At 36.1% G+C, this 288,358-nt stretch overlaps 3 protein-coding genes, 1 long non-coding RNA gene and 1 pseudogene across 18 annotated transcripts; 1 reads left to right on the plus strand and 4 right to left on the minus strand.

The window, feature by feature from the left end:
- Positions 1–1,198: 1,198 nt before the first annotated feature.
- On the minus strand, positions 1,199–128,394 carry CCDC18 (coiled-coil domain containing 18). Of its 9 annotated transcripts, none has more exons than XM_082476254.1 (31): positions 127,610–127,728; positions 126,259–126,442; positions 124,576–124,712; positions 123,524–123,698; positions 121,136–121,297; positions 116,879–116,985; positions 115,541–115,669; positions 105,623–105,719; positions 104,090–104,211; positions 102,868–103,159; positions 100,086–100,210; positions 99,063–99,223; positions 92,798–93,018; positions 91,548–91,658; positions 90,939–91,070; positions 72,484–72,618; positions 72,235–72,312; positions 67,536–67,652; positions 62,157–62,324; positions 59,109–59,251; positions 56,035–56,198; positions 55,604–55,817; positions 49,950–50,049; positions 46,035–46,151; positions 44,667–44,810; positions 42,861–43,064; positions 40,165–40,302; positions 36,207–36,407; positions 26,215–26,682; positions 18,345–18,399; positions 1,662–1,680 (listed from the first exon to the last, which is right to left on the minus strand). In XM_082476254.1, the coding sequence occupies exons 3-30, from the start codon at positions 124,707–124,709 to the stop codon at positions 18,385–18,387; spliced, it is 4,374 nt and encodes a 1,457-aa protein (XP_082332380.1). In that variant the 5' UTR covers positions 124,710–124,712; positions 126,259–126,442; positions 127,610–127,728; the 3' UTR covers positions 1,662–1,680; positions 18,345–18,384. The 9 variants fall into 9 exon arrangements, with proteins under 9 accessions (XP_082332377.1, XP_082332380.1, XP_082332381.1 ...); XM_082476255.1 differs by lacking the exon at positions 1,662–1,680 and adding an exon at positions 1,963–13,071; XM_082476253.1 differs by lacking the exon at positions 1,662–1,680 and adding an exon at positions 13,093–13,226.
- LOC309668385 (archaemetzincin-2 pseudogene) lies at positions 36,415–40,158 on the minus strand (annotated as a pseudogene). Its single transcript has one exon. The product of its transcript is annotated as an archaemetzincin-2 pseudogene (transcript).
- Positions 127,674–154,883, plus strand: TMED5 (transmembrane p24 trafficking protein 5). 3 transcript variants are annotated; one of them, XM_082409534.1, is made up of 5 exons: positions 127,674–128,115; positions 133,240–133,337; positions 138,899–139,082; positions 141,006–141,060; positions 141,450–141,644. In XM_082409534.1, exons 1-5 carry the CDS (start codon positions 127,936–127,938, stop codon positions 141,509–141,511), a joined length of 579 nt encoding a protein of 192 aa, XP_082265660.1. In that variant the 5' UTR covers positions 127,674–127,935; the 3' UTR covers positions 141,512–141,644. The 3 variants fall into 3 exon arrangements, with proteins under 3 accessions (XP_082265660.1, XP_082265658.1, XP_082265659.1); XM_082409533.1 differs by lacking the exon at positions 141,006–141,060 and adding an exon at positions 128,418–128,537 and having other exon boundaries at positions 127,986–128,115; positions 141,450–154,883; XM_082409532.1 differs by lacking the exon at positions 141,006–141,060 and having other exon boundaries at positions 127,699–128,115; positions 141,450–154,883.
- On the minus strand, positions 133,490–138,827 carry LOC309636587. Its single transcript, XR_014250087.1, has 2 exons — positions 137,039–138,827; positions 133,490–136,722 (listed from the first exon to the last, which is right to left on the minus strand). It is a non-coding gene; the product is annotated as an uncharacterized lncRNA (long non-coding RNA).
- An 844-nt stretch (positions 154,884–155,727) lies between the features above and the next one.
- On the minus strand, positions 155,728–238,859 carry MTF2 (metal response element binding transcription factor 2). 4 transcript variants are annotated; one of them, XR_014268091.1, is made up of 17 exons: positions 238,605–238,859; positions 209,646–209,711; positions 185,454–185,652; positions 185,251–185,332; positions 181,370–181,465; positions 181,028–181,128; positions 180,488–180,636; positions 178,439–178,534; positions 177,522–177,590; positions 176,557–176,680; positions 169,585–169,652; positions 167,873–168,043; positions 163,987–164,092; positions 163,821–163,873; positions 163,604–163,708; positions 162,214–162,286; positions 161,980–162,116 (listed from the first exon to the last, which is right to left on the minus strand). XR_014268091.1 is itself a non-coding variant. In XM_082477491.1 (16 exons), the coding sequence occupies exons 1-16, from the start codon at positions 238,607–238,609 to the stop codon at positions 161,759–161,761; spliced, it is 1,848 nt and encodes a 615-aa protein (XP_082333617.1). In that variant the 5' UTR covers positions 238,610–238,857; the 3' UTR covers positions 155,728–161,758. The 4 variants fall into 4 exon arrangements, 3 of the variants coding, with proteins under 3 accessions (XP_082333617.1, XP_082333619.1, XP_082333618.1); XM_082477491.1 differs by lacking the exon at positions 162,214–162,286 and having other exon boundaries at positions 155,728–162,116; positions 238,605–238,857; XM_082477493.1 differs by lacking the exons at positions 162,214–162,286; positions 167,873–168,043 and having other exon boundaries at positions 155,728–162,116; positions 238,605–238,858.
- Between the last annotated feature and the right edge of the window lie 49,499 nt (positions 238,860–288,358).

The raw sequence follows: 288,358 nt of genomic DNA on the forward strand, positions 1-288,358 counted from the left end.
AAGTTCAACCAAATAAATAAATAAATAAATTTTTTAAAAAAGAATACTTAAACTGGAGTTAGTAGAACATGTTATAATTTAATTGATAATATAGTTTAATTTATAAATTAATGTTATAATAGATGAATTAATATTCATCCTCTTCCTCCTCTACCATACAATCTAGATTTTCCATACTCTTCTAGCAATCTAGAATAACCCAGATTTTTATTCCTGAAGGGTCTGAGCCCTTGATTAGCATGCCCATTCTAGATTGTGCATGCTGCAATTACCCATTCACTGTCTTCAGTGGCTTGGAAGCACCAAGAGACACCCTAGTGAATTCCCCCAATTTTAGACACAGTCCTTGCCTTCATCATATAAAAATAAGCTTTGTTATTTATGATACAACAGGATTGACTACCCTCACCAGTAACCATTTTTGTTTGATTGGTTGTTTAGTCCACTGGCATAAGGAGTCCAGAGTAACCAAGCAGTACTTGCAGTTTTAGATTCAGTGAATTGGTTACTGTATCTCTGGTAGTATCACTCCTCTCACCCACCACCCAAGAATGTAGAATTCTTAATCCAGCAAATCCTAGAATTGTGGGAATGGGAAGTATAAACTTTGCAATGGCTTACTGATGATGGTTAGAGGGAGGGGCAAATCCTACTTCTACCCTTTAACACCTGGACCTGTATATTCTAGTTACTGGGGCTAGAGGAAAATATATCAGCCATTGCATATACTGCATTCTGGAGGGCAGTGCTCTTTTGAATTGTGGCCTCAAGCTGGTACCTTAGCTGACTATTTGAGGCCATTCTAATGTCCTATTAGTTTGGTTGCCTCGGGGTGATACGGTATGTGGTATAAACAGTGGATCCTGGGCTTCCCTGGTGGCGCAGTGGTTGAGAATCTGCCTGCCAATGCAGGGCACACGGGTTTGAGCCCTGGTCTGGGAAGATCCCACATGCCGCGGAGCAACTGGGCCCGTGAGCCACGATTGCTGAGCCTGCGCGTCTGGAGCCTGTGCTCCACAACAAAAGAGGCCGCGACGGTGAGAGGCCTGCGCACCGCAATGAAGAGTGGCCCCCCTTGCCACAACTAGAGAAAGCCCTCGCACAGAAACGACCCAACACAGCCAAAAATAAATAAATAAATAAATTTAAAAAAAACAAAAAAAAACAAAAAAAAACCAAAAAAAAAAAAACCCAGTGGATCCTGAGATCATTTGCACATTGGTGCATGCACCTCCTTTGTGATAGAATAGGACACTTGTTCCAAAGGGCTGTTATGTGGAATCCAATATTGATAAATCAGACACTCTCTAAGACCTCAGACAGGGGGGCTGTGAAAGTATTGTGAGCAGGGAAGGCAAACCCACTTATAGTTATCAATTCCAGAAAGGATGGGTGTAATCAGCTTACTACCAAAAGGCTAGGAGGCCTCCTTGGGGGATGGTAACATATCAAGGGCTCAGCATTGGTATCTGCTGCTGCTGAGCTGGACATTCAGCTGTGGCAGTAGCTAGATCAGCCTTGGTGAGAGGGAGTCCAGGGATAAACTCCATTTTTCTACCATGGCTACTCCGTTCAGGGGCACAAGTATCAAGGTGGCTGAGAAGACGACACTAGACATTGGGTGATATCCACCTGATTTATCTTGTTGAGTTGTTGAGTGTCTCCTCCATGCTGGATGTTCTGCAATGACATGAGAACACAAACAGCTACACATTTTGTACTCATTCTCATAGATTCATCTACATGGCTTTCCCCCAAACGTCCTTGTCTCCAATTTTCTATTATTGATGCTTCCAAGGTCCCTTACCAACTAGTTAAGTCACCTGCCACTGTCTTGGAGTCCATGTACATTCTTACCTCAAGTTACCTCTCCCTTCAAAGTTGATGTCCAGGTTCTTCTCACAGTTCTGCCCACTTAGAAGACTTCCCCTCACCACTGCTATAGTTTAGCATCATTCCATATTTTGTTTGTTTGTTTTTAATAGATCTTTATTGGATTATAATTACTTCACAATACTGTGTTAGTTTCTGTTGCACAACAAAGCGAATCAGCCATATGCATACACATGTCCCCATATCCCCTCCCTCTTGAGCCTCCCTCTCATCTTCCCTATCCCACCCCTCTAGGTCATTGCAAAGCACCGAGCCAATCTCCCTGTGCTATGCTGCTGCTTCCCACCAGCCAATCATTTTACACTTGGTAGTGTATATATGTCGATGTTACTCTTCACTTTGCCCCAGCTTTGCCCTCCCACCCCATGTCCTCAAGTCCGTTCTCTATGTCTACCTCTTTATTCCTGCCCTGCAACTAGGTTCATCAGTACCATTTTTTTTTCTAGATTCCATATATATGCGTTAGCATATGGTATTTGTTTTTCTCTTTCTGACTTACTTCACTCTGTATGACAGACTCTAGGTCCATCCACCTCACTACAAATAACTCAATTTTGTTTCTTTTTATGGCTGAGTAATATTCCATTGTATATATGTGCCACATCTTCTTTATCCATTCATCTGTCGATGGACATTTAGGTTGGTTCCATGTCCTGGTTATTGTAAATAGTGCTGCAATGAACATTGTGGTAAATGTATCTTTTTGAATTATGGTTTTCTCATGGTATATGTCCAGTAGTGGGATTGCTGGGTCATATGATAGTTCTATTTTTAGTTTTTTAAGGAACCTCCACACTGTTTTCCGTAGTGGTTGTATCAATTTACATTCCCACCAACAGTGCAGGAGGGTTCCCTTTTCACCACACCATTTCCAGCATTTATTGTTTCTAGATTTAATAGCCATTCTGACTGGTGTGAGGTGATACCTCATTGTAGTTTTGATTTGCATTTCTCTAATTAGTGATGTTGAGCATCTTTTCATGTGCCTCTTGGCCATCTGTACGTCTTTCTGAAAATGTCTATTTAGGTCTTCTGCCCATTTTTAAACTGGATTGTTTGGTTTTTTGCTATTGAGCTCCATGAGCTATTTGTATATTTTGGAGATTAATCCTTTGTCTGTTGTTTCATTTGCAAATATTTTCTCCCATTCTGAGGGTTGTCTTTTTGCCTTGTTTATGGTTTCCTTTACTGTGCAAAAGCTTTTAAGTTTAATTAAGTCCCATTTGTTTACTTTTGATTTTATTTCCGTCACTCTAGGAGGTGGGTCAAAAAAGATCTTGCTGTGGTTTATGTCAAAGAGAGTTTTTCCTATGTTTTCCTCTAAGAGTTTTAATAGGCTGTCTTTTCTCCATTGTATGTTCTTGCCTCCTTTGTTGTAAATTAGGTGACCATAGGTGCATGGGTTTATCTCTGGGCATTCTATCCTGTACCATTGATCTATATTTCTGTTTTTATGCCAGTACCATACTGTCTTGATTACTGTAGCTTTGTGGTATGCTTTGAAGTCGGGGAGCCTGATTCCTCCACCTCCGTTTTTCTTTCTCAAGATTGCTTTGGCTATTTGGGGTCTTTTGTGTTTCCATACAAATTGTAAAATTTTTTGTTCTGTGAAGAATGCCATTGGTAGTTTGATAGGGATTGCATTGAATCTGTAGATTGCTTTGGGTAGTATAGTCATTTTCACAAATTTGATTCTTCCAATCCAAGAACATGGTATATTTCTGCATCTGTTTATGTCATCTTTTATTTCTTTCATCAGTGTTTTACAGTTTTCTGAGTACAAGTTTTCCGCCTCCTTAGGCATGTTTATTCCTAGGTATTTTATTCTTTTTTGTTGCAATGGTAAATGGGAGTGTTTCCTTAATTTCTCTTTCTGATTTTTCATTGTAGGTGTATAGGAATGCAAGAGATTTCTGTGCATTCATTTTGTATCCCACAACCTTACCAAATTCATTGATTAGTTCTAGCAGTTTTCTGGTGGCATCTTTAGGATTTTCTATGTATAGTGTCATGTCATCAGCAAACAGTGACAGTTTTACTTCTTCTTTTCCAATTTGTATTCCTTTTATTTCTTTTTCTTCTCTGATTGCTGTGGCTAGGACTTCCAAAACTATGTTGAATAAGAGTGGCAAGAGTGGACATCCTTGTCTTGTTCCTGATCTTAGTGGAAATGCTTTCAGTTTTTCACCATTGAGTATGATGCTTGCTGTGGGTTTGTCATATTGGCCTTTACTATGTTGAGGTATGTTCCCTCTATGCCCACTTTCTGGAGAGTTTTTATCATAAATCGGTGTTGAATTCTGTCAAAAGCTTTTCCTGCATCTATTGAGATGATTATATGGTTTTTATTCCTTAATTTGTTACTGTGATGTATCACATTCATTGATTTGTGTATATTGAAGAATGCTTGCATCCCTGGGATAAATCGCACTTGATTATGGTGTCTGATCCTTTTAACGTGCTGTTGGATTCTGTTTGCTAGTATTTTGTTCAGGATTTTTGCATTTATGTTCATCAGTGATATTGGTCTATAATTTTCTTTTTTTGTGATATCTTTTTCTGGTTTTGGTATCAGGGTGATGGTGACTTTGTAGAATGAATTTGGGAGTGTTTCTCCCTCTGCAATTTTCTGGAAGTGTTTGACAAGGATTGGTGTTAGCCTTTCTCTAAATGTTTGATGGATTCACCTGTGAAGCCTTGTGGTCCTGGACTCTTGTTTGTTGGAAAATTTTAAATTATGGTTTCAATTTCATTACTTGTGATAGGTCTCTTTATATTTTCTAATTCTTCCTGGTTCAGTCTTGGAAAGTTGTACTTTTCCAAGAATTTTTCCATTTCTTCATGGTTGTCCATTTTATTGGCATACAGTTGTTTGCAGTAGTCTCTTATAATCCTTTGTATTTCTGCAGTGTCAGTTGTGATTTCTCCTTTTTCATTTCTAATTTTATTGATTTGCATCCTCTCCCTTTTTTTCTTGATGAGTCTGGCTAAGGGTTAATCAATTTTGTTTAACTTCTCAAAGAACCAGCTTTTAGTTTTATTGATCTTTGCTATTGTTTTCTTCGTTTACATTTCATTTATTTCTGCTCTGATTTTTATGATTTCTTTCCTTCTACTGGCTTTGGGTTTTATTTGTTCTTCTCTAGTTGTCTTAAAGGTAGGGTTAGATTGTTTACTTGAAATTTTTCTTGTTTCTTGAGGTGAGATTGAATTGCTATAAACTTCCCTCTTAGAACGGCTTTTGCTGTGTCCCATAGGTTTTGGGTCATCGTATTTTCTTTGTCATTTGTTTCTATGTATTTTTTTATTTCTTCTTTGATTTCTTCAGTGATCTCTTGGTTATTTAGTAGCGCACTGTTTAACCTCCATGTGTTTCTGTTTTTTATGGTTTTTTTCCTGTAATTGAGTTCCAATCTCATAGCGCTGTGGTCAGAAAAGATGCTTGATATGATTTCAAATTTCTTAAATTTTCTGAGGCTTGATTTGTGACCCAAGATGTTATCTATCCTGGAGAATGTTCTGTGTGCACTTGAGAAGAAAGTGAATTCTGCCAGTTTTGGGTGGAATGTTCTATAAATATCAGTTAAATCTACCTGGCCTATTGTGTCATTTAAAGCTTGTTTCCTTATTTATTTTATGTTTGGATGATCTGTCCATTGGTGTAAGTGGGGTGTTAAAGTCCCCTACTATTATTGTGTTACTGTCGATTTCTCCTTTCATGGTTGTTAGCATTTGCCTTATGTATTGAGGTGCTCCATGCTGGGTGCATAAACATTTATAATTGTTATATCTTCTTCTTGGATTGATCCTTTGATCATTATGTAGTGTCCCTCCTTATCTCTTGTAACAGTCTTTATTTTAAAGTCTATTTTATCTGATACAAGTATTGCTACTCCAGCTTTCTTTTGATTTCCATTTGCATGGAATATCTTTTTCCATCCCCTCACTTTCAGTCTGTAAGTGTCCCTGGGTCTGAAGTGGGTCTCTTGTAGACAGCATATACACAGGTCTTGTTTTTGTATCCATTCAGCTAGTCTGTGTTTTTTGGTTGGAGCATTTAATCCATTTACATTCAAGGTTATTATCGATAAGTATGTTCCTATTAACATTTTCTTAATTCTTTTGGGTTTGTTTCTGTGGGTCTTTTTCTTCTCTTGTGTTTCCCACCTAAAGAAGTTTCTTTAGCATTTGTTGTAAAGCTGGTTTGGTGGTGCTGAATTCTCTTAGCTTTTGCTTGTCTGAAAAGCTTTTGACTTCTCCATCGAATCTGAATGAGATCCTTGCTGGGTAGAGTATGTTGGTTGTAGGTTTTTCTCTTTCATCACTTTAAGTATATCCTCTCACTCCCTTCTGGCCTGCAGAGTTTCCACTGAAAAATCAGCTGATAACCTTATGGGTATTCCTTTGTATGTTATTTTTTGTTTTTCCCTTGCTGCTTTTAATATTTTTTCTTTGAATTTAATTTTTGTTAGTTTGATTAAGATGTGTCTTAGTGTGTTTTTCCTATGGTTTATCCTGTATGTGACTCTCTGTGCTTCCTGGACTTGGGTGACTATTTCCTTTCCCATGTTAGGGAATTTTTCGACTATAATCTCTTCAAATATTTTCTCAGATCGTTTCTTTTTGTCTTCTTCTTCTGGGACCCCTATAATTCGAATGTTGGTGTGTTTAGTGTTGTCCCAGAGGTCTCTGAGGTTGTCTTCAATTCTTTTCATTCTTTTTTCTTTATTCTGTTCCTCGGAGGTTATTCCCACCATTTTGTCTTCCAGCTCACTTATTCATTTTTCTGCCTCAGTTATTCTGTTATTGATTCCTTCTAGTGTATTTTTCACTTCAGTTATTGTGTTGTTCATCTCTGCTTGTTCGTTCTGTAGTTCTTCTAGATCTTTGTTAAACATTTCTTGTGTTTTCTCAACCCGGGTCTCCATTCTATTTCTGAGATTCTGGATCATCTTTACTATCATTACTCTGAATTCTTTTTCAGGTAGATTGCCTATTTCCTCTTCATTTATTTGGTCTTGTAGGTTTTTACCTTGCTCCTTCATCTGTGACATATTTTTTTGCCGTCTCTCTTTTTTTTTTTTTTTAATGAGTGGAATTGTGTTCCTTTCTTACTGGTTGTTTGGCCTAAGGTTTCCAACACTGGAGTTTGTAGGCTCTTGGGTAGAGCTGGGTCTTGGTGCTGAGATGAGGAACTCTGTGAGACCTCACTCCGATGAATATTCCCTGGGGTCTGAGGTTCTCTGTTAGTCCAGTGGTTGGGACTCGGAGCTCCCACTGCAGGAGCTTCAGCCTGACCCCGGGCTCATGAACGAAGATCCCGCAAGCCACGTGTGGTGGCAAAAAAAAAAAAAGAGAACAATAACAAAGTAAAAAATAAAATTAGACTAAGTAACTAACAGATATGTTAGAAAGGATATAAAAATAAAACTATAGATGAATCAACAACTGGAAGGTACATCAATACCACAATAGTAAAAAAGAGGAGGAGGGAAAAGAAAAACAAAAAAAGGGGGGGGGGGAAAGGTCTTGGCTGTGGAGGGCGGGGCCTAAGGGCTAGGTTTAAGCAGTGAGTGGGGCCTACGCTTAGGACCCACAGGGCTGGAAAAGGCCCTGGGTGCTGTAGGCTGTGGGGCTTAGGCTCAAGGAATAGAAGGGACCCAGGTGTGCCTCCCATCCCTGGTCTCAGAGGGCAGGGGACCTCACCTGGGAGCTCAGGAGGCTCCTGGTGCCCGAGTGGGTGGGGAAATCACCCTTCGCTCCTCTCCCACTCCTCCCCGAGGGCCCGTTACGTCTGTCTTTCTTGTTCTCCCCTCGGCTTCCTTCCTATGCCACCAAGGACCCACACAACCTTTACGGAGTCAATTCCTCTTTAAACCAAGTCTAAGCTTTTTCCTCCTCCATCATCTATCCTACAGACCATTCCCCCAGTAAAGTCATGTAGGTGTAAGCTAAAGGAGACATGTTACTGTAAAAGAGATGGTGACATGGGGGTCTAGATCCCTTTTTTATGTTGCTTACTTGTTCCTTTTAAATCTCCCCAAGCTTGGTCTCTGACCTATCGTTTTCATTATATAATAGATTACTGCTAAATTAGCTAATAATGGACAGCTCTTGTCACATAGTCACTTGATGTCTCGTGGACATGTGCTCAATAGCATGGCAGGAGATGCTTTTCAAAAAGCATGTAGCTCTGTGCTGCAGAAAGTATGACTTTGCTCCAGAACCCCAGGGTGTTTGTGCTACAGCTCTCTCATTAGGGCTTGTAAGAGATTCCTCTTACTGTTTTTATCTACCATGGATACTCTACTACCAAGGGATCTGCCAAATCATATGATCTGAGCAGCAGGGCAATTTACATTGCAGCCTGGACCTACAGCATAATCATCCTCACTTAAATCTGACAACCTTCTAAATTCCCCAGTAAATGGTGTGGAGCAGTATATACTGTTTCCAAAATCCAAATAGACCCATCAAGTGTTGTGTCTCTTTCTCAGTCATATGGAGTAAGGTATAATAACTTGTCCTTTACTTAGCAGGGTTGTCTCATCAATCCCTAGACCACTGGAATCTTGAAGATGTCAATGATGTGGCAGGTGTCTGAATCTTTACAGGCCTTTTCTTCCACTCTCTGGCAAGTATATATCTTACTAGAGCATCAAGAGTATTTGTCATTTCCTGCTTGCCAAGTCTGACTAGTATGGCATCAATATACTATATATATGGTATCATGACAAGCATAATGGTTTTATGGACTGTCAAGACAACTGAGGTCCCTGAAGATTATTTTGACAAAATTCAGGAGCATTAACATAGACTCCAGATGGCTTGTATGTACTGCTGGCCCTAGTAAATGTTTTAAATTGAAGTATAGTTGATTTACAATGTTCTATTAGTTTCTGGTGTGCAGCAAAGTGATTCACTGATTATATATATATATATATATATATTTTTTTTTTTTTTCATATTCTTTTCCATTATGGTTTATTACAGGATATTGAATATAGTTCCCTGTGCTATACAGTAGGATGTTGTTGTTTATCTACTTTATATATAGTAGTTTGTATCTGCTAATCCCAAACTCCTAATTTATCCTCCCCCCTGCCCCACTTTGGTAACCATAAGTTTGTTTTCTAAGTCTTTGAGTCTATTCCTGTTTCCTAAATAAGTTCACTTACGTCGTATTTTAGATTACACATATAAGTGATCACATATGGTATTTGTCTTTCTCTTTCTGACTTACTTCACTTAGTATGATAATCTCTAGGTCCATCCATGTTGCTGCAAATGGCATTATTTCATTTTTTTGTTTTGTTTTTTTATGGCTGAGTAGTAGTCCATTGTGTATATACCTCATCTTTTTTATTCATTCATCTGTTGATGGACATTTAGGTTGCCACGTTTTTCTCCTAATCTTTGAAATATTTTTTCCCTAAAATTGAAGGCATTTCTTTTTTTTTCTTTTTTTTCTTTTTTTGGCTGTGACGCATGGCTTGTGGGATCTTAGTTCCCCAACCAGGGATCAAACCTGGGCCCATGGCAGTGAAAGCCCATATCCTAACCACTGGACCGCCAGGGAATTCCCTGAAGGTACATTTCTGACCATGCCCAGCAGGCCCAGATTTTACTAATTCCAAGCTGACATGCTCACTTCTTCTGTCATTTTTCAAATCCATTAATTGTCAATCAGAATAAAATCCAAAGTAGCAGCTCTCTACATTACTTACATCATTATCCTGGTATTCAGCCCCCTTTTAAATCAACTGCTCTATTTTTAGCAGAATAGAATGTCTAGTAGCTGACTGGAGAGTTGAAATCATCCATCACTACTGTACCATGCCTTTGTACCAATTTCCTGATCAGTATTAAGAAAGACTTGTCCACAAATAGTTGGTATGGCCCATAGTATCTCCTACAGTTAAATCACTTGTTTATCTCTTCTTTAATCCTCACTCAATTGAGTGTCATCATGCTTCTTCTCCCAGGTTTCATTTAGTATAACTTCTTAAGCTACATTTATTTTTGTACATCTATTCCTGAACAAGGGATTCAATAATCACCCATTGGTGTATTTCACAGATGAGTCTTATTCCACCAAGCCTCAGTGAAACTTCTTAGTACAAACTGTTCTCTTAAAAAAAACCTCAAAAATTTCCTTAGAAGTAGAATCATGAGTAACAAAAATAGGTCTCCAGAATCTTAGGCTGTCAAAATGCATTATACCCAACTTCTCTCATCTTCCTAGTTCCCCACATCCCTACAACATGTCAGTAGGTACAGAGAACAAAACCAGATATTTATTGAATTACACAATTCTTTCAGTAAGCTCATCATCATTTTGTTTGAGAAACTTTTACTAATCTGCTAAGTAAACTTCAAGCTTTGATAGAGGAAATGGTGTATTTTATATGACACAGAGTAATGAAATGAAAATTTAATATTTTCATTATTGTATCTGTACTTTTTCATTTTGATTAAATATCTTCCTTATAGGTGAAATTTGTTTTCTTTCAAACTGGTCTTAGTTTCTTTTAGACTTGAGCTTATGAGTCCATGTTGGTTTTCATTACTTGGTTAAATAACCAGAGCCACTGACAGTAGTGTTTGAAATAGTGATCCCAGCTCTAACAAAAGTTTGACCTAATTTACAATGTATTAATTCTAAAATTTTCTAGTACTCCTTCACCTTTAAATTATACCTTGCTTTCATTCTATAGCTGTTTTGTCAATCCATTAAGTACAAAACGAGTTTGGCGCCTCCTAGGTCTTAAAAATCTTCCCTTTAGAGAGGCACAGATTTAAGAACAATACCCCTCTTCTCTGCCCACAAAAAGTTGTTTTATTTGTCCTGAGTAAGAATGCACTGTGTTCACTCTGCCTATTAGTGTATACTTTCTTTTTTTTTAACTTTATGTGTATAGCAAGCTGTAGGGCTTTATCTTCAGACAGCAAACTGACTCCTCAAAAGAGAGCCATGTCATGGTATTCCCTCATGATGCTACTGTGGCCTATGGCTTGATCCTCAGCTTTGCAGATAACAAAATCTAGTCATTCAGAAAATCTGATTCATGGCAATCATTCATGAAAGACTGATACTTAACACAAATACTAATTTATAAGTGAAATTTACTAGACAGTCATACTGGCACATTATTATATCCTCATTTTACTAATAAAAAGTTGTGTGGGAAGCAAAGGTATAATTACAAGGTTACATGGTAACCATGAAATTAGAACAAAGTGGAATTAATTGGACATCTACTGAAAACAAAATATGGTCTCATCTATTATGCATGCATCTCTTGAATAGTTTTAAAGTAAAGCAAAGGTTTAGAATGGCCAGTTAGGGTATCTATACTGTTAGTTTTGCCTCTCTGGCTAAGGTGACAACTGACAACCAGGGTGAATTTAAAGGATATAAATAGACATTTCTCCAAAAATGACATACAGATGGCCAACAAACACATGAAAAGATGCTCAACATCACTAACCATTAGAGAAATGCAAATCAAAACCACCATGAGGTATCACCTCACACCGGTCAGAATGGCCATCATCAAAAAATCCAGAAACAGTAAATGCTAGAGAGGGTGTGGAGAAAAGGGAACCCTCCTGCACTGTTGGTGGGAATGTAAATTGATACAGCCACTACAGAGATTCCCTAAAACACTAAAAATAGAACTACCATATGACCCAACAATCCCACTACTGGGCATACAGCCTGAGAAAACCATAATTCAAAAAGATGTATGTACCACAATGTTCATTGCAGCACTATTTACAATAGCCAGGACATGGAAACAACCTAAATGTCCATTGACAGATGAATGGATAAAGAAGATGTGGCACATATATACAATGGAATATTACTCAGCCATAAAAAGGAACGAAATTGAGTTACTTGTAGTGAGGTGGATGGACCTAGAGTCTGTCATACAGAGTGAAGTAAGTTAGAAAGAGAAAAACAAATACCGTATGCTAATGCATATATATGGAATCTAGAAAAATGGTACTGATGAACCTAGTGGTAGGGCAGGAATAAAGACGCAGACGATGAGAATGGACTTGAGGACATGGTGGGGAACGGGAGGCTGGGACGTAGTGACAGAGTAGCATTGACATATATACAGTACCAAATGTAAAATAGCTAGCTAGTGGGAAGCTGCTGCATAGCACAGGGAGATCGGCTCAGTGCTTTGTGACGACCTAGAGGGGTGGGATAGGGAGGGTGGGAGGGAGGCTCAAGAGGGAGGGGACATGGGGATGTATGTATGAATATAGCTGATTCACTTTATTGTACAGCAGAAACTAACACAACATTGTAAAGCAATTATACTCCAATAAAGATGTATTAAAAAAAAAAAGGACATAAAGCATTCATGGGGGCGGTTCTGGGATATGCCTGGGAAATGCCCAAAAAAGCTAGATTTCTTGCAGGCACATGAGAAGGGAGGGGAAATGAAACGGAAGCAGCTAGTTTAATGAACTCTTTCAAGAATCTGGGCCATGTAAGTGCATGACAAGATGGGTAGCTAGACTGAGGATGTGGGATTGAGGATAAGGTTTTTCTTTTTTAGGTTAGGTGAGACTTGGATATGTTTAATGTTGATGAGAAAAAGCTAGTGCACAGGAAAAGACTGACAATAGAGATGAGACGAGATAACTGATGAAGGAAGTCCCTGAGAATACAGAAAGGGATCCAAAATACAGGTAAACAGATTACCTAGAGGGAAACCTAGACTTCACTCAGATGACAAAGAGTGCAGATTAAGTTTGTAAATGTAGGAGCAGGAAATTGTAGGAATTCTCTTCTGATGGCTGCCATTCATTCTTTGAAGCAGGAGGTAAAGTCACCTGCTAAATATGTATCTGTGTGTGGGTGTCATGACAGACTTAAGAGAAGTAGTTAAGATTTGATCCAAGTGGAGATAAAGATTAATACAAAGAATTTTTAGGCAATGGTGTAAAATTAGGGTAAGGTTAAGCTACTTTACAAAGAGATCCTCAAAATTCAGTTGCTTAAAAAGACAGAATTTTATTTCTCTCTCATGTAATAGTCCAAGGAAAGTGCTCCAGGTCACATAGGCATGCAGGTTCTTTCTATATTGTTTTTCTGCCATCTCCTATGGTGTTTTCCTCATCTATATGATTGAAGTTGGGTTGCAGGCAATTCCAGCTCTAGAGAAAGGAGAAGAACTTGGAGGAGCATGTACGTAATATTTTAATGCCCACACCTGAAGTTTTACACATTTCTGCTTGTAGTCTTCTGGTGAGAACTTAGTCACTGGAGAGGCTGGGAAATACAGTGCCTGGCCACTGGCCCAGCTAAAACTCTGTAATTATAGAAAAAGGAAAAGAACTGATTTTGGTGAAAAATTAGTAGTCTTCACCACAGCACGGCTGTATGCTTTTCTCAATATATAACAACTTAAATATAGGGGAAAAAAAGGATAGATAATGAATTCAGTAAAGCTTTTCCGTGTAACCAAAGAACTAACAATTTCAGGATAATGGCAAGGGAGTGATTTGAAGAGACAGACCATCATAATATCTAGGTTGAATAAGAAAATGAATAATAACTGCAGGTAACAGTTAGCATTCACTGTTCACTTACTATGTGCCAGGTAGTATTCTAAGTGCTCTAAGTGTATTTGACTTGTTTAATACTCATAACAACCATTTAAGGTATGTGCCGTTATTCTACTTTATAATTAAGGAAACAAAGGCACAGAGAGATTAAATAACTTGCCCAAAGTGACACAGTAAATTGGTGGCAAAGTCAGGCTCTGAACTGGTTCAGAAGTAATCTGGTCTAAAGCCCACACTCTTGACCTCATCATTATACTGCCTCAATGATAGCAGTTATTGTCTATTGAGTATTTACTCTTTTCAGGTAGTATACTAGTGTTTCATGTGCATTATCTAATTTTATCTTCACCATAAGCTGCTGAGGTAGCTACTGCTTCTATTTTACATTTAAGGAGACTAAAGTTCAGTTATTCAATAACTAGCTCCACGTCATGTGCTTATAATAAAAGTGAAGAAACAAGGATCAAATCCAGATCTATATTATCTCAAAGCCCATTTCTTCTTTCTAAATATCTAAATTTTTATTATTAATATAGAATTTATGAACAGTGAAATTCAGCTATTGTAAGCACATAAGTCAATGAGTTTTGTCAAACGTATATACCTATGTAGCAAACAACCTAATCAGGATAGAACATTTCTATCATCTCAGAAAGTTTCCTCCTGTCCCTCTTCTTTTTTTTTAAAGCACCTTTTTTTTTTTTAAAGATTGTCATTTAAATTTTATTTATTTATTTATTTGTTTGTTTGTTTGTTTGGCTGCTTTGGGTCTTCGTTGCTGTGCGCGGGCTTTCTCTAGTTGCGGTGAGCGGGGGCTATTCTTCGTTGCGATGCGCGGGCTTCTCATTGCGGTGGCTTCTTTTGCTGCGGAGCACAGGCTCTAGGTGTGTGGGCTTCAGTAGTTGTGGCACATGGCCTCAGTAGTTGTGTCTCATGGGCTCTAGAGTGCAGGCTCAGTAGTTGTGGCGCAAAGGCTTAGTTGCTCCGCGGCATGTGGGATCTTCCCAGACCAGGGATCGAACCAGGGTCCCATACATTGGCAGGCGGATTCTTAACCACTGTGCCACCAGGGAAGTCCCCCCTGTCCCTTTTCTATTCAATTCCCCACCCTTGAGAGACAAGCACTGTTTTGATTTCTATTATATATCAGTTTTGTTTGTTCTTAAAATTCATATAAATGGAGTCATATAGTATTTAGTTTTATGTACAGCTTTTTGCATTCAGTATATTTTTGATATGTATCCATTTATTCTGTATAACAGTTTATTCTTTTTATAGTACTTAACTGTGAATGTATCAAGTTGCCTATTCATTCTTATACTCATGGACATTTGAGTTTTTCTAGTTTTTGGCTATAAATGAGAAATGGTACTATGAACATTAATGTATAAGTCTTTTGGTATACGTATATTTTCATTTCTTTTGGCTAAATACCTAGGAGTGGTATTGCTGGATCATATAATAGCTCTGTGTAGAAATTAAAAGGAACTGCCAAAGAATTTTCCAAAGTGATTCTAGATGTTCCACATCATTTGGTGTTACCAGTTATTTTAATATTAGCTATTCTTTTTTTTTGTTTATTTGTTAATATTAGCTGTTCTCATGGGTAGCCTATTGTGGTTTTATTTTTATTTTCTTAATGACTAAAGATGTTGAACACTTTTAAATGTGCACATGACCACTCACATATGTTATTCTGTGAAGTATCTGTTTAAGTCTTTTACCCTTTTTTTTGTTTTTTGGCCATGCTGTGCAGCATGCGGGATCTTAGTTCCCCAACCAGGGATTGAACCCAGGCCCCCTTCATTGGGAGCATGGAGTCTTAACCACTGGACAGCCAGGGAAGTCCCCTTACCTATTTTTAAATTGGGATTTAAAATTTTCTTTTAATTTATAGTGAGTTTTTTACAAATTTTGAATGCAAGTTTTCTGTCTCATATATTTATAGCTCTCTCTCTGTAGTATGTGTTTTCATTTTCTTAATGCTGAGAGATTTAAGAGAAGCTTTTCATTTTGATCAAGTCACTCATTAACTTTTATAACTAATGCTCTTTGGGTCCTAAGAAATCTCTACATACTCCGAAGTCATGAAGTTATTCTCCTATGTTTCTCCTAGAATCTTTAAAGTTTTAGATTTTACATTTAGGTCTATAATCCACCCTGACTTAATTTTAAAATATAATATGAGGTAGAAATGAGATTATTTTTTTCCCCCTTAAGTTTCTCCAACAGTTCCATCATTATTTGTTGAGGGCTTTCCTTTCAACATTTAATTACTTTGGTGCCTTGCTGAAAATCAGTTAAATATATACCTTTACATATTATATATATATAAATATATATTAAATCATATAAATATATAAATACATAATCTGTTACGTTCCACTGATATATTTATGAACTCTTTTTAGTTCTATTGAATTGTAACTTCATAATAATTCTTGAAATCAGGTAGTATAGTGTAAGTCCTCCAACTTTGTTCTTTTTCAAGATTATTTGTCTCCTCTAGGTCTTTGACATTTCCAATTAACTGTTAGAATCAGCTTGTCGAAGTCTTTAAAAAAATCTATTGGAATTTTGTTTGGGTCTGCATTGAATCTATACATCAATTTGAGACAGAACTGACATCTTAGCAATATTGAACATCATTAATGTGGTATATATTCTCTTTCTCTTTAAATCTTTGTCTTGGTAGTGTTTTGAACCTTTTAATATACAGGTCTTCATGTCTTACATTAAATTTTTTCCTAGGTACTTTATGTTGCTTATTGTTGATATGAAAAAGGTTTTAGTGATTTGAATAGAAGATCAAACCAGTCACAACATTCCCTTAAGCCAAAGCATAATCAAGGCCCTAATTCTCTTCAATTTGGTGGAGGCTGAGAGGTGAGGAAGCTACAGAAGAAAAGTTTGAAGCTAGCAGAGGCTGGTTCATGAGGTTTAAGGAAAGACACCATCTCCCAACATCAAAGTACAAGGTGAAGCAGCAAGCGCTGATGTAGAAGCTGCAAGTTATCCAGAAGATCTAGCTAAGATAATTAATGAAGGTGGCTACACTAAACAATAGACTTTAAGCACAGACTAAACAGCCTTCTATTGGAAGAAGATGCCATCAGGACTTTCATAGCTAGAGAGGAGAAGTCAATACCTGGTTTCAAAGCTTCAAAGACAGGCTGACTTTCTTGTCAGGGGCTAACGCAGCTGTGACTTGAAGTTGAAGCCAATGCTCATTTACCATTCTGAAAATCCTACGGCACTTAAGAATTATGCTAAATCTACTCTGCCTGCACTCTGTAAATGCAACAATAAATCCTGGATGACAGTACATCTGTCTACAACATGGTTTACTGAATATTTGAATCCCACTGTTGAGACCTACTGCTCAGAAAAAAAGATTCCTTTCAAAATATTACTGCTCATTTACAACACACCTGGTCACCAAGAGCTTGGATGGAGATGTACAATGAGATTAATGTTGCCTTCATGACTGCTTAACACAACGTCCATTCTGCAGTCCATGGATCAAGTGTTATTATTTGAGAAATAAATTTTGTAAGGCTATAGCTGCCATAGTGAGTGATTCCTCTGATAGATCTGCGCAAAGTAAACTGAAAACCTGCTGGAAAGGATTCACCATGCTAAATACCATTAAGAACATTTGTGATTCATGGGAGGACAAAATATTAACACTCATAAGAATTTGGAAGAAGTTAATCCCAAACCTCCTGGATGACTTGGAGGGGTTTAAGACTTTAGTGGAGGAAGCAGCAAGAGAACTAGAATCAGAAGTGGAGCCTGAAGTTTTGACTGAATTGTCACAATCTCATGATAAAACTTGAATGAATGAGGGGTTACTTCTTATGGATGAGCGAAGAGAGTAGTTCCTTGGGATGGAATCTACTCCTCGTGAAGATGCTGTAAAGACTGTTGAAGTGACAACAAAGGATTTAGAATATTATATAAACTTAGGTGATAAAGCAGGATTTGAGAGGATTGACTCCAATTCTGAAAGAAGTCCTACTGTGGGTAAAATGCTGTCAAACAGCACTGCATGCTACAGGAAATTGTTTGTTAAAGGAAGGGTCCATCTGTGCGGCAATCTTCATTGTTGTCTTATGTTAAGAAATTGCCACAGACACCCCAGCCTCAGCCACTACCAAGACAGAGGAAAGATCCTCCACCAGAAAAAAGATAATGAATGCTGAAGGCTCAGATAATGGTTAGTATTTGTTAGCAATAAAGCAGTTTAAAATTAAGGCATGTACATTGATTTTTTTTAGACATAATGCTACACAGACTAACATACATAGTTATGTAAACATAACTTTGATTATGCTTGATTTGTTTACTGTGCTATTCACTTTTTTGCAGTGGTCTGGAACTGCACTAGCAATAAAGCATTTTAAAATTAAGGCATGTACAAGACTGTCATGTGGATTAAATGAGTTAACAAATATAAAATGCCTAAAATAGTGCTTGATAAATGGTAAACATTCAACAAAAGCTAGCCATTATTAATACAATTATGAACCTGTGGCAGAATGAGCTCTAAATTCATGTTACTTGTTTTAAAAATAAAGTATCACTAGAAAAATAAGCAAATAATATGGTAGACTGAATGTACTTATTATGCATTTTAACAATGATTTCTACATAAAAAATAAAGAAAAGGAAAGTAGCAAGTTTAAACCAAAACAATAAAGTGAATTAATTTTCACAAAAAGTATAAGTAAGCTTTAGAAGAAAGAACTTTCTTTAAAAATCTTAAAATTTATTCAAAATATAAAATTTATTCAAAAGCAATAAAATAACAGTTTCTATGAAGTATGAACTCTATATAATAAGTAAACACAGCACAGTACCAAAAATTCCATTTTTCATCACATCAACGTCTTCTTTTAATTACAAATTTTCTCCCTGGAATAATGCAAATTAATAGATTATTATTTGAAATATTGATTTAGCATTAAAAGTCCACTATAATAATGAGGGGCATAATTTAAAGCAAGAATGGAAAATATTTAGTCAGTTGAAAAACATGAATCAGAATGTCAGTAATGGACCACATCGATAGAAAAAGCAAATAAATCTGGTTGGGGGATTAGGAGGGAGTGCAAAATTGAATTAAATTGATTTTAAAAACAAAAACAGATGACAATAAAAATAAGATATTTAGACATCGGTGTCACTTTATGGTTCAACTGAAGGCACAGTAAGAAAGATAGATGAAGGGCTACATGAAAAAAGTCAATGAAAAAGAGAGAAGAGAGAAAAAAACAGAGCAGGACAGGAAAAAGACAAGAGAGAAATGTTGCACAAAGAAGTAGCACAACATACAGAAGTAGAAAAATAGAGGGAAAGTCTCAGGAGATTCTAAAACTATAGGTCAAATATTCTTGTCATATCTTGGTCTTTGCTTGGGCCAGGAATTTGAAAATATTATCATGTCTCTAGGTATTTACCTGTACTCCTACTTCATCTTGTTTTTTTGTTTTCCACTTTTGTTACCCAATCACTGATTTTATCAGTTCTCATTTTTCATCTTGTTGCATGGTATACAGGACCATATTTTGTAAACTACTTTTCTTTTTGAAAATAAGAGGGATAAATAATACTCCTTTCAACTTCCTAATAAACTGTGAATTAGCTAATTAATTCACAACACTTCTACTGCTCTAATCTAAAACAGGAGTTCTTAACTCGAAGTCTGTGAACTCCTTGAAACTGTGTTCAAAATTGTGTGCATGTGTAACTTTTTGTGAGTTTTGAAGCTTTTGTCGGAGTCTGAAAGCAAAATACTACCGTGGTAGAGGCTTTATTGTGAATGGAATTGCCAACATAGTTAACCATTAAGAAAATCAGTATTGGGGCTGATCTTCTTGTTCCAAGAAAGGAAGCTAACACTTATTTAACATTTCTCACATACCAATTTCTATGTTCTTTCTGCTGCACCAGTGGACTTTAAGATTGCACTCTTTGGAGCAGGGCTAATGGACGTCCTAAGCACAGTCCAATAGTGATGGCCCCAGCCCTTCCATTGCTTAAAATAAAGAGCTTTATTTTACACCTTTACACATATTAACTGATGAGTTAAATGCTATCAGGACTCAGCCCGCTGGTTTTTACTCTCTACAGAAGTGAAACTCACACCATGAATTGGAAACAAATGTAAATATCTGACAACACCTTCAAACCAAACTTTAAAACTTTAGTCATTCACCATACCAAAGAAAGATTTTTTTAACAGTGTAGATTAAATTGGAATATGGCAGATAAAGACAATAACAAAAAAGTCTACTATAGTCAAGTGTGGCAGTGAAAGGGTTAAAGGCATGATAGCTAGGGCAAAAAACTCTGTGGTGCTCCCCTTCCCTTGGTGCCCTAAGCTTCTGCTTATTTTCCTTAAAAGTTAATCCAAGGCTGCTCTGTAGTTTTTGCATGAGCAGCCATGAAAGAGGTGAGCAAGTAATTGGGTAAAGCTCAGACACAATTCACCCTCAATCAGATAAACTATCTTTGTATCTGATTGACATATTTGTGTTTCTTTATAACATTTCACTTAAACAAGTCTCCTTGGCTTTTTAAAAGAGCTTAAAAAGTCTGCTTTTAAATCAGAGACCAACCCAATGTCTACTTTAGTGATGGGTGAAACAAGCTGAGGATAAGAACTAGCCTGTACATCAAGGTTCTACACCCCAATTTAAAATACTTCATGTCAAATTTTACAAAGTGGTACACAGTTATTAATGCAATGCACATGTAAATGACCATGAAGGTAGTTAAAGAGTAAAACCATAGCAAGTCAAAGTTTCTTTCAATAGTAGCTCTGAATTTTCTTACTTTCCATTAGAAAAAAACAGTGAAATTAGAAAAGAAAAAAAATGGAGGCCCTACAGAAAAAAGCATTGAGAAGACATCTTCAGCCACCTTTTCCTCAAGATTAGGTATAATCAGTAAGTAATGACCATTAGAAAATTGAAAAAAACCCACAGATGAGCATTTATCAAGCATCAGTCCTAGCACAGGTTCCAAAGGACACCGAATATAGTTCTCAGCAAACAAAAGAGCCAGTCCTTTCTGTCCAAGACAAAAATAAGCCAACACAGAGGCTCATGAGTTATAAGAGTCCCAAGTGAGCTTCAAGTCATGATGAGTATTGACAGTGAAACTGAGCAGGACCCTGTGGGTCTCCTGGGCACAGAAGCCTTTCTGTGTTCCCCATTTATTGTTTGTAGAAAACAGGCTTCAGCCTCCATGACCTTCCCTGAATTCCAAAGGGCAGGTTCAAACTGTTGCTAATCAGGGAAGGGAGGGGACACAGAGACAGACAAGGGAGGAACAGTCCAAAAACAATAGTGCAGCCTTGGGGCAGGGTCCTGGTCCTGCCTCAAGGGATACACATAACAATATCTTTGAGCTCTTCTGCAGAACTAAATCTCCCAACAAATGGAAGATGTTAACTACTTGATGAAGCATTCTTCATTCCAGAGAGAAAGTCACAGTTTGATAACCTCGAGAACCACAGAAGCTCATCAGGAAACCACCTGAGGACAGATGAAAAGGAATACAGGCCCTTCACATACCCTAATCCTTATCAGCAACCCCGCCCTTGAACCACTGCTATAAAATTCCTCACCAAACTCCCTGGGTTTTGAGGCTACGAGCCTCCTGTATCCCCCTTTGCCTGGCAAAGCAATAAAGCTATTCTTTTCTACTTCACCCAAAACTCTGTCTCTGAAATTCAGTTCGGCACCAGTGCACAGAGGCCAAGTTTTTGGCATTAACAGTGGTTAATGCATTTAAAACTCAGCAGAGTATCACTAGTGTTAAAAAACAAAATTCAGGGGCTTCCCTGGTGGCGCAGTGGTTGAGAATCTGCCTGCTAATGCAGGGGACACGGGTTCGAGCCCTGGTCTGGGAAGATTCCACATGCCGCGGAGCGACTAGGCCCGTGAGCCACAATTACTGAGCCTGAGCGTCTGGAGCCTGTGCTCCGCAACAAGAAAGGCCACGATAGTGAGAGGCCCACGCACCGCGATGAAGAGTGGCCCCCACTTGCCGAAACTAGAGAAAGCCCTCGCACAGAAACGAAGACCCAACACAGCCATAAATAAATAATTTTAAAAAAACAAAAAAAAAAACAAAAAAAAATTCAACCAAGTATATTTGAAGATCTAATTGGCTTTATGAATAATGCATGAATCAGATAGCATTTCATTTAGTAAACAGAGAGATGCTCAGAGTGTTAGGGGAAACAATGACTGAAACTGCTGCCCTAGCCAGGCACCATAGTAACCACTTGCATGAATTACCTTAAACAGGAGGTCCTGGGAAGGAATGCAGAATTAACAAGCTACCACCAACCGGAGTAATTCAGGGAAGGTCAAAAGGAGAGAGGAGACACCAGTCCATATGTCCTACCACCCTCTCAGAATTCTCCTCGCTGGAATCCATCTTGGCTGAGTGATGCGTGTGCCACCAGGAAGGACCCTGAGTCAAAATGATTGGCCAGAGACAACCTGGAAACTAATCCCATCACCATAAAACCCCGAGACTGAAAGCCAGTGGCAGAGCAGTCCTCCTGGGTTCCCTTACCCTCTTGCTCTCCACCCAGGTGCCCCTTCCCAATAAAGTCTCTTGCTTTGTCAGCACGTGTGTCTCCTCGGACAATTCATTTCTGAGTGTTAGACAAGAGTCCACTCTCAGGCCCTGGAAGGGGTCCCCCTTCCTGCAACAAAAGGAGCTGTACAATATGGAAGGCATTAATAGGCAGAATCTGGGCAGGATAAGACAGTTATTAGCAAAAGAAAAGAAAGGATTGTTTCAGTCAAGGTCACCTTTCTTTGGGGGAAGGGTGGCAGGGGTCTTATCAGGCAGATTACCTCGATAATGCTGATCAGAAAATTCCAATGATTGACTTAAAATTCCATTCCTAGGAGAGGCTGCAATTAGGTCTTGGTTTGCTGTCCTAGGGGCAAGTGACTCCACTTCATGCTCCACCTTTTTTTTTTTTTTTTAACACTAGCAATAAATATAACTATATGTGTACAGAATTTAACTTCGGTTAGATTTTCTTAAGAACTGACTAAAGTATTTTGCACTGAGTTTCCATGATAATAGAATAGGTAAATTGATTTGAAATATTCAAATCCATCTATCTTTCCCAATGACCTTTAGAGTGAGAAATATTCTATCAGTTGTGTAGTAATTTTAAGTCCCACAACCTTAATCTCTAATTGACTAAGTAGTTGCAAGACCAAACTATATAATTAGACAGTACTGAAGAAAATATAAGTACAATTATGTAAATAGTATTATCAATAGTGGTTAAGAACAGAGACTCAGCTTCCTCATCTATATAGTGAGAATAATAATAGTAGCCACTAAAATAGAAGATTTGGTATTATTAGGATAATAATAGTACCTATCACAAGGTTGTTAATAAAGATTAAATGAGTTAATAATCTATGTAAAGCATTTAGAATAGTAAATCTATAATCTATCACAAATTTATCCTATATAAATTCTATTTTACCAAAAATAAGACTCTTGTATATCCATGACTGTAAGGGCCATTGGAATATAGCAGAGGTTCTTAAAGGGAGCAGTACCCTCCCCTAGGGAACATTCTGGAAATCTGCAAGAGTACTTGTTGGTTGTCACTATGATGGGGAAAAAGGAACATCCTGTTGCTGGCACAGAATAGACAGGGACAAAAGACACCAGATGTCTTTTGGTTTGCATGGCAGTTCTACACAACAAAACTATCTCCTTGGCAATCTTACTAGACCTCCCTAGTTCATTTATATTTTCCCACTCTACAAGATAACTGTTTCATATACCTCCCCTCTTCTTAAACCTCTAATACCTTACCCTGCCTTAGCTGATAACCCTGCTTCTTAATTCACTAAGAAAACAAAGGCAATTAATAATGGAATTCCTTCCCTCCCACCATGTGTTTCTTCCACTCCATGTATTTCTGTACCCTTATATTCTGCCTTCCTTCCCAGTACAGTGGATAAACTGCCCCTTCTTTTATTCAAGGCCAATTCTACTTCTCTTCTGGATCCTGTCTCCTTCAGCCTACCTTAAGGATTTTACTCCTTCCACTCTGTCTTGCATTATCAGTTTCCTTGTCTACTGGATCATTCCTACCAACATACAAAATGCTGTTTTATCTCTTATCCTAAAAAACAAAATAAAAAACTCTCCCTTGATATCACATTCCCCTCATTTCTCTGCTCTACTGTATATCAAGAGTTGTTTATTCTTGGTGTTTCCATTTCTTCTCCTCCCATTCTTTGCTGATTCCACTCTAATCAGGCTTTTATCCTCACTATTACTCTGAAGCCATTCTTAAAAATGTCATTAAGAGCTTCCACATTACCAAATATGATATCAATTATCAATCCTCACTTTATTTAGCAACATTTGACACAGTTGATCTCACCCTCCTTGAAGCACATTTTTACTTGGCTTATGGAATATTATTATACTCTCCTATTTTTCTCCTATCTCACTGTTTACTTCTCAGTTAGCTTTAATTTAAATTATCAATACTCACATGCTAAAAGTAATTTAGCCTTACTAAATTAGGCTTAGTTTTTGGACTTTTTTTTTTTTAACCTCCACTAATTTCCTTGATTTAATCCATCATTATGGCTATAACTACCATCTATATGCTGATGATATCCAAATTTATAATTTGTCTCATAAACGCAACAATTTGTCATCTTCACCTGGACATCTAATGGAACTCTCAAATTTATTATATCTAAAATCAAACCCTTGATTCTCTCCATGCCTCCAAATCTGCTCATTTCCTAGTATTCCTCATCTCAGTAAATGCTCAGTTGCTCTGGCTAAACTCTTTGGAGTCTTTCATGACTTCTATGTCACTCAAAACCTATATCAAACACTGTTGGCTCTACCTTCAAAATATATCCAGAAATTGAACCATTCTTAACACCTTCACATCTATCCTCCTGCCTATCCAAAATCATATCCTGCCTGGATTTTTACAAGTAGCCTCCTGTATGGTCTCTGTTCTTGTCCCTTTATCATCCATTCTTCATAAAGCAATCAGAGTGATCCTTTAAAAACACCAATCAGATCATGTCACTTTCTTAAGCATAATCCTCCAATGTCTTCCCATCACACTTCAAAAGGAGCTACAAGATCACTATGGCACCCCCACCTCCATTACCCTACTCTTGGCATTATCTCTTATCTCATTTCCTCCCTCTTATTTACACCAAATCATCCATACACCTCCTAGCAGTTTTTTGAACACACCAGGCATGCTACCACCTCAGGACGTTAGCACCTGTTCCCGTTCCTCCAGTGCTCTTCCTTCAGATACTGAGGTAGTTTAATTCCTTACTTCCTATAGGACTCTGATCAAACGTCATCTTCTCATGAGACCTTCCCTGATCACCAGATCTAAAACAGTATACCTGAGTCACATCATATCCTCTTACCAGCTTTTCTTCATGACACTTATTTCCACCTGGCATTAGAGTATATGTTTATTTACTTGTTTATTGATGATTTCCCCACTAAAATGTAAGCTCTGTTTGGACAGGGTCTTGATCATTTTTGTTTTGTTTATTTCTATAATCCCAGTGCCTGGTATATAGTAGATGCTCAATAAATCCTAACTGAATTAAATGGCTAAATAAATGATATACAGTAAACACAACTGTAGTTTTAAAGGCTAGATGAAAACTAATTTTATCAGGCTTCACAGAAGTTTGCCTTGTTTATTTTACCATCTTACTTGTTTGCTATACACTTGAAATTTCATAATGTGTAAATTTTGTTTTTACCAATACCACTATATTTCTAGTCTTCTGCTTATAAATAATAAATTAAGCTTTTTCTTTTTTTTTGGCTGCGCCACGTGACTTGCGTAATCTCAGTTCCCCAACCAGGGACTGAACCTGGGCCATGGCAGTGAAAGCCACTAGGCTACCAGGGAACTCCCCAAATTAAGCTCTTTTTAATGTAAGGAAGGATGTGGAGAAATGAACAGAAGCTCCAACAGTCTTTGTCTTGGATCCATTCTAAAAACACTTTTTAAACTTTTTAGGCCACCAAACATATTTTGATATGTTTGAAATGAGACAAATGGGCATTTGAAAAAAGCTGAAATTACCTGGAAGAGATTCTTTATTTCTCTGTGCAAACTATAGATTAACTGCTTATAAACAATGTCGAGTGTCTGTAAGGTATGTGTAGCAGGGACAAAGTTGCCTCTTCAGTATGATATGCTCAGGAATAATGGAAGCAGAAAAATCATGTGAATGAGATATTCTGAGCCACTATGGAAATCTATGACCAAAACAAAGGCTACCTTAATAATCTTTACTAGAATGGTTTCCAGGAAGTCTAGGAACACAACTAATTTCGGAACTCCAAAAAACTCTGGAGTTCAAAATACTTTCCCAATATGAGGTAGAATTGTCTTCAGTCAAATATAGAGATTATATTTAATCAAATATATAGGCTATTTTAACAAAAGTTAGTTTTCAAAGCTAAATTTTCAACTCTACTTATCTGGGGTAAAAGCATTCTAAACTCACAATGAAGTTTTTCATACTTTCAATATTTGTGTACATCACCTAATGGCATGAGTGCTTCATTTAAACGTATGGGTTTCTTTCCTACAGAAAATAAAATGATACTAATTGGAGACAAATTATTATAACTTCTAATGTATAAAATACATACCTGAGTTGAACCAGCACCTGTTTGCATAGAAGAGTTTTTTAATAGTCTCACTTCTTTGTTTATATATCTTAGCATTCCACTAAGAGTACTGAAGTCATTATTCTCAGAACTATCATCTTCTAGGTCATATGGGAGAGGTTTAAATGAGTCTGACTGGGTATAAGTCAGATCCTTCTGGCTTTCTTCTAATGTTGAAGGTTGTTCCAATTGCATTTTTTTTAAGTCCTGGAGTAATTCTTCAGAAAGATCTTCATCACTACGAGTTCTGAAACTAAGGTCACTGGCACTAATAGAGCGACGTAGTTTTCTACACTTGAAGAAAGCTGTGTGAGAATGCTTAGCAAATTTTGAATCTTGAATATCAGGCGCAATTTCTACTGGAGATGTAAACGGGGCTGGTAGAAACTTGATGTCTTCTGCCCTTTCATGTCCAGAAATTTTGGCTTGCAATCTGGTTAATTCTGATTCCTGTAGAAAAATTGGTACATAGTAGGTGCTGATTACATATTTCTTAAATGAATGAATTACTTAGAAAATCAGACTCTTAGAAGTCATCTAAGTTAAACTTCATCCTAGTACAGAAATTCTTTTTATAACAACTCTTGAGTTTTCCAAGCTCTGTTAAAACCCTTCATTTTGGGACAATTATCTATATTCACTAGAAATATGTTTAAACTATACTAAGGAATTCCATTGAAAATTACATTTTCCTTAAAGAACTTTTTCTTTCTTAGTATTGATGACAATATAAATTTCTATTCAAGACTGAAATCTTACATCTAAAAAATTTTCTGCAAAAGTATAAAAAGGTATACAATCATTTGTTAATCTAACATACATACATACAAAAAACAATGCCCTGCAGATTTTTCTAATAGGAAATAAATGTCTATTAGCGACTCTGCTTTATATGTCATCATCACAAGAAACCTTTACTAGAAATTTTTCAAAGAAAAACCTTTAAATGATTAGTAATATTTAATAAATTAATCCTTATTAAATAAACTTTTCATTTCTGTTTTTCCATGTCCTTCATTTGGGTCCTCTGACCCAACTTTGGGATCCTAAGAATAAGACTGCATACACTGAAAAGCGATAAAGCCAAAAAAAAAAAAAAGGGAAGACACTTTAATTTCAAAAGTTAAACATATGTAGTAGTTTCCTGTTCAAATACATTCTCCTTTTCTTACAGGTATCCATAAGATGCATATTTCTAAACCAGTCACTTTTAAACTGATAGTTTCTATTCTTTCTAAAAATACTGTGCTTATAAATAAAACTGTCATAACCACAGTGTGCATTGCAAAATGAAAGTTTAACATGCATTTTTCAGTCCTTTGATGTCTTTACAGTACTTTAATCTAGATAAACTTGATTTATAAGTGGCAGAAGTGCCAATTTTTTTTTTAGTAAGTCTTGTATTCACATTTTTATAATCATAATTAATGAAGTAATTATAAAGTTGACACATATAAGGTCATGTGCAGTTTAAGCTTTTTTTTAACTTTTGCGTGTTATCTAGCCAAACTGAGAAATGTGGTGTCTCAGATAAGCAGGATTCCATTTAACTTACAGTTCAACACCTCACTTTTACAAAGAAACGTAGTATACTGAATATATTAAACATAATTCAACTTTTTCTTAAGACTCAGAGAAGTTCACTGTTGTGATCATTATTGTAGTATGCAATAATACAGTGATGTCTTCAGGGCTTTCAGAAAATGGACTTAGCTTTGCTCTTACTTCCTCAAATACAAGGGTACTTGTTAGGGTACTAAAAGAAGTGAACTGAAAAGATCTGTTGCCTCAAACAGTGTTCTTCTCTTCTCCCTCACTTCTGTTTCTGTCCTCTGTCATTTACTGCTGCTCTCAATGAATTGCTTTCTATTATTTATAGTTACTTCTAATTGTTACATTTATGCCAGCTTCTGCTCTTCTATTAGCTTTTCTTCTTTCTTTCTCTCTTATCCTCCTTAACTTCTCTCCAATCTAGACTTTGGAGCCAGCTGTGGTTGACTTACCTTCTACTGTCAGAAAACAAAGAAATTCTACCTCTGTCTGGTATACTGGCTAATCATAGTTCATGTTCTAAGATCTCTGTATGTATGGTTCATTTAAGAATTGCTGCTACTTTGACAATATTTTCACAACTTCCTAAGTATTTGAACTTAAAAACTTCTGAATAATTGATGATTGCAATACAACTGTATTTATCTCATTGGTAATATCTAACAAGTGAGCAGACATAATTACTGTGACAAGGGATATACAATGCAGAATCTTCAAAATTTTTAGAGTCAATTTTTTGCAATGAAGTTTTATAATTTTGTATAAATGTTGTAAATCCCCAGAACACTAACTATATTAATATTTCAGTAAAAGCATAGAGTGTTCAACTGAAACATAATTTTAGATTCTGTCTATTCAGCTTTCCTCTAGTACTGTGAATATAAAGTATTTTATAAGAGGAATTTAAGTGCTCGGGTTAATAATTACAAATATTTCTAAGGTATTAACTGACTGAGTTTTTTTGGTTTTCAATAACTTCCATTTTGCTATAAAATCATTTATTGCTTCAAAACTATCAGTGAGGTTGGTCTTTTTTTAAGGTCTTAGCTGACAGTGTTAATCATACTTATTGGCAGTTTGAACTAATATTAAATTTTTTATCTCTATGCATCAATACTGAGATTAATTCAAATTCCAAAGTAAACTGTCAAGATCAATAGGGGTGAATAAGTAGCAAGAGGCTATTTGAAAAATGACATATGTACTCAAAAACCAGTAAAAAAAAATTGTTAACATAATCTTGCACTTTCTACTTTATGATTTTTAGAGGAACTTGCCTGATTTCGAAAAATGCTCCTACTTTTTCTTTTTTATATATATCTTTATTGGAGTATAATTGCTTTACAATGTTGTGTTAGTTTCTGCTGTACAACAAAGTGAATCAGCTATATGCATACATATATCCCCTCCTTCTTGAACCTCCCTCCCACCCTCTCTATCCCACCCCTCTAGGTCGTCACAAAGCATCGAGCTGATCTCCCTGTGCTATGCAGCAGCTTCCCACTAATGCTCCTCCTTCTAAAGTACATCAAGTATAAAACCCTCTAAAGTAAACATTATGATTAAGTTGGTATTTGCACAAGTTCCAGGCCAAGATGGTGATACAGGCTCCTCTCATATCTCCTCCCACACACAAAACACCAAATCTACAGCTACATAAGGAACAATTCCCTTCAAAAGAAACAAGCTGAGAAACATTTACACATTGGGTGGATAAGAAATTGCCCACACCAAAACTAGTAGGAAAGCTGAGACTCACTTTTGCCATAAACCCCATGTCAAGCGCAGGGCCATACAATGGGAGGGAACACCTGACTTCCAATTTCTTCCTTAAGAGCAAAGGGCTTGGATCCCACATCTAGTGCTCCAACTTTTAAGACTTCCACCTGAGTGATGGGCCCTCAAAACACTTAGCTGTGAAAGCCAACAGGGCTTGAGTCCGACACACAAGATTACAGCAAACAAAGAAGCAGTTCTTAACAGGCTTCCAAGGATGTACCATGGCTATCCCCTTACAACTCAGTACAGAAGGAGCAGTACGAGGGAACCCTGTAAGACTATCAGCAGAAACTGCAGGCCAGAAGGTAGTGGCATGATATATTCAAAGTGCTGAAAGAAAAAAACTGCCAACCAAGAACACTCTTCCTGGGACTTCTCTGGTGGTGCAGTGGTTAAGAATCCGCCTGTCAATGCAGGGGACATGGGTTCGATCCCTGGTCCGGGAAGATCTCACATGTCATGGAGCAACTAAGCCTGTGCACCACAACCACCGAGCCAGCACTCTAGAGCCCACGTGCCGCAACTACTGAGCCTGTGTGCTGCAACTACTGAAGTCCGCGTACCTAGAGCCCATCTGCAACAAAAGAAGCCACCGCAATGAGAAGCCCCTGCTCGCTGCAACTAGAGAAAGCCCACGTGCAGCAACAAAGGCCCAACACAGCCAAAATAAATAAATAAAATAAAATAAAATAAAATACTCTTTGAGTTAAAAAAAAAAGAATACTCTTCCTGGCAGTTGTCCTTCAGAATTGAAAGAGAGATAAAGCATTTTCCAGACAAGCAAAAGCTGAAAGAGTTCATCTCCACTAGACTAACCTTACAAGAAATGTTACAGGGACTTCTTCAAGCTGAAATAAAAGGACACTAATTATTAACAGAAAAACATGAAAATTTAAATCGCATTGATAAAGGTAAATATATAGTTAAATTCATAATGCTCTAATGTTGTAATGGTGATAAGTAAATTACTTATAACTATAGTATGAAAGTTAAAAGACAAAAGTATTAAAAGTAACTATAACTACAATGATTTGTTAATGGGTACAATGATAAAAAGAAGTAAATTTTGACATCAAAAACAAAATAAAGGGGGGACAGAGTAAAAATGTAAAGCTTTAGTATACATTCAAAGTTAAGTTCTTATCAACTTAAAATAGACTGTTATACATATAAGATGTTTTATGTAAGCCTCAAGAAAACTACAAAGCAAAACTTATCATAGATACACAAAAGATAAAGGAAACTAAACATTCCACTACAGAAAATCATCAAGTTATAAACACAGAGAGCAACAGAAGAAGAAAGGAATGAAGGAATTAAAAACAGCCAGAGAACAATGAACAAAATGGCAAGAATAGGTCCATACCTATCAATAATTAAATATAGATGGACTAGATTCTCTAATCAAATGACAGAGTGGTTTAATAAAAAAATAAGACCTAACTGTATACTGCCTAGAAAGACTCACTTCAGTTTTAAGGACACACATAGGCTGAAAGTGAAGGGATGTAAAAATATATTCCATGTAAATGGAAACCAAAAGAAAGCTGAAATAACTACACTTATTTTTTAAAAAAACAGACTTTAGGCCAAAAGTGTAACAAGAGACAAAGAGGGTCATTATATAATGATAAAGCGGTCGGGTCAATCCAACAAAAGAATATAACATTTGTAAATATTTTGCACCTAAAAAACACAGGAGCACCTAAATATATAAAGCAAGTATTAACAGACAACAACATATTAATGTAGGGAACTTCAATATCCCAGTTTCATCAATGGATAGATCATCTAGACAGAAAATCAGTAAGAAAACATTGGACCTGAACTACAAGTTAGACCAAATGGACTTAACATTTACAGAACATTCCATCCAACACATGACAGGAGTATACATATTCTTCTCAAATGCATATGGAACATTCTCCAGGACAGATCATATGTTAGGTCACAAAACAAGTCTTAATACATTTAAGAAGATTAAAATCATATCAAGCATCTTCCAACTACAATGGTATAAAACTAGAAATCGATTATAAGGAGAAAATTGGAAAATTCACAATTACTTGGAGATTAAACAACATGATACATAACAACCAATGTGTCAAAGAATAAACCAACAGAGAAATCAAAAATTATCTTAAGACAAATTAAAATGGAAATATAATACACCAAAACTTATGGGATGCAGCAAAAGCAGATATAAGAGGGAAGTTTACAGCAATAAACGCCTACATTAAGAAACAAGAAAGATACCAAATAAAACAACCTAAATTTCTACCTTAGAAAATAAAAAAGGAAGAACAAACTAAGCCCAAAGTTAGTAGAAGGAAGGAAATAAATATCAGAGTGGAGATAAATTAAACAGAGACTAAAAAGACATAGAAAATATCAACGAAACTAAGAGCTGAATTTTTAAAAAGATAAACACAATAGACAAACCTTTAGCAAGGCTTAAGAAAAAAAGAGAGAGAACTTAAATAAATAAAATCAGAAATGAAAGAGGAAATGTTACAACTTGACACCAAAGAAATACTAAGGAACAAAAGGGACTACTATGAACAATTATACACTAACAAATTGGTCAGCAAAGAAAAAAATAGGTAAAATCCTAGAAACATACAACTCAAGACTGAATCATGAAGAAAATATAAAATGAGATCTCAATAGACCAATTACTAGTAAGGAGATTGAATCAGTAATAATAATAATAAAAAAAAAATCTCCCAACAACAGAAGTCCAGAACCAAATGGCTTTATTGGTGAATTCTAACAAACATTTAAGAATTAATACCAATCCTCCTCAAACTAGTCTAAAAAAAAGAGGAGGGAACATTTCCAAACTCATTTTACCAGGCCAGCATTACCCTGATACCAAAACCAGACAAGGATGCCACAAGAAAAGAAAATTACAGGCCAATATCACTGATGAACATAGACACAAAAATCTTCAAAAAATATTAGCAAACTGAATGGCCATCATCAAAAATCTACAAACAATAAATGCTGGAGATGGTGTGGAGAAAAGGGAACCCTCCTACACTGCTGGTGGGAATATAAATTGGTACAGCCACGATGGAGGTTCCTTAAAAAACTAAAAATAGAGCTACCATACGATCCAGCAATCCCACTCCTGGGCATATATCTGGAGGAAACCATAATTTGAAAGGATGCATTCACCCTGATATTCATTGCAGCACTATTTACATCAGCCAGGACATGGAAGCAACCTAAATGTCCAACAACAGAGGAATGCATAAAGAAGATGTTGTACATATATACAATGGAATATTACTCAGCCACAAAAAGGAACGAAATAATGCCATTTGCAGCGACATGGATGGACCTAGAGACTGTCATACGGAGTGAAGTAAGTCAGAAAGAGAAAGACAAATATCGTATAATATCACTTATATGTGGAATCTAGAAAAATGGTACAGATGAACTTATTTGCAAAGCAGAAATAGAGTCGCAGATATAGAAAACAAACTTATGGTTACCAAGGGGGGAAGGTAGGCAGATGGGATGAATTGGAAGATTGGGATTGACATATATACACTACTATAAATAAAACAGATAACAAATGAGAATCTACCGTCTACCACAGGGAGCTCTACTCAGTGCTCTGTGGTGACCTAGATGGGAAGGGAATCTAAAAAAGAGTGTATGTATGTATATGTATAACTGATTCACTTTGCTGTACAGCAGAAACTAACACAACATTGTAAAGCAACTATACTCCAATATCACTTAATAAAAAAAAGAAAAAAAGTATTTTAAAATAAATAAATATTTTAAAAAAATATTAGCAAACTGAATTCAACAATACATTAAAAGAATCATATACCATGATCAAGTGGGATTAGGTCCAGGGACATAAGGATGGTTCAACATCTGCAAATCAATGAGATACCACATTAACAAAATGAAGGATAAAAGTCATATGATCATCTCAAAAGATGCAGAAAAAGCACCTGACAAAGTTCAATATCCATTCATGATGAAAATGCACAACACGTGGTTATAGGGGGAATGTACCCCAACATAATAAAGGTCATATATGACAAACCAACAGTTAACATATTACTCAACAGTGAAAAACTGAAAGCATTTCCTTTAAGATCAGGAACAAGACAAGGATGCCCACTCTCACCACTTCTATTCAATACAGAATTGGGAGTCCTAGCCAGAGAAATTAGGGGGGAAAAAAAAGGAATAAAAGGAATCCAAATTGGAAAGGAAGAAGTAAAACTGTAACTGTTTGTAAATGACATGATATTATATATAGAAAGCCCTAAAGATGCCATCAAAAAACTGTTAGAACTAGTAAATGAATTCAGTAAACAGCAGGATACAAAATCAGTATATAAAAATCTGTGGTACTTCTATATATTAATAATGAATTATAAGAGAAATTAGTAAAATAATCCCATTTATAATTTCATCAAAAAGGATAAAATGCCTAGAAATACATTTATCCAAGGAGGTGAAAAACCTGTACACTGAAAACTGTAAGACACTGATGAAAGAAACTGAAGAAGATACAAATAAATGGAAAGATATTCTGTGCTCATGAACTGGAATAATTAATATTGTGAAAATGTCCTTACTATCCTAAGTGATCTACAGATTCAATTCAACCCCCATCAAAATTCCAATGGCATTTTTCACAGAAATAGAACAAGGTATCCTAAAATTTGTATGGAACCACAAAAGACCCCAAATAGCCAAAGCAATCTTGAAGAAGAACAAAGCTGGAAGCATCACACTTCCTGATTTCAAACCAAGTTACAAAGCTATAGTATAGTACATATTAGCATAGAAATGGACACATAGATCAATGGAACAGAATAGATGGCCCAGAAATAAACCCATGCATGTATAGCCAATTAATTTATGACGAAGGAGCTAAGAATACACAATACAATGGAAAGAATAGTATCTTCAATGAATGGTGCTGGCAAAACTGGAGAGCCAGATGCAAAAGAATGAAACTGGACCCTGATCCTACACTATACACAAAAATCAACTCAAACTGGATTAAAAACTTAAATTTATGACCTGAAACCATAAAACTCTTAGAAGAAAAAACACGAGGTAAGCACCTTGATATCAGGCGTGGTGATGATTTTTTGGATTTGACACTAAAAGCAAAGGCAACAAAAGCAAAAATAAAAAAGAGGGACTATATAAACTAAAAAGCTTCTGCACAGTAATGGAAACCAATAAAATGAAAAGGCAACCTACAGAATGGGAAAAAATATTTGCAAATCATTTACTGATAAGGAGTTAATATCCAAAATACATAAAGAACTCATACAACTCAAAAGCAAAGAAACAATCTAATTAAAAAATGGGCAGAGGAACTGAATATACATTTTTTTCAAAGAAGATATACAAAGAGCCAATAGGTACATGAAAAGGTACTCAATATCACTAATTATCTGGGAAATGCAAATCAAAATCAAATGAGATATCACCTTATACTGTTAGAATGGCTATCATCAAAAAGACAAGAGAGGAGTGTTGGTAAGGGTGTGGGAAAAAGGGAGCCCTTGTGCACTGTTGGTGGGCATGTAAACTGGTACAGCCATTAAGGAAAACAGCAAGGAGGTTCCCCCAAAAATTAAAAATAGAACTATCATTTGATCCAGCAATACCACTTCTGGGTATATATTCAAAGGGAATGAAAACAGGTTATCAGAGATATCTGTACTCCTATGTTCATTGCAGCATTATTCACAATAGCTCAGATACGGAAAAAACCTAAGTGCCCATCAACGGATGAATGGATAAAGAAGATGTGGTACTACCAATCGTAAAATAGCTAGCTAGTGGGAAGCAGCCGCATAGCACAGGGAGATCAGCTCGGTGATTTGTGACCACCTAGAGGGGTGGGATAGGGAGGGTGGGAGGGAGGCAGACGCAAGAGGAAAGAGATATGGGGACATATGTATAACTGATTCACTTTGTTATATAAAGCAGAAACTAACACACCATTGTAAAGCAATTATACTCTAATAAAGATGTTAAAAAAAAAAAGATGTGGTAAATATACATACAATGGAATATACAATGTGCCCTTTGGAACAGCATGAATGGACTTTGAGGGCATTATGCTAAGTGAAATAAAACAGAGAAAGACAAATACTGCATGATATCACTTATGTGTGGAATCTTAAAAGAAAAAAAAAAAGTCAAAGTCATAGAAACAGTGAGCAGGAAAGTGGTTGCCAGAGGCTGGGTGGTGGGGGAAATAGGAGAGGTTGCTAAAAGGGTACAACCTTTCAGGTATAAGATGACTAAAGTCTGAGAGATCTAATGTATAACATGATGACTATAGCTGGTAACACTAGTTGTATAATTGAAATTTGCTGAAAGAGTAGAACTTGAATGTTCTCACACACACAAAAAAAAAAATTTAAAAAAAGTTCATGGTTGAACGTAAATTATTTCTCCTGTGGTAATATGATACATATCAAATTAATAAGGTCCAAATTCAGTGTCTTCTAAATCAAGTGCATTTTATTCAAAAAGGTCAATTTTTGGTTATTTAGTCCTCTACAAACTACAAGGATGGGAAAATAAGTCATAAATTTACTTCATTATAGTTTTGCTTTATGTACTTTTATATATTTACTTACTTTAATAAGTAATGCTTCATTTGTAGCTTCAATTACTTCATTCCTGTCTTTGACTTGCTGATGCAAATTGCTTACAGTGTCCTGAGCTTCTTCTAATTCTAGTTTTGCTTTCTCTAACTGTTCATTTAGTTGCTGAACAGAAGTCTTTTGAGAATCAGCAGTAATCTTCCACTTTGCATGCTTCTCCTGATGTGAAATCATCTACATAGCCCCAAAATTGAAAAGGAAAGGAAGAAAGAAAACAGGGTGAAGTTGGTTTCAACAACATTCTAATACTTTCCATTTCTACTTAAATGAAAGTAAATTCTGTTTGTAGTTACAAACATGATTTCTCAACAAATAACATACTAGAGGGAAAAAGGGGAGAAGGAACCCATAGTTTTAAATTTACTTAAGAACAGTTAACTAAATACCATGGACTTCTTTTGGATCCTGATTTGAACAAATCAGCTATGAAGACATTTTTGTGATAACTGAGGAAATCTGAACAATGATTGGATGTTTGATGATATTAAGGAATTACAGTCAATTTTTAGGTGTGATAATAGCATTGTGGTTATGTTTTTTAAAAATAGCCCTCATCGGACTTCCCTCATGGCGCAGTGGTTAAGAATCCACCTGCCAATGCAGGGACACGGGTTCGAGCCCTGGTCCGGGAAGATCCCATATGCCTCGGAGCAACTAAGTCCGTGAGCCACAACTACTGAGCCTGCACTCTAGAGCCCGCGAGCCACAACTACTGAAGCCCGCGTGCCTAGAGCCTGTGCTCTGCAACAAGAGAAGCCACGGCAATGAGAAGCCTGCACACTGCAACGAAGACCCAACGCAGCCAAAAATAAGAATAAATAAATAAATTTATTAAAATAGCCCTTATCTTTTAGAAATGTTTACTGATGAAACAATCATGTTTGGGATTTGCTTCAAAACAATATGTGATATGCGGGGGAATGTGGGGGAGGGAAGAAAGGGAAGTGAGTGAGGTTAAAGATATGGTGACCACACTTCCCAGTCTGCCTACAGCTGTCTAGGTTTTATTATGCCTGGTATCCTGGTGTAGTTACTAATAGCACGCTTTTTCATTCTCAAAACTATTTCCTTTTAGATAAAAGAGATGGTTGACATACTTATAGATTAAATCAAATTGGCCATGAGTTGATAATTACTGAAGTTGAACAATATATAGGAAGATTTATATCATTCTACTTTTGAATATGTTTAAAATTTTCCATAATAAAGTTTAAAAAAATCTCATTCTCATTGAAAAAAAATCAGGAGTTTTGCAATTAAGTGACTTTTCTGACAACTCTGAAACCTGTATTTTAAAAATTACAGTTAAAACTTATTGATCCCCTTTCCTATTACTTTAATGACATATTCTCTCATTTTTATATTCAACCAACATACACACTTAAATCTTTGTTAAGAACAAAAAAAACCCTATATATATTTTTTTAACCTGCAAGTATTTATTTTAATTACTCCTATTTGAAGGTCCTTATTTTTGGAAAATAGCAAGGCATTTTATTATCCACTCTTTCCATTCCTTAAAGGCTTCTACAGGTTTTGGCAAATTCACATTATCCTCATGACTATGTTTTGGAGGGAGGTGTGTCAGCAGATTCATCTTCAATCCATCTCACCAGAGCTTTGTACCCTTCCACAGTGCTACAGCCAACAGCATGTAGTAACTTGTGTAAACAGATAGGGTAAAGGTTTAGGGGGCACTGGGCAGCTTTTTCCAAATCTCTGGAACTTTGCATTAGATGTTCAAGCCACTGGCAGTGTTAAAGTCCAAATATGTGTCCAATCTCATGGGTTAAAGTCTTATAGGATCAAAGTGGCAAAACACTAGTCATTTCAGGAATGTAATAGTTATCAAAAATTGAATAGTCGTTTGAAGGTGTTCTCTGCAGCTTCTTTACCTTGCCTTCATAAGATAAACTATAAAACCCTCCATACCTGACAAGGCTGAATATCCCCATACCATCTGTTAAAGAGGCCTGTCCAAAGGCAAAATTCCAGGGAATCTCTTGGGTAAAGCTCAATCAGTGTTATTCCCACAACACAGAAGGCATCTTCAGGTTTCTAATTTTTTAGAACTTCAGGGTGTGCCCTGCATGAATCTGTAGGTTTTGTATGTTATCACTGACTCTAAAAGAACACCTTGCAGAGACAGGAACTGGTTCTAGGAGCTTTACTGTCAAGCCACAGAAAAATGCTTCACAGTAGCCCTTGAGTCATTTAATATATTCTTCACTGATAACTCTGGTGTTTCCTAGAGATCCAATGCACTGTATATAAATACTGCATTTCTCTGGAGAGGGTGTCTTTCTGTAAGGATCACTGAAAAACTTTTCAAAAGTCTTGGGGAGCCTCAGGATGGGAGGTATCCAATTTGATCACGAATGCAAGATGGGTCCAAAGGTATCACCATCTGGCTGGAAGGCTTCATTTATCAAAAGCTGTTCCACCAGCATCTAACTTTTACTGTGACACAAGTGCTGGGTTCTTTAAGATGAGAGCTGTTTTTAGTGTCTGTTTAGAGTGCCATACTGTTTGCATAATGAAAGGTCTCTTCCATTCACATCGTGTTCCTATGTAGAGCTTTCATTTTTCTGTTTGAATGGGTTAAACATCTGTTTCACCACGAGGCTTAAAAGGACCAGCATGTCTGGGGCCTGACCGGAAAAGCATTGTGCTGGGTGCGTGCATCCCCGACAGGCCTCTAAGACACCAGTTGCAGCCCCTGTGTGAGTGTCCATATTAGGTGTTTTTATATGATGCATATAAAATATTAATACCAGATATTAAACAGCAATACTAGAACCAATTTTTACAACTCATTTTATGTACTATCTGCTTATAAATAATTTCAGGATGCTTATAAAACTAAAAGTAAAAAATTGGATGATTAAAAATAAAAGTAGAAATTCAGACCATGTAATAAAAGCATACTGAGTAGTTCCTGGCAAATACTTGAGATGGACCAATTATTACTGATGGTCACTAAGTTGACCAGCTAATATCAAATAATTATGCTGAACTCATCAGCATTCACATTTGTCTCTAAAGACCAAAGGTTGTAATCTCTTGGCCTGAGGACTGGATTCAGCTTGCAAATGTGTTTTGTTTGGCAGACAATGTTTTCAAAGAGATTTGACTCTAAATGCATTTAAACAAGACATGGTGACCAAAAACCCAACTTATCCCTCACAAAGATGTTACCAAACTCCCTAGAAATGAGTTTAATATAAATGTATTTGCCATACAGAAAAATGCTTTATTAGAACTTCATAAGTAATTTATTCAGATCTTAAACATAAATTCTGGATATCTTCAAATATAGTTTTTAAAAAGACAAGAAATGCTATTCTAATGAGTGACACTGCCCATTTCTATAAAGGCTCAGGACACATGGATAGATAAAAAGTATCGTACTACCTCTCTAACTTACTATCAGAGCAAATGTTGAAAATTACAACACATTAATAGATCTACATCGCATGAAACGGCTTATATTGGTTATTAAATACCTCCAGTTAGTTTTGGCAAGCACTATTTTATAACCAATGATACAATGATAATGATGTGCCAGGCTCTGGTGTAAGAACTTTACCTACACTAATTCATTTAATCCTCAACACAGTTTCATGAAATAGATAGCATTATTATATCCATTGTAGTTAAAGATGTTAAGTTAGTTGCCCAAGGTTACATAAGTGTCAAGTAATGAACTGAGATTTAGAACCAGGATGCCTGGCTAAAGAATTCAAGCTCTTAACCCCACAGAATATTAGTTCACTGGATATGAAGTGAAAGTTATATGTTTAGGATACCAGAAATGGAAGACCACATGTATTACTCTATAATGAACATTTAAGAGCTAGACTTATACTTTGTTCAGACAGATCAACACACTTTAGCAGGGGGTAAGAGAACAAATTAAATTTTTATTTACCTCTAGATGATAAGCTTCTTTGACAGATTCTACTTCTGCTGACAATTTCTTGATTTCTGCTTGCATTCTTGCTTCTAACTGAGCTTCACGTACTTGAGAAGCCCCCAATTCTTCAGCTAAATGTTTTCCATGAGATTCCTTAAAATGACATATTAAGTAAAGGTTACATTACTTGTTTATTTGGTTATTATAGCTAAACAACTTAGCACATTTATAGAAGTATCTTAATCTTTTATAATACTATATACTCATACACAGTTACCATACTAAATATATACTTTAAAAAATGTATTAATCTAGATTTTAATCTAGATATTTAAGAGAGTACTAATGGAAAAGTATCAGTATATTGTTTGTTATCATAATATAATAGAAGTTCACTAACCAATGCGTTTTGTAAAATAAACTAATAACCACAGAACACTGAACTTTGGCAGATAATAGTCTGCTCTTAGGTATGGGTATGCATTTTTGCTCACCAGATGTGCTGTTTGCTTATCTACAGTCAGTTGTGTATTTATCCAGACCTATTTATGCTAGTTGTGTTTGTGACTACAATTATGCAATTTTATCATACATTATGAACATTGATGAAATATGCATGCAAAAGGAATGTTTTTATATGAAAACTAAGTTATATGCTTTGAGAAAATTCAATGAGTGAGTCACAAACATTTGCTACCCAATTAGAAGCAGTTAGGATAGTTGTAAAATATTGTGTGAAATCCCATGAAAAATATAAGAGATGCTATCCTCTGACTGATTCACAAATGTCTTTTAATTCGTTTTCCATTTTAAGAAACCAAAATTGGAAACTATAGATGATGGAATATGAGTATGGTTTATGCAAGAAAGACTAGGTGGAATTTTAATCAAGTGACCCTACCATACACCAAGAAACAAGATTTGGTCCCACATTAAAAGATTAACGCATGAATGTAAACTTAGATTTTTGGGTTAAAATATAATACTTAAAGTGTCATTTTTTTTAAAAAAAATAATAAATTTATTTATTTATTATTTATCTTTGGCTGCGTTGCGGCTGCATCGGGTCTTTGTTGCTGCGCGCGCGCTGTCTTTAGCTGTGTCAAGCGCGGGCTACTCTTGGTTGCGGTGCGCGTGCTTCTCATTGCGGTGGCTTTTCTTGTTGCGGAGCACTGGCTCTAGGTGCGTGGGCTTCAGTAGTTGTGGCTTGCAGGCTCTAGAGAGCAGGCTCAGTAGTTGTGATGCACGTGCTTAGTTGCTCCGCAGCATGTCGGATCTTCCAGGACCAGGGCTCGAACCCACGTCCCCTGCATTGGCAGGCGGATTCTTAACCACTGCGCCACCAGGGAAGGCCTAAAATGTCATTTTTAATAATTCCCCACTTTCACTTACCTATTTGATTAACTGAGCTTAGTTTATCAGATAAAATCAATTATACTACATTTAGATACTATTGATAAGGACAGAAATGAGATAAAAGTAGATGGCCTCCCTTTTCCTAGTAGACTTCCATGTGCCCGACATTCTAGTAAAAATTCCCTGTATATTTTTTATTAGTCTAACCACCCAGAAATGTGAATAAAAATGTCATTAGGTTAACCAAGGTTAAATGTAAAAACACTTTCACTCAATTCCCATAGTGAATTAGTAACCATAACAGAAAGCAGAAAAATCACAAGAACTTTTCTAGAATACCAATAAATACGTTTTTCTCAAAGTCTAAGTAATTAACTCACATATATCAATCTAAATATTTTTAAGCCAAGTTGTTAACTTTCTATCTAATACTAGGGAAATACAATCTATATTAGTGCTCTTGCTATTTAAAAGCCCTTTTCCTCCCCAAGGGTTCTGGACTGCAGGTTTCTAACAGTTATAAATTTAGATAGTCAGTTTTCATATATGAATGGCTACAAATGTAAAAATTTTTACTCAAAAGATTTATTAGAGACTTCCCTGGTGGTCCAGTGGTAAAGAATCCGCCTTACAATGCAGGGGACACAGGTTCGATTCCTGGTCAGGGAACTAAGAGCCCACATGCCACGGGGCAACTAAGCCAGTGTGCCACAATTACTGAGCTCGCGTGCCTCAACTAGAGCCCGCGTGCCGCGAGCTACAGAACCCACGCGCCCTGGAGCCCACGCGCCACAACTACAGAGCCCACGCGTCCTGGAGCCTGCACGCCACAACTAGAGAGAAGCCCACGCGCCACAACGAAGAGCCTGTGTGCCGCAATGAAAGATCCCACATGCCTCAATGAAGATCCCGTGTGCTGCAACTAAGACACAATGCAGCCAAAAATAAATTAAATTAAATAAATAAATAATAAATAAATCTTTAAAAAAAAGATTTATTAGATTTATTTTTTTGTTTGAGTGATAGCTCAAATTCACTTGAAAGTCTGAAAGTGCTTTATAACTCATTTTACTGAAAACTAATTAGTTTGACTAATACTCAGTTCTGAGAGACTTCCAAGTTACACTACAATGCTGTGCTAAATATAACAGTTTTTTTTTTAATTTGGGTAAAATACACATAACATAAAATTTACCACCTTAACCATTTTTAAGTGTAAAATTTGGTGGCATTAAATACATTCACATTGTTGTGGAACACAATTAACTTTTCTAAGAACTATACTCTATAGTCGAAAAAAGTAAATGTTAAAAATTTTAGTATTTTCAGTAAGGTAAAATTAGAATAGGCATTACTTTCTCTTTAGAGAGTTGCTTTATTTCCTCCAGTTCACTTGACAGCCTTTCTACTTCTCTCTGTGCTTGGACTTGTTGACGACGAGCCTCCACCAATTCTGTATGAGAGTTCTGCATCTGCTCCCGAGTTAGCCTCAATTCTTGCTCCAAATCTATGGCCTCCTTGTACTGAGTTGCAATGTACTGTTCCTGCTCTTTCATAACCTGAAATGCACAAGATATTTGTAGGTTTCAAAATAAAATGATACAGATAACCTATTCTTACTCTGATTTCTCTTTTAATAAATGACTTACCCCCTCCCAACTAAACCTCTCTATATTTTAACATATAATGAATATCCTCCACTGTGAAACTGACATTCAGAAAATGTTTTCTTCTTTTTTAATGATAAAAAAATGACAAAAGTACTGTAATAAATCTGGGATTCACTGGTATATTTTACATGACTTTAATATGCAAGCTGCATAATCCTTTAACATTATGATGCAACATCACAGAATATATAATAATATAAAGAGAAGAAAGACGTTAATATTTGATTATCCATGTCAAATATGGAGAATATACTGGCGTGAATAATCAAAATCTACCATTAATCCACACAGCTTGGTTAAGGATGATCTTATTCTCTGCAAAAGGGAAATTTGTTATTGGGACTACTACTCCCTCTGAAAAACTTTTACATTCCTCAGTTGAATCCCTAGTAAAGTATTATTTCTTAGAGAAAAAAAAAATCAGTAAAAAGTAAATTAGTTCTAAATTGGCTCAGTGAGGTAGATTAGATGGTAGATAATGACGCTTGACTTTAGGGCTGATAAGAAGGAAAGAAACCAGTACAAATCACTAGGACCCTAATGTCTAGAATGGGGGCCTAAGGTCCAACTGTGTTGTATATCAGTATAAATCTCATGTAAATATTTTTAGCCAGCCCTTGTTAGGGAACATGAAATGATTGAGCCAGTAACCTTTTTTTTTTTCTCACTGGGGCCCAAACTTGGTCTCAGAGACCCTGCTTAATTTATGTATTGATATATAATCCAACAAATATTTATTCATGCTTACTATGTGATATGTACTATTCTAGGTGTTGAGGATAAAGGAGTGAACAGAGGAGACAAAGTGGCTACCCTTGTGGAGTTTATATTCAACTGGAAGAGACAGATGATCAATTAATCAAACACAATAAAGAGCTATATATTGATATTAAGTTTTAAAGTTGAGTATAGTATTTAAAAACAAAAAAAAGTTACATCCATGAGAGCTCTTAGAAGCAAATTCACTTTTTAAAAAGGCAAGTGGGTGGAATGAGTTCAGTAGTCAACACACATGCAAACTGATGATATGAAGTCATCAAACTTTATCTGGCAACTCAATGTACTTGGCCTCAATAAAATACAACTATCTGTTAATTCATTCTCTGGATAGAGTCCCTCAAGGACAAAGGAGTGCATCCTATTAATATCTGATCTTCAGTACTATCATATAGTAGGTTCTCAATTAAAACATATATTTATTGACCAAGTGAGCATATATCATGGGTTTACTATGTGAGAGATATCATGCGAATGCCTATAAGGAATATAAAGACAAATAGGATGATAACCTCACCTATAATTAGAACATCAGAATAAAGTAATTAATAAGATAAGGAAAATAATAGGTATCTGGCACAAATAATTAGCCTAAAAATACTTATGGCACAGTTTCTGTACATACTAAATACCAATCACATACTAAAACCAATCAGTTTAAAACATAAAGATTTATATCAGTCTTGTTCCTTAGGAGGAAAATAATTTGCTTACACTTTCCATTTCTTTCATCTTTTCTTGTGTTCGTTCAGTTTCTTTTTTCAGTTGACTTATCTCCTGTTCATTTTGTAGTGTTATAAACTCTTTTTCTCGAAGCTGTTCTTTGGCATTTTGCAATTTTTCATTCAAAGCTTCTATCTGAATTTTAAGCAGAGCAATGTTAATGTAACTAAAGAAAAATAATTCTTCAGTCATAACTGCAATCCAAGTAAGTCAGGTTTTAAATATGTATATCTAAAATAGCAAAAATTTAAAAATATGTTTTTCTTTTTTTTTTTATTTTAGAAGAGAGTGAGTTTATTAGAACAAAGAGCCAAAAATGTGTTTTTCTTAAGACAACCATAACTTGGACATAAGCATCAGAATTCTTGTGCCTAATAAGATGCTTATATGTATACCTAAAATATACTAAAAGAGATGAAAGTCTCAATCACATTTGTATAAGAAAGGAAAATAAAGGTACGTTAAAACAACACACATTACATGGCTTTCAAAATAATTTTACAGGTAATTATCTGCATGAGGTAAAAAATACAATTAGTGAAAACAAACTCCCCTTCTTTACTATGTTCCTTCCTTAGAGGCAACCACAGTTAACAGAATTACTTGCAAATCCTTCCAGAGATATTTTATACATATTCAGATATGCATACATTATAATAAATATGTGAACACGTTGACATACAAGAAAACTACATTCAAAATAACATTAAAAGGGTAAGCACCAGAAGCTGGGGAGTCAGAGGAAAGAAGAAATGTTGGTGGAAGGGTACAACGTTTCAGTTAGGCAGGATGAATAAATTCTGGAGACACAATGTATGGCACAGTGAATGACTGTAGTTAGTTAGTAATACTATGTTGTATACTTGATAAGTGTTCTCATAAAAAAAAAAGTAACTATATGAGGTTGTAGATATGTTAATTAGTTTGATTACTGTAATTATTTCATAATGTATATGTACATTAAAACATCATGTTGTACATCTTAAATATATGCCATTTTTTGTCAATTATACCTCAATAAAGCTGGGGAAAAAAATTGAGAAGAAAATGAATATAACGTAGGATGTACAAGATAATTAAAATTATGCAGTATTGGGAATTCCCTGGCAGTCCTGTGGTTAGGACTCCGTGCTCTCACTGCCAAGGGTCCGGGTTCAGTCCCTGGTTGGGGAACTAAGATCCCACAAGCTACACAGCACAGTGAAAAAACAATAAATAAATAAATAAATAATAAAGTAAAATAATGCAGTATTTTTATTGTTTGTATTCTATTAAAAAGCTGTATTATGTGAATAACAGATGCTTACAGTTGAGTTATTTTTTTAAACAATTTAAGACACGTAATTTTTAATAATTTACCTGTTTGTTGCTTTCTTTAAGTTCCAATTCTGATTTCTCCACAGTACCCTCCAATTTAATTATTTTCTGTTCCATTTCTCCCCTGTACTCACGAATAGTCATATCCAAATGTGTAACCTAAGTACAAAAGCAACATTAAGCTGTCATTCAATTTTATTCTAACGTGGAAAACTGTGTGCTTGGAATGTGATTTAGAATTGTTTATAGTGGGTATAACTAAAGAATAAATGCAACTCAAATAAATTATTAAAAAGAATGACACAAATAATCATTGCTTAATAATACTGGATCTTGAGCCCGATATATGATTATGTTCACATAAATGACAAATAAAATTATTCAAACTTCATTTTATGCTTGATAAAAGCTGCTAGGGCTTCCCTGGTGATGCAGTGGTTAAGAATCCTCCTGCCAATACAGGGGACATGGGTTCTATCCCTGGTCCGGGAAGATCCCACATGCCGCGGAGCAACTAAGCCTGTGCACCACAACTACTGAGCCTGCACTCTAGAGCCCGTGTGCCAAAACTACTAAATCCACATGCTGCAACTACTGAAGCCCGCGCACCTAGAGCCTGTGCTCCACAACAAAGAGAAGCAACCGCAATGAGAAGCCCGCACACTGCAACCAAGAGTAGCTCCCGCTCACCACAACTAGAGAAAGTCCGTGCACAGCAATAAAGACCCAATGCAGCCCAAAAAAATCAATAAAATTTAAGAAAAAAAAAAAAGCTGCTAAATAACAATGCAACATGAAAATTGTGGGATGCAGCAAAAGCACTGCTTGGAGGAACATCTAAAGCATTGAATGCATATATTAGAAAAGAAGAAAGGCCTAAAATCAATCATCTAAGCTTCCACCTTGGGAAACTAGAAAAGGAAGAGCAAATTAAATCCAAACTAAGCAGAAGAAAAAAATAATAAAAATTAGAGCAGAAATCAATGAAATTAAAATTGGGAAATCAATAGAGAAAATCAACAAAGCCAAAAGCTGGTTCTTTGAAAAGATCAATAATATAAATAAGTCTCCAGCCAGACTAACGTAAAAAAAAAAAAAAAAAAGAGAGAGAGGATATAAATTGCTAATACGAGAAATGAAAGAGGAGATATTACTACAAATCTCAAGGACATTAAAAGGATAATAGAGAAATATTACGAACAACTCTCTGCCCATGAATTTAATAAAACTAGATGAAATAGACGAGTTACTCGAAAGGCACAATCTGCCAAAACTCACACAAGAAAAAGAGACAATCTGAATAAGCCTATACTTATTAAAGAAATTCAATCAATGATTAATAACTGTCGAAAACAGAAAGCACCAGACTCAGATGGATTCATTGCTGAATTCTACCAAACATTTAAGGAAGAAATTATACTAATTCTCTACACTCTCACTTAGTAGATAGAAGCAGAGGAAATACTAACTCATTCTCTGAGGCCAGCATTAACCTGATACCAAAACCAGACAGAGACATTATAAAGAAAGAAAACTACAGACCAGTACCTTTCATGAACATAGATGTAAAAATTCTCAATAAAATATTATTGAATCATACCCAACGATGTATAAAAAGAACTATACACCACAACAAGCGGGACTTTTTTCTAGGTATGAAAGGCTTTTTCAACATTTGAAAATTAATTAATGTAACTGATCACAACAATAGGCTAAAGAAGAAAATCACATGATCATGTTAATAGATGCAGAAAAAACATTTGACAAAATCCAACATCCATTCATGATAAAAACTCTTGGTAAACTAGGAATAGAGAGTAACTGCCTCAACTTGATAAAGAATATCTAAAAAAAACCAACAGCTAACATCACACTTAACAGTGAGAAACTCAAAGTTTTCCCATTAAGGTCAGATACAAGGAAAAGATATTCCATCGCACCACTTCTTTTCAACATTGTACAGGATGTCCTAGCTAATGCAGTAAGACAAGAAAAGGAAATAAAAGGTATACAGGTTGGGAAGGAAGACATAAAACTGTCTTTGTTTGCAGATGACATGATGATTTAGGTAGAAAATCCAAAGGCTTTGACAAAAAAATTCCTGGAACTAATAAGTGATTATAGCAGGGTTGCAGGATACAAGGTTAATACACAAAAATCAATTGCTTTCCCATGTACCAGCAATGAACAAGAGAAATTTGAAGTTAAAAACAAAATTATCATTTATATTAGCATTCTCCAAAATGAAATAATTATAAATCTAACAAAACATATTCAAGATCTATATATGGAAAACTATAAAACTCCAATGAAAGAAATCAAAGAATTATATAAATGGAGAGAGAGTTCATGTTCATGGATAGGAAGACTTAATACTGTCAAGATGTCATTTCTTCCCAACTTGATGTATAGATTCAAGGCAATGCCAATCAAAATTCCAGCAAGTTATTTTGTGGCTATCAACAAACTGGTTCTAAAGTTTATAGGGAGAGGCAAAAAACCCAGAAGAGCCAACACAATTTTGAAAGAGAACAAAGTTGGAAAACTGACCTTACCCAACTTCAAGACTTACTAAAAAGGTACGGTAATCAAGACAGTGTGGTACTGATGAAAGAATAGGTGAATAAATCAATGGAACAGAAGAGACCAGAAACAAACCCATGTAAATATAGTCGACTGATCTTTGACAAAGGAGCAAAGGCAATACAAGATGTCCTTCAATAGGTGAATGGATAAATAAACCATAATATATCCAGGCAGTGGAATACTATTCCATGCTAAAAAGAAATAAGCTTTGAAAAGACACGGAGGAAACTTAAATGCATATTACTAAGTGAAAGAAGCCAATCTGAAAAGGCTACAATACAATATGATTCCAACTGTATGACATTCTGGAAAAGGCAAAACTACAGAGACAGCAAAAAGATCAGTGGTTGCCAGGGTTGGTATAAGAGGGAGAGGGATGAATAGGTGGAGCACAGAGGATTTTTAGGGCAGTGAAAATATTCTGAATGATACCATAATGATGGATAGCTGTCCAAACTCCTAGAATGTATAACACAAAAGTAAACTGCAATGTAAACTATGGACTTTGGGTGATTATGAAGTGTCAATGTATCAATAGGTTCATCAGCTTTAACAAATGTACCATTCTGGCAGGGAATGTTGATAATGGGGAAGGCTGTGCATCTGTGGGGGTGGGGGGTTTACGGGAAATCTCCGTACCTGCTGCTCAATTTTGCTGTGAACCTAAAACTGCTCTAAAAAATAAAGTCTTTTAAAAAAGATGCTGCTAAATAATGCCTTCTGAATATTTTTGTTCCTCCAATAAATACTAGCTGAGCAAGTAACTCCTTTAATCCCATTCTGTTCTGATATACAGTATTATAAGAGATCAAAAGGTTCTGATACTAAGCTAACCTTCATTCCCCAAAATCCACCTGCTATAAAAATAGCAAGATAAAGAGAGATGACATATTTCTAATTTTAAAAATATTTATGTGCACAGAAAAAAGAAATAGCTATAAAGGGACTTCCCTGGTGGCACAGTGGTTAAGAATCCGCCTGCCAATGCAGGGGACATGGGTTCGAGCCCTGGTCCGAGAAGATCCCACATGCTGCGGAGCAACTAAGCCCACAAGCCATAACTACTAAGCCTGCGCTCTAGAGCCCACGAGCCACAACTACCGAGCCCATGCACCACGACTGAAGCTCGCACGCCTAGAGCCCATGCTCCGCAACAAGAGAAGCCACCACAATGAGAAGCACACACACAGCAATGAAGATCAGAGAAAGCCCGCGCATAACAACAAAGACCTAACACACCAAAATAAATAAATGAATTTTTAAAAAAAAGCTATAAAAATGTCTATTTTACCAAAAAGAGGGGACCCCTGAAACCTTGTGTGATTGTATTTTAACAGAAAATTTCATTAAAATATAGTTAAGAAAACCAACTTGAGCTGCTCTTTGCTTTAGCTCCCAATTTCTCTCCTTAAGTGCCTGATCCATTTCAAGGAGTTCTTGCTTTTTGTCTTCAATCTCCATCTTGCATTCCCTGCAATTTATCAAAGTGAAAAAGATCTAAGCAAATAAATAGGAATATTATAGTTTCAAAAAAATTAAATCAAGTGGGTTACCTTTCCTGTAAGTTAAAAGTGATAGGATATATTCAACTATTTCAGATTGAGAGCTCAAATTAAAGGAATAATGTATAAAGAAAATGACTGATATCAATGCAACTACTTTAACAGAGTGTTCTAAAAAGGCAAAAGTTAACTCAGATTCTACTATTGGAGACAATTTAAGTTAAATGTTAAAAGCACTACCAGGGAATAAGATTGAATCAGTATAAGAATTTTAAAAATATATCTATATTTTTTCATTTATAGATCAAAGGAGTGTTTTAAAGTCCTTTATATATAATAGCTGTGAGTTCACTATAATTGAACGAGGCATTTATCTCATGATTGATGTCCCTGATATCCAAAGCTCAGTAAACGACCACTGTTATTTCTTATGGGAATTTTTTTTTAACATCTTTATTGGAGTATAATTGCTTTACAATGGTGTGTTAGTTTCTGCTTTATAACAAAGTGAATCAGTTATACATATACATATGTTTCCATATCTCTTCCCTCTTGCATCTCCCTCCCTCCCACTCTCCCTATCCCACCCCTCTAGGTGGTCACAAAGCACCGAGCTGATCTCCCTGTGCTATGCGGCTGCTTCCCACTATCTATTTTACGTTTGGTAGTGTATATATGTCCATGCCACTCTCTCACTTTGTCACAGCTTACCCTTCCCCCTCCCCATATCCTCAAGTCCATTCTCTAGTAGGTCTGTGTCTTCATTCCCGTCTTGCCCCTAGGTTCTTCATGAGCTTTTTTTTTTTTTTTCTTAGATTCCATATATATGTGTTAGCGTACAGGATTTGTTTTTCTCTTTCTTACTTACTTCACTCTGTATGACAGACTCTAGGTCCATCCACCTCACTACAAATAACTCAGTTTCATTTCTTTTTATGGCTAAGTAATATTCCATTGTATATATGTGCCACATCTTCTTTATCCATTCATCTGTTGATGGACACTTAGGTTGCTTCCATGTCCTGGCTATTGTAAATAGAGCTGCAATGAACAATTTGGTACATGACTCTTTTTGAATTATGGTTTTCTCAGGGTATATGCCCAGTAGTGGGATTGCTGAGTCGTATGGTAGTTCTATTTTTAGTTTTTTAAGGAAACTCCATACTGTTCTCCATAGTGGCTGTATCAATTTACATTCCCACCAACAGTGCAAGAGGGTTCCCTTTTCTCCACACCCTCTCCAGCATTTATTGTTTCTAGATTTTTTGATGATGGCCATTCTGACCGGTGTGAGATGATATCTCATTGTAGTTTTGATTTGCATTTCTCTAATGATTAATGATGTTGAGCATTCTTTCATGTGTTTGTTGGCAATCTGTATATCTTCTTTGGAGAAATGTCTATTTAGGTCTTCTGCCCATTTTTGGATTGGGTTGTTTGTTTTTTTGATATTGAGCTGCATGAGCTGCTTGTAAATTTTGGAGATTAATCCTTTGTCAGTTGCTTCATTTGCAAATATTTTCTCCCATTCTGAGGGTTGCTTTTGGTCTTGTTTATGGTTTCCTTTGCTGTGCAAAAGCTTTTAAGTTTCATTAGGTCCCATTTGTTTATTTTTGTTTTTATTTCCATTTCTTTAGGAGGTGGGTCAAAAAGGATCTTGCTGTGATTTATGTCATAGAGTGTTCTGCCTATGTTTTCCTTTAAGAGTTTGATAGTGTCTGACCTTACATTTAGGTCTTTAATCCAATTTGAGTTTATTTTTGTGTATGGTGTTAGGGAGTGTTCTAATTTCATACTTTTACATGTACCTGTCCAGTTTTCCCAGCACCACTTATTGAAGAGGCTGTCTTTTCTCCACTGTATATTCTTGCCTCCTTTATCAAAGATAAGGTGACCATATGTGCGTGGGTTTATCTCTGGCTTTCTCAGATTCTACTATTGGAGACAATTTAAGCTAAATGTTAAAAGCTCTACCAGGGAATAAGACTGAATCAGTATAAGAATTTAAAAAATATATCTATATTTTTTCATCTATAGATCAAAGGAGTGTTTGAAAGTCTTTTATATATAATAGCTGTGAGTTCACTATAATTGAACGAGGTATTTATGTCATGATTGATGTCCCTGATATCCAAAGCTCAGTAAACGACCACTGTATTTCTTATGGGAATTTTACTCAAAATGACACCTTACGTTTAGTGAAGTATTGAAGTCTAATATAGAAATATTTTAAATGTATTTTTTATAAATTCTAGCCCTCTTAAAACACTAACTTATGAATAATTTTATATTATAAAAATGCTTAAAATGACACAATTTTAAATTTATATCACTCTGAAACCTCTAATCAGAGAACTTTAATTTCGAACTCTAAGTTCTGATATCACAAAGGATGAAAATGTTGTTGATCTTGAATCATCTTCATATGATTTTCCAATCTTAAATATGAAACAGTATAATAAAGGTACTGACTTTAAAAAGCAGATTCTGAACTTCTTTAATGAGCTGTTTACTGTTCTCCTAAAAGCCTGAAGAGTTCATACAAGGCTAAACTTATATTCTAAAAGTAATATGAAATGAATTCTAAAGATAACTCTGCTGTCTATATGAATAGCTGCGCTTCCAAAATTCAGCTACTAGCTAGAATTTTAAGTTTTGTTTTACTTCTTTTATCCATTCACTCCCTTAACCATTTAGCAAATATTTATTAGATGTTTCTTATATGTCAAGGTTCTATGTGGAATTAATAGTCACCAGGATAGATGTTGTTCATCACATACAGCATACACTAGGTCGAGAGATGGACTATAAACAACTCAACATGAAAAATATAATATAAAGTGCTATGTTAGAACATTAAATACAGTGATGAGATCGTGACTGGGAGGCTATATTAGAATAGGTGGTCAGGGAAGGGCCCTTTGAGGTAATGTGAAGGGTATGAAGAAGCTGGCCATACAACCATTATTTCAGGCCAAAGAAACAGCTATGGCAAAAGTCCTAAGGTAGGAAAAAACTTGGTAAACTTTAAGTACAATAAAAAGGCCAGGAGCAAGGAGAACAATATGAAATGAGGCCAGAGAAGTAGGCAGGAACCTTGGGCTTTGTATTCCAGGAAAAGGAGCTTGTATTTTTTTTTTTTTCGATTGTGGTAAAATACATATAACGTAAGATTTACCATTTTAACCACTTTAAAGTGTACAATGCAGTTACACTAAGTACATTCACAATGTTGTGTAACCATTACCACTATTTCCAGTACTTTTTCATCATTCTGAATGGAAACCCCATATCCATTAGCAGTTTTTTTCCATTCTCCCTTTCCCCAGTCCCTGGCAACAATTAATCTGCTTTCTATCTCTATGGATTTGTTCATTCTGGATATTTCATATAAATGGAATTATGCAACATATATGTGGTTTCTTTCATTTAGCGTAATATTTTCAAGGTTTATCCATGTTGTAGCATGTTTCAGTACTCTATTCCTTTCCTTTTTTTTTTTTTAATTAATTTATTTATTTTTATTTATTTTTTGGCTGTGTTGGGTCTTCGTTTCTGTGCGAGGGCTTTCTCTAGTTGCGGCGAGCAGGGGCCACTCTTCATCGCAGTGCGCAGGCCTCTCACTGTCGCGGCCTCTCTTGTTGCAGAGCACAAGCTCCAGACGCGCAGACTCAGTAGTTGTGGCTCACGGGCCTAGTTGCTCCGCGGCATGTGGGATCCTCCCACACCAGGGCTCGAACCCGTGTCCCCTGCATTGGCAGGCAGACTCTCAACCACTGTGCCACCAGGGAAGCCCTCTATTCCTTTTCATGGCTGATTAATATTCCTTGTATGGATACACCACACTGTGTTTATCCATTCACAACTATCAGTGTCCAGCTGGGTCGTTTCCACTTATTGGCTATTGGGAATAGCTGTACTATGAACATTTGTGCAAAATTTTTGTTTGAACACCTGTTTTCAATTCTTTTGGGTACTTACCTAGGAGTGGAGTTACTGAGTTATATGGTTAATGTATGTTTAATTTATTGAGGAACTGCCACACTGTTTTCCACAGAGGCTGTAACCATTTTAGTTTACCATTTGTTATTTTCCGCTTGGATTTTTTTGTTTGTTTTTATTATGGCCATCTTAGTGGGATTGAAGTGGTATCTCATTGTGGTTTTGATTTACATTTCCCAAGGAGCTTGGTTATTATTCTGAATCTTTTGGGAAGCCATTAGAAGATTAAGTAGGGGAGCAATATGATCTGATTTATGTTTTAAATCATAAACTTAAATCAATTCTGTGGAGAATGAATTGTGGGGAAGGTCAAGAATTTAAGCTGGTAGACCAGGTGGGAAGCCACAGCAACAGACCAGGTGAGAGATGATGATGGCTTGTGCTAAGGTGGTAGTAGAAAAAGTAAGAAATCAATAGATTTCAGAATATGTTTTGGAAATAAAGTTGACATGACTTGCTAACAGACTGGATGAAAAAAGGGAGGGAAAGAGATAAAAATAATCTTATAGATTTCTGGTTTAAGCAACTGCATAATAATGAGATGGAGGAAGGGCAGGGTTATGAGTAAAAAAAATGAAATGTTTTAGCCACGTTTAAGATGCCTCTTTAAAATACTTCAGTGGAGATAACAAGTAGGTCATTAGATATGAGTCTGGAGTTTGGAGAAGAGGTCTTTCTAGAGATATGGGTTTGGAAGTCTCTGACACATAGTATTTAAAGCTACGTGAAATTTACCAAGAATGAGTTTGTGGGTAGAAAAGAGAAGGGGTCCTGCTCTGAACCACAGGTTACAATAGCTAAGATTCTGGGTCACCTTGTTACTCTCTATCCTGTTCTTTCATTACACATTTCACATACTGGTCTGTTTTCCTTTTCAGAATCCATTTCCCACACTTTGGCTCCAATCTGGCTCTCCACCCCTACTCACCACAGATGTGTACCTGAACAGCATTTTATGCTATTGCTGCTAATCTAAGAACCCAGATTTTAGAGTTGGACAGACTTGTGTTTCACTCCCCTCTCTGGACCCTACTATCTGACTTTGGGCATTTTACTTAATCTTCTCAAGCCTCAGTTTTCTCAAGCGTAAAAAGGTGATAATAAGCAATTCACAGGTTTGTTGTAAAGAAATGACTGAGATCATATATGAAGTCCCTGCCATAGTCCTGGCACAAAATAAGGGCTTAACACAAAGAACAACATTGTTATTGTTAATATTATTTTTCTATAAATCACTGTTGTATGCTGGTCCAATCATTTTTTACCACTATGGGATACAGGAGAGGGCCAATGTAAAATGGTCCAAAGAACAAGGATGGAAGTATTAGCCAACAGCAACAGCTATATTAGTGAGATGGAGCATGGGATGAACTGCCTAGGATGAGACACAGTGAGCTAAAGGCAGTTGAGAAGTTTGGACATCTAGAATTCAACAACAAACTCTATAGTATGACCCAAGGACTAAGGGTAATAAAGTGAAATACCTGTAATTGTGATATCATTTCTTAGTATTTAACTCACCTAAGTTCAGCTGTGAGATCCTTTATAGTAGTGTATTTTTCCTCTAATGATAACTGAGCCTTCTGTAGAACATCTCTCAATTCCTGGAGTTGTCTTAAAGTACTCTTTAATTCTCCATGAGCATTTTGTAGTTCAGACTCTAGTACTTCCCGTTTCTGCAAGGCTTCTGTTAGTTCAGTTTCAGTGTGGTGCTGTAACTTTTCTAACTCCTTCACTGTTAAAAGCAGAGAATAATTTTAGAATTATATATATAAACTATTTGTTATTCAGAAATTTGTAAGCAATTATAATTAAGAATATCCAATTTTATTCATCTATAAGAGGCAAAATACCACTGATTGTCCCTTCCACGTCATCTCAAATTCTCATTTTATTCCATTTCTTTAAATATACAAATGCAGACAGCTAAGCTGAGCTAACCTGTTGCTTACCAGCGTTTGTTTTCTTATCTAGTTCTGTCTTTGTCTGTTCTAATATCATGTCTAACTGAGAGAGATGCATTGCTTTATTTTCTCCATCTCGTTTTAGGTGCTTTATTTCTTTTTCCATTTTATACAGTTCTTCTTTGTAGTGATCCATCTCAAGTTTTACTTGCCTAATTAAAAACAAAAAATAAAATAAATAATAATTTGGAAACTTAAAAATCAACTAACTTATCTCTGACTGAACAAAGTCTGCAAGTTATATAAAGACAAATATCAGCAAAATGTCTAGTCATCGTGGAATGAATTGGGAGATTGGGATTGACATATATACACTAATATGTATAAAATGGATAACTAATAAAAACCTGCTGTATAAAAAAAAATGTCTAGTCAGAATCTTAAATCACCTATTATATTGTTAAAACTGCTCCAACTAATAGATTGTAATTCTGTACCAATTACATGCCACTAAACACAACTATATGATGTGTTTACCTAGTACACTGCCTGGCACACAAAAGGTGCTCAATGAATTCGTTTTCTTTCTATTTGGAGATATTTTAATTTTTTTTTTAAGATTTTTTTTTTTGATGTGGACCATTTTTAAAGTCTTTATTGAATTTGTTACAATATTGCTTCTGTTTTATGTTTTGGCTTTTTGGCCGCGAGGCATGTGGGATCTTAGCTCTGTGACCAGGGATGAACCCACACCCCCTGCACTGGAAGGAGAGGTCTTAACTACTGGACTGCCAGGGAAGTCCCTGAGATATTTTAATTTTAAAACAGATCCAAGAAGATATATAACAGATATATTTTAACTCTAAACCCTTTTGGGAGAGAAAAACAGTTTTATAAATTATAGTTTCAGAAGTGAAAGAAGCAATAGTTGGAACAGAGAAAAACCCTGCTTCATGAAGAGAAGATCTTGGAACTAGGATATATCTTTCTTATGAAGTTTATTCATCTAGTTCATAAGCTTCCTACTAGTAACTAGAACTTATTTTACCCACTGAATGTGCCTATTAGCTATAATTAAGAAGAGTTTTTATCTAGAAGTCAAAGGGTGGGAGTAAGAAAAGAAAGGAGCAGTTATTTCAATTTTCTTAGTGAAACAAAAGCAAGATCATCAGTGAGAGCAAGGATTGGGGAGGGGTTGTTAGAGTTTTAAAAGAAAAGGCAAAGGTGTAAAAGAGTCCTCTACAAGAGTAAGTAACATTGTGATTGCCAGACAGACAGCATTAAGAAAATGCTTAAGGTTTTTAAGTTATGGGTATAAAGTAAGATTGGTCAGTGTGGTTATATTTTTCTCCAGCCTCTGTAAAGATGCAAGCATGAATTAGTCTGAGTTGGATTTTTAGTTCTGTGTACCACAAAGTAAGAGAGAGGTAAAGGAGTTGTGGGTTTATGTAAATCAGTGATTTTAATGACTAACTAGAATTTAAGCTAGGTAAAGAGAGGAGAAATGGCATTAGGGAATGAGACAGTGGTAGAACTGATAGATCAGAGGTCCTAGTTACATCAAAGAATTGTTGAATTGGGGGTATTAAAGGGAATGAGGTAATAATATAGAGGTAGATGCATAGTATTCAGATTATGTTGAAATAATGGAGATATCAGAAATGATAAGATCTAGGATAAATCATGTGAGTGAGTGGCTGAAGATCAGCTAGATAGATGTATATTGAAATCCCCAAGAATAAAGACAGGAGTAGTGTTGGAGAGAGCTATGGTAAGTCAGGTGGCCTGTAGGTGTCAGGAACAACGAGGGATGATATGATCTGATGACATGAGGTTCATGGTGTATGTCATACTATTCCACATCTCAACCCTGTGGTACAAGAACTATGGGGAAAAGTTTTTACTTTAGAGAGCTGCAGGGGAAGAAGCAATGTCCTCAGGGGACAGTCACATTTCTGTTACAGCAAAAGAAAAGAAGAGATAGAGAATATAGGGAATGTCTCTCAGGATGGACTGTGAATTCCAGAGGATAAAGTGAAAAATCTTCCACAAGTTCAGATGGGGTGGGAAAAGGGAAGAAAATACATGAAGAGGTTTTTGGGACTAGTAAGAGAGATGAGGGTAAATCTAATGCCTGGAAATCTGATGCTTCTGTGGCATCTGGCACAAGCAAAGATAAAGTTACAATGTTGATTAGTCTTTGTGGAATTAAGGTACACATTGGTGGTGAGGCTGTGTTAGTGGATAGACAACTATCAATGGCAGAAAGAAGGTCTGAAGAACTGTGGTCTTAGTCTTAAACATAGGATATCTTCTTGACCTCACTGAGAGAGTTGAGGATATCTGGGGAAGCAAGTTGCTACTCAAAGCACAAAGGCCCTAACTTTATTCCTGTCAGAGGGGGAGAGGGAGTCTGAGGATGTTGTGGTTTAAGTTCAAATGCATAAGTTAACTCTTATTCCTGTTGGTAGAATGGTGGGCTAATTAAGAGTTTATTATTAATTATGTCAACTCTTGTCGACAAAGTATAAGAGGTCTGGGGAAGCTAGGTATAACTTTCAGCTCATAGTTCCCTTTCTTGACCAATTAACTATTGATTTCTTAGCACAGCCCAGCCACATTAAATCAGGATCTTTAGAGGTAGGACCTAGGCATCAGTACTTTTTAAAGCTCCTTGGGTGATTTTAATGTTCAGTCAATGTTGAGACCACTGTTTTCTTCTATTAATTTACTCCCTCCCATAAACAATTAGAACCCATGAAAAGTTCCTCTATATGAGTACATCTTTGCCTACCACTTTCACAATTCAATTTAATAAAACAGCTGCTGAGTGCCTATGAGGTACAAGGAACTATGCTGATTGTTGTGGGAGGACCCTTAAATTAAACCATATATTATCTTGGCCTTAAGGAACTACAATATAGTAGGAGAGCAAAGGATATTAACCTATAATACTAAAGGCATGAGGGATACGAGGGAGTTGCAAACAATGCTATAGGAACACACCGTAGAGAAATTAATTCCTCAAGCAAACACTTCACTGAACATTATCTGATAGTGAAACTCAAATATGACTGATGTTAAAGCAGGAAGACAAATAAAAACTAACATATTCATTTTACCTGGCAGTACCAGTAAGCTCAATAACTTTTTGCCTTTTTAAATCTGCTTCATATGTGGCTGCTTCACATTTTTCCTCCATTTTTCTCAACTTTTCAGCTGAACTTTCCCTTTGTTTCTGAAGCTCTTGTTCAAGTTTTGATACCTTGTAAAGCAATTTTCAGTTAAGTATTTTAAATTCAAACACAGTTCAACATTTTTCAGACGAAAAATATTTATATAAATTTGTAACCTAGACCATCAGTTTCAAGATGTTATTACAAAAATAAAAGTACAGACCGAGAAACAACGTTGTGAAAATATGAAAGCAAAACAATTTTTAATAAGAAAGATATTTCATTTATATACATATTTATAGAAGTGACCACATCATAACACTAAAATAGGACTTAAAAGAATTGTACAGAGTAATGGTAAATGTTCCTCTTTTCATCATCCTCATCTGAAATGTTCTTTCTTCTCTGTCAAACTATGTTTCTTTCCTTCTTCACAAATTGGCTCATACCAATTCCTAGAATTCCCATCTGCCCTCAAACTTTACAACTTGCATTTGCTCCTATTCATTCCTCCTTCTGTTTTACTACATTGCAGGAGGTATTCTTCCTCCTGTATAAGTCAAACTGCTTCATAGGCGTTCTGGATTCAACTCCTATCCACTTTTTAAGGAACCTCATACTACTACCTCTACTCTCTGCTGTATCTTCAATCTCTCTTTCTTCTGGTTTCTTTATATTAGCATTTAAACATGTTCAAGACCTTCTTATCATAAAAAACTTTCCTCCACATCTCTACCTCCTTCCAACTACCACCATTTCTTTCCTCCTCTTTATAGCCCAACTTCTCAGATTTTTTTCTATGCTTGTTGTATCATTTTTCTCACTTTCTCATTCATTCCTCAACCCATAGCAATCTAGACAGTGTACAGAAACTACACTGTGTCACCAATGGCTTCCATGCAGCTAATTCCAATGGACATTTCTCAACCCTCAATTTACTTGACACTGATTGCAGCAGCCCATGACACGAATTATCATCCCTTAAGTCATGAAATACTTACTTTGGCTTCCAGGTACTGTATCCTTCAGAGGTCTGTCAAAGTCAGTCATCTCACCCCTCATTCTATGTTCTCTCCCTAGTTAACCTCAGCCACTTCATTTTTTTTTTTCAATTTTTTTTTTGGCCGCATTGGGTCTTCGTTGCTGCATGCAGGCTTTCTCTAATGGCAGCGAGCAGGGACTACTCTTCGTTGCGGTACACGGGCTTCTCATTGCAGTGGCTTCTCTTGTTGTGGAGCAGGGGCTCTAGGCGTGCAGGCTTCAGTAGTTGCAGCACGTGGGCTCAGTAGTCGCAGCAGTGGGCCCTAGAGCAAGCGGGCTTCAGTAGTTGCGGCACGTGGGCTCCGTAGTTGCGGCGCGCAGGCTCTAGGGCACGTAGGCATCAGCAGTTGTGGCTCGTGGGCTCTAGAGCACAGGATCGGTAGTGGTGGCGCACGGACTTAGTTGTTCTACGGAATGTGGGATCTTCCCATACCAGGGATCAAAGCCATGTCCCCTGCATTGGCAGGTGGATTCTTAACCACTGCGCCACCAGGGAAGTCCCACTTCATATTTTCAATGAACATTTACATGACTGTGATCTCAAAGTTAATATCTGGCTGATGACTTTAATATCCTCCCTGCTCTTCTAAAACCTCTCATTGAAGAACTAAGTACAGATTATAAGTCATTAATATCCACACCCACAACTTAAGTTCCAAATATAAAATTAAAATAGAACCCAGGTAAAAAGGGAAGGGAACCATGGAAAATCTACCCATTCTGTGTTTGATTAAATGGCACACTCATAAGCAGAAAGAATCTAAAGATAATAATCTGAATAAATCCAACACGGAACCTGTGCACAGTGGAACATGAATAAAAAGTAGAAAAAATATATGCTGGAAAATTTATTCTAAATACTGAAGGAATTTTTAGATATAAACTTCTTTAGACCCTCAAAGAAATTAGAGAAGACATAAAAATCTCTTAAAACAAAGATCATGGAGAAATAAAATAACCAAATGAAAAATACAAAGGAATTGATAGACCTAAGGAAAAAAAACTCAGAAGAAAACCGTAAGACAACTATAGAAATGAACACAATTTCAGAAAGAACAAGAATCATAATCAATCTTACAAAAACCGGAGTCAATGACAAGGGATTTAGAAAGTGGGAATCAAATACAGATGAGATGAAGAAATGCCTCAGGATGAAGCTGTACAACAGGAATAGCAAACAGTAGGTCTAGACTTGAACAAAAGGGATGGAGAGCCACAGGACAGATGTCTCTAAAAAAGAAAATACAGAATACCTGCCTGATATATTTGAATGTGCAGAGAAGAGATTCTTTAGTTCCATTGGAGAGGCTGAGGATGAAGTTAGAATACACAGATTAAAAAGTCATACAAATGACAAAAAGGTGAGGTGTAGTGAGGTTACTGTGAACTATCATTTTCTAATTTATACTTTTCTGTAAAGTGTGATGAGAGGAAAACAAAACAAAAAATGTGAAATATCTGTCAGAATAATTCAGATGAATTTGGTAATGAATGAAAGAGAAAAGATTAGATTCTAGAATAAAATTTCCTAGGATTCTTTCTTTGGAGTAATAACTTATTTTTTAAAATGAGTAGTTTCCTTTGGGATTTTTCTTTTAGTGCATTGCTTGGAATTTCTTTAGGGATTATCACACATCTCCTGATCCAAAATGAAGAAATTGAAAGCTATAATGATTCAGATAGGTATTATATTCAGGTCCAAAAAGGAAAAACTGAACAAAGAAAACTAAATTATAACTAGGTTGGATGGAGTGACAAAAATGTGCCCATGGTATTACACGATCACATTACATTGGAATAAAACTTTATACATTTTACAATGTTAATTTAGAATATTTCTTATAATATGGTATCTTTGAGGTTAAACAGCAATTTATATAACTAGCAAAAAAATCTATTATCAATTTAAAAAAATTTCTATTTCATAAAATCATTTTGACCAATAATATCTACCTGTTTTTCAAGTTTAGTTTGAATGTCTTCTAGCTCTCCATTTCTAATTGTCTCTTGTTGTAACATTTGCTGCTGTTGTTGAAGAGTATGCTGCAGAATAACATTTTGCTCAGTAGTCTCTTGAAGACTGTGATTTTTAATCTTCAGCTCTTTCTGTAAACAATATACCTAACAAATATACACATTTCTCATTATAATGACATATTTCAAATAAAAAGCAATAAAATATCAATGTTGTCACCTTATTAGATAATTACCCTCACTTGTCATGTGGGACAATTGTATTCATAGCTATAATTTATTATGTGGAAGGGCATGGCTCATTTTTCTGATGGGGAGGTATGTTAGAAGGGCCTGTTAATAGGGTTGGTTCTTGGCTGATGTCTGGGAATGTGGCTTCTGAAACATTCCTTAAGTGATGAGACTGTTTTCCCTGGCTAGGGCACCAAATCATGCTTTCCTTCTAGGAGTTTGGAATTCTGATACTTATGGCTGTTCTTATGTGACCAGCCCCCAATAAAAAACCCTGAACCTTGAGTCATAAGCAGGCTTCCCTGGGCAGAAGTACTGCATAAATGTTGCTGCATTTCACTGCTACAGAAAGGAGCTTATTCTGTGTGACTTCTCCCAGAACGAGGGAGAAAACATAGGAAGCCATGGATTTCTTCACACTCCATTTGATGTATCTTTTTCTCTTATTGATAATAAACCATAGCCATGAAAACACTGTATAAATGTTAGGTGCTATTTAGTACATTATTGTTGCTATCATTGCCATTGTTTGTAAAATAATATCCCAGTAAGCACTCTTGAATATTCACGCTCCAAAAAACATGAAGGAAAACAATACCAACTAAGAAATTGCACTTATTCACTCCAAATATTTAGGACTTGAATATGATGATCCCCCAAATTGCTTTAAATGAAACCTTTAGAGTTATCTGGAAGAACCTATTAAGAAGGAAAAAAAATGCCCTTTGTCCAAGAAATCCATATCCTAAAAAGTGCCAAAAGAAATCATTTTAAAATTCTATAAATAATACAGCATAATTTAATATATATTTCATAATATTCGTTACCTGTTCCTAAAGTAAGGGGAAGGTTTACTAAATGATGATATATAAATCTGATTTTAAAAGATGCAACCATTTAAAATCACAGTTTAGGGAGTTCACTGGTGGCCTAGTGGCCCAGGTTCAATCCCTGCTTGGGGAACTGAGATCCCGCAACCCACATGGCATGGCCAAAAAAAAAAAAAAAATCATAATTTAAAGGACAGTGGCAAATAAATTTTACAAAATAAAGTGAAAAAATAAATTCCACATTTCATTAATATGAAAAACACTCAGGCAAATAGAAAAGTGAAAAGTATTAGAGAGTAAGTATTAGAGAGTGGATTGTAGGTAAATCTTTTTCAAAAGATTTCTTATTGTTGCTTATGTAATAACTTTTTAAAATGAAGGAAAATAAACCCATCCCTTTAAAGCAAACAATCTTTCTAATAAATATCAATCCAGAAGAAAATAATTTTAAACTCCTAAGAAACAGTGAAGAAGAATCCTGACTTGGTTTTTTCTAATTATCCAGCAGTGGAATATTCAGCAGCATCATGAAAGGCTTAGGGGCCAAATAGCCTTTGCTTATGATAAGAAGCTCTTACATTTCAAACTTCTTCATTATATGATGACACTGTAAACTTAGAGAACCTTACATATAACAGGCAACTATCCAATTTCTAATATTATTATAATTCTTTTTAATGCTAATCTATTTTACTTAATGTTGTCTATATGAAAATAATTTATTTAGTGTAAATAGGTATCAGTGACACCTGTTTTGTTTTTCCTGCTAGCTCCTGAGAAAACTACAGATCACACCTCTGCTGTAGTTTATTTTATATAGAACTGAATTGCCTATAAGATAAGTTTATATACTATTCTTTGCTTTACTGGAACATGCTGTCTTATACTTACTTTCCTAATCAAATAAAAAAAATGGTCAAAGTATTAAAGTAAGACAAAATATTAGAAAAAAGATAAGGCCTAACCAAAACACTAAGAAAGTCATACCACATAAGAACAATTTAAAAATTTATTTTAGTCATCTAGCCACTAGCAAAATAATTTCCATTAAAAATACTGAAGTATCTAACATATTAGTTGTATCACAAATATTAATTCACAAAAATTAACCTACATCTATCAAATTTATACTGGCATTTCACTCTACTACCCTTTAACTTCCACTTGACTTTAAAAGTAAATATAAGACAAATAGTTTTGATATTTTATTCTCTACTAAGTTATTATCATATTCAGAGAATAAACTTTTCCTAAAGAATTCATTATTTTATAATTAAAGTCAAGAAGAAAGTAGAATTTACATTATAATATCTGCTTTACAATTAGCTTTATCTAATATTAATGTATATCCAAAAACGCTCTCATGATTATTACTAAAAAATAAAATACAACCCAGAAAAGTTACTGACACAATGCCAACTCTGCAAAATTTAAGTCCATCAATTTGAATAAAGGCATTTATCAATAAAATGACTGATCTTGCTGAATAAATGCTTTATGCAGAAAATGTTTCAGCTTATTCACATCTATTTTGTGTTTATTTTCTTCTATCATGTTGACAATTCTGCATGAACACATACATTATCACTTTTTAAAGCATTTTAATACAAATTAAAATATTTTCAAAATAATTCAGGACCCCAAAGTCACTATTATTTTCATCATAAATGTATTTATTTCAACATATGGAAAACAATATTTGCCTGAGGCAAAAACTCAGAGGCATATTTATTAGCTTTGTGTGGTGGATTATCAACATGTAGTTTTTTCAGCTGGCTTTCTATCTATATGCTCTGGGGTCATTTAATTATTCAGCTAGTATGTGATTCGGGACTATCTACTGATTTGGTAAAATATCTTTACAACATCACCTATTACTAACAGAATGGATGCACTATCAATCAAATCATATTTTCTAAAACCTAGCTACATATGATGAAAGTCTCATAACTCTGCTGTTATAAGATATTAATTCTATTAACCAGCACTAGAAAGAGTTTTCTCTGTAAGATATTATAATTTGCTCTAAAGACAAATAAGCCAAAACTAAATAAATGTATGGATTGGCACCTAAAAAAAAAAAAGGTAAAGAGTAATTGGATTTTTCTCCACGTTTCTTATCAACACACAAGAAGAAGTGAAAGATGATCTTTTAAGTAAGTAAGCCAATGCACATGCAGTTGAGCTAATAATTCATCAGCAATAAAAGGGCTGCAAATCTTTTTAATTTACTTACTTACTTTTTCTCTAGTATGGTTGTACAAACCTGACTACCACTTCTGATTTCTAATCCAGTTCCAGCCTAGGTTTATACTTCCTGCTATTCTGAAAAAAGTTCTAAGTTCATTTTGGGTAAATGCCTCTTATCCACCCAAGTCTCTGATGCTATTTCTAAGAATACAAATTCTAAATCTCAGCAAACTCTCTGATTACAAACACTGCCTGTCTCCAGATTCCATCTCTGCCAAGTCCATTTATGCTAGAGTGCAGTGAGGGCTACAGAATTTAAATGCCTAAACAGGGACTTTCCTGGCAGTCCAGTGGTTAAGACTCTGAGCTCCCACTGCAGATGGCATGGGTTTGATCCCTCAGGGAATTAAGATCCCACATGCTGCAGGGTGCGGCCAAAAAATAAGTAAATAAAAATAAATAAATGCTTAAATAATGGTTTAAAGAAGATCCCGGTGGAAAAAAAAATCACACTCTTATTCTAAAAAGTATAAGTATCTGTAGTTTAGGTGGTTTAATTTCCATATATTGGAATACAGAAATATATGCCCACCTGTGAAAGATGCTATAAAAACCTTCATGAAGGGAAGTAGAAGGAAGAAGACAGGACCATATAAAATACAAAGTTTTTGTTTTAACCTCTGAAGTTATATAATTACGTGATGCATTTTTGATGAAGATTTGTTGACTATTTCTTTTTTGTTTTTAAGAAAGGTGTTTTTTTTTTAAATTTTATTTATTTATTTTATTTTTGGCTGTGTTGGGTCTTTGTTGCTGCGTGCAGGCTTTCTCTAGTTCCAGCGAGCGAGGGCTACTCTTCGTTGTGGTGCACAAGCTTCTCATTGCGGTGGCTTCTCTTGTTGTGGAGCACCAGCTCTAGGTGTGTGGGCTTCAGTAGTTGTGGAACACGGGCTCAGTAGTTGTGGCTTGCGGGCTCTAGAGCACAGGCTCAGTAGTTGTGGCACACGGGCTTAGCTGCTCTGCGGCATGTGGGATCTTCCTGGACCAGGGCTCGAACCCGTGTCCCCTGCATTGGCAGGTGGATTCTTAACCACTGTGCCACCAGGGAAGTCCAATTTGTTGATTATTTCTAAACATGAAGTTAAGGTTTAAATATATATATTATAAATTCTAACAAAGAAATAAAGGAATTCTTCATTAAGATTATTCCTTTGAGCAAACATTTAGTGACTACCTATTATGTTGAAAGCAAAGTGGTTGACAATGAGTATACAGAGATGAATAAGATAATTCAAGAAAAGTCTTCTATCTAGTATCTGAGAAATTCTTCTCAATAAAGAAAGTTAAATTTATAAACCTAATTCTCAATCCTTCAGACAAATAGAGGAAGAAAAAACAAAATGGAAAAAATTTGAAGAATTTTATACCTTTAAATCTAAAACAATATTCTAAGTGTTAATCATTTTATATTAGAATTACTCTGTGATCAACAATAATCTCCTGATTCCCTAAAAATAGATAATAGAATCAGAATTTTAAGGAGTCATATTTTGTGTTTTATATGTCATATGTTTGTGTCTTAACGAATATAAAATTGGGGACTTCCCTGGTGGCACAGTGGTTGGGAATCTGCCTGCGAATGCAGGGGACATGGGTTCGATCCCTGGTCTGGGAAGATCCCACGTGCCACGGAACAGCTAAGCCCATGTGCCACAACTACTGAGCCTGCACTCTGGAGCCCGCACACCACAACTATTGAGCCTGCATGCCACAACTGCTGAAGCCTGTGCGCCTAGAGCCCATGCTCTGCAACAAGAGAAGCCACTGCAATGAGAAGCCCACGCACTGCAATGAAGAGTAGCCCCCGCTCTCCTCAACTAGAGAAAGTCCATAAGCAGCAACGAAGACCCAACACAGCCATAAATAAATATATAAATAAAGTTATTTTTTAAAAAAAGAATATAAAATTGGAGTTTACGTTTTACTGGAAAAATTTTTTTATATCAGCTATATAAAAATGTACTTTTAAAGTATCTTGAAAATAAACAATATCTCAAAAAGAAATCACTTGAAAAATATGCTATATTTAAAGGAAATGTTAATTTACTTCTTCAGATTTCTTCTTTAGCTGTTTTTCAAACTTTTCTTTATTTCCTTCCAATTGGTTCAAATGCAGAGCAAGTTCTTCCTTACAAATTTCCAATGCTGAATCTAGTTGTCTGACCTAAGCAGAAAAAAAGCAAAAAAGGAAAATCAACCAATACTAATGAGTGCTTATTATATGCTCAATATTTTACAGCGTTATCTCCTAATGTTACCTCACTGCTTCAACCAGTGAATACACAGTCCAACTTAGGATATAAAATGGTATTAAAGAAGAGATTTATTTAGAAAACTAATTATTACTGCAAACTAGGAAACCAAAGAGGAAACCAGTGCCTGGAGTCCTGAAGAATAAATGGACATGAACAAGTGAAGAAGGGCATTCTAGGAAGAGGGAAGTACATTCAGAGACAAGGCACTGTGAAAAGGAATGGTAAGAAGTTGGCAGGAGCTTAGGGTACCAAAACCATGAATTTGTAAGAGATGGGTACTGGAAGGATGGGACTGGCAAGATAGACTGGGGCCAATTGTCAAGGACCTGCAGGCCAGACACCCTGAAACATTTACCTAAAAAGGTAAGCAGTATTTAAACCTATTCCTTAAGTTCCCTTGATCAAGAAAAATAATAAAGTGAGTACAAACTGGTGTATTGTGCTAAATATGCTATAGTGCGAATATTCTGAATATGCTGAAGTCACTAAGAAAATGAAATGTTTTTGTCGGCTAATGAAAACAAAACTTAGGTAAGAAGGAGAAGGCTGCTTTTGCTCTGAATCAGTGAAAACATTTTCAGAAAGGCAGCAATGTAACTTGGTTCAAGTGTTCATAAAGCTGCAAATGCTTCACGCTACCTCAACATTAAAGAGCAAATGAGCAAAGAGCAACTCAAATTCAGTAAAATTTTTCAGAATTTGTAAACATGCTCCATATCCCATCTGTTAATAAGATTCATTCTTGTCTTGTTCCTTTCTTTTCCTTATTGTATTTCTGAGCTTCTTGGGAGTATTTTTTTTTTTCTTTCCTCAACGCTAATAGCATTCTAGTAAGTAGTCATGAAAGTGTGAAAGAAATTTCAACAAGATAAGGAGAAAAAGAAAAATGTTCCCTCTTGCAGATACTATTCTACATCATGAAATTATCTTTGCAACTCTTATTTCTAAAAAGAGGCACAACTGAAAGACACAGTTTTCAAAGCCTGCCCCTATAGCGTGTGAATATAACCATTAACAGTTAAAAAGCTTACAATTTTGATTAATTATCTTTGTTAACAAACTGTTGCCCTAATAATAATTTTTAAAGTCTTTTATGAGAGGCGTAAATATTTACAAGTTTTCTCTATTAAGCATGAGAATAAGCATTGGTACTTGTATCACCTTCCACACACAGAAAAAAAAAATCTATGACTGTCAGAACATCACATGTGATAAAAATTAACAACATAAAAACTCAATCAGGCAAGATTCATCACTAGATGTTAAAACCATTGGTCACTAGTTTGTTGAGGGACAGGAATTTGAACATGGCCTCAAAGAATCACTCTATGTATTGCTTATTAATTATAAAGGAAAAGTTATGCCCTTAAAATAGTGAGATCTAGCAGTAACCACCTTAAATAATAGGTGTCAAGATTGGCAAAGCCAATAATGGGGTGGTGTGACATTACGTGCCTCCTGATGTGAAGCAGTGGGAAGGACACAGTATAACCCACAATTGTGGTGTGTGTGCTATTACGGTTGACCCAGACTTTTCCAAAGATTCAGTGTTGTGAAGAATAGGAGACAGTGAGTTTAGGGGAATCTAAAAAGCCAAAAGCAAAACATGAATTATGATTGCATTATAAATTGGGGAAAGAAAAGGAACAAGCTAAAGTAGTGTCTCTGACAATTTAATGTTCATACAAATCACCTGGACACCCTAATTCAGTACCAGAGCCAGGTCTAGGGTGAGACAAAGGAGGTTCTAGGGCTCAAAGTTTAAGGAGGTACTCACTCTCAGGATCATGCAAATGCATACCCTTCACTTGTACAACCCAGAGAGTAAATGTCTCCTTAAATTGTATGCCAGAGGCACCTCCCTTGCTTCACCTTAGTTCCAGCTCTGTTCAGTAGGTCTGAGATATTCTGCAAGTCAAACAAGTTCCCGGGTGATAGTGATGCTGCCAGACCATGCTTTGAGTAGCAAGATTATTAAGAACATTTTTAAATAATTGGGAAATTTTCAGTATGGACAGTGTGTTGAATGGTGTTACTGAATTAATGTTGACTTTCTATGGTGTATAGAGATGGTGTAATCAGGTAGGAGAAAGTTTCTATACATAGGAGACCCAAGTTTAAGTACTAAGGGTGTAAAGTATCATGACATCTGCAACCTTCTCGCAGGTGGACTAGCAAAAAGGAAATGTGTGAGTGGGGGTGGGACTGGGTGGGTGCATGCGCATGAAGGCATGTGCATGTGTGTGCAGAGAGAGATGAAGTGAGTATGGTTAGAGTTTAAAAGACATTAAATCTAAATGAAAGGTACACAGATGTTCTCTGCACTAGTCTTTCATTTTGTAGGTTTGAAAATTTTCAAAATAAAATTTAATTAAAAATAAATTAATTAAAACTAATAAATAATAAAAACCAAAACATCTACTACTCTGTTGGACTTCTCATTTGAACAAAGAGCTTGAGACTCTAAATCTCATACAAATAAACATCATTCACTGTGTACAAACTACTCATAAATATACATGTATATATATATGTACGTGAATGAATAGAATCAAAACAAAGACACTGCTCTGCTAAACCAAAGAACCTCCTCGGGGGCATATTCTGGAGGCAATCACATAGGGGCTCTACGCTACCTACTTTCAACAGAAGCACCTAAGCTAGTCTTTTTTGTTTATTTTTTTTCTACTTATAACTTTTACTTTCTTTGGGGAAATAAAACACACACAAAAATCTAGAGTGGAAAATAAAAGCAAAGCAAAACAAATAAAATAAACAAATGAAATTGCTAATAAGCACCATCTCAATTTTCTATTTAATAGCAGCTAACATAATTGCTTTAATTTATTGGTTTTTTTTACCAGTTCATAAACTTCCCATCAGTCTTCCAGCTATCATTATCATACTTCTATAAGTGATATAACTTTAAACTGATCCTTATAACTCTCCTGCAGATAGAAAATTTCATAATTTTTTATGCAAAGAACAAACTGAGGCATGCAGAGGGACATGGCCAAAAGTCAAGAAAGAAGGTGGTAATGACATAATCAAGAAAAGAAGACTAGATTTCAAACTTCTATTTGATATGTTAGAATCATTTAGGGAATTCCCTGGCAGTCCAGTGGTTAAGACTCGGTGCTTTCGCTGCTGAGGGCCCAGGTTCCACCCCTGGCGGGGAACTAGGATCCCACAGACCGTGCAGTGCATCTCAAAGAAAAAGAAAAAAAAAAAAAAAAAAAAGAAAAGAATCATTTAGTATAGCTTCAATGAAAGCAAATCTACTAAAGGTACCAAAGGAATAAAACCTAACATCATAATTCATTCTTTAGCTGATTTCCTTCCTGTCTCATATCTGATTATTAACAAATGAAAATAACTTACTAGATGACTGGCTAGATGTGTTAGGTAATTTAATGAAAAACAGGAGTTAAGTGGCAATATGGATTTTATTTAATGAAATTATATCATGCCTACAACCTTTGTACAATAATAATTTTTTAAATATTAATGATCTTAGAGGTTATTTTTACATGAGGAAATTAACTGACATGGCATTAAATGTTAAAAGTTTTGGAGAATACTATAGCAAAGTTATGGATAAATATATAATTGGGTTTACGAGGGTATACATGGTCACAAAATGGATGAAAAACAGAGTACTAGGCAAAAATTAAATAACACTGGATTTTTAAAATATCCTTTATATTTAATCCATATATGACAGAATGAAGGTCACAGCATATTTGAAACTATTTTTAGCACTAAAAATGCAAAGGAGAAAACATTGAATATATAGTAATTACTTAGCAAACTCTGAGTAACTTAGTATGTGCTAAGTATTTTATGTACCTCATTTCATTTAATCCTCAAACCCACCTTCTTCTAGGGCATTGTGATCCCTATTTTACTGATGAAGAACTTAACGTTCAGAGTTTAAATAACCTAGCCAAGGTTACAGTCAGTTAATAAGCACACTGAAGCCAGAACTAAAACCCAAGTCAGTTTAGCTTCAAAGCCCATGCTTTTAAACATAAGGTTATCCTAGACACAAAACTGTATTTTACCCAGAAATTCTGGATTTATTCCCTATTTAATCATATAGCAGAACTGGTAAACAGAAGCAAAACTGTATTGTTTGTAGTTCATCTCTCTCCACTTCGTTAATTTTTTTACTGGTAATGTTAGTAAGTAGCTACAGTTTAAAAAATACATTTTTGTTAAAAAACAAATCTTTCTTAAGGTATTATAAAAAGAAAAGAGGTTAATCTACAAACTAGATTATCAACTATCAAATAATTAAGATAATTCACAATGAAAAATATACTACTTAAAGAAACTAAGTTCATTGACTTATGTAAAATTTTTACCACTTTATTTTTATGTAAATTTTTTTTTTACAATTTATAGAGAAAACTAAAAAGCCACAGGAATGTCTCCATTAAGAAAAAAAATAAATAAAAAGAAAATTTTTTAAAGTATTAGCATACTAGCCTTGATTGTTTCTTCAGATACTTGGTTCTGTAATGTTTTCAAAGCTTCATCTTTCTTCATATTTTCCTTTTCCATTTCCTGAAAACATACAGATTGGTAGCAAAAATATACGTACGTGTATAAATATTTTAGCATTAGTAACAGGTTGTTAAACAACTGATTTGATTAGAATTAAAGTTATGTTAAAAGAAACATAAACTTAAAATACTGGTCAGCTTTTAAACAGCACTTTTATAAAGATGATTTTACCCCTTTGCTTTCCGTCAAGAGTCTGTCTAGTGATTCAAGGTGATGTTGTTTACATATTATATCTTGCTGCAACATGGACATAGTCTTTTCTTGTTCTTTAAATTGTTGTTCTTTTTTCTCTAGTTGAGATTCAAGCTAAACATAGAAACAGGATTTATTAATTTTCATATTATTTTTTTTTAATTTGAAACATTTTAAATACAGTCGACCCTTGAACAAGACAGTTTTAAACTGCCTGAGTCCACTTATACATGGATTCTTTTCAATAAATATGTACTACAGCACTACACCATCAGCGGTTGGTTGAATCCACAGATGGGAACTATGGAAAGGAAGGGTTGACAGTAAAGTTATATGTGGATTTTCAACTGCACAAGGGTTGGCACCCCTAATTCCCAAATTGTTCAAGGGTCAACTGTACACAGAAAAAACATAACACTCACAATTTAAATTACTACTGAAATTACATAGCTTATTGCATTTTGCCAAATTTCCTTCAGTTTCTCTCCTTTTAGAGAAGAAATGAAATCACAAGTCCATGTCTTATCCCTTCCCTCCCTCACCAATACTATGTTGAAATTGTTCTATATCATTCTCTGGTGTGTTTCATTCTCATACATGTTTTTTGTGCTTTTAACTATATATGTAGATCCATGAACAATATGTAACATAATTTTGTTTTGAAAATTCACATAGGGCTTCCCTGGTGGCGCAGTGGCTGAGAATCTGCCTGCCAATGCAGGGGACACGGGTTCGAGCCCTGGTCTGGGAAGATCCCACACGCCGCGGAGCAACTAAGCCCGTGAGCCACAATGGCTGAGCCTGCGCGTCTGGAGCCTGTGATCCGCAACAAGAGATGCCGCGATAGCGAGAGGCCTGCGCACCGCGATGAAGAGTGGCCCCCACTTGCCGCAACTAGAGAAAGCCCTCGCACAGAAACGAAGACCCAACACAGCCATAAATAAATAAATAAATAAAATTAAAAAAAAAGTTCACATAGACAATATCAACACTTCTGCAAGTTTCAGCAACTTATTTTTTTCACTTAATAGTTTTAAATATTTATTCATGTATCCATATGTGGATCTAGTTCATATTTTTATGATAATACAGTATTCCACTGTAACAACAAACTACTTTGTTCATTCTTCTACTCAGAAACAGTTAGATATTGCTTTTTCACTATTATGATAATGTTACAATAACATCCTTTGTACATGTCTCTTTAAACACATGTATTAGAGTTTCTTTAGAACATACCCCCTAGAAGTGGACTTCCTGGTTGTAGGATATGCACATTTCTAACTTCATTAGGTATTTCTCTTCAAAGTGCATCAAAACTTATACTTTCACTAGAAATGTGTAAGTCTCACTCCTTACAACTTCACCACTAATTGATTGGTGTTATCAAATGTCCAAAAAACTTTTGTGAAGACAAAACATGAGTAAACTGATATGTTTATATGTATATTTGTGCATATACACAAGTGTATAAAAATTATACATATGTGATAATAGCAGCAACAGGTTAACTAGAAAATACTAAAACCAAAGAACTGTGAAATGAAAACACTCAAATGAAAATAAATAACATATCAGAAATTAGAGGAACAGAAAGAAAAATGATTGAAGAAAGTGAACAGAACATAAGGGACCTGTTGGACACCATCAAGCACACCAGTATGCACATCATGGAAGTCCCAGAAGGAAGGGAGAAAGAGAGAGAGAATATTTGAAGAAATAATGACTGAAAATGCCCCAAATTCGATGAAATACATGATATAAACATCCAAGAATCTCAACAAAATCCAAGTAAGTTGAACTCAAAAAGACCCACAATGAGACACATTATAATCAAACTTTCAAAAGACAATGACAAGAACTTCCCTGGTGGTCTAGTGGTTAAGACTCCAAGCTCCCAACACAGGGGGCACTGGTTCGATCCCTGGTCCCCTGGTTGGGGAACTAAGATCCCACATGCCACGTGGCACAGACAAAAAAAAAAAAGAAAAAGAAAAAGACAATGACAAAGAGAGAATCTTGAAGCAGCAAGAGATAAGCAAATCACCACATATAAGGGATCCTCAATAAGATTACATGCAGATTTCTCATCAGAAACTTTGAGGGTCAGGAGACAGTGGGCTGATATTCAAAAGAAAAAAAAATAACCGTCTACAAAGAATCCTCTATCTGGCAAAACTGTTCTTCAAAAGCGAGGGAGGAATTAAGACATTCTCAGATAAAAGTTGAGGGAGGCTGTGACCATTAGACATGCCCCGCTAGAAATACTCAAGGGAATTCTGTAAGGTGAAATGAAGGAACACTAGATGGTAACCTGAAGCCATATGGAGAAATAAAAATCTTCATAAATACATGAGCAATTGTAAAACCTAGCATTATCGTAACAATGGATTGTAGCTTCCACTTTTTGTTTTCTAAATGATTTAAGAGACTAATACATAATAAAGGAAAAAAAAAGTTATTAGTGCAAACGTTAGTATTACTGTAACTTTAGTTTGTAACTCCAAATCTTGTTTTCTACAAAAGAGACTAATCCTTTTGAAGGAATTACCAGTTTGTGTTTTGGGGCACACAATGTATAAAGATGTAAGTTTGTGACAAAAGGTGTGGAGATAAAGCTATAAAGGAACAGAGTTTTTGTATGTTATTGAAATTAGAGTGGCATAAATTCAAATTAGAGTGTTATAACTTTAGGATGTTAAATGTAATCCCCATGGTAACCACAAAGGAAAGAGCTATAAAATATAGACAAATGGAAATGAGAAAGGAATTTTAAAATTTCAGTACAAAAACTCAACTAAATTCAAAAGAAGACAGTAATGTAGGAAAAGAGGGATAAAAAAGCTATAAGGCATATAGAAAACAAAGAGCAAGATGACAGAAGTCCCTCCTTATCAGTAATTACTTTAAATGTAAATAGATTAAACTCTCCAAGAGACATAGATTGGTAGAATGGAGAAAATCACACATCCACCTATATGTTGTCTAAAAGAGACTCATTTTATTCATTTTTTATTTTTTTGAATTTTATTTATTTTTTTATACAGCAGGTTCTTATTAGTCATCAATTTTATACACATCAGTGTATACATGTCAACCCCAATCGCCCAATTCATCACACCACCATCCCCACCCCCCTGCGGCTTTCCCCCCTTGGTGTCCATACATTTGTTCTCTACATTTGTGTCTCAACTTCTGTCCTGCAAACTGGTTCATCTGTACCATTTTTCTAGGTTCCACATACATGCATTAATATACGATATTTGTTTTTCTCTTTCTGACTTACTTCACTCTGTATGACGGTCTCTAGATCCATCCATGTCTCAACAAATGACCCAATTTCGTTCCTTTTTATGGCTGAGTAATATTCCATTGTATATATGTACCACTTCTTCTTTATCCATTCGTCTCTCAATGGGCATTTAGGTTGCTTCTGTGACCTGGCTATTGTAAATAGTGCTGCAATGAACTTTGGGATGCATGTGTCTTTTTGAATTACGGTTTTCTCTGGGTATATGCCCAGTAGTGGGATTGCTGGATCATATGGTAATTCTATTTTCAGTTTTTTAAGGAACTTCCATACTGTTCTCCATAGTGGCTGTATCAATTTACATTCCCACCATCAGTGCAAGAGGGTTCCCTTTTCTCCACACCCTCTCCAGCATTTGTTGTTTGTAGATTTTCTGATGATGCCCATTCTAACTGGTGTGAGGTGATACCTCATTGTAGTTTTGATTTGCATTTCTCTAATAATTAGTGATGTTGAGCAGCTTTTCATGTGCTTCTTGGCCATCTGTATGTCTTCTTTGGAGAAATGTCTATTTAGGTCTTCTGCCCATTTTTGGATCGGGTTGTTTGTCTCTTTAATATTGAGCTGCATGAGCTGTTTATATATTTTGGAGATTAATCCTTTGTCTGTTCTTTCATTTGCAAATATTTTCTCCCATTCTGAGGGTTATCTTTTCGTCTTGTTTATGGTTTCCTTTGCTGTGCAAAAGCTTTTAAGTTTCATTGGGTCCCATTTGTTTATTTTTGTTTTTATTTCCATTACTCTAGGAGGTGGATCAAAAAAGATCTTGCTGTGATTTACATCAGAGAGTGTTCTTCCTATGTTTTCCTCTAAGAGTTTTATAGTGTCTGGTCTTACATTTAGGTCTCTAATCCATTTTGAGTTTATTTTTGTGTATGGTGTTAGGGAGTATTCTAATTTCATTCTTTTACATGTAGCTGTCCAGTTTTCCCAGCACCACTTATTGAAGAGACTATCTTTTCTCCATTGTGTATCCTTGCCTCCTTTGTCATAGATCAGTTGACCATAGGTGCGTGGGTTTATCTCTGGGCTTTCTATCTTGTTCCATTGATCTATGTTTCTGTTTTTGTGCCAGTACCATATTGTCTTGATTACTGTAGCTTTGTAGTATAGTCTGAAGTCAGGGAGTCTGATTCCTCCCGCTCCGTTCTTTTCCTTCAAGACTTCTTTGGCTATTCAGGGTCTTTTGTGTCTCCATACAAATTTTAAGATTTTTTGTTCTAGTTCCGTAAAAATTGCCATTGGTAATTTGATAGGGATTGCATTGAATTTGTAGATTGCTTTGGGTAGTATAGTCATTTTCACAATATTCATTCTTCCAATCCAAGAACATGGTATATCTCTCTATCTATTGGTATCATCTTTAATTTCTTTCATCAGTGTCTTACAGTTTTCTGCATACAGGTCTTTTGTCTCCATAGGTAGGTTTATTCCTAGGTATTTTATTCTTTTTGTTGCAGTGGTAAATGGGAGTGTGTCCTTAATTTCTCTTTCAGATTTTTCATCATTAGTGTATAGGAATGCAAGAGATTTCTGTGCGTTAATTTTGTATCCTGCAACTTTACCAGATTCATTGATTAGCTCTAGTAGCTTTCTGGTGGCATCTTTAGGATTCTCTATGTATAGTATCATGTCATCTGCAAACAGTGAGTTTTACTTCTTCTTTTCCAATTTTTATTCCATTTATTTCTTTTTCTTCTCTGACTGCCGTGGCTAGGACTTCCAAAACTATGTTGAATAATAGTGGTGAGAGTGGACATCCTTGTCTCATTCCTGATCTTAGAGGAAATGCTTTCAATTTTTCACCATTGAGAATGATGTTTGCTGTGGGTTTGTCATATATGGCCTTTATTATGTTGAGGTAGGTTCCCTCTATGCCCACTTTCTGGAGATAAAATAGACTTTAAAATAAAGAATGTTACAAGAGACAAGGAAGGACACTACATAATGATCAGGGGATCAATCCAAGAAGAAGATATAACAATTATAAATATAGATGCACTCAACATAGGAGCACCTCAATATATAAGGCAACTGCTAACAGCTATAAAAGAGGAAATTGACAGTAACACAATAATAGTGGGGGACTTTAACACCTCACTTACACCAATGGACAAATCACCCAAAATGGAAATAAATAAGGAAACAGAAGCTTTAAATGACACAATAGACCAGATAGATTTAATTGATATTTATAGGACATTCCATCCAAAAACAGCAGATTACACTTTCTTCTCAAGTGCGCACAGAACATTCTCCAGGGTAGATCACATCTTGGGTCACAAATCAAGCCTCAGTAAATTTAAGAAAACTGAAATCATATCAAGCATCTTTTCTGACCACAACGCTATGAGATTAAAAATGAATTACAAGGGAAAAAACGTAAAAAACACAAACACATGGAGGCTAAACAATATGTTACTAAATAACCAAGAGATCACTGAAGAAATCAAAGAGGAAATCAAAAAATACCTAGAGACAAATGACAATGAAAACACGACGATCCGGGACTTCCCTGGTGGCACAGTGGTTAAGAATCCGCCTGCCAATGCAGGGGACACGGGTTCGAGCCCTGGTCCGGGAAGATCCCACGTGCCACGGAGCAACTAAGCCCGTGCGCCACAACTACTGAGCCTATGCTCTAGAGCCCGCTCGCCACAACTACTGAAGCCCGTGCGCCTAGAGCCCATGCTCCGCAACAAGAGAAGCCACCAAAATGAGAAGCCCATGCACCGCAACGAAGAGTAGCCCCCGCTCGCCACAACTAGAGAAAGCCCGCATGCAGCAGCGAACAATGCAGCCAAAACTAACTAAATAATTTATATTTAAATAAATAAATTTAAAAAAAGAAAAAACACGATGATCCAAAACCTATGGGATGCAGCAAAAGCAGTTCTAAGAGGGAAGTCTATAGTTATACAAGCCTACCTCAAGAAACAAGAAAAATCTCAAATAAACAATCTAACCTTACACCTAAAGGAACTAGAGAAAGAAGAACAAACAAAATCCAAAGTTAGCAGAAGGAAAGAAATCAAAAAGATCAGAGCAGAAATAAATGGAATAGAAACAAAGAAAACAATAGCAAAGATCAATAAAACTAAAAGCTGGTTCTTTGAGAACATAAACAAAATTGATAAACCATTAGCCAGACTCATCAAGAAAAAGAGGGAGAGGACTCAAATCAATAAAATTAGAAATGGAAAAGGCGAAGTTACAACAGACACCGCAGAAATACAAAGCATCCTAAAAGACTACTACAAGCAACTCTATGCCAATAAAATGGACAACCTGGAAGAAATGGACAAATTCTTAGAAAGGTATAACCTTCCAAGACTGAACCAGGAAGAATTAGAAAATATGAACAAACCAATCACAAGTAATGAAATTGAAACTGTGATTTAAAATCTTCCAACAAACAAAAGTCCAGGACCAGTTGGCTACACAGGTGAATTCTATCAAACATTTACAGAAGAGCTAACACCCATGCTTCTAAACTCTTCCAAAAAATTGCAGAGGAAGGAACACTCCCAAACACATTCTATGAGGCCACCATCACCCTGATGCCAAAACCTGACAAAGATACTACAAAAAAAGAAAATTATAGACCAATATCACTGATGTATATAGATGCAAAAATCCTCAACAAAATACTAGCAAACAGAATCCAACAACACATTAAAAGGATCATACACCATGATCAAGTGGGATTTATCCCAGGGATGCAAGGATTCTTCAATATACGCCAATCAATCAATGTGATACACCATATTAACAAATTGAAGAATAAAAACCATATGATCATCTCAATAGATGCAGAAAAAGCTTTTGACAAAATTCAACACCCATTTATAATAAGAGACTCATTTTAGATCCAAAGATACTAATAGATAAGAAAATGAAAGGATGGGAAAAGATAGTCCACGCAAATAGTAACCAAAAAGGAGCAGGGATACCTATAGTAATATCAGAGAAATCATACTTTAAATTTAAAAAGATTATGAGACAAAGACAGATAATATATATTAATATAAGGTTATTACAATATAGCAATAAGATATAACAATTACAAACACTTATAGACCAAAGACAGACTTTCAAAATATATGAAGCAAAAACAGACAGCATTGAAGTGAAAAATAGACAGTTCTACAATAATACTTGGAGACTTCAATAGCCTATTCTCAATAATATGTAGAACAAACAGAGAGAATATAAGTAAGGAAAGAGAGGACTCAACACAATAAACAATATTTAATAAACATATAATAAATAACATAAACATATTTAATAGACATACACAGCTCACTCTACCCCAAAACAATAAAATATACATTCTTCTCAAGTGCACACTGGATATTTTCCAGGACAGACAATATGTTAGGCTACAAATTTAAGTCTCAATAAATTTTACAAGACAGATATCATACAAAGTATATTCTCCAACCACAATGAGATGAAGTTAGAAATCAACAACAAAAGGAAAACTGGAAAATTCACAATATTGTGATATTTATTAAACAATACATTTAAAAATAACCAATGAATCAAAGAAGAATTCACAAGGGAAATTAGAAACTACTTAGAAACGAATGAAAACAAAAACACAACTTACGAAAACTCACAGGACCCAGCAAAAACAATGTTTAGGGGGTAATTTATAGCTATAAATGCTTACATTAAAAAACAAGGAAGATCTCAAGTCAATAACCTAACTTTAAAAGATAAGAAACAAGAAAAAGAACAGAATAAACCCAAAGCTAGCAGAAGGAAGGAAAAATAAAGATTACAGTAAAGATCAACAAAATAGAGAACAGAAAAACAATGAAGAATATCAATGAAATGAAAAATTGGTTCTTCAAAAAAATAAACAAAATTGACAAATCTTTAGCTAGGTGGTCAAAAAAAGAGGACTGAATATTACCAAAAGCAGAAATATAAGTAGGAATATTACTATCAATTCTACAGAAATAAAAAAAGATCATAAGAAAGTACAATGAATAATTGTATACCAACAAGTTGGATAATCTAGATGAAATGGACAAATTCCTAGAAACCCAAACCTACAAAGACTCTATCATGAAGAAACAGATAATCTGAACAGACCTATAAATAGTAAGGAGATTGAATGGGAAATCAAAAATCTCCCAACTAAGAAAAGCCCTGAACCTGCTTGCTTTATTGATGAATTCTACCAAACACATAAAAAAGAACTAATACCAATCCTCCTCAAATGTTTCCAAAAAATTAAGGAGAGAATACTCCCTAATACCGTAAGACCAGCATTAACCTGAAACGAAACCCAGACATTACAAGAAAAGAAAACTACAGACAAATATCTGTTATGAGCACTGATGGAAAAATCCTCAACAAAATGCTAACAATCCAAATTCAGCAGCATAGTAAAAGGATTAAACACAGTGACCAAGGGAAATTTATTCCTGGAATGCAATGAAAATTGATCAATGTTATATGCAATATCAACAGAATGAAAGAAAAAAAAAACACATGAGCATCTCAACTGATGCAGAAAAAACATTTGACATAATTCAACACCCTATCATGATAAACACTCTCAACAAATTAGCAACAGAAGGAAACTACCTTCACATAATAAAAGCCTTATATGAAAAACCTACAGCTAACATACTCAATGGTGAAAGACTGAAAGCTTTTCCTCTATGCTCAGGAACAAAAAAGGATGCCCCTCTCACCACTTCTATTCAACATAATACTGGAAGTTCCACCCAGAGCTATTAGGCAAGAAAAAGAAATAAAAGACATCCAAGTTGGAAAGGAAGTAAAATTATCTATTGGTAGATGATATGATCTTATACCTAGAACACCCTAAAGATTTCACACAATAAAACTATTAGAACTGATAAATGAAATCAGAAAAGTAGAGGATGAAATTCAACACACAAAAGTCAGTTGCATTCCTATACGTGAACAATGAACAATCTGAAAAGAAAATTACAAAAACAATTTCATTTACAATAGTATCAAAAAGAATAAAATACTTAGGAATTAACCAAGGAGGTGAAAGACTTGTACAATTAAAATTACAAAACACTGATGGAAAGAATTGAAGAAAACGTAAATAAATAGAAACATAGTCCACGTTCATGGATTAGAAGACGTAATATTGTTAAAATGTCAATATTACCCAATGCAATACAATCCCTAGCAAAATCCCAATGACATTTTTTGCTGAAACAGAAAAACCCATCCTAAAGTTCATATGAAATCTCAAGGGACCCTGAACAGCCAAAACAATCTTGAAAATGAACAAAACTGGAGGACCCTCACTTCCTGATTTCAAATCTATTACAAAGCTACAGTAATAAAAACTGTGATTTCGCATAAGACAGACATATAGACCAATGGAATAGAATCAAGAGCCCAGAAATAAATTCTCACATATATGGTCAAATGATTCTCACAAGGGTGCCAAGATCATTCAGTGGGGGGAAAGGACAGTCCTTTCAACAAATGGTGCTGAGAAAACTGGATATCCACATGCAAAAGAATGAAGTTGGACCCACAGCTAGCACCATATATAAAAATTAACTCAAAATGGACCAAAGACCTAAATCTAAGACCTAAAAAAATAAAACTCTTAGAAGGAAACATAGAAAAGCTTCACAACATAGAACCAAAGCTTCACGACATTGGATTTGGTAATAATTTCTTAAATATGACACCAAAGGTATAGGCAACAAAAGAAAAAATAGACAAACTGGACTTCATGAAAATTCTAATATTCTGTGCATCCAAAGACACTCTCAACAGAGTAAGTAAAAAGGAAACCCACAGAATGGGAGAGAATATTTGCAAATCACATACCTTGATAAGGGATCAATATCCAGAATATATGGAAAAGTCCTAAAACTCAATAACTACATAAAAACAACCCTATTAAAAAATGGGTAAAGGAAATGAATAGACATTTCTCCAAAGAAGATATATGACTAGACAACAAGCACATGAAAAGATTCTCAGCATCACTGATCATTAGGGAAATGCAAATCAAAACTACAATGAGATACCACCTCACACTCATTAGGATGGCTACTGTTAAAAACCAGAAAACAAGTGTTTACAAGGATGTGGAGAAATTGGAACACTTGAGCGCTGTTGGTGGGAATGTAAAACGGTATAGCTGCTGTAGAAATCAGTATGGTGGGTCCTCAAAAAATTAAAAACAGAATTACCATATTATCAGCAATTCCACTTGTGCATGTATACTCAAAATAATTTAAAGCAGGGTCACAAAGAGATATTTGTACACCCGCATGATCACAGCAGCATCATTCACAACAGCTAAAATATGGAAACAAACCAAGTGGCCATCAACAGATGAATGGATAAGCAAAATGTGCTATATACATACAATGGAATATTATTCAGTCTTACAAAGGAAGGAAATTCTGCAATATGCTGCAACATGGATGAACCTTGAGAACATTATGCTAAGTGAAACAAACCAGTCATAAAAAGACAAACACTATATGATTTCACTTACATGAGGTACTTAGAGAAGGCAAAATCATAGAGACAGAAAGTAGAATAGTGATTGCCAAGAGTTGGGGGGAGAGGAGAATAGGGAGTTATTGTGTACTCTAATGAGTATAGAGATTCAGTTCTACAAGATGAGAAGAATTATGAGGATAAATGGTGGTGATGGTTGCACAACAATGTTAATGTATTTAATACCACTGTACACTTAAAAATGGTTAAGATAACATAAATTATAACATCAATAACACTAATACTGATAATACTAACCACAATAAAAAGTTTGAAAAATATTAAATAACTTTAGAATTTTTTCTTAAAACATGAATATAAGACAGATATCATACAAAGTATATATTTAATTTCATGAATAAACAAGACTAAATGATGTTATAACCATAGATTTTCATAGAAGCTGACCCATCAATTATCAGGGAGGTCCTTGGACAGACCTATCATGCCAATTCTCTGCAGCAGTTCAGTATTTGAGATATCAAATATAATATCTTCCTAGAATTTCTGCCATTTTCAAATTAAACTTTGAAGAATTTATCAGGGATAAACTCATCTGAAAAATATTTTTTATCTTCTGAGTCAGTAGTTTCATTTTTGAGACTCTATTATAAAAAAATATTCTAAAATAAGAAAAAAATAGCTTACAATAAAGTTTACTGAAAATTAATTATAATCCTAAAAAACAGAAAAGTCAAATAGCAACCATTCTGTAAAACGAAGCTATTAAAAATTGTTTACGTGTGTCTGTGTATATGTGTACTATAAACATGTAAGTGTGCAAAGATGCAGAGAAACTGGTCTGAAAGACATAAACTAAGATTGTAACAATGATTCTAGGGTGGGAGACTTTTTAACACTTCATTTACATTCATTTTTTGGGTGTATGATTCTGAGGTTTTTTAATACATGCATAGATTCATAAAACTCCCATCACAATCAGGATACAGAATGATTCCTTCACTCTCAAGATCCCTCATGTTAATCTTTTACAGCAGCAGTCCCCAACCTTTTTGGCACCAGAGGCCGGTTTCGTGGAAGACACTTTTTCCACGGATGGGGGTGGGGGGGATGGTTTCGGGATGATTCAAGTGCATTAAATTTATTGTGCACTTTATTTCTATTACTATTACATTGTAATATATAATGCAATAATTATACAATTCACCATAATGCTGACAGGAGGTGGAGCTCAGGTGGTAATGCAAGCAATGGGGAGTGGCTGTAAATACAGATGAAGCATTGCTCGCTCACCCGCCGCTCACCTCCTGCTGTGAGGCCCGGTTCCTAACAGGTACCATTCTGTGGCCCGGGGGTTGGGGACACTTGCTTTATAATCAGCTCTCCACCCTCCCCAACACCTGGCAACCAATAAAATAATCTTCATCCTATAGCTTTTGACTTTATTGAGAATGTCAAAGAAATAGAATTGTATACAACATTTTGCAATTGGCTTCTTTCTATTAGCATAAAGCCTTGTAGATTTACCCATGTTTTCGCCTGAATCAACAGATTATTCCTTGTTATTACTGAGTAGTATTCCATTGTATTGAGGTACCATAGTTTACCCATTTACTCATTGAAAGACACTGGGTAGTTTCCAGTTTTTGGCAATTATGAATAAACCTACTATAAACATTTGTAGTAGGTTTTAGTGTAAAGATAAGTTTTCATTTGTCTAGAATAAATATCTAAGACTGCTGGGTCATATGTTAAGTGTATAAGAAGATGTTATGTTGTTTTAGTAGTTTTACTACTTTGCATTATCCCCAGCAATATATGAGAAAACCAGTTGTTTCACAACCTGGGTAGCATTTGCTATTGTCAGATCTTCCTTCCTCCCTTCCTTTCTACCTCTCTCTCTCAGTATTCTAACAAGAATGCAGAAGTATTTCACTGTGCATTTAATTTGCATTTCCCTAATGATGAATCAAGTTCACCATATTTTCATATGCTTATTTGCCATCTGTATATCTTTTCTGATGAAGTATCTATTCAAGTCTTTGTCCATTAAAAAAATTGGGTTACTTTCTTATTGATGAATTTTGAGAATTCTTTATATATGCTGGGTAAAAGTTCTTTGCTGGATATGTGATTTAGAAATATTTTCTCCCAGTTTATAGCTTGTCTTTTCATTCTCTTAATAATGTCTTTCACAGAGCATACATTTTTAATTTTGATGAATTCCAATTTATCAATTTTTCCCTTTTATTGTTTTGGTTTTATATTTAAGAACTCTTGCCTAACCTAAGGTCATGAAGATTTTCTCCTATGTTTTCTTCTGAGTTTTAATATCTTTTTATTTTATATTTAAATATATGATTCACTTTGAATTAATTTTTATATAGGTATATATTGCAGCTCCATCTTTTTGCATATGGATGTCCAATTGTTCCAACACTACTCATTCAAAAACTATTCTTGGGCTTCCCTGGTGGCGCAGTGGTTGAGAATCTGCCTGCTAATGCAGGGGACGCGGGTTCGAGCCCTGGTCTGGGAGGATCCCACATGCCGTGGAGCAATTAGGCCCGTGAGCCACAAATACTGAGCCTGCGCGTCTGGAGCCTGTGCTCCGCAACAGGAGAGGCCGCAATAGTGAGAGGCCCGCGCACCGCAATGAAGAGTGGCCCCCGCTTGCCGTAACTAGAGGAAGCCCTCGCACAGAAACAAAGACCCAACACAGCCAATAAATAAATAAATAAATAAATAAATAAATAAATAAATAAATAATTAAAGGTGCTAATAATTAAAAAAAAAAAAAACTATTCTTTCTCCATTCTGAATTGGTTTTGTACCTTTGCTAAAAATCATTTGACCATATTTGCCAGGTCTATTTCTAGACCCTATATTTTGTTCCTTTCATCTATGTGTCTATTATTTTGTTAATACCTCACTGTCTTGATTACTATAGGTTTACAGTTAAGTCTTAAGATATGGTAGCATAAATCCATTAACTTTGTTCTTTTTCAAACTTGTTTTGGCTATTCTAGTTTCTTTGCCTTTCCATTACAACATTCAAAATCAGCTATCTATGTATACAAAAAAATTTTTACTGGGATTTTGATTGGAAATGCATTAAATCGAGAGATCTGTTTAAGGTGAACTGACATCCTAAATATATTGAGACTTCCAATCCACAGAAATGGTATTTCTTTCCCTTTATTTAGGTCTTTCTTTAACATTTTGTAGTTTTCGGCATACAGATATTCTACATATTTTGTTTCATTTACATCTATGCCTTATCTCTTTGGAGCTTTGTAAATAGCAGTATTTTTAAAATTTTAGCTTCTAATTGTTCATTGCTACTACAGTTGACCCTTGAACAACGTGAGGGTTAGTGGCACCAACCCCTCCTTGAAGTCAAAAATCTGTGAATAACTTTGCAGTCTGCCCTCCATATCTGCAGTTCTGTATCCACCAATTCAACCAACTGCAGACTGTGTAGTATTACACAAACTGAAAAAAATGCGAGGATAAGTGGACCCACACAGTTCAAACCAGTGTTGTTCAAGAGTCAACTATATATAGAAATACAACTGATCTGGATGTTAACCTTGCATCCTGTGACCTTGCTCCCTCATTAGTTTTAAGGTATTTTTGTAGATTTGGGGATTTCCTACATAGACAATCATGTCTGAAAACAGGGATAGCTTTATTTGTTTCCTCCCGATTGAAATGGGCTTTTTAGTATGATGTTAAATAGGAGTGATGACAGCAAATATTCTTGCTCTGCTCCCAATCTTACAGGAAAGAATTAAGTGTTTCACCATTAAGATATATTATCCATAGGATTTTTTTGAAAGATGCCCTTCATAAGGTTCATGAAGTTCCCTTCTATTTCTAGTTGGCTAAGAGTTTTTATCATGAGAGAATGTTGAATTTTACCAAAAGCTTTTTCTGCATCTATTGATATGATCATGTAGGTTTTTCTGGTTTTTGGTATGCTAATATGGTAGATTACAATGATTTTTTTTTTTTTCTGAATGTTGAACCAGCCTTCCATTCTCAGGATAAACCTCTCCTTTCCTTTATTAAACTTTAATATCTGTGAGGTCTCTAATGATACACCCTTACTCACTCTTGATACAGGTTATTTGTGTTTTCTCTCTCTCTTTTTTTTTACTTCATCAGACTGGCTAGAGGTTTATAAATTTTACTGATCTTTTCAAAGAACCAGCTTTAGATTTGACTGATTTTCTCTACTAATATTCTCTTTTCAAATTCCAATTTCTTTCAATTACGCTTTTTATTATCTCCATCTTTCTGTTTCTTATGGGTTAATTTTGCTCTTCTTTTCCTAGTTTCTTAATGTGGAAGTTTAGATTACTGATTTTTCTTTATTTTCTTCTAATGTATGCATTTAATGCTATAAAGCTCTATGAACTGCTCTAGCTGCATTCCACAAATTCAGATATATTGTGTTTTCATTTTCATTGTTTAAAATATTTTAAATTTCCCTTGAGACTTATTCATTGATCCATGGATTATTTAAAAGTGTGTTGTTTACACAACATTGTAAAGCAATTATACTCCAATAAAGATATTAAAAAAAAAAGTGTGTTGTTTAGCTTCCAAATATTTGGGGAATTTCCAGATATCTTTCCATTAATGGTTTCTAGTTTAATTCCATTATGGTCAGAAAACATACTACAGTTGACCCTTGAACAACATGGGTTTGAACAGTGCAGGTGCATTTATATGCAGATTTTTTTCAATAAATACATACAGTACTAAACGATACGTGGTTGGTTAAATCTACTGATGTGGAACTGCAGATATGGAGGCCCCACTATCGGACTTGAGCATCTGCAGATCTTCTACAGTGGGTCCTGGAACCAATCATCCATGGATACCAAGGAACAACTGTATACACGGTTTTAATTCCTTGAAATTTGATAAGGCTGATTTTATGACCTAGGGTATGGTATATCTTGGTGAATATTTCAGGTGTACTGAAGAAAAATATATATTCTGTTGTTGGTCCAGTGGTTAAGACTCTGCACTTCCACTTCAGGGGGCATGGGTTCCATCCCTGGTTGGGGAACTAAGAGCCCACATGCCGCGTAGCACGGCCAAAAATTTTTTAAAACGAGAAAAAAAAAAAAAAGCTCGTTGACAGTGTTGTTCAGGTGACTTCTATATCCTTGCTGATTTTTTAATCTACTTATTCTATCGATTACAGAAAAGAGTAGTGTTGACATCTCTAACTATAATTTTGTATTAATTTCTTTCTCCTATCAGACCTCTTCACTTTTGCTTCACGTATTTTGAAATTACTTTGCTAGGTACATATCACATTTAGGACTGTTATGTCTTCTTGGTGAATTGAGCCTTTTATCACTACATAATTTTCTATTTTATCCCCGGTAATTTTCTTTGTTCTAAAGTCTACTTTGTTTGATATTTATATTGCCACTCCAGCTTTCTTTTGATTATTGTTTGCCTGGTACATCTTTTTCCATGCTTTTATACTTAACCTATCTACATCTTTATATTTAACATGGACTTCTTAAAGAGAGTATATCTGTGTCTTGTTTTTTTAAATTCAGTCTCACAATTTCAATTTTTATTTGGTGTGTTTACAACAGTTACATCTAAATTAATATCTGAGATGCCTGAATTTAAGCACATACCCCTTTATTATTAGTTTTCTCTTTGTCTCCTCTATTTTTCATTTCTGTTTCCCCTTTCCAGCCTTCTTTTAAATATATGAATATTTTCAGAATTCTATAATATTTTATTTGTTAGCATTTTATTGTATCTGTATAGTTTTTTTAGTGGTTGTTCTAGGGATTATAATATACATACAGTAGTCCCCCCTTATCCATAGTTTCTCTTTCCACAGTTTCAGTTACCCACACTCAACGGTAATATGAAAATATTAAATTCCACAGATGAACAATTCATAAGTTTTAAATATCATGCCATTCTGAGTAGCATGATTAAACCTTGAGGAAAACTCTTTCCTGCCCAGGATGTGAATCATCCCTTTGCCCAGCATATCCACACTGTATACGCTACCTGCCATTAGTCACTTAGCAGCCATCTCAGTTATCAGATTGACTGTCATGGTACAGCAGTGCTTGTGTACAAGTAACCCTTAATTTACTAAACAATGGCCCCAGAGTACAAGAGCAGTGATGCTGGCCATTTGGATATTCTCTTACTGTGCCTAATTTATAAATTAAACTTCATCATAGGTATGTATGTATGTATAGAAAAAAACAGTATTTATTGGGTTTGGTACTATCCACAGTTTCAGGAATCCAGTTGGGATCTTGGAACATATAATCTGTGGATAAAGGGGACCAACTGTTTTTAAATTTTCATAGTTTACTCAGAATTAGATTTTTTCACCTGAAGTGAAATGTACAAACTTTACAAGATTATACCATTCTTATTTTATACTGTAATCATCCAAGGTATTACATGAACATACAATGAAAACCTCACTAGACAATGCTATTCTTTCTTTCAACAGTCATAGATATTACAAAGATCTTAAAAGAATAAATATAGTCCATGGTATGTAACCAAATATTTACTGTTTTTGTTGCTCTTCATCCCTGAGGCTTAAATTTTCCCTCTTATTTCTCTTTTGCCTGAAGAACTTTCTTTATCATTTATTTTAGAACAAGTCTGCTCATGACAAGTTCTCTAAATTGCCCTTAATCTAAGAATGTCTTTATATATCCTAAAGAATATTATTGCTGGACATAAAATTCTAGGTTGACAATTTTTCTCTTTCAGCACTTAAAAAAAAAACAGTTCTTCGGTCTTCTAACCTTCACAGTTTTTGATTTTCTGATGAGAAATCTGCAGTGAATTTTAATCTTTGTTCCTCTATATACAATGTGTTATTTATCTCTGGCTGCTTTCAAGATTTTATCCTCTTTAAGCTTGTTGAATTTGTAAATTTATTTCCTTCACAAATTTGCAAAGTTTTCAGTCATTATTCCTTCAAATATTTTTTGTACCAGTCTCATTCTCCTCTTCTCTGGTACTCTGATGACATAAATGCTGGACCTTCCGATATTGTTCAACAGGTCTCTGAGGCTCTGTTCACTTTTTTTCCAAATCTTTTTTTCTCTCTATTACTCAGACTGAATAATTTCTATTGCTCTACATTTGAAGCTTATATTTGTGTGTTAGCTACATTCTGCTATTAAACCCATCCAAACTATCTGTTTTTTATTTGGTCTTGTGCTTCTGGTCTCACAGTTTCTCCTTCACTTTTTTTTTTTTTTTTTTACTCTTCACTTTTAACCCAAGATCAAGAGAGCGTCTCCTCTTAACCAATCTTCAAGCAAATGATATCTCTAGTGGAAAAGAGTCTACAGAATCACTCTTAGTTTGATAATGTCAAAAAATAATGATCAAAACTGAAATGGCAAGAGTACTAAAGGAGAGAGCATTGTAAAATGATCCAGAAGTAATGGGATTCTAATTATAGTATTTGCCACTAACTTTTTTATGTCTTTGTTTCCTCATCTATTAAAATAAAGAAAGCTGGGCTAGTAATGTTTAAGGTTCTTTTCAGCATTCATATTCTAAATATATATTACATTTACTTATAAAAACATAATTAATATCTTACTCTTTCAATCTGCTTTTCCATTTCTTTATGCTGGTCAAGATGAGTTTTCTTTGCCTTTTCAAAAGCTAAACAAATTTTCTCATGCTCTGTATTGATATTAGTTTCTAGACTTCTAATCTTTTCATTCTTTTCCTAGAAATATAAAAACACTTTAAAAGAACATAATTAAGAACGAGTTTTACATAAAAGTACATTAGTAAAGCATAAAATTTATCATACTCTAGTCTTCAAAGAATCATAGTAGTTAATATGTCAACTTCAAAAATATTTAAATATTTATAAAAAAGAGAAAGTGGTTATTTTTTAAATTGTATCAAAATGATAAGATTGTTTAAAAATGTTGCAAAGCATATCAAAGAACTACTACCATTTCCTTCAATTCTACTAAAATAAAAATGAGGAACTTTAGATAACAACTTGCCATATTAACTTAAAAATATATAACTTTAAAATATACAAATAAAAATTGAATAATCTGAAGAGTTTGGTAGAATTTATATTTTCCTATATGGTACATTTTAGAATAATGATACTAAAACAAACATGCTGTTACAAATTAAGTTCCTTAAAGCCACAGTAAATCTGTAGCAAAAAAAAGGTAATTTTTACCATAAGTTCCTGTTCTAGTTCCGCATTTTTTGCAGCAATAGAGGAATAAGCAACTATTTTTTCTTCTAGCTGTTTCTCTAGAGTTAAAAGTTGAGAACATTTCTTTGTCATCTGAAAACACATTGAAATAAATAAAAAATTATTTTTAAAAAATAAGTGACAATTCAGAAGAAAAACAGTGAAAGGAAGACTAGAAATATGACATAGCTTATTCCATCTGTGTAATACATAAGTATTTATTTCAGACCCCTATGTTCAAATAGGATTGCCCCGAACCCATTTCGTAAAAGTAGCTATTAAAGACCGAAATTAGTACAATAAAATGTTAACAGTAGTAATTTCTTGTGGTAGAACTATCAATGTTTTATTTTCTTCTTTGTCCCTTTTTGTATTTTCAACAAGACTGTGCTAATATTTTAATTTTTAAAAAGTTATTCATCTCAGTACTTGGAAATTTTCTAAGTAAGCTGATGGCTATAGTTATAGACTGACTAAATCTCCTTTCCATTACTTATTTAAGTTCCTATACCACAGGTCTTTTCCCTAGTCTTGGCTACAGACTTTAAGATGAAAAATCAGACATTTAAAAAGTACCCTCAGAGAGCTGCAGCCTCTGGTTTGAAGGGTGAGTATAGCATATACACACGTGGACCTGGTCCGCAATTACCTAATAAGGCATCCTGTTCTGTCCTCAGTGGAAATGAAGATCAGATATTCATAAAACATATTTCATCCCCTTTTCAGAATGTAATCCATAAGATATCTGCATCAGATTCACATGTAATTGTTTAAAAATGCAGATTCCTTTGCATTACTCCATACGTACTAAATCAGAATCACTGGAATAGGACCCAAAACGTGCATGTTTAACAGGCTTTCCAGGTGGTTCTACTGTTTGCTAAAATTTGAAATCCTCTATTACTACCCCTTTTTTCTTCCAATTACATAATCCAAATTTTTTACCTGTAAATATGTATTAGCCATATTAACTTATACTTGGAAGAAATAATAGAATGCAGTACAATTTGTTTCACCAAATTTAGCCACTACAGTATTTTCCTACTTTTAACATATGTTAAAACCCAGAAGTTTCCAAATATAATTTTAAAAGAAGTTATAACTCATGTGGTACCATTAATTTTTTTTTAGTGTATAAATCTGGACTTTAACATACAAGTTTTACAAAAACCCTACAACACTTTTTTCTTCTCTCAAAATCCAGTACATATAAATAGCTAATTCAAGCTTACTTCACTTTCAAGTTTGCTAGAGTTTGAAGCTTTCTCTAGCAGCTCCTCTTGAATCAGCTGAAACTGACTAGTTCTGTGGGCCATGTTAACCTTCAAATCAGAATTCTCAGCTTCTATCTGCATCAACTTATCACGTAATTCTTCTATTCCAGAAGCAAGTCTTTGCCTTTCTCTTTCATATTGCTTGTTCACAGTATGTTGATTTTGAACTTTTATACTTTCTGTTAATAAACATAAAAGGAAAATTGTTCTGTATAAAACTTAAAGAATAAAAACCTATTTCAATGTTGAAAGATTTAATCATAAGTTTAGTTTCTGATCTAAAGAATACTAAAGTGGATGGAGAATAAAACATACATTAAGGAAAATATAATGAAGGAACATGGTAAGCAAGGTACTTCCTGTTATTAAATACATAACAAAGTAGGAGTAAGGTCTTCTGACTCACTCACTTTTCTTTTTTCCACAAACAGCCCGTCTCCATCTTTAAAAATTCCATTGTTTGGATATAAATCATTGTTTGAAAAAAAAGCCCCAAAACACACAAACATTGTCCTGTCTCCTTAAACCAAAGTTTATCATAAATATATTTGGATAACTTGCGATCGTTAACAATATTTGCTATTGTACATAGATGTAGGTTCAAAAGCCAAAAACAGAGAATCCTTCTTATTCCAAACGAGCTGATGAGAACTCAGTAATGCTTTTTAAAAACACTGAAGGTTATCAGAGGTAGTTGTTTGAATACACCTTTTCTCCATTATAAATGTACACACCTATGCCCACTCAAAGGTAAACAAGCTTTCAGGAGTGTTTTAAAGTAGATGCATAGGGGCTTCCCTGGTGGCGCAGTGGATAAGAATCCAACTGCTAATGCAGGGAACAGAGGTTCGATCCCTGGTCCGGGAAGATCCCACATGCCGTGGAGCAACTAAGCCCATGCGCCACAACTACTGAGCCTGTGCTCTAGAGCCCACGAGCCACAACTACTGAGCCCACATGCTGCAACTACTGAAGCCCACGCGCCTAGAGCCCGTGCTCTGCAACAAGAGGAGCCACTGCAATGAGAAGCCCGCGCACCGCAACGAAGAGTAGACCCCGCTCAACACAACTAGAGAAAGCTCACGCACAGCAACGAAGATCCAATGCAGCCATAAATAAATTAATTTTAAAAAATAAATAAAGTAGATGCATAATGTAGATGACTGACTGAGAATACACAGATGTGGAAACAAGTACAGATGTACTATGCCTTCAAGGACTGCATAAGTAGCCATTTCCCATCAACTCTCCATATCCCTAATAATTCAATTTCTAAGTAATCTATCATTGTCTCTGTTCTTCTGTGATGTTAGAGAATATATGATATATGCTATCACCACGTCTAATAACTAGAATTCCCTCTGCTGATCCCATCATTCTCTTCTGTATTCCCTCTAATTACTTAGATATCTAATTTTCTCTGCTGTCATTTCTGCTACTGGCAGCCCATTGTCCTTGAAGATACAGCATGATAAGTTAAAGATGCATATGTTAACCACTAGGGCAACCACTAAAAAAAAAAAGAGGTATAATTAATTACTCAATCGAGGACATTAAAAAAATGGAATACTATAATTCATTCAAAAGAAGGCAAGAAAGATGAACAAAGGCCAATAGAATAGAAAGCAAACAAATACCAAGATGGTAGATTTAAACCCCAAAAGATCGATAATTACATTAAATGTAAGTAACCTAAACATTCCAATAAAAGAGTAAAAATGACTGGTTATTAAAGCAAGAACCAATTATATGCTTTCTATTAGAAACTCACTTATATATAAAGATACAGGTTTAAAAGGATGGAAAAAGTTTTACCAGGCTAACACTAATCAACAAAAAGCTGCAGTGATTAACTATCAGATTATGACAGTTCAAAGAAAAAAATAGCATTGTCTAGTGAGGTTTTCAATGTATGCTGGTGTAATACATTGGACAATTACAATATAAAATACGGATGGTAAAGAGACCTATAATCTTGTAAAGTTTCTACATTTCACTTCAAGTGGAAAAAATCTTAATTCTGAGTAAACTATAAACTATCAGAAAGAAATTTACTCCATCAGTCTGGAAGGACGTCGTTGTTGAGCTATCAAGAAAAACTACCCTGCCTTCCAGTTCTTTGACAAAACCTCAGATGTGTGGCCTTCTGGACAAGCGCCTGTGATTTCATATTGTTGGAGCTCTCATTGTCTCCCTAGGAGTTGCAACTTTCTGTAAGTTTGCTGTGGCTGAACCAAGAAAGAAGGCATGCAGATTTCTACAGAAATTATGATTCCATAAAACATTTCAAAGAGATGAGGAAGGTTGGTATCTTTCAGAGTACAAAGTGATTATGGGATATAAAGAATTTCTTTGGGTTGAGTTCCACAGAAGTTTGTCACTTACCTGTGTTCCTGAACTATGAAACTATGAACTATGAATATCTGGGCTAAGGAATAGTTTTTCTTGATAAATAAACAATTAACAAATTTAAAAAAACAGAGAAATTTAGAGAACAACCCCATTTACAATTGAGTCAAAAAGAATAAAATACTTAGGAATAAATATAACCAAGTAGGTAAAAGATCTGTACACTGAAAACTACAAGACATTGATGAAAGAAACTGAAGACACAAATAAATGGAAAGACATTTCATCCTCATGGATTAGAAGAATTAACATTGTAAAACTGTCCATACTACCCAAAGTGACCTACTGATTCAATTCAACCCCTATCAAAATTCCAACGGCATTTTTCACAGAAATTAACAAACAATCCTAAATATTTATATGGAACCACAAAAGAGAAAGAAGAACAAAACTGGAGGCATTACACTGCCTGGTTTCAAACTATATTACAAAGTTATAGTAATCAAAAAAAGTATGGTACTGGCATAAAAACAGACACATAGATCAATGGAACAAAATAGAAAGACCATAAATAAATATATGTATATATGGTCAATTAATTTACAACAAAGGAGTGAAGAATATTCCATGGGGAAACGGTAGTCTCTTCAATAAATGATGTCAGGAAAACTGGACAGCAACATACAAAAAAATGAAACTGGACCATTACCTTACACCATACACAAAAATTAACTTAAAATGGATTAAAGACATGAACATAAGACCTAAAGCCATAAAACTCCTAGGGGAAAAAAAAAAAAAAACAGACTGTAAGCTATTAGACATCAGTCTTAGCAAAGATTTTTTTTTTTTGGATTTTACACCAAAAGCAAAAACAAATGTGTGGGACTATATCAAACTAAAAATCTCCTGTACAGCAAAAGAAACCATCAATAAAATGAAAAGTCAACCTATGGAATGGGAGAAAATATTTGTAAATCATGTATCTGATAAGAGGTTAATATTCAAAATATATTTAAAAATTCATATAACTCAACAGCAAAAAAAAAAAGGGAAAAGGATCTGAATAGACATGTTTCCAGAGAAGACACCAATGGCCAACAAGGTACATGCAAAGGTGCTTAACAACACTAATCATCATGGAAATCTAATCAAAACCACAATGAGATATCACCTCACACCTGTTAGAAAGGCTATTATCAAAAAGACAAGAAATAACAAGGGTTGACAACAATGTGGAGAAAACGGAACCCTGGTGCCCTGCTAGCAGGAATGTAAACTGGTACAGCTACTGTGGAAAACAGTATGGGAGTTTCTCAAAAATTAAAAACAGAACTACCATATGACCCAGCAATTCCACTTCTGGGTATTTTTCTGAAGAAAACAAAATACTACTTAGAAAAGATATCTGCACTCCCATGTTCATTGCAGCATTATTTACAATAGCCAAAATATGGTAGCAACCTAAGTGCCCATCAATTGATAAATGGATAAAGAAGATGTATATGTAAAATGTATTTATACAATAGAATATTAGTCAGCCATGAAATAGAACAAAATCCTGCCATTTGCAACAACACTGATTGATCTAGATGGTATTATGCTAAGTGAAATAAGCTAGACAAAGACAAATACTGTATGATTTCATTTATATACGGAATCTAAAAAAACAAAACAAATGAAGAAACATAACAAAACAGAAACAGACTCATAGATACAGAGAACAAACTGGTGGTTGCAGTTGGGGAAGGGGAAGGAGGAGATAAATAAAATAGGTGAGAGAGATTAAGAGGCACAAACTTACAGTTACAAAATAAATGAGTCATGGGGATGAAAGGTACAGTATGGGGAATACAGTCAATAATATTGTAATAACATTGTATGGTGGCAGATGGTAACTAGACTTATTGTGGTGATTTTGTAATGTCGAATCTTTATGTTGTGTACCTGGAACTAACAGTGTTGTAGGTCAATTATACTTTAATGATAAAGAAAGAAAGAAAAAGAAAGGAAGAAAGAAAGGGCAATATTCAAATTTTTAAAAGCAACAAACAAACAAATAAACAAAACCTAAAGAGTCTTAAAAAGACTATCTAATAACCTAGATAATCATATATAAGGTATTCAAGTGATTTGCTATTATTACAAATACGGCAAGTTTTCTTCTACACGGTGGTTTCTTCATGTTAATTATTGGCTAATAACTAAGTATATTAAAAGTAAAAGTGGATCCATAATGTACAACATGATGATAATTAGTTACACTCTTGTATAGTATATTTGAAATTTAAGAGAGTAGATCTTAAAACTTTTTTCCTTTTTTTTTGGTATGTAAATGAGATGACGACGTTAACCAAATTTACTGTGGAAATCATAACATATGTAAGTCAACTCATTACACATTTCAGTTACCTGCTGTCAACTGAGGCTCGAAAATAATAAATGGAAAATTCCAGAAATAAACAATTCATAAGTTATATACTGTGTGCCATTCTCAGTAGTGTGATGAAGTCTCACACTGTCCCTTGCCGTCCAGCTCCGTCCTGCCTAGGATATGAATAATAATCCCTTTGTCCATGTATCCAACCCGTTAGACACTTAGTGGCCAACTAGGTTATCAAATCAACTGTTGCAGTATCGCAGTGCATGTGTTCAAGTAATCCTTATTTTACTTAATAATGGTCCCAAAGTGCAAGAGTAGTGATGCTAGCAATTCAAATATAAAAGAAGCTGTACCATGCTCCCTTTAAGTGAAAAGGTGAAAGTACTAGACTTAATAAGAAAAAAAGTTGTATGCTGAGGATGCTAAGATCTACAGTAAGACTCTTCAATCCATGAAATTGTAAAGAAAAAAGAAATTTGTGCTAGTTTTGCTATCACACGTCAAACTGCAAAAGTTATAGCCACAATGTGTGAAGATGGAAAAGGTATTAAATTTGTACAATAAGATATTTTGAGGGAGAGAGAGGCCACATTCACATAACTTTTATTATAGTATACTGTTATAATTGTTCTATTTTATTATTGTTGTTGTTAATCTCTTATTGTGCCTAAGTTACAAATTAAACTTCATCACAGGCATGTACGTATAGGAAAAAACATAGTAGTACATAGGGTTTCATACTATCTGCAGCTTCAGGCATCCACCGGGGGTCTTGGAATGTATCCTGGGAGGATAGGCAGGGACCACTGTATGTCTTGATTGTGGTGATGGTAACAAGGGTATAACCATATGAAAAAACTAAACATCTGGACTTCTCTGGTGGTGCAGTGGTTAAGAATCCGCCTGTCAATGCAGGGGACATGGGTTCGAGCCCTGGTCCGGAAAGATCCCACATGCCGCGGAGCAACTAAGCCCATGCGCCACAACTACTGAGCCTGCACTCTAGAGCCCCTGAGCCACAACTACTGAGCCTGCATGCCACAACTACTGAAGCCCGTGAGCCTAGAGCCCATGCTCTGCAACAAGATAAGCCACCGCAATGAGAAGACCATGCACCACAACGAAGAGTAGTCCCCACTCACCGCAGCTAGAGAAAGCCCGTGCGCAGTAACGAAGACCCAAGGCAGCCAAAAATAAATAAATAAAATAAATTTATTTTAAAAAAAAATCTGACAAAATGCATTGAATTTTATTTTAAATGGATGCATCTTATTGTAAGTAAATTTTACTTCAAAAATATATTTTTAAAGAATGATGCAAAGTTCAAGAGATTTGAAATAATTTTTACCGTCTTATCAACACATAAGTAGTAATAACAGATTATCAAGTATGTCTGATAACAGTAACCAGTTGATAATCTGTTTCTTTAAAAAACTATCATAAAGAACTCTGATTACAATTTATAATAAGAATTGAATATAATATACTTACCTACTTGATTACCTCCTAGTTTTACAGGTTCTGTTTCTAAACTATTTAATTTGCCACTTTCTTGGTTGTCATTAGAAGCAATAAGATTGTGAGATAATTGATTAGCAGTCAGGTTTGCCTGAAGCTTTTGAATTTCTGCCTCTTTCATTGCAAGCTTAATCCTGGCACAAAAGAAAATAAACCAAAAATTATTAGAAAGATTCTATAAAAATATCACATACCATTTTCCCCTTTCAAATTAAAATAATTTTAATTAAAAAAAATTTTAAACTCTGATATTAGTCAACTATTGGCCAAGATACAGAAAGTCTTATATACAACTGATTACACTGTAAACTGGTTCAGTTACTTTAGAAACTTGATAGTATACACCTTATGACCCAGTAATTTTATTTTTAGAAATATCTGCTAGAGAAACTCTCGCATATTGTACAGGAAACATGTGTAAGTATGTACTTTGCAGCACTATTTGTAATAGACGAAAACTAGAAATAAGGCAACTATCGATAAAGGAACAGATAAATTGTGATGTAGTTGTAGGAGAGACTCTTACACAGCTATTAAAACTAAATTAACCACACTAATCCATCCATTGATCAACCATTCTACCTACCTACCTCGACATCGATGAATTTTAAAAATGATGCTGAGTGAAAAGGCAAAATTACAAACCATATAAAAACAGTGTATTTATATGTGTGAGTATAAGCAAACACAAATGAATTGAAGGATAGATACCCATCTCATGATGGTAGATAACTTAGGAGGAGAATGGGACTAGTGTTAAGGATCAAAGGGCATTATCTACCCTGTAATGTTTTATTTTTTATTTAAAGAAACAGATTTGAAAAAAATATCAAAAAATGTTAAGAAGAATCAGCTCTTAGTTGTGGAAATATGGATATTTGTTATAATACTCTCTAGACTTTTCTGTATATTTCTCAACTTCTCAACTAAAGATCTTAATTACCAATTTTTAAAACACATTGTATGTGCTAAAACTTCAGCATCTGAAAACCGTACCTCAATTCCGAAATCACCATTTTATTTGTCTCACAGCAGCCAATGTAACTGTCTTCCTTGTTTGACAAAATACTCATCTGGTGCTTAGACAGAGATGATTTAAAACCAAACATTTCTCTTTTTAACTGCAAGTTTAAAAACAAACATATATAAACTTACAATATCTATGATACAATTTATTTATTTATGGCTGCATTGGGTCTTCATTGCTGCGCGTGAGCTTTCTCTAGTTGTATTGAGCAGGGGCTACTCTTTGTTGAGGTGAGTGGGCTTCTCATTGTGGTGGCTTCTCTTGTTGCGGAACACAGGCTCTAGGCACATGGGTTTCAGTAGTTGTGGTGTGTGGGCTCAGCAGTTGTGGCTCGCAGGCTCTAGAGCCCAGGCTCAGTAGTTGTGGCGCACAGGCTTAGTTGCTCCACGGCATGTGGGATCTTCCCGGGCCAGGGATCAAACCTGTGTCCCCTGCACTGGCAGGCAGATTCTTAACCACTGTGCCACCAGGGAAGTCCGATACAATTATTTTTCATGTAAGTTTGAAAAATTGTGTGAATTTAATAGAAACAATCTAACAGCCATCAACAGAATGCATAAATTCATTATGAAATATTAACATAATGGGAAAACTACAATAGTTAAAATAAATGTGCATTATATAAATCATTATGGAGACATCACATGACACTGAGGGAAAAACAACAGAGGCACATATCGTACTTTCAAAAATGCACTGAACTATATATTTTTTTTCCAGATACATCTGTATGTGGCAATATTTAAAATATGGGCAAGAAGGATACATATGAATTTCAAAATAGTGGCTACCTCTGAGGAGAGAGGGAGAGAATGGGGATCTAATGAAGTACATAATGAGGCTTTATTTCCCTATAAATTTTTATTCTAAAAATGTCTGAAGTAGATATCACGATATGTTTCCCAGATTTAGCAAATGTGCTATATTGGTCTCTGTATGCATTCTGTATGTTTTGAATAATAATTTTAAAAATTAGTTGTGAAAAGGGGCAAGGTAAGCACTTAATGACTACTACCTTCAAACTATAACAAAATCACACTTTTTAGAAATAGACAAATTCACATTTCCAAACCACGTTATATGGGATCAAGCATATATTATCACACCACTTTCAGAATCACATATCAAGTAATTCTTGATACTGAGTCAAAGGAAGTATCAATTTTAAGTGAATGCTACCTGCATTTGATTATTATCAAATTTCAAAAGCAAACAGTACATTAAAAATCTAAGCAAACAGGGACTTCCCTGGTGATCCAGTGGTTAAGACTCCACATTTCCACTGTAGGGGGCGCGGGTTTGATCCCTGGTCTGGGAACAAAGATCCCACATGCCACGTGGCCAAAAAAATTTTTTTAATTAAAAAAAACAATCTAAGCAAATAATCAGCATCCCAGGAAAGTAGATACTGCAGGGGGATGGGAACCAAGAATGGTATGTTCTGGTTTAAACTCTGCCACTAGCTAGCTGGACAAATTATTTACTTCCTTGGGTACACTTCTTCACCAATTCAATAAAATGATAATACTGAATTAGATGATTACTAAGGTCCCTTTCAGCTTCATAATTCCATAACAGTTTAAAATTGGTAAAAGTCTACCATCCATCCATATGTGAAACCAATCATGACACATTTATCTTATACCTTTCTCCTGACTTCACCTTTACTTTGCACCTATGAATAACAAATTTCTGACACAAGTATACTTACTTTCTTCCTAATCTCACTTATAAATATGGTCATATATATAACTCATAGAGAAAAGGTGGCCAGATGCTACCATAAAAACAATTTAATATTCTGTACCATTCTAATAGTATATGAAAAGTTGCTCAACATGGTCAACAGGGAAATGGAAATTAAAACCACAATGTGATACCAGTTAATACTCATTAAGATGGCTATAATCAAAAAGACAGACAATAACAATTGTTGGCTAAGATGTAGAGAAACAAATCCTCATATTTTGCTGGTGAGAATGTAAAATGGTACAGCCACTTTGCAAAAGTTTGGCATAAATTTTCCACATGACTCGGCAATTCTACTTCTAGGTATCTACTCAAGAGAAATGTGTGGACAGAGACTTGTAAGCAAATGTTCATAACAGCATCATTCATAATAGTTCAAAAGTGGAAACAACCCAAATGTCCATCTATTGGTGAATGAATAAAATGCGGCATATCCATACAAAGGAATAATATTAAACAATAGAAAGAAATGAAATACTGATATATATCACAATGAAAGAGCCTCAAAAACATTAAGAAAATTTAAGACCACATACTGTACAATTCATTTATATGAAATGTCCAGAAAAGACAAATCTCCATAGGCAGAAAGTAGATTAGTGATTCCCTAGGAGTGGGGATGGGTACAGGGACTAATTATAAATGGGCACAAGGGACCTTTGGGGGATAGAAGTGTTTGAAAACTGGATTGTGGTGATTGTTCCAGAACTTGTAAATTTACTAAAAATCATTGAACAGTACACTTAAAATGGGTGAACGCTGTGGTATATAAATGTTCCTTTAAAACTGTTGTTTTAAAAAATTCTGTGCCATTCTTATACATGGCATCTGAGAGATTGAGAAAGGATGGAAAGGTAAATTCAGAAAAAAGGATTAGATAGAAAAGAACTGATGACTGAAAGCAGACATGTGAGGAAAAAAATAGAAGGTAATAAAGCAACAACAAAATTATGATCTCTTATAAAGCACTTGGGTAAAATTTTCCTTGTCACACATACTTACTGGCAACTGGGACATAATTTTTTCCAAACTTCTCAGTTCCACCCTTGAACTTTCTATTTCTTGCTGACACAAATCCAGTCTCTCATTCTGTGTTACAATACGAACTTTTAATTCTCGGTTTTCATTCATCAGAGAAAATTTTTCTCTAAGTATTTCGTCTTTATCCTCTAACTCACTCTCTAGCTTAAGAATACTTTGTCTAGATTCAGTTAGTTGTGCCATGACTTCTGAATTTTTCACTGCCATGATCCTTAATTTTTCTTTTCCATTATTATTTTCTTCTTGTAACTGCCTATGAAGAAAAAAGCATAAAAATGAAAATAAAACATACATTCACTTTCAATAATATTTAGTTAATCTCACTTTTTAAATATTTTAAAGTTTAATTCTGAAATAATACTTGCTCACATTTACTGAGTGCCTACCTTCTGCATGCTAGGCACTCACAACTTTATGTGGCTAGCACTATTGTTACTCCCTGCTTACAGATGGAGGAAAACAAGGCAAGGAAAGGTTATGAAACTTGCCCAGTGTCTCACAGTAAGTAGTTGAGCAGAATAATCCCACTATCTTGGAGGTATTTCTGCTCCCTTTTAAAAAGTGTACGACAGGAGAGTTAGCTCCAAAATCCGGACACAATATTTTGCAGCATCAAGAAAGTTTTAGATAGTATAAGGAAAAAAATCACAAACTATTTATTAGCCACAACTCTAAAAGATAAAGTCTAATTAACCATTAACAGATTACTATGCAGCATTTTAAAATATATATGTATAAACCTATAAAAACATGTCAAACATTAGAACAATCTACTGTTTAGAACTGTTATTGTATTTCATCAGTTCCCTTTTTCACATTTTTAATATCTCTGAAATGAGAAGGTTAGACTAGGTGATGCTTCATGATTTGAAGAATACATATTTTACTAGCTAATGTGGTCACACTACAAGGACACTACATCTCTGTTAATTTTTTCTAAATATATTCAAAGCAAATATGTTGATCATATTACTCTATATTTACAAGTATATTAACATCAACACATGTTTTATTCATTTAAAATCCTAAATTTACAAGTAGAAAACAATTTCAGTCATGGATGCCTATCTTTCTACATTATTTAAGGCCATAATTACAGAATTCAAAATATTCTATTTTTAAATGTTTCAGTTTTTTCTCTATTTCCACACAAAAATCCTTTTTTTACAATAGGATACTGTACCTTAATTTCTCTTTCAGAATTTCAAGTTCACTTTTATATAGACCACACTTTTCCTGTAGCCTTTTATTTTCTTTTTCACAGTTAATTAGATTTTTCTCTAATATTGCTTCTTCAGCTTGAACCTAAAACAATAATTTGTTTTAAGTGGATGCACTAATGTGGTCATAAGTTTCAGGTATTTCAAGTTAAAATGTAGTGATTTCGGAAATAAGCAGGAGAGTGGAGTAAGTACTCAGCAAGTTTAAGTCCCCAGCCTTGTAGTGAAAGGAGCAAAGTGAACTTTCAGCAACAAAGAACAGGGAGGGGGGAATGCTACCACCTGTCCAGAAATGGTTAAGAGCCTACAAGAAAGGAACAACAGCATGATTACCTGAAAGCAGAATTGTTCTGCTCTTATGTGGACAAGGCAAGCAACTCAGGTAGAGATGCTCCATCAAGTTACTAAAGGCTAACTTTAGTGCAAATGTTCCAGAGAAGTAATTTTTGAAATTTTAGCCACAGAGTACTCCCAAGGAAATCACAGCCCCAAATTTAAAACAGATAAAAGTCAAGCATCCAGGTTTGAGCAGTGGAAATGGAGGACTGGACAGATCTGCCCCACTTCCTTTGTTATATCTATCTAACTATAGGGCTCTGCTGAGCAGTTTGAAATTGATAATCCTAAGAAGTATGAAAAAAATCATCTCTTACATTTTCCTCTCTTTCCTCTATAAAGTCCTCCCTCTCTAGGAGGATATTCCCCCTACTAAGTTTTCTACCTCCCACTCCAGATTACCTTATTAAAAATCCTTTCTACAATATTTCTTTCCCACAGGGACCTTTTCCAAGGCTTTCAAAACAGTGATCTTATTAATTCACACTTAAGACGTCAGTATCTAATGGGATCTTAAATTTTTCTTATTTTTAATATTTCTTCTATCCTACCTTTCTTCGAACAGAATTTGTAAATATTAATTAAGGATATAAAGAATTTATATTAATTAAGGATATAAAGAATTTATCTTAATGTCCAACATGTGGCCTCCCTCCAAACAGGTTTATTATCATGTGGTATTACTTGAAGATAGTCAATGAATGTAATTAAGCCACTATATTACTATGTAGAACCTATTCAAGGAACCTTCCCTCTGAGAGGCAGAAGTGAGCCTCTCTCAGGGTGCTATGTCTAAGGAGACCAATTAAAGGCTACATAAACTACTCTGCCTTCATTTTCACTGAGGTGATAGGAACAAATTTCCTGCTTTTACTTCTATAGCTCCAAACTGCTCACTCACCCCATTTTTCTCTACATTTTGTTCCTTGTCTCCACTCTTTTCCTTCTTTGGATAAGAAAGTTTCTGCTCATTATAAGAAGATGGTAAATATTATACTTAACTAATAATTATAAATTCTTTATTTCAATGATTTTATTATGAATGAGATCATAAAAATTACTCCCCACTTTAACCATAAATAAAGATATTCTATTTATGTCTATATTTTCAGAATGTGGATGGTAATACAAAACACTGAATTTGCACAACTGCCTCTTACCTTTTCCAGTTTTTCAGCCACTTTTTCTTTATAATGTTGGAAAGCTTTACTTAGCTCTTCAGCATTATATAGTGCTTCATTCCTTTGTCGTTCAGCTCTAAAATTTAACAAGAGATAATTAATAAAAGTAAAGAATGCTCTGTACTTGTGTATTTAAGTTCCAAAATAACCTATATTTAATTATAAGGAATAACTAGAGAGAATCAGATTTTTCTGTGTTAAAAAAGAGTATAAGGCTTAAAATGGCAAAATGAAAAATGAAGACTAGACTATAATAATTTCCTCACTATGAAATCTATATGAAAAATAAAATAGAATATAAAATACTTATAAACTTTGAAATATACAGACATTCTTATGTGTTGGCAATTTTTTCTCTGTCTGGAAAAGACAGATTAGGGAAGTTGCCTGAGGCTATATGATAAATTTTCAAAGATCAGGTATTACAGAATCAATCCACTGTCTAGTATATTAAAAATACTCAGTAAATCCTGTGATCTTTGAAAAGGCCAAGTAAATTTTCAAAAAAGATATAAAATCTGAACAACAAAATCCAACCACTACCAAGCACTGTCTTAAGCCCAACCATTCTGTCTCACCTCTTAGTTCATCCTGACCTTTCCTCATACCTCTCACACTGAATTGAGACTACTAGGCTGGAACTTGGTCAATTTCATACCCACATCTAAAAATTTTTCTATATTTAAACTTATTTTCATCACATTATTTTGAAGTTAGTGACTCTTCTCTTATCCAAGGTGAATTCCTTTATCTATACTCTGGATCTTAGCTCTTCCCTTTCAGGACTCTTCTGTGTTTTCAGTCTCTTCTCTATTGGCTTACAAATTCAAGTGAAAGTATCTCTTACTTCCTGAATATATGGGGTTCTTAAATTTGGACAGCAACTGTGGATATCAGGGATGTCTGTCTGGTTCCAAGTTTCAAATAAAAAAGAGTTTAAACAATAAGGGATTTATTTGAAAATCTACAAGAATATATTCCATTCCTTAGTTGGCATAGCTAGAATTCAGAGAGCAAAGGATACCTGTATTTTTCACTTTTTAGTTTTTAAATGGTCCATACTTTTGACCAGATTTAATAGCTTTATTTATTTATTTATTTTTATTTTTTGGCTGCGTTGGGTCTTTGTTGCTGTGCTCAGGCTTTCTCTAGATGCGGCGAGCGGGGGCTACTCCTCGTTGCGGTGTGCGGGCTTCTCATTGCAGTGGCTTCTCTTGTTGCAGAGCACAAGCTCTAGGCGCACAGGCTTCAGTAGTTGTGGCACGTGGGCTCAGTAGTTGTGGCTTGCAGGCTCTAGAGTGCAGGCTCAGTAGTTGTGGCTCACGGGCTTAGTTGCTCCGCAGCATGTGGGATCTTCCCGGACCAGGGCTCACACCCGTGTCCCTTGCATTGGCAGGCGGATTCTTAACCACTGCGCCACCAGGGAAGTCCCACCACCAATATTTATAAAAAGGTCATAATATTTTCAGCCTCACAGAAAAGAATGGATAAATATATACATGTACTCCCAACCCAACTTTTGTGAATCTTAACTCTTTGCTATTTTTGTTTCATGTAGCTTTTTCATTATAAGCAAAAAAACATTATAGACATTACAGAGTTGAGGTCCCTGTTCACCTCCAAACCCCATTCCCCTGACTTCTTCCACAGAGGTAACCCTAGTGTGACTTTGTTGTATTATCATCATACATTTTGTACATTCACATGTTAACCAAAAAATCCACAAACAATACATCATAGTTCATCTATTGTAAGAGGCACACTGTTTTCACATTTTTAACATCTCTAAAATTATTATGTATTTTACAGTTGATGGTATACCATAGTTTCATGATATTTTTTCTTAGTGATTACTAAAATAACGGTACACCTTAAAACCTGTGGAATCTTACATTCACTGAAATATCGTAATCTTTTTCCATATACTTTATATGAATGGCACCACAATGTATATATCCTTCTACAGACTACTTTTGTTCATTATTATTCAAGACATATCTATGTTCATCCATGTGACTATAGTTCACTTTAAAAAATCTAATATATACTATTCTATTGTATAAAAATAGTATAATTTATTCATCCATTTTTTTAGTTGATAGACATTGAGGTTGCTTCCACCTAACACAATGTTGCAATGAACACCTTGGTGCATAGTTCCTTGGCAATATGTGTGAGAGTTTCTTTAAGATAAATAATTAGGAGCTGAATTGCTAGATATTTTCCAAAAGGTATTTCAAAGTTGAAGGTACTATGGTACACCTTCAATTTATTAAATCCTTTAAAAAAAAAAGTAGTACAGCAGCTGCACCAATTTACTCTCCCAACCAGAAATATGTATGAGTTTATTATACCACACCTTCACCCACACTTCGAGATGCAGTATAGAATAATAATAAAATAGTAACCTATCTAAGCCTCCCAGCGACCTATGATAAAGTAAGTGCCACAAACAAGGAACTGAGAGGTTAAGTAACTTGCCCAAGATCTCACGGGTTACTGTGAATGTAACCTGTTTGCATAATCTTTCTACCTAACCACTTTGCACTACTACTTCTGTCACGGTATTCAATTCATTGGGCCCTAGAGCCACAGTGTTTGGGTTCAAATTCTACCTCTACCACTTTCTACATGGGTGACGTTAACTTCTAATTCAGTTTCTTCATCTATAAAATGAGGATATTATTAAACTCTTATGATTGTGTGAGGAATAAATAAGTTATATACCTAAAGCACTTAGAAAAGTGTTTACACATAATAAATGCTCAGTGAGTTACTACAATATCATCAAATTTAAAACTTTTGCCAATCTAATAGTGTGACATGTTTGTAGCTTTACAACCTCACTGTAGTTTTAATTTACATTTTTGATGGCAGTGAGGTTAAGCAACTTTCATGTTTCATTGGATATCTGAGTTTCCTGTCCTTTACTTCTACAGATTCTTTGTCTTTTATTACTGGATATCGCCCCCCAACCCTGCCTTTTCTTATTGATTTGTGAGAGTTCTTTACAAATTCTGGATATTAATCTTTGTTATATTATTTGCAAATATTTCCCCAACCATTAGTCTTGTCTTTTTCACTTCTTTTTTTTTCTTTTTTTTTTTTATAATTTTCTTTTATTTTTTTTTTAAATTTTATTTATTTATTTATGGCTGTGTTGGGTCTTCATTTCTGTGCGAGGGCTTTCTCTAGTTGTGGCAAGCGGGGGCCACTGTTCATCACAGTGCGCAGGCCTCTCACTATCGCGGCCTCTCTTGTTGCAGAGCACAGGCTCCAGACGCGCAGGCTCAGTAATTGTGGCTCACGGGCCTAGTTGCTCCGCGGCATGTGGGATCTTCCCAGGCCAGGGCTCGAACCCGTGTCCCCTGCATTGGCAGGCAGATTCCCAACCACTGCACCACCAGGGAAGCCCTTTTTCACTTCTTAATTGATGAGTTTTATAAACACAAGGTTTTTATTTTAATGGACTTAAAATTTAGCAATCTTTTCCTGTAATAGTCATGCTTTTTTGCTCTCATTTTAAAACATTCTTCCCTACCATGAGACAACACAGAAACTATTTTCATATATTTTCTCTAAAAGTTTTACTTTTCACAATTGGGCCTTTAATCCATCTGGAATTTTTTTTTTTAATGCAGGTATAGTATGAGGCAGGAATCTAATTTAATTTTTTAATCAATAATCAATTCTCCATGAATCATTTTTTGAAGTTCGTTTTTTTTCTTAATATTTATTTATTTATTTAGGCTGCGCCGGGTCTTAGTTGCAGCATGTGGGATCTTCGTTGCGGCATGTGGGATCTTTTAGTTGCGGCATGCAGACTTCTTAGTTGCAGTATGCACTCTTAGTTGTGGCATGGAAACTCCTTAGTTGCAGCATGCATGCAGGATCTATTTCCCCGACCAGGGATCGAACCTGGGCCCCCTGCATTGGGAGAGCAGAGTCTTACCCACTGGACCCCCAGGGAAGTCCTCCTGAAGTATTTGTTTTTAAAATTAAATCAGTATACCCTTAATGTGGATTCACCATTTTTTGATATTTTGCCACCATTGCTTTATGTCTCTCACTTGAGAGATTTTTTTGCACTGAACTATATATCCTAGAGTAACTAGTAATATAACCACAAGTAACTATCAAATTTAAGAAATCTAAAATTGATACGATATTACTGTCTAATACACAATTCACATATAAATTTTATTAATTATTCCAATAATTTCTTTATGGAATTTTCCTTCTTCTGATCCAGGATCACTTACTGCTTTTAGTTATCATGTCTCTTTAGTCTCCTTAATCTGGAACATCTTCTCAGCTTTTCTCAGTCTTTCATGACAGTGACATTTTTGAAGAATAAACAGTTGTTTTACAGAAGACCAACCTGAGCTTGTCTGATGTTTCCTCGTGATTAGTTTCAGGCTATTCATTCTCAAGAGGCATACCACATAAACAGTGTTGTACCCTTCTCACTATATTACATATGAAACACATGATGTCAGTTTGTCCAGCACCTTAATTATTGATTCTTCCATCCTTTGCCCTGATTTGTAATGCCACCTGTTACATTATGAAGATTCCATTGTATGCATGTTTGCTTAAGAGTCTCTGTTCTGTACCACTGATCTTTTTGTTTATTCCTATACCAATATCACATTGACTTAATTAGTATAACTTTAGAAGTCTTGTTATCTATAGACATGTTCTCTACCTTGGTCTACAGCTTCAAAAGTGCCTTGTTTGTTCTTGGACATTGGTTCTTCCACATGATTTTAGGGTCAGTTCATTAAGTTCTACCAAAAATTTTGCTGGGATATTGATTGGAATTGTACTGAATGTATAAACTATTTCGGGGAAAACTGACACCTTTATGTTAGGTTCCCTTCCAGAAAAATGGTATACACCTCATTAGTTAGATCTTCTCTTAAGGCTTTCAAAGAACCTTTATTATTTTCTCCATTGTATTAAGTATGTCTTTTTAGTCTGATATTTTGACATCTGGGGCATTACTGACCCTAGGAAGATTGGCCCTCCCAGGGCTAACCAATTCCCAGAGATTAATAAACTTTGCACATGGGAGTGCACCTTTCATACACAAACTAAGTAATCCAGAGCCCACTCCCCATTCCTCTATCTGGCTCTTACACACCGGGCTAATATTCTCCTGTCCTAATCACCCCAGGACCAGGTACTAGACCACTCAGGACAGTCTTACACTTCTGCCAACTGAGATTATTCATACTAGCCAATCCGAAGCCTGAATACCCTACCTCAACCATTTATTCCCACAGAAGCCACAGTAAAACCTCTTGTTCATATTTTCTTCCCAACTCCCTCTGCCTTCTGAACAACCCTGATACTTCCCTGTGTGGTCCCTCTACATGACATGTCATGTCTCCTATTTCTAGTAATCTGTGAGTATAAAAACTTCTTCATTTATGACAGCCATTTCCATGTCTATCTTGCCATACCTGATTAAAACAAATCCTGAGTACATTTTTAAACCTCCATTAAGATTGTACCTATCTTCTGTAGATTTTTTCAGATTTAACTTATAGTTATTTTAATTTTTTATTGAGTGAAGTGCTCACATCTTAAGTGAATGAATTTGTACATATGTGTGTACCCACATAACTACTATCCAGATCAAATATAGAACATTTCCAGCACCCAAAAGGCTCCCTTGTGCACCCTCTCAGTCAATACTCTTCACCTAAAAAGGTAAACACTATTTGGACTTTTAACACCATATATTAATTTTGCTTATTCTTGATTTCTTAAGGAAATACACAGTATTCTTTTGCATCTGGCTTCCTTTGTTTAACATCTGTAATATCTGTCCCTGTTGTTAAAGAACTATAGTTGCTCTTTTTCACTGATTCATATATTTCAGAATATGAATGAATATATTTATTAATCCTGTTGTTGATGAACACTTAGCAATTATTAATAAAGCTACTTTGAGCATCCTTGCACATGTCTTTTGATAGATACAGGTCTTCATTTCTGTTGGAGTGGATGCTGGATCATAGGGTGACTTACGTTTAGATTTAGTAGATACTGACAAATAGTTTTCCAAAGTGGTTCTACCAATTTATACTCCTACTATAAATATATTTGAATTCCAGTTGCTCTACAAATTCAAAACTTGATACTGTGAGTCTTTTTCATTTTAGCCACCATGTACCATAATGGGACTGTTCCTTTCGTCATCATCGTTTTGATTATTTTATTTTTTTGTGGGGAAATTTCTAATGATTGATTGAATACCTTTAATGGCTAAACAACTATTAAGGTTTTCAATTTATTTACTTAAAACATTCATTTATTTAATTATTTATTTGGCTGCACCGGGTCTTAGTTGTGGCACGCGGGATCTTTGTTGCCACATGTGGAATCTTTAGTTGCGGCATGCGGGGGTCTTTAGTTGTGGCATGTGGGATCTTTAGTTGGGGCATGCGAACTCTTAGTTGCAGCATGTGGTATCTAGTTCCCTGACCAGGGATCGAACCTGGGCCCCCTGCATTGGGAGCGCAGAGTCTTAGCCACTGGACTACCAGGGAGCGCAGAGTCTTAGCCACTGGACCACCAGGGAAATCCCCAAGGTTTTCAATTTATGCTGAAGTTAGTTTTGTTAAACTTAATTTTGTTGGGAAATCATTTATTTAGTCTAAGTTTTCAAATGTATTATCCTAAAATGGTTCATAGTACTTGGTCTTATTTCTTAAATCATAGCTGAATCTGTAACTTACGAGTTCCTTTTCAATTCCAATATTGGTTTTTATGCCTTTTCTCTTAGATTAATCTTGTCTGATGCCCATTCCCTTGGTCACTGTGAAAAGAACCAGATTTAGGTTTTGGGGATTCTCTATTGTTTCTTTGTTTTCTATTTCACCCTTATCTTTATTATTTAATTACTTCCATCTTTCTTTTGATCAAGCTTTCTTTTATGTCCTTTTCCTGACTACATAAATTGAATGTTTTAGCTCATTCACATACTAATTTTATTATTTTTTTAATAAATTTATTTATTTTTATTTATTTATCTTTGGCTGCGTTGGGTCTCTTGCTGTGCGCAGGTTTTCTCTAGTTGCAGCGAGCAGGCTTCTCATTGTGGTGGCTTGCTTCTCTTGCTGCAGAGCACAGGCTCTAGGTGTGCGGGCTTCAGTAGTTGTGGCACGTGGGCTCAGTAGTTGTGGCTTGCGGGCTCTAGAGTGCAGGCTCAGTAGTTGTGGCCCACGGGCCCAGCCGCTCCGCGGCATGTGGGATCCTCCCGGACCAGGGCTCGAACCCGGGTCCCCTGCATTGGCAGGTGGATTCTTAACCACTGTGTCACCAGGGAAGTCCCTCACATACTAATTTTAATACATGCACAGGAGACTAAAAATTTTCTTCTGAGAATATCTTTGGCTGCAGCCCACAAACTGCAATATTTTTTATATCACTCAGTTCTAAGTCTTCTAATTTTCATAATTTCTTCAATGGTCCATGAGTAGCAAGAAGGATGATTTTAAATCTTCAAACATACATGATTTGGGGGTGGGGGGGCGGGGTTGTTATATATAACTTAATTATACTGTGGTCTGAGAAGGTGATATGTATGACACAAATATTTTTATCTTTGTTAAAGTTCATGCTTTCTGGCAGAGTGAGGTAACAAATTATAAATGTTCTACGAGTGCCTGAAAGAATGTGAATTCTCAAATTGTTGGCTACAGGGTTCCATACATACATCCATTAGATCAAGATTATTAATCACTCAACTCTTCAGCTTCTTACTTTTTTGTTTCTTAATCTCACAATTCTAGTAAATGTGTAAAAGTGTTCCCTGTATGATTACAGATTTGTTCATTGAAATTTTGTTTTCTTTAAGTATTTTGGGACTAAATTATTAGGTAAATAGAAGTTTAGAATCTTTATAGCTTCCTGCTTAAGTGCTACCTAAACATTATATATATGAGTTCTTTTTAACTCTAGTAATGCTTGTTGCACTTAGAACTATTCTGTGTGATATTAATATAGCTATATCTACTTTGTTTTGGTGACTATTTGCCTGAAACATTTCTTTTCATCCTTTTGAGTTCATCTTTTCTGTGTCCTTATGTGGTTTTCTTTTTCTTTTCTTTTTTACAACATTGTGTTTAATTTCTGCTGTACAGCAAAGTGACTCAGTTATACATATATATATATTTTTCATATTCTTTACCATTATGGTTTATTACAGAATATTGAATATAGTTCCCTGTCCTATACGGTAGGACTTTGTTGTTTATCCTGTGTCCTTATGTTTTAAGTATGTCTCTTATAAACAGCATAAAGCTCAACAACCTCCGCCTTTATACTGGCTTTTTAATCCATTATGATTAATCATCACCAAAAAAAAGTCTTTGCAAAGGTTTTGATCTTTCATTTTCAGAATGCCAATCTTCATTCTAGCTCTTCAAAAAGTTCCAAGCGTCTTCATGTCACATCTCTACCTAAAAATCTCACTTGCCTATTTATCCTCTCCAGGTTAAAACACAAATCTTTTGGCATAAAACACAAAGCTATTTACAGTCTGGAACAAGCCTGTCTTTTTCCTCAAATCCTACTACACCTGCCCATTTATAAGTACACAAAACTCCTAGTGTTCTTCAGAAATGATGTTCTTTTATACTTCTATGACTTTGCACATGCTGTCCAGAACGTGTCCATCCCTACTTATTCACCTTATGACAGCGTAGTCAATACCCTACCCTAAAAATCATCTCTTGTATAAGTTCTACAGAGAGAAATAGTCGCTCTTTCTCTGTACTTTTTTTTAGCTACATTGTAAGGCTTGTCTTCATGTATTATTATCTTGTTATTTTAAATTATCATGTATAAAAAGCTCATCTGAGTAAGTAAAGTCTGAATTTCAGAATATTTAATCACACAGTTTACATTTGCAATAGCTACATTTGTTAGTGTTTATTATTTACAAAGCACCTTACATTTCTTTTTTCATTTATTCCTCACATCAAGACAATATCATCTTGACTTAATAGATGAACAAACTGAGGTTCAAGAAGGTTAAATAGTTTCCCCAAGGTAACGAAGTCACTTAGAGGTAAAAGCTGGCTGTTTGACTCCAAAATCTAACCATTTCCACTAAGTAATACTGCCTACTAAATATATATTGTAACCTGAACTATACTAACCAAATACTGCTGAGAAAATGTTCTTCCAAACTCATTTTAATGAAAAAATGACATAGAAGGGTTTATGAGCAGTTTTTAGAAGTTTAAATACACACACAAATATTTATCTATGTATGACAACTTTTCAAAAAACACTTTCTTCATAACATTATTTATATCATAGTATAAATTTTTAAAAAATATTTTTGTTGCCAGAGAAGATAAAAATGCAAATTATGATTTTACCCTGTGTAAAAGCTGCTATAATTACATTATTATATTGTAAAATCTCATTAAACTAAAAAATTTTTCATCTTTATTAGTTTAAAAGTTAACATTCAAAGTTAATGGTTATATGGTCAAAGCTAACTAGAAAACTTTATCTTAAGATATGATTTATACAAAATAGATATTTTTGCATTACTTATGTATTCCTAAAGGGAGACCCAACCACACTTTCTCATGAATTTTATTTAATTTCAGAAATAAGTATCATTTCATTGATAATCATTATCGGGCTTTAAGGAATTAATCCCAATTCAAAATGCCAATACCATAAAGTCCACACATGAAATTTTTAATCAAAAATTTTAAAAAATTAATGGACAGAAAAGAACATTAAATTTTCTACTGCCAAATTTCTGAAATTTTTTCACTTCAAAAACTAAGTAGAATTTTAAACAGATACTATATTCTTTGTTTCTCCCCTAAGAAAACAATTATTTGTTTTAAAAACACATACCTCTTTCCTTGTTTACTTTGTTCAAGTAAGTCTACCTTCAGCTTTATACATTCCTCTTGGGACTTCTGCAAACTCTGTTCCTTTTCAGTCACCATTTTCTGACTCTGCTCTAATTTATCTTCTGCCTCTCTATAAAACAAAGATACTTTTAAAGGCTGTTGAAGAGATTATTTCAGGTAGGCAATAATAGTTCAACATCAGGAATTCTATTAGTTTAAATCACTGAGTTAAGAGAAACATATATTTAACAAGAGAAAGAGAAAAGGCATATTCATCACTTGTGAACTATTAGTTTTCATAAGGAATAAAAGGATACTTCTATCAGATGATAAATATATCTGAAATAAAAGATTATATCCTATTTAATGATCAGAAACATTTCAGAAGCTAGATAAGTATGACTGTTATCACCACTATATCCACTGATTTTTCTGACAGTTGCAAAAAGCTAAAATGAAAAAGTAGTAAGTATAAATTTTGGAAAGGAAAAACAAAATTCTTTTTTTTGCTGATAATATCATTAGCTACCTGGAAAATCCCAGGAGAATCAAAATAAAAATTAGAATTAATTAAAGGTATGACAAATAGTCCAATTACAAAATAATTATAGTATTATACAAAAAGCAGTAGCCTTCCTATATACTATCAATGAACAGAACAAGAACAAATTCACAACAACCAAAAATATAAAATACCTAGGAATAAACTTAACATATATATTACAAAGAAAATTATGAAATTCTGATGGTCATGAGAGATGACTTTAGTGTGCATCAGAATCATCTGCAGGACTTGTTAAAACACAGATTGCTGGGTCCCACCTCCCAGAGTTTGTGACTCCGTAAGTCTGAGACAGAAACTGAGATCTGCATTTCTTACAAGTTCCCAGATGATGCTCATACTGCTGGTGCCAGAACTACTCTTTTGAGAATCACTAAAATGGAGCAATATGCTATTTAGTATGCATATATTTCTCATTTTATTCATAGCAGAAGAGTAAGATAAATTATAAAGTGCCTGATTCCTTGTATTTTATTTCTTGAACTCCCATTGAAGTACTGAGTACATATTACTATGTAGGGCAACAAACGAACTAGTTCATATTAATGAAAACACATAAATAAGCATCTCAGCTTAGATTTAGTCTTTTTTAGCCCCTATATACTGCATGTATCCTGCAGCCAAGAGGAGTTATGATGGACTGAAAACAGAATCAACAAGTTCTAACTAAGACAGTCTATACACCAACATGGATTTATTGGGGTGGGGGACAAATTTTAACAAGATACGTCAAAAAGTAAAAGTAGAAAATAAATATTTTAAAGCTGTAAGTTTTACCTCAAAACTTTATCTTGGGCTGAAACTTCTGCTTCCAAATTTATAATCTGTTCTTCTAAGATTGGTACATTGGCTGCCTGTTGTTGAGCAGATTCAAGCACAGAAACCTAAAACAAAAAACTTTTAGAGCACTTTCTTCACAAAATAAATTAATCGACTTTGTCCTTAGTTTCTTTTACCATCTGACAGGGGTTCAGTAGAACTCCCCAGTCATTGTTCAATTGTGAAGCTCATCTTATCTATAAATTTATGTGGGCATGTCATTATCACAAGCCAGTCTCAGCATGTAAGTTCCTGCCGTTACCCTCAACTTAACATCCCAAGATAACTGGTTAGTTATTTGGGGAAAAAAAGAGAACCTCTACAGACTAATTTAAAGATAAATTTATCTAAAAAAATAAATTTCACATACATTAGAAAATTAAATTTCAAAGACCAAATCATTTAAAATCACATAAAAATACTTACTGAACCTTGTTATTATTTAAAACCTAATTTTAGAATACATGCTTACTACAGAAAACCTAGAAAATACAGAAAAGCATAGTAATCCTACAACTTGGAATATGAAGAGTGTAGGATGGTAGAAATCCACAACCTAAATGGTGTCTGGAAAAGAATACCAGTAAGAGAACTAATTATCCCCCAAAAAAGGAAGCATGAGATAATAGTACAGGGCACGGATGAGGTCCAGGATAGAAAACTTGGGATATAGTTCTAACTCTGTTGATAAGTCCCTCCTTTTCCTATTCTCAGAACACCAAGAGTCACACGATGGCCTACCAAGAAGAGATAGAAAGTTATTATTATTATCTGCAGAATTGAACAGGAAAGGTTTGAGACTCTTGAGACATTACATGGAATGGTGAGCAGGGATGAGGAAGAGGTAAAAACAAAGAGATTAATAAGGAACAGTCAGCTTCTAGTTTCCTACCCCACCTCATTTGGGGCTACCCCATAGGTAAGAAATCAAAGGATTCTTTGCTGGAGAAACTCAAGAGCTACAAAGAAAAAGACCTCACATATGGATGTTGGATGGGGGAAGGGAGATGTCTCCCTACAAAAGAGCCATCTTCTCAACCATCACCAACAAATGAAGCCCAATGGACAACAAACTTCACCTTTGCACAGAGAGCTTCCAAAGAGCATTTAAGTGCCTTCCCTTAAATACAAATAGCCAAAACACCAATATCTGAAAGCTTCTATCACAAAAGTCAGAGGTCAAAACAAAAGAAAAAAGCAACTGGCAGCAGCCAGGCAAACATATACGCACACACAAACACACAGAATCATTAAATCTTCAGAGAGCTATGAGAAGATACTGCATCAGGATGTTATTAAATATAAAACAATCAGAGAACATGAAAAAGCTCCGGAAAATGAAAAATTATGAAAGCCAAAAATAAAAGATTCAATAGGATGACAATGTTGAGGAAATCACAGAAAAAGTATCACGGGAAGACAGAGATGGAAAATACCAGGAAAAAACTTGAAAGCTTTAGAGTACCAATCCAGGTTAGGAAAGATAGAAGAAAGAAAACAGAGTGAAGAAAATTATCAAAGATTACATAAGAAAAATTTCAGGGACCAAAGGACATAAGATTTCAGCCTAAAAGGGTCTTCATGTACCCAGTACAATAAATAGCAGAGGTCTATTCCTAAAAGCATAAATGGAAAAACAAATGAAAAAATATATTACACACTAGGACAAGTAATTCACAATGGCATCAGACGCTTCAGAAACAAACTGGAGGATAGAAGACAAGAAAGCAATGTCCTAAACATTCTGAGGTAAAATAATTTTCAACCCAGAATTCAATCAAGTGTGGGGGAGAACTTAAGACATTTCAGACAGACAAGGAAGCTACTAGAAAACATGCTCCAACTAAAGAGAGAGTAAACCAAGAAAAATGACATGGGATCAAGGAAACAATAGACCCAACCTAGAAGAACATCAAAGAGAAGTCCCAGGAGAGCAGCTGGGCAGCAGGTCTGAAGGGCAATAAGCTCAGAGAGAACAAGATGCCAGTCTCCAGAAGTGTAACTACTGTACAGACACTGCTAAAAGGTAAATTATGAATATGTTGATCGGTACAATGGGGAATTTCAGCAAAAGTTTTCCAATAGTGGCACATATGCAACAACAAAGCTGAGACCTGCCCTGGAAAAGGCAGCCTCCCTAAAAAATATTTTATTAGGCAATTTAGAAAATGCTGAGATGGGAAGTAAAACACAAATATCTGTCTTACTGCCTAGAATAAACACTGGTGTATTTACATGCTCAAAGAAAGGAACAAAATGCTAATAGTTCAGTAATTATTAGCAAAACTCTTTTAACATCTCTTAGACTTTAAATAATTAAGCTTCTATGACTTTAAAAAGAATCTACAGTTGATTAAAAAATTAAAATACAATTAATAAACAGAAAAGGTAAACAGACACATCAAAAGAAATCTAAATGACAAACACACTGAAAAGGTAAACTTCATAAGATATCAAGAAAAACAAAATATTTTTCCCTCAAAGATATTTAAAAATATAGATATGTTTAAAAAAGAAAAAAGAATACTGAATGTAGACAGAGTGCAATAAATGCCTGAAAAAATTATTTCCATGTGATTTGACCACTCTGGAAATCTATCCTAGAAATAATCCCAAACACCAAAAAAGTTTTATGTTCACTGCAGCAGTTTTTCTCCTTAGGCTCAATAGTACTTTGTTTTGTTTGAAAAGTACGAAAGAAAAATAAAGACCTCCCATAACTCTACTACTTAAAACAATACATCTGAAAAGTAAATAGTGAAAGTTTCACTATGACCCTCCAATCGTTTCCAAAGTTATCAACAATATTGTGGAGCAGTCCTTCTGTCCTTATATTGATATATGTCATATGTATATCTATATAGATACACACACATAGACACGTGCTCATTTTATAAAAAACAAAACAGATTATTGTGTGTGTGCATGTATGTGTATGTGTTTTGCTCTGTAATGTTTTTCTACCACTAAATATTTTAGGTAAGTTTTTGAGTGTTGACTGTGCAGATACTATTCTAAGTGCCTCTACATATATCATTTAAACCTTACAAAGTTCTATAAAAGTCAAACAACTTTGCATTTACCTTAAAAAAAAAAAGCTTAGTAGCAATCCATTATATGGATATATCATAATTTACTTTACCATGTCTCTGTTATTGGACATTTTGGTTTCTTCTAATTTTTTGTATACCAATCATACAGAAAAATATAGGAAACCACTTAAACAGGGAAGTTATTAATTAGATTATGGTATACTCACATAAGGAAACATAATGCTACCATAAAAAATGATTGTTGGCGACTTCCCTGGTGGTCCAGTGGTAAAGAATCTGCCTTCCAACGCAGGGGACACGGGTTCGATCCCTGGCTGGGGAACTAAGATCCCACATGCCGCAGGGCAACTAAGCCCATGCGCCACAACTATTAAGCTCGTGAGCCTCAATGAGAGAGCCCGTGTGCCACAAACTACAGAGCCCATGCACCCTGGAGCCCCGCGTGCCATAACTAGAGAGAAGCCCAAGCGCCACAACTAGACAGAAACCCGAGCAGACTGTGTACCATAACGAAAAGATACCGCATGCCTCAACAAAGATCCCGTGTGCCACAACTAAGACCTGATGCAGCCAAAAAAAAAAAAAAGGAAAATAAATAAATAAAATAAATAAATATTTAAAAAAAGAAGTCACATTAAAAAAAAAATTATTGGAAAAGCTACATAAATGCATCCAAAACTGCTTAGACTATGTAAGAAGTATAAAACAATTCCAGGGAAAAAAAACTATTCAAACATGTAATATTTAACTACGTAATAAACCAATAAAAGCAGTTTCTAGATGGTGGAAACTGGGTTATCTTTCTCCCTTTTCTTTTTTCTATTTTTGAAGTTTTCAGCAATGAGAATGTATTATTTTAAAAAGGAAGATAAGTAAGCTATATATTTCCTTTGTACACGAAGTAAAACCACACAAACTGATAATCTTAAGATTTTAAGAAGTTCTGACTTATCTAAATGCATAGGCTATACAAGTTCCCCTAAATAATTTTCAGATATTAAATTCACATAAAACTGATTCTATAACATGTTGATACTATATCATAATAAAAATTATTATACATAACACATTAAGGCAATACAAGGAATATTTTTCCAATTATAAATCTTAAGATGATTACAATTATTTTCTGTTGGCATAGTCACCATTTCAAGAAACATACTTTTGCTCTTGACTGTGTCAATTCAAAGTGGACAGATTCTATTTTAGTCATTAAAGAATGATTCTGTGAGACCAAACAAGCATTCTGTTGCCTAAGTTTATTAAGTTTCTCTCGAAGACGTTTGATTTCCTGATCCACAGGGGTAGAAGATGAAAAAGACATCTGAAAAATGAAAAAGAACAATTTATTTTGAATTATTTCATTAAGCATTACATGTAATTAATGGAAATAATGAACAATTATCAATAAAATGACTAAGTAGCTCAGAAAAATGGGTTAAGATACTCAAGTCAGTGTTGGTGAGGATATGAGACAATCAGCACTCTTTCCTCCACTGCTGGTGAACATGTACATAAATAAGTTCAGCCTGGAAAAGAGTCGTACACTTTGGAAAAGTTCTTGGTATTATCCAGTAAAGCTGAACATGCTAAGATTCAACAATATTACTCCTGGGTATAAATCTGATAGAAACTTTTACACTTTTGTACCTGAACATTAAAGACATAAAAATGATAAGAAATGAAAATGTCCACAAACAAAATGGATAAATTATTATTTAACCGTTTGTATATTTCTATTATACTCTTTTGAATGTATATTTTACAATAAATTATTTTAACTTTCATGGGAGTTGAGGTTTTCAAAACATGATTTAATTTTATTTTTTTGAATAATATATTTATGCAATTCAGTCAGAATTATATATTTTAAAAAAGTACATACAGAAGTATCATTCCCATCTTTAGTAGATAGGTAACCATTTTTACAAGTTTCTTGTTTATAAATTTTTATATAACATCAATCAGCAAAAAATAGGAAATTCCTTATATAGGAGAGTCATTAATTAAGTTAGGATCTTAAACCTAGTCTTCTAGTGTTTCCATACGCATATACAAGCAATACAAATTACCCACCCCGCCCCCAATAGCTCCTAATACAAAACCAGAAGAGTATGTATGTTGTTCTGCACCTTGCATTTTTCACTTGAACAACATATCCTGGCAATCTCTCCACAATCAATTCAGTGAGAAACTCCTATTCTTTTTTTTTTTTAAACCCCCTTAGCTGCAGTTTCTATTGCATGCTTATTCAACCAACTAGACAAATGAGATACTTCTAGTCTTCTGTTATGACAAACAGTGCCTTGTTTTGTACTTATGCAGGTACTTTTCCAGAAATGGGATTTCCAAGTTAAGGGTAAACGCATTGTGGTTTTGGTAAATGTTACCAAATGCCTGTCCACCGAGGTTGTATCACTTTGCATTTCTACCAGTAATGTATGAGAATGCCTATTTCCCCCTAATATCACCAACAAAATAGTGTCAAAAATCTAGATGTTTAATAATCTGGTAGTGAATTTCTCTTATTATGACTGAGATTGAACATCTTTTTATTTGTTTTAATTTCCTTTTCCATTCATGTCTTTTGCCCATATTTCCCATTGGGTTGATGATTTTTCCTTATTTCTAGGAGCTTTTTACATATCAAAGAGATTAGTCCTTTATCTTTAATAGGTATTACCAATATTTTTCCCCCTCTGATTTGTCATGTAACTTGTGATTCTGCTTAGGGTAAAACACAATGATTTCAATGAAGGCATATATATAATAAAAACAATCAGCAATTTGAATTAGGGTAGAGATCAAATTTCCCAAAATTACATAATCTTTGTAGACATGGAATTTGAATTCATTTTCTAAAATGTAGGCTCAGATAGCTTCATCAAGCAGCTTCCTTACAAAAAGAAAATCTCTCAATTGCTGGCTTTCTGAAGTGGGAAGAGGAAATTTTTATCAAGAAAGAGTATGATGTACATATGCAACCATATGTATATATGCATGCTGCCAATGGGGTAATAAAAAATAGGAGGAAGAGGGTGGAAAAGGAGATAAAAGGGTTGAGTAAGGAAGAGGAGTATACACAGGGAGATAGATAATACGGTCAAATAAAAAAGAGGAAGAGAGAGTGAGCTCAAGACCAGGAAAGATGTCTAATATCGTCCACAAAATTTAGAGATAATGAATGGAGCACCTGATCCAGGCTAAACAGTAAGTACACTTTAACCACTTAATAAGCCATGATTACCTATTACATACATGGTACAGTACTAAAATCAAGGGGGTACAATTTACTTGAGAAAACAAGATATTTAATTGCAAAAAGGTAATAAATATAGAAGTTTTAAAATAGAGTAATACACCAAAATAACTACTCTCTTGTTAGGACAGAACAAGAACCATTATATTTAAATTCAAAGAGTCTGGAGTACTAAAAACTATGGAAAACATGAATAAGGTATTTGAAGAAAAAACTCAAAGAAAAAGTATTTTAAGTAGACAAGTCTAAAACTAAAACTACTTTTAAGTAGGCAGGTCTAAAAATAATAACCTTATCTCTTGGCTTTTTTTGAAAATCAGTACCACTATTGGGCATTTTACAAACTTTTTTATAAGGTGAGTAATTCAAAAGTCCAAGCTGGCTAGGCTGAGAAAGATCTTCCAGAACGAGCCTTTCAGACCTTGAGAGACTAGAGGCATAATGAGAATTTTCACTTGGACTAACACTAGAAAAAAAAAGAAAAAATACATTTTAGTTCTTAGGTACTTTAAGTATTCACTCTAAATTTCTATACATTAAATAAGAAAACAGAAAGAAAAGCACCTGAAACGTTGCTGAAAATCAGATTCCAGAAATGAACTTAAGGCACTTCAACTAAATTTTTAAATAAACCATAATTAATTTTAAACTAGCAATCTATGTTTCTGGAGCCTCAATGCTAGGATTACTTAAGATTCAAAAAACAGTCATAATAATAAAAGATTAATTAAGCCTACACATATATTTTATACTCTGAGTCCTAATATATTTTTAAAATTTTATTTATTTATTTATCTTTATTTTTGGCTGTGTTGGGTCTTCGTTGCTGTGCACGGGCTTTCTCTAGTTGTGGTGAGCGGGGGCTACTCTTCGTTGCGGTGCGTGGGCTTCTCATTGCAGTGGCTTCTCTTGTTGCGGAGCACAGACTCTAGGCGTGCGGGCTTCAGTAGTTGTGGCACACGGGCTCAGTAGTTGTGGCTCATTGGCTCTAGAGCGCAGGCTCAACATTTGTGGCGCATGGGCTTAGTTACTCCATGGCATGTGGGATCTTCCCGGACCAGGGCCCAAACCCGTGTCTCCTGCATTGGCAGGCGAAGTCTTAACCACTGTGCCACCAGGGACTGAGTCCTAATATATTAAAAGTCTTAATATGTAAATGCTTCTCTAATAGTTCTTTTTCCTAAACTGAAAGGTATATTCAAATTATTTTTTAAAAAGTTATCGAACATTATTCTCTATTCTGGACACATCAGAAACACATCGTATAATAATGATATTCACACATTTTACATTCATAAATTAAAGTCCTACTCAGAATTGTACACATAATTTTACTCACTCACCTAGATAACTCTTCCCCTAAACTCTGCAAACTCCATTCTGTTATCTTCAGTTCATGTCTTAAGGAAGCAACATTTGCCAGCAAACTTTCTTCTTCATTGTCTTTATTATAGTAGTCTGAGGAACTAGATTCCATTTCCTAAAAAAAGAAATGAATTTCTTATACCTTGCCTGAAAGAATCTGTGGTGTCAGTCAAAATACTCTCACACTAATAAAATTTAACTCATTATTTTTCTATTTCAAATGTTGTGAAATCTTTCATGGTTAATTTAAAACAAAGCAAAACGAAACAAAACACCCAGCAACAATGGATTTCTCAGCGTGTTAAGCTATAATGGAAAGTTCAACAGAATTTCAGTGAATCAATTTTTCATTATAGCCAGGGACTAGTTATTAAAGTTCCCCTTTTCTAAGCATCTTTAATCTTCTAACAATTGTGTAAACTAAGTGTTTTTATTCCATGTTAAAGACGAAGAAACTAAGAATGAGACAAATAACTTGCTCAGGGTCACACAAACTGTAAATGGTGGAACAAATATTTGAACCTAGGTCATCAGGATCCAAAGATCTTTTAATTATGTCACACTGTAGTTTTCTTATTTATTATAGACTAATTTCAATATGAAGTGTTCAAACTTACATACTCATGTTACAGCTGTGAACATCTGACAAAACTGGTATCATTACAGTCATTCAAATTTTTTTTTTTCTGGCTGTGTTGGGTCTTTGTTGCTGCATGGGCTTTCTCTAGTTGCGGCGAGCGGGGGCTACTCTTCATTGTGGTGCACAGGCTTCTCATTGCAGTGGCTTCTCTTGTTGCGGAGCATGGGCTCTAGGCTCACGGGCTTTAGTAGTTGTGGTACATGGGCTCAGTAGTTGTGGCTCACGGGCTCAGTAGTTGTGGCACGCAGGCTCAGTAGCTGTGGCACACGGGCTTAGCTGCTCCATGGCATGTGGGATCTTCCCGGACCAGGGCTCGAACCTGTGTCCCCTGCATTGGCAGGCGGATTCTTAACCACTGTGCCACCAGGGAAGGCCTCATATTTTCTTAAAGGTAATTTATTACCACAGAAAGCTTATCCCCTTCTCCCATTCGCCATGGTTATAAAATTTAAAACCACACACTCACATTCAAATCACAACCACAGAGATCAAAATGACATTTAGCAGGTTAACTCACAGAAATATATGAAGAAAAGCTTTTGTTTCTTCAACTGATGGGTATCTCAAGGGTTGTGAAATTCTCTACTAAGTAGCTTTGCACATAAAAAATCATGATAAAGTACCGCATTTTACTGTTAATTAATATACATAATTATCATGAATTATTATTAACAATACAATTAAGATGAAGGCTTTATAATCTCTACTACTCCTATACATCTTCTTGCATAATCTTAAAATTACATTCTTCTTTCAGATCCTATTTACCTTTGTCATTGTAGCATCTCTTTCATCACCCTTCTAGAATTCTGACCACATCTCAAGCTCCAAAAGGTTAGGAGTCTTGTGTATTATATTCAGGACTCTAAGGCACTTAGTGAAACTCAATATTTTCAGTGACTAAATGATGATTACTAAACTGCCCTTCCTTCCCCTCATCTAGCTAAAATAATATGACAAATTCATTCCACACTCAAAATTTTTCAGATGTAGGGAGGAAGATTAAAAAGAAAACTCTCACCTTATTGGAAGAAACTGGCAGGAAATTAAATGAGATGCTATGGAATCTTAGTAGAGAAAATGTTTCTATCCTCTTTCCTCTTTTGTTTCCACAAATTTGCTTCTGCTTAAATGAGAAGACTCTCCCAAACACAAGTCAATGGTTCAGGTCCCCATTCTGCTTTCTTTTCAACATCTCTAGTTCCCTATAGGATGGTGAAAGAAAAAAGGGTTACGAACATTTAGGCAAATTCTAAAAAGCCATTCGACATTGTTTCAACTAAATCAGGTTTATGTCCAACATCTTCTGTATATTTTCATGTAAGAATTCTCTAACCCTTCTGAGGTATCAATGAAAACGTTTGCAATGCAAACATATTTTTATTTTCCTAGTAGGCCATTTATTATCTTTAAATAAAGATTCCTGGGACTTCCCCGGCAGTCCAGTGATTAAGACTCTGCGCTTCCACTGCAGGGGGCGCAGGTTGGATACCTGTCAGCGATACCCGCCTGCCGTGCGGGGCGGCCATTTCTTTTTTAAAAATAAATTAATTAATTAAATAAATAAAGATTCCTCCTCCCTTCAACTGACAGTAGTTATGAAGTCTAGCTTCATTGCCTGTACATACGCGGAAAAGCACATCATGCTACCAACAGACCCTGCCTTCTTCTGGCCCTAGTAACAATGCTTTTGTAGGTATACACACGCACACGCATCACACCGAAAAACAAGTGTTCATTATACTCCCTGTATGTAAAAAGATGGGCTGTAGTCGAAAAGTATTCCTCATTTTGGAAGGAGGTCATGGCTTTATATAGTATTGTCCTGTATCAAGAACGCTCAATTTAACAGAATTGGCCCTTCGTTCATCTGGAAGAAGTGGAGGAAAACATGACAGCTTCCTTTCCGATTTTTCGTCAACTAAAATACAACCCTGCGGAGCAGCGTGCGCAGCGAGGGCGAGAACCAGACGAAACGCATCCGAGCGTACCGACAGGGAAAGGAACAAAACTCCTTCAGGTAGGCCGGTTTCCACCCTCCAGGGGCAGTCGCTCACCACCCAAGTCATAGTTGTGAGAGAGACCCACCGACGACGGCGCACGCCGCGCTCTCCGCTGCGTTCGGAAACCTCTGACCCTCTCCCGGACCCCAAGCGTGGAACCTCCGACACACCACGAGGGAAACCAACGAACCCCAGCTGCGCCGAGTTCGAACCGCCGCGGGAGCCGTTGGGGACTCCCCGCCCCGCCGCAGCCCCGCCCGCCGCGAAGACTCTGCGTGAAGCGACGCCGGACGCGCGGGGCCTGTTGGGGATTGTGGTCTGCGAACGCGTCCGAGCCTGCCCACCCGGAACTACATTTCCCACAATTACCGCCAAGACGCCCATTGGTGTGAGGGACGCCATGGGAAGCTGCGGCCGTCTGGGTGTCGAGCGGGCGCGCTCACGCGGGGCCTGAGGGAGCCAAGACCCGGGAGGGTGTGGAAAAGGACTGCTGGCTCCGCCCTCAGTCCCTACCCTTTGTAGGCCGGCGTTTTCCCCTCTGAGAAACGCTCCTCCGCCCCGGCCTTCACCTGGAGTTTCTTCAGGCTCCAGGTTCCCCTGCCAACCACGAGGAGTTCAGGGAGGAAAAGCGGAGCATAGGCGCCTATAACCCACGCCTCCCACGCCTCTTCCAGCCCGAGATCGCCCAGGCAGGGATGGGCGACAAGATCTGGCTGCCCTTCCCGGTGGTCCTCTTGGCCTCTCTGCTGCTGCCTGGGGCGGTCGGCTTCACGCCCTCCTTAGACAGCGACTTCACGTTCACTCTTCCGGCCGGCCAGAAGGAGTGTTTCTACCAGCCCATGCCCCTGAAGGCCTCGCTGGAGATCGAGTACCAAGTAAGTGCAGAGGTTGAGCCAGCCTCCTTCCTTTAGCCTAGCTGCACGTCGTCGCCTCTCACCGGCTTAGAAACTTCTTGTGGACGACCGGGGTGCTGAAGAGGCGAGGGCTGCCCGGAAGCGGCCAGCTCCGCGCCAGCACGCGAGGCGAGGCTCTCCCCAGGGTGGGGGACCGAGAAGTTAGGCGGGACCTGGAATTGACTACCCCCACCCCTCCCCTTTCCTCCGGTCGGAAAGAGGCCAGCTCTGGTGATGTCGGTGGTTTTTCTCTATGTTTCATAATTCACCTGTGTCTTTTCTAGCCAGTACACGCTTCAATACTGGGAATTTCACAATACAGGCCTAATACACGTTCTCCTTAATCATTGGACGAGATGATGACACTTGGCCTTAATCACCCCCACCGCCCTCACTCAATTCCGGTATTGTAAATCTATACTGTCATTGCTTCAGTTAAGGATTTTTGAACTGTGACCATGTGATTATCACTAAATCCTACTTTGGAATATTTTGAAAGGGGCTATTGATGTGTTTAATGGTACATTTCTTTCTCAGTTATATACCCGTTATTTAAAAACCAAATGAGATCTATCTGTATATTAAAACTTTGTAATCTTTCGTTCAGCATTCTAAGTATTTCTCCCATATCATTGTTTTCTTTTTAGTATCTGCGTAATATTATAGGGAATTCCCTTAATTTATGCGGTCATTCTGGTAGAGGGTAATTTCTTAGAAGAAGTCTTGTAAGCTCCAATACAGCAAATTTCGATGTTTCTAAGTAGCACTGGAAAAAAAAAAAAAAAAGATGCCTTGGTGTGGTTCATCTCTCAATTTTTTTACAAGTTACCTAATTTTTAATCAGATGTTAATTTTTTATAGTTGATGTAGAGAATCTTTTTCAATAACAGGTACTGTCACATATAGAGCAAAATAAAGTTATTTAGAATTTTCCTCTGAAGGAACTTTAGAATTAGATTATTTATAGATGCATAAGGTAAGCATAGAGAGTAAAGTATCTAAAGTCACACAGTTAATGAGCAACACTGAGGCAGGAGCTCAGCATTTCTTGATTTCCAGTCCAGTTCAAAAGTTCATTTACTGAACAGTTACCATGTGCCAGTAATGGAGGAGTGGAGACGAGGACACGGGGGAAGGGACAAACAACAGAAAGAACCCTTTTCAAGGATCTTAATATTTAAAGGTTACTGGCTCATAAACAACTAATTTCAATAAAGTACGGTTAAATGCTGTTGGAGGAGGGCTTCTTCTCTGGGGTATCAGAAAAGAATTCCTGGAGAAAATAAATTGGAATCTGGAAAGATGCTTAGGTGAAACAGGAATGCCAGGAAGAAGGGGCATTTCAGGAAAAGGATCAGAATGAATAGACAGTTCTGAAAATGCATAGTGTTAGTGTTCTAGCAGTGGGCAATATGTAGTGGATGCTAGAAGTGCTGAGTTTTCGGTGGACCTTTAAGACTATAAAGTCTAGGGTGGGAGTAGAAGAAGAAGAGGTTGGAGAGGTCAGGAGGCTGGATCGTGGATCATGAATCTTAGCTTGTGTGCCATGCTGAGTAGCTTTGACCTTTGTCTGTATAAGGGCCACTGAAGATTAAGCAGTGTGGTAACCGTCAAAAATGTTTTACAGTGTGGAAGATGGATTTAAAGAGGGCAAAATTAGAGGTAAGGAAACCAAACGGGGTTAGAGAAATAGTCTAGATAAGAAAACAATTTTTATTGTTCAAAATTCATCAGTATTTACTGAGGTATTAGGAAAGAAATCTATTTTAAACTACTGACCTCTTATGATTGAGAGCTCCAACTGTAGAAAAAAAATGCCTGGGCTGAAATCCTGACTCTGGCACTTACTACCTGTGTGATCTTGAACAAGTTACTTAACCCCATACTTTTAAAATAGAGATAATAATAGTAAGAGTTGATTTGAAACAATTAGTTAATAAGTGTTCATGTACCATCCCTGACACATAGTAAATGTTCAATATGTTAGTTTTTTTACATTTACACTTCTAGAGTTATATAGGTGGTATGGCTTAGCTTTATACTTTGCATCTTTCATCACTCAAAGGGACTATTCCCCTAAAGCATTCTGCCTAAACAATTTGTTTTGATTGAGGAAAGAAGTAAAATCATTAAATGTCTGTAGTCCTAGACAATGTTAGAAGGGTTTAAAGGATAGAGATCATCTTCAACCCTTTGTCTGCATTTTCCAACTCTGTGATTAATTTTCTAATAACTACAAGCTACTGGGTTTTGTCTTAGTTTTTAAAATGTCAGGGAACAGACTTTCTAGACATTGCCCTTGGCTTACTGTGACATATCGAAAAATTTTAACCATTTCACACTTTTTGGGTTTAAGAGGACACTTTTAGGATAATTGACCAGCCCCACAATATATTAAGTTCTTGAAATTTTGAAGTGTCAATATATATATCTTATGAATAGATCATTCATTTAAATTTTTAAATCATTATTGAGTGCTTAATTTGTGTAAGCTTTATGCTAGATACTGCAGATACAATGGTGAGTAAAAATATAGTCGGTGCACTTATGCAGTCTAGTTAAGGGGATAGACATTAATCAAATTATTACACAAATAAGTGTGATATTAGAACTCTAATAAGTGCTATGAAGCTAAGTGCATAAGCTATGAGAGTGTTTAATAGAAGGACTTGATTTCACAGTAGGAATTGAGAGAAGACATCCCAGAGGAGGTGGAGTTCAGATCTGTAGAAGAATCAGGCTTACTAGGGATAAGGGGGTGGAGCAAGTGATGGATAAAAAGCACAGCATGTGGCAATCCAAGGCTTTGAGGAAGAAGACTGAAGAATACCTTTGAGGGACTGAAAGACTATGACAGAAAGGTGAAAGTGGGACTCGTCCATCATGATCCATTGAAGTCACTGGGAAGTTTAGTTTTAGATTTATGGTATTGTTTTATTTTATATTCTAAATAGGTATTTTGTATATTTTAAAATTAGCTTCTGTATTTGTAAATACCATTTTTAATGATTTCATTAAGCCTCACAGTCACTACCAATAATATCTTTTGTTTTACTCAAGTCGTTGCTTAGTTTTGTCATATCACTTACTATTTGATTTAATGGATATGGTTTTTGGTTTTTGGAGGAGAACCTTGAGTAATTCTTTCAGAACACTTTGAGTCCTTGGATATCTGAAAATGGCTTTACCTTTTGCTTTCTCTTCAGTAAATATAATTGTTTTACTTGGAAAAATTGAAGACATGGCTCCCTTGTGTTTTTTTACATCTAGTGTACAGGCGAGAATGCTGATGCCATCCCAGTTCTTGTTATTTTGTAGTTCTCTACTACTACTCTTTGGAAGTTTCTAGGTTGTTCTTTTTAAATCCTTTGGAAAAGTCATTAGGATTTTTGGATCTTTTTTCATTTATCCTGCTTCACATCTATTAGACTCTTGCAGTCTAAAGATTTTTATCTTTTGGAGCAGGAATTTTTATTCTCTTATTTGATAACTTCCTCTCCATTTCTCTTGGTTCTCTCTTTTTGAAATGCTTTATTAGGTGGGTATTTGAAATCTTTAGCTCTGTCCTTCATAAAGGTCTTACCATTTCCCTCATACTTTTCATCTATACTTTTTCACCTTGTTCTGAGAATTCCTTGGCTCCTTTTAGTTCTCTGATTTTTAGTCTCCATCCATGTCCATTCTGCTGTCATTACATTCGCTAAGGCTTTATTTGGGCAATCACATTTTTGGTTTTTCTAAGAACTTTTTCATATCAGCATCTTCATTTTCTGTAGATTTTTACATTCTTGAATTTCTCTGAGGATGTATATTACATTTATCTGATAAAACATATTTTTAAGTCTGTTTACATTTTTTCAGAATTTGATCCTCTGAGAAGAACCAATAACATGAAAAAGAGGGCATCAATTTCAACAAATACTTGGTGTGTCTCTAGTATGTTTTGAGAATTTTGCAATTGATATAAATTGGTAGCTAGATGTATTCTTTGCTCAGTGGAATATCTTCCAGAAATTTCTTAGTCTTCAAATCTGTTAACAGCTTTCCTAGATTTCCAGTGTTGTTATAGATTATTTATATCGTTATGTTTTCTTCATTTCATTGGGATTTAAAGAAGAAAAAGAACTATGTATATTTAGCTAGCCATTTGAAACCAGTTCTGTTGATCAGTAAGTACAGCACAAGAATAGGTAATCTATCATTCCATTAAAGCCACCAAGAAAAATAAAATGGTGTTATATAAGAAAAAGAGTAGCCTTTGAAGGCAGATTGCTGAGTTCAAATTTTGACCATGCCACTTATTTACCATATCACCTTAGGCAACCTTCTCTGTGCCTCAGTTTTTTGTGGGGTTTTTTTTGGGGGGGGTGTTTGTTTTGTTTTTTTTTTGGCTAAAATGAAAACAATAATAGAACCTTCCTTTTAGAGTTGTTGTGAGGAATAAATCCACATAAAGCACTTAAAACAATGTGTGGCATAAACTGTAATTGTTGGCTGCTGTCATCATCATCATCATCATCATCATCATCATCATCATCGGGACATTTTGAGATTGTAAAGGAACAGGTTCTTTCCTGTTTCCTGTACTTATTCTTTGGCCAATAAGTAAATGGCCTGCTTGGAATATATAGTTCATATTGGGAAATAATAGGTATTGCTTGAAAAAGTCAGTTAGAATCAGATCATAGAGGCCTTGAGTTCCAGGCTAAGAAATAGCTAGTTATTATTTTATTGAGGAGGAAACAAACTCAGAAAAGTTACATAGCAAGCCCTAAATTGCCCAAGGAAAAGCGTCTACCAATTGAACTACCTTCTGTGTTTCTACTCTACAGGGCATCTGTTTTAAGAAGATTATTTCAGTAATACCCATAAGACATAAATTTAAGTGATGGCAACAGGAATTGGCAAGAAAGAGACAAGTTCCAAAAATGAATGGAATTGAACCAAATGGTCTTTCTGCTCCTTTCTAGCCCTAACATGAGTCTGTTGACTTTCTTACCCCTCTAGGTTTAGAAATGAAATCTTCTCATCATATGATCTACTTAATATAGCTTTTTATTTTTAGAATTCGTAAAATGTGCTCTTCTCTTCTATGCCTTCCTACAGGTTTTAGATGGAGCAGGATTAGATATTGATTTCCATCTTGCCTCTCCAAAAGGAAGAACCTTAGTTTTTGAACAAAGAAAATCAGATGGAGTTCACACGTAAGTAATCTTAGTTGGGTTCCTTGATCTGAATACCAGTGGGCACAGGAAAATTAGCACATTTGATACTAAATGTTAGCATTAAATGATTCCATATGAACATTTTAAACAGTCCTTGTTAGTGATCTATCTTAAACTGTCATCCATTAATCTTATCTTTTTTAATTAATTTTTTTTAAATTTATGGCTGTGTTGGGTCTTAGTTTCTGTGCAAGGGCTTTCTCTAGTTGTGGCAAGCGGGGGCCACTCTTCATCGCGGTGCGCGGGCCTCTCACTGTCACGGCCTCTCTTGTTGTGGAGCGCACAGGCTCCAGACGCACAGGCTCAGTAATTGTGGCTCACGGGCCCAGTTGCTCCGTGGCATGTGGGATCTTCCCAGACCAGGGCTTGATCCTGTGTCCCCTGCATTGGCAGGCAGACTCTCAACCACTGCGCCACCAGGGAAGCCCAATCTTATCTTTTTGTTTAGGCATTTTCTTTTGATCTTGACTAAGTTTTTTTGTTTTTTTTTGCTTTGGTTAATGAGATGAGTATACCATAGGTACTGCATTCAATCTATTGTGGCATTTTAAACCTGCCTTTCTGGCTAGCACAGGCTTATTCTATTTTAACTATAAGTTACTGTTCCAGGTATATATCTTAAAGTTTCTTGAACTACTGGCTATATCATTTTTGCCCATTGTTTTCTTAAAACAGCAGTACAGTAATACATCTTTGTGTGTGTGTGTGTAAATTTTTATTTTACTCGAACCTCATTCTTTTTAGATAATTAGAAGATCTGAAAGTAAAAGATCTGACCATAGGAAACCATATAGAAATAAAATAATTTTTATAACTCTGAGTTTAGAGTTTGATAAAAGCCCATATATTGTATCTCTTATATCTCATTTCTCTTTTTTCATATCTCACTGGTGTTTCCTTATTTCATTCTATTATTTTACTGCAGCACTGTTTACTCAATATTGTTATCGTGTTTAAACTGTGAGTATATAGGAATAAGATCAAATATAGAGTGTCTAATATTTGCCATAAACTAGACTTTGCATTTTATATGCTTCTAAATTAATCATTCCAACCCACTGTGAGAGATAGATTCTTTGATTCCCCAATCCCATTTTACAGACAAGGAGGCTCAGGGAAATTAAGTAAGTCTGCAGTGATACACATTTATTAAGAGGAGGCAGGATGAACCCAAATTCTTGCTTTCTACCATACGATGCTTAGAACATCTCTGGCACATAGCACTATGTAAGTACTAGCTATTTATAATCATTGGCCTTTGTTAACCAAAGTACCTGCCATGTAGTTGATACTCAGTAAATACTGAATACATGTATGAGTGAACGAGGTGGGGAAAATGTTTCAACCATAATTTTTTAAGTGCTTTTGAAAATGGCGTTTTACCTATACAGAGCTCTAAAAAAAATCTGCATAACTATTGATAAATAAAATCAGAAGCGGTAATTTAAAAAGTCAGTTAAGATTGATATACGAGAATTAACTATGCTTTCTCTTTGATAGGTGTATGAACAAGAACTAAAAATGTAGTTCACCTTTAAATTTCAGAATATAGAAAATGTATAGAATTTCTGTCAATTTTAATTTCTCTCCAATTTTCTGCTTTCATTTAGAGATAAATTAAAATTAACTGTTAGGGGGAAAAGGTATCTTATTGCTTTCTTGCATAGAATTACCTCTCATTAAACCATTGGGAGAAAAGAATGAGTTTATAAGAGTTCACATTTATCGAGTTCTTTTGATGTGCCAGGTCATGGTTCTAATATGCACTTTACATGTATTAATTTTTTTTTATCCTTCCCCACAGTCCTATGAGGTACATGATATTATTATCATCTTACCAATGAAGAAATTGAGGTATAGAGCAGTTAAGTAAGTTGCTGAAGGTTACACAGCTAATGAACAGCAAAGCCAGGATTTAAGACCAGTCAGTCCAATTCACTCTTAATCACTACACCAGATTTACAAATCTACTTTCTAAAAATTAGATTTAAACAAAAATTTATCTTTAGCTATATTAACTTTTTAAAGGCAACTAAAATCTCAGTTATACCACCGGAACAGTTTTTTTCTTAAATTAAATCTTTAAAACAAATGCTGTCCTTCCAGAAGTCAGGGTTAGTAAAAATATCTCCAGACAGAGCCTTAAACTGCTTAATACTTATTTGTCCAGTACTGTCATATATAAAAGCATTTTTCTAAACCACTGAATTAATATTACCCTAACTCACACCATAACTTATAAATTTTGGACTACTTATGCTAATTCTTTTTCTACTTGAAAGGAAAATTTACTCTATATGCTTTTATTTGGATAATATTTTATATCATTTGTAGTAATAATATTCCTTTCTACTAAAGGTAGTCAACACAAATTTAGAAAGAAATTAATATAGGAATGACTGACTATAAAGTAGTAAACATCTTTTTTTTGTATACACATGTTGAAGCTCATACATCTGAGTCAGTGCTTCTCAAATTTTTTTCATTTTTACCCCTGTCCCCATACAACCTTTTTAGGCATTTTTTTCCTCATCATCCCCCATGAAATTTTAATACCGAAGATATACTACATGCCCCTTTTTTTTAAACTATGTATATCTGTGCTTTACATATAAAAAGAATAGGTACAAAGCTTACCCTTTTTATCCAATTCAGGGTTAAGAATGACTAAATAAAGTTGGGTTAAATAAAATTAAGACTAAACAAAATTAAAAGTTAGATTAAAAAGATATTAACATTAAATTTAACTTTATATTTTCTGAATAATTTTTAATATAATTTATCATATATTGTGTCCATTACACATGCAAATTAGCAATTTATATACATAATAGCAATGTAATTAAAATTTTTAAAATCATTCCAAATATTTTTCAAGAAAAGTAGAATGATTAAAAAAATTACATTAACTTCTTAAAAAGTACTTTTAGTGACCTTAACTTTTAACTTTTTGCTTGATGTGGGAAAATAACTTTAGCTACTCAATAGTCATTCAATATTATTGACTTTTTCCCCCAGTGTTTGCCATAATTGATGATGGGTTGAATAACCTTTGTAAAATTAAATAATAAAATATAAACTAGTTTTATCCAAATCTTCGCCCAAAATGCAAAGTTTAATTAAAAGAGATAAAATGTATGAAAGCAGTGTGTAAATTATGAAGGAATATACAAGTGTTGACTTTTTATTTATAGTATATACGCTAAAACCCAATCACATCGCTGAGTAGTTATCGCTTATGCTTATACAAAAACAGTAAGTCACAAATAGGGGGAAGAAAAACAAGATTGGCTTAAAAGATGAAGATCACACAAGGCTATAGAAAATAATGCAAGGCACCTCAAAGATTGAAGATCGGGCTTCCCTGGTGGCGCAGTGGTTGAGAGTCTGCCTGCCAATGCAGGGGACACGGGTTCAAGCCCTGATCTGGGAAGATCCCACATGCCGCGGAGCAACTAGGCCCGTGAGCCACAATTACTGAGCCTGCGCGTCTGGAGCCTGTGCTCCGCAACAAGAGAGGCCGCAATGGGGAGAGGCCCGCGCACTGCGATGAAGAGTGGCCCCCACTTGCCGCAACTAGAGAAAGCCCTCGCACAGAGGCGAAGACCCAACACAGCCAAAAATAAATAAATAAGTAAATAAAATTTAAAAAAAAAAAAAAAAGATTGAAGATCAAACACACACCCACAAGGGAGCCAGTGGCATCATTAGGCATGTGTAGGCCACCTCTTGTCATATGACTTCTAGATCAAGCAATCAACCAATCAAATGTCCTCCAATCACAGCTATCTATTTGCTAGCATTTTGTAGCAGCGTTCCTGGACACATTGTGTGTGTCTTCCATGAGCTCATGCTGCTTGTGATATGCCCAAGACAACCCCATGAGAGAAAATTAAATACTAAGGAATAAGATTTTGTCATAGGATAGAGTTTTGGAGGGCCACGATACTATTATAGCTTTTTTTTTTTTTTTTTGCCCATCTTGAACCAGTTTTCACCCCTAGGGGGCAGTATCCTCTCATTGAGAAGGCATAGTCTAAGTGAATAGTCACATTTGGTGGTTATACGCTTACTGTATCAGTGATGCCATTCATCAGAATACACTGGAAATTTTTCCTCAGGAAATGCCCCACATCTAGGTCATATTGCATAATGGTCACAACATTTTGTTTTGTTGCTTTTAATTTTGTTCCCCCTGTATCCATACCAGTGTTTGCTTCAGGCTCCTTTCAAAAGTTAAATGAATCCTCAAAAGACAAAGGTTTGTCATGATTGAGGAGACTGCAGAGAATACAGACAGGCTCTGAGCAGTACTGTAGAAAGATCAATTAACTTGAGAGTCAGATATCCAAGCTTCATGTATGCCTGTAACAGGCTATGTGATCATGGGCAAGTATCTTAATCTATGTGAACCTTATTTTACTCGCCTTGAAAAGGTCGATTATGCCTACTTTCAAATATGATGATAAGGATTAAAAGAGATAAAATGTGTCAAAGCAGTATGTAAATTATGAAGAGGTATACAAGTATTGGCTATTTTTATTTATCGTATATATGCTAAAATCAAATCACATTGCTGAGTAGTTATCTCTTATGCTTAAACAAAACAGTTAAGTCAGAAATAAGGGGAAAAAAAGGGTGGAGATTGGCTTAAAAGATGAGACTCACATGTTGTTCAGAAGGTTGTAGGAAATAATATAAGCTGCCCCAAAATTTAAGCGATCTAGCATATTGGAGATAAGGAAAGTTCAAAATCATTTAGACCAACCTTCGTGAATAGTTACAACGAAAACTAAAACACAGGTTGAACTTTTTTGTGGCCAGCAGTAGTAAATGTCATTAGCCTGTGCAATATTTTGTTTAAGTTTCTCTCCACAAAAATATTATTAGAAAGCTATTTTGCTAAGTTAACTCTTCCCAGGTCAATTATCTTTAATGTGAAGACAAGATCATAAGTTGTTATGAGTGGCATTTATGCAGTAAAGGTAATGCCACTGCGAGTAAAGCTCTGGTTCTTGGACACTGAACTCATTCCTAATTTTTGTAAACTATTACAAAGATGTACTTAATCCAAAGGGGCCTAGAAAAAAGCATTTAGGACAATCCATCACTGCTTTTGAAAACAAAGCAAAACTCACTTTATAGATTAATCTCAAAGGGGAGGTTTGTAGTGATATTTCCATGTGAATTGAACTCATTATAAATTACTTTTAATAATGTATAAATATTAAGGTTCATTGTGAAGTATCATGTATCTAGGTTTTTAATCCTGTTTTCTTCCAAAAGTTAGGTCAAGCTCATTTGCCCAGTTTACTGAGTATATGCCAAGCAAATCTAAGTTGCAAGTACTTGAATATGTATTTCCAGATTGCTGGTTTCCCAAGAAATTTTAAATTGTCTTTCAATACTAAGCAAGTCTTTCCATCAGTAACCTGTCCAATTATTATAAACCATGTTATTCCTTCTCTTTTACAGTAGTTTGTCCTTTGATCCCAGATGGAAGTACAGATAACTGAAGACATGTCCTCTTTTTAATATAGGATAGAGACTGAAGGCGGTGACTACATGTTCTGCTTTGATAATACATTCAGCACCATTTCTGAGAAGGTTATTTTCTTTGAATTAATCCTGGATAATATGGGAGAACAGGAGCAAGAACAAGAGGACTGGAAGAAATACATTACTGGCACAGATATGCTGGATATGAAACTGGAAGACATTCTGGTCAGTATGGTTTAATAAAATAATAAAAATTACTAACATCTAGAGACCTTACTATGTGATAGGCACTGAGCTAGGCATTTTATCTGCATTATCTCACCTAATCCTTACTTAATTCTATGAGGATTATTATCTCCATCTTTCCAATGAGGAAAATTATGGATTAGGGATATTTGGTAATGTCTCTGTCACAGAACCAAAGAGAGAGAACTAGAATTTGAACACAGACTCTTAACTGCAGAACTCCCTTAGAATGTTCACAAACAGAAGACTGTAATAATGATCTGCAGCAAACTTGCACATATAATAAAACTGAGTAATTTGTAAACACTTAAGATGTACAGGCATTTTTTCCCACACCATAGTTTTTATAACATGAAATTTGATATTACTTAATTTTGGGAACACTGTTAACATTACTTAGCCAAACCTGGCAGTTATCAGAAACTAGCACTACACTTAGGAGTAAAAGCTTTTAGATTATGGCTTCTTGGCTTGAATTGCTTTATGCGCTATTTATCATAAACATGCATAATGAAATGTGCATGTATAAGAACCTACTTGCTAATAATAGTACTGCCAGTGACGGGGAGAAAGATCATTACCCTTTGGCCACAGCTAGATGTAATAAAATGATAGAATTCTCAGTGATATTTATAAATAGCGCATATACCTGTGTTATAGAACTTTCTGCAGGAGAAATAATGTGATTATTCCAAGTTTGAAACTATATAACCTCTAATACTCTTATAACCTGAACTTTTTTTTTATAATATGATATTTTGATCACTTTGAGGTTTCTTAGGAAAGCAACTATCAAATTATAAAAGAAGAGACATACTGTAGATCAGTTAGCTTAAGAAGTCAGAAAATTAAATGATCATATCATATATGTAATTCCTTAGTGACTGAGCTCTCTGAGCCTTGGAAACCTTTCCTATTATCCTTGGGAATAATACCTCTAGAGTTGTTGTGAGGATGAAATGTGATATGGCATGTATATAAATGCTTTAAACAGAGTCTGGCACACAATAAATGTTAGTTTTCTTACCTTCTCCATTGGTGTTACTGTGAATACAAACAAAGGATTAAGCTTAATTGGCATGAATTTTTACCATGAAAATTTTTGATCTCATCATTTCATATGTATACTAAACTTAGTTGAATTTTAGAACTAGAAGAAGACTTAGTCATTAGTCCAGCTCCAAACTCCCTTTCCCCTTTCATTCCATTTTATACGTAAGGAACTGGCTTAAAATGGAAATGATGTATCCATAGTTTCACGACTAGTCCAGTCTTCTTCTCACTCATTTTTTAAATCTCAATCATATTAATATATTCTCCCATTTTAAATTTATATTGCCAACAAGAGCAAAATAGAAGTAGTTGTAAATTTTGTTAGTAATTCACTGCATTCTCAAGAGATTGACTTCATTCACAATTAAACAAAATGACCAGAAAGTTCAGATTTAAATATAGCTTAAAATACTTGGTCTTTTTTGAAAAAAAATAAAATGTCTTTCAGGAGGTTTTTCATTTACTCCCCCCCCAAAATTTTTATCACAACAGCAAACTTGAATAAATAATTTTATACTTGACTATCATCATCATGATATTGAAAAGAACTATGGATGGTCTTTTTATTTGGGGATCTGAAGCCCATATTTTTCTGGAAAATATACCATTGCTTTACAAACGTGCCCATATGATAAATATTATATTTTGTAGTTTTGTAGGTTTAGCAGAGCAGTCTGCAATTTTGTGTATGTTTTTTGCATTTAAATGAGGATTTTAAGCAAGGCGACTATCCAGGAAAATCTGTTTCTAGTATTTTCTTATTTTTGCCATCAATACTTTTCAAATTTCAAATCTCAACTTTACCTTATATTCATGTAAACCTATAGTTTTTAAATCACTTCTCACCAGGACCCTACTATAAAAATAGTTTTTTCAGAAGATGTGCAACTTAGAATGCATCTTGATAAGCTTGTTTTATGAATGTGATCTTAGAACATTTTTGTATTAAAAACAGATTATATTTTTTATGGCTGTTAGGGCTAAGAAGATAATGTATATACAATTACTGGCACTATAGCACTCAAATGTATTTTCACATTATTTATTTTCAATTCACAGTAGATTTGTTCATTTTTAAAATAACTAATTATAAACAATAATTTAAATACATCATGAGAACTATTACATAAACTTTATATAATAAAGATCTTTAGGTAATCTAAGTAGTACCCACCCCTTAATTAAAATTGTGTTTGGATATTAAACTAGTAAGAGTACTGTGAAGCATATTTTTAAATTAACTTAAAATTACTGAGCATTCTTTTACAATAAAATTATTTTTTTTATCTCCAGGAGTCCATCAACAGTATCAAGTCCAGACTAAGCAAAAGTGGTCATATCCAAACTCTGCTTAGAGCATTTGAAGCTCGTGACCGAAACATACAAGAAAGCAACTTTGATAGAGTAAATTTCTGGTCTATGGTTAATTTAGTGGTAATGGTGGTAGTGTCAGCCATTCAAGTATATATGCTGAAGAGTCTATTTGAAGATAAGAGGAAAAGTAGAACTTAAAACTCCAAAGTAGAGTACTTAACATTCAAAAAAAGGGACAGAAAAATGCAATAAACTGTTACAGTCAAGACCATTAATAGTTGTTTGCAAAACGTTTTCAGGCATTACCATAAGTGTGAAATAAATATTAATTTTAATGTGAAAGGAAAGTCTTCACTTTCATCCGTGCAAGTAATCCTATTGTTCCAGTTGTACTTAAGTGTATAACAAGTATTTTGCAGGTATAAATGAATGAAGCCATATTAATAACGGCAGTTTCCTACGTTTGAAAAAATTTTGCAAATGTCATAGGTGATTTAAATAAATGAACTTTGGGCCTAAATGTAACACTGAACTATGTTTTTAAAAGACTGTTACCCAGGAGTTTCTTTGTAAATGTGGCAATTACAAATTAACTGTAGAAGTTTTTCAATATATTAAGTTATAAATCATCTGAGAATTACCTAATCATGGATATCTTTAGAAGACAAAGACTCAACTTTTCTCTTTTTACATATGTATCTCCTAAATGTAAATAGAAGCATAGCTGTGAAAAAGAGATATGTGGGATTTTTATAATCAAATATATTTCATTTTAAAATATTAGCAAATAGTTTTATATACCTAGCTTACATTCCCAAAAGCTGACATTTTGAATAATTCTTAAAAATGCTAAGTCATACTTATTAAAATTAGGACAGATTTTCTCTTTGAAGAATAAAGATTGCTCTCAGTCTCTGTAAGGATACATTCTGTCTAATCCTTAACTAAAATACAGATTTTAAAATTAAATGTGAGGGAAAATCATTTTATTTTTATATTATCAACAGTGTTATATTAGTTTTAACGTGTTTACTGACTTGGATAATACATTAATACCAGCAGTTGTGAAGGAAATATTGCTAAAAGGATCTAGACCTAATGTAAGTAAATATCACTTTTGTGTTCTCAAAATCAGTAAGAAAAGAATAAACTCAATATAAAAGAATTTAGAGAATATCCTATCAAAATAAAGTTCACTTAAACTATAAATAAAGTATTTGGAATCTGATTGGCTCATCATAATGACTCAATCCTAATATAAATTATGAGATTAATTTCCAGTTAACTGGAAGAAACTGTGGGGTTTTTTTTTTATAATTGTTTTATTCTGTTTTGAATTATCACTTATTAAGTATTCAGGTACATTTTACAAAACATAAGCCCTACTGGGTATAAATATTTATTACAGTTTTTATTACAACTTTCATAAAGTGACCTTTCTGATCACTTTATTTATTGACATTCAAATAAGGATTGGAAACCCACAGACGTTTAAACACTCAATATGTGAATAACCCTATAGTCTCTGCCATCCTGTCTTACTCAAATACTAATAATTTAATGAATTAAATAGAATTTTTAGGTTATACCCATTTGTAATATTGTTTATGACATATACAAGTTAGAAACAATCAACTTATAAACTTGAGTATAGAACAACCTCTGTTGGTTAGTACTGCTGGAATTCTTAATAAGCAATAATGATATCCAGAGAGAATGCTTTCATCTATAATTTACACTCAAGAGTGGTACAAAAAGAGAGGTATTTCCCTCCTTCTTATATATTTCCCTCTATTCTTCTTCAGAAAAGAAGTTTAGATTTCCCAACTCTGAAGCTTTTTAAAAATGAGATAAGGTATGATGATTACCTTAATTGGTCAAGAAAATGCTCCTAAGTGTCTAGGAGTATCCCCTATAACACATGCAAGACAAGGGCCAATAAGATTTTTGCCTATGAAGAGCCCTCCCTTTTCCCCTTCTGATACACTCATAATAAGAAGCAAACTTAAAGTACTATAGCTAATAAAACAGTACAGATATAAACTACTGCATCTTTTCTATAAAACTGTGATTAAGAATTCTACCTCTTACGTATGGCTGGTTACTGTACTTACTGATTCTTTACCTAACAATAAATTTGTTACATCACCTACATATGATTTGTGTCACTGATTTTAAACCATTGATTCAGTAACTTACTATATAATAATGGCCTTATTTGGAAAACAAAGAATTTAAGAATATTGAGGACAATTTTATTTTTATAGACAAAGTGAAAAGAAGAGATTTAAGAAGCATGTTACCTGTATTAACCAAAAAGTAAAATTTGTAAGCAAATTTGTACTAAATTCTTTAATATTTCTAAAGGAATATTGTTTATCTGCCTCATATGGTTTTTTTAATGTCAGTATTGTTTTGACATTAAAATTATGCTAAAACTGAGTAAACTATTTATCACTTAACAGCTTATTTTGTCTTCAGTTTTTAATCATATAAACTTTTAAAATACTACAATATTTAACTGAGGCCTAGAGTTTCACTATGATTTGCATTTGGATCATTAATGATTGCTATTCTTTTATGTGAATGTCAAGATATAGAGGATAAGTGGTTGAAATAGCACTGAAATAAATGATAAACTGAAAAGTAATTTTATGTTACATATGTTTATCCTTCTTAAGCATTATTATGTCCTAAAATTGACAAAAATTGAGTACCTATAATTCTGTGCCTCCCCAAAGAAAATTCTTTATCTGAAATTTTCAAAGATATTGATTCAGCATGTAATGGTTTTTCAGTTGAAGTGTAATAATGCACAGTGTTGCTCAAATTGCTTTATAATTATGAACAGACACAGCCATATTAAATAAGCATTGAATACTATGCTGAGTATATATAATAAAAATTACAATCAAAGAATGTCTTATTTATCTACCATTGTAAATGCTGTCTAATCCTTAAAGCCTTCATTGATTTCATCTTCACCAAGTATGCTCTCCCTTCCATTTGAAAACCCATATGTCTCTGCACTTTTTATTGTATATCATTCTACCCTGCATTAGATTTCTGTTTATATAGGTACTTAATTCTTCTGTTGCCCAAACATGCATTGTAACTAAAAGGTGCTCAAACTACAGGGGCAAAGATCATCAGTTCTGAAAGTCTGAGATGCTAAATAAGCTAAATAAGCTTGTTCCAGTCTTCTACCCCACTGAAGAAATTGATTGTTTAGGACTGGAATTTGGCTCCAGAATCTTAATTTTTCACCCACGCAATTTGGGATTCTGGTGTCCACATTATCCTTGGACCATTTGCTAACTGGGTGAACTTGGGAAATCAAAACTCCTTTGAACCTATTTCTTCATTTGTATAGGTATTTTAAGTAACATCTTAAAACTCAGTTAAAAGAGCATTAAGAGAGTCTAGTGCTTGGTGAAGGTTGGTATATTATTGGTGATTTCCTTCATACCATTTAGACAAGCCACTCTTCCCCCACAAGCTGATAGAATTCCTTAGGCACCTTTCTGGTTCTGCACGCCCATCACTTTCAGGTGTCTGGGCTTCTGGAAGGCTTGTGTCATTAGACAATGGATATACAGTTAATGTGTATGTAGGAGAATGACACAATAAAGAATCCACACCTAAGATGACATCATCTGAGAATGAGCATATCATGGATGCCAGATCCCTGCATCTAGAAGAAAAGGTGGGGAAATGCAGGGCAGGGAAAAAAATTAGAGGTCTTCAATGACCATGAGTCAACAGCAAAATGAACAATGAGAATCAGTTATCCAACAGTGAAATGAATTCCCTTATATATAAAGAAAGCAACTACTCCCCAATCTTGGAAGTTTTCAAGTGGCAATAATGATCAGACATAAAAGGGATTACTTCTATATCTGGTGTAAAATGGAAGGATGGACTAACAAAACTAAACTTTATACTCCTATTTCAATTTTAAAAGCACTAAGTAATACTGTCTAATCCTTAAAGGATTAGGAGAAAGCTGAAAGAAAAGGCCAGGGTTTCAAAAGACACATTGTAGAGTTCTATTTTGCTGGATTCTTGCTTGGTGTTAAAAAACAAATTGGAAACAAAATTTAAAACACAATACTGTTTATAATTACTCCAAAGAAAATGACATACTTAGGTATAAATCTAACAGAACATGTACAGGATCAGTATGATAAAAATTATCAAATGGCTGGTAGAAGAAAGACCTAAATAAATGGAGAAACATACCACGTTCAAAGGTTGGATGGCTCAACATAGTAAAAAGATCAATTCTTCCCTAAATTGTTCTATAAATTTAACATAATTCTTATCAAAATCCAGCAAGGTTTTTTTGTAGACAAGGACAAGCTTATTCTAAAATTTATATGGAATGGAAAGGCAAAAGAATAAGGCAATTTTGAAAAAGAATAAAGTCTACATATATAAAGTCTTACCTTATAGCTATAGTAATCAACATGGTGTGGTACTGGTGGAGGGACAGACACATAGATCAACAGAACAGACATTCTAGAATACACCAAAACAAGTCCAACTGATTTTTCACAAAGGTGCAAAAGCAATTCAATAGGGAAAAGACAGCCTTTTAAACAAATGGTGCTGGAGCAACTGAGACAAACACAGGTAAAAACATGAACTTAAATGTTAAAATGATAAAGCTTTTTGAAAAAAATATGAGAAAATCTTCAGGTCTTAGGGCTAGACAAAGAGGTTCCACACTTGACACCAAATACATGACCCATAAAAGGAAAAACTGATAAATTGGACCACCTCAATAGTAAAACTTTTGCTCCATGAACAACCCTATTAAGGGATGAAAAATTAAACTACTGATGGGGCGAAAATAGATGCAAATCACATATCCAAAAAAGGACTAGAATATATAAAGAATTCTCAAAGCCCAACAGTTAAAAAAAAAAAAATTCAATTAGAAAATGAGCAAATGACATGAACAGACATTTCACTGAAGAAAATTTGTGGTTGGCAAATAAGCACATGAAAATAAGTTTAACATCATTAGCGATTAGGATAATTCAAGTTAAAACCGTAAGATATCAGTACACACCTACCAGAAAGGCTAAAATAAAAAAAAGTAGTTACAACACCAAATGCTGGCAAGGATGCAAGAGAACTTGGATCACACTCTTACATTGCTAGTGGGATATAAAATGGTAGAGTCACTCTGGAAAATATTTTGGCAGTTTCTTATAAAACTACACATGCACTTACCATGCAACACAGCACTTATACACTTGGACACATCCCTGAGAAATGAAAACGTGCTCAAATAAAAACCTGTACACGTTATTATACACAGCAACTTCATTTGCAATAGCCCAAACCTGGAAATAACCCAAATGTGCTTTAAAGAGTGAATGGTTAAACTTTGGTACATACTATGGAATACTGAGCAACAATAAAAAGAATAAACAATTGAAACATGCAACAATTTGGATAGACCTCAAAGGAATTATGGTTAGTGGGGGAAAAAAATCATAAAAGGTCACACACTATACCATTTCTTTTATGTAACATCCTTGAAATAACAAAATTATAGAGATGGAAAACGGATTAGTGGTTGCCAGGTGTTAGGAATGGAGGAAAGAAAGGGAATGTGGCTAAAAAAGGCAGCCTCGGGATGGAAAAATTCAGTCTCATGATGGTTACACAAATCTACGTGTTATAAAATTCACAGAACTATATACACATACAAATGAGTGCTTGTAAAACTGGTGAAATCTGAATAAACTCTGGTTTGTACCAACATCAATTTTCTGGATTTAATATTGTACTCTTTGCAAGATATCGCCATTGGGGGAAACTGAAGAGTACACAGGAACTCCCTGCACATTTTTTTTTTTTTGCAATTTCTTGTGAATCTATAATTATTTCACAATAAAAAGTTAAAACAAAAACGAGGCAGGTGAATTTTATACCTGGAACAGACATTACTGTGCTGTAAAATACATATTTCTAAATGAGCCCAGGAATAAGTAAAATAATTTAACTTCATGTTAAATAAAAGCAAAATATTCTCATTGAAAAAAGAATTGTCATTTTAGGTATTGGTTCAATTCTTAAGAATTTAGTTATCGGTAGAAATGTGAAACACTGTATTCTTCAAGGCTCTTAAGGAATTGAGCCTGATCGTTTTGACATGAAATACGAAAGAGTCAAAAGTCAACCTTTTTCCTTTTTAGAGCGATTCCATTTTCCAAAATATCATCCAGAGGTTATACTACAATGAAGTGGTTATTAGAATACTGCCATGTGAAGACTACACCTACTTCTCAAATATTGCAAAATCATCATGTGAATCTCAACAGAGAAGTTATCCTTGACTTTTTCAAATGCTAACTTTTCACTCGACAATCATGACATGTAGGTATAAGGAAAATCTTAAACAGTGGATGATTGATTCCTTCACCTATAAAGGTAACAACGTCTTTTTGCTGTAAAGGATCTTAGAATTAAGGCATATACAGGACATGCAGCTGAGAAGCAACTTATTAAGTATAATATAAACCACTGTAAACTCTTAAATGCCAAAGGGACATAAATTTAAAAACAAATGTGCTGGCAATTACTACTTCACTATCCCTTGGACAAATAGCAAAGGAGTAAAGAATGAAAAAGGTCATTTTATTTAGAATGAGGAACAGGGAAATGCTAGAAAACATTATGCATTTGGCTCCTTACTCTCCTTTGATAATATATTTCCTTTCTGGCACCCAAGGGAAGACCAGGATGCAATACTTTTATATCCCCATAGCCTCTAATACAAATTACATACATTACAATATACCCAAGGCAAGGTTTAATACTTTAGAATATGAAAAATTTGAGCATTACTATATCCTGTACTTTGGAGAATAGAAAAGCAAAGAATATGCCTTTAAAGAGTTGATGGTTTACCTGGGGAGGAAGACTAGTTAGTATTCAGGAATTATCAGCTACTCATTTTTCCAAGTCAGCTGTCATTCATTGCTTCAAGTTTTGCCAGATTCCTCAAATTTATGTTGCGTCCCTCTTATGTGCACCCTCTACACTTCCCTTTCAAATCACTCTTCACACCGTATCAGAATTAACGTATAAAAACCCTCCACAAGACTCTAATTTCTAAAGGCAGAGAACATGTCTATTCTATCCACTGCACCCAGCACAATGCCTAGAACACAGTATTTGCTGATGCAAAGATGAGGCACACTCTTTATTAAGTAAAAAGTGAAGTTTCAAAACAACATGAACGATCCTCTTTAAGTAAAAACAGAAACAGATAAAAAGTCTTGAAGGCTAAGGCTTATATACCATTATCTCTGGATTGTAGAACTTGGAGGAGTTTCAGAACTATAAGTTTTGTGTTATCTGAATTTTCACTGAAATATTTTTGTATCATAGTTGAAAACAGTAAAACTTTTTCACTTGGGGAAAAAAATAACAGAGTTGATAAAGATTTCCTCCTCTGTTTTTCTCATCTACTACCTCCATGCCTCCCAATCATTGCCCCTTTCTTCTAAACCACATCTTCATTTTCTTAGAATCACTTCACTAATTCTTTTTGTTGCCAGCTAATACACAACGTGAAAGTAAGCAGAAAAGCAATACATGATAAACAAATTAGCATTATTTCCTCCAAGTCAGATTTAGATGAAGAAAAGGAGTACTTTAAACCCCAGATGTAATTTCTATTACAAGAAAATCTATAATTGGAGAATACTGCAGCTTCCTTATGAAGGGAATGAACTGCCTGTTGACTGTTATATTTAACTAGTTTTCAATTATTACTACTACTAGACTATAGCAAATGCTTGTCATTTTCTACACCTAAATTTATATTTCTCAATACCAAAAACACAAGTATAATTTCTTAAAGAGGTCACTTTCAGTAACTACCTCAAATATTTTAAGGCTGCTTTGCAGAGTTAGCCAAGAAAACCATCTGACATTTTTACTCACTACTCTGAATACCTTATAAATATTGTAAGTATCAATATTACTGACTCTGTTTCCTTCCCAGAACAGAGACTTTACCTCATTCTTTTTAAAACTCAAACTACATTCACATTAGTCTTTTTTCAGTATTTCTTTGATTTTTATTACAACCTGTTTTTTGTGCAACACTATTCAGAAGCATGGACTTTTGAATCCCCAGTATAGAGTATCCATCTGGAAAGCCCCAGAAAGTATTCTCTTGAAAACATTTCCAAGTGCTTTTGCTTCAGAATAAGCTTTTAAATAAAACAACACAATGGTTTCTCACTACGTAGGTATTGTTTCAAAATACCAAATACTTCCTTTGTTCAACTAAAACCTTAAATCTGCTCTAATTATTATTTTTATTCTATGATAGCAGGTAAGACACATTTTTATTGAAAATTTTCAGCATACCTGCCACAGTACCATCATGAAGAAATCTGAATGTTCCAGGTCTTTGCTTGAAGAATGGTGATGAGCAAATGTTTAATAATAAAGAGCAGAAGCTTCTGGGAAATGCCTGGCAGAAGCAACAACTGTTAAAAAATAGTCTTGTTCCATAATCCCATCCTACTCCACTTCTTTACTTATTTCACTACTTCCAAGCATCAACCTTTTCTTCCAATCAAGCCTATCTTCCTTACTGCTCTCTGAACAGGGCTGCTCTATTTAATGACATAACTAGCCTCCCAGGGCCTCAAAACTTAAAGACCCATGACCTGCTCAGTCAAGTACTGTCAACTAATCTCTCTAACCTCTCTCGTAAGTATTCCCAACATCCCCACTGCTTCTACTACCTCAGATTTACCTAGATTTAGGGACTTCCTTGGTGGCACCGTGGTTAAGACTCTGCGCTCCCAATGTAGGGGGCCCGGGTTCGACCCCTGATCAGGGAACTAGACCCCACATGCATGCTGCAACTAAGAGTCTGCATGCCACAACTAAGAAGTCAGCCTGCCCCAACTAAGAAACCCGCGAGCCACAACTAAGAAGCCCGCCTGCCGCAACTAAGACCCGGCGCAACCAAATAAATACAATTTTTTTTTTAAAAGACACAGTTAAAAAAACAACAAAAAAAAGATTTACCTATATTTAGATTAGCCCTAGCTGGCTTTGTACCTCATATTTCCCTCTAATTCATCCTACATCCCAGTGCCAAATTAATTGTAAACCACACCTTAGCATAGCAGTCCTATCAGAATTCAGATCATTTCCAGCCTCCACTGTCACACACTACCCAAATTCTACTATCTTTTCTGTGCGTGGGCTTAATGCCTTTGCTTACCATTCCTGTACTGTGGAATGCCCTCGTGTGTTCCCTTCTCTACAAATCCTGATCACTCATGGTCCAGTTTAAATTCCTTTATGAAGTCTTCCCTAATAATTCCTTTTCCCAAACGTACTCCACAGCCAGGCCCCAGGCAAAAGTACTCTCTCCCTTCTCTTAAATGCTCTTGCCACTCTTGACACTTTAAATAGGTAAACATATACGTTCTAAGCTTTCCAGCAAAGAGGAAGAGATAACTGTATCTACTTCACATGTTCCTCCTGGTAGTGTCTTAGAAAACAGTAGGCCCTCAAATATTGAGTGAGATGTTCATTCTCAACTCCAGGCCTATTCTTACCCTGTTCCCTCGTTTTGAACTTAGCTTTTCTTTCCCTTAGCCTCTATTTAACCCATCCTTCAAGGTACAACCTAAGAAATATTACACCAAATTAATCTCATTTCTCCAGCAATATAGCACATATTTGGATACCTGTAGTCATATGCTGTTTCCAAACATTGCTTAATTCTCATGTTTATATCCTAAACTCCCCAAGACTGTACCATTCTCTAAAGTATGCTCATTGAACTCCCACCCCACCCCCACTAAAATTCCATCTCCTTGAATTTATTTATGCTGTTTCTTATCCTACCCTATTTTTGCCCATCAAAATCCTATCATCCTTGGAGGAGGGATGGATTGGGAGTCTGGGATTAGCAGATCCAAGCTATTATATATAGAATGGATAAACAACAAGGTCCTACTGCACAGCACAGGGAACTATATTCAGTATCCTGTAATAAACCTTAATGGAAAAGAATATGAAAAAGAATATATAACTGAATTACTTTACAGCAGAAATTAACACAATGTTGTAAACCAACTATACTTGAACAAAATAAATTTTTAAAAAATCCTATCATCCTTCAGAGCCAAATTCAAATGAGATTCCCTTCAATAAGTCCTTCCCTAATGCCTCTCTTAGATTTACTCTTCCTATGGAACTCTGTACCAATATTCCATAGTACCTAACATACTTCAACTCAAATTTAGTTCTATTTATGTTTGCATCCTCCGCAATTTAAGAATTCAGAGAAGGACTCCTAATACTTCATTTTTCTCTTACAAGCAACTCACAGGTAATCAAAATATAATTGCTGCATTTAAATAAACAATAATACAAAATGGTTTGAAAAACCATTTTCAGGAACTGAGGCATACAAAAAAAATCCTGCAATAATACTGAAGTAGGTTGAATCAAGTCCCCCAGAAGATAGAAGTCTGAACTTCAAGTACATGTGAATGTGAACTTATTTGGAAACAGGGCTTTGTAGATGTATTTAAGTTAAGGATCTTGAGATAAGATCATCTTGGATTTGGTGTGGGGCCTTAATCCAATTACTGGTGTCTTTATAAGAGAAAGGAGAGGGAGATTTGATACAGACTAAGGTTGTATAAATTGAAGGCATTAAATGGAATGATAAGTGTACAGCCAAGGAATGTCAAGGACTGCTGCCTACCAGAAGCTAAGAGAGAGGCATAGAATAGATTCTCCATCAGAGGTTCCAGAAGAACCAACCTTGTCACCACCTTGAGTTCAGACTTCTAACCTCTAGAACCATGAGAGATAAATTGCTTTTGTTTTATGCCAAGTTTGTGGTAATTTTTTATGGCAGCTCTAGGAAACCAATATATATAGTTTTTAAACATCCAGAAAAATATATTTTTTATCTTCAAAAATAAGTGCAATAATGAAGTTCTTAAGAAATAAAGAGGTTTTGAATTTTATTTAACTAAAACCGGATTTTACCTAAACTTATTATATGGTAGATAAGCAGTGGCTTACCTTAAACTGAGTTTAGGGCAACCTCTCAATATGAAATGTCTTATGTTAAGAGTATACAATTTTAAAAGATGTAAAACCAAAGTTATACCTACATATACTATAATTTAAAAAATTCATGCCAATTCTCAATAATCATGATGAATAGATGAAGTTTTGTTTTATGAGGTTATTTTCATTACAATATAAATCTTTATGTTCTTAATGGTGAAGGTTCAAAATTTCAATGTAACAATATTAGGTATGGGTCAATATTTTGTTTATTCTCTATCAAAAAAATTTAATCCAGCACTACCCTTTAACTCTTATATCATGTTTCTAAGTTATCTAACTTTTGCTTTTCTAAGTCAGAGTGTGCTTAAGTAACACAAAACTGATTTCAATGATCCTAAAACAATAACAAAGCCATCAAATTCAAAATATAAGTAATTCCACACTTTGTTAATCTGCTTATCTATGACACTGGCATTTTCAATTAGCAGATAAAATTTTATTATAACAAGGCTAACAACACAGTTTCTCTAGAAAGGGCCCCCAAATAAATGTAAATTATATTTTAAAACACTGAGTCTTACATTAAGTACTACTTTTTAAGTACAAACTTATTTTTTAAATATTTTCAAATTTAAAAAAATTATTTCAAAAAAATCAAGAGTTTGACCCTACTGAGACATTTTAAATTATACCTTCTACATAAAGGCAATAAACAGCATAGGTAACTTAATTTTATACATTTTCCTGACTTATTTAGCCAAGAAAATAAAACAAACCAAATTTAGCTGACATACAATTACATAAATTTAGTAAAACAACTATTTTCTTAGAAATTATGATCCTCTGAAGCTTGACATTTTAAAGTTTAATTGTAATCACATAATTTCAGCATTTAAAGTAGTAAAAAGTTAAATTACTACTATTCAATTCTTGTATTCATTTAACCTATAAAGTCATGAGAATTAGTATGGAATTATTGCTCTGACTGAAATACTATCTCCTTTCTATTCCTTTAGACCACTTTTGTGACTATTAAATATGTGCATGTAATAACACCATGTCAATTTGCTATTCTCTAAAATAATACTGTTCTTATATGACAAGTCCAAACTAGACAAAAAACGTATTTTCTCTTTCCCATAATGCACAGATGGCAAGAGCCAACTCTTAACACCTTGTTGGAAAGGAAAAGCCTATTGGCTCATCTAGTTTTATGGAGGAACAGTTTTGATTCCTGCAGCCCTTTATCACCAAATCTCTTCCAGAACCCAAGAGCATATCTATAACAAGTCCATTGATTTTTTTTTTGTGGGGGGGTATGCAGTTTTTACTATCTTAAGACAATCTGAAGATCAATCAGAGAGCCACAAAATAATTAACCTACTCTAGCCTGTATTACAGTCTTACCTCACTTATGCAGGAGTCAAGATTTCAAAAAATCTCCTAAAATAGGAAGCATGAAAAACAAAAACTTGTTCATTACTCAAAACAAGGATGTTGATTGAAAAAAAAGTGCACAACCTAAAAGTTGAGAATTATGTTTTATTCGGTGGACCTACTGAGGACTGAAGTCCAGGATACAGCCTCTCAGCTATCTCCAAGGAACTACTGTGAAGAGTCAGATGACCAAAACAAGGATATGGAATAGGACTAAGGTGCCAGGTGAAGACTTCATCTCAAGAACAATGACACTTCCTTAGTTTTAAAAAGACTTGATAAAATGCCTCTCTTCTCATCATAGATCAAAGTTATTTTCATCATTGCCTTGCCATTTCCTCTTTATTCTGGAACTGCTTTTGCATCTTCAGGAGACACGTGCAAAATGCCAGACTGTAATGTATACACAGATCAATTACATTTTTGCACCAGAGAAATGGATCCAATCTTACAACCAATGGCCAAACTTACTCCAATAAATGCATTTTCTGCAATGAAAAGCTAGAAAATAGTGGAAAATTTGAAATTTAGTCATTATGGTAGTTGTGGCTCTGCCTCAGCTACATAGGAATATATGGCTTTTATTGCAACCCTATTTTGCCATGGATTCTACAACCAATTAGAGTCTTCACAATCAGGGCTTTAAATACCTAGATGAACAGACAAAGCCTTGTATGTCACACAAGATGGAATACAGAATGATGAAGAATTTTTCCAACTCTAAGTACCTGCAAATGAAAGATTTTTATTTTCTATGTTCAATTATTCAATGACAGTTGAAAAACTATCTTAATTGTGTGTTTGATAATAGAAAACCTGATGAAACTTATGATCATAAACGTTTCAATCAATAAAATGTTAAATAGTAAAAAAACAAAAAAACCCTCGTTTTGAGTAATGAACAAATATAAAAAAGCCATTTACTTTTTCTCAAATGAAATCACTATTTTAATTAATTAATTTTTTTTTATTGGGGTATAGTTGTTTTACAATGTTGTGTTAGTTTCTACTGTACAGTGAAGTGAAATAGAGCTCCCTGTGCTATACAGCAGGTTCTCATTAGAAAAATCACTCTTGAGCCATTAACTCACGAATCTAAAGATCAGAACTGTGGGTAAGAAAAGGTTTAAATTTTTACTTAAGTGGTTATCTATTTGTTCGAGAAAACCTCGCTTAAATTCTTCCCAGTCTACTGTAAATTAATAACGTTTAGAAGCTAGATGGGAGAGAACGGAAAGGGAGAAAGCTGCTCAACACACTGTGAATACATATGGATTATTAACATGGGGACTGACACAAAAGATATGTGAAAAGAAGACAAATATAAAAGCACCACTTAGGCTAGGTCATTAAGAGTAAGGGCTAGGGCTTCCCTGGTGGCACAGTGGTAAAGAATCCGCCTGCCAATGTACGGGACACGGGTTTGAGCCCTGGTCCGGGAAGATCCCACATGCCACAGAGCAAGTAAGCCCGTGCACCACAACTACTGAGCCTGAGCTCCAGAGCCCACGAGCCACAACTACTGAGCCCATGTGCTACAACTACTGAAGTCCGCACACCTAGAGCCCATGCTCCGCAACAAGAGAAGCCACCGCAATGAGAAGCCCACACACCGCAACAAAGAGTAGCCCCTGCTCGCCGCAACTAGAGAAAGCCCGCGCGCAGCAACAAAGACCCAAACACAGCCAAAAATAAATAAATAAATAAATAAATAAATAAATAAATTTATTAAAAAGAAAAATAGAGTAAGGACTAGATTCCCTTACCCACATCTGGATCCCTGAGAGTAGCAGCATATTACAGCAACATACAATAAATGAACGTTCACAATCTCTCAGTAATTAGGAAAAGGTTAGCATGCTAAGAATAGTGTTTTTAAAAACAGGAAGTACTTCATAACTAGAAAAATCTTCAATAAAGTTGTATTTTAAATGTTTCTGGTCTTTAATGGTTTAAAAGTTGCTTAAAGAGCAAACTATGGTTTATAAAGAGGTATCAAGAATGGGTTTCTAACTAAAAATAGAACCACCATATGACCCAGCAATCCCACTACTGGGCATATACCCTGAGAAAACCATAATTTAAAAAGAGTCCTGTACCACAATGTTCATTGCAGCTCTATTTACAATAGCCAGGACATGGAAGCAACCTAAGTGTCCATCGACAGATGAATGGATAAAGAAGATGTGGCACAGATATATAATGGAATATTACTCAGCCATAAAAAGAAATGAAACTGAGTTATTTGTAGTGAGGTGGATGGACCTAGACACTACCATACAGAGTGAAGTAAGTCAGAAAGAGAAAAATAAATACCATACGCTAACACATATATATGGAATCTAAAAAAAAAAAATGGTTCTGAAGAACCTAGGGGCAGGACATGAATAAAGACGCAGATGTAGAGAATGGATTTGACACGGGGAGGGGGAAAGGGAAGCTGGGACGAAGTGAGAGGATGGACATATATACACTACCAAATGTAAAACAGATAGCTAGTGTGAAGCAGCTGCATAGCACAGGGAGATCAGCTTGGTGCTTTGTGTCCACCTAGAAGGGTGGGATAGGGAGGGTGGAAGGGAGATGCAAGAGGGAGGAGATATGGGGATATATGTATACATACAGCTGATTCACTCTGTTATAAAGCACAAACTAACACACCATTGTAAAGCAATTATACTCCAATAAAGATGTTAAAAAAAAAAAAAGAATGGGTTTCTAATGACTTAATTCTTCATTGGAAAATTTATATCCAGAGGTAAGAAAAGCACAGAAAGTCTAAGATATATGGTTATGCAAAACTGTAATACCAAAGGGAAAAAAAAAGCAATGGAACTGTTACAGATATGCTCTTGGGTTCTGGAAGAGATTTGGCAATATAGGGATAACAGGAACCAAAACTGTGCCTCCATCTTAAATGAACCAATAGGCTTTCCCTCCCAAAAGTCTCTCCAAAAAGCTTCATTTCCTTAAACTTCCATGTCTCCTCAAGGAAGTTTAACTTCAGGGATATCTAAGCAAGTTTTATATATTTTCAAAGGGGAACCAAATTCTCACAAAATCTTGTTTTTGTCTCAAATTCTGTACAGGAAAAATTTCCTTACATTCCACTAATTCTGTATAGGAAATTCTAATCCTTCACTAAGTATGTACAATATTATTAATACTGGATGCTGCTATTATAACTTCATTTTGAGTAACTTTCAATGTAATTTATTTACTTATATAAATGGATTCTAAAATTACATGTGCAATTTTTATAAACACATAACAACAGCAATCTAAATATTTTAAAATTCAAAAGTGGTATTTCTCCAACAAAAGTAAAACATTTGAAAAACTTAATTTCTTAAAACAATTGTTTTTGGTGAGCTAACTTTGAACCTCTGCTTAATAGAAAAAAATGACTTTTAACTAGCTGCTGGATATTCATTCAGATATTGTCAACATTTTTTTCTTTTCAGTACCTAACACAGTTAGTGATGGGTTAAATAACCTTGAAAACTAAATAACAAAACATAAACTAGCTTTATTTAATTCTCCAAGCTCAGGCCACACACAAAAGCACTTAGGATCAAACATAAATGACATCACAAGGGAGTTAGTAGAAGCCAATACACATGTGCAGAACCACCTCTTCACAATGTGAGTTCAAGACTGAACAATCAAAGTCCTCCAGAACATAGCTATACATTTGCCATGGTTTCACAGCACTGACCTTAAAATTATTTTGTGTATGTTCCATTAACTCAATGTCAGTGCTGCTCTTGTGATATTCAAGAAAACTCAACGAAAGTAATTCAATACTAAGGAATAAGATTTTTGTCAGGTAGAGCTGAGTGAGCTCTACAGGGCCACAAACCATTATCTCAGACTTTTTTGGCCCCCCCTCCCCACGCCATAAACCAATTTGTGCCCATATTCCCCCCACCGGGAAAGCATGTTATAGGGTAGGGGAAAGAAAAAGGATCAAAACCTTTCGGTAAATACAAGGAACAGAAATTAAACTTATGATTTTAAACAGGATATAGTTTTACTTTATGCAGTAAGTACATTTTGTCATCTATGAAGGTTTTATTCATTTGTTTGCTTGCTTAAATCCAGTGGAAAACTTTCTTGAACGAGAAATCACATTCCTTGAAGATACTGCAAAAGTGAGGAGTTATTACTAACTAAGCATCTATGCATCATCTCCAACAAAGAGAAAATGCAAGGGTTAAGAGCAAAAAGGGAACTTCCCTGGTGGTCCACTGGTTAATACTCCACCTCCGCTCCCAATCGGGGAACTATGATCCCACGTGCCGCATGACGAGACCAAATAAAAAAAGCAAAGAGGGATTTTGTTGGGTAGAAGTGAGGCGAGGGGAGGAAAAAAAGTGAGCTGGTTAATTTGCAACCTTATTCTTATTTTAAATATAAAGAGAGCATAATATTTTGATCTAGTTATTGCTCCAAGATATTTTGATATTACGACTTAAAAGTTACTTGCTCCCATCTACTTATTTAGAGAGCCAGTTTACTTTCACAGCTTCTCCCACCTCCAAATTTATATCAGACAGATATCTAGTTTCTTAACTGCTACTAATTATAAAAGAATCCCATGATAAAGTTCTCACTTCACACTTAACTGTCAAGTTTTTATTTCCCTGAGGAAAGAACATGACTGATCAACTGCCACAAAAGAAACTGAAGGAGACTTTTGGGAGTGTATTCATAGAGGTACTCAAATATAATTAAAAAGGAAAACTTCCCCACGCAAAGAAGGCATTTTTACTATTTCCCAACGTTGCACAGACATCTTCTTTTGCCATTACATTCTCATTCAAACAACTCTAGAACCAGATTATAAAAGTCTGCTATAACTATACAAGTCAGATCAGGTTCCAACCAAAACTTAAGAGTACCTAATAAAAACTCAATCAAGTAGCCCAAAACACAGAATTAGTTCTACACCAACACTAAGAGAAATCTTAATACATACACAATAGAAACCAAACATACCTTGCAAAATAAAACATGGAAAAATACCCTCAACTCACATATCAGTGAACATTCAGTTCTGTTAAACATTTAGTAACAAAATATATCCAGCAAGATCTGTCTTAATCACTCCCACATTAGACTCTATAGAATAACTCTGATAGCTCATATTCTGATCTAGTTTGATCACCTAAAGGCCTAAGAATCCATATTTATCCATGACTATCAGGGTATTTATAAAATATATTTGTTTTGAATAAAAATGGAATTAATATTTCTACATCTTTTCTTTCTGTAGCCCGGGGCAAAGCTTTTCGGGAAAAAAAAAAAAACAGGAAATCCTTTTACATGAACCGTGACACCTTGTATATACGTAAGAAGAAAAGAAATCACAGTTGAAAAGTCTGAATTTTTTTGAAGTTTGGGGACAGGGTAGATACAGGAAGATATATTGTCTTTCAAGTATAAAGTGTACAAGCTGCTAAACATAGTTTACTTCTTTACAGGATCATTTAAGATGAACATGCAATAATTATTAATATTTATTTGGGGGACAAGAGGAAAATGAAAGCAAAGTTTTATAAAGATTAATTCAAGTGAATATATTTACAATGGAACTAGAACTCCTTGTCTCCCCGGCTAAATAAAAGCCGTCATCTACTGCACCAGTGTGTATTTTCAGGCAAATACAGAAGCAAAACTCATTAGCTCTTTAAAAAATACACACATTTAATGTTGGTCTGTTTTAATCTAAGTAAAGCAATTCCAAAAATACAAACTGAACATCAGAGCCATGTGAACCACCATGATAAAATAAAACAGACATTCACAATAATTACGTCTAAAGACAGTTCAGCTTAATAAATCATCTTCCAGGTATGCTAAAAAAAGAATTACTAAAAATACTGCTGGTGTTCAGTTAGAATTAAAGGACTTTGGGAAAAATGAAATAATATGATACACGTGGAGTGAATAAGGTTACACGGGATTTACATTTTCCATTACCCCTAGATATAAACAAACATTCAAAATCAACACAAACTCTGTGTGTTATTTAAAATATTGCAGCTGCAGGAAAGGCAACTTTAAATTAATAGCTAGGGGAAAATCAAGTTTTGGTGGAGGTAAACAGAAGTGACAGTTCTTAATTTGCACTTTTGTAAAGCTCATTTATACCTGGCCAACCAGGAACCAAATGCAGGACTACGAAGTTCTCTGCTTCTTTTGGCTATAATGTGACAAGAAAAGGTCATCTTTTGAAGATGTTTAAAGAAATAAAGCAACTTTCTTATAAACAGTCAAATAATCAATCAATGGAATAAATAAGTACTAACCCACATTTTTAACCGCTCTGTAATCACTACACTTTACATATTTTTCATTTTGGTGGCAAATTCTCCAATTTTTAGGCTAAAATCCACCAATCACTTTTAAGAGTAAAATGAATAGCCACCAAAATAAGAATATTCTTCTGTTTACTCTTTGGCTAAAAAAGAAAACAAACAAACAAAACAAAACAAAAAGAAACAGAAGACAGCTCTAACACTGGTGCTAAAAGAAACTGTTTTTTTTTTTTTAACACATGTAAAATAAAGTTATCAATTTAAATCTTGGTACGCTGTATAAAAACAAGAGGTAATGTTGTAATAAAACAGCAGTTGCCTCTGCAGGCAACATACTGTTTGTTAACCCTGTGCAATAAAATACTTTGTTCATACTACACTTATTCAACATGACTAACAGTTACTACAGACATTTCAGGAATCTTCACGGGACTCCTATAGACTTACTGTTAAAACTGAGAGACATTTACAATCATAATGTGCCATGAAAACTTGAAAACGTTACTTCTAGTAGGAGATAATATTCATACTATTTGAATTTGTTTTAGGTACTGAACAGCTGAGTTACAAGGACTGAAAGTGAAAAGCATTCGAAAAAGCCCATGAACACTGTTGTTCACACCCTTCTTCAGAACACACTAAACTTGTTTGACACATTTCTCTTCATACATAGCAAGCAACAGCACCCAATAAAAGCCTGAGAAGAAATGCTGCTGTGTAAATACTGCAACTATTCCTGAAAAAAGAATTATGGGATATATACTCCAAAGCTGCCCATTCCCATAATTTGTATTGCATAGGTCACATAATCAATCACACACATATATATACACACGTGTGTATATATATGTACATGCAAAGAATATATTAAGACGACAATGAAGTCTAGTCACAGAGCAATTTACAGGCTCAATATATTTTTTACACTTTGAAAGAAAATTTCAATATTTTACAGTCTTTTAGTAGGCATTATATACACTGCACTTTATGAATTCTAAAAGGTATTGAAATAAATTTTTTCCAACATTTTGGTAACAAAACAGACAATGTTTCTCCAAATACTTGTGCTATCTACATGATAGGTTTGCTCTGATAACCACTAACCACAAAAACTGACTCAATGGAATAATTAGAAAAATTATCTAACACCATGCATCGGTTTGAATCATTTTTAATATCCTATCCTAGAAACATTCTACAAATCTTAAGATTTAAAAAATTAAGTCTCTGTTCTGATTTTTAAAAGATATCTTTTTATGACAATATCCATAACATTGACAAGTACATGTTAAGGCTAGTATTATCTCCTTATGTGATTTTTTTTTTTTACCTTTTTTTTTTTTTTTTTTAAGAAAGATAGTAAAAGCCAGACTCCTTTAGGGCTTTGAACTGTACCTACAGAAAATGAGAGTGCAGTGAACATAATGTTCAGTCCTACAGTCAGGATGCAGTTGCTCCTTCCCATTCCACAAGATACTGCACCTTTCCATCAAGTGTCACCCGACGAGCCAATACTCGGTATTTTTCACCACATGCTATTCTACCTGCAGCACCAAAATAACTGGTAATGGAGTTTTTTAGATGATTGAGTTGTAACTCCTGATCTGCTAAGTTATTCAAAATCTCTGTGTTGAGTTCATCAAATTGGTAATCTTCTTTGCCTTCATCATCCTTTACAATTTCTGAGTTCTGAGTCTGGAGTGCTCTTCTTGGAAGACGACCCCTTCTCCTCCGTAAATGCGGTATTGCAGCAGGCCAAGATCTTCCTGTACGAGTTCTTTTTCTGGAGTCAGATAATCTATAGAACAAAAAAGGCCACAATTGTCTCCCCTTGCTGACATAAAAATCAGCCAAATCAAAACAACAAATGCTATATAAAATGGATTATCACTCGCCTTCATTAAATTCAATCACCTTCTTGAGGCTGACCTCTGAAGAGCTTTTCTTCCTTAACTATGTACTATTAAGCTTAAAAGAATCAGAGGAAATTTTTGATTTATAAGGCCAACGAGGCAAATTCTTACCAAGAGGATTTCTAAGTCAGGTCTTGTCAACGTTTTTATCATTAAAAAGAAGACAGTTCATTCATTCATTCATTCAATGCAAGAAACATTTAATAAGCACCTACTACATACAAGACACCTTTCCATGTGCTTAAACAGATGGCAGAACTAGTATAAAGATTCTCTTCGTTACTAATTCTAGGCCTACTGTTAAGTAAGAAATAAGCCTAAACTAGATGTCAGGGTACCTTTGGTCTAGCTCAGTATGATATCGGCCAAATTTAAATCTCTTATCCTCTGTGTTCTCCTAAGTGAAGAGATTAAGTGAAGGGGCTGAACTAGACAATCTTTGAGTTGAGAAATATAATGATTTTATAAAACAAGGTCAAAATATAGCATAACAGCTAAATTCAAAGATTTTATAATCATACTGCCAAAGTTAAAATCCCAGCTCTGTATACTTGCTAATAAACATGCCATCTTGGGCTTGTTACAAAAACCTTCTAAGTCTCAGTTTTCTTATCTATAAAATGGGAACAACTCAAAAGACTGTTTTAAGAATTAAATAAGACGATGTACAAAAAAAAAAAAAAAGACGTATGTAAGCTTAACACAATGCTTGGCAAGAGGCAAAAAAAAAAAGCTCACATTATTATTATTCACAATTCATTTAAAAATGAGTTACATTTTTAAATAGTTAGAATTTTATATGATTTACAAGAGCAGTTTTTGAATTGTGAACAAAAATTAAACAAGAGGAAGTATAAAACCTAGAAGCTCATAGCTCTGGCCCCAAGTAAACTAAACTTTTCTTACCTGATACATCAGACTTCAGGAAAAAGTTGCCCTTCTGAAGAGTTAGGTTAAATAAAATATTAGAGGGGAAGTCTACTATTGATAAAAATCCTGAGTTTAAAATCCTTTTATTAATAGAAGGATTTGTGTGCCTGATTCCAACTTATTAAAAAAAAATCCACACTTGTATATTAGAAGCATAAAAAGGTCTTACAGAAAACAGCACACCTATAAACACCAGGATACCTCTTCTCTGTGTACATAGCAAAATTCCTGACAAATGTGAAAATTCTAATGTCTGTGCTCTGAAAAGCAAAAATATTCAGATGAATATTAACAACCTAAGGAATCAACATACAGATTGCTTCTCAAAAGTTGAAAGACAAACGTGTATCACTTTCAATTGCTAAAAATTTATTTAATCACCACTTTACAAAGAAAAAGTCTAGAGGAAAATTAGTCAAGGATAAGAACATAAAATATCTACCCATAATGCCTGGAAATACTAGACGAGGTAGTTTCTTTTGCACTGGAAGCACCCGTGAAATCCACATCTGAGGTATTGGATGAATGTGCAGTTCCCTCAGTTCTCCTGAGACAAAAGAATTTAAATGGTATAACGACTATATTACATAACAGTAGAAATACTAATTTCCCCCCCAAAAGAAAATTCCTAAGGTAGGAGAAAATAACTTTCTATTTACCCTATAGAACAAGGTAAATCCAAAGTAGGATTCTCTGAAATTGATTCCTTATCCTGGAAAATAAAAAAACACACTTAAAGCATGGTTTCTAAAATAAAGATATTAGTTTCTCAGTAATTTCAAGCAGACTTCCTCTCTGAGAACATATGCCAATATATCCTCTTACCAAAGGTGGCTCAGCAGTTTTCTGAATCATTTTTCTTGTATATGGGCCAGGTGGACGACCTACAGACTTTTTCTTTCCTTTTTTTTCTATGCCATTGCTTACTTCCCTGAAACATGAAACCATTTATGTATTTAACCTCTGCACAGAGAAAACAAAAAGACAATGGACAATATACACTATCATAGCTCTACTTATGTAATAATTAGATTATACTTATATTTTTACATTAATGGTAATATAAAAACAACAAAGTTAAATCTACAAGTTTAGTCAAGTTCATAGATAATACATTCTAATTTAAATATTTTTAAAAAGATATTTACATACAAAAGGTTTAAGAAAAAAGTTCTCTAATACTATTCTGAAAAATACATACCACCTAAAATTCTTTTTAAAAAACATAAAACAAAACAAAAAAATACTACTATATTAGATGGAAGATTCAAAATCTCCTTAAAGTTCAATTATTTCATTTAGGTTGTTACTATGTAGGTACTTGGGGGATGTTTCAAGAATTTACTATACTAAAAGTGATTACGAATTTAGTAGTTAACCTCATGGAGCCAGGAAGTATCTATGTTAAAATACAGTAGGTATAAACAGGGACATCCTGTGGGTTCCTAAATGATGCTAATCAGAAAGAGAATGAAGCCCGGGGTGGGAGAATGTAAAGGAAGAAGGAATCCTTCATACTGGGCAGGGGAGTCATTCAAGGACAAAATTAGAAAGATCAAGAAAACCATTTTTGAGACACAAAGGCAAATATCAAGCAATAGGAAGGGGCAAAAAGCAATAGGTCAAGAACATCTCTAATTAATAGAAGGGAAGAATGGCAAATATCAATACACAGAACATCCATTTCATTTATTCAACAAACATCTCCATATAAAGGGGATACTAACAATAGGAATACAAAGACGTTCCCTGTGCTAAGGGGTTCACAATATAGTTTGAAGGTGACAAATGTGTATACAAGCAGGATAATAAATGGTTTAAGTGCTATAAGAACATTATCCAGGAACATTCAAATTAAAAACAAGGTGAAGGAACAATATTATATAATAGGCTAGAAAGAGGTGACTGGAGAAAACTAGGAAAGACTATCCCTCCACACACCAAACTAAGGTTGGGGAAAATAAAGGTGGAAATACAAGGAAGGAGAAAGTAGAGAAGCTAGAGTAACAAAGCATAACTAGAACTATAATCAAAAGTTTCAAGGATAAGATGGATGGGGTATACATTTTTTTTGTTTTTGTTTTTTGGAAAGATGATCAACATTAACATTTATAAAGAACCCCTGGACTAAAGAAAGTACACTTTAGTCCAATTCATACATAGGTCCCAGAAGGAACTGAGAATACCTTTAGAGAAAGTTGAACCATTACCTGGTGGCATCAAACGAAAACCTTATAGCTACCACAGACAAAGTGTCCTATCAAAATCATGATATGAATGAGAAAGATTGTAGAAATCTTTTTTCTAATTCATAATATAAGCAATTGTTAGCAAAAGATTAATGATAAAATTTGAAAGTGACAGGAGTAAGTATTCTTTCCTTCAGAAAAAACAAACCCTTAAAGTAGTATCTACTTTATTACCAACTCAAATGGATATAAAGCACTGTCAACCCTCTGTAATTACATTTTCTTATTCTCCAAGATGATTATCTCATACCTTGTATTTGCTCCTTAAATTTCCCTCTCAGCTATCTTTCCCTCATCATTTCATTGAGAAAACAGAAGTTACCAAGCAATAACTTTAGTCATCTTCCAAATGCTAAATCTAAAACAGAACCAGCATTTGTACCCACCTTTTCCTTTTTCACCCCATTTCAACAGAAGGGTGTAAGTCCTCCTATCAAAGGCTACTCCCACATTTAGGCTCTAAATCCTGCCTCTTTTGGCTTCTCAAAGACTTTACAATATCTTCAGTTTCCTCCCCTCTCTCCTATACCACTCTCTTCTCCACTGACACACAAAAACAAGTTACAATTATCTTCTATCTATTAAAAAAAAAAATCAATTGATTCAGCTTCCATTCCCTTTACAGTACAGTAAAACTACTTCTGAGAGCTGATGATGCATACCCTTTTCCACTTTCTTCCTTCTCTTTCAGAATTTTTAAAGATTATTTCCTTTTTTCCCCTTTTCCTTTATTATCATCATCATCATCATTTTGAATTCGCCCATGTCCCTTATTGTACAAAAAGCCCAGTTTTGACACGTAAATTGGGCAGTGCTGGATTCGATCACACTGACCCACTCCCATCTTCTATCTTTACCACTCAAGCAGAATTGTTTTTGTCAAGGTCACTAATAACAGAATGTTATCTAATCCAATGAACATTTTTCTCTCATCTTAACCTGCCTCTCCGCAACATTCAGTACTGTTTAATACACCCACATCTTTCTTGAAATACTCTCCTTCACTTCGTTTTCATGACATCAAACTTTCCTGGTTTCCTCCTATTTCACTGATTGTTTTCTGTTAGTCTCCTTCATTTATTTCACTTCTTCCAAAACTCTAAATGATATCAGGACATTATTCTGGGCCACATTCTCTTCTCTTCCCCTCTCTCTCTAGGTAATTTCATCCAATCTCATGGCTTTATAAATCAGCTTCAAAATTTATCATGTGTCCTGACCTCTCCTGAGCTCCTGATTTACACACCCAACTGCCTATATCTAACATCATCACCACTTAGATATTCCTCATAAGAATCTCAAACTCAATGAGTATGAAACAGAAGAATACTTTATTCACCTTGCCAAAATCTGTTCTTCCAGATCTTGGTAAGTTACCACCATCCACTAGTTGCTCAAGCCAGATATCTGGGCATTGTGTAACTTCATTTCTCCCTTCCTTTCAGAAATTTAATTCATTAGCAAAGCCAGCAAATTCTGCCTCCGGTGGAGATCTTGAATCTATTTTCTGTTTGACTGCTACCACCTACACCTACATAAGCAACCATTATTTATCTCTCACCTAGAAAAACGAACGAGTCAATTTTTTCTTGCTTCTATTCTTACCTCTATTGATATCTGTTTTCCAAACAGCACCCAAAGAAGTATTTTTAAAGGATAATTCAATCTGCATATATCTTTAAATAGCTTCCCATTATTCTCAGAAAACAACCCAAACTCCTTATGAGACCTACAAAACTCTATATGACCAAGCCCTACCCAACGTTTCTAGCACCTGATGCTGTTCTCTAGCCCTCATTCACACCTCAGTAGCCTTCTGTGAGTTCCTAGAACATGCCTCACAGCTTCACACTTACTTTTGCTACCTAAAATATTCTTCCCTTTGTTCTTCACATTGTTAGGTCATTCTCATTCTTTAAGTTTCAGCTTAAATACTATCTTAAATAGGCCTTCCCTAAGTCGCCTTCTTAAAGTAGACCCCTACATCTCTATCCATCCCAGTACAGTCTAAATCTGTTTGCTATTTCCTAAATGGTATTAGCATGATCTGTAATTATTTTACTTGTTTATCACCTTTCTTCCCCACTATAATGTAAACCCCATCAGGGCAGAAAGAAAGTCTCGTTTGTTATTATATCTACAGCACTTAGACAGTAAGGTGCTTGATAAATGGAACGAATGAACAAACGAATGAGAAATGAACAAACAAATGAACAGGCCAGTACTTAAGCTGTTTGCTAACAAAATCAATAGGGCCTATTCATGGAAAGCCTTAGATCTAAACGTAAATAAATAAACATCTAGCATTAACTTTGTACCTTGTCCACGCAAGAAATTATAAACAGGAAAACAAATCAGGGTCACTGCCACTTGTACTTTGAAATATACTAATGAGACTAAATAACACACATTTTTAGTTAAATAAGCTAAAGAGAAAAACTAAGCCACAGATCAACTTTTACCTTGAATCAGATATAGGTTTGGATGCCTTTCTGCCTTTAATTTTAAATTCATGGGAAGTTCCTTCAGGTTCTTTCTCTGCTTTGAAAGCCACATTTGGTGGCACAGGAGGAACACGAATTCGCAACCCAAACAAATGCTTCTTCTTCTTTATTTCTTTCCCAGACATAAACCTAAATTTTTAAAAAAATTAACTAAAAATTTAAAAACTGAACACATATACATGGCAGACCCTAAGTTATAACTTTCAGATATAAAGTCTTTACACATGAAAGTCCACCCAATACTAGAAAAACTGACTTTTTGCCCCTTGCTTTCTTTGATTCTTATCTGCCCCAGAGCCAGTCCATAGTAGGATATGACGGGGGAGTAGGGAGAGAGGAATAGTATCAGAAGGGAGAAGAACACATGTCCACTTTTCTTTTTAAAATGTGGCATCTAACTTTTTAAAGTAAGAACGAAGAATAGAGAGTGGTGTCTTTTTAGTTCCAATATGTTTTTCCATATTTTTAGTGTCATCTGTCAAAAACATCTCAAACAAGGTTTAGGAAAAGAAGAATTCTATTTCAGAGTGGATCTGTGAGGAGAGAAACCCTGGCCAGAAAGTAATCGGTGAAAGCATTGGAAAAGAAAATAGGAGACCAATCCTAGAGGCCCAGAAAATAAAAGGAGTGTCTAGTATGTCAGATCTGGAATTGGAAATAACCTGGAGCAGAGAAATGACATTTCAGTGTGGGCTTGAGTTTCTGAAAAATATGCTCCTTAATCCTTTCCCAAAGTCCTTAGGGTCCTTATTCTAAAACACCCTCTTAGCTCTACTAGAGCATGCCTGGCCATAAAAACCACTACCAAGTGCTTACATTGTTCTTCCACTTTTATATAGGTTTGAGAAAGGGGAGCTCCCATTTCTACCATAACAGGAACAAATGTATTTCAAGCACACTAAGTTGGATTACAGAATTCATTGTCCCATAAAGTATGTTTATGGCACTGTAACTGCTCGTGGCTTTTTGAGCTGGCCTAAAGATCTAGCCACTTGTAATTGTAACATTTTTTAATGAGGAAATGTTGCTAAGTTCAAAAAAAGCAACTTGCTACAAACAAAAATGTTATAATTCAATAGTTGGTTGGAACCAGCATATACATTTAAAAAATTATTTCTATTGCATTTTGAAAATATTTTTAAGAGACACAGATAAGCTGGTTTAAAAAAAAAAGGGAAAGATCTATACAAGAATGTATCAAACAATGTAACTTAATTATGAAAAACAGATCACTAATACTACTATTCTCTAAATGATGGCAATAACTAAACTTAAAACCACGGAAGACCTCAATCATTTAAAAACCCACATTCTCTATACTATATCCCCCTATCTTTTGCATATTCCTACCAGCTAGCAAGATTTTATTTTACTTTCAGTAGATTAAAGTATAAAAACAAGTCATTATTGAGTATGGTTTTTCAACTGAACTGACCAAATTCCCCTGAGACACTGATAATGCCTCCCATCCACCATTCCCAGAGGACTGATCTTCCCTTCTCCAGCCTTTGAGAATCACTGCTTTACTCTGACTGAAAGAGAAGAGGACATTAAAAGGTTTAAAATGGTATGTACTAACTCTATAATCAATCCCACAATTCTTAATGCCATTATTCCTTATACTTACTAAATATCTCCCTCATAGGGATACATAAAATAAATCAACTTACATGGTCTTGTAATCATTTAATGCCTCCAGAACATGCTCATATCTTTCAGATTTTGGTGTGTCTGCCAGCTGTGAAGTATCAAGAAACAATTTAATGCACTATAATTTCATCAGTTAGAAATACACAGGTGCTAGATAGAGGCAATGCGATACAGAAGAAAAGTGTACTGACTAGTAGTCAGATCTAAGTTCTAATTCCAGGTCCTCACTGACCAGCTACGTGACCTAAGGCCATTTAAACTCTCAAGGCTTGTTTTCTCACCTATAAAAGAGGGAGTATAAATCCTTCACTAGTTTCTTTACTAATACTTGTATAGCTCAAATGATATGCCTGCAAGAACTATAAATTGTAAAATACAATAAAAATGGGATTTTATTATTAATCATTAAATTTATTTTAATTCTATAACCTGGGAAAGTAATAATACATTAGAATTACTTTAATATCAACCATAAAAGCTTCTAATAAATACTAACAGGAAAGAATATAAAAAGTAAGGACAAACATGCCATTTTATTTCCCAATACTTCTAACGCAAACCAATAATCTCTATAATTTTAAAAAATAATGTAAATTTGGGGATTTTATTTTCATAACAATTATAGACTTTGGTTAGCCCTAAACCCCAAAATGGCTCAGTAATTTTTTTATCATCACATACCATTTTAAAACCTAAACATTCAATTCTAGAAAATATTCTATTTTGTTCCAGAAAGTCTCTTTCAGAGTCATTTCTGCCTTTTCTTCAAAGTTTAACGACTAGGGCCCAATAGAAAAACAATTAAGTTATAAAAGACCATCCTCAAAGCTACAAAAACTAAAACAAACAAACAAAAAACTTCCAAAATATCACCACTGACTTTCAAAATTACTACTAGTAATTTTCTTTACCAGTTGAAACTCCCAAAGGTCAGAACTTCTTCAAGTAAAAAGAACAAACAAATGTGTCAAATAGAATATTAGAAGTAGAAGAGACTCATAAAGTCATCTACTTTTATTTTACAGATTAGTCAACAGATGTAAAGGTTAAATTGCTTAAATTCACACTGCTGGTTAGGTAGAGAGCTAGAACATTAACCCAAGTGACAATTAAGTACATTCATTCAACATTCACTGAGAGCCCATTCTCAGTGTATTGGGTACTTTAAAAAAAAAAAAAAAAGAAAAGGCAAAGGAAAGGAAAGGAAGGAAGCTGGTTTGGTGCTCATTCCTCTTAACCCTACCACACCTTCCTATTGTAATTTCTGAAGTGTCCAGTGATAGAAAATTTCTATTAAAGGAGAAATAATGGACTCAGGTTTTACAGTCGGAGAGAGACCCAAGATGTCCATCTAATTCAAGTTTTCATTAATACTTCAATCCCTTTTATAGTACTGAGTCATGCAACCTTGGTTTAAATAGTACCACTAATGAAACCTAATGAAGGAGCCCATTCCATGGGTGAAAAAAACCTTCCTTCCTGGATTCCCTTTTTTATAAGACAGTTCTTCAAATATTTGACAATAGCTATCATGGCTAAGTATAAGATTAGATTAAAGTTTTTAAGCAGCCCCATCACATGATTATTTCATATTAAGCTTGGCCAAATAATTCCATCCTCTTCCTGGTCCCCCAGTGCCACCTCAACTCTAAAATCTTATTAGATGAACTGCTATCAAGCCAAGTATCCCCCATCATACGCTGCTTCTTCCATACTGTTGTTTGCGTATTTAAGCCTAAAAGCAAAATTTTACAACTGTTGTTAATTTGATTTTGTTTTCAGCTCAGTGTTTGAGATGGTCTTTTCTCTTGATTCTGTCACCCTTCTTGAATTGAAGATAGAGACAAAAACAGAACCCTGTGGTTCTCCCTCAAGAATATTTCCAAGCCATTGACTGCTTCTGTTACTATTACTCAATTAGTTACAAATCCTTTTACCTTTTATTTTAACCAGTTCACATTTCGATATCTTATGTGAAACTGAGTTATACTATGTCTACACCATGTGCATTAGCATTTGACATAACAGTGTTGCTTATCATATCAAAAAAGAAACCAGGGTATTTAACATGGTTTATTCTAATAAATTAATGGCATTTTTTTCTTATTGCTTTTTAAATCTTCACAAGCCATATGTATGAAAAATCTGCTCTACAATTTTGCTGACATTCAACAACAGTTTCTAATTTCTCAAATCCACTCCTTTTTACTTTTTGAAAATCACAATGAATTCTCTTTTTTCTTTTGGTACTTATTCTCTGTGGTTTCCCAGAAAGTTTAACTGTAAGTTGCTTCCGCACTCCAGGACTGTTCTGCATAGGACTGTTTATTTCAACTCGCATAATGCAGTCAAGGGTTCCCTTTCTGTATTTTGAAAACAAAGAGTGCAAATATTATAATGTAAATCAAATAAGCTGTATTAGAAGAGCATTATGTTCTAGATCTCCCATCTGACCAGGTTTATAACATATATCTTCAACAGAATAATCATTTTTGTTCCTCCCTCTACAGACACTAATCTCACACTATGTTTTCACTTTCAGGGTTGTATATTTCTGTACAGATATACATGCTATTATGTATAGTTGAAATTCTTCCTTTCAATAAAATACATGCCTCAATTACCAATATTTAATTCCACACCACCGAGGCTTAAGTATACCAAACAGCTTAAGTAATTTGTTTACCAACATATACACTGTATGCTAATATACAACGCAAGGCCCAAGTACTGCTTTTAACTAGATTTCTTATAATTTTCACTTAAAAGTATTACACCACCTCTACTATACTACATTTTCTCTAGCCAAAACATTGTTTCTGCCATAGTATTTCACTTGAATTTTATCTATGCTTTTCTCCCTACATCCTTCAAGTGAGGCAGCACTCAACACACTGCTCTCCTATAAACCTTTGGGTGTTTAAGATTTAAGACCACAGTTAATAGAAAAGTGGGTTGTCCTTACAGAACTGAAATTTCAAATCACATTAGGAAGCAAAGACAAATGATAATAGGCAGATTCTAAAAAGTATTAATATCTCATTGTAACTCCCAAAAGTAATCTGATACAACCTCATTCTAAACACCTTATTGTATATAAAAACCTTAAGCAACTTTTATTTGGGGTGTCAAATGTTATATTACATATTTTTACTATCTCAAAGAAAATAATTCAAAACACAGCAGTTTCTCAAATAGCTATACTCAGTCTATATGATAATCATTAAGGCACCAAGTCTCAAAGATGTTTAACAAGATCACATAAGGAAATGATACAAAATAATCACTGTATTCTAATATGTTCTAACAATCCTAAAAATAATCAACAAAGAACAAAATATATGATACCTAAATGTTAAATTTGCCTTTCAGTATGTAAGGATATAAAGTTGACCCCTGAACAACAGGGGTTTGAACTGCATGAGTCCACTTATGTACGGATTTTTTTCACTAAATACATACTACAGTACTATACCGCGGTTGGTTGAATCTGCAGGTGCAGAACTGCAGACAGGGCAGGGCGCAGAGGGTCAGTGCCCCTAACCCCGTGTTCTTCAAGAGTCAACTGTACTCTCTAAAATGCACTCTCTAAAATATACTCTCTAAAATTCTAGAGCAAACGTCTTTGTTGTATAATCTATAGTATGTATAGTAAGAACTGATGTTCAAAATGACTTGAGTGTTCCAAAGTACTCAATTAACCAATACAAGCATACATCCTTTCATTTACCTCACTTTACTGTGCGTCACAGATACTGTGTTTTTTACAAATTGAAGGTTTGTGGCAACCCTGCCTCAAGCAAGTCTATCAGCTCCATTTTTGCAACAGCATTATTTTTAAATTAAGGTATGTATATTGCGTTTTAAAGACATAATGCTATTGTGCACAACAGACTACAATGTAGTGCAAGTATAACTTTTATATGCACTGGGAAACCAAAAAGTTCGTGATTCTCTTTATTGCGATATTCGTTTTATTGCAGCAGCCTGGAACTGAAACCGCAGTATCTCTGAGGTATGCCTGTAATATACTTAGCATACAGCAATTCTCATGTTTTGAAAGTACAGTTGGCCCTCAGTATCCCTGGGTTCCAACTGCAGAAAATCAATCAGATACTAAGGGCCAACTGTACTACATCATTTTATATAAGGGACTTGAGCATCCTCAGATTTTGGTATCTGAAGGGGGTCCTGGAACCAATTCCCTATGGATATCAAGGGATAACTGTAATTAATGTTATTTTATAAAAAGATTTTGAATACAAATATAAACAAAAAGAAAATTTTATTAACCTAATTTTGAGTTAGTGACAAAATTCAATTTGCAATTCAATTTCAGGTAACCAAAGATTTACTACTTTAATAATTTGGAATAATACATTATTTGTATTATCTTTGTTTCTATTACCACAAACATTTAGAAGTAAACTAAATGAAAACACTGAATAAATATTACTGACAAATTTTATGGTCTCTTTATCATTAAAATCTCACTCTAAAAACCAATTACAATATTAAGATGAAAATATTAATACAGAGGATTAAAACCTGAACTTCCATCTGTAAATAACTAGTCTGAGGATGGGATGACTAACCTAAGACGTCTGAAATATTTTCTTTTTTTTAGTGCAGAAAAAGAGCAATGAGAAGTGACTAGAAAGTCACTTGTTCTGATAATAAATTTTATGGCTCCCAAAAATGAAAACACTCCTCAGAAAAGTAAAACTTTTCTGTTGTAAAGTTATATTAGATTGTAATCATGTTTTTCTTAATTTTTAAATGAAAAGAGATATATTTTTCCATTTTGGCAAAGAATAAGAAATTGAAATTTCTTATGTGTTAAGACATTATCTCATAGGTTACAGAAAATAAAACATGTACCTATTGCTGACATAAACTTTTTCTGACATGTGTCAGAAGTTCAGTTTGGAACTGAGATACCTGAAATTCATAAACTGAACTCATTTCTTTAAAAACATCTAATTATGGTTTTTATTATTTTCTATTTTCAGCCTCTTCAATAGAATCTAAATTACATTTTTATTTTAATAAAAAATGATAGCATTTGAAATAAATAAAACAACTTGAGTTTGTTTGTTTTTTTGATGTGGACCACTTTTTTAAAGTCTTTATTAAATTTGTTAGAATACTGCTTCTGTTTTTTATGTTTTGGTTTTTTGGCTGCAAGGGATGTGGGATCTTAGCTCCCCCACCAGGGATCAAACCCGCACTCCCTGCATTGGAAGGCGAAGTCTTAACCACTGGACCACCACCAGGAAAGTCCCAAAACTTGAGTTTTTATATGCATGCCCGCTATCTACGTGAAGTAACCAATGCAGAATTTAATCATGTAAAACATAAAGTATACTAAAAGGAATATAGATGTATCTGCATATGAAGTGCTGAAAGAACCATAGCTAGAAAGCATTTCAAATTAATGTATTAGAACATTAACTATTAAGATGACTATAAAGAACACTATACTTAACAGTGCCTTACACACTTTTTTCTCCCATTATTAATCAGTTTATTAAAATTTATCAAATTTACAAGTCACTCACTTTCTCTCAAAAGTCATCTGAAAAAAGCTTTTAACAGAAAACTTAATGAGAGTATTATATTCCAATTTCTAACACTCAAAACATCTTAGCTCAATTGATTTTAATAATATCTTTGATTTTAAAATCGAAGTATTCCACAGGTGTTTATTTTATGCAACTGATCTACCACTAACTTTTAAATAAATGTGTATTATGCACTCCTTGATGCCCCATAAAACCCCCAGAACAACAACAACAAAAACTTGATATCTTACTTGATGTGAACCTTATAAACTGCCTCATGTCTAAAAGCTACAAATGCAGAAACTCTTCCTAAATTTCAAATCGTTTAGTTTTTACCTCAAAAAGTAATGCATGACTAATTCCACATATTATAAAACAAAAAATTTAGTTAATGTCCGTATTTTAATATTTAATATTTGTATTTTAATAATTCTAAATAAATGCTAAAAACAAGGTAAATATTAAAGTTACTCTAGTTATTTTCTTCTTTGTGCTATTCTGTAGTTTCAAAATCTTCAATGAATATGCATTTATTTTTATACTGCTTTTTCAAAAAAAAACTCTTTGTAAACCAGCATGAGTGGTTACACTTTGCAAACAAAAAGCAAATGAGATGTCAGAATAAGGGGGATAATCTCCAACTCAGGTAGCTTCACTCTCTAACTTAGCTAACATTATTACTGGGTCTCACTATTCCTGGAAGTTAAAGATATATAAGGGAGTACCAACACAAGAGGAAAGAAGAGTGTTGGTTATATCTCTAAGTTTTATTTAGTTATTTATTTACTTTTTGGCTGCATTGGGTCTTGGATGCTGCGCATGAGCTTTTCTCTAGTCATGGCTAGCTGGGGCTACTCTTTGTTGTGGTGCGTGGGCTTCTCATTGTGGTGGCTTCTCTTGTTGCAGAGCACGAGCTCTAGGCGCATGGGCTTCAGCAGTCACGGCACGCGGGCTCAGTAGTTGTGCCTCGCGGGCGCTAGAGCTCAGGCTCAGTAGTTGCTCCACGGCATGTGGGATCTTCCCAGACCAGGGATTGAACCCATGTCCCCTGCATTGGCAGGCGGATTCTTAACCACTGCGCCACCAAGGAAGTCCCCATCTCTAAGTTTAGAGTAAACTTAGAAGAAAAGGAGGAGGAATCATAAGATACCCGATAATAAGGATTTCTCCCTCCCTTCTATCTTTAACTACAGTGATTTTCACTTCAGAAAATGGAAGAATAAAGTAATTTACTTCCTCCTACATTTTTCCTCAAGTCAAGAGGCAACAAACAGGAGAATGAGGGCTATAGCCTCATCAAAGATATTTCTTCCTAACTAAACCTAAAATGCTACTTTAGATGTAGGGCTTATACATGTGCGATAGTTGCTTTTAACAAAACAAAAAAGACATTAAGTAGCTAATGAAGTTAGCTCTAAGACCACCTACCTCTCCAGGGTGCAATCTATCCCAGTTTTCATTAATGTATGTCATAAGCTCAAGTTCAGAATCAAAGTATTTCTTCTTGTGAATAACACTTAGGTTGTAAAGGCATAGGTGTGCTATATCTACCCTGGAATCCAAAAATAATCAAAATATATGAAAACAATGTTTTTGGTTATTGTTTAAAAATCACACAATATTTTTATAAAACCAGCAATTAAAAAATCCAAAGTAAAGTATTTAGGTGAACAGAGGGCTAATATCACAAGTCATATTCACAATAAATCATTACATATGAAAAACATTAACTAAACATTTAATTTATCCTGAACAGTAAGTAAAAATTAAAAGATATTTGATTTCTTGAAATAAATTCAAAGAGGACCTGATGCTAAGAAAAAATAACTTATGATCTAAAATTTCATGTTTTCACTACTACATAAGCTACAAAATGGATCACACTTTAACAGACTTTATTTTATCTGATTCATGAATTAAATCTTATCTTTTCCTAAAATATGTAAAATATTTGACAAAAATTTCTAAGCACTTACTATAAACATTTTCAGTAAATCTCCAAAATTCATCATACTTCCCATGCCCCAGGATTACTTAACTGAGGCAGAAATTGTCATATTTGTTATAAGACCTTTCTCTGTTCTACTGATGCTATTCTGAAGGCCCAAAAGAACTAGAAACATGAATAAGAATTTTGAAGATCTAAAAGATATTTGAAAGTTACTTTGTATGCCATTAGAAACTGAATGGCCTTATTACTTCAGCAATAAAACTAGATAATCTTTGGGGAAGATGACATCAGGCTTGAGGATAAATACAGGAAAAGAAATAAAGCCAGGCATAAAGAAGAACAAATTTTTATTTAAGCTAAGTAAATGTATATAGAAAGTTTCATCCTGTAGATTTAAAAATATGGCTCTTTTTTGTTCCTTAACAGAAATGTCCATACTTACCATTGTAATGGTAGACGTTTGAGGTATTCTGGTCCAGAACTGCAGACAGAGCAAATAAATGTATAAAACCTAAGGAAAAAAGAAAAGTTATATACTGAGTAATCAAGAGTACATATAAATTATTTAACAATTAAAATTAATATTCAGCAAGTACAAATCCTACAATTGACATAAGGACTTATATACAAAGCAAAATATAATTTGAATCATGACACTGTGATTTAAAGAGTTTCTTTTCCAGTAATGACAAATAATAAAATAAGTTTGTACATGGGGGAAAGGGGCAATTTTTTTTTTAACCATTAGAGACCTTCAGAGTTCACATACAGATTGATATACAGGCATAGTTTACTAATGCCTTGTGTGTAACAGGAATTGTGATGACTACTCCCATACACATTGCCACTTTTCAATGCTCAAAACAACATGGTAGAAAAAGTCCAGGAGACAAGCTGACCTTCCTAAGGTCAGAAAGACAATAAATCACATAAGCTAAGATTTAAACCCAGAGTTTTTGATGTTACATTTAGTGCTCTAATTTTTCTTCTAGAGCTCTCTCTGCTATTTCATGTTCTCTTAATCCAAAAAGACATTAGGTCTGTCTTTGAGGTTCTCTGGATTCCCTTGAGGTCCTTTAAAAGAAGGTACCAATGAGAATAGTTTAGAGTACTGCGGGGCAATAGGTGCAAATATATTCACTGGTCAAATACTTAAAAGCTTTCTGCAATATCCAAAAGCACAAAAATTATGTTTTTTTAAAAATTACATATAATTTAAGTATATTAAACAACATATTCCCCCTAAGGTGAACCTTTTACAAATCACTATTAAAACTACTTTTAGAAATGTGAAAATGAAAAAACATAAATACAATTTTTAAAAGCTAAAAAAAAATCAGTCAAATGCCCTTCTCTCACCTGTCTCCAAATAGCATTGGCTTTTGAAGGCATTGCACACAAGCTTCATGAAACCACTGTTTACATTTGCAGCACTGTAGCATCTTTAAATACCAGCTACAAGAAAAAATTTAAGATTAAAATTACTACCTTTCATGAGGTAAAGTTTAAAAAAAAAAAAAAACAATGACAAAAGTGACACAGAATATAGTTCTGATTACAGTATCACATTTCTGGTATATTCAGTGTTAAACTTTTTCTTCCCAAAAAGGTTATTAATATTGACCATTTCATTCCTCCTCTCTTTTATTCATGAGAATTTATAAGCTCTTGAAAGCTACATCTACTATTTCTAGTCAATAAGTGCCTGGGTCCTAAATTAGTAAAGGATCTTTGTCAAGCCTGGGATTTTTTTCACATCAACAGTCTCAGAGGTCACTGATATGTAGAGCTATTTGTCTCATATACCAAATAGCCATAGGCAACTTTATGCCTTCACTGTGTTTCTACTATTCTTGTTCCTTATAATGAAAAGAAAAGGAGTACAGCAATTTAATAAATTTGGTTAACATAACCACAAATCTAATCTAAGACTCCACCAGGTATAAAGGCTTTGTGACAGATTTTGTTCTCTTTCAGATGGCTGAAGATGCTAAAACAGAATCTTCAGCTAAAGATATCCTCTCTTTTTAGTTAGTACATGGTTTTAATATCCTTACTTGCCACCCAAATAATGCCTTTTCTTCAAATAATTCTTTTGCTCAGTAAGTTAGCCCCATGTTAATTTTAAGCCATACACAGGCAAAGGCAAGATGCTACTAGTAAGGTCATTCATTCATCAAAAGACTAATGAATACTATGTTCTAGGTACTCTGTTAGGTGTTAAAGTGTTAGCAATATCAAACATAGTTCATGTAGTCACGGTACTTAAAGAACAATGAACAATCTGCTTCATAAAATAATGTCTATAAACTAAGATGCTAGGTATTAATGAGTAAAGGAGAAAGATCAATCTCTAGGTTCACTGTAGCTCTTATAAATGATTTAAAGAAACCAGAGAGAATGCTTCTTAAATCTGCAGGCAACCAAAAATTGAGAAATGTTATAAAAATGTTAAACCACAAATAAAAATTCCATAAGATCAGAGACAAGGTAGAATGAAGAACTAAAATTTCATTCATTTACATATTCATTTATTCATGTTTTCATCACTGAACATCTTATATGTCCCAGCATTCTTCTAGAGAGCATCCCTGTCTTAAGAGAAACATGGAGTCTGATAAGATTTAAGAAACCAATAAATATAATTTAATAGAGTTAAATGTAAAGTTATCCACTAACATTTTTTAAAATGTAGTACAAATACATGATGCACAATTTGGTTTAATATCAGCTTGTATGAAAAAAAGAACTAAAAGTTTTAGTTGACCATCTACAAACCCATAATGAGCCAAAAGAATATGATGGGACGACCAAAGAGGGGCAATACAATCTTTCCTTGCAACAACAGAAGCATAATATCTAGAACTCTAATAGCTTCGTTATATTCTGTCAGACTAGTCCTGGAAACACTGCATTTTGTAATCACGGCACCATTATTTCAAGAGTAAACTTCCAAAAACTGAAGAGCAACAAAGACAGAGTTTGGAAAACATGTCATAAAGAATGTTTGACAGGAATGGAGATTTTAGCCTAGAAAAGAGAACACTTGGTATGTGAGCCATGGGAGTGGGAAATACGATTACTGGATTTAAGTATTTTAAGAGTTACCTCCTAAGAAAGATAAGATGCATGTGTTTAGTTACAAAGAGCAGAACTAGAACCAGTGATCAGAAGTTAAAGGTAAATTTCTAAACATTCTTAGTTAGAACTCTGACTCACTTATTTAGCAAACATTTAATGATAAAGATGAATAAAACTACAGCCTCTAATCACCCCCCAATTTTCTTTATTGATACTTTCATGCATTTACAATTCACTATCACTCCCATACCATAATCAATAACAAAAATAAAGTGGACAATATAAGCAATTAAAAATTAAGGGCATTAAATAACCATATTTACTTACTCTCCAGGGCCTCCACAATAGCAGTAACATTGCTGGACATTGGTTTTATGACCCGCATCCCATTCAAGGTCTGCCACACTATAGGGTAATGTTTGCTTCATGACTTGCAATGCTTTGGCATTTGGTCCTTTCTTAAGCGCACCACCCCTCTATATTAGAGGGAAAAAGTTATTTAAAAGAGTGAAGGATAAAATTTTAAATACAATTCTATAATTTTAAAATGCTTCTGAAACTTATGAAGAAATTTCCATTCTAAATTTCTTACCATATCACAAACTGTTTGACCAATAATAATCTTTATTTATTTTGTTGTCTTTTCTTTCAAATTATTGCCCAATTCCAAGACCACTATCAGAAAATAAGTGCAAGAATAGCTGCAAGTCACTTAAGCATCATTAGTCAAACAATAAGCAGTACCTCATTCTACCTAAGATTGATTGCTCATTTCATTCAAATAAACTTTCAACGTACACAATCATTACGTTGATAGTGCCTTACAAATTCCATTTAGGGCGTTAGCCCAAAACACTTAAAAGATACCTTTGTTGTTGTTGCAAAAACACACTGTCGACAGAGCCATTTTTCATCTGAATCAATCACACTGGAATCAATATGAGGTGTGTGACACAACTGATGATATCCTTAATATCAAAAAAAGCATAAAGCAAATTCTATTTTATTAATAAATACTGCAACACAATTTAAAGAAGGCATTTTAGTATTCTCTTTTCCTACATTAATATATTTACAACTGATGACTAAACTTATGGTAACAGCTTCAAATTACCAATGTAAAGAATTTTTAATCATTAATCTTCAACAGGGGCATTAAGTATGTAATAAAACTTTTCCACAAGATTAAAGAAAAAAATCAATGTTTACCTTGGCCACACTTATCACATATAACCATTTCATTGGGAGCTTCTGAATACTCTTCTTGACATATTGTACAGACCATTTCCCCACTTCCAGTGGCTCCTGAAATATTTAAAATATACATAAAGAATTGTTCCATATAACAAAACCACTGTTTTTACTCAGTGAGTAGCCCATATTGGCAATGTCTGTTCCCTAGATCATAATAGTATTTTCTCAAGGCAAAGTACTATACACAAAATGCTCTCTCTCTGCTCCTTATCTGTGTTCTTCCTACCTTTAACTTAAGATGCCTCACTGTCTACATTCATAATTTAATCTGCTTTTTGGCAGAGGGCATAATTTAAACTGCTCTCAGGCAGGATCCCTTATCATTTACTTCCAATATTCCCACCCTCTTGGGAGGCGAGAGAAGGGGATGTTTTGTGAACACTAGAACTACTCTCCAGAACACACACCTACCCATGTACATTACTCACTCACCCTACACTGCCTAACATCATGAGACTGAAGAAAAGGGGCAAGGAAGATCCGCCAATGACTCCTTACTCTCAAGATTCAGAACACTTCTTTTTACTTACTAATTTATAAAAAAGGCTGAACACTAATTATTTGATCTCCAGCTTCTGAAATCTGGAACTATGGTGTCAAACAACGTACCTAAACAATATCCCACTGAAACAAAAGTGAGGGGTTCCAGTTATTAATTACATTTTTTTACCTGAATAGGTAAGTTATTTCTTCCTTAAACATTTTTATTCTAAAAACAATTTTACTCTGCAAAATTTAGAATATAATTTTATCACTTTAGCACAATTATTTCCAATAATCTCTTCTCATGAATTTCAATATACATAGTTAAAATACTAATACATACACTTTATTCACATACCAACAATAATAAAAATGTACAATTTTGTGCTATGAGCCAGCATGTGTTAGGCTCTTGATATGTATTATTTTAATTCCACCATTTATTAGATACATATCTTATTTATAGAGAAGAATTGAGGCTCAGAAAGATAAAGTAAATAATCCAAGTACCCTCAGTCACAGAGTATCAAGGCTAGGATCCAAACCCAGATACACCAGAGTCCATATCCTCTCCACTGTGAGATGCTTCTTTTCATTAATACTATGTAATGTTTCTTCCATCAAAAGCATTTCTCACACTGTAGTTTTCAAACATATAACTTCTAAAAGCTGTATAATATTCTGTCCGGTGGAAAGAACCAAATTTACTTTATTATGACTCTATTCTTAGGTATGCAGGTTACCAAATTTTTTGCTTGTTCGTTTTTTGCATTTTTCCTTTTTTGCTTTGGCTCTTGTCCTCTCTCCTCTCCTCTCCCAGGCTTTGTTCACTTGGCTGGATGTGGCTTCCCATAGTTTCTCAGTTTATGGCTCCAGTCAGGAGAGCGACCAGACTGAGCCTAGAACCTCTCAGTCCAAATCTGCAACTTCCTGGAAAAGGACCAACAGCCCTAGACTGTGGTAGGTGCCTGATCTGACTCCCACTATAACCATGTGGACTGGTGTAGGAGAAGGCAGTTCCTCGTAAAAGAGGGTGCTGATCCGGCAAACAATATGTGTTCACCCTCAGGAAACAATCCTGAGGAAGCAGAGAATTGCCTTTACTTGCAAAATCCAACATGTCTTTTTTATCATCAAGTTTACAAAAACTTTCTGTGTAGCTTAGTGGCCTTCTATAGTCTCCCTCACTCTAAACCCAAATGACTATAAAGCCATTTCATCTTAGATATGCCAAATTTTTTGTTGTTGTTAAAATAAAGCTACAGCAAGTATTTTTCATCTAGATTTTTTACTTATGAATTATTTCTTTTGAATAAACTGCTACAAATGAGTCTGCTGTATAGATGAAAGCATATAAAACATTTTTATGCATTTAATGCAACTATTAAATATCCAAAATAGAAATTTACATTGCCACCAGCAGTGAATCATTTTCACAGAAACCATAACAGTATTAGGTATTAAGATTAAAAATCCTTTTAAAATTATTTAATGGTTTTAATATGCTATCTCCCTGTTGTAATGTACACTTCTTTGACTACTAATATGACTATACATTGTTCCTATTTATGAAAAATTTTTAAAAGAATCTTATTAGATGAGTGAAATTACTATAATTTATTAAGTTATTTTGATATATAACTACTATAAGCAGGATCCTTACAGGAAGAAAACTACTAAAGCTACACTCCACACTGACATCTGCCATATTGCAATTTTCAGGTTCACTTACTCATTCTATATCAACTGCAAGTTACATACATGTGTGCTACTTTCTGGGTGTTACAAAGAGTTAAATGGCCAAGGAGCTATCCTATCTCATTATAAGGATAGTAAAAGGAGCCAGCGAGGAAAAAACAACCACAGACCACTGAACTGATATATTGGATATGCCACATGTAGGACAAGACCCCCTCACTTTCATAACAACTTTCTATCTATGTACAACTGGTTTTCTTCTTCCTTTCTGGAAGGGAGGAAGGATGGGAGGGAGGGAAGAAGACAGAAACACAGACCTATATTTAACCCACAGGAACCTCAAAAAGGTAGAAAAGTTGAAAGGGACACATAGTTAATACAACGGGAACAGAAGCAGTATAACACGTTTCAGTTCCACCAGAGAGAACCATATTTACAAACTAAGAAAAAGGGATAATTCTGTATGCAGGGTAATAAGACCCTGTTCAATATCACTACTGCTGGAGACCTCCTATCTGCCTCCTATTCCTTTTCTCACTGACCCCTCAATTTGAGATTCAAAACGTAAGTTTAGACCTTTAAACTGATCAGTCCTAAAAACTGTAAAAAGTTTCTTTCACTAGAAAGACATTTTACTAGAGTAACAGCTATTGAGTTCTCCACCTAATCCCTGAGTACCATGTATAAAAATGGCAACTAGAACATTCCAATTCCTTTACCAAAACTTTTTTTATTCTTTAAAAAAAAACTAAGAGTGAAATCAAGAAATTGAACACAGCAGTAACCTACCATAAAGTCGCATTTGGGATTCAAATTAAAAACCCAATTGATAAATACTTTACAGAATTTGTCCGTCTCCTTTCTACAGGGGGAGATATAAAAACACCTTAGTGCAGGCCCATTAACCCATTAAAAGGATACCAAAAGTGGGGCTTTAGTGTGCAGCTGAAGTACTCAGATTTTTACTATTCATAATTTTTCATAAATAAAGCACTTTCCATGAAAGAGATACCTGAAAAAAATACCTTTATTTAGCAGATTCAAACAACATACAGCAATTATAGCTTGCAAAAATAAAAAGCGTAACAAGAAACATACCTATAACCAAACCAAAGCATACCTGTATTCATTTTTACCTGTACCCAAATACAGCCTCATTTTCCCATCTAAACATAAAAAACCGTAACTAAGCAGTAATTTTAAACTATTCTTATCAATGAATATTTTTAGCATTCTAAAGCTATTTAATAGTCCTAATTCCCCAAAACATCTGGCAAACAGTATGTTCTCAATAAATATTAGCTCTCTATATTACTTTGTACTAATACAGGCAAGTAACAGTAAAGGTGAAACCGTGTTATTCATATTAGTAACTAAAATTTTTCTTCAAAGTTCTTAGAAGGGTCCTAACAATAATTTATACATGTGCATCAGTGATGCATCTGTCGTCTAATCTATCTCTACCCTAACAGAGCAATTCTTGTTCTTTTTATGGTCTATAAAATAGATTATAACTCCTTGAAGACTCTGAAGAATACACTGATTTTTTTAGTTATCTTAATACACTGTACTAAACAGAATACATTAGAAAATGACAAGCTGAAGAAAATAAAATTTTAGTGTATATCATGTCCAAGGGAAATAGTAGCACCTGCCTGTTTGAATGTCCTTCCAGAGAACCCAGGATTTAGAACTGTCTTCAAATATGATGAAGCAGCTCTGTTTCAATATGTTTATCTGAAATACAGAGGAAAACTTACAGTGATTTCTTTTAAAATCAAAACCACGAAGTTAAATTTCAATTCGATATTATTAAAAGTTTACTGCAGAAACAGCAAAAGATATTAAGGTAACTTGCCTTTTTGATAGTTCCAAGATAAAACAAGCCATCTGACCATCTAGCTAGGACATCCTGACCCTCTTCAAATTTACATGCTGGCTTTTTGACTTTATGTCCATCCTGTAAAGACAGCTTGGTCAAGGATGTTGGGGTCTTTTGGTTTCGACGTAAAGGAGACCGCTTGTGGACCAGTGAATTACCTGCCCCTGTAGAGTCTCTGTTTAGGAAATAAATAACCATATATAAGACTGACTGAAAGGGAGGGGATATCTGTATGTGTATGGCTGATTCACTCTGTTGTGCTGTGGAGGCTAACACAACATTGTAAAGCAACCAAACTTCAATAAAAATTAATAAAATGAAACAAAACAGGACTGATTTACTTATAGAGCTTATTTTATAACAATCATATATTTCATGTATTAATCAAATTTTTTACTTATTGAAAACCTTACATTTAGGGAAAATATTAACAAGTACCTCATATCATAAAAACTCTCCAGAAACAAAGAAGTTTAAAACAAAATGATAGCAGTTGTCAATATTCATTCAATGAGGCCAGGATTCAGCAACCAAATTTAGATTTTTTTTTTTTTTACTAATTAAACATACAACAGTACGTAAAACTAGATACACGATAATTCAAAAACAGTATAAAAGTTAAGTAAAAACAAAACAAGTAGGGAAGAAAAAAAATGTTTCCAGTTGGGAATACATACTTTCAGTACCTATAAGGATAAACAAATTCTGGGAAATTCTGTCATAAACTACAACATGAACAAACCTTAAAGACAGTATGCTAAAGCAAAATCAGCCAGACAAAATGGACAAATACTGTATAATTCCACTTACATGAGGTTATAAGAGCAGTCAAATTGATAGAGACAGAGAGTAGAATGGGGATTGCCAGTGGCTTGGAGGAGGGAGGAGCAACTAAAGTGTATAGAGTTTCAGTTTGAAAGATACACTACATTTTAAAAATATCCAAAGGAATATGCGCTTTCCTGGTGGCACAGTAATTGAGAATCTGCCTTCCAGTGCCCAGGACATGGGTTACAGCCCTGGTCCGGGAAGATCCCAAATGTACGAAGCAGCTAAGCTCGTGCACCGCAGTTGCTGAGCCTGCGCTCTGGAGCCCGCGAACCACAACTACTAAAGCCCACACGCCTAGAGCCCATGCTCCGCAACGAGAAGCCACTGCAATGGGAAGCCCGCACACTGCAACGAAGAGTGGCCCCCGCTCGCCACAACTAGAGAGAGCCCAGGCACAGCGGCAAAGACCCAATGCAGCCAAAAATAAATAAATAAAATAAATAAATTTATTTAAAAACTTAAAATTAAAAAAAATAAAAATAAAAATATCCAAAGGAATAATGACTGATAGCATCCCACATTTACTAAAAAACACTAATCTATATAACCAAGAAGTTAAACAAACTCCAAGTAGGATAAATACAAACAGATACACATCCAGACAAACCACAGTAAAAATGCTGAAAGACAGAGAAAATCTTGAAAGCAGCAAGAAAAATAATTCATCACATGCAAGGAAACCCCAGTAAGGTTAACTTCTCATCAAAAACAATGAAGGCCAGAAGGCAGTGAAATGACATATTCAAAGCACTGAAAGAAAAAAAACTGTCAATCAAGAATCTTATATCCAGCAAAACTGTCTTTCAAAAATGAAGGTGAAATATACTCCCAGATAAACAAAACCTAAGATAATTTGTTGCTAGCAGCGCTACCTTACAAGAAATAAAGGAGGGGCTTCCCTGGTGGCGCAGTGGTTGAGAATCTGCCTGCCAATGCAGGGGACATGGGTTCGAGCCCTGGTCTGGGAAGATCCCACATGCCGCGGAGCAACTAGGCCCATGAGCCACAATTACTGAGCCTGCGCGTCTGGAGTCTGTACTCCCCAACAAGAGAGGCCGCAACAGTGAAAGGCCCACACACCGCAATGAAGAGTGGTCCCCACTTGCTGCAAGTAGAGAAAGCCCTCGCACAGAAACGAAGACCTAACACAGCCATAAAATAAAAAATAAATAAATTAATTTAAAAAAAAAAAGGAGGTTCTTAAGGTTGAAATTAAGTAAACCAAGGTAGAAATTCAAATACACACACACACACACACACACACACACACTCTAAAAAAACAAAGAACACTAGGAAAAGTAATAAGGTAATTATAAAAGACAGTATAAATGCATATTTCCTCTAAAGGAAACATATGGAAAAATATGTACATAACTGTATTGTTAGGCCTATAACATATAGGAATGTAATATATTTGACAATAAGAGCACAAAGGTGTTGATGGGAACAAAATTGTATTTAAGTAATGACACCAGATGGCAGCTCCAACCCATAGGAACAAACCTAGAAAACCAAAAATGGTAAGTAAAGTAAATATAAGTGAAATGAGTGTGTCAAGAAAGTATCCACCATATACCAAAGGAAGTCACTGTTTCAAGTAAAAAATGGTGTTCCATGGAAAAGCTACTAGCTCAGCCAGCAACTCAAACAATGGCATTAATACTTTATATATATATATACTTCCTATTCTGTCACACATAACATTAAAAACCTAAACTCAAGATTAAGATTTAGTGAAAATAATTTCTACTGTTTCATCAAGAATGTTCTTGAACGAAATAGGGTTTTCTGCGTGTGTGTGCACATGTGTGTTTTGTTTGTTTTACTGTGAGTGCTCAAAAATAAAGAATGCTAGCACAGTTTGATGCCTTGTTTCACGCTAAGGCACACAGCAGTCTGACCAAACACTGTTTTTACGGCATTGTACAAATGTCAACACAGTGGGAAAGCAAACAACATCTTAGTATTATCATGAAAATAGTTTAGACCTTGCAGACCACCTGAAAGGACCCATGGATCACATTTTAAGAGCCATGCTCTAAATAAAGGAATATATATTGTCATACATTATTATCAGAGTCAGCTGTAAGGAAAAGGCATTTCAATACTATAATTAGAAGGGTTAAAAGACTTAAAAGCCTGACAAGATGAGTCCTAGATAAGTAAAAATGGAGAATGAGTCACTACAATAAATTTTATCAGCAGGAATGCTCAATGCCAGGCTGAGAACTTTCTCCAGACAGTGAAACAATACCTTCAAATCACAGTATGAAAATGACCCTATGAGCAAGCAACTTTCTAGAAAGCTACAAATCCAGTGGTCACAGCAGGACTTTGCTTCCCTTAAGTTAAAAAAACTGACTTAAAGCCTGAGCAACCTAATTAATTACGGGTGAGAAATGACCTCAACAGAATGCCAGGGTGACTACAATGACCTAGAGCCTTCCAATTCTAGAGTGGAAGATGTACAAAAATCAAAACTGCAAACATTCCCAGATAGTTTCACATGCTCTGCTATTGCTTCAACAAATTCCCTCCCTTTTTCATCTTTGATGGCAAGGTCTGTCCCCATCTTACTCTCCATTATATTACTCCCACTACACAGTATGTCCTTAGATCTTAAGAAATGAACCATTAAAAATTTTTTTCCATCTCCTAGTGTTTCCACCTTGCTTCTGCTAATATTTCTGGTGTAACATGTATCAACGGTACCTAATCTAATAACAGTTGCCCTTGATTCCTTATGCCCCCCTCCCACTACCACCTCCTTATTGTTTCCCTTCCATTCACAGCCAAACCTCTGGGGAAAAGTTACTTGAGTGATTACTATGTGCTCAACCACACATTAAGCTTTCTGCATATTTATTCTTTCACAGATCATTTGTTAAGCCCCCATTATGAGCCATTTACTGTGCCAGCGGAACAGAGATAATACTCAGAACAATGTTATGGAGCCATTTTTACAGATAACGATTTCACAGATCCCTTTTTACATATGATAAAACTGTAACTCTAAGAAGACAGATTAAATAACTTGACCAAAGTTATAGAATTACAGACCAGAGCCAGCATTCAATAAATCTTTCTACTGGCACCTTACCAGTAGCATTCAACTATTCTTAAAAACTTGCAAGGATCGAGGCAGGAAAAGAAGAGAACTAAAATTCCCTTGATTCCTTCTTTCCCTCCCACCACTTCCTCTTATTTCTTCCCTCCCATTCACAGCCAAACCTTTGGGAGAAAGTTATACACATTTAACTGTCTCTGCTCTTACAGTCATTCCCATTTAGTCTGAAACCCACTGCAACACACACCACCACTCTCCCACCCAAACATTCCACCAAAACCAGGGAATGTGTGTGTTACTCTTATTCACAGTTGTATCCTCAATGCTCTCTATAGGGCAGGGTACATAAAAGTCAGAAAGGTTATATGGAATTTATAAAGTTCAAATTCAATTCAAAAAACTCTGTATTTAAAGTAACATTTTTTCTAAAAATGAATCTATGCACAAATAATCTGTTTGCTCTGAGTACACAAGAGACTCTAATTCACATTCTAAGGCAAATACACACCAATCTTTTATCCATATAAACATGGAGAACATAAATCATGTCTTATATAAAACTGCTTTAGTAAACAGATATTCTGTAAAATTATTACCCTCTTTTAAAATTCCTCTGCCCCTAAATTAGACATTATGGTAATAATAAAGCTATTTCATGTGTGGATTGTAAAAAAAAAAAAAAAGAAAGAAAAAAAGAAAATTCCTCTGCCCAAAGAAATTTTAGAGAAAACAAAGTAAGAAAGGGTAAATGACCCAATGACCCACAATACCACAACTCAAACATAACTAGGATAAACAATGTACATCTTCCCCTCTAAGGAACTTCCCCCCATTTTTTAACATATTTCTTGGAGTATAATTGCTTTACAATGGTGTGTTAGTTTCTGCTGCATAACAAAGTAAATCAGCTATACATATACATATATCCCCATATCCCCTCCCTTTTGCATCTCCCTCCCACCCCCCATCCCACCCCTCTAGGTGGTCACAAAGCACTGAGCTGACCTCCCTGTGCTATCCCCCCATTACTGTCACTGATTACTTCCCTCCTCTCTAGAATGTATCCTTTACTAGAAGTTAAATTGATTTTTAGAATTTTAGAATTTATTATTTCCTTTCTGATTACAAAGGTAAACATGCAGCTGTTTAAATAAATAGAGAAATCAAAACTGAAAATTCCCCATGCTACTTCCTGAAAAGAAATAATGATGAAAAGAAAACTGTTCATCTCATTTTTCTTACATATATAATCCATATGTAGATATAATTTACATATGTTTTAAAAGAAGTGGATTATTACACGTACTGCTCTACAAGCCTTCTCACATAACAATGTATCTTAGCCTATGTAATGTCCATCTGTATAATAAAAGTATGTAAGATAATCTTTCCATCAGCTGTTAAGCTACTTTCCAACTACTACCCAACTGAGGAACACTGAGGATTTTCTAGCATTTTACTATTACAGACAATAACACAAAGTTCATCCTTTTAAATTTTATTTTTAAAGTATTCCAAATACTATATAAGATAAATTCATAAAGAATAATTACTACATCAAAGAATATGTATTTTCCCTTTTATTGTAGAAAATTATAAATATATACAAAAGTAGACAAATATAATGAACCATCAGATATTCACCATCCAGTTTCAATTATCATCTCATGATGAGTACTGTTTCATTTAAACACCCCATTTCCTCCAAACCCTTATTATGTATGTATTTAATGTGATACATATTGTCAAATGAATCTCAAAAGTGGTACCAATAACACTCTGACACTGGACTTCCCTGGTGGCGCAGTTGTTAAGAATCCGCCTGCCAATGCAAGGGACACAGATTTGAGCCCTGGTCAGGGAATATCCCACATGCTGCGGAGCAACTAAGCCCGGGCGCCACAACTACTGAGCCTGAGCTCTAGAGCCCACATGCCACAACTACTGAAACCCACGCACCTAGAGCCCATACTCCGCAACAAGCGAGGTCACCACAACGAGAAGACTGCGCACCGCAACGAGAGTAGCCCCGCTTGCCGCAACTAGAAAAAGCCCGGGCACAGCAACAAAGACCCAACACAGTCAAAGATAAAATATAAATAAATAAATTAATTAATTAATTTTTAAAAACCAACACTCTGACACTATCAGAGTAGTACTTGATGGCCCACACCTTCACCAAAATGGAGTGAGCATTATCCTTTCGCTATTTGACAACACACACAAGCACGAATTTCCATCTATATTTCTATTACTGAGAAGCTTTTCTTCCCCATAAATTTGTTAACAATTTGTATGTCTTCTGGGAACTGCAGTTGATGTTCTTTGCCTGTTTTTAAAACTGAAATGTTAATCCTTTCCATAATGATTTTCAAGAGCATCTTATATACTTTGAACTTCATTATTATACAAGTTGGAAATATTTTTCCCAGTTCATATACTGTAAAAGTTCCTTCATAAATAGACTTTTTGATTGGGAGAATAGTGCTTCTGAGTGCTCAGTTGACTCTGGTCTATGGCTACAAAGCTGTATCTCTCATCTTGCATCAATGCTATGCTGCCTCTCATGTTTAAGTCAAGCCTGAGAAATTTACACAGAAAACCAAAACAAATAAATGAGTTGGCCCACCTGCCCTTTCCTTAAGCTCTGTACTCCCTACCTTTGCTGTTGGGTTATGAATGCTCTTCTCAACACCCATTAAACCTCCAGTCCGTACCTTTTCTTTTTACTGGATGTTAAGAGTGTCTAGAATATTCCTGCTTCTCCCAAATGGAGTTGATGCAAGCTAAATTTCACAGTATTGGGCAGATAATCTTTAGCATATAAATTCAATGCAATTCCAATGAAAACCCCAGCAGAATTTTTTGAGGTCAAACACTTCAGAAAATTAATATGAAAAACTAAAAGTCCTAGAATAACTAAGTCAACCTTTAAAAGGAAAAACAAAGAGGGGAAGACTTGCCCTACCAGATACTGTGACACATTCCAGAGAAAACTGTTCTGTACTGGTAAGAAACAATCTATAACACCAGTTGAACAAAACAGGTATTTCCAAAACAGATCTATTTATGGGAAATTGTTAATGATAAAAATGATACTGTACAGACAGGATGTATTATTTACTAAACAGTGTTGGAGAAAATGGCTCACTTAAAGGGAGAAACAGTTGTATCCCTAGTTCACAATACACAAAAAGGTGAACTCCAAATGGACCAAAGACATAAAGGTAGAATGTAAAACTTGAATCTAACTGGAAAATGTAGAATATTGTTTTGATCTTGGAAGTGGAGCATACACTCAAAAACATGGAAAGATTCCGCAGAAGTGTTGATAAAAACGGAAACAGAACAAAATATATAGCACAATTATCATTTATGCAAACTGAAAAAATGCATACATAACACCACCATATATTTTATAAGGACACATACATATACAGGATGCATATTAAATATATTCAAGTGGGTATGTTAAGACAATTGGTAAATGAGAGCAGGGATGTGACTGAGGATTAGGGAAACTGGACAAATCCTGACCACAGACTTGGGATGACGTAGCACACTCATATGATACAGGTAACTGAGCAGGAGTCGAATCATATTTCAACAGTACTCACTACTACTATTGCTATTTGCTTTTGAAATTTGACAACACACACATAAAGACTATTTCTATCTATAATGCTATTATTATTAGAGTAGCATTTTTTTTTCATCACTACTACTGATATCCATCTTGAAGGAGACTGCCTGGACAAAAAAGTTTCTTTCCTTGAAATCAAGTGGAGACCAAGGGTTCAAGCCACTCCTTCCTTCTTGGTTTACTACTCATACAGTAAATAAGACCCTGACTCAAGAACTTGAGAACTGGATGTATAATTCAAATAGTGTGGCTTTTTTTCTCCCCCAGCCATTCCCCAACTTATTCCCCCAGCTAACTAGGAAACTTTCTGATTGTTACTTGTGAGACCATGGACAGTTTATTTCATCTGTCTGAGATAATCTATGAAGACTACTACAAGGCTAATATTAAAATACATGAGGGGGCCAGACAGCCCGGGCGCTGAGGGAGCAGAGACTGCCCTGTTCCCGGGCGCCGCATCTCTTGTCCAAGGGGGTCCTAGAGGCGCCAGGCAGGAGCGATCCAGGAGCCACTGGGTGCCACCAGCACATCCTTGTAGCCATGAGCAGCCAGCAGGATAAATCGCCCAGCAAAGAAACATCCAAGACACCAGTCAGATTTTTACCACAGTTCTCTACGGGTCTTGGTGCTCCAGCCAGGTGTCAGGCCTGAGCCTCTGAGGTGGGAGAGCCGAGTTCAGGACACTGAACCACCAGAGATCTCCTGGTCCCATGTAATATCAATCAGCGAGAGCTCTCCCAGAGATCTCCGTCTCAAAGCTAAGACCCAGCTCCACTCAATAATCAACAAGCACCACTGCTGGACACCCTGTGCCAAACAACTAGCAAGACAGGAACATAAGCCCATTCATTAGCAGAGAGGCTACCTAAAATCATACTAAGTTCACAGACACCCCAAAACACACCACCGGAAGCGGTCCTGCCCACCAGAAAGACAACATCCAGCCTCATCCACCAGAACACAGGCACCAGTCCCCTCCACCAGGAAGCCTACATAAGCCACTGAACCAACCTTACCCACTGGGGGCAGACACCAAAAACAATGGGAACTACAAACCTGTAGCCAGAGAAAAGGAGATCCCAAACACACTAAGTTAAGAAAAATAGGAAAACAGAGAAATACGCAGCAGATGAAGGAGCAAGGTAAAAACCCGCCAGACCAAACAAATGAAGCGGAAACAGGCAGTCTACCTGAAAAAGAATTCAGAGTAAAGATAGTAAAGATGATCTAAAATCTTGCAAATAGAAAAGAGAAAATACAAGAAACGTTTAACAAGGACCTAAAAGAATTAAAGAGCAAACAAACAATGATGAACAACACGATAAATGAAATTAAAAATTCTCTAGAAGGAATCAACAGCAGAATAACTGAGGCAGAAGAACGGATAAGTGACCTGGAAGATAAAATAGTGAAAATAACTACTGCAGAGCAGAATAAAGAAGAATGAAAAAAATTGAGGACAGTCTCAGAGACCTCTGGAACAACATTAAATGCACCAACATTCGAATTATAGGGGTCCCAGAAAAAGAAGAGAAAAACAAAGAGACTGAGAAAATATTTGAAGAGATTATAGTTGCAAACTTCCCTAATATGGGAAAGGAATAAATCCAAGGAGAAACACGTCAAGACACATATTAATGAAACTATCAAAAATTAAATACAAAGAAAAAATATTAAAAACAGAAAGGGAAAAGCAACAAATAACATACAAGGGAATCCCCATAAGGTTAACAGCTGATCTTTCAGCAGAAACTCTGCAATCCAGAAGGGAGTGGCAGGACATATTTAAAGTGATGACACGGAAAAACCTACAACCAAGGTTACTCTACCCAGCAAGGATCTCACTCAGATTCGACGGAGAAATTAAAAACTTTACAGACAAGCAAAAGCTAAGAGAGTTCAGCACCACCAAACCATCTTTACAACAAACGCTAAAGGAACTTCTCTAGGCAGGAAACACAAGAGAAGGAAAAGACCTACAATAACAAACCTAAAACAATTAAGAAAATGGTAATAGGAACATACATCTCGATAATTACCTTAAGTGTAAATGGATTAAATGTTCCAACTAAAAGACAGACTGGCTGAATGGATACAAAAACAAGCCCTGTATATATGCTGTCTACAAGAGACCCACTTCAGACCTAGGGACACGTACAGACTGAAAGTGAGGGGATGGAAAAAGATATTCCATGCAAATGGGAATCAAAAGAAAGCTGGAGTAGCAATTCTCATATCAGACAAAATAGACTTTAAAATAAAGACTATTACAAGAGAAAAAAAAAGACACTACATAATGATCAAGGGATCAATCCAAGAAGAAGATATAACAATTGTAAATATTTATGCACCCAACATAGGAGCACCTCAATACATAAGGCAAATGTTAACAGCCATAAAAGGGGAAATCTATAGTAACACAATCATAGTAGAGGACTTTAACACCCCACTTTCACCAATGGACAGATCATCCAAAATGAAAACAAATAAGGAAACAAAAGCTTTAAATGATACATTAAACAAGGTGGACTTAATTGATATTTATAGGACATTCCATCCAAAACAACAGAATACACTTTCTTCTCAAGTGCTCATGGAACATTCTCCAGGATAGATGATATCTTGGGTCACAAATCAAGCCTTGGTAAATTTAAGAAAACTGAAATCATATCAAGTATCCTTTCCAACCACAGCACTATGAGACTAGATATCAATTACAGGAAAAAATCTGTAAAAAATACAAATACATGGAGGCTAAACACTACACTACTTAATAACCAAGAGATCACTGAAGAAATCAAAGAGGAAATCAAAAAATACCTAGAAACAAATGACAATGAAAACACGATGACTCAAAACCTACGGGATGCAGCAAAAGCAGTTCTAAGAGGGAAGTTCATAGCAATACATTCCTACCTCAAGAAACAAGAAACACCTCAAATAAACAACCTAACCTTACACCTAAAGCAATTAGAGAAAGAAGAATAAAAACCCCCCAAAGTTACCAGAAGGAAACAAATCATAAAGATCAGATCAGAAATAAATGAAAAAGAAATGAAGGAAACAATAGCAAAGATCAATAAAACTAGAAGCTGGTTCCTTGATAAAATTGATAGAGCATTAGCCAGACTATAAAGAAAAAAAGGGAGAAGACTCAAATCAATAGAATTAGAAATGAAAAAGGAGAAGTAACAACTGACACTGCAGAAATACGAAGGATCATCAGAGATTACTACAAGCAACTATATGCCAATAAAATGGACAACCTGGAAGAAATGGACAAATTCTTAGAAATGCACAACCTTCCGAGACTGAACCAGGAAGAAATAGAAAATATGAACAGACCAATCACAAGTACTGAAATTGGACTGTGATTAAAAATCTTCCATCAAACAAAAGCCCAGGACCAGATGGCTTCACAGGCGAAGTCTATCAAACATTTAGAGAAGAGCTACCACCTATCCTTCTCAAACTCTTCCAAAATATAGCAGAGGGAGGAACACTCCCAAACTCATTCCATGAGGCCACCATCACCCTGATACCAAAACCAGACAAAGATGTCACAAAGAAAGAAAACTACAGGCCAATATCACTGATGAACAGAGATGCAAAAATCCTCAACAAAATACAAGCAAACAGAATCCAGCAGCACATTAAAAGGATCATACACCACGATCAAGTGGGGTTTATCCCAGGAATGCAAGCATTCTGCAATATATGCAAATCAATCAATGTGATACACCATATTAACAAATTGAAGGATAAAAACCATACAATCATCTCAATAGATGCAGAAAAAGCTTTCGACAAAATTCAATACCCATTTATGATAAAAACCCTCCAGAAAGTAGGCATAGAGGAAACTTACCTCAGCATAATAAAGGCCATATATGACAAACCCACAGCCAACATCGTTCTCAATGGTGAAAAACTGAAACCATTTCCACTAAGATCAGTAACAAGACAAGGTTGCCCACTCTCACCACTATTATTCAACATACTTTTGGAAGTTTTAGCCACAGCAATCAAAGAAAAAGAAGTAAAAAGAATCCAAATCGTAAAACAAGAAGTAAAGATGTCACTGTTTGCAGATGACATGATACTATACATAGAGAATCCTAAAGACACTACCAGAAAACTAGAGCTAATCATTGAATTTGGCAAAGTAGCAGGATACAAAATTAATGCACAGAAATCTCTTGCATTCCTATACACTAATGAAGAAAAACCTGAAAGAGAAAATAAGGAAACACTCCCATTTACCATTGCAGCAAAAAGAATAAAACACCTAGGAATAAACCTACCTAAGGAGACAAAAGACCTGTATGCAGAAAACTATAAGACACTGATAAAAGAAATTAAAGATAATACAAACAGATGGAGAGATATACCATGTTCTTGGATTGGAAGAATCAACATTGTAAAAATGACTATACTACCCAAAGCAATCTACAGATTCAATGCAATCCCTACCAAACTACCAATGGCATTTTTCACAGAACTAGAACAAAAAATTTCACAATTTGTATGGAAACACAGAAGACCCTGAACAGCCAGAGCAATCTTGAGAGAGAAAAACAGAGCTGGAGGAATCAGGCTCCCGGACTTCAGACTATACTACAAAGTTATAGTAATCAAGACACTATGGTACTGGCACAAAAGCAGAAATATACATCAATGGAATAGGATAGAAAACCCAGAGATAAACCCATGCACATATGGTCACCTTATCTTTGATAAAGGAGGCAAGAATATACAATGGAGCAAAGACAGCCTCTTCAATAAGTGGTGCTGGGAAAACTGGACAACTACATGTAAAAGGATGAAATTAGAACACTCCCTAACACCATACACAAAAATAAAATCAAAATGGATTAAAGAGGGCTTCCCTGGTGGCACAGTGGTTGAGAATCTGCCTGCTAATGCAGGAGACACGGGTTCGAGCCCAGGTCTGGAGGATCCCACATGCCGCGGAGCAACTAGGCCTGTGAGCCACAACTATTGAGCCTGCGTGTCTGGAGCCTGTGCTCCGCAACAAGAGAGGCCACAGTAGTGAGAGGCCTGCGCACCACAATGAAGAGTGGCCCCCGCTTGCCCCAACTAGAGGAAGCCCTCGCACAGAAATGAAGACCCAACACAGCCAAATAAATAAATAAATAAATAAATAATAATTAAAGGTGCAAAAAAAAAAAAAAATGGATTAAAGACCTAAACGTAAGGCCAGACACTGTAAAACTCTTAGAGGAAAACATAGGCAGAACACACTATGACACAAATCACAACAAGATCCTTTTTGACCCACCTCCTAGAGAAATGGAAATAAAAACAAAAATAAACAAATGGCACCTAATGAAACTTAAAAGCTTTTGCACAGCAAAGGAAATCATAAACAAGACGAAAAGACAACCCTCATAATGGGAGAAAATATTTGCAAACGAAGCAACCATCAAAGGATTAATCTCTAAAATATACAAGCAGCTCATGCAACTCAATATCCAAAAAACAAACAACCCAATCCAAAAATGGGCAGAAGGCCTAAACAGACATTTCTCCAAAGAAGATATACAGATTGCCAACAAACACATGAAAGGATGCTCAACATCACTAATTATTAGAGAAATGCAAATCAACACTACAATGAGGTATCACCCCACACCAGTCAGAATGGCCATCATCAAAAAATCTACAAACAGTAAATGCTGGAGAGAGTGTGGAGAAAAGGGAACCCTCTTGCACTGTTGGTGGGAATGTAAATTGATACAGCCAATATAGAGAACAGTATGAAGGTTCCTTAAAAAACTAAAAATAGAACTACCATATGACCCAGCAATCCCACTACTGGGCATATACCCTGAGAAAACCATAATTCAAAAAAGAGTCACGTGCCACAACGTTCACTGCAGCACTATTTACAACAGCCAGGACATGGAAGCAACCTAAGTGTCCATGGACAGATGAATGGATAAAGAAGATGTGGCCCATATATACAATGGAATATTACTCAGCCATAAAAAGAAATGAAATTGAGTTATTCGTAGTGAGGTGGACGGACCTAGAGTCTGTCACACGGAGTGAAGTAAGTCAGAAAGAGAAAAACAAATACCGTACGCTAACACATATATATGGAATCTAAAAAAAAAAAAAAAAAGGTTCTGAAGAACCTAGGGGCAGGACAGGAATAAAGATGTAGACATAGAGAATAGACTTGAGGACATGGGGCGGGGGAAGGGTAAGCTGAGACAAAGTGAGAGACTGGCAGTGACATATATACACTACCCAAGCCCCCTGCATTGCAAGCACGGAGTCTCAACCACTGGACCACCAGGGAAGTCCCAGAATACAGCCTTATTATAAACAACTAACTCATACCCTTTCGTCTCCTAAGCTGCTAATAACTGAAAATTGGTATCTCAGAACAAATATACTTTATAATTAACCAGATCATTTAAGCAACCAAAACAGGCCATTCCCCAAACCATTTTAAAGAAAAGGCCAAATGAAAGTTAAGGAAAACATAATGATTTTATTTAAACTGTACAGCTGTGGACATTCAACAAATATTTACTGAATACCTGCTATGTGCCAGGTACTATGCTAGGTGGTAAGAGAAACAAATATGAAAGAATATGTGACATAAAACCAAGGAACCACAGCCTAAGTGGGGAAACAAAAGGGCACACAAAAACTATGTAACATAATTCCTATAATGAATATGCTCAAAAAGAATTTCTAATCTATCCAGAAGCAAGAGAAAAGGTCAGTCAAGGCTTCATCAACACTCAGCTAATTAACCTGAAAAATGAGTAGTAGTTTCCCAGATGAACTTTATAGAGGGCTTTGTAAGCCTGGGGAACATATGCAAAGGCACAAAGTCCCAAAACAACACATACTTTTCTAGGAACAAAACTTCAGAATAGTTACAGCTCAAATTATAACAGAGAGAAAGTGGCAAAAATAACACTGGCCAAATGAAAAAGACCCAAGCTAAATTACATATCTTGCCTCTCTACTTCACTGCTATATATCCCCTGTACCTAGCACATAACTAGGTTCTCAGTACTGGCTGAATGAATGAACATACAAATAAATGAATGCTATTAAAGGAGAGAAAAGATGGGAACCATAATAAATCTGTGATAATCTATGAACAAGAAAAGAATAACATGAATTAGGACCATGAAGAAATTGGAGTGAGGAAAAAAAAAGCCCTGTGTAGTAGGGCTTTGAGTAACTTAGTTTATATACTTTAGGCTTTCCAAGGTTTTTATTTTAATAATCATAGCATGACTCATATTAAGAAATAATTTTAAAAATGGACTGGACAGATACTAAGAATTATCTTGATGTGGTATTAAAAGCAAAGGAGAAATTTAGAATAACTCCCAGGTTTTCAAATTGGGGAACTGGGAGGACAGTACGAGGGAAATTAGGAGGAAAACAGTAGCAACATTAAATTATCTGCATTTCATCAAAGAAGGGATGTCTATTAGACAAAATATTTATAAACATTGACCATATACTGAGACACAAAACAAGCCTCAATAAATTTCAAGTTATAAAATCATATGGGGACTTCCCTGGTGGCAACCTGGTTAAGAATCCACCCACCAATACAGGGGACACAGGTTCGAGCCCTAGTCCAGGAAAATCCCACATGTCGTGGCACTAAGCCCGTGTGCCACAACTATTGAGCCTGCGCTCTAGAGCCCATGTGCCACAACTACTGAAGCCCGCATGCCTAGAGTCTGTGCTCCGCAACAAGAGAAGCCACGGCAATGAGAAACCCGCGCACCACAATGAAGAGTAGCTCCCACTCGCCGCAACTAGAGAAAGCCCGCGCACAGCAACGACGACCCAACACAGCTAAAAATAAAAACAAAAAAATTAAATCTTTAAAATAAAAGAAAAATCATATGGCCTATGTTCTCTGACTGCAACGGTATAAAGCTAAAAAGCAATAAGAAATATAAATTAAAAGTTTAAATATCTAGACGTATTCTTCTAAAATAACCCATGGGCCAAAGAAGCAATCATAATGGAAATTACCGAGCATTTTGAATTGAACAATTATAGTAACACCATATATTAAAACTTTTAGGATGCAGCTAATGCAGTACTTAGATAAGTCTTAAAATATCTGTCTTAGAAAAGAATAAATTAAGTCTTGTTTTGTGGCCTAACATATAATGTATATTGAAGAATGTTCCATGTACACTTGAAACACATGATGGAATAGAAGAAAGTATATTCTGTTCCTTTTGGATGGAATGTTCTGTATATATCTGTGAAAGTCCACCTGGATCATTTAAGACCAATGTTTCCTTTTTGATTTTCTGTCTGGATGATCTATCCATTGATGAAAATGGAGTATTAAAGTCCCTGTTATTATTGTACTGCTGTGCATTTCTCCCTTTAGGTTTGTTAACATTTGCTTGAAAATATTCAGGTGCTCCTATCTGGGTGCATAAATATTTACAAATATTAAAACCTCTTGTTGTATTGACCCCTTTACCATTACCTTCTGCATCTCTTATTACAGTCTTTTCCCACTACGATGGTATGAAACTAGAAATCAATTACAAGAAAAAAACTGGAAAATTCACAAATATGTGGAGATTAAACAACATACTACTGAACAACCAATAATTCAAAGAAAAATCAAAAGATAACAAAAAATATCTTGAGGCAAATGAAAGTGAAAATACAACATATCAAAACTTATGAGATGCAGCAAAAGCAGTTCTAAGAGGGAAGTTCACAGTAATACAGGCCTATGTCAGGAAACCAGAAAAATCTCTAATAAACAACTTAACTTTACATCTCAAGGAACTAGAAAAAGAAGAACAAAGGCCAGAGTTAGCAGAAAGAAGAAAATAACAAAGATCGGAGCAGAATAAATGAAATATAGACTATAAAGACAATAAATAAGATCAATGAAACTAAGAGCTCATTCTTTGAAAAGATAAGCAAAATAGACAAACCTTTAGCTAGAGTCACCAAGAAAAAGAGAGAACTCAAATCAGTAAAATAAGAAGTGGGGCTTCCCTGGTGGCACAGTGGTTGAGAATCTGCCTGCTAATGCAGGGGACACAGGTTCGAGCCCTGGTCTGGGAAGATCCCACATGCCGCTGAGCAACTAGGCCCGTGAGCCACAACTACTGAGCCTGCGCGTCTGGAGCCTGTGCTCCGCAACAAGAGAGGCCACGATAGTGAGAGGCCCGCGCACCGCGATGAAGAGTGGCCCCTGCTTCCCGCAGCTAGAGGAAGCCCTCGCAAAGAAACGAAGACCCAACACAGCCAAAAAAATTAAAATAAATAAATAAATAATAATTAAATGTGCTAATAATAATAATAATTTTTTAAAAATACTTTTAAAAAAAAAAAGTGAAAGAGGAGATGTTACAACTGATACCACAGAAATACAAAGAACCATAAGAGACTACTATGAACTGTACATCAACAAGATGGACAACCTAGAAGAAATGAGTGAATTCCTAGAAACACACAATCTACCAAGACTGAATCATGAAGAAATAGAAAATCTGAACAGACCGATTACCAGTAAGAAGACTGAATCAGTAATTTTAAAACAAACTCCAAACAAACGAAAAGTCCAGGACCAGATGGCTTCATTGGTAAATTCTACTGAACATTCAAAGAATTAATACCAATCCACCTCAAACTCTTTCAAAAAATAAAAGACGAGGGAACACTTCCAAATTCATTTTATGAGACCAGCATTACCCTGATACCAAAACCAGTCAAAGATGTCACAAGAAAATTACAGACCAATATCCCTGATTAACACAGATTCAAAAAATCCTCAACAAAATATTAGCAAGCTAAATTCAACAATATATTAAAAAGATCACACACAACAATATATTAAAATGATCAAGTGGGATCATCCAGAGATGCAAGGATGGTGTAACATCCACAAATCAGTCAATTTGATACACAACATTAACAAAATGAAGAATAAAAACCATATGATCACCTCAATAGATGCAGAAAAAGCATTTGACAAAATTCAAAATCCATTTATGATAAAAACTCTCAACCAAGTGGATGCAGAGGGAATGTACTTCAACATATTAAAGGCCATATATGACAAGCCCACAGCTAACATCACACTCAGTGCTGTTCCTCTAAGATCAAGAACAAGACAAGAATGCTCACTCTTACAACTTTTATTCAACATACTATTAGAAGTCCTAGCCTGAACAATTAGTCAAGAAAAAGAAATACAAAGAAGGCATACATGGTCAACAAACACATGAAAAGATGCTCAACTTCACTAATTATTAGAGAAATGCAAATCAAAACTACAATGAGGTATCACCTCATACCGATCAGAAGAGCCATCATCAAAAAATCTACAAACAATAAATGGTAGAGGGGTGTGGAGAAAAGGGAACCCTCCTACACCGTTGGTGGGAATGTAAATTAGTACAGCCACTATAGAGAACAGCACAGAGGTTCCTCAAAAAAACTAAAAATAGAGTTACCATATGACCCAGTAATCCCACTCCTGGGCATATACCCAGAGAAAACCATAATCCAAAAAGATACACGCACCCCAATGTTCACTGCAGCACTATTTATTGGGTTGGCCAAAAAGTTCATTCAGTATTTTCTAGAAGATGGCTACAGTAGCACTTAGCTGTCTTTAACTTCATTTGAAACAATTTTGTTATACTGTATTGTGACAGCTGTCATATCAGCGTGCATTTTTTTAAAAAACCTATCAAAATTGGTGAATTTTTGTGTAGCCATTTTAATATTGAAGATGGAAGAAAAAAAAGCAACATTTTCAGCATATTATGCTTTATTATTTCAAGAAAGGTAAAAATGCAACTGAAACTCAAAAAAAAGACTTGTGCAGTGTATGGAGAAGGTGCTGTGACTGATCGAACGTGTCAAAAGTAGTTTGCAGAGTTTCATGCTGGAGACTTCTCACTGGACGACACTCCACGGTCGGGTAGAGCAGCTGAAGACGACAGAGATCAAATCGAGAAATTAACTGAGAACAATCAACGTTATACCATGCGGGAGATAGCCGACATACTCAAAATACCCAAATCGAGCATTGAAAATCATTTGCACCAGCTTGGTTATGTGAATCACTTTGATGTCTGGGTTCCACATAAGTTTGGTGAAAAAAACCTTCTTGACTATATTTCTGCATGCAACTCTCTACTTAAATATAACGAAAACGTTCTGTTCTTAAAACAAATTGTGATGGGCAATGAAAAGTGGATACTGTACAATAATGTGGAATGGAAGAGATCGTGGGGCAAGTGAAATGAACCATCACCAACCACACCAAAGGCCGGTCTTCATCCAGAGAAGGTGATGTTGTATATATGATGGGATTGGAAGGGAGTCCTCCATTATGAGCTCCTTCCAGAAAACCAAACGATTAATTCCAACAAGTACTACTCCCGATTAGACCAAATAAAAGCAGCACTCGACGAAAAGCATCCGGAATTAGTCAACAGAAAACGCATACTCTTCCAACAGGATAATGCAAAACCGTATGTTTCTTTGATGACCAGGCAAAAATAGTTACAGCTTGACTGGGAAGTTCTTATTCATCTGCCATATTCACCAGACATTGCACCTTTGGATTTCCATTAATTTCGGTCTTTACAAAATTCTCTTAATGGAAAAAATTTCAATTCCCTGGAAGACTGTAAAAGGCACCTGGAACAGTTCTTTGCTCAAAAAGATAGAGTTTTGGGAAGACGGAATTATGAAGTTGCCTGAAAAATGGCAGAAGGTAGTGGAACAAAACGTTGAATGCACTGTTCAATAAACTTCTTGGTGAAAATGAAAAATCTTTTATTTTTACTTAAAAACTAAAGGAACTTTTTGGCCAACCCAATACAACAGCCAAGACATGGAAGCAACCTAAATGTCCGTCAACAGAGGAATGGATAAAGACAATGTAGTACATATATACAACGGATTATTACTCAGCCATAAAAAAGGAACAAAATAGTGCCATTTGCAAAGATGTGGACAGACCCAGAGACTGTCATACAGAGTGAAGTAAGTCAGAAAGAGAAAAACAAATATCGTATACTATTGATTATATGTGGAATCCAGAAAAAATGGTACAGATAAACTTATTTGCAAAACAGAAATAGAGACACAGATGTAGAGAACAAACTTATGGATACGAAGGGGGGAAGGGAGGGGTGGGATAAACTGGGAGATTGGGATTGACATATATACACTACTATGTTTAAAACAGATAACTACTGAGAACCTACTGTATAGCACAGGGAACTCTACTCAGTGCTCTGTGGTGACCTACATGGGAAGGAAATCTAAAAAAGAGGGGATATATGTATACATATAACTGATTAACTTTGCTGTACAGCAGAAACACAACATTGTACAGCAACTATACTCTAATAAAAATTAATTTTAAAATAAATAAAATAAAATTGATTGCAAAAAAAAAGAAATCCAAATTGGAAAGGAAGAAGTAAAACTGTTTCTATTTGAATATGACATGACATTATATATTAAAAACTCTACCAAAAAACTGCTAGAACTAGTAAACAAATTCAGTAAAGTTATTACAGGATATAAAACCAACAAACAAAAACCTGAGTTTCTATATACTAATAACAAATTATCAGGAAGAGAAATTCCCTATCAAATTTCCAAGGCATTTTTCACAGAAATAGAAAAAAAATTTTACAATTTGTATGGAACCACACAAGACCCAGAACAGCCAAAGCAATCTTGAGAAAGACAAACAAAGCTGGAGGGATCACACTTCCTGATTTCAAACAATATTACAATTATCTCATAAAGCTATAGTAAACAAAACAGTATGGTAAAGGCATAAAAACAAACAGATCAATAGAACAAAATAGACAGCTCAGAAATAAACCAATGTATATATGGTCAAACAGTTTACAACAAAGGAGCCAAGAACATACAATGGGGAAAGGACAGTCTCTTCAATAAACAGTTTTGGGAAAACTGGACAGCCACATGCAAAAGAATGAAACTGGATCACTATCTTAAACCATTCACAAAAATTAACTTAAAATGGAATAAAGACCTGAAACCATAAAACTCCTAGAAGAAAACACAGGATGTAATAAGCTCCTTTACATCAGTCTTGGCAATGATTTTTTGGATTTCACACTAAAAGCAAAGGCAACAGAAGTAAAAATAAACAAGTCAAACTACATCAAACTGAAAAGCTTCTGCAGAGCAAAGGAAACCATCATCAAAATAAAAAAGCAACCTACAGAATGGGAGAAAATATTTTCAAATTACATATTGTGTAATGGGTTAATATGCAACATATATAAGCAACTCATACAACTCAATAGCAAAACGACAAACAATCTGATTAAGAAATGGCCAGAGAATCTGTATAGACACTTTTTCCAAAGAAGACATACAGATGGCCAACAGGCACATGAAAAGGAGCTCAACATCACTAATCAGCAGGGAATGTAAATTAAAACCACAATAAGTTAACACCTCTCTTTTGATAACAGAATGGCTATTATCAAAAGGACAACAAATAAGTGTTAGTGAGGATGTGGAGAAAAGGGAACCCTTGTGCACTATTGGTGGAAAATGTAAATTGGGGCAGCTACTATGGAGAACAGTATGGAGAGTCCACAAAAAATTTAAAATAGGACTACCACATGATCCAACAATTCCACTTCTGGGCATTCATCTGAAGAAAACAAAAACACTGACTCAAAAATATATATGCACCCCCATGTTCACTGCAGCATTATTTACAATACACAAGACATGGAACCTGAGTTTCCATTTATGTATGAATGGATAAAGAAAACACAGGGTGGGGGACATCCCTGGCAGTCCAGTAGTTAAGACTCCCCTCTCCCAAGCAGGGGGCACGGGTTCGATCCCTGGTCAGGGAACTAAGATCCCGCATGCTGCACAGTGTGACCAGTCAGAAGGAAGGAAGGAAGGGAGGGAGGGAGGGAGGGAGAGAGAGAGAGGAAAAAAAAAAGAAAGGAAGGAAGGAAGGAAGAAAGGAAGGAAGGAAGGAAGGAAGGAAGGATAGGAGGGAGGGAGGGAGGGAGGAAGGAAGGAAAAAAGGAAGAAAGGAAGGAAGGAAGAAAGAAAGAGAGGACTTCCCTGGTGGCGCAGTGGTTGAGAATCCGCCTGCCAATGCAGGGGACACGGGTTCGATCCCTGGTCCGGGAAGATCCCACATAAAGCGGAGCAACTAAGCCCATGCACCACAACTACTTAGCCTGCGCTCTAAAGCCCGTGTGCCACAGCTACTGAAACCCGTGTGCCTAGAGCCCGTGCTCTGCAACAAGAGAAGCCATCACAATGAGAAGCCCACGCACCGCAACAAGAGTAGCTCCCCGCTCGCGGCAACTAGAGGAAGACGGCACCCAGCAACAAAGACCCAACTCAGCCAAAAAGAAATAAATAAACAAATAAATAACATTTAATTAGAAAGAAAGAAAGAAAGAAAGAGAAAAGAAAACGTAGGGTGTGTGTATGTGTAAAATGGAATACTGTTCATCCACAGAAAAGAATGAAATCTTGCCATTTGCAACAACATGGATGGACCTGAAGAACATTAGACTAAATGAAATAAATCAAAGACAAATACCATATGATCTCAATTACAAATGGAATCTAAAACAACAACAACAATAACAACAAATTGAGCTCATAGATACAGAAAACAGATTGGTGGCTGCCAGCTGTGGGGAGTAGGGGTAGGAAGGGTGGGCCAAATGGGTGAAGAGGGTCAAAAGGTACAAACTTCCAGTTATAAAACAAGTCATAGGCATGCAGTGTACAGCACAGTGACTATAATTAATAATACTCTATTTCATACTTGAAAATTGCTAAAAGAGAAAAGCCCAAAAGTTCTCATCATAAGAAGAAAGTTTTATAACCATGTACGATGACAGATGTTAACTAGATTATTGTGGTAATCATTTTGCAATATATACAAATATCAAATCATTATGTTGTATGCCTGAAATATAATATGTCAATCATACATCAAAAAACAAAGAAACAAAATCCCAGCAGTGGATGCAGGGTCACACCAGGGATTGAAATGAGAAAAGTTCTAGTTGTCGTTTTTACTTTGCCAGTTGGAGTAAGTTTTCAACTAGTAAAAAGTGGAGCAGGTCCCGGAAAACAAAACAAAACAAAAAAGCAAAGATAAAAGATAGAAAGTTAATAAGTATCCATCTCATGTTGAAGGCGGGGGGGAAATAACAACAAAAGCAAGGAAACCAAATGAAAAAAAAAGAACCAAAATTAATGAAAGAAAAAAACCCCATAAAACAGAACCAGTGGCACCAAAAATCAGTCCTTTGAAAAGACTGATAAAACTGGCAAACATCTGCAGAAGATTAACTAGGAAATCTAGGAAGCAGCTGGATATAAAAATACATGAAATCAGAAATCAGAAGCTCAGAACAAAAATCAGGTTTGGAACTAAAGATCTGGAAGTCTTGAAAATACTGATGGCTGTTTGGAGCCCTGGACAGAAACGAGAAGAGAAATAGGATGAGGAGGATTTTACTGTATTAAGGTGGCAGAGTAAAGATTTTTCTGTCCCTTCTCTCCCTAAAACAAGGAGAAAAGAAAAAATTAAAACAGAGTCCATCTTCATTCATATGAGAGTACTTGGGAAACTCCAAACCACAATACAGGAAAATGGAAAGCCGATGAAAGAATAATAAACACTGCTAAAATGAGGAAGATTAAACTTAAGTGCCCAGCAGAAAGAACAATGAGAAGCAAACCCATTTGTCCCACAGAACCCCAAAAGCCTGAAGAACTGGTGGCACCAGATGAAAAGGGCAGAGGTCAGGTGGGGCACAAAGAATGGAATAATATGCAGAAGTCTGCAGAAAAGGACAGTTGGATTCCCAAGTCACATCCCCAATCCTGCATTTCCCATCAGAAGACGGAAAGTTTATTCTTTCAAGGAACTGAATACACAAGGGAAACACAAGACACAGGGAGGGGAATAGGTGAAGTGTCTACTGAAAATAGGGGTAAGTTTTCTTTATAAACATATCAAGCCAATAAATAAAAAAGGAATGAATGAATTTTTTAAGTCACCATTTTGCATTACCTAATGAATAAATGGATCCTTGCACTGAGCATCAGTAGCTTCTAATTGTGCACAATGAACACCCAGACATTATATGCTTCTTGACAGGAGAAGACACCACACCTATGAGGTAGTCTTGCCCCCACCCCAAAAAACAAACCTCAATCTGGTAAGCCTCTAGGTCTAGCCACCAATTCATAGGAAATGCAGAGAAATAAATGGTCAGCTACCTAACAGGGATATAATCAGCAAGATCCAGGCTGGGAAATCTGCATGTTAAATGACCTGGTTTCTTTAGCAAATAACAGGAAGGGGAGAGAGGGAGGGAAGAAAAGAGGGAGAAAAGAAGAAAGCAAGGAAGGAAAGGTTGAGATGCAAGCTGGAACCTGTAAGTGAAAAAGATTTAAAACATTTATTTTTAATTTGGCAAAACTAAACTGTAATCTTTAAGAGGCATGTTTGCATAATAAGACTAGAAAGAAAAATAAGTTATCACCACAAAAGTCAGGATGTGATTACCTTTGAGGGAACAGAAGACTTGAAATTTGGGCTTCTGCGTTGGCTGGCAACATTCTATTTCTTGACCTGGGATTGGTTACAAAGACCTTCATGTTATAATAATTTATTAACCTATAAATTTATTTTATGCAGTCTACATATGTGCTTTTGTCTTATACCTCTGAAAAGGGTTTTGTTAAAAAAAAAAAAAACTATAATATCCTCAGAAATCTGAGAAAATACTGCATCCATGAAGTAAGATACTGTGAAAGGGAGAATAATAACAAGCTCTAAGAAATGAAATTACAGCCAAAATAAAAAACTCAATAGAACAAAAACCAAAACTATCTGAAAATAGCTAAGAAAATCAGAGTATCAATCTAAGAAATCTAACATGTGACTAGTAAAAGTACAATAAACAGTAAAAGAAATAGATAGAAAATTATCAAAGGAAAAGTAGAAGAAAACATTCTAGAACTGAAGGATAAGAGTCATCAGATTGAAAAGGTAAATCAAATGAAAAAGACTCAGGCCAAGAAAATCAAGGACAAAGATATTATGCTTAGAAAGGCAACTTACAAAGGACTGAGAATAGGAATGACATTATCATTACAGCAACATTAGAGGCTAAAAGACAATGAAACTACTCATTTAAAATTCTGAGCGAAAAATAAATTGGGTGAAAATCAACTTTATAACCAGCCAAATTATCAATCAAGAGTGAAGGTAGGGACTTCCCTGGCAGTCCAGTGGTTAAGACTCCACCCTTCCACTGCAGTGGGCGCGGGTTAGACCCCTGGTCGGGGAACTAAGATCCCACATGCCTCATGGCCCGCCCCCCAAAAAAAGAATGAAGGTAAAATAAGAGTATTTTCAGGTCTACGAAGTCTGTAAGACTTGTCCCCAAACACACGTTCTTTGGCCCTGACAGAAGATACCAAAGAGAGGAACTAAACCAAATAAAAGGCAGACATAAGATACAAGGGAGTCAACATAGCAGACAAGCAAAGGGATGACTGTGAAGGCAAGCCCCAAGACAACATCTTTTAGAGAGCTACGAGTCCAGATTAGAGCAGAACTCCAGAAGAGCTCCAGGAGAATATCTCTAAGAAATATAAACGCAACTGATAAATAACAGATTGACTGTGGAAAAGAACTGCAAGACATCTTACAAACAGTGGAAAGATCTGTGAAGATTTCAATGTTCAAAGAAAACTAAGCAAATTTTCATGAGACAATTTTTAAACCTAGCTGTATGAGAAAGAAATAGAATCCTAGAGATAAGAGCTAAAAACAGCTAACAAATGCCTGACATTGTTCTAAGATCTTTGCATATGTTAACTCACTAAAGCCTCACCATTACTTTGCCGTATCATATTCTATGTGGCTCATATGTGAACTATTTTTATATAATCATACAAAGGTAAACAGGTTTTGATATTTTTTATATAACCATATTGAAAGAATGGAGGAAGAGGCTATGAGAGAAATTCCTCATCCAACATCACAGGAAGAAAATGCCTAAAATTGGTGAATCAAGACAAAGCAATGGGGACTTCCCTGGTGGCGCAGTGGTTAAGAATCCGCCTGCCAATGCAGGGCACATGGGTTCGATCCCTGGTCCGGGAAGATCCCACATGCCGTGGAGCAACTAAGCCCATGCACCACAACCACTGAGCCTGCGCTCTAGATCCCGCGAGCCACAACTACTGAAGCCCACACGCCCCAGAGCCCATGTGTGGCAACTACTGAGCCCGCGGGCTGCAACTACTGAAGCCCGCATACCTAGAGCCTGTGTTCCGCAAAGAGAAGCCACTGCAATGAGAAGCCCGCGCACCGCAACAAGGAGTAGTCCCCACTCGCCGCGACTAGAGAAAGCTCGCACACAGCAAGGAAGACCCAACACAGCCAAAACTAATTAATTAATTAATTAAGACACAGCAATGGGACTTCCCTGGTGGTCCAGTATCTAAGACGCCCTGCTTCCAATGCAGGGGGCCTGAGTTCAATTCCTGGGCAGGGAACCAGATCTCACATGCCTCAACTAAAAGATTCCACATGCCTCAACTAAAAGATTCCGCATGCCACAACGAAGATCCCGCATGCCGCAACTAAGACCTGGCGCAGCCAAATACATAAATAAATATATATTTTTAAAAAGACACAGCAATGTTTTATTTAGAAATATAAAGAAGAAATAGCTATAAGTTAAAAATAGTTGCCTCTAAGAAGGGTAGAGGGAACAGATAAAGCAACTGCATCTTTTTGGTTAAAAGTTTTAAAATTTTACAACTATTTGATGTTTTATACTTGTAGTAAGTAATACTTTGATGAATATTAGAAATTAACTTTAAAAATATAGAAAATGATAAAAGTGAAGAAAAACTCTTGGTAACATCAACATCCACAGCAGTGTTTCCCAAAGGATATCCTCTGCAATAACAGTTCTACATGAAAAAAGTAGAACTAAATGTAGTTCTACTTTTTCCATGCAGTTGCTACATGAAAAAAATAATACCATGTAAAGTGGGGGGCTTTTCCACAAAGGATTACTTTGAAGGCTTTAATATGTTATGACACACTTTATAGTTTTTCCTTAACATTAGACCACAGAACTCCCCACACTCCCTTCCCCTTGAACCAGCTCAAAAAACTACTGTTTTAAGTCAGCAGTTCTCAAATGTAATTAGGTCTATAGACCAGTGTCAATCTATAACAAAGGAAAGCAAGGACAATATATTGAGCTTTAATTGAGTTAAAATTAATCACCTTACCGACCATTCTGTATTTTGAGAGCATATCCTCCTTACATTCTTAGAGCTGAAATACCTCTTCTTTTACGAAATAATGGTGATATGTGGCAGTTTTTTAAAACATTTTTACTTCCCAAAATAAAAAGCTGGCAACCCTAGGTCAGTACACTACCTTCATCCCACCAAGAAAAGCTAAAGGTCTGTGCAAGTCAAATCTGGGAATCTTCAGAAAACTCTTTTACTCAAATGATGAACGAAAGAATCCTCTGAGGATAGGAGTCACCACAGAAATAGAAAGATAATACAGAGAGAAATATCATAAAAAAAAAAGACAACTAAGAAAAAGGAGAAAGTAGCGTATCAGATGTACCTAATAGGTTAGGTAAAATAAGTAATAAAAACTGTTTATCGAAGTTAACAATTCCAGTCGCATATGATCATTGAGCTTAAATGCCAGACGACACGGGGTTTAGAAGCAAAGACTAACAGGCTAAGTTTAGCTTACTCTTTCTAAAAGCTTAGCTCCTCAAGGAGGTAAAAAGACATTTTGGGGTGGGAAAAAATCTGAGCATTAATACAAGCTACTGGTTGCAAGAATGAAGAGGCTGTTGAAACTAGATTATTTTTTAACCATAAATATTCATATTCTAACAAACCTATTCTCTTACTTTCATACACTGATGATTAAGTCTGAATCTTCTGTGTAAAACATATATTAAAAACAGACTCAAACAATTTTCTAGAAATTTATGACCTAATAACTTCAAACAAATGGAATTTGCATTTCAAATTACAAGTGAAAGAAAATATTTTGCTTTCTAAAACTTTACACAGTGTCTGGCACCAAGTAGGTACTTAATAATTATCTCTTGAATAAATTAATGAAAGCCTATACTTACCAGTACACATACTACTTAAAAAAAGAAAAATCCACCTATCAGGCAAATATCACTATCCTATGAATACACATATGCTACACAAAAAGCCAAAAACTCTTTTTAAATTGCCCTTAATTTCACCTCACTTGAAGACAAACTAAAAGCAGAGGCAAATTCTCCACCCCAACCTCAGGTTCGGCCTGTGCCCTGTAGAGTTAAAAATAGCTTAGCCAGCTAACAGGTCAGGCAATGACAGAAGTGTTTACAATTTCAGTGAGTGTGGCTTTGGCTCTCTTCATAAAATTATAGAAAATATAAAAACCTTAAAATTTAGGATAAAATACCAGGTTTTATAGAACACTTCTGTATGCTCAGGCTTTTGCAACAAGTATATAATATATTGTGATCACAAAAAGATTTTTATGAACTATTAAAAAGGATGGTTAACTTTTTTAAAAATTGTAAATGACACTTACATTAATATATCAAGTGTTTTCAGAATGGCAAAGAAATACCAAACATTTAGAGAGAGTATAAGATTTCAAGAATATACTGGATTTTTTAAAATGACAGTTGGTTAAGTCTTTTCATCACAACATCCACAGTCATCTAAACTATTTGTGCAAACAGAAAACAGAATGTCTCCACAATGACATTTTATTATTACCTAGTAATATTAGTTTGCAGATCTCTGATGATATATTAGTTGTGAGATGATTAGTTATTTTGCATAGAAGTTAGTTATATTGCATACAATAGATAGCAGGTAACTATAGATTTAAAACACCAAAACCAACAATCCTAATAATATACATAAAAACCATAGATAACTGTGAGTTAAATATATATTCACGTTCAAGTCCAAAACTGGTAAGGTTAAATGAAACTCCACTAAAAATTCAGCCAAAAATGAACTGAATGGAAAGTTCAGAATTTTCACTGTAATCCTGCAGAATTTGGTCCTAAGACCAAACAGAACTGCGGTATCCTTGCTGCAAGCCAACAATGCCCTAGAGTTAAAAAGTTCCAATTCCTAAAAGAAAAATATGAACTGGATCTTGGATAGTACAACAGAACAGACAGATTTTAAAGGGCTTGAAAACATCTTCATCTTATTATACTGTTTAACTTTCTCAGGATCATTCACATCTCCTTTTTTCCTAATAACAATGCCATAAGATAGGAAGGGGAGACTACTCTTCCCTTCAACAAATAAGAAATCTGTAACTCAGAAATAAAAATCACTTCCTTGACTAACACAATATTTTAAGTCAACTATACTCCAATAAAAATTTTTAAAAACAATCACTTCCTTGAAGATCTAAAGAAAGTCACATCGTCTCTGAAACAGATGAAGTTATTCTAGATATTTGTCATTTTGGATCCCAAATATGAAATGAAGTCACAAAATATAGTGGGAAGGCCAAGAACATTTTCAGACTTAACAAGTGGTGAAATCAGGTCATTCATTACCACTAACAAGCCTTCTGTCCATAGTATATTTAACCACAAGGCTTCCACAAGCCTAATTTACCAATGATGAAATGTCTTTCTGGAGATGGTTCAACTTGCATGTTAAGTTTCCTGGGTAAGAACAGCTGGCTGTCCCTGATTCTGACACAATAAAAAGTTCAAAAACAACCGTCTCTTTTTTACTTTTTCAAACTTCTGCATATAAGAGTCTCATATAGATAAATACAAAAGGACTTTTATAAATAGTTCCAACACTAACAAAACTGGGACATTAAGATATTTACGGACTTCCTTGGTGATCCAGTGGTTAAGAATCCGCCTTCCAATGCAGGGTATGGGGAACCACATGCCGCGGGGCAACTAAGCCCGCACCCTCTAGAGCCCGTGTGCCACGACAAGAGAGCCTGAGCACCGCAACTACTGAGCCCGCGCACCCTAGAGCCCGCGTGCCACAACTAGAGAGAAGCTCGCGCACCGCAACAAAAGACCCCGCATGCTGCAAATAAGACCCAATGCAGCCAAATAAATAAATAAATGAATTTTTTTTTTAAAAAAAGGTATTTATTAGGCTAGGGAACTATATCCAATCTCCTGGGATAAACCATAATGGAAAAGAATATTTTAAAAAAGAATGTATATGTGTATATAACTGAGTCACTCTGCTATACAGCAGAAATTAGCACAACATTGTAAATCAACTATACTTCAATAAATTTTTAAAAAGATATTTATTAGGCTAAAAATGCTACAAATAAAGTATCACATGTTACTTTTCTCCTCTCATAGGAGTATTACATCCTTGCATCTCAATATCTAGCCATACACTCCACCTTTCAATTCTTCAAAACCAAGATCTTTCCCACCCAAGACATTCATACATATTGTACCTACTCCCAAAACTGCCCACCCCAACTCCTCCATTTTTTGAATAGCTGATTCTTCTAAGTAATTATATCAAAATAGTTGCACTCTACAATACTATCAGAGAAGTCTTATTCTTTAAAGCACTTATAGCATATTTACATTTCTTTTTTCTCAATTCTTTATTTTGAAAGTTGTCAAATATAGTCAAAACATAATAATCATCAGTATACTCTTCACCTAGATTCACCAATTAATATTTCACATTTCTCTCCCTCTCTCTCCAACACACACACACAGATTTTTTGCTGATCCATTTGAAAGCTGCAGACACCATGACACTTCACCAGCAAATATCAGCATGTACCCTCTTAAAACAATGATCTTTCTCCTATGTAGCCACAAGACCATTATCCTTCGCAGCAAATTTAACATTAATATCATCACCTAATGTACAGTCCAAATTCTCCCATTTGACACACAAAAAAAATGTTCTTAAAAGCTTTTTTCAAAACCTAGGATCTTAGTCAAGGTTCACACATTGCATTTGTCATGTCTCTTTTGCCTCCTTTAATCTCAACTTTATCCCTGTCCTTGTTTTGTTATTTTGTATTTTTAACACTCAACATTTTTTCATGTCAGCTATCTTGGTAGCATGCTACACATTCTGGATTTGCCTTATCCTTTCCTCATGATTAAAGTTAAACAGTTTTAGCAAAAACACTACATAGGTGATACTGTGTGTTTACTTGTTTCCTGTGTGTATGTGTCTGTGTGTGTCTCCATCCTCCAAAATACTGCACACTCCACAAAAGCAGTGAAAATGTCTATGCTGTTCCACAATATATCTCTAGCATCTAAAACTACATCCCACATTATAAGGTCCTCAATAATATTTGTTGAATAAGAAAATAAATTCTCCATAGCATATAGCACTAAATTATAGTACTTTCTTCAAGATGAGCACCCAACAGATATCTGTTGATGTTAGTTCATGATTAAAAGGTAATGTAAAAGATACATGCACCCCAATGTTCACAGCAGCACTATTTACAATAGACAAGATATGGAAGCAACCTAAATGTCCAATGACAGATGGATAAAGAAGATATGGGTGTGTGTGTGTGTGTGTGTGTGTGTGTGTGTGTGTGTGTGTGTAATGGAATATTACTCAGCCGTAAAAAAGAAATAATGACATTTGCAGCAACATGGATGGACGTAGAGATTATCATGCTAAGTGAAGTAAGCAAGACAGAGAAAAACAAATATTGTATGATATCACTTGTATGTGGAATCTTTAAACAAAAAAATGATATAAATGAACAAGAAAACAAACTTGTGGTTACCAAGGGGGAAAGGGGGGAGGGCTAAATTAGGAGTTTGGGATTAACATATACACACTGCTATGTGTATAGATAACTAGCAAGGACCTAAAATAGATAACAAGCAAGGACCTACTGCATAACACATGGAACTATACTCAATATTTTGTAATAACTATAAGGTAAAAGAATCTGAAAAAGAAAAAATATATATATAACAATCACTTTACTGTACACCTGAAACTAACACAACATTGTAAATCAACTATACTTCAATAAAAATAATTAAATTTAAAAACTCACAAATCCCTGTTTTTAAAAAAAAAAAAGGTAATGTCATTAGGATCCACAACTACATTATGAGGAGAATATTTTGAAATTCAGTATAAATGTATTTTTAGTACTAGGTAAGCGTTCTTAACCAGAGCTGCATAAACTACTCTTCGAATAGAGAATTCATGAACTGCTATCAAAAAGTCCTCAACTGTCAATAGAGGAGTTCAAGTTTCCATAAAGAAACTTTAAACTGTGAGGAGGAAATGATGATCTCTCTTCTCATTGAAAACTGGTTTATTTTGTTTCTATATGTTTAAAACATCTTAATATCATAAAACTATAATTCTTAAAAAAAAAAAAAAAAAAAACCTCACCTAGGAATAGTAAAGCAGCAGTATTTGTGCCAGATAGTCCTCAAAGAGCTGAGTTCTTTTTTTGGTGTGTATTAACAACTTAGCTTATGTCTAGTTATAGCACCTAAGCTTTTTGAAAAATATGTGTTTACCATTTTTCTCCTATGTACACACTTTCAGAAAGAAGAACTTGGCGGAAGGTCTGCTGGGGCACTCAATTCCTTCACTCACAAGGTAGAGTCTAATCAGAGAAAAAAGAAGCTACAAATATTAAATACCTCAACTTTCTCCCACCCCTTTTCCCCTAAACCTATCCACAAAAGCAAGTACCTAATAAGCTTCTCTAAGAAAGAAAAGCCTCTTCTCTCCAGTATGAGAGCGAGATCTCGCATTGAGAATCTCACTTTACCAATTATTTCCTTTCCTTTATTTTATTTTTTTTTATTTTTTTTTTAAAGAAATTCACGTTCTTTTATTTATTTATATATTTACTTATGACTGTGTTGAGTCTTCATTTCTGTGCGAGGGCTTTTCTCCGGTTGCGGCGAGCGGGGGCCACTCTTCATCGCAGTGCGCGGGCCTCTCACCATCGCGGCCTCTCTTGTTGTGGAGCACAGGCTCCAGACGCGCAGGCTCAGTAGTTGTGGCTCACGGGCCCAGTTGCTCCGTGGCATGTGGGATCTTCCCGGACCAGGGCTCGAACCCATGTCCCCTGCATTGGCAGGCAGATTCTCAACCACTGCGCCACCAGGGAAGCCCTTTCCTTTATTTTAAATCTCCAACTCTCCTTGGTGTAAATCTGCCGTAACCAAAATCAAATTAAAAACAAACAAAAACAACAAAAGTCTTTACAAACTACATCTCCATTTTTCTCATTCTTTTCACCAATAAACTTTAAAAAGCACACTCCACTTAATCCATAGCAAACTGACAGTCCTAATTAACAGTTGCATCAAAGACCTCCAAATGACCCAATACCAGACAATACTCTAATTTCAGTTCTCATTGTACCTAAATCTTTACATAATAACTGATGATCACGACATACTGCTTGAAATTCACTTCTCTTAGTTTCTAAAATACTCCTCAACCCTAGTGCACGACTCTTCTCTCCCATCTATCTGACATTTCCTGTTACTGATTCTTCCTCCTTTGCCAACCCTTTAAATGGTGGAGTTGCCTAGGGTTCCCTCCTCTTGTGCTACATGTTCTGCTTGTCCTAATTAGTCATGTTCTCCTAACGCTTCACCTAATTTTTGTCTGTTGACAATTTCTAAATCTTTCATCTCCAGCCCCATCCTATCTCAAAAGCTTCTGACCCTCATTTGGAACTGCCCACTAGACACCTCAACCTGGATTCTCCCAGCACCTTTAACTTAACAAAACTAACATTCTCTTCAAATTCCTCCCCTTTCTCCAGTATTCCCTATCTCAGCTAATTCCATTACTATCTGACCATCTCTATCTGAAAATTTGTTATCCTTGATTCCTCCCTAATCCTCTTCCCTAACCCTCCAAATATTCACCAAATCCTGCTGATTCTCCCTTAAAGACCACCTCCCAAATATCACCTATAACCACAGCCTTATTTCAGATCATTATCAGCTCTCACCTGCACTATTACCATCAACTCCTAACTGATCTTTTTGCCACCAACCCCACCACTGATTTAATGCACTTTCAATTTGCTGTAAGGAAAACCTGTTTTAGCCACTCACTCCTTTGCTTAAAGAGCTCCAGTGGGCCCTATGCCTAGACAAGTCATTAACTAAAGGACATATAATTTTCACATTTTAACTCTATGAAATGCAAATCTGCCTTACAACTGCTGGTAACTCCTAATCACTAACTAGCCAAGCAGCAGCAGCAAAGTACTCCTCACTGCCAGTGCATATGCACACAATAAGAACACCAGCATCAAAACATAGAGAATGGGTATCAGAAGCCACTGGGGAGAAAATATTAGAGAAAATACTGAGGCACCTTCTATCCCTCCAGGAAACAAATGATTATGGGTGAAGTCAGGGTACACATAGTAAATCAGACATGTTCAGCTGGTCTCCTAAAGTGAGAATCAAGAAAAGACCTGCTCTACTTCACTATAAACCGGCAATAGAGACCATCACCAATCTTTATATAATTATTTTAATTCTTATATAGATTAGTTTAGGAAATACTATCACCAATATTCATGATGGCACCAAAATTGACACTGTGAGGGAAAGCTATGCTATAAAACTCAAGTAGTGATTCAGAATCCACACACACACACACAAAAACTATTAGAACTAATAAATCAGTTCAGCAAGGTTGCAGAACACAAGATTAACATACAAAAATCAATAGTGTTTCTATATACTAGCAATGAACAATCAGAAAATGAAATTAAGAAAAAATTCCATTTGCAATAGTACCAAAAAGAACAAAATACTTAGGCATAAATTTAACAAAAAAGTGGAAGGCTTGTACAACGAAAACTACACAACAGAGAGAGGAATTAAATAAGACCTAAATGAATGGAAAGTCATCCCATGTTCATAGATGTTAACATTGTTAAGATGGCAATACTTCCCAAATTGACGTAAACATTCAATGCAATATCTATCAATATACAGGTGCCTTTTCTGCAGAAACTGACAGATCTTAAAATTCACATAAAGCAAGGAACACAGAATACCTAAATAACCTTGGAAAAGAATGACAAAACTAGTTTAAGCACGCCCCAATTTCAGAACTTAAAGCAAAAGTAATCAAGATGTTATGATACAGGCATAAGGACACATAAGTGGAGGGAATGAAATCAAGAATCCAGAAACAAACGCTTACGTTTATGGTCAATTGATCTTTGAAAAGATTGCCAAAACAATTCCATAGGGAAAGAAGAGTTTTTTAACAAAGGATTCGAGGGAACTGGTATTCACATGTAAAAAGAATAAAGCTGGACACTTACCTCACACCATACACAAAAATTAACACAAAATAGATCATAGACTAAATGTGAGAGCTAAAACTATACAATTCTTAGAAAAAAAGCATAGGAGTAAATCTTTGTGACCTTGTGTTAGGCAACAGTTTCTCAGATATGACATCAAAAGCACAAGCAAAAAAAGAAAAAGGGATAAATTAAACTTCATCAAAATTAAAATCTTCTGTGCTTCAAAGGACACCATCAAGTGAAAAGACAATCCACAGGAGAAAATAATTGCACATCATACATCTGTTAAGGGACTTGTATCCAAAATATACAAAGAATGCTTACAACTCTCAGTAAAAAAAGAAATAATCCAATTTGTTTTTAAATAGGCAAAGGACCTGAATAGACAGTTCTTCAAAGAAGGTATACAACAGGCCAATAACTACAGGGTTTAAAACACGCTCAACAACATTAGCCATCAGGGTAATGCAAATCAAAACCATGATGAGATACCACTGCACACCCACTAGGATGATTATAATCAAAAAGACAGACAAGTACAAGCAAGGATGTGGAGAAACTGCAACCCTTAGTTGCTGGTGAGGCTGTAAAAGGGTGCAGGGTCTTTGGAAAATGGTTTGGCAGTTCCTCAAAACTTTAAACACAGAGGTATCGTCTGACCCAGCAATTCCACTCCTAGCTACGTATCCAAGAGAAATGGAAGCATGTGTCCATACAAACCCTGTGCATGTATGTTTATAGTAGCATTACTCATAACAGCTAAAAAGTGGGGAAAAAAAAAACCAATGTCCATTAACTGATGAATAAACAAAATACATGTCTATATAATGAAATATATTTTAGCCATAAAAAGGAAATACTGATACATGCTACAACATGGATGTACCTTGAAAACATTATGCTAGGTGAAAGAAGCCAAACACAAAAGGCCACAAAACGTATGATTTTACTTATATGAAATGTCCAGGATAGGCAAAACATAAACCCACAAAGTAGATTAGTGGTTTTCAGGGGCTAGGGGGAAGAGGCGGAAATGAAGAATGAATGCTAATTGGTATGGGGTTTCTTTTTGGGGTAATAAAATGTTCTAAAATTAGATAATGGTGATGATTCTACACTCTATGAATTTTTTTAAAAGACACTGAATTGTATACTTTAAAAGGATGAATTATAATGGCATATGAAGTATCTCAATAAAAATGTTATTTTTGGGCTTCCCTGGTGGCGCAGTGGTTGAGAATCTGCCTGCCAATGCAGGGGACACGGGTTCGAGCCCTGGTCTGGGAAGATCCCACATGCCGCGGAGCAACTAGGCCCGTGAGCCACAACTACTGAGCCTGCGCGTCTGGAGCCTGTGCTCCGCAACAAGAGAGGCCGCGATAGTGAGAGGCCCGCACACCGCAATGAAGAGTGGCCCCCGCTTGCCACAACTAGAGAAAGCCCTCACACAGAAACGAAGACCCAACACAGCCAATAAATAAATAAATAATAAAAGTGTAAAAAAAAAAAAAAAATGTTATTTTTTTAACTGTTTTTTTTAAGTAATTCAAAACAAGCAAATTTTTAACAGAAAGAAGTCATAGAAATACCTTAACCCAATGTCCTTTATACTTTCCTTTTTATGTTTATACAAGAATGATAGATAATAAAAAGCTGTCTTTCAATCGGCATAAAATAAAAATTCTACATGATAAGCTCTGTGTTCCAGCTTAATTAATAGGGTCTTTTCTTTCTTAATGATACACTAAATAATAGCACATCCTGCAATTGTTGGCATCTCATAGTTGATGAAATACAGCATTTTACAGAGTTGTAATGAGTATCTTGGCAGGAAAAAACATTTTTCATTTTGTGTAATTATTTTAGTGCGTATTAAAAATATATTCATTCCTAAACTGATGGTTATTATAGAATAAAGTTAAATGAGTTAAAGTTAATATAAAGAAAACCATTTAGTAAATAATAATAGAGATACTCAGATATGGCAAGAAATCACTTTGGCAACAAAATTAAGTTTAAGAAACACATTGGTCAAAAGAATAAAGTTTAAATCCCTACAAAATATAAAATGCTTCTGTAAGTTAACCTCTCATACAATCCTCATTCCCACTCCCCAATATTCCAATCACAACAATAATTCATTATTTCTCATTATTCCTGTGAGATGACGTTGTCAACAAACAGACCATAAAGGGCTTTATCTGTTACGTTTGGAACTTATAAACATTACAGGCTCACTCAGTATTCACACGATATTGGTTCCAGGACCCCCACCCCCACCCCTTCTCCCCTGACCCCTCAGACACCAAAATCCAAGGATGCTCTAGTCCTTCATATAAAATGGTATAGTATTTGCATATAACGTATCTTCCCATATACTTTAAATCATCTCTTGGTTACTTATAATACCTAATACAATGTAAAGGCTGTGTAAAGAGTTGTCAATGCAAGACAAATTCAATTTTTGCTTTTGGGAACTTTCTGGAATTTTTTTCCTATATATTTTCCATCTAAGGTTGGTTGAATCCACGAATGCAGAACTCCACAGATATGAGGGCTGACTGTATTTCTAAATCTTTTTTTTTTCCCCACCTTGGCCCAATGTTCCTGAAAATCCCATTAATAACAGCAACTCGGGGCTTCCCTGGTGGCGCAGTGGTTGAGAATCTGCCTGCCAATGCAGGGGACACGGGTTCGAGCCCTGGTCCAGGAAGATCCCACATGCCACGGAGCAACTAGGCCCGTGAGCCACAATTACTGAGCCTGCGCGTCTGGAGCCTGTGCCCCGCAACGGGAGGGGCCGCGATGGTGAGAGGCCTGCGTACCGCGATGAAGAGTGGCCCCCGCTTGCCACAACTAGAGAAAGCCCTCGCAGAGAAACGAAGACCCAACACAGCCAAGAATAAATAAATAAACAAAGTAAACAATGCCTTAAAAAAAAAAAAAAATTCTTTAAAAAAAAAAAAAAAAAAAAAAAAAATAACAGCAACTCGCTACAGCAGGGGTCCCCAACCCCACCCCGGGCCACGGACCGGTACCAGTCTGTGGCCTGTTAGGAACCAGGCCCCACAGGAGGAGGTAAGCGGCAGGTGAGCAAGCTAAGCTTCATCTGTATTTACAGCCAGTCCCCATGGCTCGCATTACCACCTGAGCTCCGCCCCTAGTCAGATCAGCTATAGGAGCACGAACCCTACTGTGAAATGCGCATGCGAGGGATGTAGGTTGCGTGCTCCCTATGAGAATCTAATGCTTGATGATCTGAGGTGGAGCTGAGGCGGTGATGCTAGCACTGGGGAGCAGCTGCAAATACAGATTATCATTAGCAGAGAGGTCTGACTACACATAGACCATAATAAATCAATTGCTTGCAGACTCAAATCAAAACCCTATCAGTAAGTGGCAAGTGACAATTAAGCTGCATCTGGTGGCAGGCTTTATAGTGAGTTGATGTACTTCAATTGTACAGCTGCACCTGGTGGCAGGCTTTAAGTCAGAATCCGACACTTATTTTAGTCCGCACATGGCCCGCCCATTGTTTTATTTACCACTTCCGTCCGCCCCTCTTTCCTGCACTGCGCACTTGTCTCAGTCAGTTTTGGTAAGCCCACAGGCTAACCCTAGCCAAAATTAGTAAAAAACAAACGTTGCTGGAGAGCTTCTTTGAAAAGGGGGAAGACCCGATGATGAGACAGCAAAAGACTCTAAGACTGTCAACAAAAAGAAAGCTGCATTTAAAAGAAAATACCAAGAATGCTACTAAAATTATGGGTTCATTGCAACAGGTGATTCACATGCTCCAAGCCCGCTTTGTATAATATGTGGCAACCGGCTATCCAACGAAGCCATGAAACCTTCAAAACTGCTTTGCCACATGCAGACCAAGCACCCTGCATTAAAAGACAAGCCTTTGGAGTTTTTCTAAAGAAAAAAACGTAAACACGAAGAACAGAAGCAATTATTGAAGGCCACCACTTCATCAAATGTGTCTGCACTGTGAACATCATTCTTAGTGGCTAACTGCATTGCTAAAGCTAAGAAGCCCTTTACCATTGGTGAAGAGTGGATCCTGCCTGCTGCTAAGGACATTTGTTGTGAACTTTTAGGAGAGGCTGCAGTTCAAAAGGTGGCACGTGTTCCTCTTTCAGCTAGCACCATAACTAGATGAAATGACAAAACAGCAGAGAACACTGAGGCACAACTGTTAGAGGATTAACGAATCACCATGGTACACAATCCAGGTTGATGAGTCTACCGATGTTGACAACAAGGCAACAATGCGTGTTTTTGTTCGATATATTTTTCAGGAGGATGTGCATGAGGATATGTTATGTGCGCTTTTGTTGCCAACCAACACCAGCTGCAGAACTATTCAAGTCTTTGAATGATTACATATCAAGAAAACTCAATTGGTCATTTTGTGTCGGCATGCACGGACAGAGCGGCTGCCACGACTGGACGGCTTTCTGGTTTCACTACTTGGGTCGAAGAGGTCACTTCTGAATGTGAGTCTACGCACTGTGTCATCCAGAGAAGTGCTGGCTAGCCGAAAAATGTCACCTGAATTTAACGTTTTACAGGATCTGATTAAAATTATCAACCACATTAAAGCACATGCCCTTAATTCACATCTGTTCATGCAGCTCTGTGAGGAGATGGACGCAGAGCACACACGTCTTCTCTTACACACATAAGTGAGATGTCTTTCTAAACGTAGATCACTGGCCAGAGTTTTTGAGTTATGAGAGCTGCTCCAGAGATTTCTTTTAGAAAAACAGTCACCACTGGCAGCACATTTCAGTGACACACAATGGGTCGCAAAACTTGCTTACTTGTGTGACATATTCAACCTGCTCAACGAACTCAATCTGTCACTTCAAGGGAAAACAACTGTGTTCAGGTTGGCAAATAAAGTGGCTGCATTCTAAGCCAAACTGGAATTATGGGGGCAACAAGTGAACACTGGGATTTTTGACATGTTTCAAACATTAGCAGAGATTTTGAAAGAGACTGAAGCAGGGCCTTCTTTCTCCCAGCTGGTGCATGATCACCTCTCTCAGCTTTCAAAAGAGTCTGAGCATTGCTTCCCAACCACAAAAGACCCCCAAGCTGGGAAGGAATGGATCCGCGACCCATTTGTGAATAAGTCAGGTGAATCAACTTTGTCCGTGCTAAAAGAGGATCGACTGCTTGAGATCGCAAATGACGGTTGCCTTAAAAGTATGTTTGAGACAACTTCAAATCTCCATATGTTCAAGGCGGAATATCCTGAGACTGCCACAAAAACAATGAAAAGCCTGCTTCCATTTCCAACATCCTATCTTTGTGAAGCAGGGTTTTCTGCAGTGACAGCAACCAAAACAAGATTACAGAGTAGAACGGACAGAAGCAACACACTTCGGGTGTCACTGTCTCCCATCACCCCCACATGGGACCATCTAGTTGCAGGAAAACAAGCTCAAGGCTCCCACTCTGCATTATGGTGACTTGTATAATTATTTCATTATATACTACAATGTAATAATAATAGAAATAAAGTGCACATTAAATGTAATGCGCTTGAATCATCCCGAAACCATGCCCCCACCCACCCACCCTGGTCCGTGGAAAAATTGTCTTCCACGAAACCGGTCCCTGGTGCTAAAAACGTTCAAGACCGCTGCACTACAGCATTAGTTAGTTCTCTTTCCTTTCATTTCTACTCCCCTTCCCCCTTTTACTGAGGGGAGGAAGGGACTTTTTTTTTTTTTTAATTTATTTATTTATTTATTTTTGGATGTGTTGGGTCTTAGTTTCTGTGCAAGGGCTTTCTCCACTTGCGGCGAGCGGGGGCCACTCTTCATCGCGGTGCGCGGGCCTCTCACCGTCGCGGCCTCTCCCATTACAGAGCACAGGCTCCAGACGCACAGGCTCAGTAGTTGTGGCTCACGGGCCTAGCCGCTCCGCGGCATGTGGGATCTTCCCGGACCGGGGCACGAACCCGTGTCCCCTGCATTGGCAGGTGGATTCCTAACCACTGCGCCACCAGGGAAGCCCGAAGGGACTATTTTTAAATATACCTCCCCATGTTCCTGAGATGTCACCATTCTTGAGCAGCATCTCAAGAATTGGCTGCCTCCTCTACATCTAACCATCATTGGTATGACCAGCTGCTGGCTTTGGGAGCAAAGGAAGGAAAAAAAAAAAAAAGTGAGGGTTCAACTCACAAGGACAGTGCCTGAAAAGAACTAAGAAGGGTGAATGAGGGCTGGTGTCCCAATGCCTTTCACATTCTGGCACATGGGAAGCAGAAGGAAGCTAGCTACCCACATTTCATCATGATTTAAACCCTGCCGTGCCAGGTACCCAAGCATGTATTGCCTCCTGACTAAATAGTATTGAAAAATTACAATATAAAAGACAAAGCCCAAGAAAACAGATTACAAAGGAAACAATCCAGGAACAGAGAACATAAAAAATAAAGTCTATGGGAATTCCCTGGCAGTCCAGTAGTTAGGACTCAGCACTTTCACTGCCAGGGCCCTGGGTTCCATCCTTGGTCAGGGAACTAAGATACTGTAAGCTGCAGTCAAAATAAACAAATAAATAAACAAATAAAGTCTAATTAATATACATAGAAAAAAATTAAGGATATGTTGCATCCAAACATTGAAAACATGATGATGTAAAAAAGGAACAATCAGAATCCAAGAATGAGCTCCTGAAATTAAAAATATGATTTAAAAAAATCTTTAATTGAACTGGAAAAATAAGTCAATGAAAATATCCCCAGATTATTGGGGGGCGGGGGGGGAGGGTAAATGATCAAGGAAATGGAGAATATAAAAGAAAAGAGGCCTTCAACAAAGAGACAATGCACAGAACCAAAAAAATTTTTTTGATCCACGTGTATATTTTCATCTCTAAAAAGTAGGTCTAGTTTGCATACTGCTCATAACATGCCCTTTTTCTTTTTTTTTTTATAATTTAACAGTGTATTTGAAACATCTTTCCATATCTAGAAATATATTTCCACAGCACCTTTTTATTTTTACTAGTTAATATTTATTTTACATTGAGATACAACTGACATACACTATATTAGTTTCCTGGATACAATATGATTTGATATTTAAATATATTGTGAAATAACAACAAAAAGTCTAGTTAACATCAGTTAGCAATAAGTCTAGTTAACACCAGTTACCAGTTACAATTTTTTCTCCTGTATGAGACTTTTAAGATCTACTCAACTTTCAAATACACAATAGAGTATTACTATCTACAGTCACTATGCTGTACATTACATCCCCATAACTTTATTTTATAACTGGAAGTTTGTACCTGTTGACCCCCTTCACCCATTTTGTCCAACCCACACCCACAGCCCACGACTCTGGCAACCACCAATCTGTTCTCTGTATCTGAGCTTGGGTTTTTTGGTTGTTGTTCTTGTTTTAGATTCCACATATAAGTGAGATCATACAGTATTTGTCTTTCTCTGTCTGACTTATTTTACTTAGCATAATGCCCTTAAGGTCCAGTCACCATGTTGTCACAAACTGCAAGATCTCATTCTTTTTTATGGCTGAATAATATTCCATGACACACACACATACACATCCCTACCTCATTTCCTTTATCCATTCATCCACCGATAGACACTCAGGTTGCCTCCAGGTCTTTGCTATTATAAATAATGCTGCAATGAACATGGAAGGTATATACAGTTGACCTTGAACAAGTAGGAGGTTAGGCGCACCAACCAACCCCCAACCCCCACCACAATGCACAGTCAAAATCTGAGTGCTGCTATCTCTGCCTCAAAAACAAAGGAACTGATAAATGACTCACCCAAGGTCAGGAAGCTGAAATAGTCTTGGATAGAATCATAACCAAATCCTAGTTCTTTTGATTCCACATATTGTGATCTCTAATCAAACACAAACTTTCCCCCCACACTTAGTTAATTTAAAGACCTGTAAAATGAAAATACAGGTACTATATTTGTGGAAAAAAATCCACATAAAGGTGAATCCGCACACTTCAAACCTGTGTCATTCTAGGTCAACTGGGTATCTTTTCGAGTTAGTGTTTCCGTTTTCTTGAAATAAATACCCAGAAATGGAACTGCTGGATCATATGGTAGTCCTATTTTTAATTTTTTGAGGAAACACCATACTGTTTTTCAAAGTGGCTGCACCAATTTACATTCCTACCAACAGTGCCCAAGGATTCCTTTTCTCTACATCCTCACCAACACTTGTTATTTCTTGCCTTTTTGGTAACAGCCAATCTAACAGGTGTGAGGGAATATTATTTTTTAAATAATAATAAAAGAAAATTTCCCAAGGTTGAAAAGAGACAAAAATCTTCAAAATGATAGGACTTTCAAAGTACTGATTTTCAAAAACCCTAAATTTGCATGAAATTGCATAACACTGAAAACAGAAGACTCAATAAGCTTCCGAAGAGAAAAATCAAGTTACCTACAAAAGAGTGAGAATCAGAATTAGAGTTAAGATTCTAGAAGATAATGGACTGCCTCAAAATTGTGAAGAAAAATAAAGTTCAAACTAGAATCCCAATCAACCGAACCAAATTTGAAAAAAATGAAGGCATATAAAATAAATGTTAAGTTCTTAAACCAAGATTTGAGGATTTGGCTCTAGTAAAGTGAGGAAATATCCCCCAAGAAAGAAAAAACATGGGATGCAGGAAACAGTGCACCCAACCCAAGAGAGCGACAGAGAGCATCCCCACAATGGCAGCCATGAAAAAAAATCTAGAGCACAACCAGTCTGGACCAGAAAAAGAAAGAAAAAAAAAAAAGGTTCCAAAGAGTGGTGTTTGAGGAAAAAGGAGAATTAACAAACTAGACAGTTTAAGACAGTTTAAGACACCAGAAAAATTTACAGATAAGACAAAGGCAGAGAAAACATAAAAAAGTGTTAGAAATTTTAAGGGAAAAAAAGTGTTACATGAAAGGAACAGTAATCATGGTTCTATCCGGCACAGCAGACGATAATATTTACTTGGTCAAGATCATATAAAAGCTGCTTATTAATCTTCAATCTTTAGAATCAACTATAAACAAGACAGATAATTATGGCTAAGAAGAGAACATTAAATGTTATCAAAATTTAAAACAGAAAAGCAATGTGAAAATGACAAAAATTGAGCAGTGGAAGGAGGAAGAGAAACCAAGGCAAAGAAAGGGAGTTTAATAATACTTGCCTTACGAGGTGGAGGAATAAAGTTCAAAACTGATGGGATATGAAAAAAGGTTTAAGTTTAAAGTTAAGGAACTAACTAGTAGAAAACCCAAAAAATTGGAAAGGGGAAAAGAAAAGAAATGTAGGGCAAAAGTGAACTGAATCTTTATCACAGCAGAATCTTTATGTCTTTATACAGCAAAATGTCTAAAGTGAGTAAATCAAATAGTAGTATAAAAGTATCACTTAGCCTTATGGAGACAATGAGCAGAACAAAGGAATATAACACTTAAAATAATTCCGTCTCAAAGCAGGACTCAGGAGGCCTGAAGACTGTAGCTGTTCATTTAAATCCTTCTGTTTCTATACTGGTAATTTTAGTCAACTACATGCATTACCCCACTAAAGGAAATTTTAAAGTGTTTAGCATAAGTGAAAAATATGCTTAAAAAGAAGGCAATGACGTGGAGTAACTAAGCCCATGCACCACAACTGCTGAGGCTGCACTCTGGAGCCCGCGTGCCACAACTACTGGAGCCCGTGCACCTCAACAAGAGAAGCCACCGCAGTGAGAAGCCCGCGCACCGCAACGAAGAGTAGCCCCCACTCGCCGGCCACGCGCAGCAGAGAAGACCCAGTGTTGCCAAAAATAAATTTATAAAAAAAAAAAAAAAAAAAAAGGCGGCAATGAGACTAAAAAAGGCACTTTTGGTAGCTGAGTGATATACTTTTTAAAGTTTTTTAATATTTAAATTTTCTACAGTGAGTGTATGATATATATATCTTTATTAATAAAAGTTTAGGGCTTCCCTGGTGGCGCAGTGGTTGAGAATCTGCCTGCCAATGCAGGGGACACGGGTTCGAGCCCTGGTCTGGGAAGATCCCACATGCCACGGGGCAACTAGGCCCGTGAGCCACAATTACTGAGCCTGCGCGTCTGGAGCCTGTGCTCCGCAACAAGAGAGGCCGCGATAATGAGAGGCCTGCGCACCGCGATGAAGAGTGGCCCCCACTTGCCACAACTAGAGAAAGCCCTCACACAGAAACGAAGACCCAACACAGCCATAAATTAATTAATTAATTAAAACTTAAAAAAAAAAAAAATGAGCTAATGTTGCCTCAACTGGGCAACATTTAAAAAAAATAAAAAATAAAAAATAAAAGTTTAAATGAGAGCTGAAGTTGAAACTATTTTTTCAAAGAGCTTGGCTACATAAAGGAGAGAGGGCTACAAACATCTGGATAAGGATACAAGGTTAAGGTGAATGGCTTTTTCTGTTTTTAAGTATGAAAAGTCTTGACCATGTTTCTAATATGAAAGGAGAATATCAAAAGATAACTGAAAACACAAGTCAGAGAAATTGAATCTTTAAGGGAAAGACCAGTCTTGAATCAAAGAAGGTACATTTCTTCTGATGTGAGGTTGGGTACATTTATAGTTAAGTTGGTACATGTGAAGATAGGAAGTTGAAGCAGTTCATGGTGGGGTTTTTGGGTTTTTTTTAACATCTTTATTGGAGTATAATTGCTTTACAATATTGTGTTAGTTTCTGCTGCATAACAAAGTGAATCAGCTGTGTATACATACATCGCCATATCCCCTCCCTCTTGCATCTCCCTCCCACCCTCACTATCCCACCCCTCTAGGTGGTCACAAAGCATGGAGCTGATCTCCCTGTGCTGATCTCCCTGTGCTATGCAGCTGCTTCCACTAGCTATCTATTTTACATTTGGTAGTGTATATATGTCAATGCTACTCTCTCTCTTTGTCCCAGCTTACCCTTCCCCCTCCCCGTGTCCTCAAGTCCATTCTCTACGTCTGCGTCTTTATTCCTGTCCTGAAGCAGTTCATGTTTGAGAGCCTCGAATTTTTTCCAAGAAGAGACAAAAATCTGCTTAAGGAGAGAAGCCAGGAATGCTAAACACCCTGCAATGCATAAAACCACCCTAACTCCCTAAAGAAAGAGCAGACTGAAGAAGCAGGTCTCAAGGTATGGTACCTGGGGATCTATGAGCTCTACAAAGTCCTAGCTAGTTTCAAAATAATATTAAGACATTATGTGCCTTTTTCACTCATTCTCCCAGAACTGTAGAGTGGAATTTTCCAGGGACTAAATGATATGTGATGATTTCACTCTTAAGATTAATGGGGTGTACACATATGTATTCTCATTTTTTTTTTCAATAGTAAAGACCTTTTTTTTTTATTATTATTTATTTTTTTAATTTTTGGCTGTGTTGGGTCTTCGTTTCTGTGCGAGGGCTTTCTCCAGTTGCAGCAAGCGGGGGCCACTCTTCATCGCGGTGCGCGGGCCTCTCACTATCGCGGCCTCTCTTGTTGCGGAGCACAGGCTCCAGACGCGCAGGCTCAGTAGTTGTGGCTCACGGGCCTAGTTGCTCCGCGGCATGTGGGATCTTCCCAGACCAGGGCTCGAACCCGTGTCCCCTGCATTGGCAGGCAGATTCTCAACCACTGCGCCACCAGGGAAGCCCTGTATTCTCATTTTTAAATTTTCTTAGTTTTAATTTATAATCAGTAAATATTAATAGATAACCCATGTAAAAGTTCTTGGGGTCCTCAAGAATTAAGACTGTAAAGGGGTCCTAAGACCAAAAAATTTGAGAATCACTGCACTAGTGAATTCTGTAAGGATATTCTAAATTTTTAATCTTTGCAAATAACCACTTTTTGTTTGTTCCTCTCTAATGAACAGCAATAAAAGTCTTGAAACAAAAAAATTGAAAAACATCATATTCTGCAGCCTGTTTTTGAAAAAGAAAAATCTAAGAGATGAATTTAGACATAAAGTGGAAAAGACTGAAAAAATAGAAAAGAGGACATTCAGGAGAAACTTGACTTGGGGAAGAATTCTATCCCCCTCGACAATTCTCATCAACCTAAAGGAAAAACAGTGCCCATTGTTTTCATTATAATCTAGAAACTTATTTTAGTTTTAGAAAGTTCCTAGAAGGTCATCTACTTCCTAGCTAATGAAAAAAAAAAAAATTCCTCCTTATAATATCCCTAAATAAGATGATCATCTAGCCTCTGTTTAAATGCTTCCCCGAAAGGAGAATTCTCTACCTCACAATACCTAAATGCAATTTTATAAAACATTTAACAGGTTCACAAGGTTCCCAGACTACAAAGTTCCATTAACTACTTTATTAACCACTTATTTAAAAGATTTTAAATGAGTGTGATGGAAACACTACTAAAATATTTTTCTTTTTCATTTCAAGTGTGAAAAACATGCCTATTATTAGTCTTTCCTTTGTATAGCTCTTAGTAATGTTTTAATAAGAAGTGGTAAGTTTCTAAACTTGACCCTAGAACAAAATTTAGTACTTCTTAACCCTGGCTGCAAAACAAAATCAAGTGGGAAAAAATTTTAAACACAAACGTATATAAAAGCCTGCACCAAATTTCTCAAATCAGAATCTCTAGGGTATGAGTTCTAAGAAACTGGTCTTGTTTGTTTTGGTTTTTCGGTTTTTTATTGATAGCTCTATGGGTGCTTATCTTACCTCAATTAGATCTATCAGCACTGGTCATCCCAAAACACCAAGGGCCAGTATTTTCAAATTTTAACTAAATATGGTTTTAAAAAATTCAACATCTGGTTCAGTAACACTTCTAAATATATTACACTCAACAGTGTACATGGCAGTTTAGTTAACATGTCTGAAGTCATAATTATGAACAGGGCAAAATAATTTATTCATTCAGTGTTAGACATACTCATCATCTGGAGAGAAAAGTTGTAGAGGATGTTTTTAGTGCATAGGTTTCATTACAGGTATACCTGATTCTCTTGTTCTATACAACAACTCTTCTGGGAAAAGATTCTGGAAAATAATACTAACCAATTACACTGCACCTAGAGTTTATAAAGTGCTTTCTCCTTTATTTTCCTTCTTGACCCTCCCAACAATCCTGTGAATAACACATGTGGGTAACATCCCCATTTTACAGGTAAAGAAACTAAAACTGCTGCGGATCTAGCAGATTAAACAAAGACCCCAATCTTCTGAGTATACATTCAGTACTTTCCAGTAGACACCTGTGTCTTTCCACTCCACCCCCCACTACAACTTAAAAAAATTGTGGGAGCTTTTTCTGCAATGTAAACTTCACTAGTAAGTGTAGAGAAAAACAAATGCGCATCTTTAGTTTGTTTTTAGAACCTGACTGACCGAAACCAAACCAATTTGACCTGTTCTTGCTATGCCTGCTTTGGTCCACTTTTGTCCCCCTAATTTTTATTTTTTAATCAAACATTTTAGTTTGAGATAATTGTAGATTTATATGCAGTGTAAGAAATAATAAATTCCATGTAACTCTTACCAAGTGGAAGCATCTTTGATGTAGCATTTTATACTTCAGAATAATATCACAACCAAAAATATTTGATACCAAGATACCAATATTTCCATCATCACAAGGATCCTTCACATTGCCCTGTGCCCTTAATTTTTAAATCCTCATCTTAGGCAACATTTGGAAGTAAATACTCATTAAGTCCCTGCTCAGTTTTATCCACTCAAAATAAGAGAACTGTCTTCATAAGCCATTAAAAAAAACCTTCATGTTACACAAAGTACTGGTTAGGATTGTCACCACATAATGTAAGATTCTTAAGCCACTACTTAAATATCCTTTGCATAATGGGATTTTTCAAGCTAAGACTGCAGTTCTAGTTTCATGAAACAAAAATTTTAACAGATATGCATACTGAATGATTCCATTATATAAAGTTCTATTCAAAATTAAAGTGAACAGTAATTAGGGAGAGAGAAGACTGAAAAAGGCTACATGTGAGCTTCCTAGAGAGAAGTATTCTACACCATGACAGGCTTATGAGAAACACAGTTATATCCATTTGTCAAAACCGTACTGGAATTAGGCAATGGTTTCTTAGATGTGACATCAAAAGCACAAGCAAAAAAAGAAAAAGGGATAAATTAAACTTCATCAAAATTAAAAACTTCTGTGCTTCAAAGGACACCATCAAGTGAAAAGACAATCCACAGGAGAAAATAATTGCACATCATACATCTGATAAGGGACTTGTATCCAAAATATACAAAGAATGCTTACAACTCTCAGTAAAAAGAGAAATAATCCAATTTGTTTTTAAATAGGCAAAGGACCTGAATAGACAGTTCTTCAAAGAAGGTATACAACAGGCCAATAACTACAGGGTTTAAAACATGCTCAACAACATTACCCATAGGGGTAATGCAAAGCAAAACCACGATGAGATACCACTGCACACCCACTAGGATGATTATAATCAAAAAGACAGACACGTACAAGCAAGGATGTGGAGAAACTGGAACCCTCATAGTTGCTGGTGAGGCTGTAAAAGGGTGCAGGGTCTTTGGAAAATGGCTTGGCATTTCTTCAAAACGTTAAACACAGAGGTATCACCTGACCCAGCAATTCCACTCCTAGCTATGTATCCAAGAGAAATGGCAGCATGTGTCCATACAAACCCTGTACATGTTATGTTTATAGTAGCATTATTCATAATAGCCAAAAAGTGGGAAAAAAACAATGTCAATCAACTGATGAATGAATAAACAAAATATAGTATGTACATACAATGAAATATATTTTAGCCATAAAAAGGAAATACTGATACGTGCTACAACATGGATGTACTCTGAAAACATTATGCTAGGTGAAAGAAGCCAAACACAAAAGGCCACAAAAATGTATGAGTCCATTCATATGAAATGTCCAAGACAGGCAAAATATAAACACAGAAAGTAGATTAGTGGTTGTCCGGGGTAGGGAGGAATGGAGAGTGACTACTAATGGATACAGACTTTCATTCTGGAGTAATAAAATGCTCTGAAATTAGATAATGGTGACGGTTGCACAACTCTGAATATACTAAGAAGCACTGAATTATAACTTAAAAGGGTATATACATGTGAGTTATGTATATATAAATATAATACATGCATTATATCTCAATTAAGCTATCATTAAAAGTGTAGAGTTAGATCTTCAAGATGTATAAATTTTCCCTCAAAAAACTTTAAAAAATAATAAAAACAAAGGAGTGGGGAGGGGGTAGAAGTACAGATGAAACAAGCATGGATACAAAACAGTTCATTATACTTCTGTTCACTTTGTATGTGCTTGAAATTTTATGTGTAAAAATAACAAAATAAATTTTTTTAAATAGCAAGGTAAACTAATTTTCCTAAAATCCATTTTTGTTGTTTTTGACAAAGGAAAAAGAATCTTACATCTTAAAAAGACCAGAGACGTTGATACCTTTATTATTCTTTTGCAATGTTATATGAAAACAGAGAAATGACAGAAGACATGATGTGTGGCAAAAATGAAGATTACTTCATCTTAAAAACGTACAAAGAGAATTTGACTCTCCCTAGTTCAAAGATAGTTCTGAATCTCCTTAGTTCAAAGACAGTTCCTTAGTTCCTGTGGTTTCCATGGTTGATGGGTGTGACAATGCCTAATAAATGAATGCAATAATACTATGCTGTCCAATACAGCAGCCACATATGGCCATTTAAATTTTAATTTTAATGAAATAAATTAAATTATAAATTCAATTATCAGCCTCACCAGTTACATTTGTAGTGTTCAACGCCACATTGGCCTATGGCTATCGTACTGGATACAGCAGATATAGATAACTGCCATCATTGCAGAAAGTTCTATTGGACAACACTACTCGAATACATAAAAAACATCCAAAGAGAAACTACCATATTCCAATTTAGGATTGTTATACTGTATTTTGCTGCAAGAAACAAATCTTGAAAAACAGGGGAAACAAAGCATAAAAATATCAACCAAGGAGTATCATTCATGGAAGTTTAGAATAACTAAAGCTGAAGTTAAATTTTACTTTCAGAACCACCAAGCTACAGATGTTGGCCATGGCAACTGCTCAGAGGCAAATTTCCCCATCTGTTAAAATAGATTATCACTATACTGCCGTTTCCTAAAGTCAGATGTAAAGATTATGCTGAAATATAAATAAAGCAAATTATCCTTTCAGTCAAAAATCTAACGAAAAGGTATATTTATAATCCATGACATCAAAGAACTTATGACCCACAGCAAAATACACAGGATAAAATCCCTTTCCTAACTGAGCTTTGAGGTAACAGGCATAATTAAAAGCATAATTAAATATATTTTGTTTCATCTAGAAAAAAAGTTTAACCAGATGATTTCTATACTTCTAGTTCTAAAATTGTGTGTGCATTTCATCATGATAGGTATAGATTTCCGTTAATGCCCATTGACATGAATATGCAGTTATCAGGAAACAGGTGCACTCTTAATTCAAATACTTTAGAATATTTTTAGCACTTAAAAAAAAATGAAGGCGAGCAAATTTAAAATATGAATTCAAATAGATTTTTATATTAGGAACCTAAAAAAACAAGAAGTTTCACCTTGTATTCCCTTTGCAAGCTATCACTACAAATGCTTGGAGTGTGAATAACATTCCATATATCAAGAATAGAAAAGACATTTAAAGTCAGCTCTTTCCTTGCCAAAACTACTGGGCATTTAAAGCTGTTCGTCAAAATGGCTCCATTTAAAGCATTTCAAACCTCTGAAAAGGTCACTCAATAATTTAAGTACATTTTATTTTACTCACATTAAATACTTTTAAATTCACTGTCTTTGCAATCCACTGCTCAAAAAAGAAATTCTCAAGGGAGAATGAAAACATGGAAATTGAAACCAGCCTATAGGCAAAGTGTACAGAAGGGTCACCTGGAATCAATCTGAAGGAGAAAGTTACTACTACCGGAGCATCTGGAGTCAAATTAAATCAGGCACTATTTACATATTTCTAGTTCTATACTGACCTCACATGGTGCTTTCTTACGTTATACACGGGCCTACCTAGGTTTATATATTTGTATTAGTAAATGGGTTCTATCTTTAACCAAAGTTAAATGTTTTAAAGAATAGAATAGCATTCCATATCCCTTCACCTATTGTTCAGGAACCCTCACAGTTCGTCAAATCACCCCGATAAATCCATCTGTTCCCTCTAGCTGCTTCCAAAGAAAAATTCTAGCAACCAAGACGCCAGACTGTAAAACACATAGTTGAGAGTTCTGGCACTACTAAAACATGTTAAGAAATCTTGGCAAATTAGTTAAAATCCCTTCAACCGTAAGTACCTCAATTGTAAAAATGAATACAATAATACAAGTCTACATCCAAGCAGGCATACGAGTTAGATTTAATTAAAAAGAAAACTGTCTCAAATTTTTGGTAGGCTCCGAATATAAGGTACCTCTCCCCCATCTCACACTTTCCCTTCCACTTCTTCCCCTTAAGCTTTCAGGGTTTGCTCTCATGTTCTACTTAGTGTTCCCCTTATCCTCCTACTCCATCCTGCCCTTCTACTCTACCCCCATACTCCAATTCCATACAATTCCACCACCCTCCCGTTTCAAGCTGCTACTTCCCTTTGCGGCCCCTAAGGTCCCAGGCAACCCCTGGACTCTGGTCCCCCCCATCTCCCTCAGTCCCCGTTTCCTAACGGCTCCTCCCCTCGGTTCCCCACCCCCTCATCACCAGGTTCATCCTGCCCCTCCAACCGTCTCCCGCCCCCAGGTTCCTTCCTGCCCCTCCAAACACAGCTTCCCCGTCTCAACGTTTCATCTTGTTCCTCCAACCGACTTCCCCAACGCCCTGCTCGCTCCTTTAGTCCCTATTTTCTCCAACACCCAACTGACTACTCCTTTCCATCCATTCTTTTCAACATATACATATATGCAAGGCACCCCCATACGTACACTGGAGCCCCCACCCCCACCTCGAGACTCCATCTTTCCCTTTTATACTTGCTTCCTTTCTTCCTCCTCCCCACCCCCTCCACCTCCTCCGGAAGAGCCTGGTTCCCAGGCCAAGGTCTCTCACCTCATTCGGTCACTTCAGTGGTGCCAACCGCTTCATACAGGAAAAAACAACCAATCACGACCCCGTGGGCGCTTCCCCTGCGAGTCCGAGCACTTACCGGGCACCCGCCCCACCGGGCACCCCGAACATACACACGCACAAACCGAGGTCCTGGGGACGAAGGTTGGGGGGGTAGAGTGAGCGTTCTTACAGCGGCCTCAAACACAGCCCACTTCGCTACAACCCTTCGCCATTTTGGTTTCCCGCGGACTGCCGGTGCATTGTGGGAGCGCAGAAAGACTCCGGGGCCGAATGGCAGCTCTCCAGAGCCGCGAGGGGGCGGAGACTGCGTGGTGAGCGCGGAAGAACACCGCGCCCTGCGTCCGCGGTCGGGGATGAACAAAGAAGGACTCTTTAACTTTGCGGTGGGGCTAAGTCCTTCCGCCGCCGGCGCTAACACAATAGTGAACGCTGAGCTTGGGAGTGTAGGGTGTCCTGCTGCTGTTTGTGTTGCAGAAGAACGCTTGTGTCCAACTTTCACACTGGATGTTCTGTTCCTGAGAAATGGGACGGTGCTCGCTACGTCTTGCCTTGCCAGTATCCTTTCTGTGGAGAAAATCTCTTATCTTCACCCTGAGACCTGCTGTTCGAATTTCATTCAGCGGGGAAGAGACCCTGGCTGTCAGAATTATATTTTGTTCGGCGATTATTGTCCAGCCCCAAATTCCTTCCTATCAGAAGCTGCTTATATAGAAGATTTTCGGACTTTTTTTCCCTGACGATGAAAGGTTTCTCTGTTTATTTGCTTTGCACATCCTTACTAATTGTGATGAAATCTGAGAATAATTTCGTGCAAAGTGGTTTATTTTACGAATACAGAACTTTTTCGTACTAGGGCAGACCCTTAGCCTGCCAGTATTCTGCTGCCGACAGAGGTTCCAAGTGACAGAGAGTGCATGCTTGTCTCTGTGACTTCTACTTAGATAAAACCCAGCTCCTCTTAGTAGCCACATGAGGAACCTTTGTTTATAACTTTGTCAAAATATTTTAAAAATCATTTTATATTTTGTGTCATATTACATCACAGGGATAATTAGTACCATGTTTTTCAGTCTGTTTAAGAAGACAGCATCAGTCTATCTGCTACCTTTCAAGTTTAATTTTGAACTCTGTGATAAGATAGTTTCTCAAAAATGTATCTTCAATGCCCTTCACACTTTTTGGTTGAGTAGAGTTTAACTTTAAAAAAAGTAGATGCAGTCCAAAAATGGATAAAGATATTACGCAAACAGGTATATTTGCTGTGCATCTAAGCCTAGTCTCAGAATATCAGTTTTAGAGAACATTTGGTCTAAATTCTCCTCAACATTTCTCTCAAGTGGTCAGCAACCCTCAGCTTCAACATCTTCAGTGGTTCAATACCTCAGAGGCAGTCATTGCAATTTCACAAACACTAATAACTACAAAGTTATTCCTTGTATAGATGTACAATCTGCCTTCCTATAATTTCCACTTACTGGTATAACTTTTGGCTTCTTTAGCCACACGAAATTGTTCTAATTTCTTATACATTAGAGAAGTCAATGATGCCTGTCTTTTTGAAATTAAAAAAAAAAAAAGCTTGCATTTCCCTATGTAAACACGTAAGTACAAAAGTGCAATCATTTAATTTAAGGAAGCCAGGTGCTCAGGGAATCAAGGGCACTGAGGGAGGCACAGTAAAAAAAATTCCTGTATCTGTGGTCTTAGGAATTTCTGGGGACTTCCCTGGTGGTGCAGTGGTTGGGAGTCCGCCTGCCAATGCAGGGGACACGGGTTTGAGCCCTGGTCCGGGAAGATCCCACATGCTGCGGAGCAACTAAGCCCGTGCGCCACAACTACTGAGCCTGTGCTCTAGAGCCCACAAGCCACAACTACTGAGCCTGTGCTCTAGAGCCTGCAAGCCACAACTACTGAAGCCCGTGCGCCTAGAACCCGTACTCCGCAACAGGAGAAGCCACCGCAATGAGAAGCCCGCGCACCGCAACGAAGAGTAGCCCCGCTCACCACAACTGGAGAAAGCCCGCGTGCAACAATGAAGACCCAAAGCAGCCAAAAATAAATTAAAAATTTTTTGAATATATATATTTTTACAGAGTGAAGTAAGTCAGAAAGAGAAAAACAAATACCGTATATTAACGCATATATGTGGAACCTAGAAAAATAGTACAGATGAACCAGTTTGCAAGGCAGAAATAGAAACACAGTTATAGAGAAAAAACGTATGGACACCAAGGGGGGAAATTGGGGGTGGGCGGATTAATTGGGAGATTGGGATTGACATATATACACTAATATGTATAAACTAGATAACTAATAAGAACCAGCTGTATAAAAAATAAATAAAATAAAATTTTTAAGAAAAATATATACATTATGATGATTATTTAAAAAAAAAAGAAATTTCTGTTAACTAAGCAACATGCAATGGATTAGAACCTTAAGAAGAAACAAATGTCAAACCCTTCAGAAGTACAAAGCAAAATAACTCCAGTCAGAGTAAACTGTACCCTTTATTTTGTATTTCTGTGATAGTCATAAGGGTTATTCACAAAAATTCTGGTTCTCCTTTGTTCCAAACACAGAGTAAAACTGCACTCTTTTGCACCCTTGAAATTAGACATGGCCATGTAACTCGCTTTTACCAATAGAATGGAAGAGGAAATGAATCACTTTCTGGAAAAATCTTTAAGAGGCAGTGGCACATTCCCCTCCCCCTTGCTGTGATGATCATGGAAGCGTGTGTTGAGATAGAACATCTGTCACTTTGGGTCACTAAACGACAACAAGCAGAGACTAACGTTGTTCAACCATCACCACTATCCAGTTTTAGGACGTTTCCATCACCCTAAAGAATTCATTATGCCCGTTTGCAATCAATCCTTGTTCTGACTTCCAAACCCAGGCAATCTATCTGTCTCTATAAAATTGCCTTTTCTGGCCATTTCATATAAATGGACTCACACAGTATGTAGTCTTTTGGTCTGACTTCCTTCACTCAGCACAATGTTTTTGAGGTTCATCCATGTTGTACCATGTGTCTCTAGTTCTTTCCTTTTTATTGCTGAATAGTACTCCATTGTATGAACGTGCCATATTTTGTTTATCCATTCACCAGTTGATGCACATTTGGATTGTTTCCAGTTTGGGGCTATTATGAATAATGCTGCTATGAACATTTGTGTACAAGTCTTGTGTAGATACTTGTTTTTACCTTTCTTGGATAGATTCCTAGAAGTGGAATTGCTGCATTGTATGGTAAGTTTATGTTTAATCTTTTAATATACTGCCAAAGTGTTTTCCAAAGTGTAAGCAATGAGAGAGGGTTCCGATTTCTCCGCATCCTCACCAATACTTGTTATTGTCTATCTTTTTTATTTTACTGACTCCAGTGGGAGTGAAGTGGTTTCTCTTCATGGTTTCAATCTGTGTTTCCCTAATGGCTAATGATGTTAAGCATCTTTTCATGTGCTTATTAGCCATTCTTATATCTTGTTTGGTGAAGCATATATTCAAATCTTTTAACCACTTTTTTTTTTTAACACCTTTATTGGAGTATAATTGCTTTACAATGGTGTGTTAGTTTCTGCTTTATAACAGAGTGAATCAGCTATATGTATACATATATCCCCATATCTCCTCCCTCTTGCGTCTCCCTCCACCCTCGCTATCCCACCCCTCTAGGTGGACACAAAGCACGGAGCTGATCTCCCTGTGCTATGCAGCTGCTTCCCACTAGCTATCTGTTTTACATTTGGTAGTGTATATATGTCCATGCCACTCTCTCACTTCGTCCCAGCTTACCCTTCCCTCCTCCGTGTCCTCAAATCCATTCTCTATGTTTGCGTCTTTATCCCTGTCCTGCCCTTAGGTTCTTCAGAACCATTTAAAAAATTTTTTTATATATATGTGTTAGCATACAGTATTTGTTTTTCTCTTTCTGACATATTTCACTCTGTATGACAGACTCTAGGTCCATCCACCTCACTATAAATAACTCAATTTCGTTTCTTTTTATGGCTGTGTAATATTCTAATGGTGTCTTTTGAAGCACAAAAGTTTCTTAATTTTGATAAAGTCCAATGGATCTTTTTTCAATGCCATATGCTTTTGATGTTATAACTAAGAACTCTTTGCCTGACGCAAGATCACAAAGATTTTCTATTATGTTTCCTTATGGAAGTTTTATAGGTTTAGCTCTTACATTTAAGTCTATGATCCATTTGAGTTAATTTTTGTGTACACTGTGAGGTATGGGCCTGTATTCATCTTTTTGCATGTAGATTTTTAATTAGAGAAACAAACTCTTGTTATGTTAAGCCACTGCAATTTGGAGTTGTCTGCCACCCAGCATATTTTAATTTACTCTGACTGAAACAATCCAGATATGTTAATATGTAGCAGAACTCAATAATAGCATTGAACTCTCTACCATATTCAAAGCCAAAAATGAAAAATACAAAAATTTGAGCAGAATATTCAAAACATTAGGTAATTCTCAAAATTTATAAAAATTTATATAATTGAAAAATCACAGAGAATGTTATAAAATACTGTGTTTATAAACCTACAAGCTCTCAATTATTAGCTATTATTCTCTGTGGAGAAAGACTAGAAGATCTTTTACATTATTCATTGTGCAGAGATAGAAATGCGAATAACTAGGAGCTTCCCTGGTGGCGCAGTGGTTGGGAATCTGCCTGCCGATGCGGGGGACACGGGTTCGAGCCCTGGTCTGGGAAGATCCCATATGCCCCGGAGCAGCTAGGCCCGTGAGCCACAACTGCTGAGCCTGCGCGTCTGGAGCCTGTGCTCCGCAACAGGAGAGGCCGCGATAGTGAGAGGCTCGCGCACCGCGATGAAGAGTGGCCCCCGCTTGCCACAACTAGAGAAAGCCCTCACACAGAAACGAAGACCCAACACAGCCAAAACTAAATAAATAAATTAAAAAAAAAAAAAAAAAAAAGAAATGCGAATAACTAGACAAGTCAGAGACGTCAAAGAAACACATTCTGTAAGAAAACAAACAATAGTTCTGATGAACCTAGGGGCAGGACAGGAATAAAGATGCAGACATAGAGAATGGACTTGAGGACATGGGGAAGGGGAAGGGGAAGCTGGGACGGAGTGAGAGAGTGGCATGGACATATATACACTACCAAATGTAAAATAGATAGCTAGTGGGAAGCAACCACATAGCACAGGGAGATCAGCTCAGTGCTTTGTGTCCACCTAGAGGGGTGGGATAGGGAGAGTGGGAGGGAGACGCAAGAGGGAGGAGATATGGGGATGTATGTATATGTATAGCTGATTTACTTTGTTATAAAGCAGCAACTAACACAACATTGTAAAGCAATTATACTCCAATAAAGATGTTATAAAAAAAAAAAAAAAGGAAACACATTCTGTGTCCTTATAGAGTTTGCTTTCATTGGTCTGAAAAGGGAAATGGATCTGAAACATAAAAAAAAAAAAGAATGTTTTCATAATAATCAAATCAAAAGGATCTGTTAAAATTCCTTTCCTTTTTATCCAAAACTGAAACGTCCATATATAACATGAACATTGCTTTTAAACCCAGTTATTTGTTGTAAAAGTATATATAACAAATTTAGACCCCTCATATAACACATCTTAAAATATAGCATGTCCATTATCAATTTATTAACTACCATTTCCAAATTCACCCTTCATTACTTGTTTTGTGAAAATGGATATGGACCCTCTAAATATTTTTCCCTCACCAGCTGGCAGAATGTTAAGCTTTGTCAGAGGAGTGTTCTGGAGAGACCATGCCATGTAAAGTGGTTTTCCTACCACAATAAAGTATCACATCACACCGGTCAGAATGGCCATCATCAAAAAATCTACAAACAAAAAATGGTGGAGAGGGTGTGGAGAAAAGGGGACCCTCTTGCACTGTTGGTGGGAATGTAAATTGATACAACCATTATGGAGAACAGTATGGAAGTTCCTTAAAAAACTAAAAATAGAACTACCGTATGACCCAGCAATCCCACTACTGGGCATATACCCTGAGAAAACCATAATTCAAAAAGACACATGTACCACAATGTTCATTGCAGCACTGTTTACAATAGCCAGGTCATGGAAGCAACCTAAGTGTCCATCATCGGATGAATGGATAAAGAAGATGTGGCACATATATACAATGGAATATTACTCAGCCATAAAATGGAATGAAATTGAGTTATTTGTAGTGAGGTGGATGGACCTAGAGTCTGTCATACAGAGTGAAGTATGTCAGAAAGAGAAAAACAAATACCGTATGCTAACACATATATATGGAATCTAAAAAAAAAAGTGGTTCTGATGAACCTAGGGGCAGGAGAGGAATAAAGATGCAGATGTAGAGAATGGAATTGAGGACATGGGGAGAGGGAAGGGTAAGCTGGGATGAAGTGAGAGAGTGGCATGGACATATATACACTACCAAATGTAAAATAGATAGCTAGTGGGAAGCAGCCGCATAGCACAGGGAGATCAGCTTGGTGCTTTGTGACCACCTAGAGGGGTGGGCTAGTGAGGGTGGGAGGGAGATGCAAGAGGGAGGAGATATGAGGATATATGTATATGAATAGCTGATTCACTTTGTGATACAGCAGAAACTAACCCAACATTGTAAAGCAATTATACTCCAATAAAGATATTTAAAAAATAAGAATAAAGTGGTTTTCCGTCCTGGTTCCAAAGTGTACTCTCAGCAGCCTCCCGCAGTGTGCAAAGCTTCCCCAGAGCTGGGATTCTGTAGCATATTCACATTACTCAGGCTTGTCAAATCATCTTTCCCCTACCCTAATCCCAGAAGAATTTACATGTGCTTCCATCAAATGATATTTGTGCTGTCTTGGCAGTCAAAAATTTAAGGCAAGTGAAAACTGTGTGTGCAGTCAAAACAAATCACTCAATTAAGAGTCATAAGGGACTTCCCTGGCGGTCCAATGGTTAAGACTCCACGCTTCCATTTCAGGGGGCACAGGTTTGATCCCTGGTTGGGGAACTAAAGTCCTTCATGTCGCACAGCACGGCCCAAAAAAAAAAAAAAGTCATAAGAACTAAGTTCCAATTCATGCTTGTGACATACCCTGCCTATGACAGAAGCTTTTGAAGATTAAATCAGCAAAAGCTAGGAGGAAGGGGATGAGCGAGAGAGAGAGAGAGAGTTATCCAGTGGTAAGAAAAATAAAGCATCTTATCTGCTTTGCTCTGCTATTTTGTCCACTGAGTGTTCAAAGATGTAGACAAGATAAGACAGAAAGCATGATGTGAGAGACAGAATAACAGAAGCAGGAACACTGGAAGACAAAGGACCTGAGTTGCTGGCCAGCCTCTCTCACTTTATTAGCTGAGTGATCTTGGGCAAGTTTCCTAAACTCTCACAGCCTGAGCTTCTTTGTTGAATTCAATGGGGAGGATAAGAATATCAACATTAAAGCTTTATCATTTGAATTAAATGAAATAATATGTGTAAAAGTATTTTTTTCTCTTACAGCAATTATTACATGTCTGACTCCCCTGATTCAACTGCGAGCTTCTTGAGGGTAAGAAGGCATTACTATTCTTTATATCCCTATTCCTGGAAACACATCTGGACCATAGATCTGCCTTTATATAAATAAAATTTTAAATGGATATTTATTTAACAATAAATAACAGAAAAACTGTGCTACACAGTGTTCAGGACAGGGTACAAGCATTGATAATATATATATCCATAAAGTGGGCTGGAGGGCTTAGAGTGTGGAGATAGTGCCATTAATAAGTAATTGAGATACAATACAAACGTAGAGGTGTGAAGGGTGTGATGTATGCTAGGAATAAGAACAAATTTAGTGAAACCTAGTGTGAAAGATAGAAACAGGATTGAAAGATGGTTGGGTCTTGGGCTTCCCTGGTGGTGCAGTGGTTGAGAATCTGCCTGCCAATGCAGGGGACACGGGTTCGAGCCCTGGTCTGGGAAGATCCCACATGCCGCGGAGCAACTGGGCCCGTGAGCCACAATTACTGAGCCTGCGCGTCTGGAGCCTGTGCTCTGCAACAAGAGAGGCCACGATAGTGAGAGGCCCGCGCACCCCGATGAAGAGTGGCCCCCGCTTGCCGCAACTGGAGGAAGCCCTCGCACAGAAACGAAGACCCAACATAGACAAATAAATAAATAAATAATAATTAAAGGTGCTAATAATTAAAAAAAAAAACTAAAAATATTTAAAAAAAAAAAAAAAAGATGGTTGGGTCTTATCATGAGAGACCTCACATGACAAGTGGTATCAGTCTAGACTTTTTTCATTGCAAGGGTCATGACTGTGACAAGAACAAGGCTTGGAAAGGTGAAAACCCTTGCCTTGGTGTTGCCTAGAAACAGAAACTAAAAAGATATGAGGATCCTCCATCTCTCTCCCTCTCTCTCTCTCTCATTTCTTCTCCTCTCTGAATGGTGTTTCATCTCTTCCTCTGCAGATGGTGTTCTCGGTTTAGTGGGAAACAGGGCTTTTAGGAAGGTTATATTTTCTAAAGGAACCAATTAAGAAAAGGGAATTTTCTACCTCTACCTCCTTCCCCCATCCCTACCCCCCACCTTCAGTGTACCAGCCAAAAAAAAAAAAAAAAAAAAAACATCGCAGTGAAGTATTCTGCTGGGCTAGGCTCGGGTCACATGCCCAACCTGAACCAGATGTTATAGGCAAGAAGATGAGACAGTCAACAAAAATTGGACCAATGCCCATCCCTGTAGCCAAAAAAGTGGAGTCTTATTAGCTGTCACTGCAAGAGGCAGAGTACTGTACTGGACTGGGATATAAGATGTTTTCCCAAAGAAGGATTTGCTATTCTGGGCTATCAAAATATTTTAAATCTACTAACATGCAATGAAGTTTGAACTTCCATTATTATAATAATAGTAATAATAATAATATTTATTGAATGTTTACCCTCTGCTAAGATGTGTGAAAAAGTACTTTACATATGCTATTTTATTTAATATTCCCAACCACCCTATGAAGCAGATATTATCAATTCCTGTTTTACAGATAAAGCATCTGAGGTACAGAGAAGATAAGCAAATTGTCCAGGGTCACAGAACAGTAAGTGCAGATCTGAATCTTTTTTTTTTTTTTTTTTTTTTTGGCAGCACTACACAGCTTGCAGGATCTTAGTTGTCCGACCAGGGATTGAACCTGGGCCACCCCAGTGAAAGTGCCACGGCCTAACCATTGGACCATCAGGGAATTCCCTGAATCCAGTTTTGTTTGACTCTGGAGATGACTTTTTAATCACTATCCTATAGAGAAATAGGAGACTCATCAGAGGATTTTTAAATAAATCCATCCTTTAGAAATATCTCTCTGGTAGTAGTATGGAAATTGGATTCAAGATGGGAAATACTGCAAATAAAGAGGCTGCTACAACTGTCTAGGTGAGTAATGACTGAAGGTCTGAACAGCGAGGAAAGAAGAGACATCAGAGACAGAAGGAGATGCCAACAAAACTTGGCAGTCACTGGAAGAGATAGGTGACAGAATGAATTGATTTGAGGATAATCTTTAAGGTCTGTGGCTTGAGTGAGATGAGAGATGATGACTGTATTTCTTCATTTCTTCTTTCCTCTTTCCTTTCTTTCTTCCCTTCTTCATTTTTGCAAAGACTGGATAAGGTGGTTGGTATTAAAATTAACCAAGATAGATAATAAAAGGTATGGAACAATTTGAGGGAAAAACTAATTAACTAAGTTCTGAACAATTTGAGTTTAAGGTGCCCATGGGATATTAAAATAAGATGTCAAGTATGCAGCAGGAAGTTCATCTGGAGCTCAATAAAGGAGAGGGCTGGTATTAGATGGAAAGCTACACACCTAATCAAGCCTTGGTACTCCAATCCAGTTTGCTTCACTAGTGTTCTTCCCTGTCTCTCCTATGCCAGGAACAAGGGTTTGGCAAAAATAGTAATTATAACTGAATCAGAATATATTTAATTACATAATCTTAGGTATTCAAATTTAATTTCACAAAATGTACAAATTAAACTGGAGTATTTGAAGGATTGCTGACAAAAGAAAACAGGAATGAATAAATAGGGTCAATTTGTGGATCTTGTTTCACCGCTGTCATTAGTTAATCATTATCTCTGTGGTAAGATTTTTTTTTTCTTCTTTATGTTCCTCTCTATTTCCTAATTTTTCCACTCTTGTAATATTTAAAAGGATATTTAAAACTCATGCAGTACAGTGATATAGGTTTCTGGTCATGTAACCTGTGAGAAAATGTAAATGCTGTCAGCTAGGAGCATTTGAAAGCTCCCAGGCTGTCAAAACATGGGGAGCTCTCCAGGGTACTGGACTGCCTCTCGAAATTCTGACCGGTGAACCAGATCTTTATGTCTCTTCTGACTTATCTGTCCTTGGTCTACCCTGAATCCTGCCCTCTGATCAACTGGCTGTCTCAACTATGTCTTAACTGGCAACTTAGTTCTCTGGATGAGTTCCCAACAGGCTTTAACTGTTAATTTTATGCTGATGCCTTCAAAATCGGTAGAACCAGTAACTTTCTTCCCACCCAAACTCATCTGTTTCATTTCTGTTGACATTAACCTTCCTTAATTTATCTAACAAATACTACTGAGTATACAAAGAAATGTAAAATGCAAAACTATAAAACTTCCAGAAGATAATATAGGAGAAAGTCTTTGTGATTTGGGTTTGGCAATTTGTTTTTAGATGCAACACCAAAACCATGCTCCATGAATTAAAAAATCGATAAGTTGAACTTTATGAAAATTAACTTCACTCTGCAAAAGACGCCATTAAGAAAAGGAAATCAAGGATTGGGAGAAAATATTTGCAAAACACATCCAGTAAAGAACATATCCAAAAAATACAAAGAACTTCTAAAGCTCAACAATAAGAAAACAAAGAACCCAATTAAAAATGGGTAAAAAACCTGAACAGGGCTTCCCTGGTGGCACAGTGGTTGAGAATCTGCCTGCCGATGCAGGGGACGCGGGTTCGAGCCCTGGTCCAGGAAGATCCCATATGCCGCGGAGCAATTGGGCCCGTGAGCCACAACTACTGAGCCTGCGCGTCTGCAGCCTGTGCCCCGCAACAAGAGAGGCCACAACAGTGAGAGGCCCGTGCACGGCGATGAAGAGTGGCCCCCGCTTGCCGCAACTGGAGAAAGCCCTCACACAGAAACTAAGACTCAACACAGCCAAAAATAAATAAATAAATAAATTTTAAAAGAGACGTTTTAAAAAAAAAAAAAACTGAACAGACAACTTACCAAAGAAGATATACAGATGGCAAATAAAGCATATGAAAAGATGCTCAGCATCATATGTCATTAAGGAACTGCGAATTAAAATGATGAGATACTATTACACACCTATTAGAATGGCTAAAATCCAAAATGCTGATAAAACCAAATGCTGGTGAAGATGTAGAGCAATAGGAACTCTTATCATTGCTGGAGAATGGTACAGGCACCTTGGAAGACAGTTTGGCAGTTTCTTACAAAACTAGGTACAGTCTTACCATATGATCTGGGAATCCCAATCTTAGGTGTTTACCCAAATAAATATAAATATGTCCACACAAAAACTTGCACATGAATGTTTACATATGTTTGTAGCAAAACTAGAAGCAACCAACATGTCCTTCAATAGTTGAATGGATAAACAAACTATGGTACCTCCTTACAGTGGGATATCATTCAATGATAAAAAGAAATGAACTATGAAGCAATGAAAGGACATGGAGGAAACAAATGCATATTTCTAAGTGAAAGACGCCAGTCTGAAAAAGCTACACACTGTATGAGTTCAACACTATGATGTTCTGGAAAAGGCAAAACTATAGAGACAGTAAAAAGATGAGTAGTTGCCAGAGGTTAGGGAGGAGAGAGAGGGAGGAATAAATAGGAAGAACACAGGGGATTTTTAGCGTCATGAAACTATTATGTATTATACTATAATGGTGGATCATGACATTATGCATTTGTCAAAACGCATAGAACTATACAACACAAAGAATGAACCTTAATGTAAACTATGGACTTCAGTTAATGTTTCAAGATTGTCTCGTTAATTCTAACAAATATACCATGCTAAAGACATAATATGGGAAACCAGGGTTGGGGAGGGGGCATTATATGGTAACTCTGTACTATCTGCTCAATTTTTCTGTAAACCTAAAACTTCTAAAAATTAAAATCTATTAATAAAAATATTATCTAGGGGCTTCCCTGGTGGCGCAGTGGTTGAGAATCTGCCTGCCAATGCAGAGGAGACGGGTTCAAGCCCTGGTCTGGGAAGATCCCACATGCCGCGGAGCAACTAGGCCCGTGAGCCACAATTACTGAGCCTGCGCGTCTGGAGCCTGTGCGCTGCAACAAGAGAGGCCGCGATAGTGAGAGGCCCGCGCAGAGAGGCCCGCGCACCGCAATGAAGAGTGGCCCCCACTCGCCGCAACTAGAGAAAGCCCTCGCACAGAAACGAAGACCCAGCAGAGCCATAAATAAGTAAATAAATAAATAAATTAAAAAATATATATATATATATATTATCTAATGTCTACTATATGTCAGCCATTGCACTAAAAACTAGGATTATTGGCCGTCTTGGCATTTCAATGTAGCATGTGGGTTGTAGGAGGGACAGATACTAGTGAAATATTGACACAAGTGCGTAATTACATGCTGCTGTGAATGAAAGCTTCGCGGGACTATGAGACCTTATACCTAGTGTGGAGGTCTAGGGAAGTCTTCCCTAAGGAAGAGATGTTAGAACTATGATCTCAAGGATGAATAAGAGTTAATTAGATGTGTGATTTTGTTTGTTTTTTGTTTGCTTATTTGTTTGTTTGTTTACAGTATGGGGATTCACCCCTTTTTTTTTAATTTTTTTTTCAGGAAAATCCTGGTCTTAGAGCAGATCAATATACATAGTTATTTGGTCTTTTTACATATGCACTTTTTAAGGAGGATCAGGCTTCATTTTCTGTTGAAGAGTTTGTTACCATGGAGTCTGGCTTTTGAGTCATTCTATCCAGTTCTTCCTGAACATTTGTCAGCACAGTTTTTTGTCCTGACTTCTTGGCTGTGCTCTGCACCCCACCAGCACCAGGACTTCTAGGAGAGTCTGTTTTTTAACTCAACAGACTGTTGAAGAAGCTGGCCAACACCCCTTCATTTGTTGCATTATTTTTCATGTTTGTGTCTGGCTTCTTTACCGATGTGCCTGGGGAGGCACTAGGCTGGCTGGCTGGCCCTCCCTGGCCCTGTCACCCCTTTTATTTTTTTACTGAAAATAAATGTCTCCCAAGAAGGAGCCACAAGGCACAGCCAAGTGTGCCAGTACAGACCTCTCCCCTTGCTGCAAGCTGTTTTGACAATCATATTAAAGATACCAGGACCCCATCACCAAACAGGACTCAGAACATGAACATCCCCACCAGCTGCATCATACAGCAGGCGCCACCCAAGCTCACCATAGCCAGGAGGATGCAGACAGCCACCAGCTCAACCAGCCTGGCTTCTCTCCTCTCCTGAGATAAAGTCCTCAACAACCCAGTTAAGGGTTATATTCTTCCTTTTTAGGCATCCAGGCTTATGGTTGGAAGACCAGGTAATGTTAACAAAGATGCTGGGAGTCTCTGCTTCTGATGGGATCACTGTATTCCCATGTAGGGAGCACCAGAAGCCCGGGAGCCACGAGCACCTGCACTGCTCAGTGCACCTCTCAGGGCAGCAATGCCAGGCTCCCACCTCACTGCTCCATTCAGCTGCACCCCTCCCCACTGGGTCCCATCATGCCTTTTAAAAAAGATTCTGTTTGATGAGTGGAGAGCAGACAGGTATACTTAGCGGCCTCACTCAGCACTCCAGAATCATCAATATGGAGCCTCTGGATCTCTCCCAGCTGCCAGCTCCCCCCAACACCTGCACTCATTCTTCAGTTAGAGTTAGAATTAGGGTCAGGTTGGGGGGGTGTTAGGAGGGAGAGCATTCTGACAGAGGGTGGGTAAGGTCCCATAGTGAGATGCAATATGTATAGGACTGAAGGAAGGCCCAAGTGCCTAGAGCACAGAAAGCAAAGAGGTGAGTGCACAAGCTGAGGCTAAAGAGCCTGGTGGGGGCTACCCTACAGAGGACCCTCTGTGCCAGAAAAAAAGGGGTTCACATTCTGAACCTAAAATCAGTAGGAAGACCTTCAAAGATTTTTCAGCTGAGTGTTGACATGATTGCATTTGAAAAAGACCTCTGGCTACTTGGTGAAGAAAAGATTGCAGGGTTTCTCAAGCTCAGCACTATTGACACTTTGAGATGGGTAATTCTTTGTTGTGGGGCCCTGTCCTATACATTATAGGATGTTTAGCATCATCCTTGGCATCTCCACGCTAGATGTATCCACACATGGAGTTGAGACAACCAAAGTTTCCAGACATTGCCAAATGTCCCCAAGGGGCAAAATCATCCCTCACTGAGAATCACTGAATTAAGGAAGAGCAAGAGAGAATGATGGAGACCATTGGCGATTTCACTGTAGCCCAGGTAGCGATTATCATAGCTTAGAATTGAGGAGGTGGAAAAGGAAGGAAGTGAACTGATTAGGGTTAGGATTAGGGATTAGGGAGACATTTAGGAAGTAAAGTCAATGATATAGGTTGTTTGGTTGAAATGGAAGGAGAAAGTGAGAGGAATTAGGGAGAATGAGTGATTCTGGCCCAAGCATACAGGCAGGTGCTTAGTACCATGAGCTAAGATTCCAGGTAGATCCTAGATTTTGAGCAAATGTAAAAGTGGAACAAGACTTTTGGAAGTATTGGGATATGTGAGTATAATTGTACATGTAGGAGGAACATAAATCATTAGAGGCCAAAAGGCAAACTGTAGTAGTCAATTACATTGGTAGCCCCCAGTGAACCATGCCTCCTGGCATTCATGCCCCTGTGTAATCCCTCCTCTTGAATCTAGGCTGGCTTTGTGACCTTTAACTAATGGAATATGGCAAGAAAAACATTCTGAGACTTCTGAGCCCAGGTATTAAGAAGGCCTGGCAGCTCCCACATTTGTGCCCTAGAGTGGCCATTTAAGAAGCTAGTGGCCATTTAAAAGTCTAAGTACACTGAGATCACCACGCTATGAGAGGCCCAACCTTGCTATTTGGAGAGGCCATGTAGAAGATAAGTGAAGGCCCTTGCCAGTAGTCCCAGCTAAGCTTCCAATTTACAGCACCAACTTGCCAACCATATTTATGAGGCCACCTTGGAAGTGCATCCTTCAGCTCCAGTTAAGCCATCCATGTGAGCCGTTGTGCTGACCCCATCAAGACCTGACCAAATTTCAGAATTACGAGCAAATAAGTTGTTGTTTTAGGTTGGTAACTTTGAGATGCTTTGTTACATAGCAATAGATAACTGAAACAGCCTCTCTAAGGCTCAGTTTTGCCTACTGTAAGTTAGAAATAATAATAATACCTACCTCAGATTTGTTGTAAGGGTAAGTTGAATAATGCCTGGCACTAGAAGTACTCAAATATTGCTATTTTTATTCTTGTAGTCACCAAAAAAAATGCTTAATAGTTGACAATTTTATTGCACAATATTGATTAATATTGTTAATGTTAACAGAGCAGTTGTCGCCTTCTCTGGCTGCCCTATATTGAACAGAAACTCTCAGTCACTCTGCTCCCTTCTTTGCTTCATAGCACTTATCACCACTTGAAAAATATATTTTTATTATCTGTCTTCAACACTAGAATATAAACTCCATGAGAGTTAAGACTTTGTTTTGTTCATTGTGATATCCCTAGTGACCTGTCACATATCTGGTCAATAACTATTTGTTGAATGAGTAAATGAATGGATGTTGTTGCTCATACATGTCCATTTTTCACTAGTGAAATAATGGAAAATTTCCTGTATTTTACCTAAAGCTTAAAACTTATCAGTTATTCCTTCTCAACACAGCATGTTTGATTGGTTGATTAGACAGTAAAGCTACTTTTCTCTCCTATAGGGAAATCTTGGGGTGCAAACAATGTAAGAACAGGCAGACTACAGTTGCAGACCAACTTAAATTCAACCAGTTTAATTCATTAAGCTTTACAAGCTAATTCTTCAGCTTTTATTCCTTGGCTTAGTCACACCTGTGTCCCAGATGTATTCAGTTAGCTTTGAACTTCACCCTTTCTTTCAGCCTAAAACTCTCTTAAACACAACCATTCAACCAACCATGGGAGCAGTGGTTTTTCTTCAGCTGAGATTTGGCCAGGACATTTATCAAGAACACTTCTTCCTGAGCACACATCAATTTATTGGGTTGGCCGAAAGGTTTGTTCGTTTTTTTCCATAAGATGGCTCTAGGAGCGCTTAGTTGTCTTTAACTTCATTCAAAACAATTTTGTTAGATTGTATTGTGACAGCTGTCATATCAGCGTGCATTTTTAAAAAAGCTTATCAAAACTGGTGAATTTTTGTGTAGCCATTTTAATATTGAAGATGTAAGAAAAAAAGTAACAGTTTTGGCATATTATGCTTTATTATTTCAAGAAAGGTAAAAACACAACTGAAACGCAATAAAAGATTTGTGCGGTGTATGGAGAAGGTGCTGTGACTGATCAAATGTGTCAAAAGTGGTTTGCGAAGTTCATGCTGGAGATTTCTTGCTGGACAATGCTCCACGGTCAGGTAGACCAGTTGAAGTTGATAGAGATCAAATCCAGACATTAACTGAGAAAAATCAACATTATACCATGCGGGAGATAGCCGACATACTCAAAATATCCAAATCAAGCATTGAAAATCATTTGCACCAGCTTGGTTATATTAATCACTTTGATGTCTGGGTTCCACATAAGCTAAGTGAAGAAAACCTTCCTGACCGTATTTTCTCATGCAATTCCCTGCTGAAATGTAATAAAAACATTCCGTTTTTAAAACAAATTCTGATGGGCGATGAAAAGTGGATACTGTACAATAATGTGGAAAGGAAGAGATCGTGGGGCAAGTGAAACAAACCACCACCAACCACACCAAAGGTCGGTGTTCACCCAAAGAAGGTGATGCTGTGTATACAGTGGGATTAGAAGGGAGTCCTCTATTATGAGCTCCTTCCGGAAAACAAAATGATTAATTCCAACAAGTACTGCTCCCAATTAGACCAGCTGAAAGCAGTACTCGATGAAAAGCATCCAGAATGAATCAACAGAAAACGCATAATCTTCCTTCAGGATAATGCAAGATCACATGTTTCTTTGATGACCAGGCAAAAACTGTTACAGCTTGGCTGGTAAGTTTGGATTAATCCGCCGTATTCACCAGACATTGCACCTTCAGATTTCCATTTATTTCGGTCTTCACAAAATTCTCTTAATGGAAAAAAATTCAATTCCCTGGAAGACTATAAAAGGCACCTGTAACAGTTCTTTGCTCAAAAAGATAAAAAGTTTGGGGAAGATGGAATTATGAAGTTGCCTGAAAAATGGCAGAAGGTGGTGGAACAAAAGGGTGAATACGTTGTTCAATAAAGTTCTTGGTGAAAATGAAAAATGTGTCTTTTATTTTTACTTAAAAACCAAAGGAACTTTTTGACCAACCCAATAGTTCTTAAAAATGCTACTGCTTTCAAAACTTTCTAAGGGTTACCTCTAATAGATTTGATCAGCATAACCTGAAATCTAATCTAATTTCTTTAGAAGTTTTTGCATTGCCCTCCCCCACACCTGGTTTACCTGCCCTGATTTACATGTCTACAGCCCTAGGGACAGGCTTGTCAGTCACCTGCCTATACCAACATTGGGGAATGGGTATCATCATCCCTTGAGCCTAAAAGACCTGTATTTGACGTAGGCAGGTGCTGTAAGTCCTTATGTATTGGAAGGTGTTATTATACATGCAGGATCACCACAGGTCTCTGCAGACTGTATTCAGGATATTGAATGGAATGTGGCAACTTTGCTGAGAGCTGCAGTGTTTGTGTGCTGCTCTTTCTTTTGAGTACACACAGCCAGGGATTCTAATAGAGAATCTCTCTGTTTACTTTAAGCCTTCAGAGGATCTCACTGGATTGCTTTGTGTTTTGGTCAAGTGTTATAGTATACAGGCTGTTGTCCATGTTGAATTGTTACTTGCACTTCAGGTACAAAAATTAGCTAAAAATTAAAGACTTTAAAAGCTAAAACTATAAAACTCTTAGAAGAAAACATACCTGTGACCTTGGATTAGATAATGGTTTCTTAGATATGATACCAATAGCACAAGCAAAGAAAAAATAGATAAATTGGACATCAAAATGAAAAAAAATTGTATTTCAAAGGGCACTATCAAGAAAGTAAATGGGGGGACTTCCCTGGTGGCACAGTGGTTAAGAATCTGCCTGCCAATGCAGGGGACACAGGTTCAATCCCTGGTCCGGGAAGATCCCACATGCCGCAGAGCAGCTAAGCCCATGCGCCACAACTACTGAGCCTGCCCTCTAGAGCCCACGAACCACAGCTACTGAGCCCACAAGCCTAGAGCCCATGCTCCACAAGAGAAGCCACCGCAATGAGAAGCCCACACACCACAACAAAGAGTAGCCCCTGCTCACTGCAACCAGAGAAAGCCCGCACGCAGCAACGAAGACCCAACACAGCCAAAACTAAATAAATAAATATATTAAAATAAATAAATAAATAAATTGATCTTTTTTAAAAAAAAGAAAGTAAATGGGAAAAAATATTTGGAAATCATATATCTGATAAGGACATTTAACCAGAATATATAAAGAACTCAAATCTCATAAAAAGACCAACAATTTAATTGAAAATGGGCAAAGGATATGAATAGAAATTTCTCCAGTAACACAGGCAGTATGCTCTTTGACATTGGCCTTAGCAATATTCTTTTGAATATGTCTCCTCAGGCAAGGGAAAAAAAGGCAAAAATAAACAAATGAGACTAGATCAAACTAAAAAGCTTCTGCACAGTGAAGGAAACTATCAACAAAATGAAAAGGCTGCCTACTGAATGGGAGAAGATATTTGCAAATGATATATCCGATAAGGGATATACAAAGAACTCATACAACTCAATATAAAAAAACCAGCCAACTCAATTAAAAAATGGGCAGAAGACCTGAATAAACATTTTTCCAAAGAAGACATACAGGTGGCCAACAGGCACGTGAAAAGATGTTCAACAACACTAATCATCAGGGAAATGCAAACAATCAAAACCACAATAAGATATCATCTGTCAGAATGGCTGTTATCAAAAGGAAAACAAGTGTTGGTAAGGATGTGGAGAAAAGGGATCCCTTGTGCACTGTTGGTGGGAATGTAAACTGGTGCAGCCACTATGGAAAACAGTATGGAGGATCCTCAAAAAATTAAAAATAGAACTACCATACAATCCAACAATTCCACACCTGGGTATATTTCTGAAGAAAACGAAAGCACTATTTCAAAGTGATATATGCATCCATATGTTCATTGCAGCATTATTTGCAATAGCCAAGATATGAAGGCTACCTAAGTGGACATCAATAGATGAATGGATAAAGATGTGGTATATATACACAATGGAATATTACTGAGCCATGAAAAAGAATAAAATCTTGCCATTTGCAACTTTTGGACCTAGAAGATATTATGTTAAGTGAAATAAATCAGACAGAGAAGACAAATACTGTATGATTTTACTTATATGTAAAATCTAAAAAATAAAACAAGTGAACAAACAAAATGAAACAGAAACCAAGTCATAGAGACAAAGAACAAACAGGTAGTTGCCAGAGGGGAGGTGGGTAAAGGGATAAAAGAAATAGATGAGGAAGATTAAGAGGTACAAACTTCCAGTTACAAAATGTCACGCAAATGAAATGTACAGTGTGCGGAATATAGTCATATTTTTGTATAGTATCAGATGGTAACTAGACTTACTGTGATGATCATTTAAAATGTATAGAAATATCAAATCACTGTGCTGTGCACCAGGAACCAACATAGTGTTATAGGTCAATTATACTTCAAAAACAAACAAACAAACTTATAGAAAAGGGATAAGATTTGTGGTCATAAGAGGCAGACAGTTGTGGGAGGAGGAATTGGATGAGGGTGGTCAAAAGCTACAAACTTCCAGTTATAAATAAATAAGTGCTAGGGACACAATGTACATGATTAATGTAAGTAACACTGCTCTATCTTATATATGGAAGTTGTTAAGAGAGTAAACCCTAAGAGTTCTCATCACAAGGAGAAAAAACTGTTTTTTCTTTTATTTGTATCTATATGAGATGAAGGATGTTCACTGAACTTACTGTCATAATCATCTCATGGTGTACGTAAGTCAAATCATTATGCTGTACACCTTAAACTTATACAGTGCTATATGTCATTATAGCTCAATAAAACTGGAAGGAAGAAATTAATTTTTTAAAGAGCCTAAAAAAACTATAATTTAGTTCTTTTAAAATTACTTATTCACTTTCTAGCATAGGGCAAATATTGTGCTAAACTAAGAAACATATTTAATCATGATAATCCCTTGTATTTCCTTTGTCATACATTATCTCATTTGATCCTTTAACAGCTTAATTTTGTTCTTCTGCCTAAAATTCACAAAGGTTGGGGACTTGCCTGGTGGCACGGTGGTTAAGAACCCGCCTGCCAAAGCAGGGGACACCGGTTCGAGCCCTGGTCTGGGAAGATCCCACATGCCACGAAGCAACTAAGCCGGTGTGCCTCAACTACTGAGCCCGCGCGCCTGGAGCCCGTGCTCCACAACAAGTGAAGCCACCACAATGAGACGCCCTCACACCGCAACGAAGAGTAGCCCCTGCTCGCCACAACTAGAGAAAGCCTGCAACAAAGACCCAATGCAACCAAAAATAAATAAATAAATAAATTTTTAAAAAATAAAATTCACAAAGGTTAATTGTGAAACCTAGTCATTTTGAGAAAGGACTCTTAAGAATCCTCTGAGAATAGTTTGCTTGAAAATATATATATGAGTTCATTTTTAATAGAATCAGACTTTTAAGTCCCTGCTTGACTTTTAAGTCAAATTCTTCAGACTCTGGGATGGCTTACGCCAAGGCCTTTTGATGCTTGGTTGCGTCAATGGTCCCGGGTCATTCAAGAAAGAAGGTGGAGGGACTTCCCTGGTGGTCCAGTGGGTAGGACTCTGCGGTCCCAAGGCAGGGGGCCTGGGTTCGATCCCTGGTTGGGGAACTAGATCTTGCATGCCGCAACTAAGAAGCCCGCATGCCACAACTAAGACCTGGTGCAGCCGAAATAAATAAATAAATAAATATTTTTTAAAAAAGAAAGAAAGAAAGAAGGTGGGAATGAAATGCTGTATGCCCGGCTCAGATTTTATTTGGGCAATCTTGTGAAAATAACTCTATGTTCCTTTATTTCCTCTTCTGTACAACAAATAGATTAAACATTACTGATTAAAAAAAGAGAGAAATTTCTCCAAAGACAATCCACAAATGGCCAACGAGCACAGCAAAAGATGTTCAACATTATTGGCCATCAGGCTCCTTTACTTCAGCAGGAGACAGCTCAAGGATCATCTTAACTTCAGACCTTCCCATGGAGTCAGCTAAGACCCCATTGTGGCTACATTGCAGCCAAATTCTCCCTCTGCCCACTCTTTCTTTCTTCCCTTCCCCTATAAGTGTTGATTTTAAGAGATTCCTAAATAAACTTCCCATGTGCTAATTTCCATCTCAGGGTCTGCTTCCCAGAGAACCCAACCAGTAACAAACTGCCTTTAGCAAAAGCTCATGTACCTAGTAGGGGCAGATGTATGAGAGGTACTCGGGGCCAGAAAAAGAGATTATGATAACTATATGGATAAAATGATGGCCAAACCAAAGACTTTGGCTCAGTGGATTTGTAATCTAAGCCAGTCAGAAAATGCATGGTGCTTGGGCTTTCATTCTTCTCCTGTGCTCAGTGCAGGGCTGACCTTGGGAAGGGAGGAGCCCAGCCCTTTGGGATTTTCTGCTACCACTAGGCTAGCTCTAATCTCCACTTCAATTGTAGTTACTATATTTATGTCTTATTTCAAAGGTCCCTATATTTCCCGTTATGAACTTATTAATATTAATGGAGTTTATATTCATTAAACTGACCATACTTTATCAAATAAATATTTTAGAAATTGTACTGTAGATTTATTGTCTTCATGTGCTGTCTTGTTTGTACTAAGGCCTGATTAAAATATTTTACTCTACATAAATAACAAGGGCTAAGAACAATGATAGGTTTTGTCACTTCCATTTCTGCATGGTTTTGAAGTTGACACAGGGACTTTGATCCTAGGGTTCAACACATATGAGACATCTTCCCCAATGAAGCCCAGGCCAGCTGGAGGGAGAAATTAGGACAACAAATTTTTTCTTAATATTTATTTATTTATTTGGTTGCGCCAGGTTAGTTGCGGTAGGCGGGCTCCTTAGTTGCGGCATGCAAACTCTTATTTGCGGCATGCATGTGGGATCTAGTTCCCTGGCCAGGGATTGAGCCTGGGCCCATTGCATTGGGAGCACAGAGTCTTACTGCCCCACCAGGGAAGTCCCTATACTTTTTTAACTAGCCTTCCCCTAAAGGATGGGAGGATGATATAGGACCAGGGTTGGGGTAGGTCAGGGGTTGAGGAAAATCAATGCAACAGTATGGAATTGCTTTTCCAGGCCCAAGGGGATAGGTAGAGCCTGGCACAGGTCTGTGTTTATATCCCAGGTCACAGTAAAATGGCAGGGATGTCTAGACAGAAGGTGACTAAAAGATACCATTGTCGTTTTGATTTCTAGCATCTGCACAGTATCTGATGTTTGTCACATGAGTTACTGGAAAAGAGATGAGTGAGCATGTTCATCCTTCTTACCATCATACTCCAGAGTCTAGACCAACATTTCACATAAAGTGCTCTGAGGATGGAAGAATCTATATTTTTAACCTAAAAAACTTCGTGTCATTTTCCCTTAAATAAGTCAGTCAATTTCATCCGGGCCTTTTTTGATTCCATTATTTATTTCTAGAGATGAAGTAGGCAGAGTAGAATAGAATGGATCTGGATATATTGTAGTTTGTAGAAGGGTAGAGCAGTGTTTGTTTTTTTTTTTTTTTTAGAAATTCACGTTCTTTTATTTATTTATTTATTTATTTATGACTGTGTTGAGTCTTCGTTTCTGTGCGAGGGCTTTCTCCAGTTGCGGCAAGTGGGGACCACTCTTCATCGCGGTGCGCGGGCCTCTCACCATCGCGGCCTCTCTTGTTGCGGAGCACAGGCTCCAGACGCGCAGGCTCAGTAGTTGTGGCTCACGGGCTGAGTTGCTCTGTGGCATGTGGGATCCTCCCAGACCAGGGCTCGAACCCGTGTCCCCTGCATTGGCAGGCAGATTCTCAACCACTGCGCCACCAGGGAAGCCCTAGAGCAGTGTTTTCAATTTAGTTTTACATTTAGTGTTTGGTGATGCTCAATCCTTTATTGGTGTGTTGGCTATAACAGCTTGGATTAGTATCTAATTAACTACAGGAGTAGTTAATAATGACTTACCGTTATTCTCTGAATATATTTTAAAGAAATGTCACCTTGCATTTGTTCATGCTGAAACTTATCTGACATGTTTTTTTGCCCAGCCTCACTGTCTTACAACAGCTTCCTCTAATTTATCCTCATGAGTTTGGGTTTTCATCACAAAGAAGAACTAAGTGTCACCTACATATCACTTACTCCCTTTAAGTCTTATTTTTTTTCATCTGTGAAGTAAGATAATAATACAATATATCACTCATAGGATTGTTGGAAATATTAAGTAAGTAACCCATGTAAAGTGCCTAGCATGATATCTGATATATAGTGGCATTCTAAGAATGTGAATTTCTCTTCCCTCTCTTATTGGATTCCTTAACAATTGAACACTCCCATTGATTCCTTTTTTGCTGTGGTTGTTAGAACAGGTCAAAACTCCTCAATGAATTACCAACATATTCAAGGGTTATTAGAGCCAACCATATGTGTATGAACTTTCAGAAGTAGATAATTACAGTAATATTGACCTAATAGTCTCAGATTATATTAGTCAGGTCAGTATGCATTACAACTCAGGTTAGGAATTAATCAATACAGCAGTCTATCAGGATATTTTCTCTCTCCAACTTTAGACAAATTTTGATTATACGACTCAACACAAAACTTCAATTATCCTGATATTTAGAAATACATACTTGTAAATAAATAACATCAATTATGTCTAACAATAATCCTCTTGTCTAATCCATATGCTTTCCCACCCTCTTTTTTTTAATTGGTGGGAAGTGTTATGATTATGAGAAGCTGTTTATAAAACTTTTAAAATGAGTCTTAAAACAATCCTTTGTAGCTGGAATTTGATTGTTTGGTACCTATTATGCCTTGGCTGCTATTAAAATGTCTAAAAAGCTATAAACTATAAAGATTTCCCATATCCTATGCTTCTATTTTTTAGATTGCATCTATAATCCCAAGAAGTTTTGCTTTCAAATTGTTTAGTTTTGTTTCTGAATCTTCAGTCCTTGAAAAAATTTTAGACAAGTTATACTGTACCATGATTAAAAAGAAACAGTAGAATACAAATGGAAAGGGAGGCCATAAATATCAGCCAACAGCCATACTTGATAAATTTTGGGACTTCTAGGTCTATGTAACTTTCTTAAATTGAACTCTGGGGTCTCAATTGATTTCATTTAGGATTTTTGTCAAGCGGGTGATGATAATGTCTACATAGATCTCATTCTTACTTTCCCAAACTTTTACTTTGACTATGTAGTGAACTAAGTGTGAGTGATGAGTATATTAGATTTCACAATAATGTGGAAATTATTGGGCTGAATTTTGTTTTGGAGAACCAACTGTTGCGGTATTTACTTCTGTTTAGATCAATTATAGTGTATAATGTCAAAACAATACTTTGGAACCAATAGTTCATAGGGTAAAAATTATCCATGTACAGATGGTAATGAGTGATCACTTAAACTCTAGACGTATAAATACCATAAGTACGTATTCAGAGTTGTGAATGGAATAAGGATCCCACAGTATTAACCCACCTTCAATAAGCCATGCAAGCTGTTTCACTCATAAAAAGAGTGAAACACAATCTGTTCTATACACTTTCACAACCTCAATTGCTGTAACATGAGAAATCTTTTCTTAAGGGTAGAAACTCTCAACTGCTTTTAGACCACAAAAGTCCATCAGTTTACAGCTCGAGTCTTCTATCCATTCAGAATATTTGGTACTCTTGTGGACAGAAGTCCCACTGTTTAAATTAATAGATTTTGTATCCTTGGGAGTAAAGTGCTCTTAAGTCATGACATGAATTTTGCTTTGGCCTTAATTTTCCTTTTATTTCTAGGGGCTTCTGTAAAAAGGGTTCCTTTGTTAACATATAACGTATTTTCATTGCAAAATAACATTAGATTTTTCCTCTGTATTTTCACAAAAGCAAAAGAAATTTTTTTTTTTGAAAGACACCAATTGTACTTGAACATTTGTTACTTTTTTTTTTTTTTTGGCTGTGTTGGGTCTTCGTTTCTGTGCGAGGGCTTTCTCTAGTTGTGGCAAGCGGGGGCCACTCTTCATTGCGGTGCGCGGGCCTCTCACCGTCGCGGCCTCTCTTGTTGCGGAGCACAGGTTCCAGACGCGCAGGCTCAGTAGTTGTGGCTCACGGGCCTAGTTGCTCCGCGGCATGTGGGATCTTCCCAGACCAGGGCTCGAACCCGTGTCCCCTGCATTAGCAGGCAGATTCTCAACCACTGCGCCACCAGGGAAGCCCCCAAAAGAAATTTTTTTGATCTGTGTCAGATATCCTGCAAACCGATTGCCACAAACTTCTGTGGAACAAACCACCTCACATGCAACAACATGAATGAACCTTGAGGGCATTATGCTAAGTGAAATAAGTCAGTCACAGAAAGAAAAATATTGCATGATTACACATATGTGAGGTATCTAAAATAGTCAAATTCATGGAATCAAAGAATAACAAGCATAAAGTTTCAATTAAACAATATGAATAAGCTCTAGAGATCTACTGTACAACATTGTACCTATGTCAACAATAACATATTGTATACTTAAACATTTCTTAAGAGGGTAGGTCTCATGTTAAGTGTTGTTACCACAATAAAATAAAAAACAAACAAAAAAATTTTTGTACAAACCAAGTTGTCTCTAACACATATTTTTCCAATTATAAAGTACTGATGTTATTTCTGGAAAAATATAGAAAAAGTTTAAAGCATAAAATTAAAATTACTCATAATCTATATGGAAATAAACACTATTAACATTTGCTCTCCATAGTCCCATATACAATATTTCTTTTAAAAGGAAGAAAAGAAGTGTGACACCTATGGTTCATTTAAATTAGAAGTAGAAAATACTAGAAGTGTGATTACAAATATTTATGAATATTTCCTTTTCTGATACCTACTTTGGACTGTGGATAAATAGCTCCATGAAACCAGAAGTAAAGACAGAGGAGATAGATCTGTAATTCCCATTCTCAAGAAAAAATCTATTAATTTTGAAAAAATTTTAAAATATGACTAATTATTAAATACCATATGGAAGAATAAGAGATGAATAAACTCATTATCAAGATGTATCTTTAAAGTGAAAAAGAACAATGAGAAGTACGATAAAAAAAAAAATAAAATAGTACGACACAAAGACTGAACCCTAATATAAACTATGGACTTTAGTAAATATTAATGTGTTGATATTGGTTCATCAATTTTAACCAATGTACCACACCAATGCAAGATGCTAGTAACAGGGGAAACTGAAGGATTAGGGAAGGGAGTATATGGAAACTTTGTACTTTCTTCTCAACTTTTCTGTAAACCTAAAATTGCTCTAAAAAATAAAGTCCAGTAATTTTTTAATATTAAAAAAATAAGTAAAGGAAAATAATATGAATCTTCAAACCTCAGTACTTTTCTGATGGATTTTCTACCTGCATGTTTGCTAATTCTTCTTCCTCTGCTTAGCCCTTAAATAATAACTATGACACCCCTTCCTCAGTCCTTTTCCTTTTTATTCTATAGTCTACTTTTCGTAAATTAGTTCATCCACTTCCATACCTTCAACTGTTATTTATCACCTATCATTTATTTCCTCCGTTCTTCCACTAAAAACACCCACTATCCCTGTGTTCCTATCTTGGCTATACACCTACCATTTTCTATCCCACTTCCACCTGTGCTATGTTTTCACTTACTTCTCCGCCTTTTTTCATGCTGTGCCCTCTGCCTGGAATGCCCTTGCCCTGCATCTCATCTTTCCATATCTTAATCGTCCTTTAACGTTACTAGTTTTGTGAAGCCACTCCTGACTCAAACCTTGTATTCATTTAGCAATTGCTTATAATCACAATTGGGGCTTTAAAAACGGGAAAAACACCACACAGTCTGGTTTATATTGTCATTAGTTGTATGTTTTGCTTATTTCCTTCACTAATCTTTGACGTCCTGGGAGGTAGAAAATATGTATTACTCAACTTTGCATTGCCCAAATATGGTACTATAAGCATAGAAGATAATAAATACTTCAGTTCATGATAATCAGGCTTTGAACAAAACTCTAACTTACTATTCTGCTTTCATAAGGTAACTTTTGAACCAAGTGGAAACTTTGATGGGGTTGGTTGTCTGCAAGAAACATTCCTGAAATATTAAATTCTACAGTTTAGTGTTGGTAGGCATTTAGTGTTGAGAGTCATATATTTCTTGCTAAGTCATCAACAAACATTCAATTTAAAATATAATCAGGGGACTTCCCTGGTGGCACAGTGGTTGGGAATCCGCCTGTCAGTGCAGGGGACACGGGTTCGATCCGCGGTCCTGGAAGATCCCACATTCCACGGAGCAACTAAGCCCATGAGCCACAACTACTGACCCCGTGTGCTGCAACTGCTGAAGCCTGCCTGCCTAGAGCCTGTGCTCTGCAACAAGAGAAGCCACTGCAATGAGAAGCCCGTGCACCGCAGCAAAGACCCAATGAAACCAAAAAATAAAGAAATAAAAATAAATAAATAAAATTAATTTTAAAAAATAAATAAAATATAATATAATCAAGCATAATTTATAGAATAATTATAAAAGCCTATTGAAGACTTTTATATTACCAGCCTTGAAGAAAGACTGGTAATATAATTTTTAAAATACCACCAAAAGAAATTGAGTCTCAAATAATCCAGAAAAAGTAAAGTTGGTAACTATAATTTCATTAGTATTTCTCTAGAACTTTTCAAGTGAAGGGTATCTGTATAACTCAATATGAGTATTTTACTTGGCATGAGAGCTATAGTCTTACATGAAACATCAAATCTATAAGATTGGCAAAAATCCCAAAGTTTGACAGCACTCTTTTAGTGAGGCTGTTTGGGGCATGGACACTTTCCTATATGGCTTATGGGAATGCAAAACACTACAACCGCGAATGGCAGGGAATTTGGCAGTATCTGGCAAAATTACATGTGTATTTGACCCATAAATCCCACTTTCAGGAATCTATCTCGAATATTTACTGGCACAAATGAGAACAAATTTTGCATGGGGCTATTCATAACTACATTCTTTGTATTATCGAAAGACTGGAAACAACCCAATAGTCCATTAATATGGGAAAAGTTGAAAAAGTTGTGATACATTTACACACTGTAGAATTATAAAACTGTAAAAAGAAATGAGAAACATCTTTATATATTAAAATGACATGATCATCAGGATGTATTAAGTGCAAAAAGCAAGGTGGACAAAAGTGTTTTGATATGCTACCATTTATCCATGCATGAGTAGAGAAAAATGGATGTACACATACATTTGCCTATATTTTTTTTTTAAGTGGAATGATAAATCACACAATTTTTTTTTTAATTTATTTTATTTTTGGCTGTGTTGGGTCCTCGTTGCTGTGCACGTGGGCTTTCTTTAGTTGCAGTGAGTGGGGGCTACTCTTTGTTGCGGTGCTCGGGCTTCTCATGGCAGTGACTTCTCTTTGTTGCGGAGCACAGGCTCTAGAGTGCAGGCTTCAGTAGTTGTGGCCCACGGGCTTAGTTGCTCCGCGGCATGTGGTATCTTCCTGGACCAGGGCTCAAACCCGTGTCCTCTGCACTGGCAGGCTGATTCTTAACCACTGCACCACCAGGGAAGCCCAATCATGCAATTTTTAAAATAGTTACCTGTGGGAGCAAGAAGGATAGGGCTGCGGGAACAGGGATAGAAGATAGATGTGTTTAATTATACCTTGCTTTTAGTTTAGACTCTGGAACAATGTAAATATTTAATATAGTTATAAAACAAAATGAAATTTTTAAAAATCTTGAAAAATTTAAAGCAAAAAACCAATTCAACTTAACCACATATCCAGTTGGTGGCATAACCACACAGAGAGGAACTATTCCAAATGACTTTAAAACACAGTAATTTGACTGTAGGTTCCTATTGAGATATACCTTAAGGAAAAAGAATTGCAAAAACAAAAGAAAACAAACAAAAAAACCCTTAAACTGTTTTCAGTTTCAGTATTCATATAGTTGATGGAGGTGTTGGTATTATCCTGGGATAATTGTGTGTTGTGGCATAAAGCAAATTAACAATTATACTGGCATCACTGAGAACTGGGATTTTTGCCATGGGACAAAGGAGATATAAATGCAAAAGAGCAGAGGAAAAAAAACCCTGAATTTGAATTGAAAATATCAATATGATCTCATAATGTCTTTTATCTTTAAATATATAGATATATACATTTCCTATCTCTGCCCACCAAAATGGTCTAGAAACAATGAGAAACCAGAAGTAATGAGCAACCCCAGTGCCCAGTTTGTAGGCTGTACGTAGCATTTTGCACTAAAAGAAATCAAGGATCCTAGGAGAAATGGCTGGTTCTGTCTAGCGCAGAAAAGATAAAAGAAAAGCTTGGAATATTTTGTAATACCACAAAGCAAGAAGGCAAATCAAAGACCAATGGCAAATCAAAGAACTCAGAAGCCAAGTGACCAAAGATGGGATAATTTAAGTATTAAGTTATTAAAAAAGAAAATAATTGCAGTGGATTGAAAAACATAAACTTTAAATCCATGAGTTCATAATGATTAGAAGAAACTAACTGGTCACATTTAGAAGGTTCTAGGGAACCAACACTGTATTTTGAAAACCAGTAAAAAAAAAAAGGAAAGAATCAAACCCTTATTCTACCTTTCCTATATGAACTCTACCAAATAACCAAATAGTTCATGAGAGAAAATTTCTCATTATAGAAGTATTCTAGCTAAAAATGCAGAAGGACTTATAGAACTAGAATATCACCATTTTACAACTTCTAATGACTTAATAGATGTATTAATTACATCTGCTAACATTAAAAAAGAGAGATAATCAGACATTGTATGCCTTTTGTAAGTGTCTGATACCACATATGAAGTAGTCCTGCCAAAAAAAAAAAAAAAATCCAAAATCTAAACAAACCTAGCTTAGATCTAAACTATCAATTTACAGGAAATACAAGGGACAGAAGAATATACTAAACAATATCATTGAGGATAACTCAGCAAATCTGGACTATGGAAACGCTATAGGATAAAAAACATGGTTTTTTCAACAAATAAATGTCAAGTTAAGGGGGGCAGAGTGCAGGGGAATCTATAGATTAAAAAAGGTGAAAGACATAGCAACCAATTGCAATGTATGGACATTATTTGGATCCTGATTGAAACAAATACTGTAAAAAACAAACTTTGTGAGACAATCAAGGATATTTGAACACTGAATATTAGATGATATTAAGAAACTGTTCATTTTTAGATGTGACAATAGTTTTGTGATTATGTTTTTTAAAGAGTCCATATCTTTTGGAAATACACACTGAAATATTTCTCTATGAAGCCATTTGAAGTCTGGGATTTGCTCATAAGAAATGATGAGGGCAATAGGGGGCTAACAGATTGAACAAAATTGCCCATGAGTTGGTAATTATTTAATCTGGTGACAGGAATTCTTTATTCTGTTCTACTTTTGTAACTATTTTAAATTTTTCATAATAAAGGGTTAAAAATTGTCACCACCTGGCATCAAAACTCCTCTCTGTTTGGGAAAACCTTTGATCACTTTGGAAAGGTGAGACCCTGTGGGCTTGAAGAGGAGATAGGCAGGTCACCAGAGGAGTGAGAGAGAACATTATTAGTACTAGCAATATTTGAGCACATTTATTGATTAGAGAAAGTTGCCATTTGAGAGAGAGAACTTGAAAATACAAGGAAGTGAGGATAGCTGACGGAGCAAGGGCTTATTTTATTGATTAGCTGAGCTCACCTATTTCTCAAAAAAGTTTTAAAAATAAATTTTTTCCTAGCAAACGTTTGTTTCAATATTCTGTCCTTCAGGGGCTTCCCTGGTGGCGCAGTGGTTGAGAGTCTGCCTGCCCATTCAGGGGACACGGGTTCGAGCCCTGGTCTGGGAGGACCCCACATGCCGCGGAGCAACTGGGCCCGTGAGCCACAACTACTGAGCCTGCGCGTCTGGAGCCTGTGCTCCGCAAGAAGAGAGGCCGCGACAGTGAGAGGCCCGCGCACCGCGATGAAGAGTGGCCCCCGCTTGCCACAACTGGAGAAAGCCCTCGCACAGAAACGAAGACCCAACACAGCCAAAAATAAATAAATTAATTAATTAAAAAAAAAATTCTATGAGAACAAAGTTTAAAAAAAAAAATTCTGTCCTTCAAAGATCTCAGGCAATATTGAAATATCAACCCTTTTAACAAATGTCTTCCAAGTCAATACCTTCAACTCTGTCCCTTCTCTGCCTTTTGAGTATTTCCACTCGAATATCCCGTCATTTCCTCTAACTCAGCATGAACACGAACTAACACCTGTAACTGGACACCCTTCTGACTGTCCTGCTTATGTCAATGGGGCTACAATTCCCAAAGTCACCAGCTGGTTAATCCTCTAAATCCTCTTAACTCCTTCCTTACCCTTGACACTCCAGTCCTAATCAACAAATTCTTTTTTTCTAGGCCTCTTTCTTGTCATTTTCTTTCCATTCCCATTCCCATATCCTTATAACACAGTTTGCAGATTATCCATTCATTCCAACAGCTATTTATTGAGCCAACTATGCACCAAGCACTATTCTAGATTCTGGAGATACATTAATGAACAAAAAACACCAGAGACACTGTCTTTGTGGATTTTTGCATTCTCATGGAACTCACTGTCTAGAAATTCTATTGTCAAGGAGTGTAGGTCCTTAGCTGCAATAACCCAGCAACTGGAAGAGTCCTAAATCATCAATCTTTGGTGATTATCCCATCTTTATAGTTCAAGTAAAATGGAAGTTTGACTCTTGCCCAGATAAGAGAGAAAATTCTCTGTCTCTACCCTCCATCCGTGGTGGTTTCTTGCATGACACTGTAGAGGGGGCTATTGTCTAAGTCCCTTCCTCTGAAAACTCGATCCAATAGACAACTGTCTGAATCTCACACTCAGGCAACAGAAAACAAAATTCAAATGGCCCTGAGAATTCCCTGGAGGTCCAGTGGTTAGGACTCAATGCTTTCACTGCCAGGGCCCAGGTTCAATCGCTGGTCGGGGAACTAAGATCCCGCAAGCTGTGTGGTGCAGCCAAAACAAACACACAAATGGCCCTTAAACATATCAAAAGATGTTATCATAAGATAACTGCAAAATAAAACTAGCTGAAATAACATCTTGCATCTTTCAGATTGTTAAAAAGCAGAAGTGTGACTACACACTCTGCTGACAAGATTATAGAAATAAATAAAATGCTGCTGCTGGGAGTATAAAATCCACAGTCCCTTGGAGGACATTTGGAAGGCATTTCAGTTGCATTTATTCTTTGACCCAGCAATCTCACTTCTGGCAATTTATCCTAAAAATATATTTGCATTTATATAAAACAACAAATTTACAAAGCTATGCGTTGAATAATTGTTTGTACTAGCCAAGACTGGAAAGACCCCAAGTGCCCATCTATAGCATGGTTTCTCAATCTCAGTACTAACTGATATTTTGGACCAGATAAATTCTTTGTTGTGGGGTTGTCCTCTGCACTGTAGGATGGTTAGCAGCATCCCTGGCCTCTACTCACTAGATGACAGTAACATTCTTCCCTCCAAACCAAAATGACTGCAGACATTCCCACATGTCCCCTGGGGTAAAGCTGGGGGACAAGATCTTTCCCAGTCCCCTGATGAAGACCACTGATCTATAGAGAACTGGTTAAATAAACAATGTTACATCCATTAATGGAATACTATGCAACTGTAAAAATAATTAGGAGAGCTCAATGTACTGATACAGAACATTGATTGGATAATAAAAAAATGGAAACAAGAGAAGAAAGGAGGTTGCTGTTCTGATTACTACAAGGGTGCTGAGGAGAGACAGAGGGGAGCGTGTATCTCCATTATCTATAGTACTTTTTTTAAGTATATTTTAGATAACTTAAATTTTATTTCGGTGAAAAGTAAGGCTATAATTTTAATCAAGACTATGTTCAAGACAGTGAAGATACAGAGAGAGAAATAGATCATTTTATAAGTTATAACAATATTTCTCATATAAAGTTATTTATAGAAAGTGTTTTTATTTTTTAAATAAATTTATTTATGTATTTTTGGCTGCATTGGGTCTTCATTGCTGTGCATGGGCTTTCTCTAGTTGCCACGAGCAGGGGCTACTCTTCATTGCGGTGCACGGGCTTCTCATTGCGGTGGCTTCTCTTGTTACAGAGCATGGGCTCTAGGCATGCAAGCTTCAGTAGTTGTGGCACGTGGGCTCAGTAGTTGTGGCTTGCAGGCTCTAGAGCGCAGGCTTAGTAGTTGTGGCACACGGGCTTAGATGCTCTGCAGCATGTGGGATCTTCCTGGGCTCGAACCCGTGCCCCCTGCATTGGCAGACAGACTCTTAACCACTGTGCTACCAGGGAAGTCCCTAGAAAGTGTTTTTAAAAAGATTTAAAAAGAAAGTGTTAGAAGGTTGATTGCACTTGCTTTTAACTTAGGATATTGTGCTACTATAAGGAATTGCTTCGAGATCTGTTCTAGAATCTATTAATAACTAGTGATGGAAGCTATCAAGTTATATCTTTCCAATGGATTTTAACTTCTTTTTTTAAATATTTATTTATTTTGACTGCATTGGGTCTTCGTTGCTGCGCTCAGGCTTTCTCTAGTTGCGGCGCGCAGGCAAGCTGGGGCTACTCTTTGTTGTGGTGCACCGACTTCTCCTTGCAGTGGCTTCTCTTGTTGCGGAGCATGGGCTCTAGGCACGTGGGCTTCAGTAGTTGTGGCACGCGGGCTCAGTAGTTGTGGCACACGGGCTCAGTAGTTGTGGCACACGGGCTCAGTAGTTGTGGCACACAGGCTTAGTTTCTCCACGGCATGTGGGATCTTCCCTGACCAGGGTTCGAACCTGTGTCCCCTGCACTGGCAGGCGGATTCTTAACCACTGCACCACCAGGTAAGTCCTTTAACTTCCTTTTAAAGATACTTCATTCTTTAAAGTCCTAAGCCAGAAAAGAAGCAAGCTGCTGCCTTTATGTTGCCAAGGATGTAAAACCATCCTCCAGTTGTGACTCGAATAAAAATAGCTATGGCATGGAAGAAAAAAAAGATACCCTGCTGATAAGATGCATATCGGTGACATTGTTCCACAAAATCTATCCCTGATTAATCTTGCAGCTCCATGAAGATCTGTTTATTTCTCCACTCGTTGAACATCATGTCTGAGTGCCTACTGTGCACCAGGCATTATGTTAGGTACTGAGAATACAGTGACAGTCATAAATGATACATTTCTTGCTTTCAAGAAATGAGGGGATCAGACCCTAAAAACCCCATGTGTACAGAATGGGAGTATGGAGAGGAAGCACAGAGGAACTGGTTTATGATTTTGCCTTGTTTTATTCTTTATAATGCTCATATCATTCCTCATGACTGTAGCAAATGCCTTGCTCTCTCATTGCTTATATAAAATCTACCCTTTCTATAGAATTCAGTTTAGGGTCTACAAAGTTTCACCTCCTTGGAGAAGTCTTCCTGGACCATCTCCAAGACATCACAAATATAATATTTATCATTTATTGATCATATACTATGTACTAGGCCCTATACAGGCAATACATTTTTTATCTTCACATCAGTGCTTTGAGGGTGTGATTATTATGCCTACTTTACAAATGTGAAAATGAAGCTCAGAAAGATTAAATAACTTGCCCAAGTTCTCCCTGCTGCTAAGTGGTTGTATGGAAATTTGATAAAAGGCCTGATTCCAAAGACTGTACTCATAAATATTGTGCCTAATGGTCTACTACTGTGCTCCTCTGACTGTCATAGCATTTGTCAACTATACTACTCGCTCATTCATTCCAAATGACTCTTGTCATTTACCGCTTAGGCTATTGTTCGTTTGCTGGGTTGTGGATACGTGTGTGTGCGCTTGTGTATCCATGTAATTGTCTTGCCTTCTCAACTTGATTGTAAACTTCTTATGCGTGAGGACTTTTGGGCAGACTCTACGATACAGCTTTCAGCTTGAGTTTGACTTACATTCAGCTGATGCCTAAATCTTTTTGATTCTTCCTTGAAATGCCCCTCAGATCTTTCTTTCTTTTCCTTCCCATTGCTAGTGCCCTACCACACTCGCATCATTTCTTCCCTTTGTCTCCTAACCAGTCTCTGAGCCTCCATTTTCTTCTTCTCCCTTCAAAGATATTTCCTCTCTTGCAGCCCGGATTTGTCAGTCTAAAATATGCATCTTAGCATGTCATTCCTGTTCTTAAAATACCCCTGATTCTACAGGACAAAGGCAACATTCCTGAGCCCTTAGCCTGAGGTCAGAATCTACACCTGCATCTCCTTGACGCACACCCCACTCTCCAGCCCACTAGTACAGTCGCATTCCCCAAACAGAATATGCTCTCTCATAGCCCTGGGTCTTCTGCCATGCTGGAGTGAACTTCTTTTTTTACATAGTGAGCTCCTCCTCATCCTCAAAGACCAGTTCAGATGCTCTAGATATTAGTCGCATTACTGCCAGAATTGAAAGCTCCTTCTGTGTTCTCCTTTTTTCATATTTCTGTGTTTCACTTGTTCACAGTATAATTTATTTAGATATTGACTAGTTTCTTTTTTTTCAGTCTGGGCTCCTTGAAAAGAAAGAACCATGTATTTTCCCTGTATAGTCTACCATAGAGCAGGATCACAATATAAATAGGTGATGAATCAACAATTAAGTGAATAGCATTCCTTTTTTTCCTCTTCTTTTTTTTAAACAGCATTTTTTTTTTTGCCTATGCTTTTTCATTAGAGTTAGTCTACATTTACCCATGAAAGAGTTAAAAAAAAAAAAAAAACCCAGTGTGGATTGTTTTACATGTTTTTGTTATGTGTCTCTTTCTCATAAGATTTTTTTTCCTTTCCCACTTCTGTAATGGCAGGAAACCCAGGAATCTTATTCAGGGTGCCCTGGAGACCATCCTTCCTCAGTCCCCACCCACTTTATTCAATTCTGAAGTATTAAAGGCACCTTCAGTCTTGTCCTTACTCTTAAGTCATGGAGGTATTTTTTGATTCAGACTGTTGTCCTAGCCTTCTTTTCATTTGAACTATTCACCAGTCAACTGAGATATATTTTAATGGCAAACATTAGTCACAACAGAAAGACAAAATCAAATAAAGTTACTATACTGGCTTTTATCAAATATTAAATCTTTTCTCTCCTGTCTTCAATGGCAGAGGCACCTGGCAGCTTCAGAGGCTGGGTTTCCCTGGTCCTTATCAGCATGTCTGCTTTTGCCTGCTTAATTTAGGGAAAAGGCGCTCTGCTTATCAGCCCTCAGAGTCAGTATTTTCATGAAATTGACCAATGCTGATCCCAGAAGTTGGAGCACACTTCCATAGAGAAGCCCCCGTCCAGGTCTAACTGTACTCTGTGTATTGAAGTGTTTTAGTGCTAAGTACATTTTTAAGTATTATAATTTATTTGAAAGTAATGATCCAAGGATGACATGGATTTGATTTATACTTGCTTACCACACTGTAGACCACTGAAAGGCAGGCACTGTCAACTCTAATACCTTGGACGGAGTAGACACCTAACAAATACTTCTTAAATTAAGTGAATCGGAACCAGGGACGGCTACATAATTTGCCGAGCCCAGAGGAAAAAAAATAAAATACATGTCCCCTTGCTCAAAAGGAGGAAAAAAGTGACATAAAAAGTACTAAAATATAATGTTTATAACAGCATTATTCGTTTTGCCAAAAAATGGAAACAACCCAAAAGATCATCAACTGATAAATGGATAAACAAAAGTGGTATATCCATACTATGCAATAGTATTTGGTTATAAAAAGGAATGATGTATTATACATGCTACAACATGAGTAAACTTTGAAAGCAATATGCTAAGTAAAAGGAGCCAGTCACAAAAAGACCACATATTGTATGATTCCATTCATAATGAAATATCCAGAACAGAAAAATCTGTAGGGATGGAAAGTAAGTTATTCATTGCCTAGGGATGAGGTGAGGGAGAGGGACCTGCAAGGGTAAGGAGAGGGGTTTTCTTTTTGAGGTGATGAAAATGTTCTAAAATTGACTGCGGTGATGGTTGCACCTGTCTGTGAATATTGAATTCTATACTTCTAAATTGTAATGTAAATTGTAGAGTATGTGAACTATATCATTTGTCTGTGTTCATCTTTTTTTATTGAAATAGTTGACATACAATATTATGTTAGTTTCAAGTATACTATGTAGTGATTTGATATTTGCATACATTATGAAATGATCACCTTGATAAATGTAGTAACCATCTGTCCCCATACAAAGTTACTGTGATATTATTGACCGTATTCCTTGTGTTGTGTATTACATCCCCATGGCTTATTTATTCTATAACTAGAGGTTTGTATCTCCTTGTTCCATTTTTTTAGATTCCACATATAAGTGAAATCATATGGTATTTATCTTTCTCTGTCTTACTTAATTCACTTAGCATAATACCCTTCAGATCCATCCATGTTGTCACAAATGGCAAGATTTCATTTTTGTGAACTGTATCTTAATAAAGCTGTTTTTTTTAAAAAAAAAAGGTACTAAAATATAAAGTTTTTTTCTTTCTTCTGAGGTCTTTTTCTGATTTGCAATGGTGTTTTTCATTTGATATTTTTGTGATTCTAAATAAAGAAAAAGTAAAATTTTAAATTATTAACATGAATTTTAATGTTCATCTTTGTATCGTGCAATGCCAGTTTTAAATGCAAATATAAGAGCATGTAATTCATGCAGAATTACCAAAATTACAGATTTCATATATTGTAGCTCATATATGCACATATATTTCGTCCTTACCAGAACAGTGGAAACACAGCACAAAAATAACTCAACTGTTTTTATTTCACTTCTTGATATGCACACATCCTACAAGTACTATCTTCAGTTTACTGATGAGTAAAGAAGAACTGAAAGTAAAAGAACTATAGGTCGGGGGGCTTCCCTGGTGGCGCAGTGGTTGAGAATCTGCCTGCCAATGCACGGGACACGGGTTCGAGCCCTGGTCTGGGAAGATCCCACATGCCGTGGAGCAACTAGGCCCATGAGCCACAACTACTGAGCCTGCGCGTCTGGAGCCTGTGCTCCACAACAAGAGAGGCCGCGATAGTGAGAGGCCCGCGCACGGCGATGAAGAGTGGATCCCACTTGCCGCAACTAGAGAAAGCCCTCTCACAGAAACGAAGACCCAACGCAGCCAAAAATAAATAAATAAATAAACTTGAAAAAAGGCCACAAGCAAAATTATTTAAAAAAAAAAAAAAAGAACTATAGGTCGCTATCTTTCCCTTTCCTTCTATGTCATTTTCAGTGTAAATGGTTGGCTAATATAGGGGAGCAACACAAGTAAGAAAGGGTATGATAGTGTTTTTCAATCATCTGTGTTTCTTAGGAAACCAGAAAGCAAGTTCTGCTTTGAACAGAAAGCACAAGCCTCTTGAGGCTGTCAAGGCCCCACTTAGTTTTGGACATAACAGGCTTACCTTGTACTTGTTTTGAATCTTGCTGAACACTCAGGCATTGTGGCTCTCCTCCAGAATTCTGCATTCATGGGGCAAAACTAGAAAGTTACATGCAAATTCAGCAGCAAAGAATGGAGAACACTTTTATCTCCTCTGTTCATGCACAGGCCACATTGTCCCATCAGACTTCACTTACAATATATAAGTTCAAAGTTCAAATTATTAAGAATTTCAAGATGAAGACAGTAGAGCATTAAGTCAAGTGTGGGGCACTTTTGAGTGCGGACCCTGTGTGAACTGCACAGGTTGCATGGCCATGAAACCAACTCGATGGAAATATTTGATTTCTAAATGATTTTAGATACAGCTTTGGATAAGCAATGCATCTGAGGACATAACGTTTCCCTAGTTTAATTTTTTTTCTAACTGAGTGACTTTGAGCAAATGATGTTTTACTCTGAAGGCTCTTAAAATCTAATTGGATGATTTCATCTCTCCCTTATACTGTCCTAACCTAAAAAAGCTAGAAGAGTGAATTACTGAGTCATTTTTCTTAACTCTTCTAGATTCAGTTGAAAGAAAAGTTCAGTGAAAATATATGCCATGATCACTTGGATATCTAGGCATGAGTCTAAGTGGGGAACAGATTGCCCTGCATAAAAGGTTTAAATCCCCAAGAGGGTCTGTGGTTGACTGAGGGAACAGGGAGGGGTTGAGCAGTTGGTTGACGAGGGGAGCATAGTTGTGGTTAGTTGGGACATGCATCATGGTTCATTGGGGTAGGCATCTGGTCTGGATGTGCATCAGATAAACCAGGAGAGGGATGAGAAAAAGCTCATCAGCCTCCCAACCCGCTCCAGAGCAAATGAGTAGAAAGGTAGTTTGTAAATTAAAATTGTAGATGCTCAATAATAACTTTTAGTAGCTTTTTATCTGTAGCTAATTTATGGCCTTAATAAGAATTAAAGGTCATCTAAACAGATTGCTTAAGAGAAATATTCAATCAAGTTTCATGTAGCCAAAGCACAGAACACTTCTAAGTTATTTTATAATTATTACAACATTAGGAGCTCAAAAATGCTTACAGAATGTAGATTTAGATGAAAGAATATAGTTTTGAAGAAAAAATGTTTAAGCTGCGGTGATGGGCCACTAGATGCTATCGAATGCAGAAATTCTATTATCTTTTATTCTATTAGTGAGAAATGCCTATTAGCTGACACTTCCCTTGTTAACCCAGTACTACATAATGATTGTGGGGTTTCATGTACGACCCTGGAACTCATGTAGTAATTCAAAAATTTTAAATGATGGCATTACATTCAATTTTATTTTAATAACATTGTATTTCAGTGCTTTGAAGATTTAATTCCCAGAACATTATGTTCATAGTGTGCATGCGGTGTTTGATTATCAATATATCCTATCCTCTGACCAAATATACTCTACTTTACTTAAAGATTTTACTTAGTTTTTAGAGTAAGATTTACAATCCTCTCTCTATATCAGCAAAAACATCTTTCTGCTTTTTTTAAAAAAAGTATTTTCATTATTGTCAAATAAATGTAATGAACTTATTTATTTTTCCAGACCCTTGCCCTTTAAGGTTATAAAATTCACTTTTGTTGCCTTCTTGTGTCATAGTCCTGCTATGAAAACAACTTATTCTTTTAAAAACTGCATGATGTAAATTTTATCCCTGTGCAGATGGTTGATATGCTACCTTTTGGTAAATGGAGGTGGAGGCATGGGAAATACAATCCCAGACTAATTTTCGAAGCGTTGTTCAAGCATAGAACAATCAGAGAGACCACCTGGGATCTTCTTCTACATTAAGAATACTTAGTGCATGAAAAGATGCATCAACTTAACCTTTTAAAATGATAATGCATCTAGCTTTGTTATTTTTTAAAGAAAACTATTTAACTATATAACTAATGCCAGAAAGGGATTTTTAAAACTTCTCTCTCAGTCGAACTTCCTTGGCATGAAATTATAGAAATCAAAGCTTTTCCTATGTCTACTCTCCCATTCCCTTTATTTAACTTATATAAATTCCCATGGTATTGAACTCTGTATGGAGGGAACAGATTTATTGAAGAACCTGTAAATGATCATTGCCAGCATGTGAAGCTGCACTGGAAACAATGAAACCAAAGAGAAACAATATTGCTACTTTTTCTATCAACCAGACTGATAGATTGAGGTAATGCTGTGGCTGCAATGTTTCCAGCTTATAGCAGGGCAGTTAGCAAAAATTTCTCAGTGTCTCCTTTAAGATATTAAAGTGTAGGCAGGATGATGGCATTACAAATGTCTTCATAGTTGATGGGACATTGTATTCATGGGGTATTGTATACCAAAGGGTAATCCCTAATAGTCTGGAGAGAATTTTCTAGAAAAGTGTCCTGGGTAAGTTGTAGGACTTGCCCAATTCAAGATTTATATCGGTGACTTAGATCATGGTTTCGAAGGGTTTCTTAAAAGCAAAACTTCACTCAAGTAAAATCTTCACAGAAGACATATAAAATAGATAAAAGAGGAATGGCTTTGGTGACGGTGGGGAGTAAAGAAAGACACGTCCACACACCTCTCGGTCTTTCTAGAGCTCAGAGCACTATTGACCCAGGTTAATAAAACTGGCTAACTTTTATTAGGACTCATGTGCCAGACATTGTGTTAAGAACTCTATAATCTATTATCTCATATAATCATCACCACACCTTTCTATGAGGAAGAATCCCTTCTTGGCTCCATTTTACAGATAAAGAAACTGAAAGTCAGGGCTGTTAATTGTTGAGTTAATTACTGATCACACAGTGGTAAATAATGGAGCTGGGCCTTGACACCAGATTTCCGGACTTCAAAGCCCAGGCTCTTGATTGCCATGATATTTGGCCGTCTATGAAAGTGTACATGTTACAGGTGTCAAATGCTGGGCAGTGCAGGGAGGTGAGAGGAATGATTGTAGCACTGAGCTCACTCAAAGCAACCCAAACCCCAAAACACACCAAAGTACACTGGATTGAGCTACATCTGCTTTCCCATGTCTTATCTCCATCTCTTTTCTCCTTCTGCCTCTCTTCCTTTCCCAGCTGCTCATCTATGGCTTCTCTTTGTCAGTGGCAACCCCAATCAAATTTGGCATCTTGTGGTTAAACACAGGCTTCACCCTGTAATGTTCCCATTGCTTCTCTGATTGAATCTGACACGTACTTCTGCTTTCTAGGAGCCAACACATCTGTTTTCAGTTTTGTGATGACCCAGGTGTGGCCACCAGAATGCCAGATGGGGGGCAACTGTTGGTACTATGAAAATTAAGAGAGTAAACATCAAATGCATTCTGTTTCTTTTACACAGAAACCCAAGACACTTATATTCTGAGGTGAAATTAAGTGCTCTAGTTCCCACACTTATATGTGAACTTCTTCCTTCCTGATAATTCACTAGCTCGAGCAAAAGTATTTTAACATTGCTTTGAAAAGAAAAAGTTGCTTATTCCATATTGGCATGTAGTCACTAAAGAAATACTTGTAAGAAACGTGAGAAGCTCAACTGCTTATTTTTTTCTGTCACATCATATATATATATATATATATATATATATATGAATATATAAAATAGTAAACGCCTCAAGTGAGGTAGGAAATTAATATTTGTATAGAGTTGAATGTATAGAAAGACTCTGTAATGAACAACAGAAATGCATATAAAGAAAAATATTTAGTCTTTCAAAGAGAATAAGAAAAAATATTTTCACTCTGATCCTTCCAAAGTTCTCTCCGTGATGTGGTCCAAATGAACTATGAGTTCAAAGAATTTGGGTTGCTGCAGGAGCCTGGTCTTGGCTCTCATCACAACAGCTTCCTAGAAAGGAGCCCTGCAGAGAGCCAAGGAGATGAAGCAACAAGACTGCACCTACCTCTGTGTCCTTCAGACCCCATCGTCACCTATAACTTTCTGTCAAGGGATAATGTTCTTTCAAGCTGCTTCAGCTCCCGGGTCCACCATGACTTCAAATGTTCCTATAATTCTCTAGAGAATTCCCAGAGAAGTGCCTGCCTCTCTGGAGAAGTTTTAGAGTACAGAAGCACTGTCCTTTCTACTGGGGTTTCAGTTGCATAATCAGTAATATTTCCAGAGCTAGGAACTAATCCAGAGAAAGATGCAGGAGTCAGGCAGCTGGAGATCAAAGTATCACCTTAATTGCTGATAAAGGCTAGTTTGGAGGAGGCAGTTTAGCAGCAGAATTGGACAAATTGACCCACACACTCACAGGCAGCACTGGGCAATGCTAAGCCTATCTCTGTAAAATTCACAGCATAAAGGAACAACCCAGGATGTGTGTGTTTTTTTTAGGAAGGTAGATTCCAAAGAGAACCAGCAAGGAGCATGTTCATCTTCAAAATTCACCAATCAGTTAATTAACACTGCCTGCCATGGGATGGTGTGAAAGGAGAAATGGTCTGAGGAACGAATATGTAGAGACTCCTGGAAGTGGCCAATGGCATGACCATCTGGTCAGGGGTGTGGAAAGAAAAGGACTGGAAGATTGGAGATATGGAACACAGGCTTGTTGAAGGACACAGAGAGTAGGCAACAAGTATGAAGATTTTTGTATCAAGTACTAATGCCTGCCAGAAGCATCTACCACAGAAGTGCTGAACAAGCAGACAAAATTTCTCAGCTAGTTGATGTTAGCCGGCCATTGCCATTGTCAAGTCTGGATCAGGCATGATGGGCACATGACCAGACTGACTGTAGTGGAAGAGAGGGAGGCTATGTATTGGCCACAAAACATGAACTTCTACTTCCCAGGGCCAGTCTATCTATTGCTGCCTCTGAATGTCCAAACTGTCAGCAACATGGACGAACACTGAGGTCCTCCTATGGAACTATTCCTCAAAGAGACAGACTTAAATGTCCCTTCCATCCTGGAAGAGCCAGTGGTTCATCCTCACAGAGCTAGGTACTTATTACTCCAGGTATGGGCTTTCCATTCCTGCTCACAGATCCACAGCCAGCACCATTTTCTGGGATTTATGGGATGCTTGATCCATAGGCACGATATCCCACTTAACATAATCTCTGACCACAGGATCCATTTCATAGGGAAGATGTGGGAATAGGTCCACAACTCCATGTCTTGTTTGAATGGTGTGGTCAGAAAATAACTTAAAATTTCCATTTTTCATTTGGCATTACCTGAGTTGATATTGTGGAGTTGTTACATTTTGTTTTTATTATATGCTGTTATGGGCTAAATTGTGTCACCTGCAAAATTCATATGTTGAAGTCCTAACCCCCAGTAACTCAGAATGTGATTGCATTTGGAGATAGGGCCTTTAAAGAGGTAATTAAGGGACTTCCCTGGTGGCACAGTGGTTAAGAATCCGCCTGCCAATGCAGAGGACACGGGTTCAAGCCCTGGTCCGGGAAGATCCCACATGCCGCGAAGCAACTAAGCCCCTGCGTCACAACTACTGAGCCTGCGAGCCACAACTACTGAGCCCACGTGCCGCAACTACTGAAGCCCTTGTGCCTAGAGCCCGTGTCCACAACAAGAGAAGCCACTGCAATGAGAAGCCCGCGCACCGCAACAGAGTAGCTCCCCTCGCTGCAACTAGAGAAAGCCTGCACGCAGCAATGAAGACCCAATGCAGCCAAAAAAAAAAAAAAAAAAAGAGGTAATTAAGGTAAAATGCCAATTAAAAAAAAAAGGTAAAATGTAAGATAAGGTAAAATGAGGTTATTAATTAGGGTGGCCCTAACCCAATGTGACTGGTGTCCTTATGAAAAGAGATTAGGACACAGACATACACAGAGAAAAGACCATGTGAAGGCACAGGGAGAAGATGGCCATCTACAAGCCAAGGAGAGAGGTCTCAGAACGAAATCAACCCTGCCAGTTCCTTGATCTGGGACTTCTAGCCTCCAAAACTGTGAGAAAATACATTTCTGCTTTTTTTTTTTAACTTATTTTGGCTGCGCCGGGTTTTAGTTGCGGCATGCAGGATCTTCCTTGCGACATGCAGGCTCTTAGTTGTGGCATGCATGTGGGATCTATTTCCCCGACCAGGGATCGAACCCGGGCCCCCTGCATTGGGAGTCTTATCCACTAGACCACCAGGGAAGTCCCATAAATTTCTATTCTTTAAGCCACCCAGTCTGTGGTATTTGTTATGGCAGACCTAACAAACTAATACATATGCTAAGTTAATAATAAGTTAACATTTATAGTGGTTAGCTTTTCAGTTTACAAAATGCTTTCGGTTACATATCTTAATTGACTCTCATAACAACTCTGCGAGGTGGTTGGTAGGGTGTTATAATTTTCAGTTAGGAAACTGAAGACATGGGAACCCCTAAGGTCAAGTAATGAGGGACAAAATTAGGTCCCGAATCCAAGTACTCTGAATTCAGCGCCTCTCTATCAAGTGGGACCTTCTCTATTTAAAAACCATCAGTGGGGGCTTCCCTGGTGGCACAGTGGTTGAGAATCTGCCTGCTAATGCAGGGCACACGGGTTCGAGCCCTGGTCTAGGAAGATCCCACATGCCGCGGAGCAACTAGGCCCGTGAGCCACAACTACTGAGCCTGCGCGTCTGGAGCCTGTGCTCCGCAACAGGAGAGGCCGCGATAGTGAGAGGCCCGCACACCGCGATGAAGAGTGGCCCCTGCTTGCCACAACTAGAGAAAGCCCTCACACAGAAACGAAGACCCAACACAGCCAAAAAATAAATAAATAAACAAATGTGGGGGTTTAAAAAAAAAAAAAAAACCATCAGTGGTCAAATTCTTTACTTAGAATGGCATACAAGGTCCCTCTCATGCTGATGTGCCCCAGCTTTCCTTTTCCGCCTACTGTCACTCAACCCCTTTCAGCCTATACTTTATCAATATGGAATTACCCACTGCTCTTTTTTTTTTTTTTTAATGAAACTCTCTAGGAGTTAAGCCAGCATTTTATTTATTTATTTATTTATGGCTGTGGTGGGTCTTCGTTTCTGTGTGAGGGCTTTCTCTGGTTGCAGCAAGCGGGGCCACTCTTCATCGCGGTGCACGGGCCTTTCACCGTCGCGGCCTCTCTTGTTGCGGGGCATAGGCTCCAGACACGCAGGCTCAGTAGTTGTGGCTCACGGGCCCAGTTGCTCCGCGGCATATGGGATCCTCCCGGACCAGGGCTCGAACCCGCGTCCCCTGCATTGGCAGGCAGATTCTCAACCACTGCGCCACCAGGGAAGCCCCCGCACTGCTCTTTATAAATCAAATATATGTTGCTCTCTCATGGCATTGTGTGAACTGTTTCTCTACTAGGGTGCTTTTGCTACTTTCTCAACTTGACAAATTACTACACGTTCTTCAAAACCCAGCTCAAATATTACCTTCTCTGTGAACCCCACTGTGAGTTTCTCTCCTCTGTGCTCCCATATTTTGTATATATCTCTACAACTGCACTTACCTCATGAGATCAGGAAGCAGATTAACAGAGTGAAGAGGGGCCAGGGCTTTGGAGCTAAGCAGACATAGGGTCAAATCCTGACTCTGCCATGTTTCATTCAATCAAATAGCTTTTTACAGTATGAGTTACATGAAACACGCTGAGCCATGTTCCAGGAATACAAAGATGACAAACCTGTGCTCACTCTGAAAGAAATTAGTCCTAATGCAGTCTGGTTGTGGATTCAGACAGTAAATTAAAATTTAGAGAGACAAGTGCACAGCTAGAGATACATACGGGGAGCATTAGGCAAGGCATTGACACTTCCCAGGGTCAAGGAAGGCTTTCTTGAAGGACAAACAGGAATTAAATGAAGGTGGGTAGAGGGAATTCCCTGGCGGTCCAGTGGTTAGGGCTCAGCGCTTGCACTGCTGGGGCCCGGGTTAGATTCCTGGCCAGGGAACTAAGTTCCCGCAAGCCACGTGGTGAGGCCAAAAAATAAATAAATAAATAAAAAATAATAATTAATAATAATAATAAATAAATAAATAAAAATAATAAATAAATAAGGTGGGTAGAAAGTTTCAGGCAGAGGAATTAAATGTACAGAGGAGACTGAGAGAATGGCCAAGGTAACTCTCTATAAGCCTCAGTCTCCTCATCTGCAAATAGGGAGATGTATCCCTATCTCTCAGGGTTGGTGGTAGGATTAAATGACATATCATATGTAAATCATCTAATAAAGTGTCTGACATTGAGCGCTCAAAGTATTGAGGTATTATTATTCTGTTGTGGTTATATCTATGTTTCTATCTCTCCTACTTCACCAGGGGAGTTCCTTGAGGGCCAGGAACAGCCTTATTTACTTTTGTATCATTAACTTCTGACACTGTGCCTGGCATTTAGAGACCACTCAATATGCATTTGTTGAATAAGCTCATGAATGCATGAAGTACTGAGCATGTGTTTCAGGATCTCATCCGTTCTAAGACAAAAGTAAGAAGGAACCAAAAAAACTATAGCAACACTAAAAGACCCTTCAAGTTTTTCAGAACTTTCCCTTTTCCAATTAATAAAACAAATATGGCTTCCTTCTGTGATTTATGTCTCCTGATTTATTAGAAATTACCAAACCTGCCACCTTAAAAAAACTCAGAGATCCACAGATCTAGGATGAGTTGATTTTGATGTGAAAAAGAGGAGTAATAAGTGCAGGTCAGACCAAGTATAAATTCAAATCCCATGACCTTTTTCCCTTCAACAATTATCAATACTTTATTACAGAGGATTTAAAACATACTTAATTGAGAAGTTGGTCAATGATAGAAAGCTAGGAGACCAATGTCTCAGGAACTCCCTTTCCTTCCCTTTGGCAAGTCCTAAGGAAGGATCCTGGGATCATGGTGAGAACCATTGTTTCAATAAATTTTATAAATACCATGTGTGTAAATAGAAATATCTAGGTCTTCATTATAACCATTCTTTTTAACACCAAAAAATGGTTATAAGATAAATAGACATCAGTCTTCAAGGTCAGATTCTCTTGAAACGATTCCAAGCTATTAACTATGAGAATAATTAAACTGTAATTTAAGCACATTTTAAAGAGCCTAACAGATCTTTGTCCAGTCAAGCATTCCTAGAGGAGATGCTGTACTTCCAGATTAATTTTAAAGCTATTCCAGCAATATATGTAATCTGAATTTACTCTCCAAATTACCAAATCCAGATTCTACTCTCCATTATTCAATTTAGTTTCTTCAGTTTGTATTCAGATTATGCCAAGCAGGAGGTCTGTCGTTTACAATTGACAACACTTACCAGCTGTTAATTTTACACATTGCTCTAATTTAAATGCTTAATTGCTCTCAGTGCGCTCAATTTACAGCTCATAAACCCCTCCCAGTGGCCCCCAAATCTCTTTGCCTATGATAGGTTCAAAGTTAAGTGAACCATAGTGTCCCTTGGTAGAAAAAAATGAAATATTTGAATAATCCTATACTCTTTAAATGTTTATAATTATTTGTTAGAAAAAAATAACATCTGAGCATTTTCTCTAAATTAGTTTTGGAGAGAAGAGGTTAGGTTCAATGACTGCCAGGTCTCCTACTAGTTCCTTAACAGCCTTGCTCTTTGAAACTGGAGCACAAGGATGATACCTGCCTTTATATGTATATAGTATCCAGGATGACCAGGGAGGATCAAAGAAATATTAAAAACATTGTGGAGAATGACTATATAATTACAAACTGTTCCATGTCGATGGCATCCAACTAAGGTAAAGAATAAGGTGCTGTAAGTATCATAGCCTGATGGGAGAGTTTGAAGGCTTTTCTGTCTACCCATCCCTTTAGCTGGGAAATTGAATGCTGACTTTGAAAGACCTCATCTCATTCAACATCATCGTTTTATGGATGAGGACACGGAGCCCCAGAAAGTTTAAGTGGTTTGCCCAGTGAAATGAGTGATGGAGAGCAGGACCAGAATTTCAGGTTCTTGTCTCTTCGGGCAACATTTTGACCACTTGACCACCCAGCCTATCTTGTCCCCCAGTTTGTTGCGGTCAACTGCAGCAAGGGGAAAGAGAGTAAACCTTTATTAAACCTTGCACAAGATACAGAAATGGATTTTCTTCAATGAATGATACCGAGGTGCTTTCTGCTTTAAGCCAAACCACGTATGAAAATAGAGATGTACACTAGGCTAAATCACAGAGTGCTTTATGCATTCAAACCAATTACCAAGTGTTTATAAAGTACAGTCATCCCTTAGTATCCACTGAGAATACCAAAATCAAGTCCCTTATATAAAATGGCGTAGTATTTGCATATAACCTATGCACATTCTCCTGTATACTTTAAATCATCTTTAGATTGCTTATAATACCTAATACAATGTAAAAGCTATGTAAATAGTTGTAAATACAATGTAAATGATATGTAAATAGTTGCCTTTGCACGAATTCAAGTTTTGCTTTTTGGGACTTTCTGGAATTTTTTTCCAAATATTTTCGATTTGGTTGGTGGTTGGTTGATTCCCTGGATGTGGAACCCAAGGATATGGAGTGCCAAATGTACCTAACACTGAGTCAGGTGCTATGCAATTTTTTTAAATAATAAGTATAATATAAGCCATGTTCCCTGTTGACAAGGAGCTTGCATCTTAGTTGTGGGCTCAAGACAAACAAACTGAACAACTTGAAAACAA

Source organism: Balaenoptera physalus (genome assembly GCF_965194825.1).
Source record: "Balaenoptera physalus genome assembly, chromosome: 1".
NCBI classification, from domain to species: Eukaryota; Metazoa; Chordata; class Mammalia; order Artiodactyla; family Balaenopteridae; genus Balaenoptera; species Balaenoptera physalus.

What these genes read in the sequence shown, in the direction of transcription:
- TMED5 (XM_082409532.1), top strand. Translation starts at nt 127,936, where the DNA reads ATGGGCGACAAGATCTGGCTGCCCTTCCCGGTGGTCCTCTTGGCCTCT. An exon ending in AAATCAGATGGAGTTCACAC is followed by an intron (nt 133,338 to 138,898) that starts GTAAGTAATCTT and finishes TTTTTAATATAG; the next exon opens with GATAGAGACTGAAGGCGGTG. An exon ending in TGAAACTGGAAGACATTCTG is followed by an intron (nt 139,083 to 141,449) that starts GTCAGTATGGTT and finishes TTTTATCTCCAG; the next exon opens with GAGTCCATCAACAGTATCAA.
- MTF2 (XM_082477491.1), bottom strand. An exon ending in GATTTACCTTGTTCTATAGG is followed by an intron (nt 163,709 to 163,820) that starts GTAAATAGAAAG and finishes CTTTTGTCTCAG; the next exon opens with GAGAACTGAGGGAACTGCAC. An exon ending in AGTATTTCCAGGCATTATGG is followed by an intron (nt 162,117 to 163,603) that starts GTAGATATTTTA and finishes TTTGTTCTATAG; the next exon opens with ATTATCTGACTCCAGAAAAA.
- CCDC18 (XM_082476249.1), bottom strand. Translation starts at nt 124,709, where the DNA reads ATGGAATCTAGTTCCTCAGACTACTATAATAAAGACAATGAAGAAGAA. An exon ending in TAAAGAAGAAATCTGAAGAA is followed by an intron (nt 62,325 to 67,535) that starts GTAAATTAACAT and finishes TATATTTGTTAG; the next exon opens with GTATATTGTTTACAGAAAGA. An exon ending in AGATAAGAAAACAAACGCTG is followed by an intron (nt 55,818 to 56,034) that starts GTAAGCAACAGG and finishes TGCTTTTAACAG; the next exon opens with TGAAGGAGTTAGAAAAGTTA.